Genomic DNA, 287,167 nt, shown 5'->3' with positions numbered 1-287,167 from the left:
CGCGGCCCCGCCTGTGATGCTGTGTGGTGCCGTAAACAGCGGCGTGGAGGTTCACGTCGTGGCCAAGGTTGGCCCGCTCCTCAGAGGACACTTCTCAATGCTTTGTTTGTCCGACCTGCCAAGACCACGCCGCCGCTCCACCGCTCCTCTCACACTCAGAGTTCACTTCTTCATCCAAAGCTTGTTTTACAGATGGCAGCTATAAATCACAGGGAATTACTGGAGCAGCGAGCAGGGCATGTAAATCTTTTTCAGGAGCGTCATTTTAGGAGCACATTATTTTTCTCAGTCTGTTTCATACCTGGCTGAAAACTCCCCACACGACGGGAGCCGAGCGTTTCCTGTGAGGACAGAGCGTTCAGTGTAAACACTCAGACTGTCTGGACTCGTTTGGTCTGAACCCTCTTTTCCGTAAATGACTCTGAAATAACTTTATAACTTATGCAACAAGCATCAGTCGACCTTCTATTCTACTCTTCATGCTTCTATGAAATCAGAGAGTTATGTAACAACTCTTCCTCTGCCCTGTTGACCGTGACCTGATCCCTGACCTGGTTAGCATCCAGTGCTAAAACTTGCTGTTGGCTGTTGACTGCTAATGAAGCGAGCGCGGACGCTTTTTCCATCTGATTTCTGGAGCTTGTGCAGAGCATCATGAATAAATCAGAGATTACGTCATGATTCATGTTTGTGGATGTCTGTTCTGTTTGTAGATCCGGCGCAGGAGGCCCACGCCTGCCACGCTGTTCAGAGTCGCCGACCAATCATCTCCTGAGGACGACCAGTCCACCCATCAGGTAAGAGTGAGGAGGAAAAAAGTAGCTCTTAAAAACTTAGACTTGAGCAGCCATCACACAAAACTTCACACTTATGACTCAAACTTGAGTTTTAAGGTGTATCATTGACCTGAGAAGCAAGAATCTAAACCCTGTTAGAGTCCAGCTGGAGCTAAACCTGAGCAGCTGCACGCACAGATTGATCAGATTTCTACCAGAGATTTTACAGGATTCTTTAAAAAGCTCGCAAAATACTTTAGTTTGCAGAAAGATGCATCAGGAAAAACACAAGTCCCTCTGCATGCAACGTTTAATATGATAATCCCCCTTACAGAGGAAGAAGTTTAAGCTATTGATGTACTTCTTTAAAACTTTAAACTTAAACTTTTGATCATGACATAAAAAGGAAAAGGATAATAAAATACTGTTGCCTAATGTTGGAGTGAATTTGGATTGCAGTTATGGTCTTTTTTTTCATTTTTCATTTGATAGATTTTAATTTTTGTTCGATTTTATGTATTTAATAATTTTTTAATTATTTGCTTATTCATATATTCTTTACTAAGCGTGTTAGCTTCTTCTGAGTCCATTTTCCATGTGTATATCTGCACTAACACAGCCAATCAGAGGCAGTTGTGCAGCCAGAGTCTGCGCAGTAGAGACTGTGAAGGATTCTGGGAGAATCTGAGTGGAGCTGGGTGACAAAAATAATAATTATTTTTTTCTTTCGAGAGTCTAGTCACTTCTTGACTCTACCTCCTGACATATTTTATAATCCCCGAAAACAATACACAAGAACATCGACTGTCAATCATCATTAAACGTGACGTAAAGCCTATTTTTTAACCTCGAATAACTAATGAAAATGAAACTTTTCAGGAAAAAGAGAACTTGAATACACGGCAGCCAAATAATATCTTCAAATCACCACGACAATCGGACGTGAGAAACATTTCTACCAGGTGTATTAATTTTTTAAAGTTTGACCTCAGCCCATCTGGAATGACTGGAGATATGGATTTTTTGACCAATACTGCAGCCAGCCACCAGGGGGAGCAGTTTTTGAAGCGACCTCACTTTGAGCCCAGCAAACGTCCATTTTTTTTTGCAGTCTATAGTAGGCACTTATCCCGAGGACGTCCCATGCTAACCTCCTGAAGAGGGATGTAGCAGCTGGTAGCTCCTGGGAGCTGGCTGGGTGTTTGGAGAACCGGAAGGATTGGAGACTCCAATGGAAGCTCATCTGAAGACAACTGAGAGTAGTTAGCTGGACTATTCCACATTATTTAAAATAATAATAATAATTATAATAACAATAATAACAATAATAATAATAATAATAATAATAATTATCATTATTATTATTATTATAACAATTATATACTACTACTACTACTACTACTAAATTTAATAATAATAATATTAATAATAATACTTATTATTATTTTTTATTATTATTATTATTATTATTTTTATTTTTATTTTATTATAACAATCATATACTACTACAACAAACATTATTAATAATAATAATTATTATTATTATTATGATTTTATTATTATTATAACAATAATATACTACTACGGATAATGATAATTATAATTATGATAATGCTTTATTAATATTATTATCATTATTATCATTATTCTTAAAAATGACAATAATTAATTCTTGCTTGTGCTGTACTTAGCGTCTGCTAAATAAAACTGTAGAAAAATAACTGTTGCCAAAGTCTAAGTTCAATAGAAGGATTAAAAAAACAAACACATCAATAAGCAAGCACATAATCACATAACAAGAGCCCAAAGGGGGATAAATTCAATTAGAAATCAATCAAACAGCAATAAAGGTTAAAAAAAAAACTAAAAATTATCTTTATTTAGGTTATATTTTGCATTTTGTTATAGTATTCATGTCACTGGCTCAGAGAAATAGCTGAGGTATTTTTTTGTGTTTTGTTGCTGAGTGACCTCAGAGTCAAACAATCACAGGACCTCAGGGTTTAAAGGGTTAAATATGTATGAAATGGATTGTAAAGAAACGGTTTTAAGTATCAGGGCTGATGTGTCGTCTTGTTGTCATGCAGTGGGTCGTAGGAGAAAACGGCGTGCTCAAACCCAAACGAGTCAACCCAAACGTGTACCAGCCTCCGTCACTCAAAGGTGAGTGTTCCCGCCACAGGTGCTGCTTCCTCTGTGTCGTGGTTTCATCCTCTGCTTTCCCCGTTCACCGTGCTTCACTCCAGCTCTCCTAACATGCATGAGTCAGAAACATAAAAGCCTTCGTGCATGCACATGTGTGTGTGAGTGTGTGTGTGTGTGTGTGTGAGATATGCATCGGCTTGTTTCCATGAGTTGTTGCTCTTAGTGCGGGATCATCCACGGGGTGTGTGTTTGTGCAGGAGAAAGGGAAAGGCAGAGATTAGAGCGTGACAGCTGTGAGACACTGAATGTGAGTCTAGGAAAGTCTGGATCATCCAGGATTACACTCAGTTGTGTATACAGCTGTGGTACACACACACACACACACACACACAAATGGAGGAACACACACATATGGGAAACAGAAATGTACTTTCTTTGTGTCGTTGTGCTCCAGGCGTCCTCAGCGCTGCATGTGGATGTTAAAGGAGCCCGTAAGCAGACCTGGGTTTAATTGGGATTTCTGTGTGTGTGTGTGTGTGTGTGTGTGTGTGTGTGTGTGTGTGAGTGGAGTGATGATATAATGAAAGCCATGTCACTGCATCAGAGATCTGCCCTTCAGAGTGAGCGCTTCCTCGGACTCATTTCCAGTTACGTAACAAACCTCAAGCCAGGATAAGTGACCTGCCTGAATGAGGCGCTGAGTGTCTGAGGGTAGGAGAGAAGGAGAGGAGGAGAGGAGCCAAGGTGACCCAGAGGGGGTGAGAGTGGGCGCAGAGGTAGGATCACAAAAGAGGAGGAAGAGGAGGAAGAGGAGAGAGGAGTGTGAGTCAGCACAGCCAGAGCAGCAGCCTGTCAGTCTGTCAGAGCTTGAGTCTAAACCACTTCCTGTCTGACTCCTGAAGCACGGTGAAACCAAAACAACAAATCCCTCTATCCCTGTCTGTGTTCATGTGTTTGTGCTCCCCTCTCCCTCCCTCTGTGTGTGTGTGTGTGTTCGTGTGTAGCTGTGCAGAAGATGGCTGAAGCACACATGCAGAACCTAGGTGTCTACCCCCCTTTGGAAGACCCCTATGAGGTGGATGAGGATGAAGAAGACCTGCAGAGACAGGAGGGAGCGGACACGTCTCTGGCTAAAGCTGCTGGTGAGACGGAGACTCTCTGACAGACGGCGGGAAGAGTCTCTGGTGTTTATTTTATCAGGAGGAATACACCTCAGGGTGCTGTGACACTGCTGTAAACAAGCCCCAGGAATCAGGCTTTTATTTTGAAGGATTACACTGAAAAACACTTAAATCTTATCAAGTGTTTTTGTCTTATTTTCACAAAAAAATGTATTTTTAGACTCAATATGAGCCACATTCACCTGATCAGACCAGAATATTGACTAGCTTCAAGTTATTTAACAGAGTTAAGTATTGCACATTGAGTTTAAGTTTAGTCTGTAGTTAAAATTAGGATAAAATAAAATAAAATAAAATGAAATAAAATATAATTAAATCAAATTAAATTAAATCAAATTAAATTAAATTAAATTAAATTAAATTAATCAATAATAATAATAATAATAAGAAGAAGAAGAAGAAGAAGAAGAAGGAGAAGAAGAAGAAGAACAAAAAAACGTTGACATTCCATTTAGAATTCCATGTAAGAAAAAAATTGTGATAATAAATTTAAAATCTGTATTTTTTTAATTGCTCTTGTTGTTGAACAACAACAGGACAGAAATCCAAAAATTTAGAAAAAATATTTGAAGCTGTAGAGACGACCCATTCAGTTTTTATTCAACATTAGCAGCTCAACATAATCCAAGGAGATATATAGATTTAAAAAAAATGCTCTGCTTGCTGGTTGAGCAGTAAGTTAAGGGATTAAAGAAAAAAAAAACTTGAAACTTGACTTCTGAAATTTGAGATGTTTGTTCTGTTGTTGTTCAACAACAAGAAAAAAATACAGAAAATACAGATTTTTAATTTGTTACTGCCATTTTTTTCTTAAATGAAATATTGACGTATTTCTTTTCAGATTTATTTATTTGTGTTTTGTTTTTTTACCACAGACTAAACTTTAACTCAATGTTCAATACTGAACTCTGCACTTTGTCTACAGTTGTTTACATTGTTTACTGCTCTACATGCCTTTAACTCCCCTAAGAAATAAATATATATTCTTTTAATTTACAATTGATATAAACTTAATATTCCTTTGCTTTTAAAAAAAAAATAAAATTGAAGATAAAAGGAGAGGTAGTTAAAGGGTTAAATAACTTAAAATAAGACATTTTTCTGGACTAGTCAGGTGGATGTAGCTCATATTAAGTCTAAAAAGACATTTTTTCACTGTAAACAAGACAAAAACAACTGATAAGATTCCAGTTTTTGGCAGTTTGATTCTATTTTATTTTGAAGGGTTGCACTGTAAGAAACTGAAATCTTATCAACTGTTTCTGTCTTAATTCCAGTAGAAAATCTTTTTTTAAACTCAATATGAGCCACATTCATCTTACCAGTCCAGAAAATGTCTTGATTCAAGTTATCTAAAGACAAAAATGAGGTCTGAATTGTTTGTAACTAGCGAAAAAAAAAAAAAAAAAACTGCAAATGGAAAAAGAGAAAAGTTGCTTATCTCAAGAAATTATTTTAGTTTAAAGCATTTTTTTCTTGTTCCATTGGCAGATTTTGTTTTACTTGTTACAAACAATTCAGGGCTCAATTTTGTCTTTACATATCTTGAAAAAGGCATTTTTATGGACTGACCACTTGAATGCGGCTCATATTAAGTATAAAAAGACTTTTTTTACTTAAAATAAGAAAAAACACTTGATAAGAATTTAGTTTTTTTACAGTGTGGTAAGCTCTCTGCTTTGGAAAAGTGACGATAAGACAAGTTAAAGTGACTTTTTTAGCACAGAGTGGGACCAGATGGAAAGAATGAAAACAAATTTAACTTTTTCAAACTTAAAGTTGTACAAATTTTTTTGGAAAGATCATAAATCAGTAACATAAAGTGCAGTGTGAACGGACTTCTCGGTGTATTTCTCCTCTTATTTGTGTGAATGTTTGCTCCTTTCCTTCATATTTATCCTGATGTCTCTGCACACACGACACAAACCACCTGACACACAGAGACAAACACTTTTACAGACAGATCATCCTGTCACATCCTCCTGAAGGAGACGAACAGTTTAATCTCCTGAACAAGCAAAGTGGAGCTCCTTCTCCAGGAGGAAAACTCTGCCTCAGGTTTTCAGGTTAAAGCGTGCTCCTCCGTGGGCTGCCCAGGTGCACAGGTGAAGCTCTGTGTGCTGAGAGATGATCCAGGTGTCGTACGGCCCCTCCTCTGTTTCTCTTTTTCCTCTTGACCCAAATCTGTCAGAGAAGCTGCAGCTGACTAAAGGACGACGAGCTTTTAACGAAACAAAGAAATCCAGTCTCACGTCTTTCTTTAAAACTTCTGTGGTTTCACGTTTGGTTGCAGAGATTTTTGTTCAGTGCATCAGCAAAAAAAAAAAGGAAAACAAGCTGAATCTGAAGCAAAGAGGAGATTTTTCTGCACAAACTCTCTAGTATTACTTTGTTTAGGTTGATAAAACAGATGTTTTTTGAGCTTCAGGTAAACAAATGATCCGTTCAGGTAGCTTCAGTCACAGTGAAACACTCGTACCACTCTCCTCAGATGTAAAACTGATAAACTGCCCCCCTAACATCTGTCTCTCCCTCCTCAGATCAACAAGACACAGCGACCTCCGAGAACTCAGTCAGGTTCTGCGAGACGACCAATCAGATCCCAGCGGCGCCGGAGGAAGAGGAGGGAGGGGGAGGCAGAGTCAAAGAAACAACAGAGGGGAGCAGCCGGGGGAGTAACTGAGGGGGAGACAGGGAGCAGGGCAAACATTTGGAGGCAGGGTGAGGATGTTGAATGAAAGGGTTAAAATCTGACTCACTCCCAAACAGACGAGCGGGGTTTAGCGGAGTGTGGAGACCTGAGGAGTGAATCCAGCGTGTGAGAGGTTAGTCTGTGCTCCGCTCTGAGGAGGGCCCAGTCTGAGGTCTTTATGAGCAGGTGGGGAGAGATCGACTGACAGAGCCAGACTGCAGACGCCACTTTGGCCCCCCCGCGCCCCCCCTGAGTCCCTTTGTTTATTATAAGAGCGGAGGAGTCACAGTGAACACGACCAAACGCCCTGAAGGAGCAGTCCTCCCTCTACCTTCACCTCCTGCTCACAGAAACACGGAGAACACGCTCACACACACATCAACTCTCTGGGCTCAAAGCATGACCCTTTAACTCTGAGGCCTGTGCGTTAATGTGCATACACTGCCCCCCTGTGGTCAGAAGAAGTAATACACCAACAACTGACAGAGCTGTACTGCAAAAACTGAAAACTTATCAAATGTTTTTGTCTTATTTTCAGTAGAAAATGTCTTTTTAGACTTACTACAAGCCAAAAAATGTCTAGTTTCAAGTTTTTTAAAGACAAAATCAGGTCTGAATTACTTGGAACAAGTAAAAAAAAAATCTTCTAGTTTCAAGCAATTTTTTCTTGCTCCATTGGCAGATATTTTTTTAATTGTTACGAACAATTCAGACCTCATTTTTTTCCTTAAATAACTTTTTAAAAAAAAACATATTTTTCTGGACTAATCATTTAAATGTGGCTCATAAAAACTTAACACAACTCATCTTTATTTGTAAAGCACTTAAAACAACCACAGCTGAAACAAAGTGCTGTACATAAAAAGAGGGTGCAGGAATAAATAAGTAAATAAAACAAATAAATCAACAAAAGAAAGGTTTAGGCAGTGAAATAATTGTTACATTGTTCTTAAAACATTTAAAAAAAAAAAATCATTAAAACTAAGATGAAAAAATAAGTTTTAAAAGACATTTTCAAATGAAATAAGACAAAAACACATGATAAGATTGCAATTTTTTTGCAGTGTGCAAACTCTAAAACCATTAAATCTGGTTTAATACACTGCAAAAACAAAAAGTGTTTTAGACTTATTTTAAGTAAAACTGTCTTATTATACTTATCAGTCCAGAAACATGTTTTGTTTTAGTTTTTTAAAGACAAAAATGAGGTCTGAATTGTTGTAAAAAAAAAAATCTGCCAATGGGAGAAGAGAAAAATTGCTTAAATCTAGAAAAATGTCCTAATACGAGAAACATTTCCATCCATCCATCCATCCATTTTCTATACCGCTTATCCTGTTTAGGGTCGCGGGTGGCTGGAGCCTATCCCAGCAATCATTGGGCGAGAGGCAGGGTACACCCTGGACTGGTCGCCAGTCAATCGCAGGGCTGACACATAGACAGACAACCATGCACGCACACACTCACACCTAGGGACAATTTGGTGTGACCAATTAACCTGGTAAGCATGTTTTTGGACTGTGGGAGGAAGCCGGAGTACCCGGAGAGAACCCACGCATGCACGGGGAGAACATGCAAACTCCACACAGAAAGACCCACCGGCCGAGGAGGGGAATTGAACCGGTGACCTTCTTGCTGTGAGGCCGCAGCGCTAACTGTTGCACCACCGTGCAGCCCCGAGAAACATTTCCATTTCCATTGAAATGTTTTTACTTGTTATAGCAATTCAGACCTCACTTTTATCTTTAAATGACTTAAATAAGACATTTTTCTGGACTGGTCAGGTGAATGTGGCTCACATTAAGTATAAAGAGACATTTTCTGCTGAAATAGGACAAAAACATGTGAGAAGATTTAATTTTTTGCAGTGTGCAAACTATAAAATCATTAAATCTAGTTTAATACACTGCAAAAAATGTAATTTTTCAACCGTTTTTGTCTTATTCTAAGTAAAAACTGTCTTATAACACTTGATATGAGCCATATTCAACTTTTCAGTTCAGAAAAATTTCTTGTTTAAGTTATTAATAATAATAATGTCTGTTTGTTTGTATTTGTTTCCGTCTTTGACAGAAATTTCACTTTGACCTCATGTTCGAAATAAAAAATAGAATAAAAAAAAAATTTGAAGACAAGAATTAGGTCTGAATTGCTATAACAAGTTAGAAAAATATATACCAGTGGAATAAGAAAAACTTGCTTGAAAATTTGCTTGTTACAGCAATTCAGACCTCATTTTTGTCTCTGAAAAACTTGAAATCAGACATTTTTCTGGACTGATTAGGTGAAAGTGGCTCACATTTAGTCAAAAAAGACTATTTCTACTGAAAATAAGACAAAAACACTTGATAAGATTTCATTTTTTACAGAGTAGCTTCCTAAGAGCCAGGGGTGTGTCCAGACTTTCTGTGACCTGGGGGCCCAACTGAAGCAACGACTTAAACAGGGGTACTGTGAAGCATTTTAACTTCTTAAAGGACTCAAAAAGGTCACAAAATAAAGTTGATGTTTTTTCAAAAAAATTTTGAGCAAACTTTGATTAAAGAAGAAAGTGTAATTATTAACAAAGCCGGTTGATGATCAAAGCTTAAAACTCAACAGCAACGCGTTCGTCTGTTATCGCCCACAGAGAGTGAATGTGTGAGTGGACGTCCAGGCCACATTTTTCATAAATTGAATCTTTGAAGGGCAAAGCTACCTCTGATTTGTTAAATAAAGAACCCAACCATCACCTCCTCTCGTGTAAAAACTGACACCACCTCCAGGGTTAAAATCAAGCTTTTGCAAAACTGTCACCATAGACTCATTCGGGATCTTTCAGCGCTCACAGATCTCCTTTTGTATGTTAACACTTTTCTATTGTTCTCTTTTTAATTGTTGTCTCACGGAGCTATTTTTCTAATCTAACATGCCGTGTATGAGAAACTTTACACACAGCACACAGTCTGCACGCGTGCAACACGATGCCTGGCGCCACGCTCTGCTGGTGTGAGCAACATTAGAGCTGCAGAAACTGTCTGTCATCTTTTTACCACTGACATACTTTGTCTGTACTTTCTCGCTGTCGATAATAATTTGTAAATGTTTTAGTTTAATGTGATTGAACTCAAAGTTTGATTCCACAGGATGAATTCGTTCTGCTGTTTGTACCACACGGGATGCGGTTTGTACATAAACATGTGTGTGAACTTTTTTAACCTCTGACCTGCCTGACTTATGAGATGATGTGATGAGCAGATTGAGTGTTTGAGGCTCTGCAGCCGACGCTGTCCTCTCTGTCCACTTCCCCTTTCCTGCTGGGCGAGAAGAAGACAAACATGAGATGACATGTCTGACCTCTGATGCCTGTTCTGTCTTTATTTTATTTTCTTCCATTCTTGTGTTTCTTAATGTGACGTGGTTGTTAAAAAGTGAGCAATAATATATCAAATAAAGGGTTGTCCTTTTCTCCTTTTAGCTGATCTGAATGTTTTGTATGGGTGTGAAATCTGAATTAAACAATTTTGTTTTGAGCTCAACATTATTCCTGTTTTTGTGACATGACTCACTCCACCTGACACCCTGCAGCTGTAGATTCAGACATTAAATACAGAAGCGTTTAAAAGTAAGAGTTAAACTTTTACTTTTGGCAAGGAACACGCTGTCACGCGCATTTAATACACAATCCAGGTACATAACGAGAGCGGAAGTGGAGTGCAGTAAATGCTCTTGACAAATAGAGCGACATAGAGATCATATATCAACTTACAGTGCTTTATTTTTAAATAACAATGCCTTAACATACTTAAATTGAATTGTTCCTCAATTAACTTGTGTTTTTTATACAACAACACTACTTTTTATTTGTAGAAAGACAATCTCAATAAATTAATTCTTAACTTCCTTACCGGAAATAGTATTGAGTGCTAGTTTCGTCTGCCTTTACACAACGATGGTCATTCCATTAGCAAACTGTACTATGCTGCCACCTGGTGGTCATTTTCTGTGGTTAATTTTTTGTCTTTTCTTTCTTTCTTTCTTTCCTTTTTTTTTTTAAGACCGTAAATTTCTTCGATAGGAACGTTTAACAACAACAACAAAAACAACAACAACAACAACAACAACAACAACAACAAGAACAACAACAACAATAATAATAATAATAATAATAATAATAATAATGACATTTTTCAAATGTTTTAAAAAAACGTGTCCTAAAAACAAATTATTATTATTATTATTATTATTATTATTATTATTATTATTATTATTATTATTATTATTATTACTCTGTTGTTATTATTTTTTATCATTATTATGGGAATTTTGTTTTTGTGTAATTTTATTTTTGATGTATTTATTATATTTATTCATTTAATTAAACATTTTTTATGTACCCAGGAAAGGGTGATGGTTGAAGTCTATTGTCACACACTTTTATCATATTTTCATTCAACATATCAACAGGACTGCAAATTGTAACAGACTTTAACCCTTAGTACTTCACAATAAAAAAAGTCCAAATTATCTGCGAACTATTTAGCTCTTGCTAAAGCATTATAATTCATCCATTAGTCATATTACTTACACGTATGATTGTGCTTTTTTAAAATACTTTTTTCCCGATAAGCTCTAGTATATTATCAACAATGATGTGACGGAGTGTTGTAGTTAATCAGTGTGTCCGCTAGAGGCAGTAATTACCCTTTTTCATCAACCAGATTGACAATCACGTTTTAGCTACATTAGGACAGCACAACTTCCTTTGTATACCTTCAAAATAAAATGTTAAACATGAGGATTTGTGCGGTGGTCACGGGACTTCGGTGTAGTGGAGTGAGTCATCTTGGTGCGATAGTTACTCTTTGGAATGTCAGCCCGGAAGATTTGGTCCGCGACGATGATGCTGTAAAACAAGTAAGTTTATTGCTTAAAATTCGCTTTTTAGTTGATGTTCAACGCCAGTTTATGGTGTCTTACATATCCGTGTTGGAAGCGGTCGTATCAGGTCGCTGTTGAACGGACACATGATGTTTAAACGTCATATTCTTGTTGGTTTTGACTGAAACTTGCTTTCAAATGGAGGTAAGTTAGCCGGGAGAAGCTAACAAGAGTTTCTTTAATTTGAGTGAAGTTAGAGACTTTAATTGATAATCAGTATCTGTTTAGTTTAGAGGAGATAACACCAAGTTCACTAACAAACTAAGAGATTTCTGTCTGTTGAGTAATCACCTTCTGACAGGTGGTAGTTAGCTGTTAGCTCTGCTCTCAGAGTGAAGCGAATCAGATTGTTTTTAGCAGAAGTGAGAGGTCTGCTGTTTCTAAAAATAAACTCGGGATTTAAAGATTTAGCTGTTCAGAATTCTCTAATTAAACGGTTCAGTTAAAAGTGACTTGTTGTAGTTGTAATATGATGTAAAATGTGTTTAAAAAGGAACAAAAATTTCGACTGAACGTGATTCTCGAGGTTAAGTGTGGTCCAATGGTCAGTGTTTTGTGGGTCACAAACTTACGTAAAGAGAAAAATCACGTGACGTCACAGTTGAAGCAGCTTTAAATTAATGCTCCAGCTCCAAAATATTCAAAAAGTTAATTATACTTAAAATAGTTGCCTTTCAGAGCCCATGATTTTCAATTTGTGCACCATTCAGCATGCTTTTACCATTTTTAATTTTTTTTTTTTTTTTTTTTATATGTTATTATTTTATTTTTTAAATGAACAAGGAAATACATTTTTCCTTTAATGTCCAGTATCACTAATGGCTTCTCTCAACCACAAGAGACTACAAAATGAAACCACAATACAAGAAACATAGCAGTAAGATAGCACTCGATTGAAACAAATAGATCATGTTCATGTTTGTCTGTTGAGCTCAGAATAAACAGCCTGTGTTGAGGTGAGAAAAAGAAAGAGACTTATTTAAAAACATGTGTGTGGCTCTTCTACCTTCATTGAAAGTTAGAAACTGAGGTTAAACTCATTGGGCTCCAATTTCGTGGCACAGCGCAGGGGGTGCAAGCCTGGCGCACCCTGCGCAGTGTTAATTTCGTGCTGCGCACCGCCATGCACTGCCAATTTTACAATTTGGTACACCATCTGCGCAGAGATGGGTGCGACTGAAAAAGTGTGCTGAAAGCTCGCCAGCTCCAACCTGGTCTATCCTCGGCGCAAAGCGGAGCGCACCCTCCGCAGCTGTAATTTGGTGAAACAATCACAGCAATCACTATTTAATGTAACTCTCTGAACCAGAATATACATTTATATCTATATTACCGGTCCCGTCACATCTGATGTCAGATTAAAGCTGTTTGTCATAATGGAAAGTTAACCTGACGGCAGCTGGAAGTTTCATGCACATCTTACAATTTAACAATAAACAGCCTTAACATCTGATACTGAGTATATATCTGGCTTCTCTCATTTCATTCAATTCAAAGAAAAGAGGGAGAGAAAAGACAAAGAAAAAAGAGACAAAATAAATGTTTGTCACTCAGGATTTACCCGTGATTTCCCATATTTCTCTGTTTTAGTCTTTATTTTCAACGTGATCTAAAAAGATGGAGTACATTATTGTAAGGAGAATGAGGTGGAGACACTGGGAGAGTATACAGTATATCACCAAAGGTTCTGCTATTTGGCGATGACAAACCAGGAGTGCAGGTGGATCAAAAGTATTCTGAATGGATAAGCCAGCTGTGTAACTGTCTCTTCATTTTTTTCTCCTATTAATGACAAAGGAACAGATTAAATCTGTCCCGGGAGCTGGTCCACACAGTGACGCGCTTCATGTCCTCTGATGTGTCCCGCTGTCCATTCTCCTGCTGCAGGGACAGCGGCTCTGACCGTCTCCGCTACAGGGTCTTTCCAGCACACTTTCCGCGGTGCTGGGGATCAGTCAGACCAATCAGACGCTGCGCCTCGGCCGCAGGGCATTTAAAGGCGAGGAGAGGCGCTCATTTGATTGGTGAAAACAGCGCTTTGCTGTGTTAAGCCCACTCACTGCTTTTCTCCTCCCTCTCTGCCATTTGCACGGAGGGAGGCGTGGACGCGCAGCTCTGCACTCCTCTGCACCTTGACTGCGCCTCTCTTAGCACTGCAGGAAACTTGCAAAGTGTGCCGGTCACGCCTTGTCTGCACGGCGAAGGCCGGTGCAGGGCAGGTGCACCCGCGCTTGCGCCTGGTCTACAAAATCAGAGCCCATTGTCTTCCTCTTTGCAGGGTGTGTTTCCTGTCTCACCGCAGGAATGCCAGGTGGAGAGTACGGGGAGCTCGGGGGCAGCCTCCCCGCTATCGCCTCCTTGAACGCTTCCTACTCTACGTCCATGTCCCTCCCGTCCCCGTACCTGCTGGTCCCTCCTGCAGAGCGGAGAGCCATCTCCGACGTCCGCCGCACCTTCTGCCTCTTTGTGACGTTTGACCTCCTCTTCATCTCCCTGCTGTGGATTATTGAGCTGAATGTGAGTCGACAAACAGACACAACTTTTTGGAGTCATGTTTATTAATCTGTGCAGCGGTGACTTTAATGTGATGTGTTCTGATGCAGATTCACAGCTCGATCTGGGACAGCTTGAAGGAAGAGGTGGTGGATTATAACTACAGGTCTTCCTTCTTTGACATCGTTGTAAGTGTGTCACTGTCACCTTTACGACGTCTGCAGACGCTTTCATTGGCTCTCGAGCTGTAATCCTCACTTCTCTCTTCTAAAATGTGTTTTTCTCTTCCTTCCTCCTTCTCTCAGCTCCTCGCTGTGTTTCGCTTCCTGTGTTTACAACTGGGTTACGCTGCCTTTCGGTTGAAGCACTGGTGGGTGATTGCGGTGAGTGACATCATGAGCTGTGAAGCGGTCAGTGATGAAATGATGTTTGGCAGATTTGGACGCCTGTTTGACCCTTCTCCCTCCACAGATTACCACCCTGGTGACCAGCGTCTTCCTCGTCGTTAAGGTCATCGTGTCCAATGTGAGTCCACCTCACACTCTCACTGCCATGTTTTATGAGTTTACGGCTCAGACAACATTTTTACATCCGTGTTTGGATGTTTTTACGACACGTTTATGGCCCTCAGGGAGCCATCACTTCAGTTTGATTGTCTAAGTTCTGTGAAACATTTCTAGCAGCTCCTGTCCCAGAATGCATTTGGCTACGTGCTCCCCATCACTTCCTTCGTGGTGGCCTGGCTGGAGACCTGGTTCCTGGACTTTAAGGTCCTCACTCAGGAAGCAGATGATGAGAGAGGTGAGTTAAAGAAAGATGCCTCACGAGTTAAAACACGACTCCACAAAAAGCTGCTTTAACTTTTATTTCCTCTGTGACATCAGCCTACCTAGCGGCGGTGAACGCAGCCTGCGAGCGTGCTCCCATGATCTACCCCCGAGCGGTTTCAGACGGACAGTTCTACTCCCCTCCTGAGTCCATGGCAGGTGAGTCCGCTCGTCTCCTCAGGACGTGTTTTGCTCCTGTGTGCGTTCCTCAAACGGTGCAGTGATGCGTTTTGTTTCCCTGACTTTGCGTCTGCAGGATCTGAGGAGGATCTGGACGAGGAGGGGCTGGGACGCAGAGCCGTCACTGCTCAGGTATCTGCTTCACTCTGAGAGGTCTGAGCTCTCTGTTCTCCTCGTCGCGGCTCATGATTGTCTCGTTTCAATCTGCAGGAGAAGGAGTTTGTGCGGCAGGGTCGCGAGGCCATGTCTGTAGTGGAGCAGATCCTCACCCAGGAGGAAAACTGGAAGTTTGAGAAAAACAACGTGAGTGTGGGATCCATCTTTGATACGTGTCATTTATTTAAAGCTGTTTGTCAGGATGTCAGAGTAAAGATCTTAAAGTCCTTCACTAACAGAGTTTTTCTATAAATAGAGATGAGGAAAACTCATCTTTTGCTCTGAACCTAAAATAGCTCAAACCTGATTTCTCTGTTTATTTTAGATGACTGTACACTTTCCTGTCCATGAAACTAGGTACTCCTATTCCCTGCAGCTTAACAAACAAAATCCCTTCTTTCTCTCACGGGTATTTTTGAACATGCTTAGCTCCTCAGCTCAGAGGTCTTCAACAGGGGGTCCGTGACCCCTGGGGGGTCAGTTGACGTACTGCAGGCGGCCCATGACATTTTTGGTTGATTTGGCAATGGAAATATTTCTGAATTACTTTTACAGAAACAATAGTATACATGGAAAGGAATATTCCAATCTCTGGTCTACATGCGCCGCTATAATCAAACAGAAAAGTCAATGAGGCATGCACAAAAAAATGTAAACAAACGTAAACAAATTGAGGAGCGTCTCTAGTTGCGTCTTACGTCATATCTGAGCATGCGCTGAAAGATCGAACCCTGACAACTTTCCGTTTGAGTGGATACATGATACCTCAATTCCTCACAATTACCTGATGATTGCAGAAAAATGTCTTGTTTCAAGTTGTTTAAAGACAAAAACGAGGTCTGAATGGCTTATTATACGTAAAAAATATCTGCTGATGGAACAAGAAGACTTCCATTGGCAGATTTTTTTACTTGATACAAACAATTCAAACCTCATTTTTGTCTTCAAATAACTTAAAATAAGACATTTTTCTGGACTGGTCAGGTGAATGTGGCTCATATTGAGTCTAAAAAGACATTTTCTTCTGAAGATAAGACAAAAACACTTGATAGATTTCAGTTTTTTGCAGTGCATGAACTAGTTAAGAGATCCTTTGCAGGTTCAGAGATTTCTCCAACATACAGAGGTTTGAAAAACTAACATCCAGTGTTGTTACTTCATATCCACATTAAAAATACGGGAAAGCAGGGGTCAGGGTAAGATCAGATCCTTTCTGGAAACGCTTTTTGAAACTCAACTCTTACACAACCACATTTTTCTTGCTGATCAGTTCAGTTCTTCTTTCCTGAAATGGAGTAACTTTGAGGAAAAGAAAAATGGTGATGATCCTTTACCCGTAAAGACACCTGGTCTTTGGTCTGAGTGAAAATCTTTTTGTTCTCCTTCAGATTCTCTGATTGGAAAGTGAAAGTCTCATTAATCTGTTTCTGTTTCATGTCAGGACATGGGAGACTCCGTCTACACGCTGGAGATTCCTTTCCACGGGAAGACTTTTATTTTGAAGGTACAGCTGCTCTTTGTGTGTGCTCTGTGAGTGTGAACAAACTAACATCATAAACCAACAACACAAATCAAAGGAGCATGTGTAGTTTGATCATTTAACAGGCTTAAAAACCACACATCAGTCAGAGAAACTCGTGGTTTTCACTCCGTCCATTAGTTTCACTTTCCTGAGCCGCAGTCAGGATGATTTCACAAGTCAGGAATGTTCCTCAATAACCGTTTTAATTCAATGTGACGCTGATGTCAACATCTCTCTAAACAATGCTCCAGTTTCCTCTGGTTAGATTAGAAAACACCGTTGGGTTTTTCCACCAGAACAATAACCATAAACAGGAGCGCTGGTTTTGATTTCACTGATCTGCTGACAGAGACGTCATGTGACTCTCCACGTTCACACCATCCTCTTCCTCAAAGTCTGGCACAGTTTTGTTGGCCTGTAACTCTGGGTTCACGCTGTTTTCTCACAGCTCTGTGTGTGTGTATGTGTGTGTGTGTGTGTGTGTGTGTGTGTGTGTGTGTTTCAGGCCTTCATGCAGTGCTCGGCTGAGCTGGTCTATCAGGAGGTGATCCTGCAGCCGGAGAAGATGGTCCAGTGGAACCGGACCATTTCCGCCTGCCAGGTGACGACTCCTTTTCTCGCTGTCTGTTTCTGACATTTTAAACTTGTTTCTGTGCTGAAGTTTGACAGTTTCACCTCCTTTCACCTCCTTTCACCTCAGATTCTTCAGAGAGTCGATGACAACACCCTGGTGTCGTACGACGTCTCGGCCGGAGCAGCAGGAGGAGTGGTGTCTGCTCGGTACGGCAGTCTTATCTCTGACTTTCTTTCTTTTAGTCTGAGCGCATTGATCGTCTGATTGATTCTTCCTCCTTCAGGGACTTTGTTAATGTTCGGCGGGTGGAACGCAAGCGGGACTGCTACTTGTCTGCTGGCATGGCAACGGATCATGACGCCAAACCTCCGAGCAGTCGCTACGTCAGGTCAGGCTGTGCTTCTCGCCAGGAGGCTTGTCACTGATCCAGTAAATTACAGCATCGATTTGACAAAAGTGCAGTTGTTAGTTTTCTTTCCTCAACTTTTCTGTCTCTCCCGGCGGATTCAGGGGAGAGAACGGTCCAGGAGGATTTGTAGTCCTCAAGTCCAGCAGTAACCCGTCGGTCTGCACCTTCATCTGGGTCCTCAACACAGACCTGAAGGTGAGAGGAAGCATGCTGCGTCTTTTTAGGAGTTATTTCAATGACGGGGATTTTTTTCTTTACAATACTTATTCATACATTATTCAAAAATATGGACTTTACGTTACTTGGCTGGAAGTGAGGTCTCCACAAAAACTGCTCCCCCTGGTGGCTGGCTGCCGTATAGGTCAAAAAATCCATCTCCCCAGTCATTCCTGATGGGCTGTGGTCAAACTTTAAAAAATAAATACATCTGGTAGAAATGTTTCTCACGTCCATTCACTGTGCTGATATGAAAATAATCTTTAGCTTTCTTGTGTAAAAGTCCTCTTTTTTTTCTAAAAATTTTCTTTTTCATTAGTTAAAGCAGCAAAAATTCAAAAATCTGGTTTGTCTTGTAGCTTTTTCCAATAATAACAGATCAGCAAACACGCAGACTTTATCCAAAATGAATCCAGTAAGATGTAGCTCTTGAAATTGAAGCAGATCAAAATTTTAAAGCAAAACAAAGTTTTTGTTTTCTCACTCTAATGATGTAAACATAGGTATGATGTGGAACGGCTGCTGACACTACGGTGTCTGCTTTGACCGTCCACACTCCGCTAAGAGGCGCTTCTGCCAGAAGAGGGCGCACAGAAAAACTAGTTACAAATTTACTTAAAAGGCAGACACTAAAAAACAGCTCTTACATTAGTTATTAAAGGATAAAAACAAGTTTTACATCATGTTTTATGATCGACAGCTGCTGTTCTTACATGTTTTTTTTGGAGATGGTAAAATATGTCGGGAAGGAAGAGACGAGAAGAGATTAGACTTAAAAAGAATAAACCTTTTATCTGTCACCGGCTCCACTCAGATTCTCTACAGCACAGACTCTGGCGCCTCCTTTTGTTGGGCTGGAGTGATAACGCTTTTCTCCTGATTCAATTCTTAAACTATTTTTAGGGCGACGACTCAATTTAAGTTGTGATTCTTCAGCTTTCTGTGCTTCGATGTCCAGATGCCTTATACTGTTTTGGTAGAAAGAGCCTCTTCCTCCTAATTATTCTCACTGGATTAAAGAGATTATGCAACATGTTTAGCTTGAGAAGATAATACACTTTCTTAAAGGGTTTGCCTTAAGATTTTATGAAACCTGGAAGCCTTTCTTAATGTTTGTTGAGAAGTTAGGAGCAGAGAGTTTAATCCCATAATTTATCATATTTCTTTCTGTGTTAGCTAGTGCTAGTGCTGCTGTAGGATGACTGATTAAAATGACATAATATTTACCCAGTGGGTGGGTTAATGGCTGGGGATTTCTTTGATACATCTTTTTTTTCGTATATTGCAAAACTTTCATATTAGACCTGGGTTAAAAAAAAAAGAAAAAAATTGTGATTCTTCGATATTTTAGATTTTTGCGACTTTTAGTTTGCTTTTATAAAACCAGACCACGTTAAAGAGTTGAATAATGATTATTATGTCTACATCATGTCTACATGAAGAGCCATATTTTCCAAAAAATGTACATCACATGTGAGTCAGTTTTTAGGATTTATTCAGAGATCTGACATCTCAACTTTTTCCAACCCAGCTTATAAACAAAGACTAAAATGAAGGAGTTACATTTAAAAAAAAAAAAAAAAGAACAAAAATTCATGATTGTAAATCATTTAAGAAATATACAGTCTATAAATGTGACATGCTAGGAACATAAAAAATAAAACATTTTCTTTTTTATTCATTTTGGTAAGTTTGACTTATGCATTTTTTTTTTTTTGCTTTTTAAGTATGTTTAGTCATTATTTTGCCCAAGAGTTGAAGACTTTCTATCACAATCTCTTTGCTAGCAGCTACTACACTGCAAAACTGAAATGTTATCAAGCGTTTTTTTCTTATTTTAACTAAAAAATGTCAGATTGTTTTCAATATGAGCCACATTCAGCTTATCGGTTCAGAAAAATGTCTTATTTCAAGTTGTTTAAGGGTAAAAATGAGGTCTGAGTTGCTCATAACAAGTAAAAAAAAACCTTCCTATGGAACAAGAAAAATTTGCTTTAATACCAGTAACTTTTCTCTTGTTTCACTGGGAGATTTTTTTTCTTTTGAGGAGCAATTCAGACCTCATTTTAGTCTTTAAACACTTTAAACAATACATTTTTTCTGGAATGATCAGGTGAATGTGGCTCATATTGAGTCTTAAAAGACTCTTTTTTTTTACTGACACTAAGGCAAAAACACTTGATAAGATTTCATTTTTTTGCAGTGTAATGTTTTGAACTGAGTGAAATCAGTACATGCACGTATTTAAGATGTATAACATGTTTGTGGACATGTAAGATTAAGTTTTTGAAAGTAAAATGGGTCTTTGTGAGGATGTATTTGTTATGGCCAAAGTTTACTTTTCATTTTTTAGTTTTTTATTGATGTGTGTTTGTCTAAAATTAAAAAAATTAATAAAAATACTGTTAAGAAAAATAACCTCACCTGAAACTGTCAGAGGTTTGTGATTAACCCTTGTGCTTCCTGTCTGTCAGGGTCGCCTGCCTCGCTACCTCATCCACCAGAGTCTGGCTGCCACCATGTTTGAATTCATGACCCATCTACGCCAACGCATCGCTGAGCTGCGGCCGTCTCTGCGCTCCCACCACCATCACCACGTCTAAAGCAGCCGGACGAGAAGTTTGACCGCTAATTTTCTTCCAGAAACGGGCTCCTGCGACGCTTCAGGGATGAGTGAACTGTATCAAAGACATTTTTCAGGCGAGGGCGAGGAGGAGGACGATGTTTGCATTAATGGACCTGTGGTTGTTTTCTCCCTCGCCGTACGCCGCGCTCTTTCCTGATCCTGTGGGGCCGTTTCGTTGCAGGGTGGACATTACTGAAACAGAAAACATTACATGAAGTTAGAGTGACTCTCACTGGGTATAAAGAAGTCATGTGACGGCGTTTGCCGCCGTCTCTCTGAGCCTTATATCTCTACATTTATCATTTGCCTTTTTTATTCTGTGCTTTCATTTTTTCGCCATTTTTGGTTTGATTTTTTTTTTCTTCTTTGCAAATTTTTGTTTATTGAAAAATGCCTCAAAAACAAACCAACATATCACAGCTGTAGTTTTAAAAATGCTTCATTCAGACGAGTTCAAGCCAGTTTTACTCTGTACGTCACTGTGATGAATGAGGAGGAAGCCACGCTGTCATGCCGTCTAATCGCCACTGGAGGGAGACACCACTGAACCAAACAGGAAGTCTTCCACCGCACACAGGCTGTAGAATCTGTTGTTAACTCACTGTTAGTCTTTGATGCAGGAGGCCCTGAGTGTGTGTGTGTGGGTGAAACGCATTAAGACGCTATGTTAAGACGGTTTGTGGTCATAATGAGGATACTGTTCGCTCTCTAAAGCTCTGTTTGTGCCAATAACCTGAAGTGCCCTTTGTCAAAACAGCAGAACGGATTCATCTTCAAACAAATCACTGTTTACTGACCCAGCGTCTCTGGCTGTCGAGCTCAAAGCCCGGCTGATGTTACGTTACACATCGTCATGTTTTTAACAGTTTAAAGCAGTGCTTCCAGCTTGTAAAGCTTTCTTTCCCATGGAGCACGTCGGCACGCTCTCAGAGGCTGACGTCTCAGAAACTGAGGAGGTGAACCAAAGAGTCATGAGGTGTCTGAAAGTTCACACGTCTAATGAAGGGGTGAAAACATGACGCTGAGAGTGGGAAATGGTCGTTTATCACATCACAGGTGGTGGGGGTCGGTCTCACTCAGAAAGTTTGGTGCCTTCCTCGCAGTAACATTACATGTTAGCCTTCTCTTTTTGCTTTGCATGTTTTATATTGTTTAATCAGTGTTTAACACATTAGGCAAAGATACACTGCTGCTTGTAACGTCTCATTCTCTGTCTCTTTTATGAATGTTTGTGAAATTTAATTTAAAGCCATCACACATGAATACTGACCAACACTTTTGGAGTCTTAACCAGTGTCTTATGTCTAATAAATTATGTGAACTCATGATTTTCCTCCAGCGTTTGTTCAGAGAAGTCTTTATGTAGTTTGTACATTTTTTTATTTAACCAGTTAAAACCCACTGAGATCTCTTTGACAAGGCTGACCATAACAAGGGACTCTCTGTGAGCGCAAAGCAAAAAGCCTGGATGATTGAAGTGGAGCAACAATAAATTACTTTATCGTCTGCATAAAAATGATCAGAGGCATTCAACATATTGACACACAAGCTGTTAATATAAACAGAGAACAAAAAAGGGCCTAATACTGAACCTTGAGGCACACCTTTGGTGACGTCCAGGAAAGAAGAGGCGGAACCAGCGGCTCTTTGACTCCTCTGCAGTGGCTCCTTGTAGCTTTAAAAAATATCTTTGAAATAAAGAATTTTTATTTTTCTTACAGAGGGTATTGATGATTAAAGACACTGACACTAAATAAAATCCTGTGTTAACATTTAGTTGAACTAAATCTTCATCCCATCTGTCAATAAAGCCTGCCACCGCTCTACTTCACCTCCTACAACATCAACAGCCCACCAACTTTCCATGCACCTGTGGCTAACCTCAAGTTTTACAGCCCTGGGAAGATAACTACATCTACAAAAAGGCTAATCTGGAAGAAGATACTGATTTTAATTCTGTGTGGATGAATTCATTTAACTGACAATGTGCTTTAAAATATATGTTTATATGTGGAAAGTCACAAGCAAACAACAAAAAATTATGAGTTAAGCAATATGATCATAATATGCTGTCAAATTTTAGTATTCCTCCAAAAATTTTGAAATTTGGCAAAATTAAAAACAATCAAAAGTTTTTGAAAAAAACTATCTAATTTAAAAGTTTAACAAAATATTTTGATTTTTTTTTTTCAAATAATGAAAATTCTTTAATTTCTCCTTTTTTCAAATTTATTTTTTTCAAATTTTTGAAATTTCTAAAAGAAATGAAATTATGACAAATTTTGAAATTTTAAGCTTTTTCTTAAATTTTGCAAATTTTCTTAATTTCATTTTTTAATTTATATATATTTTTGATTACAATTACAATTTAAATTCCGTGTGGATTGGTTCTTTCAGCTGACAATGGGCTTAAAATACATGCTTGATATGTGCTAAGGCATTAGCAAAAAAAGAAAAAAAAACCAAAAACATAAATGATAAGGTGAGAGATATTAAAATATGAGATCCAATTTAAGTATTTTTTCAACATTTTTTGAAATTTTGGCAAATTTGTTTGATTAAGAAAAATTAAAATATTTGCAAATTTTTTAAATAAAAAAACTATATTTGAAAAAAAAAACATTTTTGCACATTTTTAGACATTTGTTTTTTTTTATTCGGAATATTTCAAATTTTTTAAATTTCTATCATTTTTTCAAGTTTTGACACATTTTTGAAATTCTAAATTTCTGTAAATTATTTCTAAAATTTTTTTATTTAAAAAAGTTTTGAAATTTTTGCTAAATTGTAAAATTGTAATTTTTTTAAAAATTGTTGCACGTATATAAAGAAAAAAACTACGGCAACACGTTAAATTTTATAAAAAAAAAAAAAAAAAAACTTCTTGTTTTGATAATTAGTCAATAGAGTGTAAGTATGCATAGAATTTTATACACTTTAAAGTTGTGAAGATACAGTCGATTTTGTTGCTTTTGAATGACTCTAATCCAGGTGAGCTGAAGAAAAATAGCTCCTGTGAAGGTAAAGGTTGTAAATAAAGACTCTTGCCTTTGACAAATCAAGTATTTCTTTCTTCCTCCCTCGGTAATAACTCAATCTAAATCGTGTTTGTATGGATTAATGCTAAAGTAATCTCAGTAACCGCACACAAATGGGAATAACTGACCCTTAAATAGAGCCATGGTACATCAGCTCCACAGCGTGTAATCAGACCTGCTGCTGAAGAGGCTGTGAGTTGTCCCCGGGGCCAAACACAATGCTGGAGCTGCTCACATGATTGTGCTGTGACTGTCTTCTGAGGCTTGTGTGAATATTTGTGTGAGTGAGCAAAACAGCGTCTAAATCCTCTCATTTCTTCTTTTTAGCTCATGAGACGCTCTATTCTTCAGGCGACCCGCCTCAGACTCTCCTCCTGTGAGTGCGGGGCCGAGCGCCGCTGGATGAGGAGCCACGTCGGGGACCTGGAGAATGGGAGGAGGACAGTGAGGTAGAGCTGGAGGATCTTTGAGCGTCTGTTTCTGACTTTTTTCACCTGCACTTTTCTTTTCGGAGTGAACACCGACTACATCCGGACTCTGTAGCCATGGGTTCAGCCTTTAAGAGGTTCTGCTTGCAGTTCTGCTGCTGCTGCTGTGTCAGGGATGAAGACGACGATGATGAGAAGCAGCCTTTAGTGCCGTAAGACGACAACACTCCAACTTTAACCCCAAACCAAAAATGCTTTTTGTTTCTGATGTGTGATATCTGTGTTTCCCTGTGCCTCTCAGAGCGGATCCGTTAGAGTATTTTAACCGTGAAGTCCAGAAGCGGCGTGATGAGGAGACCAACTTGTGGAGTACACCAGGAGACCCGAGCCACTCGGAGCGGGAGGACGACCGGGTCCTCTACGGCCTGCTGCAGGCCCGGAACAAGACCCGCATGGGGTCCACGGTGAGTGAGGGAACAGGTGGACTTGTAGAGTGGTTTCAAAGACTAAAGATTGAGAAAAAGTCAGAAAACATGAATGTTAAATCACGTTTTGTCTTTGAAAATGTTGTGATTTGTTTCTGTGAAGTCAGAGGATGACCTTTGACCCCTGACTCCATCAGGCTGGTTTTTAAAAATCTTGATGTGTCCTTGTTCAGGGCTACCGTCGACTGAGTGTGGACATCGAGGCCATGAGAGACACTCGTCGAGAAGTCAGAGACAAATGGAAAACCATCCTGGAGAATTTAGGTAACACAGTTTGAATGAGTCCATGGAGAATCTGTGGCTTCAGGTTCAGGACCTGTTGCGTAATGGTCTCTCTTTGATCCAGGCTTCATGGCGGAGGCGGACTCTCTTCTCAACGTGTCTGCAGGAACCTCACAAGACCGCATGCGTAACGCCCCGGCAGCACGCGCCATGCTGCAGACGCTCCACAACGAGACCTCGGTGTTTAGCAGCAGAGAGCCACCGCCAGAGAGATACCTGTTCATCCTGGTGAGGGGGGGGGCAGGGTGTTCACCTCTAATGTGCTCTGTGCTCCTTTCCTCACTAAAGGTTTCTTTCTTAACCGCCTACAGACAACTTGTTTGGTAGCTTTTGGAGCAACTGTGGTACCCACAATCTTAAACTGAACCTTGCCATCACTTAAACTCAGCTTTCTTAGAGACACATTTAGACTGTGGCCTTTTCTATCATCAATTACTGAATTTTTAAACCTTAAAATTTCATTGTTTTCATTTAGAAAAGCACATTTCAGAATGGAAAAAATCGGCAAGCAGTCTTACAGGCGTCCAATTTGTTCATTTTCTTGAGGAATTTTTAAAATATGAGTGAGTCTATCCATATCACAGGGGTCTGCAACTTTTACTTTCATAGGAGCCATTTTTCCTAAGTTCACCTTGATTAAAATCATTCAGGAGCCACAAAATCTACTTTATCTCCACAATAAAGACTACAGAGTGTAAAAAAATCTATACATTATTACAATCTAAAATAAAATACTCATCCAAATACTAGACTTTTTAAATTTAAAAATTTTAATAAACTAATGGCTTAGCTACATATGTTTGTTACCTCTGCTATCTCTGTATAATTTCAAAAATGTACTAACATTTTGAAAATTCAAAAATGATCAAATAATAAAAAAAAAATACTTAAAAAATGGCAAAGATTGAAAAAGTGAAATTTTATAAATTTTGCAAAAAATTAGGAAAATTTAAATTTAAAAAATCTGTCTTTTTTTAAATTGTTTGAGAAATTTCAGAAGTTTGATAAAGAGTTTTGAAATTGGCAAAATTGACAAAATTGAAAAATTTTAATTATTTTTTAATTGAAGATTTTTTTATAATTTTGAAAAACTTTGGATAATTAAATAAATTTGCAAAAATTTAGAAAAGTTTAAGTTTCAAAAATGTTTCTTGTTTTAAATTGTTTGAGAAATTTCACAAATTTCAAAGTTTTGATTTTGGCAAAATTTTTAAAAATTGAAAAATTTCAATTTTCTTTAATTGAATTTTTTAAAAATATTTTGAAATACTTTTAAATTAATATAAAATAAATGATCAATTATTTATAATAAATTTGCAAAAATTGAAACAATTTTGAAATATCAAAAATTTCAAAATTTTTGAAAGAATACTTGGATTTGACAACATATTTTGATAATATCGCTCAACTTTCCATTTTTGTTGTTTGCCTATGACTTTTTTCTTATCAATCATGTATTTTTTAGCACATTTTCAGTTAAATAAATCTATCCACACAGAATTAAAATCTGTGTTGGTGGGCTGTTGATGTTGTAGGAGGTGAAGTAGAGCGGTGGCAGGCTTTATTGACAGATGGGATGAAGATTTAGTTCAACAAAATATTAAAGCATGGTTACTTTTAATGCCAATGTCTTTAGTCATCAATACCCTCTGTTAAAAATTTTTTAAAAAATCTTTATTTCAATAATATTTTTTTAAAGCTACAAGGGGCCACAGTGAAGGAGTCAAAGAGCTGCAGGTTGCAGATTCTTGCCATATCATATTTCTCCTCTATAATGTCTAATGTACAACTTTAACGCTCACATTATCTTTCTCTCCCTCTGCACTTCTTCACAGGATCGTCTCATCTATCTGGACATAGCTGAGGATTTCGTGGCCAAGGCGAAGCGTTTCTATCCTCCTAACGAGGAGTCTGACGAGGAGACCCCAGGCCTCTCCATTAACCTGCCTCTGCTGCTGGCCCGGGTCGAACAAGCCATGAACGGACGAGAGGATGAAGATGATGATGATGATGATGATGAGAGTGGGAGAGAAGATGGGAACATGAGTGACAGATCCTAAAGTCCTCTGGCTGCGATTTCATCGGACACAAACAGGGGGCAGTAGTGGACAAGCTTGGAGGTGATGACAGAATGAGATCACTGAACTTCCTCTCTGCTGGGATCAAGTCTTTTCCTGTTTTCTGTTTGTTCTGTGAAGCTGAGCAGATCTCAGATCCTCAGGTGAAGATAGAAAAAGATGTTTCCAACTTGAAGCTGTAGCACGTTAGTGGCCTGTTCTTTGTTCATGTGTTCTTACCCCTCAGGGTGTGATCCTCTCAGCTGAGCCTTTTAAATTTGTCCTGTGATTATCAGCATTTATCTGATCCAGTCACATGGTCTGAAAATTACCCTGAAGTCAGATTTTTTTGCACAAGGATAAAAAGTTAGAGAGTTGAAAGTTTGTTTTATGGTTGTGACGGAGGTTTATGTGATTTGTTGAGTGTTGGTGTGTGATCAGGTCAGGATGGAATAAAGTACGTTATTCTTTCTGTGAGTTTGGGACCCCCATACATTTCAAATCCATGGGGTAAACTTATCAATTTTACTAAATATTCATTTCAAGCAACGATATTTCACTTTTATTTAATACAGAAAGTAAATCTTGCAAAAGATGTGTTGGAATTTGCAGTTTTTGTGCTGTCTGATTTCTCAAATGTCAGTTTACTCTTCAAAATTAACACTAGAATACATGTTTGTGTTTACAATTTTCAAAATGTGTTCAAAATAATCATTTAAACATAACAGAGCTGTTTTAATAACTGTTTAAATATTAATTTAGATAAAATAATTCACTCTGTGTGTGTTCGAGAAATCTGCATCAACTGTGTTACCCATTGAAAAAAACCTATAAACAGCAATGGTTTGCTCCAAAGTCACATGACCCAAATCAGCTGAGGTCCCATCCTTTTTGGTGTGAACCTTGAAGAAAGTGTGTCATGTTTCAGCTCCTCCTTATCAATATTTCATCTGAATGATTGTCTGTACATGGGGCGCATCAACTGTTCATCAACTGTGTTACCAACATTTTCTGCTCTTCTTACTATAGATGTTATAAAGACCAAACTGTGAAGAGAAGGAGCAGAAATATGAGCTGATGGAGGTCAGGTGGTGCCATGTTCGTTATGTAGAGCAGGGGTCTGCAAACTTTACTTTTATAGGGGATATCTTTCCACACCTCACCTGGATTAAAGTCATTCTGGAGCCACAAAATCTGCTTTATCTTCACAATGAAGACTTGAAAATGGATAAAATTCTGTGGAAAGTTAAAATCAAGTGAATAATTATCAAAACAAGAAGGTTATATTAATTTAGAAAATTATACATTTAATATCTATTATATCTATCTATCTATTTTTTTTTTATAGCTGCACTACCGTGACGCTGAGGAGTGCAGACGTGCCTCTGCTTGCTCCTGCTGCTTACTGCTTTGCTTTGCTTTTAAATCATTCTACTTTTTCTACAAGTCTTGGATATGATTTTATTCTCTTTCTTTAATTGAACCAAGACTTTTTAAATCATTTTATGATTTTTTTTTTACAACTTATCTGACGAGCCTGCGACTACAATCTTCTCAACATGCTGGAAGTGGAGTCTCCCTGTGAAAGCTGTCGGATGTATCAACAGGAAATCTATGCACTAAAAGAAAAGATTTTTGCCCTGGAAACTGAAAAAGGACTTCATGAAACACTCCCAGTGGAACCTAGTGGTAAGAAGTCCACTTTTACTTTCAAAGGAAAGGGGGAAAAAACGACTACCTTCAATGTAAAGCTAAATGATACCGTGTCTTTTCCGAGACTCTGCAGAGACATTTATGATGAACTTGGTGCTAAGCCAAAGCGAAGTCAAAATGTTGGTATCAATGGAAGATGTGCAGCATCACCCGTAAAGTTAACAAACAGATTTTTACCACTGTCAGAGCCAAATGTGATGGACTACAACAAACAGAGAGCAAACAGCAAAATTCCTGTGCATAACAGTAACCATGAAGCCAGTACAAAGCAGCAGACGGACAGAAAAACTGTGCCACAAGTCAAGGTCAAAGATACCCTTGTGCTTGGAGACGGAGCCATATCTGATATAAGCATGAACAGAATGGTTACTTGCAGCTATCCCAGTGCCACTGTCTCTGACATCACTAAACTCCTACCCAAGGTACTGGCAAAACACCAAGGAGTGAAACGGCTGATTGTTCACGCAGGTGCAGTGGACGTCAGGAAGGATCAGTCTGAAATCTTAAAGAAAGACTTTGATGAGCTATTTGAGAGTCTTGATAAACTGGAAATAACAACGTTCATCAGTGGACCTCTCCCAAATATTGACAGGAGGATAAACAAATTCAGCCGGCTGCTTCAATTAAACACATGGCTGTCTGGAGTCTGTGAGTCCAGGGGACTGCATTTCATTGAAAACTTTAACCTTTTCTGGCAAAGAGACGATCTGTTTAAAGGAAAAGGCCCACACCTGAACAGAGGTGGAGTGAGTCGTCTGACGGATAATCTTCTCCATGCTCTGCGGCATCATAAAAGGCCGAGACCTGGCCCTGTGCTCCCAGAAAAGGAAAGGAGTGAGAAAAGAGCTCCTGCCTTGCCACCCAAGGTCCCAGCAAAAGACTCAGCCACAGCAGCACCTCCAGCATCCAGAAAACAGGATTTAGACGCAGCGGGACCTCCACTGCACTCACCACAGCCTTCACCACGGCCCTCAACACGGCCCTCACCAAAGCCTTCACCACGGCCTTCACCACAGCCTTCACCACGGCCCTCAACAGGGCCCTCACCAAAGCCTTCATCTGGGTCCTCAACACGGCCCTCACCAAAGCCTTCATCGAGGTCCTCAACACGGCCCTCACCAAAGCCTTCATCTGGGTCCTCAACACGGCCCTCACCAAAGCCTTCATCGAGGTCCTCAACACGGCCCTCACCAAAGCCTTCATCGGGGTCCTCAACACGGCCCTCACCAAAGCCTTCATCAGGGTCCTCAACGCGGCCCTCACCAAAGCCTTCATCGGGGTCCTCAACACGGCCCTCACCAAAGCCTTCATCGGGGTCCTCAACAGGGCCCTCACCACAGCTTTCACCACAGCCCTCACCACAGGCCTGGGACCCGCCTGCTGCATCTACACCCTCCGGAGACGCTTCGCTGTCGTTCTTGTCTCCACCCTCACCCATGAGACTACCTGATCACCTTGAAAGCTTGGTGAAATCAGGGATCAAAATGGTTCCCCTGACGCCAGATGTGACAAGGTCAAGGATTTTATGCTCCAAAAAGAATCCAGCCCCCCTCCCACCCCGGGCTACTCCACCAACCAAAGCCCCCCCAGCTTGGCCCCCACCATCGGTGCCCACAGCTGTTATCACCAGCAGCGTCACTGCTGTTGTCTAGGACACTGAAGGCCTCTGTGTTGCTATACCCCATATCAACCAGAGGCCCAGGGAGGAAGTGTTGTCTTCTTCTTCAGTCATAACAATCATCAAACCCCGCAGATTAGAAAAGAGAGGGACAGTCAGACTGTCCCATCAGAGAAATCTAATCCATATCCCTTGTAAGAACACAGCGCCCACTTCAACCTTAGTTAATCTTAAACATGCAGTACTCAATGTCAGATCTTTAAATAACAAATCACTTTTAATTAATAATTTTATTTCCTCTTATGATCTTGATTTTATGTTTTTAACTGAGACATGGCTTGACAAAAACACAGCTAAAGCAGTCCTGATTGAGTCTAGTCCACCTCATTTCAGTTTTGTGTCTGAAACACGACAAAACCAGAGGGGTGGGGGAGTCTGTGCCATATTCAGGGACAATATACTCACCCGCAAGTTGTGGTTTGGAGTTTTTTCATCATTTGAGTATGTGTCATTCAAAATGGAGCTAAAACAGTCTTCCATACTTTATATCACCATCTACAAACCACCTCAGAGTTGTTTTATTGATGATTTTACCGAATTTCTTTCAGTTGTGTGCACTGATTTCGACTGTTTGGTCATAACAGGGGACTTGAATGTGCACCTGGATGTAGCCCATGACAAACAAGCCAGAGAACTCACTGCTGTCCTTGAGACGTTTGGTTTAACTCAGCATGTAACTGAACCCACCCACAGCAGAGGACACACTTTGGATGTGGTCATTACTAAGAATGTTTTCATTTCAAAAGTGGATGTTGTCGATGTTGCTCTGTCTGATCATTTCTGTGTTTTCTTTGACCTGTCTGTTACACCCAAACCAGCATTTGGGTCTGCAGTCGTTAAGAGGAGACTCATAAATGACAGCACAGGGACACAGTTCAAGGAAATGATTCAGTTTGATGATGCCCTGTGTTCTAATGTTGATGACCTGTTGAGCTCTTACACGTCAAGTGTTTTAAATGTTTTGGATACCATTGCTCCTGTCAAGGTTAGAATGGTTAAAGATATGCAAAAGGCGCCATGGAGAAAAGAAGACTCAGTCAGGGCACAGAAAAGGGAGTGCCGTAGAGCTGAGCGGAAATGGCGCAAGTCAAAGCTCCAGGTTCATTATGAGATCTACAAAGAAAAGTTATGTTTGTTTAACCAGACTTTACGTAGAACAAGAGAAAACTATTTTTCTCAAATCATCAAAAGCTACAGTAACAACTCTCGTGTCCTGTTTGCTACAGTCAACAGATTAACAAATCCTCCAGCTTCACTGCCCCCAGAACTCATTTCCACATCCAAATGCAATGAGTTTGCAATATTCTTTAACGACAAAGTTCAAGCCATTAAAAGTACAATAATTTCATCAATACAAGGAACTACTCTGCAGCCACTTAGACACCCAGAGCTGACACATTTCTCATTAGTAACTAACAAAACAGTTGAAGAGATCATCTGCAATCTGAGTCCATCAACGTGCTGCCTTGACGAGTTACCCACTAGATTTCTAAAGTCTGTGTTGAGCAGTTTGTTACCACAACTCACTCATCTGGTCAACATCTCACTTCAGACTGGAACATTTCCAAAGGCCTTAAAAACTGCTGTCATTAAGCCTCTCCTGAAGAAGAGCAGTCTTGATGCCACAGTACTGAATAACTACCGGCCTGTATCAAACCTGCCATTCTTAGGCAAAGTCCTAGAAAAAGCTGTATACCAACAGCTTACTGACTTTCTCCTGCATAACAATGTGTTTGATACTTTCCAATCAGGCTTTAGGCCCCACCACAGCACTGAGACAGCTCTGGTCAAGGTGACAAATGATATCCGCCTGAACACAGACGCAGGCAAAGTCTCAGTCTTAGTTTTGCTGGATCTGAGCGCTGCCTTTGACACTGTTGACCATGTGATCTTATTACAGAGGTTAGAAAACTGGGTGGGAATATCTGGTACTGCTTTAAACTGGTTCAAGTCTTATCTCGAGGGCAGGACTTTCTTTGTTGAAATTGGTAACTGTGTCTCAGACCAAATGGCCCTGACCTGTGGTGTTCCCCAGGGTTCAATCCTGGGACCCCTATTGTTTAATTTGTACATGCTCCCATTGGGTCAGCTAATACGCAGCTGTAATGTGTCCTACCACAGCTATGCTGATGACACTCAGATCTACGTGTCAATGACGGCAGGCGAACATGGGCCTGTAGATTCACTCTGTCGCTGCGTTGAACAGATCAGTATGTGGATGCAGAACAATTTCCTCCAGCTGAACTCAGACAAAACTGAAACCCTTGTCTGTGGCCCACAGAAACAAAGAGAAAGGGTTATCAGTCACCTTCAGACTCTCTCTCTAAATGTGAGTAACCAGGTTAGAAATCTAGGGGTGATATTGGACTCAGACCTGAACTTTAACAGCCACATTAAATCAATAACATCAGCGGCTTTTTACCATCTCAAAAACATTGCCAGGATTAAAGGAATAGTGTCTAAACCTGACTTAGAGAGACTGATCCATGCATTTGTCTCCAGCAGGTTAGATTACTGTAACGGCCTGCTCACTGGTCTCTCAAAACGAGCTGTAAGACAGCTGCAGTACATCCAGAACGCTGCTGCTCGGGTCCTGACCAGAACCAGGAAATACGACCATATAAGTCCAGTTCTCAGGTCTCTGCACTGGCTTCCTGTGGCTCAGAGAATAGACTTTAAAACAGCTCTGCTTGTTTACAAGTCCCTTCATGGTCTAGCACCAAAGTACATCTTGGACATGCTAGAACCATATGAACCAACTCGGTCTCTGAGAACCTCAGGGAGGGGTCTCTTGCTGGTGCCCAGAGTCAGGACTAAACACGGTGAGGCTTCATTCCAGTTTTATGCCCCCAAAATCTGGAACAGTCTGCCAGAAGATGTGAGACAGGCCTCAACTCTGACAATGTTCAAAGCCCGGCTGAAAACAGTTCTGTTCAGCTTAGCATACAACAACTGAAGTATTTTATCTGCACTCTCCTCTTTTAATTTAATTAATCATTTTTTATGTTTTATGATGTGATTTTATGCAATGATTTTATTTTGCCTATTGTGATTTTATTTTATGTTAGCTGTAAAGCACTTTGAATTGCCTTGTGTATGAATTGTGCTCTACAAATAAACTTGCCTTGCCTTGCCTTGCCTATTTTTTATTTTTCAAAAATTTGCAAAAGTAAAACAACAAAATTTTAAAACTTGGATTTTTTTAAAAATTGTTGTTACAAAAATTTGCAAAATTAAAAAAAAAAAAAAATATATATATATATATTTATATATATATATATATATATATATATATATATATATATATATATATATATATATATATATATATTTGCAGAATCAAAAAAAAATCAAAAATGTCAAAAATTGTACAAGAAAAAAAATTCAACAATTCACAAAAAAATTCAAAATATTTCAATCTTCAAAATGTTGCAAAAATTTGCAAAAGTAAAAAAAAGAAATTCAAAAACTTGGATTTGTTTTAAAATTGCTGTTACAAAAGTTTGCGAAATTAAAAAAATAATTAAAAATATTCGCAAAAATTAAAAGAAATCAAAAATTTAAAAAACTATACAAGAAAAACATTTCAAAAATTTACAAAAAAAACCCAAAATATTTCAATCTTCAAAATTTTGCAAATATTTCAAGAGCTTTCATTGTTTAGAAAATTTGACATTTATAAAAAAATATTTGTGACCTCAAAAATTTAACAAAACAAAAAAAAAGAAATTAAAAAAAAAGTCTGCAGTTAGCACAAAGGCGAAAAAATGGAGGAAATGTCGACTGTGTTAGCAGTAGTAAATGTAGAGTTCTAGAGACAGGTTTCTCGCTTATAGTCCTTTCAGCTGGGTTACCGTGATTTTTAAGCCATAATTCTTTTAAATTTTGTCTAAACTGTGAAATAAATGATGAGGGACATTTCTAGGGAGCGTAGTCTGACAGAGAAATGTTGAATAACTCTAAATTCAGTATAATATGGATTTATGTTGAAAAATAGTCACAACTTTTGTCCAAAACACAGCTGACAAAATAATGCACCAGATTTGTTTTTTGTTACTTAAATATCTAAGAATCATTCAGAGCTTAACCTCACCAACAAATGACTTTTTCCCATTGTTGTAAATCTGAAATGTTTCCCTAATTAAAGAACCACTCAGGTGATAACTCCACAGGGACTGAACTAAAGGAGGCTCAACAACATCACTCCTTATAAGCGAAGGACAAGGCTCCTCCAGTCTGGTGCTCTGCGCTCACGTGGCCTCGCCGCCTGTTCACTCGTGCCTGGCGTTCACCCTGATCTGCAAATACACACCAAGTCCTGGCCCGGTGCAGCCTGTCTGGTGTCTGATCGTCCCTCTGGGCCTGCACCGGGTTGCAGGATGGGTCTGGTGTTTGGGCAGTCAGCTGTTTGTTGTTGTTGATACAGTTATATAAGAGGGGCACTCTCATTAGAGCACATGTTTGAACACACACACTCTGCTCACACACTCATACAAATAGCTTCTAACAAATACACTCAGCTCCCTGGTGGCAGCTTAGCACATTGGAGACTTCTCAAACTTGTTTCCAAACAGGCACTTAAGGCTCTTTGACCTGCGTAGGAGGCCCCGCTCTGCCCTGCCAGACTCACCCTCCCTGGTGAAAAAGTCTGACTAACTTTATCTTCACGCAATCACAATATTTTTACTTATTTACCTTCTCCTGAGGAGCCGCGGCTTCATCCTCCCACTCTCTGTCCCTTCCTCAGTGACAGCTCATTTAGTGTCACTTCCCAGCAGCTGTGGCAGGGTGATTACGCAACCAGGAGCTCTTCCTGTCCAGGCCGGGGGACGGGAAGGAGGATTGATCCGCGTGATGGGGGCCAACCTCATCACTGCTCACCCCTGCAGACCCCTCAACTCGCCGTCTTCATTAGCATCGCATGACTCACACACCTGACGTCCTCCTGCAGCTTCAGCTGTCGAATAACAACAAATAAAAGACTTTGATTCCTGCTTTTCAGTCTGTTTGCTCTGAGTCAAGTGGATTCAAGTGTTTGACAAACATTAGACACAGCGGGTTTCTTAAATAGCATGTGATGGCATGAGTGAGAGCAGGACTCCTGGGATGCCCCCGATGTTCTCGCTTTCTTTTCTCTTTTTAGCGCCGGGCAATAATTTACTACTGCAGTGTCAACCTGCTGAAAAGTCACAGCGAGGAAACGGAGGAGCGGCTGACAGGTTGAATAATTTACTCGACAGGTGAAACAGCACTGAGCTGTTGCATAAGCAGCTTCAACAGCAGCAGCAGTCAAAAACTGAAATCTCATCAAGTGTTTTTGTCTTATTTTAAGAAAAATTGTCTTGTTATATTTGATATGAGCCACATTTATCTGCCAATGGAGCAAGAGAAATTTTCTCAAAAATTTGCTTGAAACTAGAATAAAGTCTTAATACAAGTAACCTTTCTCTTACCCCATAAGCAGATTTTTTTTTTAAAACTTGTTACAAACAATTCAAACCTCATTTTCGTCTCTAAATAACTTGAAGTAAGACATTTTTCTAGACTAGTCAGGTGAATGTGGATCATATTGAGTTTATTAAGACATTTCCTACTGAAAATTAGAAAGAAAACACTTAATCAGATTTCATTTTTTCCAGTGTAGAAATAAAAAAATGTGTTTTGAGTATGAGTATTTTTTTTGGTTACAATCTCCAGTCCAGAATATGAATTATGTGCCTCCACTTAAAAAATAAATACAAAAATCAATCAATAAATAAATAAACTATATATATATATATATATATATATATATATATATATATATATATATATATATATATATATATATATATATATTTATGTGCTTGCACAAAACTTTTTTTTTTTTAGAAAACTCTGTAACTGACACTTGATTAGATTTCATTTTTTCCTGTGTAAAAATTTCAAAATGTGTTTTAAGTATGAGTATTTTATTTCGGTTACAATCTCCAGTCCATAATATGAATTATGTGCCATTATTTGAAAAAATAAATAAACAATCAAAAATAAAAAAATGATGTGCTTACACAAAACCTCTTTTTTTTTTTTTTTTTTAGCAAACTTTGTTACTGATACTTGATGTTAATTCAGTTTTTCCAGCGTAGAATTCAAAAAATGTGTATTGAGTATGAGTATTTTATTTCAGTTACAATCTCCAGTCCAGAATATGAATTATGTGCCATCACATAATAAATAAATAAATAAACAAAAAAATATATATTACTGTGCTTGCACAAATTTTTTTTTCTATATTAATTTTTTTTTTTTTTTTTAGAAAACTCTGTAACTGAAAAATACAGAAAAAGATTAGGGCCACTGAAAGAAAAAAAAAAAATTCTTTGCCCCAAACAATAAGCTTAAGTTTACAATATTTAAGAATTTTAAGGTGCGAGACTATGTGAATTATTTATTTGTAGTTTTATGATTATTCATTATTCTAATAACTCTTTTCTGGCGTTTAATTATAGGATCTATATATGTAATGTATATTTTTCTCCAAAACTCGGCACAATATGACATTTATAGCATTATAAGTGAGAAATTTAATATATGCAAGCATTTCTTACTCAACAAATCCCCTGTGTGATAAATAATACCAATAGATTTAGTATTTTTTTATATAATTTATATATGGCTTCTTACTTAGTTTTTGATGTCAAATTACTCCCAAGTTTTCTTTTTTTTGTTTTTTTGCATACTCTTACAATTTCAGTTCCATTGAAAATTGATTCTGTTTCTACGGAAAAAGATTAGGACCACTGAAAAATTAAAAGAAAAAAAAAGACATTTTTTATTCCTTTAAAAAAAAAAAAAATCAGAATCTTGAGTTTTTTTTCTCAGAATATGACAGTGATTAAAAAAAAATGGACTCTCTTTTCAGTCGCCCTAATCCTTTCCGTGTATTTCACAGTTAGCCCCAACAAAAAATGTGATAATTCTGCACAGATTGAGAACATGTGGGACTAATAATACACACATAGTGTGAATGATCAGCCCTCTTGTCATTAGGAGCATGAGACTCCACGCTGTGTGTGTGCCAGATCTGATTTCTGCGATCTGATGATGCCAGTTCCTGATGTGGATGAGTGAGTCAGACCAGGAACTGGTGGTAACACCACACCTGTCAGAGGTGAGTGTGTCTTCTGTGTGTGTGTGTGTGTGTGTGTGTGCGGTGTGTCTCACAGCCTGTAACCAGAGTTGATTATGGCTTGCGTGGCGCTCTGTCACTGAGATAATGAATCACTGGGGAAGAAGCTCTCACAGCTACTGCACTGTAATGGCATCTAATGAGGGGGTCTGATGTTTTCACACACAGCACAGCCGCCGTACACACTTCCTCTGAGCTGGAGCGGGATTTAAATTCAGGGTGAAACTCCATAAAGTTCCTCAGATTGTCACCTTCCACGACACATGCCTCAGGTGTTGTTTCTACAGCGGGGTCATGTGAGCTTTCCACATTAGCGCGATGCCTCTCTGCTTTTGTGCAGCAGGTTTAAAGTCAGGGTTAAGATTCTGTCTCCGGCTGAACCTGCTGCTTGTCTGTCTCCATGTTTATGTAATCTCTAAGACACTTTGATCCCAGCTGAAGTGGTGTGTTGATTACAGAGGTGACTTGGCGTACGATTTGAAAATCAGGGGATTTTCCCCCCCAATTACCCTCGACCCCTCCCCAGAGAGGCTTCCAGCACTCGGGAATGAGACACGGAGGACTCGGTGTCAGATGTCAGCACGCAGTGATTGTAGAGTGACAACACGGGTCAGAAATAGAAACAGATCAACTATAAAAGCCCAGACATACACGGTGCTCAGAGTAACAGAGCTCACAGCCAGGAGCAGCATCCCTGAACCCAAACAGCCTCATCACAGCAGCACCAGCAGATCTCACCCACGAGGCCCAGAGAAGGAGACAACCTGAGACAGCAGAGATGATGCCCATCTGTACCGTCCTGCAGAAGCGTAACGGCGTGGTGGTGGGGGCGAAGCTGAGCTGCAGCGTACGGGAGGAGAACAAGGCCCACAGGGAGAGCTACAGCGCCGACTGGCACAGCGTCAGTCTCAAGACGCATCCCGAGGAGAGGTGAGAGCTCCCTGATAGATCCACAGGGCAGGTCTAGAGCTGATCCAGTCTCCAATAGTCTCTAACTCCAGCTTCTCTCTGTTGTCCGCAGGCAAACCGTGAATTTTAATGACAGCTCCAGGAGGGAGACTCTGTCCCGGCAGTGGCTGGCCCGGTCCCTCCAGCAGACCTGTCCCTCTGGGGTTTTCAGAGTAGGCACCGTGGAAAGAGGCGTGAGAGAGCACCAGCTGCTGCCAAAGAGAAACACTCTCCCTCTGCCCATCTTCACCCCCGCAGAGCTCGGCATCAGGCTCGGACGTGGAGCCCCACACACCGAGGAGGACCTGAGGCCCTTCCCCACCCCAGACGGAGCCTGTCCCAGCAAGAGGACCGTGGACGAGATCACCAGGGATCTGCCGCCTGTCAAGCCGACACTCATAGAGTTCGCCAAAGACCCCAAGGTCCTGGGTCGCTCTATGTCCCAAGAGGCCCAGAGGGGGTGAAAAACTACAGGACTCACAGAGGAGGGCGAGGAGGAGGGTGACAGCTGGGGAAGGATAGTCATTGATCAGAGCGTGTCAGGAAGGAGAAAGACGAGGTGTATATAGATTTATCTCTGTGATGACATCCATCAGCACTGTAAAAACTGTAGGTCGTTAGTGTTATCTGTGTTTCTTGGTAAGCACGGCTCCAGGTAAATGTCACACTTTGTCACTGATGGCATTTGGTGGTTGACATTATGATGGAGGGAGAGGGTGTGTGTTCTCAGCTGTGCCACAGACAGATCTCTGTCTGTGCTGGCCAGCTGACCTCAACGAATGAACGGGATCCAAAGTAACGCAGCAAACAACTGAAACATCTTTTTAAGGTAAAAGAAAGTAGAGTCAGGAGGTGAAGGATTCAAGCAGTAACACAGAAAGTGAGAGATGGAAAAAGTGGAGAGAAAGAGAAAAAGCCGAGGTTGAGAAACATCCAGGCTTCGACGGTCTCTGATCTTTGTGCAGAGTACAGAACGCTCTGGCATGTTCACACATTGTAACTGTACATAAGTGTGTGTCTGTCTTTGAGTGTGAGTGTGTGTGTCTGCTGAAACCTCTTATTAAGAGGACGTGGAATAAGCTATTCTTTACTGTTAGATGAGACAGCTCATACATATTTATATCTGATAGATGAAGAGATACTGCACTATCTGAGAATACAAATGAGTATGAAATGTGTGAAATTGTGTATATTTTTCATAATAAAAGCTGAGCTGCTCTTCAGTCATCTGTTTTTGTGTTTCCTTTAATGTGAACTAGCGACAGACCACGACAGAGATAAAATAGATGAATTAATCTAATACAAAGTCAACAATAAAAACATTAGGTAACCTAAATATAATCTAACATAAGAAACTGGAATACTACAAAAATGTAAACTTAACAACACAGGCTACCTTAGTTGGCTGGGACATGTAGGACTCCTCAATTTAAATTAAATGAAACAAATAAAAATAAAATAAAATAAAATAGAATGAAGTAAATAATAGTAAAAATACTAAAATAATAAAACTTTCAGACATACAAATCAACATTTTAAGGCCGATTTAAGAAAAAGCTAGTGTTTCTCCGGGATAAAGACTCCACTTCCCATGAGCACTTGCACCTGCCGTGATAAAGACGCTTCTTTACTGGTGTAGTGTGCGTTTGTTTTGGAGCAAATGAATGGAGAGCTGATCCTCTTTCAACTTTTCTTTGTTAAAGACAAATTTTTATCAGATAAAATGAGAAACTAGAATACTACAAAAATGTAAACTTAACAAAATACCTTAGTTGGCTAGGACAAGTGGGACTCCTGAATTTAAATAATCTAAATAAAATGAAATAAATAAAAATAAAATAAGATAAAATAGAATAAAGTAAATTATAGTAAAAATAGTAAAATAAAAAAACTTTTAGACATACAAATCAACATTTTAAAGCCGATTTAAGGAAAAGCTAGTGTTTCTCCGGGATTAAGACTCCGTTTCCCATGAGCACTTGCACCTGCCGTGATTAAGACGTTACCCTAGTGGTGTGCGTTTGTTTTGGAGCAAATGAATGGAGAGCTGATCTGCTTTTAATTTTTCTTCGTTAAAGACAACTTATTACCGGATACAAAGCGACGAGGTGAGGTATTTATCGTTTGAACCCGTTTGAATTGTGATATTAACAAACTTCGTTAACTCTGTATGTAGCTTAGCATGTCTTAGCCTTTAGCTGGCGCTCTGTCACTCACCCGTTTAGCTTCCCTCGGTTCTTGTGTCAAGTCTCTTTCGGACACTCCAGCTCCAGCTTCCTGTGATTCAACAAAATGAACTAAAGAAATCGTTTTCAGCATAGAAAAGCTCAGAGCTCTCTTCGTACTGCTAAACTTCTCCGGCGCGGTGTTGTCATAGGAACGTACGTGCCGTAAATCGATCCGGTCCTCGACGACTCAGACCGGGAAACAGGCAGAATTAAAAATAGCTTTGAGAAATCACACAACTCGGTGCCGATAATCTCATTTTAAATTTTGGATTCCCACCAAACATTTATGAGTGATTTTCCAGCTATCAAAGAAGATTTCTGTACGGGCAGAAATAAGAAACACAAAAGTGTACGTAATTTTTTTTTTTGCTATGCTACAATGCTACAATAACTTGACACAAAAAGGAACTCTTTTGCTGTTTTTGTTGAATAAAATTTGATTTATAAGAGTGTTTTTTTACTATGTGGCCAGATTTTGGATTATAAGTCCCCCATAAGATTAAAAATTAATTTTGATTCAGCAATAACTTCATTGACAAATGTAGTTTTTAAGATATATAAATATTTTTTTTCATTTTCCTAAAAAAAAACAAACAAAAAAAAAACACCTGTCACATGGGGTCACTGTCATTTCTACTACACACACCACAAAATGTTACTACAGAGATTTTTTTTTTTAACCTTTGTATACTTGCAACTGGAGCCTGACCAATTAAGCGTTGCCTTTCACTGATTAATCAACACTGGCTAAAATGTAGCCAATTATAAAAAATTTTGCTCCACGGAGATTCTTTCGCTCCTGTTCCTGTGTGACTGTGTGTTAGGCTGCACACTGCCCAAGTGTCCCAGTTGCTTTTTTGTGAGATAAACAGAGATAAATGCTAGTGTTAATTATCATGTCCATCATTATCCAATGTAAGACTATAATACGACGTTTTAATGTTGTGTAAGTTGCTCATTGTGTGTTTACAGTTTAACATTTTTTCTACTTACTGTATTTAAAGTTTGACTTTTTATTTATTATTGTGTTTACAGCTTGTTCTTATTTATCATTGGTTTACACTACAGTTCTTATGTTGACAGTTTTATAATTAAAGTTCCTTGTATTAATTTAATATTTTTCTGTATCCGTCTTGAATCATATGGGTATTATAATAACTTGTGTTCATTTACAGTATATATCCTGTGTATATCAATGAATTTATTATATATATCAGCCGATATATCGGATATCGGCTGATATATCGGATATCGACTGATATATCGGATATCGGCTTTTTTTGTCCCCAGTGTAGGCAGCGGCCCCAAAAATCCTATATCGGTTTAGTTTTGCAAAACTAAGAGTAAGTTTACTAGTCCTCATTTAAAACAGCTCATATTACCTTTGAATGTCCAAAAACAATAGAAATAATACCATAATATTGTGTATTTTGAGTATATTTTATTCTAACAATGCTAAACCTTGTCATTTCCACATTAGTCATTACCATCACTTTGTTTATTGTAATGGAAATGACATTGTTAGTGCTATAAATGCATTTATAAATTATTCCCAGCAATTCTCAGTGTTACACATAAGTTCCAGCTGCAGAGACAGTATAATGGCTGTTCTCATTGATTTCAAGCTTATGCAAGTGTACCTCTGTGAGATTTGATGATACTTAATTGTTTCATGAGTAATCTCAAGTTTTCAAAGCAAAGGAGATAAATAAAGGAACAAATCTAATTTAAAATTAATAATTAAGGGTTAAAAATATGTGGAAAACTTCTGTATAAGTACTGTGCAGAAAACTAAACTCAGCTGGAGCTTAAAAGAAGAAAGTAAAATGAAAATATTACAAACTTTATGTAACATCAGGAAGCACAGTTGCGCAGACGATGAGTCAGATTCATTTTACTTAATTTCCCTCATTAAACTTTGTTGTTCTACCTCCTGAGTTTCTCCTTAGCTCACAGTACTGTTCCTGAGTGTGTACTCAGTGCTTAAATAGATCCACAACTTTTTTAATTTACTCTGTTAATCTTTGATGTTCTCAGTCTAATCTAATTGATCAACTGTTGCTTTGATAGCTGCACATCTCTAATCTCATTCCTCTGATGGATACATTGTTTTCCTAACCCCTCTGACCTACTGTTCCTCTCTTTTCCTCATCACTCTCTCTTGTGTCTCTGATAGGCGGCGCGTGGTGCTTTGATATAAATAGCTGGGTAAACATTGCCATCGCCCTGGAGACAGCGGAAACAACTGTATTGGCTCGGACTTTGCGTATGAGCTTTTAATCCCCATGTTTTATCAAAGGTTTGCTTCCTCCACCACCTATCTTTAAAATCACCCACACACCCACTCACACTGCTGCTGCTGCTGCTGCTGCTCCTGCTACTGAGCGCCACTGCTCCCCAACCCTGCACTGTCACAGTACAATACAGTTTCCAAATGTTCCTCTAAACCCTGAAACTATTTCTGGTGGATGCCAAGGAATGTGGGAACTCAGATGACGTGTTGTCACAGACGAATCCTGTAAATTGACATTGAAATTCTTTCCTATGCCTCAGCTGTCTCTTGACATGGTGCTGCTGTAGTCGAACATTTGGCAAACTGCGCCTTGCTGGTTCTGCAAACCAGCTCAACTGATAGCACATTCTTTACTGGAGACTGAGAGGAGCTGAAACGCTCGTAACAAAGAAAAATCAGCTTCACAAATATATATACAGATGTCATTTTCCTTCCTGTGTGTTCATCACTCCCCTCTGTGTCCTCTCTTATCCTCGTAAGCACTCATCACGGTGTATTTAAAGAGCAGGTCACGCAGAGTTACACAGCAGAGTCCTCTGTGGTGTCACACTCTTACTCCATCCCCTGTGGTTGCATGGTAAAGCCTTTACATTAGCCCTGGGACATGCAGAGTGTCTGTGAATGCTTGTCAGCGCAGAAATGCATCCTGAATTCCTCTTTAATGCGTTCTGCACGGTGTGTTGTGAATGTGCCTTTCCTCTGAATATGAGCTGCTGCCCCCTGCTGGATGGTTTGAGTGATGAAACAAAACCTGAAATCATAGCTAATCACATGAGCTGTATTCAGCTCTGTTGTTCTCTGTAGATAAAGAATGAAGCCACATGAGCTTCTGATCAAACCCTTCAGTCGCTCACAATCAGCAAGACTAGAATCACAAACAGCGTCACCAATCAGAGCTCTTTCATGGTGATTACCATGGAGCTGCTGTTAACACTTAACACTTGTCTTGTCACCCGCTTAGGAGGCTCTGATGACATCACAGGAGTCAACGGTGTGAATCCACGGGTTGGGCGGGTGTTGCTGCGTGGTCAGTTTTACCTGCTGCAGGAGTGACGTCGGCTCCTTCAATCCCAGAGGAGCTGGGCGAGGTACGAGGAGCTGATATGTCACCTTAAACACACTTTAGTGCCTCTCTATGTGCGTGGATTTGTTAAATGTTAATTAATTGCACAGTAACTTTACACTTATTTCTTTAAACATATATTTTATTCACTTTTCTTTATGATGATTGATTGATGATGAAATTATTTAAAAAAGCAAAACATAGTTCATATATTGACAGCAATAAAAACACGAAGAGTAAGTGACATAATTGTTTCATGAATCAACCAATCTGTCTTCCAAGCCATAAGTATATATATTTATGAGTAGTGATGTGCTGACTAATCTGAAATATTGATATATTGATGTGGATGTTGAGATCAGTATTGATCAATACGATAGACTGGTTACGATAGACACCATTTGACTGGTTTTGAAGCCAAAATACCCCCGTCACAGGCGCCACCATTGTACCAGTTGAGACTGTGAGGGATTCTGGGAGAATCTGAGTGGAGCCGGGTGACAAAAATAATTAATATTTATTTTCTTTTCGAGAGTCTAATCACTTCATGGCTCTACCTCCCAACATATTTTACATGCATTTACATGCATGAGAGCAGCAGCTGTCAATCATCGTTAAATGTTACGCAAAGCCTCGTTTTAATCCTCGTATAACTAATGAAAATGAAAATTTTCAGAAAAAAAGAGGACTTGAACACAACACAGCCCAATATTATCTTCAAATCACAACAGCAAACGGATATGAGAAACATTTCTACCAGGTGTATTAATTTTTCAAAGTTTGACCTCAGCCCATCTGGAATGACTGGATGGTTGGATCTTTTAACCTATACTGCAGACAGCCACCAGGGGGAGCAGTTTTCGTGGCAACCTCACTTCAAGTCAAGCTAGCGGACATCAATTTTTTGTTACAGTCTATGATCAATACTTGGGTAATGAGCTAGATACTTAAGTTTCAGTTTCTCTTCTCTACATGCGCTCCTCTAAATCACCCATGTGCTCATAGCTGTCTAGATGGATAGATAGAAATTTGTCTCATTAAAACCAGAAATTTGTCTTTGACACAGCTCCAAATACGAATTTAAACACACTAACACAATAAATCCCGCTTTGAAAATTAGAAATTAATGATTTTCATTTTCTGTCTTTTCGTTTATATGTGACAGGAAGTGCGTTTGTAAGACCACGTGTGTGACGTACCATGGTACTGTGTGGCTCTTGGTCTCTGAGTGGTTGAAATCAGTCCGTTTCGTTCACATTTATCTCTTTATCAAAATAATCTCTGATTTGTAGGTACGTGTAGAAATCTTTACTATCTAAGTTGTATACTCTCCTCAGTTCAATAAAGCTTTTCTATTTCTAATCCTAGCTTGATTTTGCTTCAGTCTTCAGAAGATAAAACCAATAACTCAAAGCAAGGCCATGCAACACTTTTAGAAATAAGGAGCGATTGTCTTCAGGGAACAGGTGGAAGCTGAAGAGCTCTTGAGCAGAAAACATCTTTTCTTCTAGTGGAATCACTTTGTCTTTTTAAATAAAATCTGGCACAAGATTTATACCACTTCATCCTGCAGCTGAGTGATGAAACTTCTTTTCGATTTGTTTTGGATAGAGCAAGCTGTGTTTGTTCTTTGCCTGACTGTAAATCTTTCCTCCATGACCCTGAGTCACTCCGGGTCACCTGTCTTTGTGGCGTGGGTGAGGATGTAGGTTTGTGGGGCAGGGTGATCTGATACAGGGGGCACGCAGGGTTGGATAAACTTAGGGCTGGTGGCTTAGCTCTGGGTCAGACTGTTTGTCCAGATTTATCTCCTAATGCATCATTATAAAGTTTTTACTGCCAAAGTTTCTGTTCAGTTAAACTGTCTCCTCGGTCAGAAATGAAAAGAAAATCAACACTTTGTGACTTATTTCGAGAATATTAGGGGAATAGCAGCGAGGTAGATTCCTAAAGTTTTAAAATGTCAAACAGAGAGAAAATAAAGGTGAGACTAAATCACAAGCAGGTGCGTTTGTTTTCAAATAAATACCTTTGAAGACACTTTTGGGAGTTTATTACATTTTAAAGTCTCTGTAACAAAGTTTGGGACATTTTGATGAATAAGTTTTTCAAGTGGTGAAGAGGAAATACATTTTTGTGATTTTGAATTTCACGATAAAAGCCCCTTCTAAACATATTTCACTCTTCTGTTTAACTGATCTGACCCTGACACCGTCTTTGTGTGGTTCCCACAGCCGGCCCGGTTGTTGTCCTCATGACCTGGAGAACCCGAGCACACCGGATCACCGTCGGCTCTTCAGGGTATGCACACTGAGCATTTCACACAAATCCACATGCAGCTCTGGCAGCACTTTACGAGCTCCTCTGATTGTGTTTCCAGCCTGTTACTCCGTCCTTGAGCCTCTGGATGGCTGGGTGATGAACCCACATTGTGTCAAACCGAGGCTGTGAATACTGAATCCATCGCTCTGTTTCTCACCTGCTTGTCACTCAGTATTTATTCACCGGAGACTCACCTGCCTATAATATTAAACTCCATCTCAAAAAGATACATATCCTGCGTACTACTGAATGTTATATACCCTCTAAGTTATAGGGAACAGCTGTCACCCTGATAAAGTTTTCAAGCCATACAAATGTGAGCACTGGCTGTTATCAGCTCGGTGATGCAACATCAAGAAACTTGTGATATTTCACCATCTTACAAGTCAGTTTCATAAATAATGCAGCAATAATTCAGCAGATGGAGTCCATTAGCTCTTCATGCAAAGAACATGTGACTCACGGGAACATGTGTTGACAGGTTGAGCCGTGGTTTTCCTGACTCAGCATCAGAAGTAGATTATTCAGATGTTATCACATGCATTAGATCAAGTCTGCAACCTGCAGCTCTTTGACTCCTCTGCAGTGGCTCCTTGTAGCTTTAAAAAAGGTCATTGAAATAAAGAATTGTTATTTTCCTTACAGAGGGTGTTGATTATTAAAGACACTGACACTAAATAAAATCCTGCGTTAACATTTAGTTGAACTAAATCTTCATCCCATCTGTCAATAAAGCCTGCCACCGCTCTACTTCACCTCCTACAACATCAACAGCCCACCAACTTTCCTCAAGTTTTACAGCCCTGGGAAGAAAACTAAATCTACAGAAAGACTAATCTGGAAGAAAATACAGATTTTCATTCTGTGTGTTTGGATTTATTAAACTGCCAATGTGCTAAAAAGTACATGTTTGGTCTGTGAAAACTCACAAACAAACAACAAAAAATGATAACTTAAGTGGTATTATCAAAAGATGTTTGCAATTTTAAGTATTCTTTTAAAAATTGTGCATTTTTTGAAATTTCAAGATTATTTAATTTTTGTTTTTGCAAATTTATTTAAGTTTTTCAATATATTTAAAAAAAGAATAAAAAAAAGAAATTATTCAATTTTTTAATTTTTGCAAATTCCAGAACTTTTTTTTAATTTCTTTTTTTTAAAAACATTTTTGCAAATTTATTGAATTCCTTTTCTTCATTTTTTGCGGAATTTTGAGGTTTCTATATTTTTAATTTCTCGTCGTTTTTGAATTTTTTGAATTTTTGCACATTTTTGATTTTTTGCAAATTGTTTAAATTTCATATATTTGAAAAAAATTCAAAGACCTTTTTTTTATTTTATTTAATTTTTTATTTGGAAATTTTTGCTATTTTTGATACAATTTTTGAAGAAAAAATGCATTTTTTTTTTAAATTTCAACATTATTAATAATTTATGAAATTATATAAATGTCTTTTTTATTTTTTTGCAAATTCTTGAAATTACAATTCTTTTTGAAATATTTGCAAATATGTTTTAAAAAATGCATCACACGTACAATTATATAAATTAATCAACTTCTCATTTGGATTATTATTTGCAAGATTTTAAAAATGAACATAAGTTTACAGACTGTATAGTCTTTATTGTGAAGATTAAATAGATTTTGTGGCTCCTGAATGACTTTAATCCAGGTGAGCTGAGGCTAAATGGCTCCTATTAAGGTAAAGGTTGCAGACCCCTGCATTAAATGATCCGTATCTTGCTGATGTCAACAATTAGCTGCTTCAAAACGGGCCTCCTAAGCCTTGCAGCATTTTGACATAATTCTGAACCACACTCTCAAACACAAACTTATGCGCTCTTATTTTATGCATTGTCCAAGTGCAGAGAGCAGACCATAAATAATATATCTGAGTGACTGTGAGCAAGCTGGTAATGTGACAGACAGGCAAGCAGAGCAGTGAGTGTGGGATCCTGAGGTTTTGTCGGAGCGTGGTGACAGTCTGCCATCCCCTCCTTGACATGACCAGCAGGTCTAATGGCAGGAGTGGAGCCAGGAGACATCACGTTTCCTGGGAGCTGCTTCAGGATGGAGGTGGGCTGCTGGGGAGCCTGGGGAGGAAAGCTGGGACTGTAATGAGGCTCTCTGCCTGGAGGCGCTGCAGCTCAGAAAAAACAGCCATACACTCGCATGGGCTGAGGCTTGACACGGAAAGGGGGAAATGACATCTTTTTGCTTTATGCACATAATATTAAACACATCAATCCTGATCTGGTCACGTAAAACTCAGACAGTTTGAGCTACGCAGCTGGTTCGCTGAATCTCAGGCTCACCGTGTCATCACCACGAGCTTGTGCGGCTCACGGCGGATAAATTCCTTCCATCCACATCGATGTGAGAGCCAATGTAATATTATTTACAAGATCCTCAGTGTGTATTCATCAGATTCAGGGGCACGGAGTAACAGGTTGCCAAGGTGCAAAACACAAGCAACAGTTTGTGTATGCACCCACACACACACAGGGAGAAACACACACACACACACACACATTCTCTGGAAGCCAATTACACAGAATCTGGTGACTCCAAGACCCGACACTATAAAAGAATCCACCCCCTCTCAATTTTTATGGTTTTACTGTTACAACTATGAATCACAGCCGAAGCAATTTTTTATTCCGACACAGATCGAACGAAGAGAGAAAACTTTAAAATGTCAAAGTTAAAAATACCAGCAGTTTAACTTAGATTAAATCCAAGGTGGGCGTCTCATATATGCTGTTTATTCTCCACTCTGCAATTTCTCAAGATTGAATCTTTTTTCAGAGTCAGCTCGGCAGAAAACCTGCAGGACCAGACTATCTTTAGATCGTCTTTTCTGTTGTTTTCTTTTTCTCGAGCACAAAGTGTTCAGAGTCCAGCGACAGGTGTGGAAAGGCAGCATGGAAAGTAGAAAGCAGAGTGTTTTGTGCTGCACAGTTTAATTCTCCATAACTCAAAGACACACAGCGTTTCCGCTATGAAGGAGCAAAGTTTCAAACCAAAGGTGTCAGATTGACATAAATCTGAAGATAATCAAACTGATTAAGATTAAGTTCCTTCATACAGTTGAAGAAATTGTCCCTGATTAATGTTTCATTCACAGTAAAGTCCAAACTTAGTGTTTTATCTTCTACAGTCTTCAGGAGTGCAGAAGCTAACAGCAGCAACTGTAGAAAATTCATTTTCTGTCCTAAACTCTGTTTCAGTTTGTCATCACTCTCTGTTGTTTAAAGTTGTTTTTTGGTTTTTAAACTTTTTATCAGAGGATTGGAAAGTGAATAGAGGAGGAAACAAGGTGAGAGTGAGGAGTGATGTAAAGGAAAGAGGCTGCAGGTTGGATTTGTGACGTCATGGGGCAGACAACCTAGATCAACCAACCTTTGTGTTTTACATCTTCAGTTTAGCAAACAACAAACAATCAAGTGAATAAATTTTTAATTATAGAATATATTTCTTTTACATTTTTCTTTCATGTCCTAAGAAATAAGTGGGGAGAAAAAAAGTTTTCAAACTTCCTTTGCTAATTTCTACCTATTTTCCCCATTTTACATCTTATTTTCTTCTCTTAACCCTTTGATATGAAGCTTTATTAAATAACCCATAACATAAAAATAAAAGAAAAAAGAAATGATCATTTGGTCTGTACCAGTGTGATTAGGGTTTTTCCTGTGGCCAGTAGGTGTCAGATGATTTGCAAAAGCAGCAACAACACAACTGCGAAAGTAAAAACACCTTACAAAATGAAAAAAAAACATGGATACAAAAGCAACAACAAAATTTGTAAGAGCTTCACGCAAATGAAAAAGCAGCAACACTTAACAAAATAAAAAACACATCTACAAAAGCAACAACACATTTGCAGATACAACAACACAGATGCAAAAGCAACATCACAGATGCAAAAGCAGCAACACATTTACAAAAGCAGCAACACAGATGCAAAAGCAACAACACAATTGCAAAGCAACAGCATGTTGGCAAAAGCAACAACACATTTGCAAAAGCAGCAACAAGTTTACTAAAGCAAAAGCGACAACGTGTTAGCAAAAGCAACATCACAAATGCAAAAGCAGCAACAGGTTTCTAAAAGCAGCAACACAATTGCAAAAGCCGCAACACATTTGCAAAAGCAACAACACATTTGCAAAGGCTGCAACACATTTGCAAAAGCAGCAACAAGTTTACTAAAGCAAAAGCGACAACCTGTTAGCAAAAGCAACATCACATATGCAAAAGCAGCAACAGGTTTCTAAAAGCAGCAACACAATTGTAAAAGCAGCAACACAATTGCAAAAGCCGCAACACATTTGCAAAAGCAGCAATGCATTTGCAAAAGCAGCAACACATTTGCAAAAGCAGCAACAAGTTTACTAAAGCAAAAGCGACAAAGTGTTAGCAAAAACAACATCACAAATGCAAAAGCAACAACATGTTTGCAAAAACATGTTTACAAAAACAGCAGCAAGTTTACCAAAGCAACAACACAAATCTAAAAGTATCAACACAAATGCAAAAACAACATGTTTGCAAAAGCAGCAACAAGTTTACTAAAGCAACAACACAAATGCAAAAACAACAACATGTTTACTTAAGCAGCAACACAAATGCCAAAGCAACAATGAAAGCTCAAAGCAGTCACCTTTAATAGTTTTCTCACGGATAGTTGATCATATGTTATCACACATAAGTTTTAAAAGGAGGCAAGCTTTTTGAATTAGTTTTTGAATTTTTAGCTGTATAAATATTTAGCTCTAATGCTAACAGCACAGTATGACTGATTCTGTATGCTAAATATAAGATGACACATTACCAGAAAAATATTATAGAAATAAAAGTACCACAAAGTATATTATGAGGTAATCCCTCCCTGTGAAGCTGTAAAAATCACAACTGAAGCTTTGATTAATGAGTTTAAAAAAGGAAAAAAAGTGTTTTGCTGACACAACTTTTCTGTGTCTGTTGGGATAACCGTCCATTAGAAAACTACTGAGGTCGACCTCTTCTGTTGTGTTGTGGCTTTTGCAAATCATCTGAAACCTACTGGTCACCGTAGATTTTCCTCACATTGTCAACAGGAGGAGGAGAAATCATGAGCATGTGCCTGGATGATTTTATACTTTGTGTGATCAGTTTGTCCTTTTGTAGAGTTTTGACCAATCAGAATCAAGTATTCACACAGCTGGATGATAAGTAAGAAATCTGTGTAATAACGTGTAAAAAACTAATTTTTAGGCTTTTAATGAAGTATGAAATTAGAAACTGAAACCAAATTAGACTCTTTCTGTCTAATGGGAGTTACACAGAGAGGGTGCTGCTTTCATTATGACACGGGGCTCAGTTACATGATAAAATATTTATCGGCTTCCTCGTGGCTACAAAATTACAGCAGATGATAACATCGAGCACATCTTTAATCACCAACTTGGTTTGATAAGAGCAGAGATATTAAACGTCTCAATCAGTGAACACTTTCATGTTTCTGCTCAGTTTTATTAGAATTATAAACCTGGATTTATCACGCACCATGGAAGGAGAGGAAGGAGTTCATTTAGACAAAGGATCTTCAACCTGCAGCTCTTTGACTCGTCTGCAGTGGCTCCTTGTAGCTTTGAAAAATATCATTGAAATAAAGAATTGTTATTTTTCTTACAGAGGTGGATCAATTCTTACACTGACACTAAATAAAATCCTGTGTTAACATTTAGTTATACTAAATCTTCATCCCATCTGTATATAAAGCCTGCCACCGCTCTACTTCAGCTCCTACAACATCAACAGCCCACCAACTTTCCATGCACCTGTGGCTAACCTCAAGTTTTACAGCCCTGGGAAGATAATTACATCTACAAAAAGACTAATCTGGAAGAAAATACAGATTTTAATTCTGTGTGGATAGATTCATTTAACTGACAATGAGCTGAATTAATATACATGCTTTATATGAGGCAAGATATTAGCAAACAACAAAAAAAATGTTATACATTTTTGCAAATTTTTTATTTCAATTTTTCAATGTCCTTTTTTTAATTCCATTGTTTTTTTAATCTTTGGGAAATTTTTTAAAAGTTTAGGGTTTTTTTGACAATTTTACAAATTTTTTAAATTTCAAAATTTAAATATTTTGCAAATAAAAGACATTTCATGTTTTACAATTTTTTTTAGCTATCCTCAGTCCATTTTTTTAACTTTTGATTTTTTTCCCAAATATTTGAAATTTCTTTTTTTCTAAATTTATATAAATATTTTAATTTTTCCCACTTTTTTTAAATTTTTAACATATTTTGGTTTTATTTAACCTTTAATCTTTTTTTCAATTCTTAGATTTTTTAAATATTTTTTGAAACATGCAAATTTTCCTCATTTCAAATATTTTGGAAAATTTGCAAATTTATTAGAAATGAAAATTAAGACATCGCATGCACAATTTCATAAATTTAAAAAAACGTATAGCTTTTATTTATTTATTTATTTTTTACAAATTTTTAAGTAAGTATAGATTTTTTTTTTTCACTTTTTTTGTCTTTATTGTAAAGATAAAGTAGATTTTGTGGCTAATTAATGACTTCAATCCAGGTGAATTGAGGCTAAATGGTTCCTATGAAAGTGAAGGTTGCAGACCCCTGGTTTAGACTGTTATAACTGTGCTTTTAGGGCAAATTATTTGGAGTTACACATTTATATACGGCATAATACAAATATTTTGTTCCCTTTTTGTTGCCCCACGACTTTAAAGGTTATGTGGATGAAAGTTGCTTTGATGTTTTAAAGTTTCTTTATTAAGATGTGGACTAGTTTCTGTTTAATTTTTTCAGGAAGTGAGTGTAAAAGAGTTTTAAATTTGCCTCGAGTCACTTCAGGTGATCCTCTAGTATTAATATTTCAGATGTCTGTGATGTGGTCACAGGTGTGCATTAATGGAGAGCTCAGTATGCGCACACAGCCAACAACCCATGTATAATAGATGGTTACAGCTTGAGCATCGCCGTGGCAGACGATACTAATTAGCCCACAGTTTACATTTACTGTACCGACCACGCTGCCTTCCAACTCTCCCACCCTCCTCAACCCGGCGCGCTCCCTGTCAGCGCCGAGGCCTCCACACCCCCACCGCGCCACAGCTCTGTAATTAAAATGCTGCAATCTAGGTGGATCGTCTCTATTTTTAAACTCCTCCTGTCATTGTGTGGCTAATAAGACACAAAGGAAGACATCAAGCCGCAAAAGAGGAGAAGAAGAAGGAGGAGGAGGAGGAGATAGGAGCAACCACATTATGAGGCGATGGCCAACTTTGTGAGAGACGAAGAAAGCAACAAACGGAGTTTAATTGGCGAAGAGGCCTGAGGATTATTTCTGTTCTGTTATCCACGGCGGCCCACGCACTTCATATCCGCTCTCTCAGAAGAACAGATTGTTCTTTCAAGAAAAAAAAGCAGAAAAAAATCTTACAAAATACAACAACAGACTCACCGTGTCCAAGAAATGTTTAGACTGCTGTACAACTTAAAGGAAACAAAGTGAGGCTGCGGAAGTTTAAGTTTGATCAGACTCGAGTGGAAACACAGCGAATTATTCTTCAGCAGATGTTTGGAAACCGTATGAAGCGCTGTGATGGAGTTTTTTACTTTCTTGTAACTTATTTAAAGTGCATCAACAATGGCCTCTACTTAACTCTACACACAGGCGCTTTACAGGAAGTGTGTTAATGTTCAACCCCTGCTCCAAAAAAGTTTGGACATCTGAAATTATGGTAAAAAAAAAATATATATATATATTTTTAAAAAAATAAATACGGTGGGGAAAATAAGTATTGAACATCAACTTTTTTCTCATCACATTTATTTCCAAAGATGCAGTTAAAACAAAATTTCTACCAGACATTGGTATCAACTCAAATAATCCACACATGAAAAGAAATCACAACGTTCAGGTCCATAAATAATGATTATGTGGAATTAAGTACGATAACACAGGAAAAAAGTATTGAACACACCATGGAAAGGCTGTATACTTTGGCAAGGAAATGCACCATACCACCTGAAATCTGTCAGTAATTATTACTTGAACTTCCAATTAGTGCAAACCAACATCAGCTGGGCTAGAGCAAATTGATGGTCCTGTAAAAAAGGTGTTTTTTTCACCAAGCAGGTAAATAGCACACACCTCATGATGGGTAAAGGCAAAGAGCTCTCTGAAGACATTCACAACCTGATTGTTGCTCAGCATCAGAATGGAACTGGTTACAGACTTATATCAAAGCACCTGAATATTCCACTCAGCACCGTTGGGGCCATTATTCACAAGTGGAAGAAGCACCACCTTACCATCAACAGGCCACGCACAGGAGCTCCTTGAAGATTTCTGACCAGGGAGTCAGAAAGATAGTCAGAAGAGGACTCAACCAGCCAAGGACCACCCTGAAAGTGCTCCAGAAAGACTTGGAGGCAGCAGGTACGATTGTTACAGAGAAAACAATAGGCAATGCACTCCACTGCCATGGCCTCTATGGACGCTCAGCCCGCAAGACTCCATTCTTCAAGAACAGGCATGTTGAAGCTGGTTTAAAGTTTGCTCAACAGCATCTTGACAAGCCTGTAGAATACTGGGAGAATGTTGTCTGGTCAGATGAGACCAAAACTGAACTTTTGGGCTGTCATACTCCATACCATGTTTGGAGGAGAAATGGCACTGCACATCAGCCAAAAAACACTACACCAACAGTGAAGTTTGGAGGTGGAAGCATCATGGCATGGGGTTGTTTCTCATCTCATGGTGTTGGCAAACTTCATATAACTGACGGAGCAATGAATGGAGCCATGTATGGGGAAATTCTCGATCTGAATCTGCTGCCATCCACCAGGATGATGAAGATGAGACGTGGCTGGACCTTCCAGCAGGACAACCATCCAAAGCACACGGCAAAGCTGACTCTCAAATGGTTTCAGAAAAAGAAAATCAATCTGTTAGAACGGCCTAGTCAATCACCTGACTTCAATCCAACTGAACATTTGTGGAAAGAAGTAAAGAAAAGGGTTCACCAGAGGGCACCAAAGAATATTCCAGATTTAAAGACAATCTGTGCAGAGGAATGGGCCAAAATCACACCTGAGCAGTGCCTTGGTCTGATGATGCAAAAACAGATTACATTAATATAAAAGTATGAAAAAAATCACATTTAAATTGTTGGGTTTACTTTAAATTGATTTCCTCTCTTATATAAATGAGGCTAATTTCCTGTTTTGATTTTTTCTGTTTGTGAGTTCATCATCCAAACTCGCTCTGAGTGTCTTCAGGTTATAATTAGAACATTTCAGGAGTCATATATAATGCATTTATGGTATATGTCAAATATGAATGAGAGCCTGCAGCTTTTTGACTTTTAATCAGCTTTCTATAGGAACTCTGCCGCTGAGGTTTGATTAAATTATTTGCACTTCTCAGTAATATTTAATCACGCTCATACAGCCCCTCACAGAGGCGGTCATCAGTGTTGGTTAAAGGGTTAGCTCATCACATTAGGGATCATTTATTCATTCCCCGGAGGCTGAGGGAGAAGGCCACGCTGCATCACGGCTAACGGCGTTAGCCACATTAGCTGGGAGTGGAAAAAGCATCAGTGCTGCTCCCAACTTTGAATCTACTTTTTCAACTTTATGTGAAATGAGTGTAAATCACTTCTACCCTCACACACACCTCCTTTGCCCCTCACCCTTTGCAGCATAAACCAAGAACGTGGCCATTACCCTTCCCCGTTCCCATGGCAACACCACCCTGCAGCCCTCATGTGTACTGTATGTGTGTGTTCACAATCATGAGTGGGCGTGTGTGTGTGATGAAGTTTGTTTAGATAATGTAAGTGAAGAGAGCAGTCAGTGGAGTTTTATGTCCTCTTCCTCCTCCTCCTCTTCCTCCTCTGCTGTCTGTCACTGATAAACGTGCTCGGCTCACAGCCTCAGCGATAAGGCGTCAAAGTTTGGGGAACAAAGCGCTCACGTGTCTCAGTCCGGAGTATTTGGGGGTTTATTAGTTTTGTGTTGTGTTGTAATTCACCCTGATGGAGCCCTGCGGCGGCGGCGGCTTTTAGTAAATCTCCGTTTAGAGCAGCTCGATAGTCTGAAAGGCGCGCTGCTTCCTCATCACAGGCCGTCTAATGTCACCCCGACCTCCTCAGGAAAGCATCATTTCACACCCTTTGCTGCAACAATCTCCTGTAACACTCCAAGATGAAGAGAAATGATATCTGAAGACGAGGAGAGCGGCGGAGTGACACGACACAGCCGGAGCCCCGGAGTGAAGGACGGGGCAGGGGGAGCGGATGTTATTCTCTCTTTGGCTGGCTCTGTCTGGCACGAGGGGATGAGGTGGAAAAAGAGGAGCAGTGTGAGATAAGGCTTTGAATATATCTCCTTTTTCTCCCCGAGGAGGACGGCTGACTGACAGATGCTCCCCACCGCCGCCGCTCCTTCCTCCTCCGGCTGTGGGCAGGCTTTGAATAGCGCCTACCACCAACTCAGGCCAATTAACACGTCTCCATGCACACTCCGAGTTTATTAATACAAACTAGTTATCCGTGGACACCAATTACCCGGCATCCAGGCGTTTAAATCTGAGCGCAGAGAGGAGGTGTGTTGTCGGCGATGGGAGAGTTGATAATGATGCTGCAGAGCTGTGCATCAGGTTATGGTCAGTTCTGGAGTTTTTTAGTGGAAATCAATGAGATGAGACGCACACCGCTCCCTTGAGAGACCGTGGTCATCGGAGAGAAGTGTATTAACGCCATTTGCATTGGACAGAAAAAGCCCCCATTGTGTTGGATGTTTGCTTTGGGTTAATTGCGCGCTTGATTAGTCCCATGTTGATCGTTTCCATCTGAGGAGGTGTCGCTGAGTCTCACTTACTCAGACACAACCGGTGCCAAGCTCCTCTCTTCATCCGTGTGTGTGACCTGCACATGTATGAGGCGTTGTTTGTAAAGTTACACACACTACAAATAACATTTCTCCACATTAAATGCTATAAATAAATGTCCTGATTCTAAATATTTCGCTAAGTATTTACCAAAGATTTATAAATCTTAAGAAAACATTTCTAAATCTTGAGCAAAGATTTCTCAACATTTAGCTGATATTCTCACTCCCGCCCACCTGAAGTGCCAAAATAAAAGTTTGAAAAGGCGATTTTGAGAATGTTCAGATCTACTTCTTCGATGTCGACCACAGGATCTTCAACAGCGCCATCACAGCACTTGATGCGATTATTTTCTAACAGCTGATTTAGCCGACTGTGTTTCACTTTCTCAAAATCCGCTTGGCTCCATCCCTTCCTCCAACTTTTATTTTGGTATTTCCCACAGGTGGGGGTGTGAATTTGCATGTTAACTAAGCATTTAGAAATCGTACTTCAGGATTTAGAAATCTTGACTTCATAATTATTTTTATTTTATTTCATTTGTGCCATAAATTAGAAACAGTTACATTGGCATAGAAAAAAAAATGCAAGAAAGTGCTGAAGAGGTCAAAAAAACCCAAGGTGGGCTTATCCAAGATACCTCCCCAAATAGAATTAATAATAGAAATATAAGAAAAAAAAGAAAAAAAAATGGTAAAAAGAAATAAAATCAAAATAACTCAACAACAAGCAAATTAATTCATTATGAATAATAACAGACAGAAGCTTTAGGATCTTGATGGATTGTATATGACTTAAGTCTGGACTTAAAATTGGTCAGAGATGCAGATGATATTGTTGAATGATAACATGAATTCCAGATTCATGAACCAAGTAAAAAGAACTGACTGTAGTGGCCAAAGTTTTCTGATGTTCACTTAGTTCTCAAGTTCCTAAAACCGCTTCTGGGTGGAAAATATGAGACTACACATGTTGATAGTTTAACGACGGTAGAAACAGTGTGTCGCCTCTCGTTAAATAAACTTAAAAAAAACCTAAAAGCATTACAGCGTCTCTCATTCAATCAAAGAAAATTACATCATTACTCACAACTGAGGCATGTCAACTAAGACACCAGATTAAAGTTAACTTGTATCTTATACTTAGTTCTTCTATCTTTTTTAACACCAATTTAGCTTAAAGAAACATTAATCAAATGCAAGCTATAAACACAACTACCACATACCAACCGAACGGAGAGTAAATGGAAAATGGCAGTGACACTGACATTGTGAAGTACGGCAAAAAAGAGTTTAACGGCATGTCTTGTATTGTATGAATGAATCTGAGAGTTGATTGTAAAAAAATCTATAAAAAATTCTGGGAGCAGAGGTGGTTGATGAATATATTTATAATAATAAATATACAAGATAAGCGGATTGAAAATCTTAGCAAATATTTAGAAATCTTTGCCCAATTTGCATATTTGCTAAATTTTTAGGAACTGTACCTCAAGATTTAGAAATCTTTGATATATATTTAACCTCATCTAAATATTGAGAATGAAACTAAATGTTTAGAAACGTAGCTAAATATTTAGAATCAGGACATTTATCTATAAAATTTGTAAATAACATTCAAGATTTATATGAAACATTCAACATTTATAAATAACATTTGACAAGTATTTCTCTAAATCTGCAGAAAAAGTGATGTTTCAGAGCTCAATGTGGAGAAATGTTGTCGCTATTTGCAGTGTGTGCAGCTTTACAACCCCCGCCCCATAGACATGATCCTCGGTTAAAAACCCCACATTAAAGACGGTTTGCTGTTCCGTACGACTCGCCATCCCTCACGAGAATTAGATTTCATCTCCCTGCCGAAGGCCTCCACTGACAATGAGCCTTTGTGCTGCTCTGTCTGAAAGTTTCCTTCAGGTTGGAGCCTCATTAGATAATCTGATTTACTATACTTTATGATTTCCTCCATGATTACTGCGGCTCAGGGGAAGGAACACGTCACTCCAGATGAGAGGATGATGTACCTGCTCTGCTTTCTTTCAGCAGGATCTATTGAGCGGCCACCTGTGCCGCCTCACCGCTCTGCTCCGGTTTGCAAACATCTGTTCCTTCTGAATACGATTAAGCTCTTTACACAAAATAACACAAGTGAGAGCTAAAGCCGTGAATACTAAACCAATATTTGCATATTGTTTGTAATGACTCATAGGAAATGGACTGAAGGGCTCCGTCTTTTGAAGGCGTAAAAACCACCTCTTTGTGATTGTCCTTGTAATTAATTTGTGCTTCTTAAAGGCACACAAATCAAACAGCGGTAAGTACTTCAAAAGTGCATAAGAGGGAGGATAATTAATTTCTTTTGACTACAAAGCCTTTCTCCTCTCTTATACTGAAGCAGAAATTTGTTGCCCTTTATTCGCCGTGTGAAGCAAACATCAGGGCGGTTATTACCTTCTTGTTTTTCTGCATTAAAGCAGGACTTTTTAAGAACTCCACCACATTGTCTGCCCTGGCGTCTGAGAGAAAAAAAGGGGGAGAGCTGACAGATAGAAAGCCTCAGGAGAGTGGAGGACGGCGCTGCTGGAGTGCGAACACACTGACACACTCTCAGACAAAGTTCAGGACCGGCCGGATAAAAAAAGAAGCTTGAAACATCAAACTGTAGGACGGAGAGCCTCGAGGGAAGCCGTCAGCACAGCGCCGTTGTAGAATAGACTCGGGCTGTGTTGGCAAATGATGCTCACATGGACGCGGAGAATATGTGCAGCACAGAAACACATTTGTGAGTGTGAAATGATGTGGGTGTATCATTCGCCGCGTGCTTCTAAAGGCGTTAATTGAGTTAAGTGTTTCTGTGTGTTTATGCTTGTGTGTGCATAATCGTTAGCTTTCTGCTGATGGGGTTGTGGGTAATGGAAAGATTGAGGCAGTTTAGTTGTGTGGCGCTCATTTGCCTGCGCGTAATGGATTTCTTTAAAATTTCATGAGCTGAAGTTCAAAGACGATTGGTTCTGTTTCCAGTCGGTTATGGAAATGAGGTTTGTGTGTTTTTGTCTATTCTGCATTCGTCTGCCAGTGTCAATGGGCTGTAGCTCATGAGGCCTCACACAGCGTGAACTACGAACATCAGGATGAGCGCTTTGAGGAGGGATCTTACAGATTTTGATGTCAAAGTTGGTGGCCAGAACCAACCTCTCGTATATGTTTTGGTTTTGCCCAAAATAAGACAGATTTTGAAAACAGATATCCTTAAAACCTTCCTTTACAACAGCAGTTTTTGGAGCTGTATCACCTGAACTACATCTGAGCCATTGGGATTCACTACATTTGAGGAAACATGATACACCACAAGAGGCAGTGCTCAGAAATTTTACTTCTGGGCAGGTGTCTGTCGGCAACCCGAGCTGCCGGTCAAGGTCTACCATTTGGATCCACTTGCATCCAGAGGTAAGGACTGACCTCGCCCTCTGGGCAATGTTTACAGTTCCTGCACCAACAAAATGTATTGGTTGCCGTAGGGTTTGCGGATGGCCCTTGGATGCCTCCAGTCTCTGTGTCGCCAGAATCTTAGCCAGCTTTCGCAGGACCTGGTCGTGGCGCCACCTGTACCTACCCTGAGCCAGTGCTGATCTGCAACTGGACAGGATGTGCTGGAGGTTTGGACTTGGGGCACTGACCCGTACAACACCACCAGGTTGCTCAGGCTGGGAAGGGTGTCGTAGCTGGCCCTGACAAGGAAGCTCACCCTTGCTTGGGGCATCCTCCACATGTCAGACCTCCTTCCAGGGTAGTGCATTGACCTTGCTGCCGCTGGCTTAGGGCTTTGACCTTGTACTGCTCTTCTGCCACCCTGAAAACCTCAGAAACTCCCAAGCTCCTTCCTCACTGAACCCTTGACCAGAGCTTAGGAGGTGTTCCCTATCCAAGGTCTGCTCTGCTCAACTGCCCTCAATCTCTTGGTGCTTCAGTCTGATGATGGCCTGGTGGACTGCTCAGCCTTCCACTTGCACCCTGTCTGGACTGGGACCTTCTTGTTCCTCACAGGCGGATCAGACGATTCCCTCAGCTCAAGCACGAGCCTTGCCTTGTCCTGTCTGTAGCCCAGGTTGATGGATTTCAGCGGAAGATGGAGTGTATTCCTCCCAAAAAGGCCAGCATTGGAGAGACTCCTGGGTAGGCCCAGCCACTTGCAAATGAAGCCACACACGGCCACTTTGTTAGGCACACCTGTCCAACTGCTCAGTAACCAAAATTTCAAATCAGCCAATCACATGGCAACAACTCAATGCATTTAGGCATGTAGACATGGTCAAGACGATCTGCTGCAAACTGAGCATCAGAATGGGGAAGAAAGGTGTTTTATGGGACTTTGAACGTGGCATGGTTGTTGGTCTGAGTATTTCAGAAACTGCTGATCTACTGGGATTTTAACAAACAACCATCTCTAGGGTTTACAGAGAATGGTCCCAAAAAGAGAAAATATCCAGTGAGCAGCAGTTCTGTGGGCCAAAATGCCTTGTTGATGCCAGAGGTCAGAGGAGAATGGACAGACTGGTTGGAGCTGATAGAAAGGCAACAGGAACTCAAATAACCACTGGTTACAACCGAGGTCTGCAGAAGAGCATCTCTGAACACACAACACGTCCAACCTTGAGGCAGATGGGCTACAGCAGCAGAAGACCACACCGGGTGACCCTCCTGTCAGCTAAGAACAGGAAACTGAGGCTACAATTCACACAGCAACACCAAAACTGGACAATAGAAGATTGGAAAAACGTTGCCTGGTCTGATGAGTCTGGATTTCTGCTCCACATTCAGATGGTAGGGTCAGAATTTGGCGTCAACAACATGAAAGCATGGATCCATCCTGCCTTGTATCAACGGTTCAGGCTGCTGCTGCTGGTGTAATGGTGTGGGGGATATTTTCTTGGCTCACTTTGGGCCCCTTAGTACCAACTGAGCATGGTTTAAAGTCCACAGCCTACCTGAGTATTGTTGCTGACCATGTCCATCCCTTTATGAGCACAGTGTACCCATCTTCTGATGGCTACTTCCAGCAGGATAACGCTCCATGTCATAAAGCTGGAATCATCTCAGACTGCTTTCTTCAACATGACAATGAGTTCCCTGTACTCAAATGTCCTCCACAGTCCCCAGATCTCAATCCAATAGAGCACCTTTGGGATGTGGTGGAACGGGAGATTCTCATCATGGATATTCAGACGACAAATCTGCAGCAACTGTGTGATGCTATCATGCTATCATATAGCAAGGTGTACCTAATAAAGTGGCCGGTAAGTGTATGTGTACATACTTGTATTTTTTCTTGTTTAATTCATTCATCCTATATCAACAATTTTATTCATTTCTTTTTTTCTTTATGTGAGGTAGATTGGGGAAAGAGGCTCTGTTGTAGCATTATTATTGCATAAAATTTGGATTTTGTATAATTGTTAAAAATCGATAAAAAGACCTTGACCAAAAGAATTTGGTGGCCAGAGAACAAAACAGCTTGGATTTCCTGTCTTCTGTGAAAATATGAGAGGATGAGGAAACGATTTAGTGCTGAAAATTCAGCTGTTTTATTAAAGCGGGGCACTTCAGGTAACATTAGGTTTGATAAAGTATGTTAATTTCATTTTTATCACTTTTTTTCATGCGAAAATTTAAAACCGTGTCCCTTTGGAAATGATTCCCATGTCAAACCACTTCCTGGAGCGAAAGAAAAGAGTGTTTACACCCACTCACCTGTGAGATACGAGGTGCCATTTCCACTCCCTGACTCCAGCGCGTGCATTGTTATTGCCTCCACCTTTGAATACAACACATCCCATTAGAAACAGATTGAATGGGGCTGAGAAAGGCCACTCCATCCTGGTGGGGCCTGCGTCAGCATAGAAAACAGATCTTTTGTGTACCCTGCCCTCTAATCAAGACCAGGTAGGGGATTAAGAGTGTGTCTCTGCAGTGTGGAGTACAACAACACTTCAGTGGTGTGCTGGACTTTCCGCGGTGAGAAGTAAAGGATTATACGCGGCGTGTCTCAAAGTGTTTCCAGCCAAGCTTCTTAGGAGGGTTATCTCTGAACGAGTGCTGGATGCCACTGTTGGTTTAATCACCATTATTTCTGTCATGATTTCACGGCCGGAGCGCTGTTCATTATTTTCGATGAGGTCTCCGTTGTAAAAGGTCAGCGGTGACGCTTCCTGACAAGCAAACGTAGCTCTGTGAAGAGAGAGCGTGGAGCTCGCCATGCCTGCACAGCTGCACACATGCCGATTGGGGTGAAGGGTTAACATGCTTAAGTGTTGTTCCAGCACTCTCACTGCAACATGAGCACGATAATATGCTCTCTCTGCACTTATTGTAATTAACTGCAGCTCAGTCTTTGCTGCAGTGCCCCCGTGATAATGGCTCCTTGACAAGCGGTGCAACTTGTAGACCTTTAATAATTCTCCCGCTCTCAGTGATGAATGAAGATTGTAAAGTTGGTTCATGGATGAAATGGAGCTCTGGCCCACTGGTGAGAAACTTCAGTGATTTTCAGCCAAGATAAAAGGAGAAAAAAAAAGAGACTTTGCACTAAAGTCAAGATTTGTGTACTTACCCCAATGTGCGGCCATATTGGAGGTACAGGAATGTAAACATTGAATGGACAGAGATAGAAATGCACATTATAATACGAAAATTTAAGACTTTTTTATCTTCAAATTGAGATTTTTAGACAGTATGACCTACCTGACAAGAAATTTCTGTGGACAGATGAACTTTAACCAGATTATTGCCTTGGAAATCCTGGTGAAGCTTAGCTAGCTTCACCCCAATTTGCAAGACTTTTTGAAAGTCTTGAGTATTTCAGATGTTCCTCTCGCTCCAACCAACTAGTGCATCAAAAAATGAGGCAATAAATTACCATTTTGTGGGACAGTAACCCTTTATGCCCGTGAACTCAATTCTGTTCTGTTGTGAGAGTGCCTCCAACATGGCCGACCTTGAGTTAATGACATCACGTGAAACACTTTTTTTTTATGATTTTGAACTTCTTAAAAGTTGAAAGCACTTCTTAAAACTTTTTTTTTAAACCTCAGCCTTTAGCATGTCAATGCTAACTGGTGCAAGGCCAGATGTTTCCGACAAGGTGAGGAAAAGGAGGTGAGGACGACGTGCTGGTTTTCAGGTGTGAGCTAAGAAGTGACGACATGGACCTGTCCTTCCATCCATCGTTATTGGGAATGTAAGATCTATCTCCAATAAGATGGACGAGCTAGCTGTGCTAACCCAGCAACAGAGGGAATACCAGAAGGCAGAGTAGCATCATGCTATTCACAGACATGGCTAACGGAGCTAACACCAGACACCAACACCACATTGGAAGAGCTTCACCTGCTGTGAGCAGACAGGATCCAGGAGACAGAGACTGAACAGACTGCTGAAGAAGCTCAGTCCTGGACCCTGTGGAGGTGGAGGCTGGCTGACTGGACAATGATGGACAAGCTGTCAGCATCTATTTTCTTATGGACCTTTTTGCACTTTGTATTCACTTTCTTGCTTTGGTTTTCTTGATTGCTGCTGTGACTCCTCCTGAATTTCCCCATTGAGGATAAATAAAGTATTTTCTTTTCTATACTATTCTTTTTTTTTTTTCCTGTAGCATCTCACAGAGAAAGAATACCTGATAGCTACAGGTTGTAAGATTTGATTTTCAGCATCAAACTCTCTATTAGGTGCCATTTTTCCTGCTAGCTGCCGTGTTTCTGGAAAGGAGGATTCAGTTCCTAAATTTTTATTTTTTATCATCTTCAGTTTATTTCACACTTCATTTTTTTTTTTTCGATCCTACTGTTTTTCAATGCAAAATTTTCACACCAGCAACGTTCTTCCAATGACTAGAATTCCGGCTTTTATTTTTTCAGCCAAGGTCGATTTTTTTCAAAGTTTCGCTTCTGAGTACACATCTGACCAATCAAAACACTCGTTATTGACACTTAACATACCAAAACATTCAACATTGATTGTGTTTGTGTCCCAGCGCCTGGTTCTTTACAACAAAAGACATAAAATCTACAAAAACAACGATTACCAAGGTGTTCTTTGGAGGACAATAACAGTGGAGATTGAATATGACACCTCCAAATTTTTCGCAATTTTGTGACATTTATTTGCGCCGCCTTTGGTGTGCAAACTTCAAAGTTTGTCTCTCTTGACTCTAAAATATAAAGTCACTCCAACTTTTATCAAATGTCTGTATTTCTCTTCCCAGATTTGTAATTTCTCTGCTCCAAGAAGAAGCAGACTAACTCTCAATGACACCACTATGTGTATTTGAATGACTTATGGAGTAGCTTCTGCTGCTTCACTTTGCCCCCTGACAACAGCTTAAATATGCACATGTATAAACTCTGCAAATCAGCCCGACCGCAACTGCACTGCATGACTGAATCCCCTCTGAGGAGTTGGTGTGAAAGTTTAGTGTGTTGTCCATGAAATGACGTATTTTATGTTCTGTAAAGAGTGTAGAAGTTCTCGTTGTGAACGCTGTTTGTTGTGTTCCTGAATCCTCTCATTATTTCACGTGACTCTTCTGCTGGAGACCATGATGTCCTGCTCTGTTGCACATCGGTATCCAATGTATGCATGGTCAATGGGTGCATGTGTGGATGCATGGTTGTGTTTGTAAGGATTCATCCACCCCAGCTCCCCTAACAAGTACTGAAATAATAATGAGAACAGTGGTTGCTTTGAGTGGGACACAGGAAGAGAAGAGGAGGAAGAAATAGAGAAGATTAGAGTGAAATTGGACGAAATCTGAGCTGGATTCAACAGAAAGCTCGTATCAGACACTGAGAATGAAACTGTTTTTTTTTCTGGAGAGGAGATAGTTTGAAGTATTGTTCCTTTTCTGAGTGTGATGTGCAGACACTGAGGGGAGAGGAGAGTAATGGGTGTCCTTGTATGTCCTCTTGGTGTGAAGACCTTCTAAAAGCAGCACCGGGGGTTACATAGGATCTCTCCACACTTATTCACATCTTCCTGTGACAGATCCTCTCACTGAAGAGCTCCTCGGAATATCAAACTTAAACTTGTAAAGTGGTTTCCAGACGGGAAAGGAGTCTGAATGTTTTGTGATTACAGATGACTGCTCGTCTGAGGGATCAGATTAAAAAGCTCTGAAGCCAAAATGAGCTCGACCTGTCGTCCACAAGACGGATAACTTAAAGCTGGGCCTCCAATATGTGACATGATACGAGGATTGATTTTTTTCTTAATGCTATGACACTGTAATGTTAATATTCTCTGAGCAATTTCCTTCACGTTTATTAAAAAGAATCCTACTATATTCAACAGGATGGTAATGTGTTCCCTAAAGAGTTCATCTCATGTGAAAGTAAAGATCAAACCTGGATAGAAAGTCTGGGATCAAACCTTTAAGTGCTGCATGCAACTCTGACACTGGACACAAAACACATCTTTGCAAAAATGTTTAATATGTAACAAATTGTTTTAAACAAGAGAGAACAAAACCTAAATGTGGCCATTTCAGGTTTTTAATTCCATGCTGCAATTTCAGTTTTCTAAACAAAATATCTCATGCAGCATCAATGGTTTCAAAAGTGCAAAACGGCTCCAAAAAATCACTGAACGGGTCAATCATCGAGCATGCCAAACATATCCAAAACCACTCCACAGAGCTGTGACAGTTTGTTGAAAAACGTGCAAGATTTCACTCCTCAGAGTTAAAACATAAAAAATAAAGAAACACTTTGTTAAGGGAGTGGCCACAGATCCACACATTACACTCCAGATTTGGAGTCAAAGAATTCATAATCATGCTTTTTAAAAAAACATCCACTGGAAATAAGTTCAGGAACCAAAACAGAAAGAGAAACATAACGAAATCATGAGGTAACGACTTGTAAACATTTTGTCACTTTGTTCAAGTTGGCAACATTGAATTCACTCCAAAGATTCAACAGATTGGTCCACGTGTAAACATCGCCCGTGTTTTACGCACAAACTTTACGCACAAACGTGTCGCTGGACTACTTCCCTGTAGTCGGAAGGAACTGTGAAGTTTTTGCATATCTCCGCTCGCCAGGACTCAGAGAGAGCATCCTTGAGAAGAACATGCAGATGCAGATCTTAAATCTGCCGTAGGGAATGTGCACCAGATCCTCAAAGTCCCTGCTTCCTGTGCCCTAGCTGAGCCCGATCATCACAGTCTCCACGTCCTTAGAAGGTCTCCGCTCCTTCACCAGGAAGTTGATCATGCTCTCTGATTTGATCATCAAGTTGCACCCGAGGAAAAAGACCCCGAACACAACTGTGAGCGAGAGCACGCACAGCACCGCGATCTGCACCACGCGCATGATGAAGAGTTTCCGCTCGTCCTGCGCCATCACCAGGGACCCTCCGCCGTCGCCGGTCACCACGTTGTCTGTGCCGTTGTACGTTGCTAGAGTCCCGGCGAGGGTCTGGCTCCCGTTGAACAGCGCGCCCTGGGTCAGGTCGAAGAAGGAGACGTTCATGTTTCCTTGTGGGCTTTCGGCGAATAGACGCGCAACTCCTCCTGGCAGGCACACGGGCGCACCGCGAAATCTGGACTCCGAGCAACAGTTTGCGTCATGTGACAGTTCCCACAAAAGTGAGAGTAAGACATCAGAAACTGACCGCCCTCTGAAGAGCAAACTGTGGAGTCATCCACATCATCAGTGCGCAGTGACCACATCCACAGCACTTAATGCTGCTGTGGGGAGAAAAAAAAACACACACACACACACACACACTCGCACCAGTTGCAGCAAAAAGTAAGTTTCCTGAACTCTCAGTCCGCGTTTTTCCTGAATATGAGAGAGTGTCCTCTGCAGCAGGTGCTAAACGTGTTTCCCTGTGGTGAAATAAGAGACAGCCCCTTTGCGCCTGTGCTCACCTGCGAGCGCTCCTTTTGTGCCAAGTCTGTGGTGCGTTTTAAAGTGATGATGAGTTCCCCGTGGACCACACCACCGCGCCTCACCAGGGGAGGAAATCAGGTGGCCTTATAGACGTGTTGCTCCTCTGAGGTGCAAAATATGGAAAAAAGGGATCAATCAGTGAAGTCAAGAAACAGAATTTAACCTTCTTCTCTTTTATCCCACTGAATAACATGAATGCTTATTTGTGTTTCTGATTTCTCTCTACCCTGATGCAGTTTGAGATTTTAAGACTTTAAAGTGTGATCTGCATCCTTTAAACGCTGACATTAGTTTGGCCTCACAGAAACTGAGTCATGCATCAACTTCTGATGAAATTACTATGATTTCTTGAAAAACTTGAGCTGAGTTTTGATGAAAATGAGTCGAAAAGTGTCATCTGCTACTTTGAGGTGTATTTATAGAGTTTGATGCCAGTTGCTGGGGGAACTGTCACTGTAACTAAGGGGCTGTGGCAAAGAGACCGATATAGGCACAGCAAGCTATAACTTAAAAATGAAGACATGAATTAATAAACCATGATGGAGCCACGGCAAATATCAACCAGAGTGTCTTATTCAAACACAGCCGCGTCTTTTTAAGTGTCCTGCACGGCTGTGAGAGCTCGCCGAGCTGCAGGAGGGACTCCGGCAATCTGATCTGTGTGGAAATATGAGCTTTGAGTGCAGATGATGCAGCGTGTGAAGGCGTCGGTGGAAATGTAAAATCAGTATTGATTCCTGATAACTGAGTCTGTTCTGTCCTCAGGGAGCTGATGGTATCCTTCCACATCCGGTGTGAGGGCAGAGCTGGGATAAAAGGTTTGACGCATGTAGTTGAGATGCTTCAGGTTGGAAAAGTTTGATTACTCAATTTTAAAGCTGCATTATTTTCAACTTTTAACAGGGTAAAGCAACAGGTTTTGGATGGATTGCTGAGAAACAGTTCATTACATGAATATTTCAGCTGATTTCCATCCATCATGTATGAATCTCTGCAGAAAATCCCTCTCATGGAGCATGACTTTACTTTTCTGATGAAATCAAACAGACATGGAAGCTGAAACTGAGCTGGAAACCTTTAAAGGTCCAAAATTGTGCGAAAATCACTTTATTAAGTCTTTTAATGAAATTTGTGGGTCTTTGTCTTTCCTCCCAGCCCACAAAATGTGATATTTAATGACCAAACCTGTTCTTACTAAAGCTTGTTAATGTAAAATCCTGACCTAAAACGAGCTGTTTGGAATTTTCGAGGTTTGCTGACGTCAGCGATTCCCTTTTTTGACCGATCAGAAGCAAGTCTGACCTGATTGGTCCACCGGAGCAGATACCCCCAAACCCCCTCTCCACCCACTCCCCATCACTGCTCTGTTTTTGGCTGTAAACAGCCACATAGTTCCATGCACAAGCTTCCCATCTCAGAAGAAGACAGACTAAGTGTCTCGAGTTCATTTATGAGGGTATTGTTCCAGCTACACTCAGTAAAACTGTGCATGTGTGTGCTAGTCACTTCACGGCCGACTGCTTTTCCAACTTTGGACAGTCCAACAGAGGGCTAGCCAATAGACTGGTCCTGAATCCAGGTGCATTACCAACAATCCACCAACAAACCTCGGACCCTGGAAATGTGAGTATTTTAAATGCTGTGTGCTGTGGAGCAGATGGAAGAGCTTTTCCTCAGTGTCCCCCCTGTCTCTGTGTTAGCTTCAGGATGCTAACTTTAGCTGCAGTTAGCCTGTTGTTTTAGCCTGTAATGTTACGGTAAACGAGCTTCGCTGTTTTCTAAACATTGTGCACTCAGAGCTCGTGGCGCCGCTCTCAGTGACGTGGAAGAGCGGGGCGGTATCAGCGGTGGCTCATTTACATATGAAGGCCACGCCCACTAAATCAGAGCGTTCTGAACAGAGGGGCTATGAGAGCCTGGAAACAATGCTGCTGTGCTTGATTTATTGGCTTTTTGGACCAAAACATGTTACTACCATTTCATGAAGACATCGATGATCCAGATTAAACTGCAGAAAAGGAGCAGAATAATATATTTAAAATCTTGAGAGGTTGACATTTTCTTTGAAGGGTTAAAGGGAATCCTTTTTCAGGATTTGGTCATATTAGACAAATAATGTGAAACCGATAATCTCTGTCATCTGATCAGGTTTATTGTGAATCTACTCATGTTTAGGTTGATGCAAACGTGCAAATCCTGATGTATTTCTTATTCCAGATAAATCAATAAATGGAGCCAGACCCTTCCTTCTGCTCACTTGTTCTCTTAATTCTTAAATCCATCAAAATTAAAGATTGGTGACGATCATTTTCACAACCACAATAGACATGTGGATTGTAAATTTTATTCTGTACCCTTTCTCCAAACAGATGCTATGCAACATGTGGCTTTCCAAGTAAACAAAGAATTACAAAAAAACACACAAATTGGTGTTTCTGTCTCTAAAAATGAGCGCCAAACGTCTTTAAGTCTCCTCCTCCAGGACTCGGAGCCTGTCAGAGTCATCGGCTGTTTGTCTTAAAACAAATGTTCCCAAATTCAATCCCATCCCCTCCTGATGTCTCGGTAAGCAGCTTTCAGCCAGCCAGTGTACAAACAAAGATTAGTTTCAGGCACAAATACCTTTCATAAGCCCGGAGGAGGTTTACTCACAGCTAATTTATTAAGGGCCCATAGCTGGAGAACAAGGAGTATTTTTCTCCTGTAATGAGATCAGATAATCTCATTAGTTTGCGGATTTAGCCGCTGCACGTTAATTGGCGGTATGTAAATCAGTGTCGTGCAGTTTGTTGTTTTATTCTGGTGTTATTATGTAGATTAGCTTCATCTCTGTGTCAGTACATGTAAATCCTGTGCTACTGTTAAAACTGAGCGATGACTCTATGAGGCTTCAAAGTATAACTTTGAAAAATCAGCAAATCTGTTGAAGTTTTGTCTCTGTGTGGTTTTTCCAGTTGCTGATCTGGACCCTGGACTCTTTAAAGCAGGGGTGTCTAATTTTGGGCCTGTGGGCCAAAGTTGGCCCGCCAGCGATTTTTTTTTGGTCACTGCCTATGTGTGAATTGTTATTATATTTATAAATATTTTTAATTATTATTATTATTTTCCAACTGACAGCAACCTGAATTTCTCATCCATTATTTCTTTATTGTTGCACTCCCTCTTCTGGCCAAAAAATTAAGACTGTGTTACATTGGGAGTAGGGTGGTGATAGTTAACTGTCAACTCAAATCTGGAAGTCCATGACCCGAGAGTGGGAAAGGTTGACTGTATATAGAGTGGACAGCGTGGCTTTGCCATTAACCATTGTATGGTTTTGAAGCCAAAATTTCCCCCATCACAGGCGCCACAATTGGTGACAAAAATAGTAAATATTTTTTATTTCGAAAGTGTTTAATCTCTTCTTGGCTCTCTTACAATCCCCTCCCAAAAAATACACAAGAGCAGCAGCTGTCAATCATCAATAAGCCTCTTATTTTACCTCTTATGATAAATGAAAACGAAACTTTTCAGAAAAAAGAGGACTTGAATACAAGGCAGCCAAATGATATCTTCAAATCACCACAATAATCGGACATGAGGAACATTTGTACCAGGTGTAGTAATTTTTGAAAGTTTGACCACAGCCCATCTGGAATGACTGGGGAGACACATTTTTTCGACCTATACTGCAGGCAGCCACCAGGGAGAGCAGTTTTCGTGGCAGGCAACCAAGTGGTAACCAGCGGTTTTAAGAATATAAGACAATGCTGAAGTGCTAAAATCTGCTGTTTCTTGAGTGTCCACTTGAGGCTGGCTCCAGAAGTAGCGGAAGTCACACACACCAAGCCAAAAAAAGTTGTTTTCAAAGTAGAAATTAATTCAAAAAACGTCTTCTGTCTAAGTCGTTAATTGTAGTGTCTGCACACACTGTACTGGGGGTGAATTTTTTTCTAAGATGGTTCAGGGGAGTATTAAGATCCTGAGCTCGCCCAATTGGAGACACAGCTGAGGGTCACGTGACCGACAGGGGGCCTACAGAGGTACCCAAAGCCCTTGCCACTACCAATATGGCCGCTATAGCCGATGTGCTTCATTTTCCGTTTCAGAAACAGAAAGGTTCCCATCCCCTCCTTGTATGTGTATTTGTTTTGCACAATAATGATTTAGGCGTATTTAATATCATGCACTGCAACATGAATGTTCATTTTTGGCCCTTCACTGAAAAGAATTAGAGCACCCTGCTTTAAAGCCTCACACTGAGGACTCGCCGTGCACAGAGCGCGGCTGATGTTTAACCACCGCTGGTTATTGTTAGTTTTATGTATATGTAGAAATCTCCTCATTATGCATATGGACGTGGATGTGAGTTTCTGACTTGTTCCTAAGCAACAGCAGACCTGTGAGCCCAGTGACAGATGGTTGCTCAAGTTATTTTAGTTTAGAGGGGAAGGAGAGGGAGGCAGCCACAAGGTGCCTGGACCGAGGAAGAGGAGGAGGAGGAGGGGGGTGTTTCCACTTAGCATGAGGGAATTGGCAGCCTAGCAACACATACTTAGTGAAGACATCCATGGCAACTAGGAGGGGGGTGTTTGACCCCACCCAAATCACCCCCCCCCCCTGCTCCTTAGCCCGACAAATTTTATTTTCATAAAAACAACATGGCTGTGGAGTCAGCGTGGACACACCCCCTCAGACTTCCCGCCTCTTTCCTCCTCACTTCTTTTTTTTTTTTCAATTAGCAGCTTTATTAGCTGATGAGCGCACCCGCAGGACGCGCCGTGTCCCCGTGTGTGATGGACGACGTGTGCAATTAATTGCCAGGAAAACCAAGGTGGGTTAAACTTGCACGACAGAAGTGTGCGCCGCACGATGCAGAGGAAGTGTAGGCCATGTTCCCGCTGCATCCTCAGAGAGTCTTAATCACGCAGAGGTAAATACATCCATCAATTACACACTGAGCCACATCAACCCCACGCCAAGGAAACATCAGTCATTGGAGTTATTTTGAGGAGATAATGACTTCATAGCTTTGATCTGCATGGCGATATCAGACCCTGACTGTGTGTGTGTACATGTGTGTGAGTGTGTGTTTGTTGTGCACCAGCTGCAGTGTGCCCCTTTGAAATGCTGGTGCAGATTTGGAGAAACTAATTGAAGAATTTCTTGCTCTGTCTCTCCAACGCAGACATCTCATGTGCTGTACCAGCCGCTGCCCATTAACCTCATTTCCATTTAGATACATCTCCACATCTCAATAACGCAGCCGGCCTCAGCCAGGCTGCCGTCTCACTCCCTTTGTTTCACACACTCAGACGCTTCCTCTCCTTCTTTCTTTCCAGAGACGTTCCTGTAACAAAAACAGAAACCTCTGCATTCACTCTTTTCTTTCCTCTGCCCTCATTTGTCCTCATTTGTCCATTGATCTATTTTTACTTTGTCTGCATGTAAGCTGTTGTCCCCTGAGATGGAAATGTGAGCTGCAGATCCAGAGGGACCAGAGGCAGAGGAGGAGGAGGAAGCAGAGCATCACAACAAAAACACACATTCAGCTTCACCAGACGGCGCAGCTTTCTCCTGACAAAAACTCACTTGACCCTCCTAAACACCGGCCGGAAACGGTAAGCTGGTTTTGGGTAACCAAACACTGTTTTTGTCTGAGCCCATGTGAGGCGTTTTAGACTCAGCGAGGAGCTTAAAGGGCTCCACACAGAGCCGTAACACAGGTCAGGACCCCTCCATCCCCTCTCCTCCTCCAGCCCCGTCCTCCCTCGCTGTTCGGTCTTAATTGGCTGCCATCTGACCTGCTCTCTGGCATTTTATTCAGGACAACTGGCGCTGTGCTCTTCCCCAAATACCATTCATCTGTGGGGGCTGTGGCCGCAGAGGACTTCGGCGCCAATAGATCCGAATCAGTCAATACTGAAGAGGGCTTTAATTGCCCACAGTGTATTACCTGCATCGCCGGCACACACTGCGACTTTAATGCCAGCAGGACAGTTGACTGTTATAGCTTTTCTACTTTTTTTTTCTGTCATTTCTTCCAGCGGCACTTCTTGGACACGGGTGGCAGTAACTTAGCAACCAGCCAGAGAATAAGAGCAGGGCACAGGGATAAAGATTCAATAAATGGACAAATGCAGAGATAAGGAGCATTGTCTGCCTCTACAAGGCCCCCAAAACACTCACACACACACTCACAAATGCACAGCACCATCACATGACTTCCATGCTTTAAATCAGAATGGTTATTGTTGCTTTTCCATCTACTTCCTTTATTTATTTATTATTTCAGAGGCTGGAAAATGTCCAAGCTGGAGGTTTTCCTGCAGTGGGAATTGATATCAGATTCAGTGAGGAGGCCAGAGAGGTGCACTGTTACTGTGAGAGTGGATCTAACAGCAAATAATAAAGAAACAGCTGTGTTGACAAAAACTGTGTGATCTCTGGTCTCTGTGAGTCTAAGAAGGCCTCGGGGACTGTCTGAAGTGAAGGACTCCAGAGTCTATCTGTGGTCCTTTTGAATAACTGTTAGATGCGGAACTGTTTTCAGTCCAGCAGAGGGCAGGCTAATATGCAAAACAGCTTTTTTCATGTGCAATAATGTCTGAGCATGCTGAGAGGAGAACTTATTATTTGATTTTGAATGAGATATACTGAAAATTATGATCTATATGTGAACATGCAAATGAAAATGTGTCCTCAAAGCAGAGAATAATGTGCATTACTTTATTTTTTTCTCCATGAATGGAAAAGTTTATAGATTGTGTAAAGTTTTATTTGATGATGTAGTAACTGAATTTATTTTATTTATATTTTTGAAGTCTTAAAATCTTGTGTGATTAATCTTTGTTTTTATTTATTTATTTATTGTATTTTTAGATGCTTAAAGCGTATCCAACATGAGTAGGCAGTCATTATTATGTTTCATATTTTGCAAAACTGGTAGATTAAAATGCGACTTCCTGAGAGGGAAGCGTGAAAAAAAAATGTAAACCCTGAACTCCATTGTAAACTGATGTCAACTAGGGTTGCATTCCAGGAATATCTACAGTTGGGAACTTACCATGGCAAATTTTGTAAATAAATTGGAATTAATAGGACTTTTGGGTGAAATTTTTTTAACACCACATACATGTATAAATATTTAACAGTTTGGTTTGTTATAAGCAGACGCGCACGTAAACATGTCTAATGCGATATTTTAAATTGACATAGTAAATGAATTTTCAGTTTTTTTCCCCAACTGAGTCTGTCTTGAATAGTACTTGTCATAAGCAAACAAACATGGAAGTATACCTGATACAATATTATTAAATGGCATTTATCAGTTTTTAAAACTATAAAAATTTTCATAATTCCATCCATTGCCATACAATAACTAATTAGCTAAATAAGCAATCTGTTATTCACTTATGGACAAATATACAGATAAAGTAGATGAAAGCTAGTATTCAGAGACCAAGCTAGCTAGCTAGAAACCACTATGTATGCCATGTATATTTAACTTAATATAAGGAACTGACAGAATATTTTTCTTCTAGCTAGCTAAGTTAGTGGAACCAACGTAATTTATCGCAAGTTTCACAATGTTAAGTTATCCAGTTGTCATTATGATTCATTCATTAACCAGTGTTAGCTCGCTATGCTAACTATTTCTCCGTCAGTTGGTCGAATCTTTCTAAGCTAACAGAAACGGGCTAGCTAGCCACTAGCAAAGTGGCCGCTAGCAAAGTGGCTAGCTAGCCTCTGAACGCGATACACAATTTGACGAACATTTTGTTAATTTCACTTAAATGTGTCTTCAACGTGTGGTTGAACGATTAAAAACTTAATTTTAAAGGGCTTCTAGACTCTAAATCCAGAAATATGTTCTTGGTGGAAACGCTGAATGCTAGCTAGCAAAGTGTTAAGTGATTATGATCAAATACGTTCAGTCATGAACGAAAAAAAACCCCCGTAAATTTCACAAACTTCCCGACCTAAATTACAAGGATTTGTTTTATTATTTTACACCCTTTTAAATTTAATAATCTGCCGTGGTATTAGAGTTTGAAGAGAAATCATGGGACCGATGCTCACTCTCATTTTTACCTCCCACTTGTCTCATAGATAAAAACTGCACCTTCCCAAAGACTTGAGGTTGTCTTAATAATTTGAGTGCAAAGATATTAGCCCATAAATGTGTTAGATTATCTTTAATTGAGCTATTTCCTCACTGAGCCGTGCAGGGAGGAGTGGGCCTGTTATTCATCACATTACGCACTGACAGGTCGGAGAGTTTGAACTGTGAGCCAGAGATGTATGACCCAACATGCGTTTAGTCAAGTCAAGAATGAGGAAAGACGTTCAAGCAGCGAAGTGAACAAGCCCACAGGGAACACACAGAGGACTCATGTCAACTCAGCTCCGTTACTCTCCAACCATGGCACCTCTCTGTCTCCTGCTTCTCTTTCTGTTAGCAGCAACAAACGTGTCCGGTAAGACTTTTTCTTTGCTCTTTGAAAACTTTCACCTGCTTAGGCGATCTGAGGGGTGTTTCCCTCGTCTCGAAACGCACCTTTAAAGTCAGCATGTTCTCAGTCAGTCCCTGTAACTTTACCGATGTGCTGTGCGTAATTCATTAAACACACTGTTCTGAAAAGTTAGTGCGTAATTCTGTGTTTGCTCAGTTTGCTCACTTGAATGGAACGATAGTTTTGGTTATAAGAGAGCTGCTCTGCTGGAGTTTGAGCCACCTTTCCTTATAAGGGAGTAAAACAGCCGGGATGTCTTTCCCAACGCGACAGGGTCCTCCTTAGCTTTCCTGGAAAAACCAAACATTATTTTAAAATCATTGAATAGCTTTAAAGAAGGCGAAAAGTGTTGGAAACAAAAGCCACAGTGAGTGAAAAGCATAATCGTGTAAATTCTCTTTGATTCCAACTTTATGGTAAAAGCTCAGTTTGTTTAGAGCAGATCCTGATGTTTATGTTTACATCAGAGACCTCTGTAAAGGAATTTAGAGACTCAAGAGTCAGACTGAAACTTTTCCTCTTTAAGATTTAGGTTTATCCTATGTTTTATGACTTATCAGAGGTGAGTTTATTGAAGACTTGCTCTGTTAACTCCAGGGGGCCACACCCAGAGTTCCTTTAAGGTAACAAAAAAGGGGTTTGGATTAAATTGATGAACAGACTATCTGCACAGGACTTGTAGCTCCTGGCTGAGGTGTGTGTCTGTTTATCAGTGTGTATCATGAAGTGACAGGAGTGTATTCTGCTTCACAGGTTCCAACATCTGCACGTCACGAGGCGTCACCACTTGTCAGCAGTGCCTAGCCGTCGATCCCAGCTGTGCGTGGTGCTCTCAGGAGGTATAAACATTATGTTTATGTTTCATTATAATGGTGTAATTATTCCTTCTATTCATTACTCAATGCCTACTCTGAAGAGAGACCTCATTGCACAACATTCCTCCTGTTGACATCCCCAGAAGATCAGCAACACAGATAGAGAATAAACCTCTGAGATTAAACAAGTGATGTCACAAGACTTGGAAAATACCTGAACATGTTATTGTTTGTTTAAATATGCATCCAACCATTAACTCAGGACAAAAATACGTCTTTTATTCAGGAGTTTGGGAAAGGGATATCCAGCCTTTCTCGATGTGACCTGAAGCAGAATCTCCTGGATGGAGGGTGTAGTGAGGCTGCTGTGGAGTTTCCGATCAGCAAGCTGAATATTAAGAAAGACAAGCCACTCAGTGACAAAGCCTCTGGGAGTGCTGATGTGACCCAGATCAGGCCTCAGGAAATCCACATGACTCTAAGACCAGGTACGTTATCAAAGAGACTAAACCAGGGGTCTGCAACTTTACCTCAGCTAACCTGGATCAAAGTCAATCAGGAGCCAAAATATATACTTTATCTTCACAATAGAGACAAAAAAAGTGTATAAAATTCTAAACAGAGTAAAAAATCTAGTTAATAGTAATTATAGAGACAAGAAGTTTTTGTGTGTGTTTAAAATTGAATGTGTGATGTCTTCGTTTTGTAATTTTTAACAAATTTGCAAATATTGATTAAAAAAATCTAAGAATATTAATTTTATAAATGAGCAAAATTCATTAAAAAAAATTGAAAAAAAAAAATTAACAAAATGTGCAAGTTAACAAAAATTCAAAGAATTTGTACAATGTCGGAATTAACCAAAATATCACAAATTTAAAGAAAACATGTAAAAATTGTAATTCTAAAAATAAAAAAAAAAGAAAAATTTCCAAAATTCTATAAAAAAAATTTTTTTTTCCAAAATTCTAAAAGTGTCCCCAAAAATTGTCAGTAGAATAATTTGCAGAAATTTTGAAATTAGCCAAAATTTTGCAAAATCTTTCAAAATTTGGAATTTGGCTGAATTTGAAAAACATGTCAAAAATCTGAAATGAAAAAATTGAAAAAAAAATAAAATAAAATATATATATATATATATATATATATATATATATATATATATATATATATATATATATATATATATATATATATATATATATATAAAATAGAATGAAGTGGCATGAGGCAAGAGTTGATGAATATTTACTTTAAAAACTCCTTATGCATTATGTTATTTAGCGTCAGTGTTTTTTATTATCAATTATCAATTAATTCAATTCTGTAGGAAAAAACAAAAATCTTTTTTTTTTTTTCAAATATATGTTTTTAAAGCTACTAGGAGCCACTGCAAAGGAGTCAAAGAGCCTCAGGTTTCAGACACGTGTTCTTAACAGTCATTCTGGGGTTGCACATGTCTTGACCACATTCTCTCTTTTCAAGGTGACGCCAAACGCTTCACTGTGTCGGTGAAACAGGTGGAAGATTACCCTGTGGACCTCTACTATCTCATGGATCTTTCATTCTCAATGAAGGACGACTTGGCCCGCCTTCGCACTCTGGGGAGCGATCTCGCCAAAACCATGGGGCGCACCACGAGCAACTTGCGCATGGGGTTTGGAGCATTTGTGGACAAGACTTCTTCTCCTTTCATGATCACCTTTCCTCCCAGGGCGGTGACAAACCCTTGTGATGAGTAGGTTACTGCTCTTCTTGTGCCTGGTTTGGTTTAATGATTTCCTCTTAACTTATCTTTAATTCATTTGCTTGTTGCCTACAGTATGAGCACCACATGTGATCCTCAGTTTGGGTTCAGGCATGTGTTGACACTGACAGAGACAGTGGATCGCTTCAACCAGGAGGTGGACAAACAGAGAGTGTCGAGAAACAGAGACGCTCCAGAGGGTGGGTTTGACGCCATCATGCAGGCTGTGGTGTGCAAGGTAGGAACATGCAGATTTACACACGTGCACACCTGAGTGAGTGCAGGTGTGAGTATTCCTCCATCATCCTCAGGACAAGATCGGCTGGCGTCCAGATGCCTCACACCTCCTGGTGTTCACCACTGATGCCATAACTCACACCGCTCTGGACGGACGCTTCGCTGGAATTGTTCAGCCCTTTGATGGAGAGTGTCACCTTGATGAAAACAACATTTACAACAAAACAACCATGCTGGTAAGGACAGATGAAAGCTCGTTGGTAAATCGCAGTTTGGTGATTTGAACTGGGAAAAAGAGTTTGTTTGTTGTGTGTTTCAGGATTATCCGTCTTTGGGGATCATGAATGACAAAATGTCTGAAAACAACATCAATCTGATTTTTGCTGTGACCCACAATGTGATGCCACTCTACAAGGTAAACAGCTGCTTGTGTGACCAAACATGTCTGTTCAAGTTAAATAGAAAAGTCTGTCATCCTCTGGTCATCCTATCCGCTCCTGTAGGAGTACAGTCAGCTCATTCCTGGTACGACTGTGGGGACTCTGTCAGATGACTCTGGGAACGTTATCCAGCTGATTGAAGAGGCGTATGCTGTAAGGATTTTTACCTGTTTTCATGTATTTCATCTATAAAAGTTCTTCACAGTTTCGTTTCCTGTTCATCAGAAAATCCGCTCGAGAGTGGAGCTAGAGCTCGTAGACGTCCCCAAAGAGTTGAATCTCCTCTTTAATGCAACCTGCTTGAACGGAGAGGTCACCCCTGGATTCAAGTCCTGCTCCGGCCTGAAGATTGGCGACACAGTAAGTATGGTGTTAGAGGCGTGTGGTAGTAAGGAGTGTACAGGTGTTCATGGTTTCCCTCTCCAGGTGTCGTTCAGCGTGGAGGCTCAGCTTCGAGGCTGCCCCAAAGAGAAGAGCCACACGTTCACCATAAAACCTCGCGGCTTCAAGGATTCCCTAAAGGTCAAGGTGGATTTCGAGTGTAGCTGCCACTGTGAGGCTAACGCCCAAGCCAACAGCTCCTTCTGTAGCAACGGAAACGGGACCTACGAGTGTGGCGTGTGTGAGTGTTACCAGGGTCGTCTGGGTCCTCGATGCGAGTGCTCGGTGGAGGATTACAGTCCATCCGACGACGTCAACTGCATCCCGAAGGAAGGGAGTCCGATGTGCAGTGGGAGGGGCGACTGCTTGTGCGGACAGTGCGCCTGCCACCCCAATGAGTTCGGACAGGTGTGGGGGAAATACTGCGAGTGTGACGACTTCAACTGTCTGCGCTTCAAAGGAGCCCTGTGTTCAGGTGAGCAGGTGCTTATTTTATTGTGTTCAAGACTTTTTATAGTTAAGACAACCAGATGAGGAAGCAGGAATGTGATTTGACGGTGGTACGACCCAGGGACGGAGCTAGGATTTCAATTTTGGGTGGGCCTTAAATTACAAAAGTTAGTAAATAACTAATGATAAATATATAAAAGACTGTTGGTATGTATATTTTAAAGCAGATTTGGTTGCCTTGATCCTTTAATATTTGATCAAATTTTATAACATTTTAGTGTATCAGACGGCAATGCCAGTCAATGGTATCATCCAAATGCTCTAATGGGCTACGCCTCCGCCATAACTTTTTTTTACCAACAGGCTAAAAGATTGCCAAACTTGGATCATTTTATAAAGACAGGGCATCTAACAATAACAAGACAAGTGCAAAGAGACAAAATTCATAATATTCCTCTTTAAAACCATTAAAAAAAAATAAAAAAAATAGAGAAATTAAAGCTGCAAGCAGCGTTGGACGGGTCCCTTCAAGCCCGTTTCAACCCCTCTTGTCAAGGTTTCATCCCTTTATACTGTGTGTTTGAAAACAAAGCATTTTCCCTCCTCCAGTGAGTCACATGACCACCTGCATGGAACTCCTTATCAGTGTGACATCATCACCAACTGCCGCAGAGTGAGAAGTGAAATTTTAACAGAACTTCTAGAAACAACTCCTCATAGATGCCACAATTTTGAACAAATCTTTGTAAAAATGAATTATTTTTGTAGTTAATTTTGTCAGGAATCCATCCAAGTCATTTTTTTAAGCTGTAAGACTTTTACTTTTTTGTCCAGAGGCATAAATGCGGCAGCTTAAGTAGAGACAAATTCTGTTCTCCCATTGATTCTAATAGGGGGACTGAGAGGGCTTCATTAGGGTTCATCAACTTTGAAGGCTCACTATTAAAAAAACATTTGAGAAACAACAAATTCCTGCATAAATTTTGTAAAGTAGTGTCCACTATATGTTTTTAGAGAATTTCAGGCTGATACCATTTATGGCTTCGGAGGAGATAGCTTTTTAAGAAAGGTTAAAATGTGGCGAAGTTTTATTTTGAAAGGCACATTGCCGTCTTCCTGTTCAAGATAGCTCAGGGGTGTCAGTGTATGATTTTTGCATCTCAATCAGACGAACATTTTGACGTTGGTTTGATCTCTCTACGACATTCCTACTGCTCACTAGAGCCATTTAAGTGTGCCTTGGTGGCGCAAATTATGTGATGTTGGGGATCAAGTTTGGTAACATATTGAATTTTTTATCGATCCTGAAGTGTGTGCCGATTTTGATGAGTTTGAACGGAGCAAAATCAACACTACCCTTTCCATTTGAGCAAAAATAAGTTTTTCAATGAAAGGTTTGAGGTGGGCTTGCCAGAAAGTGGGTAGGCCTGGGACCATTGGGCCCACCCACCCACTTTCTGGCAAGCACATCTGTGGTTGAAAAACAAAGGAAAGGGTCACAACCAGAACCTACTGCAATCAAAACTTTATGCAAGAAAATAGGAAAACATGAATGCATGAGATATTTCCACCTCTTTGATTGAAACCTTTGTCATTGCTCACAGGAAACACAGAGTTGCCCTCCTCTTCCTTTCCCCTGCTCTTGTTAGACTGAGTTGGAATATTCTCACAGTCTTTGGTCTTTTCAAACCCAGAGTGTGACTTTCTTTTGCATAAATGACAAGTAAATAATAAGTTAGTAATTGTATTCTCTGGTTGCTGAGTAGAAACAGTAGTGTTTACTATGAAAAACCCTCCCTCAGGCCTTTAAATGTCTGTACAAGTCAGCACAGCTCAGTGCACAGTTACTCAATCAAGGTGATCAAACTTGAATCGGCTTTGTTGGGTAGTTTAATGTTAGTGAAGAGGACGGCTCAAGAAGCAGAACATATGCGTCTAAATATGATCTTCAGCTCCGTTTCTGAAGTGTGAATTCTGCTCCTCATGTTGTGATAAGTCTGGAGTGTGTTTTCAAATAAAACCACAAGATAAATGACCTTTAGTTTCATAATAATTGCTGGGAGGGTGTGAATGAACTTATTACAGTCTGATAAGTTTTGGATTTGACGGGAAATCTGCACAAAATCGACTCTGGACATCTTGTCTCCACACCGCAGAGGTTGGAGGGTCCCGCCTGTGTTGACGAGCTGAAAATACCCTAAACACAACATTTTATATCAACCAGGAGATGCCCGAGTCTTCCTCAGGGAGGTTTTCTCTCTGACAGACGGGTATTAAAGCAATCAGTGATGACAGCCAGGGCACGGTCATCCCACAGACCCACCCACACACTCATACACAGGAAACCATAACTGGTGTCAGACAGTCCACAGAGCTCAATTTGAGACCTCTAAGCTGCCGTGTCTCTGTGGAGTCGTGACGTTATTGTCTGTAAAGAACAAGCGTCCCTCGGCCCCAGCTCAATCGGAGCTACGGCGACCTGGGGCTCCAGAAAAGCTCCATCTTGGTGATATTCCCTGTGGCTGAGCATTTCTCTGTCTCTGCTGAGGGAGTGTGGGACCGGTGCAGGGCGAAAGGGGCAGGAATCAGCAAGCAGAGCCGCAGGGCCCATAAATACGAGGGGGGAGAGAACAGGAAAGTTTGCATTCCTCTGCTGGAGAATCCAAACTTCTTCTCTGCGCTGTGCGTCTGGTCTCCTAACAGTTTTTTCTTTGCTTTAACAGATCTGTCTTTATTCCTTTCATAACACCCGACATGCTAACCCTGTCTTAAGCTGAGGCGTGTGATTAATAGGCAGGATTACTGTGCAGCCTCCCGTAAAGACAGAGGAATGATGTCAACTTTAAAACCAAGAGCAGGACAGCTTCTGCTTCCTGTTGCTGAAGCACTCAGGGACTTAAAGCTGTTGGTGATTAACCCAGACAGTAATGACCCCTGATCTCACCACAGCTGTAAACACACCTGAGAGACGCCGCCGTTGGCAGGTGGAGACCTGGGGATTGTTTTCTCAAGTTTACAGCAGATGATACGCCCAGAACAGAAGGGTTATGGCCCTTTGGACCCTCTGTTACTTCATTACCAGTCACTCCCCCAGTCTGATCCATCTGGGCTCTGACTCATTCACTTTGGAGCTGAGTCACTCAAATCCTGTTTCCTGCTCCAATAGTTGCCATCAAGGGGGCTCTGCCCTCCTCTCAGAGGCATGATGCACTAATGGAGGTGAGGGCTGCTCTGTTGTTGACTTCACTGTAAACTACCTCTAACAATGACCCAGCTTTTGTTCCTGTCTGCACCTCAGCGGACGTCTGAGGAAGTGCTCGAGTGCGGCTGTAGATGAGGAGACAGGGGTCATTAGGGCGGACTTTCACAACACTTCCTGTCTGTGTTAGGGCGGGGATGATTCAGAGATACGTCTCACTCAGCAAGATTAGCCAAAAACAATTAGTTACAGAGTTATCCTCTGTGTTATCATTGTGTTTGGAGAGATTTGTTGAGTAAAAACACGCTTAGAAAGCTTTTATCTGCAGTTATGAGAAGACAATCAGTGAACATGGAAAAGTGCAGAAAGTATAAATAAGCTGCCGATTGCGTTTGATACTAGTAAACACATGGTTACAGAATTTACCTCCATCCTCGCACAAACATGTTTTACATCATTAAAGGTTAAAAGGCCACAAGCACCATATTGAGAAACACTTGGTGATTCATTGTTGTGAAATTTCTGTGTAATTTCTGTGTTTTCCTCCAGCGCTGTAAATAGTATTAATTATGATGGTTTCTGTCAGGGCTGGGACGATATGCTTTTCTCTGGATTCAATTATTTTACAATTTTTGGGGTGCCTATTTGATCTATATTGCAATTCTACAATTTTTTCTGATTTTTTGAGTTTTTTTGTTTTCTTTTTTAACACCAGACCATGTGAAAAGTTGAATAATGCTGATGACGATGTCTACAGACTATACCAGGAGGCATACATTCCTAGAAAATGCACAGTTATTGTCGATCTTTGTTTAATTCATGTTGTTATATAAAAAAAAATATATAATATATATTTAGACAATATAAAGATAAAAGAGGAGCAGAAAGAAGAAAATCTTGTTGTTTCTGCCCCTTCTCTCACAAAACGTTAACTAAATACATGATAAAGCAAAAAAAAATCTCTTGGCCGGCATGATTATTAACCTTCCATTGAGTCTTTTATGGAGCAGGATGAAAGTCAAAACGATCCCCAAACATAAAAACTAAATTTCTACCAAACCAAAGAAAAAAAACAACCAAAAAGAAATCTTTATATCTTTATATATCTTTATCTTTAATATCTTTAGTTCCCTATATTTGTCTCATGTTATTAGTTTTTATGTATTTTTTTCTTAATTTTCAAGAGACATAATTATAACAATACTTGCGCTTGTAAATTTTCATATAGGAAACATTATATATATTGAAAGTAAAATTAAATTATATATTAATTAAAAATGAATTAATAATATTAATAAAAATATTATTATAATAATGAAATAAATATAATAATAAAACTAAAATTATATTTAAAAAAACTAAAAAAATACAATTAAATAAATATAATAAGTATAATAAAAATAATATAAAAAAATTCATAAATAACTAAATAACAGAATCAATTATACAAACAACCAATAACAGGCCAACCCAATTCTGAGAAAAAAGAAAGAAAACTGTGCAGCCATATGCATCCCAAATCCTACTTCCTGTACAGGCAGGGGTGAGACAAACCGAATTGTCTAACATAAAAACAGAAGGGGACCACATTGCATTATATCCGTTTGAAGATCCCCTTAGAGTATGTCTGATTTTCTCCAAATTTACACAGTTTAGTATAAAATGAACCCAGTTTTCATATGAGAAAAATTAGCCGTCTTGCCAACAAAGTTACAAAGGCTAAAATGTCTTTCTTTGATTTGGCAAAATGTTAGGCTGGGGAGGGGGACACCAAATAAAGTAATAAATGGTTGATGGTCTATCTTAGTCTTACATATTACTGAAAGTGTGTTTAATGTGTTGGTTTTGATGAGTTTTTTAAAGATACTGAGATAAGGAGACTCTTGGTTTTCTAAATATTTCAAATCATATTAACTAATTTTTCTTGAAACAAAATGGCACTGAATGTTGTGTGGTAGGAGATTTTTGTGAGCTTTGTACATGATTTGTGTATCACATGTGAGTCTGTTTTTAAGATAAATTCAGGGGATCTGACATCTCAACTTTTTCCAACTCAGCTTATAAACAAAGACTAAAATGAAAGATTTAAATTTGGAAAAAAAAAAAAAAAGACTTTTGAGCTAAAAAAAAAAAAATCACAATTTTTAATCCTTAAACAAAAATTCATCTTCGTATCTGACCCCATTAACTCGTCTTTTCGTCATCTCAGATCACGGGAAGTGTAACTGCGGCTTCTGTCAGTGCGATGCCGGCTGGAAAGGAGAAAACTGTAACTGCACCACGCGCATAGACACCTGCACGTCCAACATCGGCATGCTGTGCAGCGGGCGGGGAAACTGCGAGTGCGGGGTCTGTCACTGCACCCAGCCGGGCGCTTATGGAGCCACCTGTGAGAAGTGCCCCACCTGTCCTGATTCCTGCACCATCAAAAAGTACGTACACTGAGGAAACTTGATTTTTACTCTCATCAAAGACTTAAAATGATAAAACCAGATCCCTTTTTATCCACTCTGAGACATCTCTAACCCACAGTTAATATCTGGGCTGAAGGATTTTTCCTCGAACACTTTTTTTCTCTCGTTCTGATTCATCTTGTGGCGTAAAAGTTAAAGGTTTGAGTTTTTAGTGGCTTTGAAAGGAGAGAAGACAAAGTTTAAAGATTCTTCAGTTAAAGTTAAATATTAAGGCACAAGTTTTAACACCAAGTTGTAAAAGTACAGTGACTTCTCGTCAATCACGTTGGGGGTCATAAATCCCATTTCTGGTCCTGATGACCACACAAAAACACCTTAAGCTGAGGATGAAAACTCAGTTGGTTGGAGTCACTCCACACCACAGCATCTCCACATTCCTCCATGATAAGAAACTGCTCCCACATTAATTTTGTCTGACTAGCTCCGGTTTAGTTTGCTTCAGATGAAGGTCAAATTCTCCTGCAGCCACAGCGTCAGCAGATGTTAATACTTAACAGAAACTTCTCCGCATAACCATACATCTCAGAGTGAAACACAAAGCCAGCAGTGTGTGACTTTTCATTGCAGGGAGTGTGTTGAGTGTCAGCACTTCAAGAGGGGACAGTACATGACAGACAACAGCTGCAGCAGAATCTGCAAGGATGAAATTATCGTTGTGGAGGAGTTGGGTGAGAAACTGTTGTTTTCCTGCAGCTGTTTGTGCAGAATAATGTCTCTGAGCTTTTATGCATGCATTGTGTTGAAATGATTTCATGTCCCCTGTCTCTAACCCTCAGGTGATAAAAAGAATGCTGTGAATTGCTCGTACAAAGATGAAAACGACTGCGTGGAGCACTTCCAGTATTACGAGGATGATAGTGGCAAATCCATCCTGTATGTGATAGAAGAGCCAGGTACAGAAAGACTTTGTTCTCATGTATATTACGTTTAAATGAGGTCAGCTTCTGTCTGATTCACCAGAGAAACTGAGAGGAAACTGAATGCACGCATTTAAGAGCAACTTTCTAAAGAGCAGAGCACTCAGGAAACCACAGATATGAAGTGATGATGAGTTGGCTTGTGATGCAGTTTCTGGCTCAGGACGCTGTGGTTCTCCTCAGTGTTCAACAAACTGATGCAGTACTGTCTCTGTCCCCTCCCTTAGAGTGTCCTGAGGGTCCAAACATCTTGGTGGTGCTCCTGGCGGTGGCTGGAGCCATCCTGCTGCTGGGCCTTGTTGCTCTGCTCATATGGAAGCTGGTGGTCACCATCAATGACCGCAAAGAGTACGCCAAATTCGAGGAGGAGAGAGCTAAGGCCAAATGGGATACGGTGAGAATTAATGAGAGTTAACATGCCTAACACATGCATGAGCCTCTACTCTGTGAGAAATAAACGTAAACCTGCAGATCCAGCAGCAGAAAAGCTGCCCTCTGCAGGGGAAACTCAGTACTGCGCTCATCCTAACCGTGTGTTTTCATTCCAGGCCAACAACCCTCTGTACAGAGGAGCCACCTCCACCTTCACCAACGTAGCTTACCGAGGAAACTAACGACCAAACGCAGTGAAACATCTCAGGGGTCAACGACAACGATGGATGTAGCAGCAGAGAAACGGCTGGGAGGAAGATCTTTACACTGTCATGTATCCGGCTGCTGTAGCTGATAAGTAGTTCATGCTGTCATCAGCATGATGCAGCAAATACTGTAAATACTGTAAAAAATGTTTTAGTCTGTTTATCTAAGTCCACTCCAGGCTGTGGGACTTCCTGCTCTCTCAGTTCCCGACTTGCAAACTTCCTGTACGCCAGCGCTGGTTCATCCTGAGCTTAAAGGGACTGTGACAACTTTCTTTAAGGGATCCTGAAAAAGTCTCACTTCCAAATATACGCCTGATTGTAATACACAAGGTTCCTGCAGATCCTTAAAAAGTCTTACTCTGCAAAAAACTGAAATCCTACCAAGGGTTTTTGTCTTATTTTCAGTAAAAATGTCTTTTTAGACTTGATATGAGCCACATTGTTACATCAATTTTTTTTAAGACAAAAATGAGATCTAATCTGCCTGTAACAAGTAAACAAATCTGCCAGTGGGGTAAGACAAATGTGTTTGTTTTGTATCAAGACATTTAAGCACATTTCTCTAACCCCACTGGCAGATTTGTTTACTTGTTACAGGCAGTTTAGACCACATTTTTGTCTTTTAAAAACTTGAAATAAGACATTTTTCTGGACTGGCCGGGTAAAAGGGACTCATATCACATATAAAAAGACAGTTTTTGCTAAAAACATGAGATTTTTGCAGTGTAAAAGTTTTAAAATTCAAAAATCTAAAAACAAGGCCTTAGAGAGCCTTAAAATGTCTTAAATTAATCTTTAAAAGTCTCAAAAAATGTCAACACGTGTTAGTCTGATTGTAAATAGTCCCAAGTCTCCAAATAAATGCAAATTTATTGACTGACTCTCGTGGTAACGTCACACAATCACGACAGTAGAACCAACAAACATTGACGTGGTTGCTGCTGAGACTCTATTATTTGTACCTAACCCTGTGTAAATGACGTGGGGTTTTTTTTTTGCATTTGTTTTTATTGTGAAGTTGGTCTTAATTTCAGTTTTGAATGGCATTAAAAAGTCTTGAATTTAACTTGCCTTGGGGGCTGTTTAAACGAAAACTGTTTTAGGGTGAAACGCAAAAGTTTTGTTGCATTTCAGCCTCGCGTTTACACGAAAACGGCGTTTCAGCCGACCTAAACGTCCATCCTCCAGAGGGGGATTTTTCTGGAACGCTGCGGACACCGTTGCTATGTAAACAGTAAGCCGGCGATTTCGGCGGGAACGCTGACGTCACGCTCCGCTCTGCGCGAGCGCATACAACAGGACAACAGTACCGTTGTTAGGATCGTCGCGGGTTTAAAGGCCGACTGTCTTTAAAAAGAGCATCTATTGCTTTACTTCTGCTCTTAGCATTCACCAACTCACCAGAGTCTCTGCCCAACTCTACTTCAGTGGAGGAGCAGCCTCTGTAAAGACAGTTATAGCACCACCTACAGGCCTGGCATGCTCACTACTGCGTTTCCAGTCCCTTGGTGTTTCCGTGTAAACCCAGATTTTTTTCACTGCGTTTTCGCGTTTTAGGGTGAAACGTCGTTGTGTAAATAGGCCGAAGCTGTAGGAACCCTGTAAAACAAGACTATCAGTGCCTGAAAAAAGTTGTTTTTAAATGCTATTTCTCAACTTCCTGGCCAGGTCCGGTCCGGTTTAGAGAACATAGTCCCCATAGCAACACCTGGAAGTTTAGCAGCTAGAAGAAAACTGCTGAAAAGAGGCTTTTGAAGTCTTCTAAATCTTTAAAATGTTAGTTTTCAAGGTGTTCAGTCACATATTTGAACAAAATAAATGTCACCATGATAAGAGTTAGAGAAAGGATCAACATTAAACAGTTTTTGCATCATGTTTCAAACCAAATGGGGTTGATTTCCAAAGAACCAAGTTGAGCCGTTGGGATTCAACACTTTGTTGTACATATTTTTATTTTTAACAAATGCGGCCTTCTCTTAGATAATAATTTTAAAAGTAATGCAGAGATCTGTGGGTTTACTGTCGGCTTTAAAAGGAGTTACACCCTGCGCTCCAGCCTCAGGGCTGCTCTGGTTTACAGTGATGATTGAGTTATTCTGTATATTTTATTTGAAATGCACACATTTTTATCTTTCTTTAGGCAGCAACACACTTTTTCAGGTTTGCTAATGTTGATATTTTTCCTTTAATGTATAAAATGTTGTTATCAGATGGTTTTCCCAGTTTTCTACTGATGTGTGTTACACTGAACGACGTGTGTGTACGAGCAAACTTATTGCACATAAAATGGTTTTGGGCCATTATGCTGAGTAATTTTTCTTTTTTTTTGCCCAGGATATTATTCTTTTTTAGTTACAGATTTGGATACCGATTTTTGGGTTCTCTTGAACATACTTCTTGGAGAAAGCATCAGAAAAGTTATTAAAGTTTGAAAACAACTTTTTTTAATCCAACATCACTGGAATGGAAGTGTTAACTTTCTCGTATTTCACATGATTCCAGTGAGGAGCTGGATGTTTCCTCCACGTTGTAGCTGAATTCTGACAAATGTTTACACACACCCAAGCAAGCACTGTAACTTTTAATGCAATGAATCTCAAAGAAACAGGAGATTGATATTCTGAGGAAGAAAGGAGAGATGAGTGGGACACACCGCTGCACCACACCACAAACTCAATTAAATCCTCTTGTAGCTGTCATTAAATAACTGTGGCACCAGCTGGATCAAGTCACGCAATATTTTCCCGTTTAATGTGACTAATTTGTTGTCACTTAACTTCAGCTCGTCACCCTCATGTCTGACATTTGCTGTCCCCACTTCCTGTTCACAACAGCCTGGTACACCCAGCTGTGTGTGTGTGTTTGTGTGTTCTTTAAAAATGTATTTGCACACTCTGTCATGTTGCTAATAAAAAAGTACATTTGTCACAGTTGTCTTGTCATATTTGCTGTTGATCACATCAGTATCACAGTGTGTGGGATCTGTTGTCAGAAATAGGAGCATGCCAAGTGAAAAGTTCGGTTTCATTTTTATTTGATAGGGCTCAGAATCTTAAACTCACTGTGAGACAAAGTTGATTTGTTGTTCTCTGGTTGAAACTTGATGAAACTACTCATTGCATGAGACTTCCTTTGTGCACTTTGGTGAGACTGACATCAGCGGTGGTTTACCCACCTCATTGCACCTTATGCAGCTCAAAGCATGGCTTCATATGTTTACATCCTTTTTTGCACCTTATATAAAAAACTGTACCATACACATGCACAGCTCATTGCATGGTTGCATATTTTTCCTTTATTCTTAATATTTTTATTTATTTTCACACACTTGTACTTTGCATCAGACAGTACTGCATAATTCGGCTGTATTCTTTGCAAGTGTCTCCCCCTGGTGTTGAAAAAGAGAAGTGATTAAAGTCTGCATTATGTTAAGATGCAGTTTAAAAATTCATCTCCCTATAAATTGCTGTTTGAAACACTACATGGAGTCTGAGTTGTGTAAAATCATGTATATTTTAATCTATTCACTAATTAACATTGCTTATGTGTTTATCCAACCCCTTTTCTACAGCAGGTCTTTTCTTTGTCTACTTTACCTGACTTGTTGATCGCAGTCTTCTTTTTAAAATGGCTTCATCTGCGCTTTATGAAAAAAAAAATCATCTGTAATCTGCAGGAGCTGTCTCCCTAATGAGGAAAAAAAAAAGAACTGTAAAATGTCCTGTGAAACCTGAACGCAGCACGGTGGAACGCCCTGCCTTGCCTCTGTGACGTCACTTCAACATGGCGGCGCCCCATGCCGTGGACGGAGTGGGTCCAGAGAGCCGGGGAAAGGAGCTGATTGTGACAGATTCAGACACCGGGGAGGAGAAGAGACCTCAGTTCGGGACGCGGTTCCTCACAGACCCGCGGCAGGTCTTCCAACACAACGCGTGGTGGGTCCAACACGTCCAGCGGGGCTCACAGGGGCTGGGGACAGCAGCAAACCTCCCCTTGGTGATGCTTCAGCTGGGTGAACTGTGTCTACCTCTGTGATTGTTGGTTTCTTTCATTGATATTTTGGAGAAACTGTGATGTAGTTTTAGGTCATGTTTCTACCCGGATGTAAAGTGGTGACCAAAATGATCAGAACACCTAACAGATCTGAAAGTTTTGACCATTTTTGTCTCCAGAACATGATCATGTGACATGCAGGTGGTTCCTAATGTTAATATTTGGGTTGTCCTCCTTTTGCAGCAGTTACAGCAGCACATGTCTCTGGCACAGTGTCAATATATCTCATGAGAGCTTCAGTTCTTAAGTAATCCCATGCCCTCTGCATCTCCCTTTAAATGTTCAGTAGATCTGTCCACTTTATTTGACTTCTTGCCCAATTTTTCTGGATGGAGTTGAGGGGGGCCTGTGTATCATTGTCAATGCCCCTCTTAATTAGGAAAATAACACAAATGTCTTTTTGATGGCTCTGTGGTCTGGATAGCATAGAGATAGACTGATATGGTTTTTTCAGGGCCGATACTCCTACCGATTATCAGCTGTTTAGGAAGCCAATAACCAATATTTGGGGCCGATATTTATTTTTAGTAAGAGTGAAAATATTGGCATATGTTTATTAAACAGCCCCCAGGCTTACGGCTGTCTTAAAAATTACTCCCTATAGTTTTCTACAGTAAGTCAAATTTATTTTAGAAATGTATTTATGTCACCAATTAGATGGTACTGTGGGTGGGACAATGCTAGAGACAGAGTAGCTACTGCAAACAGAAAGGTGCGGCAGTATTGGAGCCAAAATAACAGTTAAATTGAATTTGTTGCCAGATTTAGAAAAAAGGAGACACGGATATGGCCCCAAATGCTAAATATAGGCAAAATATTGGCTAAATATCAACTAAATATCAGCCAAATATCGGCTAAATATAGGCAAAATATCAGCTAAATATAGGCAAAATATTGGCAAAATATTAGCTAAATATCAGCTAAATATTGGCTAAATATAGGTAAAATATTGGCTAAATATAGGTAAAATATTGGCTAAATATTAGCTAAATATTAACTTAATATCTACTAAATGCCAGCTAATATTTAGCCTATATTTAGCCATAGACTGTAGACATTTCACTACAACATCTTTAATGTGCCATGTTCTCATAATTTTGGCCACTGCTGTTATTCAACTTGTACTGTATTAAACATAACCATGTCATTATTTCGACATCCTGTATTATAAATTGACAGTGACTGTTTCTCCATCATAACAGTCTGTGTGTAGGTTAGGGTTAGATGTTGTAAAAGTATGAGAAAAATGTCTAACACAGTTCAAATATTACAAATGTATGAAATTAATAATTGTATTAATTGTAATTTGTCCCCATTTTTCCCACCCTGTGTCGTGTTGCCAACAGGGATAATGTGGAGTGGACCGAGGAGCAAGAGGCATCTGCTAAGAAGAAAGTTTTGGAAAACAGTCAGCCTCTGCCTTCAGAGAAACAAGGTTGTGTTGCAAGACCTTCAGTTCATACATGTTACTGATGTTATTGTAGGATTCATTAAGGAAGAGGGTGTGAGACCTGTTGGTGGTGTGTAGCAGTGATTTTACTGACTGTATCCTGACTGCCTGATCTTTCCCTGCAGAGGAATACGACGTCCGGGCGAATGAGTACTGGAATGATTTCTACACAATCCATGAGAACCGTTTCTTCAAAGACCGCCACTGGCTCTTCACAGAATTCCCAGAGTTGGCCCCACAGGTCAGCCTAAGCCAGGAGTCCCAGCCAGAGGTCCCCAGCACAGGGGACAGTCAGCGGGCCGGCCTGGATGGTGAACACATACCTGATGTAGCAGCTTTGACCCTCACTGATGGCGCCTTCCCCGGCTCGTCTGCCACGTATCGCATCCTGGAGGTGAGACATGGATTCAAAGCAAAGTAAACAAAATGTATTCAGCATCAAAGCAAACTTTTGTATTCTAGTTGTTTTGGTGCTTATTTGTAACAGAGGCAAATAAAGATTTTCATGAAGCTTTTCATGCATTTCTTGACCAAGGTTAAAAGTCAATATTTTTGTCAACTTTTCATTCTAGTGTGCTGATGTTTAACACAAAGTATGAAATGAAGTAAGAAAAATTAATGTTTATGCTGTTTTTTTCTCATTTTGCACAGGTTGGCTGTGGTGTAGGAAACACAGTTTTTCCAATTCTCAAAACCAACAAGTAAGATTAGTTCATGTGTTAACATATTTCCAAGCCATGTTTATGAAAACTCCTCTGCTGCTGCCTTAAATCAGGGGTCTGCAACCTTTACTTCCATTGGAGCTCAAATGTATTAAAGTAATTCTGGAGCCACAAAATCTACTTTATCTTCACGGTAAAGACTATAGAGTGTCTAAACTTCCATATGTAGTCAAAATCTAGTAAATAATTATCTATGCTACAAGATTTTTGAATTTATGAAAATGACGTGGTGTCTTATTGAGTTTTTTTTTATTTTGAAAATTTCAAAAATCTACAAAAATTTCCAAAGTCATTTTGACAAACAATTTTATTAAAAAAAGAAAATTAAAATCAAAAATTTGAAATTTAATGTTAATTTAATACAATTTAATTTTTTGGGATGAATTTAAATATTTTTGAAAAATATGTGATTTTTTAACTGCACAAATTTTTAAAAGAAAAAAAAATGAAAGTAAATAAATTGTAAAATGTTGAAACTCAAAAATGTGATACAATTTAGAAATTTCAAAACTTTGCAAAAATTTCCTCAAATTTTTGAAATATATTTCCTATATAGGTACACATATATTGGTTTTATTTCTTCACTTATCTTTTTTTTTTTTTTGCTAATGTCTTGCCACATATCAAGCATGTGTATTGTATTTAGTCAATCCCTTTAACCATCTGTAAAAAAGAAAATTAAATTCTTTGAGTAATATTTTTTAAAGCTACAAGGAGCCACCTCAGATGAGTCAAAGAGCTACAGGTTGAAGACCCTTGCTTTAGATGAACTCTTGAAGGTTTAACTGCAATTTTTCCTTTCACAGTGACCCAGGACTCTTTGTTTACTGCTGCGATTTCTCCAGCACGGCTGTGGAGTTAGTTAAGGTGAGATGCTGGGTATGATAAAAAGGATGATGCCTTTATTAGAGTATTTATCTCCAGGGTTGTTGACTCACAGATGATTTATGGTTTGCTTCCCTGTCATCAGACCAATCCAGAGTACGACCCTGGGCGCTGCTTTGCCTTTGTTCACGACCTGAGTGATGTGGAAGCTAATTACCCTGTACCCGATGGAGCGCTTGATGTTATTGTGCTGATCTTTGTGTTGTCAGCGTTACATCCCAGCAAGTAAGAGCTCCTCTTCTCCTCTGTTTGGCTTTCACTTTGTGTTAGTGGTTGAACATAGCCTTTAAGTTTCACTCTGTCTCAGGATGGAGGCGTCAATTAGCAGATTAGCAAGGTTGCTGAAGCCTGGTGGAGTGATGCTGCTCAGAGACTACGGGCGCTACGATATGGCACAGCTTCGCTTCAAGAAAGGTCTGGGAGACTGGAGTCTGCTTCAAAACAGCAGAATTCAAAATATATACAGAATTATACACGTTTGGTGCCAAGGATTAAATTTTTAATACCTGTAATGTGCTGCTGAATAACAAGTGTGATGTCTTTGTTTACTTTAGGCAGGTGTCTGTCAGAAAACTTTTACGTACGAGGGGATGGCACTAGAGTATTTTTCTTCACTCAAGGTGAAAAAAGACATTGTTTTCATAATGTCAAGGTTTTTTATTTCAGAATTTATTGATAAAATGTGAACTCTTTTATTTCAGATGAGCTCCATGGGATGTTCACTGCAGCAGGGCTTGAGAAAGTGCAGAACTTGGTGGACAGGCGGCTGCAGGTAAACAGAGGCAAACAGCTCACTATGTACAGAGTTTGGATCCAGTGCAAGTACCGCAAGGCTCCGATTCAACCCCCCGAGGAAGAGGAGGAAGAGGAGAAACCCTGACTGGGCTAAATCCCACCTGGACCTGGAGCTCAAGTCGAGACAGTGCTAGCCATTTTTCTGAGGATGTATGGAAATGAAAAGCTCTTCTGTGGATGGCACTGAGTAGTTACATGCTATAAAAGCCTTTAATGATCTCAGCTGTCATAATGTTGATGGTCTTGTAAACTGGCTGGTGTCTGATGGTGCTGTAATTCAGAAAGAAAGAATGTGTCGGGTATTCTGACGATGGATTCAGTAAAACAAGTGTTTATATAAAGATGTATACTGATGCTGTTTTTACTGAGCTGATGTTTTGAAATAAAGTGCATAATTTTTACACATGGTTGTTTTTATTTGTCAAATCTGATTCTGTTTGTGTTTACATCAGTGATCCCACACCCAGATAAGAGAAGTGTTATTTTTAAGAGAGTAATATTATTGGCCCTGAGATTATTACCTGTCCTCATTACAGTTTCTTGGATGTAGAAAAGTACCAATGCTCTGATGGCTGCTTGGAGATGCTTTTCTTAATGTTGGTTGGTTTGAGTATCTGGCTTATCTCAACTTCTGACAAGTGATGATTTTGGTGGTTGTGTGGGTGGGCTCATAAATTGTATTGTTCAGAGGGATCTGCCATTGGGGCAGGCGTGGACTGAACGAAGGTGAAAATAGTTGAACAATCTCACGAGAAAATATGAGATTTTACTGATTATTGTTTACATTGCAAAAACATGAGATTCGAACCGAATCGATCCGGATTCAACTAAAACGTTTTCAACGGGACAACTTTGGAAACATATTGGTTTCTCCCCTGCGGCGAGGAAGGAGATCGGAGCCGAACTTCGTTTTGATCGAGCTGAAAGCTAGGACCCGAATTTCGTCTTACCATCGGGGAGAAAAAAGATAGGGGTAACTAACGCTAGCCTTAAGACTTTATTCCGAATTGGTGGAAAACGCAGATTCTCAAGGGTCGCTGCTGAGTGGAATTAAATAACATTACCCTACGTGGTACACGGTATGGTGCTTGAAGAGAAGGACGTGATGGGGATCCCCGCCTAGGGAGTTCAGCAAGGCGGGTTTGGGATACCCGGAGTTGTCGAGGCCTCCGAGGAAATCCTCCGTCGTCTACCTTGAGCTACACCGCGCGCTCTCGTGTCTTGATCGTTAACAATCAGTACGCGAGGGACGCGGCGGTTGATGCGGCCTAGCCTGGGAGGGTCTGCCGTGCATCGGGGAAACAACGGGGTCGGTTTCAGGGTTAACACCAGGCCCTCTGGAGGACCGAAAAACGTTAAATTGCAGTAAGTATACATTTAGGTTGTCGAAATTTATACCAAATCTTAACAGGTCTCACACAAGATGCAATTCAGTCGTCGTGGCGAGAGCACCTGACAACACAGAGCCGAGAAGATGCTTCATTTTGACGGACGAGTTCATGTTAGCCTGTAGGCTACTTAACGCAGCTACCATAGGTGTATTTCTCAAAGAATTTACCGTCTCACTCAGCATTTGTGGTATTTTAACGTTCATTCTGACAAACGTTTGTGACTGGGAAAATGGCAATCACGAACTCCTTTATTTGGTGATGTTATTGACAAAATCAGATCTAATGTTACATGCTAACGGTTAGCTCCAGATGCTAAGTGATGCCAACATCGATAGGCTTGATAGCTCATTTATCCACTGTTAGCTTTTTCCTCGCTAACCATTTACTGGTGGTGTTTTAATATAATATATGATAATCATTATAATATTATCTGAACCAGATATTTTTATTTGGAGTCAAGTTACCCAAGATCTATCTCATAATGGTCATAAATGATACAGGTAGCGTTATTTATTAAATGTACATGATACAGATAATACTAAGACTTAGCAGTGATATTTGTGCATGAGACTTAACCTTTAAACAATCCAGCAAACCGGACACGTATTGTCTTTACTGGCCTTTCTTTTAGTCTCAGAATACTTGGCAGTTTCTCCATTAGTGACCTTTCATAACTCCAGCGCCTTGCAGCTTAGGCCTATAATGCCAGGGAGTTATCACATGATGCTATAATTTTCTAGACAATGACTGTACACATCTGGCAGATGTCTAATGCATTTTTAATTCTCCTTGTTGGCTATATGTTAGTCTAGGTTGAGCACATTTGTGAGTATTTTGGTGGGTACTCAAGCTGAACACACATGATAGTGGAAAACATTATTGTCAGGCTTATTGATGACTCAGAACAGGAATTTTCCACATCCATATAGCTAAAAACAGCCATGACTCATCACAACCAGTGCCTTTTGAAATAGTGATCCGTCACTCCCACTTGAATATACCAGACCCCGCAACATCTTTCTTAATCTGTGCTCTTGTGTCTGCAGCCATGATGGAAGAACTGCATAGCCTGGACCCCCGGCGGCAAGAGCTGTTGGAGGCTCGCTTCACCGGGGTTGGCGTAGCTAAGGTTTGTGTTACAACACATCTCACTGAGGTGGAGCATTAAACCTCTCCCATCAAAGTGTTTGTAATCCCAGATTTTCTTGATTGTACGGTTCTGTAAATCTCCTCATTTCTTTGTCTTACTCTGCTTCAGTATCATTCTGCCGTTTGGCTTGGACAGGCTTGGCCCCACTCCTTTTCTTTGTCTGTCTCTGGAGAAGGTTGAGCTGTGTCTGTGTTTTTTGGCTGGTGTGATATGGCATCTCTCCCTGGCTCATGCAGAAGTGCCTGTATATGCAAGTAGCAATGGCTGCCAAAAAGGCCACAGACAGGACAAGGGTGGTAGGGGGAGGATGGATGGAGGCAGAAGAGGAATGCTGAAATAGTTCTTGACCAGGTGTGAGTGGGAGCGACATTTAGCCCCCGAGCCTCTTGCTCGCAACATGGATGGAGCTGTCTTTGTGGAAGGTGATCTTGGAACAGTTAGGGAGCGAGAGTCAGTGCCAGGAGTGGGCCCTGTGCCAGCCATAGGCAGAGCTGAGCCCAGAGCATGGCATGGCTGCTGCCGCAGAGAAAATGGCGGCCTTCGCTGAGGCATTATTCCAAAGCAGTCCTTTACGAGAAGATATGTAACGTATGTTGGGGGAATTACAGAGATATGTGTAAACAAAGACTATCAAACAAACATAGGTTGGTGGTCCAAAAGGCCTTCAGTGCAGTGTCACACGGCAGCTTCAGAGTTTTTATCCTGACCTTGATCATGCCTCTCTCTGACATCACTCAGGCCATTATAAGGGAAAAGGAAACTGTAATCTTATCACATGAGAGTTGGGACACCTTTTTCTAATGGAACAGAGAGTGCCTTCTGAAAATGTTGGGAAGTGCACTTCCTTTTTGAAGAAGTCTGATCAAACAACCATGTTATCTTGAGGAGGCTCGGGTGTGAAAACAAACGGCCGTTCTCGGGTCGGGCGAAGCATCTTTCCTCGTCTCTTTCCTGACAGCAGAAAAAAAAAAAAAGTTAAGACCACGGTGAAGAGGCGAAAAATGGATGACATTATCCAAAGGTGACAGAGAGCGGCAGGAAAACGTCCCCAGCAGCATGCCTAATGTTCAGCCATTTTAGGAGGGTTCAGTGAGGGAGCTCCTGTGTGCTCTGAATGACTAAGTATCTCCCCCTGATTGGGCAGCGCCAGCTGAATTCTGATGTGATTCATTTGACTGACAGGCATCACCTAGGGAACTGGCTTCAGGATGGATGTAGGTCTAGATTCAGGGGGAAGTTAATGCTCGTGTTGTTTGGCGAATCTGCATCTTTGTCTTTAGTTTTCTAACTGCAACAAGTCAATTATTGTCTCCTGCATCTTTGAGTTTAATTGCTCCTTTTTTAAATGCATCTTCCCTCATTTCGACAGGGCTCGGGTCAGAACCAAAATGAGTCATCGAATCAGAGTCTATGCAGTGTGGGTTCACTCAGCGACAAAGAGCTGGAGGTACGACTCTGTCACTTCTTCAGACTGTACCCAAACATCTCTCTGTGTATCTGGTGAGACACGTTTAATTCAGACTCTTTTATTTCTCAAACAGACTCCTGAGAAAAAGGCCAACGACCAGCGAGTGCGGAAACGGAAAGCAGACCATTTCGACAGCAGCCAAGGTAGAAGTGACCCACTGCTGTGATCCTCTCATTACATATCTCACATATCAGCTCCTCTCTGACACCCTGCCTCTTTCCCTCTCTTCTAGGCAAAGCAGGAGCACGAGGACATAAAATTAGTGATTATTTTGAGGTGAGTGAGGAAAGATTTTCTCCAGCTTTATGTTGATCGTGTGTCCAGCAGAGCTTGTGTCACTGTCCATCCTTTCCATCTAACCCTCCTTTTCAACCGTCTCTGTCCAACTGCTCTCCTCTTCTTCTTCTTCTTCTTCTTCTTCTTCTTCTTCTATCTGTACTTGTCTGTGTCAGTTTGCGGGAGGTAGCGGTCCTGGTACCAGCCCTGCGAGGGGAATCCCACCAGTGGTCCGCTCTTCCCCACAACACTCGCTGTCCAACCCCCCTGTCACGGTGAGCATGTTTGCTCTAGTCGCTCTCGTGCTTTTTGATCTCTTAATACTCTTTCCTGCCATTCTCTGTTTTTTTTCATGCTGGTAATTAGCTCAAAGAATGGGAATGAGTGTGTTTGAACCCATTCCAAAAACTAAACAACTAAACCCTGGACAGCGGTAGATAGAGAATCATTTTAGTTTTTTCACATTTTCTTTCACCAAATCAATCTCATGTTTTTATCCTGACTGCTGAAAGTTTCTGTCACTGTTTCAAAGCGATGATGTGTATGACACAGCGTGTGCGTGGAAAGCTCTCATTGGACGGATGTTTCTGCCTCCTAGGTGCAGCAGGGAAGTCCGTCATCCGTAAGCTCGGTCAACACAGACCACTCAACGTGTTCACTGAAGCCTGTTTCTCTTCACATGCTCCACAAAGCCACACAGGTACCTCACACGCTACACGGGCGCACAGCTTTTATATTGATGCTTATTTTCTGAAAGAACGTTTTTAAGAAAAATGTGTTTACAGAAGTTTCTCAGTCACTTTGCTGGAATTATATTCTCCTCTGATGTAGAATGAACCAACATTAATCCTGTTTTTGCTCCCTGTGCTCTGCAGTCTGACCTTACCATAGAGAAACTAACAGCAATGGAGAACAACAAGAACTCTGACCTGGAGAAGAAGGAGGGACGGATAGACGATTTGCTGAGGGTACGAATCTCATTAAATGTTATCCCTGCACCTCTGTGTTGATCATTGACTGTATACAGAGTGGCTCCGCCATTTACCATTGTACGATTTTGAAGCCACTGGCAGCAGTTGTGCCGTCAGAGTCTGCTCTATAAAGACTGTGAGGGATTCTTGGAGAATCTGAGTGGAGCCAGGTGACAAAAATAATGTATATAATTTTTTAGGGATAGACCGATTATCAGCCAGGCCGATTATCGGGGCTGATATTTGGCATTTTGGGGCAAAACTGTGTTGTTTTGGCTCTGATGCTTCTCTGCACAGAGTTTCTCCCTGTCTACCCTATGGAAGCCCTAGATGGTCATTTAAAATCAGTCATCTAAAACCACACAGAAAATTAATTAAACTGCTTACATGCCTGTAAAAGGCAACACAAACTAAATTCTGTCCAGTTTTTATTGCAGTTACATAGAAATTTGGGAAAACTTTATTTACTGTAGAAAACTTTAGCTATTTATTTTTTAAAGTTTTTATTTAACTTTATACAACATGCTGCTAAGCATGGGAGCTGTTTGATAAACACATGTTTGAAGGCATTAAATGCAGTTAAGTGTTGGAGCCAATATTTTTACTTTGACTGCAAATGAATATCGGCTTCAAATATCGGTTATCGGCCTCCTTGCCTACTAATAATCAGTATCGGTATCGGTATTCTTTTTCTTCCGAGAGTCTAATCACTTCTTGACTCTACCTGCCAACATATTCTACAATCCCTGAAAAAAATAAACAAGAACGGCAGCTGTCAATCATCATTAAACGTGACGGAAAACCTTGTTTTTAACCTCGTATAACTAATGAAAACAAAACTTTTCAGAAAAAAGAGGACTTGAATACAAAGCAGCCAAATGATGTCTTCAAATCACCACAACAATCAGATGTGAGAAACATTTCTATTAGGTGTTTTAGTTTTTAAAGTTTGAGCCCAGCCCATCTGGAATGGCTGGGGAGAGAGATTTTTTGACTTATACTGCAGCCAGCCACCAGGGGGAGCAGTTTTTGTGGCGAGCTGATGAGATGATGTCCGAATCATGTGATCTGTCGGTGCTGAATGTGTGTTTGCTGTTCATTCATCGCAGCTGATTCTTTCTTTCCTCCTTTGTCTGAACTTCTCCAGGCAAACTGTGACCTGAGGAGACAGATCGATGAACAGCAGAGGATGCTCGAGCGATACAAAGAACGTTTAAATAAGTGTGTCACCATGTCCAAGAAGCTGCTAATTGAAAAAGTAAGTTTTCTTTCTTGACGTTGTGTGAAAGTGTCGACATGTTTGAAACAGAATCAGTTTAACTCCTCTTTTTTTCTCATCTTCAGTCCAAACAGGAGAAAATGGCGTGTCGGGACAAAAGCATGCAGGACCGGCTTCGGCTGGGCCACTTCACCACGGTTAGACACGGAGCTTCATTCACAGAGCAGTGGACGGACGGATACGCCTTCCAAAACCTTATAAAGTGAGTGTGTTACACAGTGTCCATCTCTGGGTTTGCTGTTTTTACATAAGTACATGATCCATTAAAGGAGGCAGAGGTTGCACTTTAACCAGGGACTCAGAGGACATACAGTGCATCAGATGTTTTTCCTCTTTTTAGGCAACAAGAAAGGATTAACTCCCAACGAGAGGACATTGAAAGACAGAGGAAGCTACTCGCCAAACGCAAACCACCGTCAATGGCCCAGACTCCGCCCCCGAGCCTGGAGCAAAACAAACGCAAAAGCAAGACCAACGGGACAGAAAGTGAAGCGTATGTTCATTTTGTTTGTTTGTTAATCATCATCCACCTTCTTCTTTTCGTCTCCAAAGTCTGACTGAGTTTACCCTTTGACCTCACAGGTTATCACAGGCCGAGTATCACGAGCAGGAGGAAATCTTTAAGCTACGACTAGGCCATCTTAAAAAGGTTTGTCTCATGCATCTTTTATTTGTCTTCGTTGACTTTTTCTTATTCCTACAGAATTTATCGTCATGTTTTTGTCTTTCCAGGAGGAGGCGGAGATCCAGGCAGAGCTGGAGAGGTTGGAGCGAGTGCGAAACCTGCACATTCGGGAGCTGAAAAGGATCCACAATGAAGATAATTCTCAGTATGATTCATTTCACAACTTTTCCACTTTGTCTGTGATGATTTATACCTGTGCTCTACTCACTCACATGACTTCAACTTCTCCTAAACCAGATTCAAAGATCACCCCACGCTAAACGACAGATACCTGCTGCTCCATTTACTTGGAAGAGGAGGTTTCAGTGAAGTTTACAAGGTGAGACAAACCCTCAGAGGTTGTTGTTGAGACAGTGAAGCTGCACGCTGCGTTAAGTATTTCAGGATGTTGGTTGTTTCCTTTATCTGATTGCGTCAACGTTTGGCGTGAACGAGGTTTCAGGAATCTGTCGTTCTCACTCTTAAAATGATGAATGGACGCAATCATTTCATGTGAAGCAAGAGTTTCACTGCTGCTAAAACAAAGTCATCCCAAAAGCATTTCCTCACTCATATGAAATGTTTACTCCACAGGCTTTTGACTTAACAGAGCAAAGGTATGTCGCGGTAAAAATCCACCAGCTAAACAAGAACTGGAGGGATGAGAAGAAAGAAAATTATCACAAGTGAGTTTCGTGGCATCATCAGATCAACTGTAAGAAATGATCATTTCTGATTTTTCTTGAGTGATGAATTGTGTCTTTTCTTGCAGACATGCGTGCAGAGAATATAGAATTCATAAAGAGCTGGATCATCCACGAATAGTTAAACTCTACGACTACTTTTCGCTCGACACTGACTCGTGAGTAATTACCCTCGAAGCTTTTCTTTACACTTTTATCTCAGAGCAGTTTTTTAAGCATAGTTTCCATGTTTCTCTCTTGTGTTCGAGCAGCTTCTGCACAGTCCTGGAGTACTGCGAGGGCAACGACCTGGACTTCTACCTGAAGCAGCACAAGCTGATGTCAGAGAAAGAGGGACGCTCCATCATCATGCAGATTGTTAACGCCCTCAAGTACCTCAATGAGATCAGACCACCTATTATCCACTACGACCTCAAACCAGGTGAGTCTGCGGAGTCCTTCGTGATGTTTTTGCTCTGCCTAAAACACACATGGTTGTTGTAAACACAGAAAAGCTTTTGAGTCTGTGTCTGAGTTCAGTCTTTGTTTGACCATGTTCCTGATGAAATTAAGCCGTCAAAGTTGAAATAACTTAATGTTTTCCTGTTTTCCTCCTCCCGCTCAGGCAACATCCTCCTGGTGAACGGTACGGCCTGCGGAGAGATTAAGATCACAGATTTCGGGCTTTCCAAGATCATGGATGACGACAGCTACAACTCAGTGGACGGGATGGAGCTGACGTCGCAGGGAGCGGGGACGTACTGGTGAGAATAAGAGCCAATCCTGATGGCCGTTCTTACCCCTTCCCCTTTGTCGTAGTCCTTCCCTTTGTTCCTCTGTTTTAAAGGCCAAGGATAAGGGGAAAATAAACCTCTTTTAGAAACGAGAAGCCTCTCAATCCCCGCTACGTCATCGCTCCTAGCTGTCGTAGGCAGAGCGACTGTTTTTTCACTTTCAAATAAAACACATTTCAACAAACTAGGGATTAGGGCTGAACAATTTATCGTTTTCAGATCGAAATCGCAATTTTAGGCAGTGCAATTTTGAGATTGCCAAAGCAGCAATTTTTTGCAGGGCTCCTGACTGACTCAGGATCTGTCGTGTCAAGTATTATACACATTCTGTTTTACAAATTTGTAGACAATCTATATGTTAAAAGTGCTGGTAAGCAGGTCAACAACACACAGCCTCTGTTTAGGAGTAGAAGTTGATGAAAACAGATTATTTATCATTACTATTGATGATTAAAAAATCGTAAATTGCAATACCTGCCAGAAAAATTAGATCTTTTCCTAAAATCGTTCAGCCCTACGTGTGAATATCCCAAAGCTTGATTTGAAGAAAATCGTGAATCGAATTGAAATCACAATATCTGCCAGAAAAATCGCAATTCAATCTTTTCTTAAAATCGTTTAGCCCTACTAGGGATGCTCTGATCAGATCACAGTATCGGGTATCTTCTCGATCCAGCCCCTCAAAGCTGGATCGGGTATCGGTGGGAAAAGACTGATCCAAACGTGACACTAAGGCTAAACTATGATTTATAATATTAATAATAATAATAACTTTATTTGTGTAGCAATTTTTAAAAACACAAGTTTACAAAGTGCTTTAACAGCCAGAACATAAAAACAAACACAAGCTTTGACCCACATGAACCCAGGCAATACAAGCACCATGCAATATAAAATGAGAGCCTGAGGACCAGGATAAACGCTAAAAACATCAATCAACAGGAAAAAGAAAATAGATGAAAAGCAAAAAGGGGTTGGGAGCAGAGTACAGGACAGAAGGTATTAAAAGGACAATGTTAAGAGTGTTAATAGGAAAATAAAAGTGATGAAATTATAATAAAAGTGATGATAAAATAATGAATGAGGAATAAAACAGTAAAACCAAGGTAAGATAGAAATAAAAGAGATGAAAGATAAAGGACAAGATAAAGCACAAAAAGGCATTTCTGTAAGTTCTAAACCTTTTTTTAAAACCAAACTGCTGATAAACATTTAAACTCTAATAGTTTAAATAAATGTTAACTCCAATAATTCCATACGTACTTATTTTATGTCTTTTACTTTAAACATAACCAGCCTTATCCCACAGTAGAGCATACAGGTTATTATCTAACACTGCTACCAGGATCAGAGAAGTTGGATCAGTGTGTCTCTGTTACAAACTGATGATAATCTGATGTCAGACAGCACCACATGATGCTCCATGTCACACGAGTACTGAGACAGCTAAATCATGAAAAGCCAACGTTAAGCAAAAGTTCCTGTATTCAGAAGCTAAATTTTGTAGCTTCTGAATACCTAACATTCGCCTTTCATAGCTCATGTAGCGCACAAAACGCAGCCCTCCGCAGTGAAGTGCGTCCTCTGTGAATCCTTCACCCTGGTCTGACATCGGTCAGCTATTATTAGCTGTAGCTGCGTTTGGTAGATTGTTGTAACGAGTGATTCCAAAATAAAACCAACAGTTCATAAACATGGCTGATATTAACGTGAAGTAGCAAAGGATTGTGTATCGGTATCGTGGGAAATTGGTCAAACCCCTTGGTTTTTCAGTGAAGTCTCAGTTCATCTTTGTTTCAAAGGCTGTGTTGCTCTTTCCGTTGAGTTTATGGAGAATTGGGACACCACTTCTCTACACATGCACATGCAAAACCAAGGGCTAAGGTAGACATGCATTTTTTGCTCTGAGAGCTAAAACTCAGGACACTTTCTTGGTTGTTAAAGTGAAAGCTTAAAGATTTTATTGTTTCACAGGTATTGTTCATTGATTTTCAATACAATAAGATTGGAACATTGAAGGTATTTGCTGTCAGTTTTAAGAAATAAGAAATAAAAATCAGTATTGGCAGGCCAGGCTTTTTAAAGATCGGTGATGGGCCAGGAAATTGGGATTGGTGAACCCCTAGGCTAAGGGGTAGAATTAGGATCGGACTTTACTCTGGACGCTCTGAGCTCTGAGCTGAATCAGTTCTCCGTGTCTTCATTTCCCCTCCTCATCCACTCACACTGCTGACATTAGATTTAAACGCCTGTTTTTAAGCATCTTTAATAGAATTGGGATGAATTTGTATCGAAAAGAAATGATGTGGGAATTCAGGATTTTGTCCTCTAACGAATACCTTTCCTGGAGTTTGAACACTTCCTCTTTGAACAACCTCAGTAAAACATAATCTCTGACATAACTGTCCCTTCATTCATACTCATGAGTCAGATAAATCCCTTCAAGTCAGCTGGAAAATGTGAAGCAATGAGATTTAAACGTTGCTCAGAAAATTCTTCTGTTTAATTTCCACCAAAGAAGATTTAATGTCTCCCAGCTTCTGATTAATATTGATGTTTTCTCCTCCAGGTATCTGCCTCCTGAGTGCTTCGTCGTCGGAAAGGAACCGCCCAAAATCTCCAACAAAGTGGACGTGTGGTCCGTGGGGGTCATTTTCTACCAGTGTTTGTACGGTCGCAAGGTACGATAGAGACGCACGGAAGATTTGATGTTTTCTTTCTTTATTTTTTGCCTCATTAACACGTCGTCTGTTTGGTCTTCAGCCTTTTGGCCACAACCAGTCCCAGCAGGACATCCTGCAGGAGAACACCATCCTGAAGGCCACAGACGTGCAGTTTCCCCCAAAACCAGTAGTAACACCTGAAGCTAAGGTACGGGACTCGCTCTGCTTCCTCTTCACCATCATCGTTTTCTTCATCCTTGGTATCTGTGCTCCAGACTGATCTCCTGTCTCTCCTTTTCCTCTCTGTTCAGGCTTTTATAAGGCGCTGTCTAGTCTACCGTAAGGAGGACCGCATCGACGTGCACCAGCTGGCCAGTGACCCCTTCCTCATGCCCCACATCCGCAAGTCCGTGGCCTCGTCGGGCTCCTCAGGCATGGCCGTGGCGTCCACGTCCAGCTCGTCAAACAGCAGCGCCTCAAACTGAGCACACGACCCTCACTGACTGACTGACCTGTTTGAAAGCGTGGGGTAGCGTTCACACCAGACTGTGTCCTCCCCTTCCAACAGCATCCCACCTCGCCATGACGAGCCTCAGAGAAGCTGGTTGGACGCTGGCGGGGGCTGGGTGAGAAGTCATGGCGAGGGTTGTGAAAGGGAGACTCGTACCATCCCTCACATGTCCGCCCACCTGGGCCTACCTGTCCTCCTTTCTCTGACGGGTGGCATTGTTCTGGGGGTTCAAAGCCCCGGACGACTCGACGCAGCTGGGAGCGAGGTTTGGCACCGTGTTGGTGGAACGTGGGGTTCAGTGTTTGGGTTTTTTTCTTTTCTGCTTCAAAAGAGAAAATTAAAAAGAACTGCTTCAGCTTGGCCTGACGGGACGGACTGCGGAGGCCTCGAACCCATTCGCACTCACACACACACCCATGCATGAGCCATTCTGGTCCGAGGTAGTCTCGACTCCCCTCGAGCAAACGTTCGTTTGTCCTCATCTCCCAAACCTCCTCTGAGGAAACTGGTCTCTCTTATTGTATTGAACCCTGAATATCTATGGCACTATGTTACCCTGACCCGCTGTCCGGGGTCCCCCCCTGACCCGCTGTCCTGGGTCCCCCCTGACCCGTTTAAATTCCAGATAGTTTGTGTTGAGGAGGGACAGAAGCTACTCTCCTCCTCCGCCCCTCCTTCTCCTTGTCAAACTCCTGTGACCAAAGCTTATGACTTCCAGCTGGTGGCAGTGTTCCACCTCAGTTTTTATAACGAATGGTTTTAGAGTCGTGTTACTTGATATGAAGTGGAAGATGATGAGAAACGACCCCTTTTACATTTTTTTAGAAAACGTTTCGATTGAACCAGTTTTATGGGGAAACTGTTGTTTTTCAAGTTGCCTTTAATTAGAACTGTTACTGTTTGATTGACCCCCTTCCATAAACACATATTTATTTAGGTATGTTTGAATTTATTTTGGCCAATGAAATGCAAGGGACTGGTCTACCTAATAGTACCATTGGGGGGAGATTGGGCCTTAGCAGAGAGTTGCATAAACCATTAAATACTATTGGTTAAACATGTTTGTTGTGATGCTCTTCTGTCTGATTGTACTTAAATTAGGGGATGGTTGAGTATTAGTATCAGGTAGTGGGTTGATACCAGTCTTTTTTTCAAGGTACGGGCAAATATGGCTAATTGCTGCAGTTTTAGACCACAGCAAATGTGCGTCAGGTCCTTTTAAGAATCAGAATCAGAATAACCTTTATTCGCCGAGTATCCAAAGACGACAGGAAAATTTGACTCCTGTTTAAACCACTCTCTCAGTACAATTATTGTAGAAAAATGGTACAACAAAAATAGAAAATAGAGCTTAAGTAGTAAGAAAAAAATGATCATGTTCATGTTTAGGTACCCAAACGCATCCTTGTGAGTGTGAGGGAGTGAAAGGGTAGGAGATTTTCCATGCTGGACATGAACACAGCATTACAAGGTTATATACAGAGGCTCTATCCTGATTGGTCAAAGGGTGGCGCTTCGTCCTTCATCGCAATTGGTTTTAAGCTCTTCGTTCTCGTGATTGCACATGAGGAAGTCCTGGCTTGCATATTTACCTGCCTTGTCGGACTTCCAACCCCCAAAACACCAAGGAGTTAAACAAGGACAGCACGAAGAAGAAGAGGGAGAAGAAGAAGAAGAGCAAAAAGAAGAACCATAAACTTGAACAATGGCGTTCTTGTGGGAGGGGCTAAACTTGCGTAAGGGCGTGATGTCAGAGAACACAGGACGGGAGGGGCTGTGCTGGTTTTCAAATCGCCATCTCACCTGGGTAATCCTGCCTACGGCACCTTGAAGACATCTTAAGACCCATGTCTACGCTGGAAAAAACTGAAATCTTATCAAATGTTTTTGTCTTATTTTCAGTAGAAAATGTCTTTTTACACTCAGCCCTTGTTCACACACAGCCAGGTTTTCTCAAAAACTAATACCCCCTCATTTGTTTTTGAAAATACTTCTGTCCCACAATTGGCAGCGTTTTTCCAATGTAAGACCTGTGCCAACCACTTGAAAGGAGCCCCTGTCATTCAGCTGTTACATTTCAGAAACAAAAACTTTGTTTCTCTGCGTCTTCACAAAACCACAAAACCAGTTTTCCAAAATCTTCACTTTGGATGGAATTTTTCCGAAAAAATCTTTTTCTGTGATGCAAAACTGCGTTTTCTTGTGGACGACAGGACTTAACTTAAAAAATATGTGGTTTCCCAGATACTCTGCTGCATGTGGACATGGCCTTAATATGAGCCACATTCACCTGACCAGTCCTGAAAAATGTCTTGTTTCAAGTTATTTAAAGACAAAAATGAGGTCTGAATTGCTGTAACAAGTAAAAAAATCTGCCAATGGAACAAGAGAAAGGTTTCTTGTATTAAGACATTATTCTTGCTTTAAGCAAATTTTCATGGTGCATTGCCAGATTTTTTTTTTTACTTGTTAAGGCAATTCAGACCTCATTTTTGTCTTTTAACTACCTCAAACAAGACATTTTTCTGCACTGGTCAGGTGAATGTGGCTCATACAAAGTGTAACGTGACACTTTTTACTTAAAACAAGACAAAAACACTTGATAAGATTTCAGTTTTTGCAGTGTCTTGTAGACATGTCTTGAGACACTGATGGCTGGGTATGAACTCAGAGAGTTGTTTGTGTTTTATTTTAGACTTAATGACAGAGAGACTGTGCTGTCTTTGATCAAAATGTATCAAAAGTACCAGTAGTCTGAAAAAAGTGTCATCAAACTTCCCTTATTTCAGTCTCTGTTTTCTTTTGAGGAACATTTAACTTCCAGGAACATCAGGTCTGACTGTGTGTTACGGTCTTTCTTTCATTGACGTGATTTGTAAACTTCTGCAAAGCTCCTTAAAAGGTAAAAACTTTTTTTCCCACATCCTCCTGGAGCAAACTCAACAGTAACTCTTTCAGTAAGTAGCTCTTCACATTAAAGGTCAACAGAGACTGCAACAAGTTAGTCCTGACGTCCGTCTCATCAACAAATCCCCGCCTTGACTCAGACGGGAAGCAGAAGTATCCCAGCTTGCATCACGTCTGAATTCACCGCCCTGCAGAGGACGCTCACTGTCTCGTGTTTGTCTCAAAGCTGCAGTTCATGACCTCAGACCAGGGTTGGTGAGTATCAGTGGAGAAATCAGAAAGCTTGTTTTGTCTTTTTGTGTTTTTGCTGTGAATCATCAAACTCAGCTCTCACACCTGGGGCAGCCGCTCTCTGCCAGACTTGTTGGCTCAGGATCCTGGCAGAACACCACGGCCTTTGGTTTGGAGGTGGTGACTCTCCACCTTCCTCTTCAGCTTCAAACCACCAAAGCTTTTCTTTCTGAACGCATCGATTAAACCCAGTCTGAGCTGGAGCCGGGGTCTGCAGGGCACAGCAGTCACCATGACTCTAACATGTTAGCCCGGGTAAGCAAACCCTCACACCTCCTCGTTCCTCATCATCTGAAGCCTCCTGGCAGAAAGGTGGGTTACTCTTTCCACCTCTCGACATTATCCACAGTCAGACTGAACACCGTCCAGTTTCCAACAACTCTGGCTCCAGGTTTCACCTCCGTTTTTCCTCCTGTGCCACCAGAAACAGAGCCCTCTTTGCCTTTTTGTTTCTCTCTGCTGCTTTGACCCAAATTCTCCTAAAATCAGCGTCAAACCTTTGAGCCGTCTCAGAAGGAAAAGGTTCAAAAAAGGGTTTGACAGTCCTTCTTAAAGACTCTTTAAAGACTCTCAAAAGTGACATTCCCTTCAAAATAAAAGCATGGATACGCTACAGTTTCCATCTATGTGTTCAGATGCTTCAATATTTCCAGTCTGAGAGGAGTCTCAGGGAAAGCCCAGCAACTTTTTAAAACAAAATATAAGGAGTATTAATAGTATACAATATGATTTGTTAGTTTTCTAAAAGGGTTGATTGTATATTTATATGTTAGAGTCTAAGTGAAATAATTAAAGCAGATTTTATTAATTATGTATATGAAGATTGAGTTTTCTAAAACAGGGGTTCAAAGCAAGGGGGCTGGAACCATGTGGAATTAATTATTAAATAATTTTTAATTGCATATTTCATCAATTATTGTAAAATTAAAAGTAAAATAGAGGTTAAAATTTGATATAAAACATGCAAACAGGACATTTCTGATCTATTTTTCATGTTTTTAATTTTTCTATAAGACCCCAGAGCTGACTATCCAGGATATGTGCCGTCAGTGGGAGCAGATTCATTTAGGAAACAAAGCAATATGTGCAAACATGTTGTCTAATCTCATACAGAACAGTTTAATTGTGCATTTAATGTATTTTTTTGTTTGTTTTCGTCTGTTTTTATTTGGGGGTCACTGGTGTCTGGCTCTGTTTAGAGGGGCCACATGCTGAAAAGTTTGCCTGCCTTGTAAATACAGAAGGATGGCTAACATAAAGGAAGAGACGCAAATGTAAAATGTGAAAAAATTCTGTCAAGCCATATGTGCAGTGTCAGTTTGAGAAAAGAGAAAGTAGTAACAGTTTAAAAGGATTTGAAATATTTGGAGAAACCAAGATTCAGAATCAAAATGAAGGAGGGCAGTTTTACAGTTAGAGGAGTCACTTTATGGAATAATCTGGACAGAGACTCCAAAGAAGCCAGATCATTCAGCATCTTAAAAAAAATAATAATAATAAAAAAAATTAATAAAAATAATTAAATAAACAAATTAATAATAATAATAATAATAATAATAATAATAATAATAATAATAATAATAAAAGAAAAATAACAACAGTCTATATAACAAAATACAGGGATAAAAAATAATCTAAATCTTGCAAAAAATAATTACATAAGAATAGTACATTTATTTATTTTTTCCCCTTTTGTTTGGTACAAGAAAGAAGTAATGGAAACTTATAAAGCATGCTGGCTGACAATATTTTTATTTTTTATTTTTTTACCTGATCATGTGTTTATTTACTATTTTGTGAGAGAAAAAGGAGATACAATAAGACTTTTTCTTTTTTCTGCTTGTTTTTGTTCTTTTGAGATTTTTTATTTTTATTTTTTTAATATTGCACATACATTTTATGGCAGGATCAATAAAAATCAGGACCAATTGAACAAAACTGATGTTTATTTTTATATTTCAAAAAAGGGAAAAAAAGGATCAACAAATAAATAAATAAAAAGATGAAAAAATTAAAAACAAATATTTTACGGCACAGGAGGAAAAACTAAATAAAAAGACCAACGTAACCAAACTAATGTTAATGTGTTAATTTAAAACAAAGCATTGACAAAAAAATGGGGGCAGAGGCAGAAAAACTATATCCATTAATTATGGAACTTGCTAAAAAAAAAATTTAAATAATAATTTTAAAAAACTTACATTTTTGGGGCAAAGGAGGAAAAACTATATCACTTATTTATGAAACTTGATTAAAAAAGATCGATTCATGATGTGATGTAAGCGTCCTGTTTCTCTACCTGAGCGACCCTTCCAGGTCCGCGGGCCTCCTGTTGGGCACCATGCAAACACACACACTCGCAGCGAGCTTGTTGACGCGGCTCCATTCATTTCAGTGGTGTGATCTGACCGAGAGGCAGACGGAGCTCCAGCTCACAGTGTCCAGCCTGCATCCTCCGTCCTCACAGCCAGACCTGGCGCTGTCTCTCTTTTTCACTTCACTTTTTTTTCTTTGGGGCTTTTTCTTTTTCTGCAACGTGTGTGTGTGAGTCTGAGCGTGTGTGAGAGTGTGTGTGGCACAGTTTGTGAGCAATGCAAGGCAGCGGTCGTCACCGAAACAAGGAGTTGAAGAGAACATGGACAAACTGGCAACTTCTCTTCATCAAATGCACTTTATATTTATTGGTCTTTAGCCTGGAACCGAGGAGCAGCGTTTCGGGTGAGAAAAACATCAACTTGGCTTCATTTCATTCAGTAAAAGTCTGAATCCAGCGCAGACAGGAGGCGAGCTGTGCGTGCGTCTGCGTGGAAACGAGTTTGAGTCAGAAAAAGAGCAGAAGGAAGCAGAAAAGGAGGATTATTTTCAGAGTTTTCAGGTTTCGGTGCCTCGGTATCCCACGAACCAAAAGTCCGAGCTGTGAGTGGAACCAGATGTGGGGGAAAACGGGGGAGGAGGAGGAGGAGGAGGAGGAGGAGGAGGAAGGGGCTGCTGGCTTAGTTTCTCTTTTGTCATTACTACAAACACATTAAGTTAATTCAGAGCTGCAGAGCGTGGCTCGGCTCGGGTTCTGGGTCTGGTTCTGGAGCTGGTGGGTTTGTTTTGAGGTTGGATTGTGAGGCAGACGTGGAGTGACGCTTCATTTAGCGCCCTGCGGGCAGATGTGACCTTTACATCCTGTTACAGACTGCAATTAACACATCCAGAGCAGTCCTGCAGCTACACACACACACGTTACATGATGCTATGATCTCTGTGCATGGACACAAACATCCTCACTCCTCTGCTCATGTCAGGAAACAAACTGATGTTAAAGTTTGAGCTTTGATCAGGACATCATCCTGGTTTAATCTGCTCTGTTATCTCTGCAGTTTGATGTTAGAGCTGATAATTATGTTTGTTACTAACTCACATCCTCTAAAATCTGGAGCTGAAGATTCCCTTCTCTGTGGATCTTGAGTTGAATTGCTGCAGAAAGAGACGAGTTGTTGATTTTCTCTGTTTGGATTTGTTGCATGAATGGTTTTACAATTTCCTGTCACCAACGTTGTGAAATCAGCAAAAGAAAGTCTCTACAGTGATTGAGCTTTATTATTTAAAGAGACTGAGATCTGCATCATTTCAGACTTTGTTAAAGCGCTGATGCTCAAACAGGATGTGCAAAATAAATGTAGTGTTTACATTTTTAAAGACAGCTCGATCAAAACCTTAATGTGCAAAAATCTGGATGTGAAAAAAGAACCAAAAGTTTGTCTTTCTTCATACTTTGGTTTCTAAATCTGATGCAGAAATTCATCGGACAAGAGAGGAGAAGGGGAAAAGGAAAGAAAAGAGGAAAAAGTAGGGAGAGGAAAGAGGAAGGAAGGACAGAAGGAAAGAAGAAGGGAGGAAGAAGGAAAGAGAAAAGGAAGTAAGAAGAGGAAAGAAAAGAGAACGAAAATGGAATGGATGGGAAGGAAAGGAAAGAAAAGGGAAAAATAGAAAAGGAAAGGAAAGAAGACGTAAAAAAAGGAAGGAAGGTTGAAGTAAGACAGTAAGATAGAGAAAAGGAATAAGGAAAAAGGAAATGAGAGGATGAAAGGGAAAGAGGAAAGAAAGAGAGGAAAGAAAAGAGAATGAAAGGGGAATTCAAGGGAAAGAAGGGAAAGGAAATGAAAGAAAAGAAAAGCAAAGTAAAGAAGGAAAAGGAAAGAAAAAGGAAGGAAGGATGAAGTAAGACAAGAAGATAGAGAGAAGGCATGAGGAAAAAAGAAAGGAGAGAAGGAAGAAAAGGGGAAAAGTAGGAAGAGGAAAGCTGAAGGAACACTGAAATAGGGGAGGAAAGGAAAGGAAAGGAAAGGAAAGGAAAGGTAAGAAGAAAAGAGGAAGGAAGTACAAGGTAAGACAGAAAGGTAGAGAGAAGGAACAAGGAAAGAGGAAAGAAGGATGGAAAGGGGAAAAAGTAAGGAGAGGGAAGAGGAAGGAAGGGGGAAGTAGGAAATGAAAGTGGAAGGGAGGAAGAAGGAAAAAGAAAAGAAAGATAGAAGAAAGAAAGAAAAGAGAAAGAAAGAAGGAAAGGAAAGTAAGAAAGAAGAGAAAAGAGGAAGGATAGATGAGGTAAGACAGGAAGGTAGAGAGAAACAAGACAAGAAGGGGGGACAGGGAAAGGAAGGACAAAGTAGAGAAGGAAAGAGGAAGGAAGGAAGGAAGAAGGAAAAGAAAAGAGAGTAGAGGAAAGAAAAGAGAAAGAAAAGAGGATGAAAGAAAAGGAAAAGAGGAGGGGAAAGAGGAAGGATAGTTAAGGTATAACAGGAAGTGGGAGAAGGAACAACGAAAAAGGAAAAAGGAAGGAAGGAAAGAAAGGAAAGGAGAAAAAGAAAAAAAGGAAGAGGAAAGAAAGGTGGAAGGAAGAAGTAGGGAAGGAAAGAGAAAAAGAAGGAAGGAAGGTCAAATCTCCCCCCCTCTCCATGCTGCCCAGCTGAGGTAAAACCCGATCCACAGTCCTGGTTGCTTCAGAGGCCAGACCACCATAAAACAGCAAAGAAACAAACACGGCGTGCTGGAATTTCCTGCCTGTTTGTCTGTTGCCATTGTGTCACAGTGACCAGTTCCAGTCCTGTTTTTGTAATCTCAGACATCTGTCAAAATAAGAGACGCTTACAGGAAACACGTTCAGCGCTAACCTCACTGCAGAGCTCTAAACCCAACTGGACTGAGCGCTGAACGCTGAGAAATCCACAGGTTTCTCCAGCAGATCTAATCTCAACCAGGTTTCCGTGATCTCCCCAAACCCAGATCCAACACTAACCCAACCGAGGAGGTGGATTCTGGGAATTTCTGCCTCTTTTGGCGAGTGTTGCTGGTTGTTCTTGGCCGTGAGTTTGAGCAGTATGAGCTTCTCTCTCTTCACAAGAAAGCGTCTTCAGAAAAAAGGCGGCGAGGATGAGATCACAGCAGGAGAGCTGTTGTGGCTTAGCTTTCTCAGGGCTCAGTGGCTTAAAGTTAATCTGGAATCCTGCACTCTCTCCGATTGCTCCGCGAGTTTCCCACATCAAACATCCAGTGGTGTCGCCCTGCAGACTGGAATTAAAACTTCCTCCTTCCTCGCCGTCTGGGACCCCGGCTTCAGGTTGCCTTGTGGCTCAAAAGCTTTCGCCTTGAAAGTCTCACATTCACCGTGTTAATACTGAGCTTATAATCACACACTGAAGAGAATCCAACCCACAATGCAATGCTTATTTCTACAGGGCCGGCTTTGGTGTGAAAATCTGCCCACGGGCACCGTAGGAGCTGACTGCGCTCTATTTTTGAAAATGGCTTTAATTCCTATTGTGGAAACGACAAATGGCATCAGACTGATTTACAGGCGCGCTTTGTTAACGAGTCAGCGCTGAGTAAGTCAAACCATTGAAGTATCCGTGAGGATTAACTCGCAGTGAGGAGCAGAACTGAACCCTCAGCTGAGATTATAGTGTATCAACATTTTATTGTCAGTCGTGGCAGACGTCCTTCTGTAATTGCAGAGTGGAGATAAGTTACCGCAGAGAGCCGAGGACACGTCCTGGGGGTGTTCACAGTTTGTGTTGATGTCTAACAAGTGCTGATGGGAAATGGAGTCAGTAGAAACAAAAACTTCTCAGAGCATGAGAAATCTGTGAGAGACTACATGTACCAGGATGCATTGCTCTGCTGTTTCTCTTTTATCATAAACATTGAATGAATTTTGGACGAGGGTCAAAAAAGGTCATGAATCAAAACAACAGACTGTCTTGATATGGGACCAGGGATTTCAAAGCTTTGTGAGGACTTTCTAAGTAATTGTGAAGTTTTCTGTTGATAATCCATGATTTAAACTGGGATTATCAGACGTGGTTGAGTAGGAATTTCCCATTTGCAGCTTGTAGATCAAAAATCCCTTTGATGAAAGCACTCCAGCAAAATTTAGCCATGAGAAGCAAGATCTGTCTTTTCTTAAAAGAAGAGAAAATCTTGAGAGTATTTTGTAGAAACGTGGGTGATGGTGCTCATGGGAAACAGAGGCCTTGAGCACACGAAGCCAGTTGTCGTCAAAAACCAATATCCCCTCTCATTCCTTCTAAAAATACTTCAGTAGTCCGCCGATACGTGTGACTTTGAGCATGCCAAACTCATACATGGAAGTGTTTTTTAGACGGGGAACCTGTGCTGTCCAATCACAATGAACGCTCGTCATGCAGCTGTGATGTTTCAGAACCATAAACTCTGTTTCCCGGTGTAAACATGAAACTGGAGTTTCCAAAATTTCACTTTGGAGTTTTCAAAAAACATTGTTTTTATTGATGTAAAACTGCGGTTGCATGTGGATGACAGGCCTAAAAGTATTAAAATATATGTGGTTTCTCTAATACCCAGCTATGGATGAACATGGTCTGAGTCTCCATCCTAGAAAACCAATACCAGTACCGGCCACAGGTGTCACTGTGATCGACACCAAACAGATTGTCCTCACAACACATTATTGGCCCATAAACTTAGAAAAGAATGAGGTTGTTTTTTAAATTCTAACACTTGTATGTGTGTTTTGTTTTACCTTTAAAGGTCCCATATGCTCCTTTCCTGCAGTTTAATCTGGATCATTGATGTCTTCATGAAATGGTAGTAACATGTTTTGGTCCAAAAAGCCAATAAATCAAGCACAGCAGCATTGTTTCCAGGCTCTCATAGCCCCTCTGTTCAGAACGCTCTGATTTAGTGGGCGTGGCCTCCATATGTAAATGAGCCACCGCTGATACCGCCCCGCTCTTCCACGTCACTGAGAGCGGCGCCACGAGCTCCGCGTGCACAATGTTTAGAAAACAGAGAAGCTCGTTTACCGTAACATTACAGGCTAAAACAACAGGCTAACCGCAGCTAAAGTTAGCATCCTGAAGCTAACACAGAGACAGGGGGGACACTGAGGAAAAGCTCTTCCATCTGCTCCACAGCACACAGCATTTGAAATACTCACATTTCCAGGGTCCCAGGTTTGTTGGTGGATGGTTGGTAATGCGCCTGGATTCAGGACCAGTCTGTTCGCTAGCCCTCTGTTGGACTGTCCAAAGTTGGAAAAGCAGTCTGCCGTGAAGTGACTAGCACACACATGCACAGTTTCACTGAGTGTAGCTGGAACATTTCCTTGATAAATGAACTCTAGACACTTAATCTTGTCTTCTTCAGAGATGGGAAACTTGAGCATGGAACTATGTGGCTGTTTACAGCCATAAACAGAGCAGTGATGGCTCTTCAACTTTGGCATTCTACTCCTCACTGCTGGAGAGGAGTGGGCGGGGAGGGGGTTTGGGGGTATCTGCTCCGGTGGACCAATCAGGTCAGACTTGCTCCTGATTGGTCAAAAAAGGGAATCACTGATGTCGGCAAATCCGCAAAATCCAAACAGCTCGTTTTAGGTCAGGATTTTACATTCACAAGCTCTGCTAAGTACAGGCTTGATCATTAAATATCACATTTTGTGGGCTGTGAGGAAAGACAAAGACCCACAAATTTAACTAAAAGACTCGAAGTGATTTTTGCAAAATATGGGACCTTAAATCAATAAATCAATCAATTTTTATATATATTATTATCAGTATCGGCGCATATTTACTCATTAGCTGCAATCATTTTCAGAGCATCTTCAACGACCTTTCAAAACCACTATGAAATTGTTTTCTCTGACTCTGTAAACACCAAAACTACCTAAGACGAGTGGACTCACTTCTTTTATGTCCCTTTTCCTGTTTTTGACCAATAAATAGACAAAGTATACTTTTTTGATCCATCCTTTGGCGCTACTTTGGCATTCCATCCTTTAATCCTCTCCATGGTCGTGTTTTCTCACGATCGCATCGCTCTTTCTCTCTAAATTACCTCAACACATCATCTTAGATTGTTTGTTTTTGTTTTGTTTTGTTTTTTAACAAGACTGATATCAGTAATTATTGGTTATTGGCCATAACAACAATATTAATATCGGACATAGGAATTGGCCAAAATTTTCATATCCGTGCATCCCTAGAAGGATTGCTCATGCTGATGAGATTGAGATCTCTGTTTTTCTGCTGATTTAATTCTTTTACAATTTTTGGGGTGCCGATTCAATTTAAACTGATATTTCTGATTTTTGCCATTTTTAAATTGCTCCGACCATGTGGAAAAGTTGAATGATGACGATATCCACAGACTGTATTAGGAGGCTTTTCTAAAAGATAATCATCACATGTGAGACATCTCAACTTTTTTCCAACCCAGCTTATAAACAAAAACTAAAATGAAGGATTTAAATCTTGAAAAGAAAATAATTTTGAACAAAAACTCCTCAAAAATCGAGTGTGTATGTCTGGTTTTTGTGATGATGTTAGTGTCTCTGCGTGACTCTCCACCGAAGCAGATCTCTGCTGTCGTTTTCTCCCAGTTTGATCCCACTCTGGATCGTGTTGCATTATTCAGAGTGTCCAGCGTCATGGAAAGAGCCCTGTCCCAAAAACAACAGAGATGTTTTATAATATTTGGATTCAGTAGAAGTTTCTCCTCCTGTGTTGTTTTTTTTCCAGCTCCTCGTCCTGTTTGCCTGAAACAATGAGGAGGCAGCGAGCAGGCCTAACAGCTGGGTGTTAGGGCGCTGCTTCAGAGCGAGCAGAGAAGTGATTATATCTCATTACGCCGTAAAGAGCACTTTCAGCCTCCAGCTCTGTCTCACACAGCTTCTGAGAAACTCCACCACAGAGGTCGAGAGCAAGAGGAGGGGCGTGTCGGCCGTCTCCTCCAGATTACAGGGGTGTCTTTTTTTTATGGGTGAGACTCTATTGTCTGCGTGTCTGTAAACGCAGCACAGAGGGTTTGAAGTGTCTGCGCTGAGAGGTGGGAAGCGAGTGGACTGGAGGGCTGTGTGTTTTAACCAAACACCCCGTGATCTTTTCCCACCTTCCCCACTTCCTGGCCCCTCACAGGAGCCTGTGGAGAGGGAGCGCTGAGGGTCCTACTTTCCCTCCTCTCCATCTGAATCCTGACTGCAGGCGTCCATGTGGGTGCCTTCTTTTATTTACATAATCTCAGCAGGACCTTAATTTAGAGTCACGCCTACACTTTGTGTGTCTTCGTCTTTCTTTCTCCCACCTTCATGCAGACTCACAACCACACACCATTCACAATCCTGGCGTCTCGGCTCCTGAATCATTAAGGTATAAATAGAAAAAAAAGAAAAAGAGAAACCACATTTGGTTGAAAATGGTTGAGGAATGTTTTTTCTTTTCCTGAAATTCCCGTCATTGAGCTGATTTCTCAGATTAACTCCTCAGAGAGCGGTGAAGAGGTCGAGCCGGTGAAGAAAAGCTGCAGACTCATCGTTTTCACTGAATTAATCAAACTCAGAGCTGGTTTTATCAAACATCCCACTCTTTCCCCAAAGTAGGGTGAAAGGTAACTCCAGGTCAAACTTAAGGATTGGTTTAAACTCTTGAGATTATTGCATGTTGAGACACTTCAGTGAGTCTTAACATGTGGAAACACTTTGCAGAGTTTATGGCGTCACGTTCGAGCTGTTTTTTACTGCAGAAGAGCTCAGTGATGTGATGAAAACATGACTTTTCGTGTTATATCAGCAGCTTTTTCAGAGGCCGCAGATTAAACCCAGTTGCGTCAGAGGCCGGATCTCTCACAGTAGAGTTTCTGGATCCATTAATAGAGATATTGATCCGGCTTCTCTGACCTCCTCTCTGGCTACATTAGCACAGACCCATCAGAGTTATTGACGCACGCCTTTGTCCCCCTCTCTCTGCACAGCGGCGCCGGACTCTGATGACGACTTTGCCTTCTTCCATGAGGGCGTCAAAGGGTGCCTGGGGGTGCGGGATCACTCCCTCATCCCGTCCACCTCGTGCGAGGAAAGCCACCAGCGCTGGAAGTGGGTCACGCGGGGCCGCCTGTTCAACCTGGGCTCGTCCCTGTGCCTGGGCATGATCACGGGGAACTACACCAGGAAGGACAGGTCTCCTCTGGGGGTGTACACCTGTGACCGCGAGCCGCCCAGAGTGCGCTGGACCTGGAAGTGTGACCAAGTGTTGGAGACCCTGAACAACTACCTTCCCATCCCCTCGATCTCCAACTCCTCTGCGTCCTCCTCGGCCTCTAAGTTTAAGTGGACTCTTCATGGAGACGTGGGGGATCTGTGCTCCATAACATACCACGGTAAGCACATCCTGCAGAATCACACCTCAGGTTTGACAGATCAGCTCTTCCTGGTCCAGGAGTCTCCCTCTCTACAGGTTTTGCTGCCTCTTTGTGGCAGACGGTCTCCGCGTTGTGAGAGCCACAGCTGCATCTGATCACACAGATACAACAAAACACTGCTTTTAGGGGAATCACTGAGGAAATGTGCCCGGAAAGCCAAGCTAAACACTCCTGGTGTTTTTAAACTCCAGCAAACACAGACACACACATGTCCTCACCACGCAGAATATTTCTGCTTATGTGTCATTTTCTTCTTCCAAAATATTTATTCAATGAAAAACACAAGATCCCTACACAGAGTCTAGATCAGGAGTCTGCAACCTTTACTTTCAGAGGAGCCGTCTAGCTTTAGCTGACCTGAATTAAAGTCATTCAAAAGCCACAAAATCTACTTTATCTTCACAGTGAAGACAATGTGTACAAAATTCTATAAATTAAAAAATCTGGAGAATAATTATCTAATCACTAAGATTTTTTTATTTAAAAAACTGTAAACTTGATGTCTTAGTTTTTTATTTTTAAGAATTTTTCAAAATTAAAAAAAAAACAGAAATAAAAAAAATGCAAAAAATTATGGAAATTCCAAATATTCTAGATATTTATTAAAAAAAAAATAAATAAAAAAATTGCCACAAATGTTTTTAAAATTATTTTTTTTTCCCAAAAAATAATAACATTTTAAAAATGTACCAAAATTTAAAAGAAATATTGAATTTTCAAAACTTTCAAAAAAATAAAAATAAATTAAAAAAATAAAAAAATTCTGGATTTTCAAATATTTGCAAATTTGAAAAATTAAAATCTTAAAAATCTGAATTTTTTTAAGTTGGGCAATTTCAGAAAGTTGCAAGTATATACAAATTAAAAACAAATTTGTTTGCAAAAATAAAAAAAATCAAAAATTTAGCAAAAAATATCAAAAATCGAAAAGTGAAAAATTAGCAAAAAATTTGAAGTATTCTTAAATAAAAACAAATGTAAAAATTGTATTTGCAAAAATCAAAAATCAATTTGCAAAATCCAAAAAAAAACAATAATTTAATTTATTTGTAAGAAAAAAATTAAAATTCTTGAAACAATACTTTAATTTGACAACATTTAAAGCAAAGTAGTTAAAGAGCTGCGTTAGGCTCCAGAGTCACAGGTTGTAGAGCCCTGATCTAGAAAGATCTTTCTTTTTTTTCTATGACAAAGATATTTTCTACATGCCTGAATTGACAACCTCCAAATGAAAGAGCTAATTGAGCAGCTTTCTTATTGTCAACCAGCAGGGTTATCTTCATTAGTTTACATGTTAACAGTCACACATCACAATGACAACAAAAACATGTGATAGATGCACCTTAAGCTCTTTCTCCTGTTTTGTCCAAAGGGTGTCAGATATTTTGGGAGCTACATTCAGAAAAGTGCTGCAGGCAGAAGATCATGTTTTTTGACCTTGCAGGATTATTTTAACAACCATCTAGTTTTTTTAGGCCCTGCAGTTTTTGAAATCATGGAGGTGCCCCTCACCCGAGTATTTAAAGAAAATTTTGCAGAGTATATTTCCCTTTCAGCTGGAGAAAGGATGCAAATCTGCCTGTGTTTCCCCTTTTCCCTCCATGTAAGAAAAGCACCGTCTGAGTTTGGTGGGATTAAGCCTCATTCTGAGCCATTTCAGCTTTCATTAACAACTTCACCACGAGGCGAAGTCGGCCTTTAAAGTTTACAGTGAACCATCCCTGCTTGGCTTCATATAAAACCACATCTGCCATAAAGCAATAAATAAAACCCAACCTCCCTCAGCGTCCTTCGTTCTCCTTCCTCTCCGCTCGTTTCTGGGAAGAGGACTGACATTTTTTAGCTTTCCAGTGCAGAACTTCACAAGTTTCTTTGTGAAGTCAGCTGGCTGCTGGGGAGGAATGCCTCAGACATTAGTCAGCCGAGGAGCCGCGCTGCACAGCCAGTGGTGGAGCAGCGAGGACGTCAGGGAGGGAGCGACAGAGAGCCTTCCTCCCCCGTTTAACATGTCTGCCCTACTTTCCGTTAGCCCAGCTTGTTTTGGTAACTCAGATCCAGCCTCTCTGCCTTCTCTGTCCTCTTCCTCACACCAAAATTCACTGGAGACTTAAAAAACGCTCTCATAAAAACCACACGGAGGGATTCAGATCATCCTTAAAATAGCACCTAATCTGACATCCTGCTTAATATTGAGATGAAGTCTTCTTTCATGGAGTTTGTAATCATCTAACATTGATTTTCATTTCCTCCTCCCTCAGCTGACCTCTCTGTGACTTCACTGTTTTTGCTGTAACACCATCCTTTGTTTTCAGCTCATGTTTGGTTATATAAGCTCCTGAGAAAACAGGAAAGGTATTTCAGGTCAGATTTCTTCTCGTTGCTCCTCAGAGATCTATACGATCCAGGGGAACTCTCATGGCCGCCCGTGCTACCTGCCCTTCCTGTACGACGGCCAGTGGTTCCACAGCTGCACCAGCATCGGACGCGAGGACGGTCACCTGTGGTGCGCCACCACCTTCGACTACGGGAAGGACGAGCGCTGGGGCTTCTGTCCCGTGAAGAGTGAGTATCATGTTTTCATAGTGAGGACACTTCACCGTCTCCTCCTTGTCCAACAAACCTCTCTGTGACTCCTCCTCCTCAGGCAGTGGCTGTGAGACCTTTTGGGACACTGACCCTCTGACGGACAGCTGCTACCAGTTTAACTTCCAGTCCACGCTGTCATGGAGCGAGGCGAGGATCAGCTGCCAGCAGCAGGAGGCCGACCTGCTCAGCATCACCAAGGTGCATGAGCAGACGTACATCAACGGTAAAGTCAAGTTTCAGCTTCCAGTTTCCTAAATTACCGTAACTCCTCAACTATTTGCGCAAGCGAAAAATTCAGACACCTTAAAAGAGAAAAGACAGGCTTTATGGTGTCATTTGGTGTATTATGGTATTGCATAGAAACCCACATCCAATGTTACAATCACAGGAAATACTCTATGAAAGCTGTTCTCATTACCGTTACTTTTTTTCTGGGCATGAGAAAAAAATTAAACACCATAAAAGAGTAACGACAGGCTTAACGCTGAAATTTGGTGTATTATGATACTGCATAAAAACCCACATCCAATGTTACAATTAAAGAAAACACTCTATGCAAGCTGTTCTCGTTACCGTAACTCTTCTAGTATTTGGGCAAGAAAATTCAAGCAGCTTCTAAAAAGAGAAAAGACAGGCTTCATGATGACATTTGTGTATTATGGTACTGCATAAAAACCTGCATCCAACCACAGGAAATACTCTATGCAAGCTGTTCTCATTACTGTAACGCTTCAAGTATTTGGGCAAGAGAAAAAAAATCCTGAAAGAAGAGATGATGATGGTTTAAATATTCGGCGTTTTATATTTTATTAGTAAAGTTGGTTGGTTGGTCGAATCAATAGAGTCCAGCTTTATTTAGTAAGCACTTTAAAAACAGACACAAACCACAGTGCTGTGCAAAAAAAAAAATTATTAAAATACAGTATGATACATACCAACTAGCATGAGATAAAAGAATAATAATAAATGTAAAATACAAAAACAATTTAAAAACGTAAAAATAATTAAAACATAATTTAAAGGCATGCAAAAGAGCAATCAAATAAGTAATTAGGATAAATGAATAAAATCAATGAGTACTGTGTGTTAAAGACCAAACTGTTTATCCCTAACTTTAATAAAACATATTGACTTGTGGGGCCCAGAGGGCCTGGTGGTCTGGGTCGTACCCCTTAGAGTTCGCCTTCGAGCTGGTGGCCCGAGTTTGATCCCACATGTCACGCCCCACTGTCACCCTGTTTCCTGCTCTATCCACTGTCCTGTTCTCTCTGATTAAGGGCATACAAAAAAAAAACAGAGAAAAATAACTAAAGAAAACTTTTTTAGAATTATATCCAGAGCAAATTAAACAAAAAAAATTAAAATAATAAAAAAAAAGAAAATTGGACACATTTTTTCTTTCTAAATATGGAAATGTCATGGTCGTATCCCTTAAAATGTTAATTTGAAAAACATGATTATTCAACATCAGAGTCTCCACATGAGTCTGGTTCTCTCCAAGGTTTCTGCCTGTTAAAGGGAAGTTGTAACTTGCTAAATGCTGCAAAGCTCTGTACTCATGGTGGGTTAAGATGAGATCAGACTTCTTTTCTTGTCTTAATGTTGGGTTTCTCCCACTAAAACTTTATTAACTGTTAATGGTTTTTGGAAAGTGTCTTGAGATAACGTTTGTTTTGATTTGGCGCTACAATGTGAACGGCCACAGTCTGGATGTTTTTGTTAATTACACTTTAAACTGGATTCCTATGAAACAGCGCTCTGGGACGTGTTGAAAACACAATGAGAAAGTGTAACTTCCCAGATTTTATATACAAAAAGAGTGATCCCTCATCTAATCTGGTCTCAAATCTACCACCAATCAAAAGTTAATATGCAAATTTTCAGAGCAGGGACGATATGCTTTTCTCCAGATTTTTGGGGTGCAGATTTGATTTAAAAGGCAATTCTTCCATATTTCATTATTTTTGAGATTTTTAGTTTGCTTAAAACAAGACTAAGTGGAAGAGTTTAATGATGATGCCGACAGACTGTATTAGGAGCCATTTTTTCCCGAACTATGCACATCATGTAAGTCAGTTTTATGCTCAACTTTTTTCAACCCAACTTATAAACTTAAAATTAAAAAATAATAATAATTTTTTAACAAAAAATCTTGATTTAAAATCATTTTTTTAAAAAAACAGATGCTACGAGACATTGATTTTAGAGTTGTTTATTTTTTTTTATCAAAGTCTTTTTGTTTTTATTTTTTTGTAGAGAGAACAACAGAAACAACAACAAACAGATAGGACAGCCAGGGACTAAATAACTTGCCCCTGTCCCAATCCCCCCTCCCCAAATACAGGGTCATCAATATTCAGAAAGACATAAAAATAATAATAATAATTATTAAAAAAAATAGAAAAATAAATAATAATAATAATAATAATAATAAGTAAATAAACAAATAAAATAAGTAAATAAATTAATAGATAAAATAAATAAATTAATGTATGTCTTTTAATCAACGTCCTGAGCAAACACATTGGCTGCTGGTGTTTTTTCTAAAAGCCAATAATCAGGTGACTCATTAATAAATTGATCAGTCAGAAATGATCTCAATCAGCTGAACTCATTTAGATATATTTCCTGTATTTACTCTCCCTCCGTGCAGGACGTATCGATCCCTGGATGTTCTGACTCTCCTGCCGATATTCAGCCGCTCATGTTATTCTTACATAACCCGCTGTGATCTGCGTAATACAGCGTAGGCAGATACAATCATGGAGATATTATTAGTGCTGAGTGGAAGCTCACTACTTAGTCTTTTCTTGTATTTGTCTTCCTTTAGAAGGTTACATAAAGGCTCCCAGCTGCTTTTATAACTGTCAGGACGCTGTTTCAGGGTTACTGACGGGCTACAGCGCTGCTCTGTGGATCGGCCTCAACGACCTGGACATCAAAGGGGGCTGGCAGTGGGCCGACTCCTCCCCACTCAAGTATCTCAACTGGGAGCCAGGTTGGTCTAAAATAAGACAGGAGCCTGTGAGAGTTTCTGTTTGTGCTCCTCTTGCTTATTTTTAGTTTAAACACACACTCTGCGGTGTTTGTTGTCGTTTCTGTCCTCCCGCAGACCAGCCAAACCACGCCGAGGAGGAGAACTGCGCCGTAATCAGGACCGAGTCGTCTGGTCGCTGGCAGAATCGAGACTGCTCTGTGGCTCTGCCATACGTCTGTAAGAAGAGGCCCAACGCGACCCTTGACCCCTTCACTACCGGTGAGTGTGACGATGACGTGTGACTGACCCATCAGAGTCTGCATCCTCCATCTGACGCCGTCTGTCTCCCCGCTCGCTCAGACTCGTGGGCAGATGATGCGAAGTATGACTGTGACGTGGGCTGGCAGTCCTTCCAGGCCGGCTGCTATAAGGTGACTTCAGATAAACTGGACTGGGACACGGCTCAGAAGACCTGTCAGAAGATGGAGGCGAACCTGGTCAGCATCCACACGTTGCCTGAGCTGGAGTATGTCCTGTACAACCTGAAGAAAGGTGAGGCATGGCGCTGTGTTCCTACACTGTATGGAAGCCAGTAAGAGACAAAATTATTTGAATGTGGAGCTGAGATGGTTGACCACGCTCATGTTTTCTGGACTTGATCTTGCTGGCATCAAGTAAAACTTCAGATCGCAACATCTGGGCTACCCAGGAACAGGAAAAGCAATGTACTGTACTGACAGGAATATAAGAAAGGGTTTTTTTTTCCATTGAAAACAGTGTGTAAAAAAGGGGTCGTTATAATCAAGGTCCAACCATTGACACGTGCTGATAGTTGTCTGGGGTCGCTACACGACTGGAACAGCAGAGGGCACCAGCTTTTTGTAAAGCCAGTGATGATGATGGTCAGTGCAGCAGCGACCTTTGACAACTGTCAGGAAGCCAAAAAATATGAAGTAATGAAGTTTAATGTCTGAAAAGAAAAGGTCATTATAGTCCTCAATCCGGCCATTCAAAAAGTAATGACTGGAGGGTGTGTGAGATTATTGAGAAATGTAACAAAGGCACGTCCATTATCAGAGCTGTTAAAAGAATGACATTTGAAACACGGATCTTATTGTTTAGATTGAATAAAAAGGGGGAGAAACATTTCTTATGTTTGTGGTTGGTTAGTTCGTTAGTTGGTTGTTTGGTGGTTGGTTGGTTGGTTGAGGGTAAGGTGGTTGGTTGGTTGGTTGGTTGAGGGTAAGGTGGTTGGTTGGTTGGTTCGTTGGTTGGTTGATTAGTTGGTTGGTGGGTTATTGGTTGGTTGGTTGTTTGGCAGTTGGTTGGTGGGTTGTTGATTGGTTGGTTGGTTGAGGGTAAGGTGTTTCGTTGTTGATTGATTGATTGGTTGATTGGTTGGTTGATAAGTTGGTGGGTTGGTTGTTTGGTGATTTGTTGATTGGTTGGTTGGTTGAGGGTAAGGTGTTTGGTTGTTTGGTGGTGGGTTGGTTGGTTGGTAATTTTTTTATTGGTTGGTTGGTTGATTAGCTGGTTGGTTGGTTAGTTGGTAGGTTGGTTGTTTTGTAGTTGGTTTGTTGAGGGTAAGGTGGTAGGTTGGTTGGATAGTTGGTGGGTTTGTTGTTTGGTGGTTGGTTGGTTGGTTGGTTGGTTGGTTGTTTAGCAGTTGATTGGTGGGTTGGTTGATTGGTGGGTTGGTTGGTGGTTGATTAGTTGGTTGGTAGGAGGTTGATTGATAAGTTGTTTGGCGGTTGGTTGATTAGTGGTTGTTTGGTTGGTTTGGTGTTTGTTTAGTTTCTGATTGGTTGGTTGTTTGGTTAGTAGCCCATAAGTTGCAATCTGAATTTTCATCCTGAGTTTTCAGATCTGGATTTGACGAGTCAAATTTGAGAAACCTGAATCTGTTTGTTAATGAGTTATGAAACTCAAGTTTCTGGATCTGAATTTTTTATAAGTGATTTTTTTTATGTGAAACTGTAATTGGTAAATTCAGGATAAAATATTGAGATACATGTTTTTCATGGTGAAATAACTGAATGTCATGAATTCAGGGTGTTTGTATTCCAGTATTTAGCATTCAGCAGCTGTTAACATTCAGATAGTTATGTCTGTTATCTGCTTTCATAGTACTGTACCATATTTGATAAGGCACTGATAACTGTACTCCAGGCAGGATGAATCAGGGATTCTGGTCTATTAATGCATCAGTATGAATATAAAAAAGACAAAGATCAGGAGGACAGGAGTGTGTGTAACTCATGGTGAAGGTTCACTAACAGTTCACACTCGAATCTCTTCGAACACACTTTAAATTCTGTCGGTCTGTTACTATTTTCAGCTCAGGGGATCATGATGCGCTGTAGTGTCAGCTCTGCTCTCTCCGTGCTGCACTTTTTGAAAATATGAACTCTATTCTGTGTGTTTTTTTTTCTTTTTCCAGCTGCTTTGCTTCATAGCCTGCCCACATTTTTTTTGGAGTAAGCTGAAATGTAGTGGAAACCAGGCAGCTCATCTTTTTCTGTGAGCTGAAAAACAGAAAATGAAGTGAGGGATAAAGTTTTTAGGTCATGGAAGAGCTCCAGAGAAGTTTTAAAGGAATGGAAAAGTTTGATAGTTTCAGATTAAGATTGTGGTTGACACTTTTAAACCGTCTCTGTGCCCTCAGACATTGACCAGCTGTGGATCGGGCTTCACGACACCAACATGCAGATGGACTTCCAGTGGACGGACAACACGCCCGTCATCTTCACCTACTGGCACCCCTTTGAGCCCAACAACTTCCGCAACACCCTGGAGGACTGCGTCTCCATCTGGGGCGACGTGAGTGACCCTCCTCGCGCAGTAACATACTCCCCCTGCCAGTGTGGGTCTGGTCTGTTTGTATATGACTCTAACAGCTGTGTTCTGTCTCTTTGTTTGTGTCCTGCTCACATGTGCAGGAGGGCCGCTGGGATGACAGCCCCTGTAATCTGACTCTGCCCTCCATCTGCAAGAAACTGGGAACAAAGAGTGACGGGAAGCCACAGCATCAAGACTGCAAACAAGTATAACTCCTCTTCTCTCCACTTTAACCTCTTCGTCTTTGCATTACAGCCTCTCGCGCTCTGGTCGAGATGTTTTGATTCTTCACTCAGTCGACTCAAACTTCCTGCGGCGTTTCAGCCCTGTTATTCCACAGTCATTAGTATTTCTGTTTCAGCCATCTCGTCACCTTTGACCCTCTCTCCCACAGCTCCCCTCGACCCTCGGCCTTCCACCGGCCAACCACATCGCCTCCAGTCTGTGACTGTAACACACATCGCTCCCTTAAGACTGCAGAGTTCACCAAACTGAGCCCCGGACACACACATTCACACACTTCTTTCCCTTTGGCTTCATGCAGCCTGCTCTTTTCTGTGTCCCACAACACACACACTCACAAAAAAGTCTCTAAGTCCTTGAGGCATTCGGATCGGGACATGTTTGTATCTTCTTTCCTTGACTGTAAACAATAGATAAAACAGAAACGCTCCATCATGCGGACTACTTGTGCCCACATGCTGAATTAAATCCCATCTGGAGGATCCTCCACATCTGTGTGTGATTTCACACACCGTAACTCTCTCCAGATGAGACGGCGCACTCTCATACCTGACTTGTCTCTACCTTTTCCACCGTATGGCGGTTCCTCCTTGGTCATGTGAGATTAACACAAACAGAAATATGTCGCCGCGTCGCCTCCGAGCCGTGTCGTGTTTCTGCTAAAGCCCTGATTTACGAGCCTGAGAGCCACGCTGTTTTTCAGCTGTTACATCCAGCAAAGATCTCTCGGTCGATGCTGCATTTGTTTAGTAAAATGAAACCCTGCCCAGTGTCTCCCCCAGGGAGCAATGCTTTATGGGTGGTAATGTGACAGGGGTCATTTGGCACGGCACAGGCGGGGGCTCCGGAGCAGGACTCTGAGCTCACTTCACACATGTGGAGCAACAGTGGCGTACAGCCTGCTGACTGCTTCAGGAGAGCAGCACCACGTGGTCCCTAAACCGTAAAACCAACCCAGCTCTGGGACCATTACTTAGAAATTTAACTCAGTTATTTTCCTGTTAATGAAGTCGTTTTGTGTTATTAAAATGTTTGATACAACTTGAAGTGAAAGCAGCTAATTAGTCAGCACGGGGACCTTACAGAAACTTTCAGTTTTTTTATGCTAATAAAACTGTTAAAGTCAAAAATGTTATTATAATGCCTCAATCCTTAGATTACAAACGGATAAATTTAAGAGGAGCAAATCTAAATGAATGTATTTTAAAGCATCACTCATTCTTGTTTTAATACTTATTGAATAATGTAAAAAAAAAAAAAAAAAAAAGACAAACATATAACACTTATAAAATCCCTTCTCCATAATATATTTGCGTCCTTCTTCCCACATATACGGTAAAAATCTTTTAGCAAGCAAAAGGGTGTCCTTTCCCAAGGGTCAAGGACGCTACTGTATTCCGTCCTTTTCTTTCTTTCTTCTTGTTATTATTATATAACTCACCAAAATTGACACACATTTCCGATTCAGCCAAAAATTTGTTCCACAATGCAAAAAATTGACCCCAACAAACGAAACCGAAACTTTCTAGTGCCACATTTTCACACTAAAACAGCTCTCAATGGCAGTAGGAATGTTGTAGAGAGATCAGACTTACGTCAAAATGTTTGTCTCATTAAGATGCACAAATTATATGCAGACATCCCTAACCTTTCTCAAACAGGAAGCTAGCAATTTGCCTTTCAAAATAAAATTCGGTCAAATTTTGGGGCCTTTAAACAAAAATGTTCTAGTCCAAGGCCATTAACGGTATCGGTTTGAAATTCACTCAGATGACAGAGTGGACCCTCTGTCACAAAAGCTATGTAGGAATTTGTTGTTTCTCAAACGGTTTTTGAATGACAAGCCCTCAAAGTCGGTGAACCCCAAAGAAGACAGTTCAGCTTCCCCCAATTAGAATGAATGGGAGAGGAGGATCCAGCTCCACACAAGCTGCGGCAGTTAGGCCTCTACACAAAAAAGTAAAAGTCACACAGCTTTAAAAGTTACATGAATGGATTCCTGACAAAATTTACAACAAAATATCATATTTTCAGAGAGATGTGGTTAGAATTATGGCATCTATGAGGAGACGTTTCTGTCAATTTCACTCCAGAGAGGGCAGCAGTTGGTGATGATGTCACACTGACTGAAAGTTCCGTGCAGCTGGTCATGTGACTACGTAGGGGAATTGATGAAACCTTGACAGTGGAGGTGAAACGGGCATCTTAACAGTTTGAAAACATTATGATGTAGATGTCTGTATGGATATGTGGAAAGCAGCCAAAGTACAGTCCAAGTGGAGCGTATTGCAGATGTTGAAGTCTACATTAATCCCAGTCCTGCTCTGTGAACCTGCTCTGACTCAGCGTTAATGCCGAGCCTGTAAAGACGTGGAGGAGAGGCAGGATAAGACAGAGTGTTAAGAAGACGTCCGTTTCAACAGATCAAACCTCTCCAGCAGCTTTAATCTCTGAGGTTTCAGTCTGGATGCCAAAAGAAAAAAAACGCCTGTGGTTCGTCTTATTCACATAAAACTGTATACGAGCTGTCTCTCACTATCACTCTCGCACTGGATCTCAACCCCTCTGACCTCCCGGCTGCGTGCTGGCTGCGCTCTGCGTCAGTACACGTCCACAACTGCAGTCGTGAGCTGGCAGGAGGGATTGAGGCCAGGGAAAAGTTACTTCTGCATGCCTGGACGTGTTCTTTTTATTCTTTGTTTAGGATACAGCTGAGTGTAAGAAGTGGACTCACTTCTGCTTTCACTGTTTAACAGGATTTAAATCATTTCTCTGAGAAAGTGTCAGCTTTTGGCTCCCCACGGCTTCAGCTTATTCTTCTGTAGCGTTCAGAAATCATCTGTGAACCATCATGAGTGTTTTTCTACATCTTTAATCTGATGCATACCCAAATGTAGAGTTTCACAGCCTTTGAGCACAAAAAGCTCTTTGTTTGTTTGTTTTTTTGATATGATTTCCTTCTCTCAGGGCTGGAAGTGGCACAGTCCAGCTTGTTACTGGGTGGGAGAGGATCTGCTTACCTTCAAAGAGGCCAAGAAGTCCTGTGAGGACTGGGGAGCCACCCTGGTTACCATCACTAACAGGTTTGTAGCAGCAAGCCCCGACACACCTGGACCCTGTGGTCTCAGAGACTTTACGTTTCGTTCTTCTGATCGTTCAGGTTCGAGCAGGCCTTCATCAACAGCCTGGTGTTTGGACGCTCGGGAGACTCCTTCTGGATCGGACTACTGGACAAAGGCAGCCCCGGGTCTTTCCACTGGCTCAGTGGAGATGAAGTTTCCTACACCAACTGGAACCGAGACCAACCAGGTAGCTGAATCAAACAGATATTTACAGCAGTATGCAAAATGATGTAATGCTGAATATTTACAGTTTTTTTATCAGTTGGATTTTTTTTGTCAACAGCTTGCGCGCCTCCTCTTCCGTCTCTTCATTCATGAACCACTTCCTGTTTCTTTACAGTCAACACTGATGGCGGCTGCGTTTCTATGGCTACTGGCTTTGCGACGGGTCTGTGGGAGGTGAAAGAATGTGCGTCAGCCAAGGCAAAATTCATCTGCCGTCAAGATCAGGACACGTCTCTGAGCCCGGAGCCCCCCGCGCCCCAGCCCACCCCGAGCCTCAGCGGCTCCTGCCCCAACGGCTGGAAGAGCAACAGCAACCTACGCTACTGTTACAAGGTTTGTTACATTTGTTTTTGATTTTTAGTGAGAGGTAAACTAAATATTGATTCAGTTTAATGAAATATTTCAGACGGTAACTGTCCTGTGTTTCTGCTCCCACCTCTCGGTGTCCAGGTGTTTCACTCGTCCCAGCTGGAGCAGAAGCTGAGCTGGCTGCAGGCTCACCTGTACTGCCGCAAACACGGAGCCGACCTGCTGAGCATCAGCGGCCCTGATGAGGAGCACTTTGTCATGCAGATCCTCCACGAGGCGTTTGGGTGAGTGTGCACGTCCGACCTGGATGATGTAACGACTTCTGAGGAATCTGAGTCTGATTCTGATGATGTGGGTCGCAGGGAATCAGAGGACCATGAGCAGCACTGGTTTTGGATCGGACTGAACCGCAGGAACCCCATGGATAACGGCAGCTGGAAGTGGAGCGACGGCCTGGCTGTGAGTGCTGATGAACCAAAGATCAGGACTGAGTTTAAAAAAAGAGTGTGACCGATATATGTCGCCAATGGTAAAGTTGCACACACTACAAATAACAACATTTCTACACATTGATCTCTAAAACATCACTTTTTATGCAGATTTAGAGAAATATTTGTGAAACATTATAAAATAAACTAAATTTTTAGAAATCGAACCTCAAAATTTAGAAATCTCAATTTCAAATTAAGGGTTAGGGTAAGGATTAATTTGTAAATCTTTGATAATCTTTGCTAAAGATTAAGAAATCCTGAATAAATATTTAGTAATTTTTTGCAAATATTTAGAAATCTTGACTTAATTATAAGAAATTTAAAAAAAAAAATTTAGAAATATTTTGAAATTTTAGCAAATATTTTGAAAATCTTGAATATTTGTTAAAAAATATTAATTTGTGAAATATTATATTATTAGCTAAATATTTAGAAATGGTACCTCAATTTTTTAAAAATCTTGAGTTCTTATTAAGAAATCTCAGCACTGATTTAGAAATCTTTGCTCAGTATTTAAGAATCTTGACTCAATATTAAAAAAATCTTCACTAATTTTACAAATTTTAGAAAAAAATCATAAATATTTAGAAAACTTTGCTAAAGATAAAAAAATCTTGACTAAATATTTAGAAATTGTAAATAGATATTTACAAACTTTCGGAAATATTTTAGAAACTATTTAGAAATCTTTGCTAAAGATTTATATATTCTGAATTAATTAAAAAAAATTTTTTGAAAATATTTAGAAATCCTTATTAAATATTTAGAAATCCTTATTAAATATTTGGAAATTTTTGAAAATATTTGGAAATTGTAGCAAATATTTTAAGATTTTTGAAAATATTTTAAAATTTTAGGAAAAAATCAGAAATTTTGGAAAATATTTAGAAATCTTTTCTAAAGATTAAGAGGACTTAACCAAATATTTAAAAATTTCAGCAAATATTTAGAAATCTTAATTAAATATATAAAAATTTTAGAAAATATTTAGAAATCTTTGTTTTATATTTAGAGTGGAAAACTAAATGTTTAGAAACGTAGCTCAATATTTTGAACCATGACATGTATTTATTACAGTTATATTTAATATTTAGAATATTGAAATAAATGAATATGTAGTATTTGACAAATATATTTTAGAAATATTTCTTTAAATCTGCATTAAAAGTGATGTTTTTGAGCTAACTGTGGAGAAAAGTTGTTGTTATCCGTAGTGTGTGTATCATATCAATTGGCGCCACATACACTGATGCCTCCGCTCTGTGTTTGTGTGGCAGTATACCTACGCCAACTTTGGACGCTACTACTACAACATCCGGCAGTGTGCAGCAGCAGATCTGGGCACCATGACCTGGCTGGCGATGCACTGTGACTCTGAGCTGGACTGGATCTGCAAAATCCCCAGAGGTAGAGCAGCACAGAAACATTTGGACTGTGTTTGAACACTTTCTGTTCAGCTTTAGAAATTCGCTCCAACACCTTCAGCGTCGTCCTCTGATTGAAGCCTTCTCCTGCATTTTGTAAATCATGAGCACTCCTTCCCTTCCTTTGTGTGTTTTTTTTTTCAGGTAGTGTTGAGAAGGAACCAGAAGCCTCTGAAGGTCAGTCAGTCTTACTTTCTTAGCTTTGAACTCGTCTCTGCATACTTAAATGATTTCCTGAGGGCTTATTTCAAACCCTTTCTGCTCCCTCTCATGATTGTCTCCCCTTCTTCTCTGATCTCTCATCTGTCAGGCACCAGTTCACCGGAGTGGATTGGCTTCCAGGAGGCCGACTATAAATTTTTTGACCACCGCACCACTTGGGATCAGGCCCAGAGGATTTGCTCCTGGTTTGATTCCTCGCTGGCCTCCGTCCACTCCGCTGAGGAGGAGGCTTTCCTCGCCAACACTTTGAGAAAGGTAGACTTCAACGAGGAGTTCATCAGTGTTTGTACGCTCAGATTAAATCCTGCTGGCTTAATGAGGGCACAGCCTCTTGAAATACCGAGCAAGCACAAACCTGTCTAATTACCGTCTGTGCTCCCTTCTCTTTTTCTCTCACACCTGTAGATGGTGAAGGTGGAGGGGGACAACTGGTGGCTGGGCCTTCACACCTTCGACAACGACGGACGCTTCCGCTGGTCCGACCACTCTGTGCTCAATTACGTATCCTGGGCCCTCGGGAGGCCACACCCCCTCAGCCGGGATCGCAAATGTGTGCAGCTATCCATCGGGAAAGGTGAGACAAGAGCCATTAAGACAGAAACCTATGGAGCTGTTGTTGTAGAAAAATTATTTGTGTGTGTGAATGCATCCACACATATGTGAACTCATCTACAAACGTGCAAGGCAATCCACAAATGCGTAAACTGATCCACAATAATGCAAACAGATTTGCAAATGTGTAAAATATTTGCAAAAAAAACCCGTCCGTATCCACAAATATGTGCACAAATCCACAATGTGGAAACAGATTTGCAAATGCATCGAAAATGTTTAAATGTGTATGCAAATCCGCAAATGTGTTAACTGGTTTGCAAATGTGTAAATTGATCCAAAAATGTGTAAAAAGATTTGCAAATGTGTAAAGTATTTTTAAACATGTGTCTATATCCACCAATGTGTAAGCAAATCCCAAAAATGTGTAAAACAGATTTTGCAAATGCATAAACTGATCTACAAACGTATACCCAGATTTACAAATGTGCAATCTGATTTATGAATGTGTAAACAGATTTGCAAATGTGTAAGAAATTTACAAACTTGTGCACAAATTCACAAATGTGGAAAAAGGTTCACAAATGCATAAACTGTTCCACAAAAATGCAAAGAGATTTGCACATTTGTGAAATATTTATGTGCAGGCATATCCACAAAAATGTCCGTAGATCCACAAACATGTATGCAAATCTACAAATGTGTAAACTGTTTTGCAGATGCGTGAACTGATCCAAAAAATGTGTTAACAGATCGGACAATGTGCAAAATATTTACAAACATGTGCCCATTTCCCCAAAAATATGTATGCAAATCCACGAATGGTTGTACAAATTCACAAATGTGGAAACAGGATTTGAAAATGTGAAAAATATCACAAACGTGAGCTTATATTCACAAAAATGGGCACATATATACAAATATGAATGCAAACCCACAATTCACAAATTTGTAAACAGATCCACAATCGTGAAGACTGATTTGCAAATGTGTTAAGTATTTACAAAAATGTGCGCATATCTACAAAATGTGAACATATCCACAAATGTGAATACAAATCTTCAAATGTGGAAACAGATTTAGAAAACTGACCCACAAATGTGTGAACAGATTTGCAATTATTTAAAAACTTATCTTCAAATAAGCAAAGAGCTTTGCAAGTTTGTGAAATATTTACAAATGTGCAAGCAAATCTCCAAATGTGCACAGATCTGCAAACTTGTAGACTGATTTTCTAATAAATGTTTATCCTCAAATGGCTGAAAAGCAAGGGGCAACATCCGGTCAGTATAAATGAAGCCTATGCACAAGTGCTAAAAGTCGCTGTTCGTCCATTATCTGCTTGAGTCTGGCTGCAGAGAGACCGGAAGTCACGTACACACCCAGCCATAAAAAACAGACTTTTAAAGCATTAAAAAACATCTTTTCAATCTGGTTCAAAAACAGCTTGGGTCTTAAACGATGATTTCACTATCAGCACACACTGTACGGTAAGGGAGTTATTTTCTGTCTCTGTGGTTTAAAAGTTATTATGATCGTTTGATTTTCCAATCAGAGGCACAGCTTAGGTCACGTGACCGCCAAGCGCCCTGTAGCTGCTCGGAGAAAAACTCACAGCCTGTGTCGTAGCGAATTGTCCAGGGATTGGCTCCATTTCACGGTTTCAGGAACAGACAGGTGACGTCGTGATTGCTTTGTCCATGTTTTATAAAGTCTATGTTGAAAAGTTGAAGTGTTTTGTTTTACAAGACCTGGAAATGTGCACAAATCATCAGTTACAACTGAGGCAGCCTCCCAACTTTCTGTCTGTGTGCATGTGATTTTTGCTACTGTCCTGCTGTGTGACTGATCTGCAAATGCTTAGAAAAAATCTGTAAGAGGCGGGTTAGTTTGCCCTGAGCTCAGGCTGCCAGGCGCAAGCGGCCAGGTGGAGCTATTAGCGTACATATTTGTGGATGCTTATATACACACACATATATATTTTTGCTACGATAACAGCTCCACACAGCACTTCAATGATCTTTTGTTTCACTCCCAAACAGCTGACTGGTCAGATCGGAAGTGCCACTCCGACCTTCCCTACATCTGCAAGAGAGTAAATGTCACCGGCACCATTCCTCCGACTCCATCACCCCCTCACGTACCGTCAGGCTGTCCTGACAGATGGTCGTCCTTTCAGCATAAGGTAGAGCCCCAAACCGCCAACGCATGCATCATTCAGAGGATGCACGATAAGAAAACAGCCTCTCCTAACCTTTAAATCCTGTGTGTGGTGACATCTGCTGTTCCTGCAGTGTTTCAGGGTGTTCGACCAGCCTGACCAGGTCACGTGGTCCGCGGCCAAGTTGAAATGTGAAACACAGGGAGGAGTGCTGGCAGTGGTGTCCAATCATCTGGAGCAAGGTGATTAAAGTGAGGTAGAGATGTCAGGACGCAGGGAGGAGGTGGTGGAAGCAATTAAAATTAACGAGGCCACTTCGCAGACTTGATGCTTTCTGGACTTTTTCAGCTGTTGGTGTTTTCATGAGGCAGATTTCAGGTATCAGATCCGTTAACGCTCACTCTCCTCCTCCTCAGCCTTCGTCACCACCCTCCTCAACAACATCTCCTCAGAGCTCTGGGTCGGACTCACCTCAGACTCCAAAGGTCACTTCCAGTGGGCCCAGCCCGGCCTGCTCAGCTACACCAACTGGGCTCCTGGAGAGCCTCTGGACAACAGCGGACCTCACTACAACAAGACCCGGGTACTGACCCCGCCCACCTGTTGGCGTGTGACATAAATTTGTCCTCAGTGTGTTCCTCTTGTGCTGATTGTCCCGTCCTCTCACAGGGGAACTGCGTGGTGATGATTCACGGGAACCCGGCGAAGAACACGGGCATGTGGGCGTCCAGAGCCTGTGAGATGGAAAGTCACGGCTTCATCTGTCAGAGGCATCAAGGTGTGAAGCCAACGCCACGGCGGCTGAGAAGAGCAGGAAACTCACACATCAGGTTGTTAACGAGAGCATCCTCTCATCCTCTCTGGGTTTGTTGTTTTCAGACGCAGACCTCCCTCCGGCGCCGCCTCTCATTCCCGCCGCTCTATCCAAGCCAGTTGAGCTGGGTGGAGTGACGTACCGGGTTGTGGAGAAGCGTCTGGACTGGACGGGCGCCCTGCACCTCTGTGAGTCCCTGAACGGGACCCTGGCCACTGTCACAGACCCCTTCCAGCAGGCTTACCTCACGCTGCTCATCAACAGCCTCCGGCGGCCGGCGTGGATCGCGCTCTACAACTACGGAGTGAGTTTCCTCCTCAACGCTTCCCTTTCTACAAAATCCATCATAAAGTATCATGACCACAACTTCTCCACCCTCTTAGGGGCGGAGCTTCACCTGGCTGGGTGAACAAGATGTGAAATACTCCAACTGGAAAGACGGGGAGCCCAATCAGCTGGCTGGATGCGGTCACATGACCACTACAGGGCTGTGGACGATGACTCCCTGCGACGCTAAACTGGACGCAGCAATCTGTCAGATCACAGGTGTGTGTTCATGATGAAACCATCCAAACACGCTGGTCTTGTTGCCGTCCTCTCACCGGTTTTATCTCCCTGTCAGACGAGCGCGTGGTCCACCAGTGGGTCTACCCGGGTCAGTGTCCCCACGCTCTGGGGGAGTCAGCGTGGGTGCCCTTCAGAAACCACTGCTACGCCTTCAACCTGCAGAGTCTCAAACTGCAGCAGGATGCTCAAGCGTCCTGTAAAAAAGGTAGGACTGAAACAGAGCTGACAGCTGCTTAAGTGCTGGTCCCAGTACTTTTAGTTCCTGGTGACACATTCCCAGGAACTGCATTGATCCTGTAGTTGACTGTTTGACTGTGTTTCCACCACAGGCCAAAAACTTATGTAGATTATGCAAATCAGGAAAGTGACATATGAAGAAAAAAAAATAGTTGCAATGCACCACCAGGCCAGTAGAGGGCAGCAAGACAGCGATATAAGGAGAAGCTAGCCTGTTAGCATGGAGGAAATTCAGCCTGTGCTGGTTTTGATCATGCTTGATTTCACTGCAGCTGGATTTGTTGATACTTTAAAGGGACGAGCGTTACTAGCAAAGCTGAACCTGTGTTTCAGCTTCAAAACAAACCTTTTGATCGGATTTTCAGTGATGCATCTTTCTCGAACAGCTTTAGATCATCATTAAATCCTGATCTGATGAGGAGGTTATGACACTTATATGTACGTGGCTAAACCAGGATGACTTCCCTGAGACTTTCTGTGTGTTTAAACAGCTGTTGTGATCTGGATATCCACTGACAGTTCAGCTAAAGGTCTCCAGTTTACAGGGCCACTCTTTAAACTGAAAAGTAGGGATGCAACGATATAAAGACTTTGGCCGATACTGATATCCAATATCCGATATCAATATTGCTGTTATGGCCGATAATCAGTATTTACCAATATCAATATTTGTAAAAAAAAAAACAAGAAACAAAAACAATGACATATGATGTGTCGCGATTGTTCAGAGAGAAAGAGTGGCACGATTCTTAAGAAAAGACAAGGGAGATCATGGAGAGGATCAAATTTTTTGGATCAAAAACAGGAAGAGAGACATAAAATAAGAGAGTCCACTCTTCTTAGGTAGTTTTGGTGTTTACATAGTCAGAGAAATCAAGATTATTTGGGTCTTGAAAGATCATTCAGATGCTCTGAAAATGGCTGACAGCTAATGAGTTAATATCGGCCGATACTGATATTGATACCGATATATCGTGCATCCCTATTGAAAAGCACTTTGTTCTAGAGCAGCTCTGGTGAATTAGCGGCCTGCAGGCTACATGCGGCCCAAATGCAGCTGCTGAGTGATTAAGTTTCAGGTGCGTTGAGGAAAACATATTTTGCTTACACTAACAAGTTCTTACAAAATTTCCAACATTAAAACAAATATTGATGACACCACCTATCGTAACCTTAGCAACTAACCCACCATGGATTGTGTCATTGAGCAGGTGTGCTTGAAAAGCTAGCATTAACATTCCTTCAAAGGCGAAAATGACACGTCTCTTTCTACCCAAGAACAAAAAATCAGTGAGGAAAATCACCAGTTTAATCCTGTGTGGACTGGAAAGTATTTATTTATTTATTTATTTCACCTCCCAAACACCAAACCAATGTGTTTGCTCCACTACGAGTGCACTGCAGTGCTGAAAGATTAAAATGTCCAAAGACAGAACACTGAAAACATGTTTCAGACAAACTTTCCAGAGGGATCTCATGAAGGGGCAGCTAAAACTCATGTGATTTATCCTTTTGTCTCATTTTTTAACCTCATTTTGGTGGGGTTAATGCGGGCTTTGAGACTCTTCTTTTTCTTTTTTTCTGTTATTTTTTTCTTTAATTTCTCTCTTTATTTATTGTACTTCTTTTGTCCTTATTTCTTTTTTTAACATTTCTTTCTCTTCATTTCCCTTTTTTCCCTTTTCCGCTTTCCCTTTTGTATAGCTTTGTTTTTTCATTTTTTCATTTTTTTTTTTTCATTTTTTCATTTTCTCATATTTCCTTCTCTTCTCTTCTTTTCCCATTTTCTTTTTTCTATTTCTTTTTTTTCTTGCTTTGGTTTTTTACTTATATTTTTGTTTTCAATTTATATTTTTTCACATTTTCTTCTTCTCTTTCTTTTCCCCCCTTTTCCTATTTGCCTTTTTCTTATTTGTTTATTTATTTATTCATTTCTGTCCATTTTTTTATTTTTTCCATTTTCCCTCTTTCCTCTTTTTTCCCGTATTTTCTCCTGTTTCTTCTTTCTGTTTAATTTTCCCAAGTTTTCTTCTTTATTTCCTTTTTTCTTTCTCCTTTCTTTTCTTTTTTCTGTTTCCTTTGTTCTTTTTTTCTGTTTTCATTATTCCTTTAAAATTTTTGTTTGACAATCTTCCCAGAAGTATCTCATGAGGGTGCGGCTATAACTCAGAGTTTGACTCCATCTTACAACCAGAGCTGTATGAAGCAGACTAGCGTAGCTCAGGAGAGGACCACAGCAGCTTCAGTTGCTGTGAAATATGTGCAGCCCAGCTCATGACCAGGGGAAGTCCCTAAACAACACCATTATCTGTGTGAACATTTCTGATTTCTCCTTTTGTCTCATTTTTTAGTGGGAGCAGAACTTCTTTCCATCCTGGATGAAACAGAAAACGGATTTGTTTTGGAACACATCCAGGGCTACGCAGAGCAGGCTCACGGCGCCTGGCTGGGCATCAGCGTGAAAGGTCAGAGGACGTTTTCACCTCCATCAGTCCGTACAGACGACTTCCTCACCTTTAGATTGTCAAACGTCTTTGAATAGAGGTGAATCTCATTTCATGCTCACCGTTATGTGTCTGACGTTCCCCTGTGGGTGTGTGTGTTTCTCCTGCAGGTAGAGGTCTAGTGTGGAGCGAGGACATGGAGCTCACGTACACAAACTGGGAGGCCCATGATTTCGCCGCCTCCGTTCTGTCTCCGAACTCCTGCTTCTGGATCCAGAGCAACAGCGGCCTGTGGAAGCCGGGCTCCTGCAGGAATCGAACACACGGAGTCATCTGTAAACTGCCTCGCAGTAAGTGGAGGGAAAAAGATTCAGAAACAGGTTTCCTAAAAGATAAGAAAAAAGTGGTTTAAAGGGATAGTTCGCATTTGTCAGCTGAATGTGGCTCATGTTAAGTCTAAAAAGATCATTTTAACTAAAGAAAAGACGTAAGACTCGCTTAAGTTTCATTTTCTTTTTCAGTGTAGAAGCCAAACTGTCATTTCACGCCTCTTAAAAAGTTGCTCATGTTTCATAAAGACGTGTTTTGACTCTATTCTCTGTTTTCAGGTGTTGCAACAGAAGCTTCAACAGGTGAGTGTGTTTTCATCGTTTTCTTCCTCTCAGTTGTGAAGTATTCCTCCTCATCCTCACGTTGACCTTTTCTCTCCACAGCGGAAGGTGACAACCTGCCCACTCTGATCGTCGTCATAGTAACGGGCTTGGTGCTGCTGGTGCTGATCGCAGGTCTGGTCTACCTGTACCGCCGGCGGACTGTGGGGTCCGGGGGCTCCTATGAAGGGGCCCGCTACAGCCGGACCAACTCCAGCCTGGCTGAGCAGACGGAGAAGAACATCCTGGTGTCGGACATGGAGCTGAACGAGCAGCCAGAGTAACAGGACCTGGATCTGGACCTGGACCTGGACCGGACCCCTTTGACTCTGACACATTGTGGCATTTATATTTACGTTGAAACCAAAAATGATTTAAAGAGCTGCGTAGAGCGCGGCAGATGTTTGAAATTTGGATCCAAAGACTTGATGAATCATTCGATGTCTGCTGACCAATCAGATCCTCCCGTGTGCTCACGTTCCCCACAGTCTTTCAAACAGGACGCACATCCATCTTCTGGGATTTTTTTTTTATCAAAGCTGTAAAAATTCACTCTAAATTGGTTTATTGAATCATCCTCCTCAGTGCCAAAGCAACTTCTGTGTGTTGTAAAGTGTTTTCTTGCCACAGTCTTCTTCAGGACCAAACCTGTTTTTCGTTTTGCCATGACAGTATTTACCTGACGTCAGTTTGTTTTTTGGATGTCTCACTCCAGCTCCTTTCTGTTTTAATGACTCGCCATCGTCCGTGCAGCTGTAGCGAACTGTTACCGATGATGCATGTGTGGTTTCTGTGCTCCTGCCTCGCTCCTCCTTTCTCATCGGACACGTCAGCACCAGCTGTCGGCCGAGCCGGGGAGGAGGAGGAAGCCCAAATGTGAATGTGTGGAAGGTAACAGGGTGACGGTAGACCATGTAAGATGTGGTACAAATGTGCACATTACTGAGTTCTGAAGGGGACCCAGAATCCAAACCGGTCTCTTAGAGACCGTCTCTTTGGTACTGCAGGGCTGAAAGTCTGAGTAACTTCCAGCGTCCATGGTTCTGTGTACACTTTGGTACTTTCTCCTATTATATTTCAACTTACTCAGCATTAGTAAATCACTTTCTTCAGTTATAAGGTACAATAACTCCTCTGTGATTCAGACTGTGTTTGTGTTGGCTCTGTTTGCCTCCATCTGGAACTGGATCTGCTTTTTTTAAGGACAGTAATTCTCTTCGCCTGCACCATGAAAGGATTTGCCATATTCATCATTTTTATGGACGACATTTCTTCCCTCTGTTTGTTTTATCTCAAACTCCTTTTAACGACACAGGTTTCATTACATTTATGACTCAAATATGACTTTTTAAAATCCGCTTTCATGCCAAACAAAGGAGAACACGTCATAGGAATGATCGTGAATGAGCCAAAGACTGTTTTTTTAATATGAGACAAACATGCACAGTTCTCGTGCAAACGTCATCTTTTGGATTTTTGCATTTGCACAGCCAAATGAACAAATTTTTTAGCCATTTATGTCACTTTATGTTCATCTCATCAAACATTTTCTTCCCCCTCAGCTCTCGCATTTCGCTCTTCCTGCGCAGAGGAATGCTCTGGAGCCGTGTCAGTCTGAGGCTTTTGGGGTTTCACTGAGCTGCTGTGAAAAAATACTGCTTTTGCTCCATGAGTTGGACCGAGATAGGGGGGAAGGGAGGAGGAGGAGTAGGGAGAAGCGTGTGTGTGTGTGTGTGTGTGTGTGTGTGTGTGTGAGAGAGTGTGTGTGCAGTCTCCAGCTGTGGAATGTTGAGTCGGCAAGAAGAGCTCAGTGGCACGTCTGGAACCAATCAGAGAAAGAGGGCTCAGGGACATGAAGGGTCAGGAGGAGGATTGAAAAAAGGAAACTGGATGAAAGGGAGAAAAGAAGAAGAAGAAGGAGTGTGAGGAGGAGTCAGGGAGGAGGAGTGTAAGGAGCGTTTGGATTGTCCCGGGCCGACCCTGGCCTCTGCTGGTGGTTCACTGTACTTTAACTGTGTGTAGAAGATGTGACGCCCCCGTAGTTTGAGATGCAGGCTGGCGCTCGTCCCTGTGAAGATTACCTGAGGAACTGTTTTTGAACTATTTTTGTGTCGTTTTTATATGAAAGGAATAAAGAATATGTTCTCAACGCTCTTACTCTCTGTTTTTATTCTTTGTGGTTAAAACTGTTTGATTAAAAAAACAAAAACTACATTTTTCACAGACTATAAACATGGACGTAGTCTCTGTGACATCACCCATCTGTTTCTTAAGGAGACTTTTAAAGACTATCAGGGTCAGATGAAATGTTTGAAATGACTGAATCTCACTTTGGTGGAGTTGGGGCGGCCATTTTTCAGGCTGGAAGTCAATACTTCTTTCCTGTTTCCCTTTATTCCTCAATTTAATTATTCTCTTTGTAGGTTATTTTCTCTTTGATTTCTCTCTTTATTTCTTTTTTCTTTTTTGTCTTTTTCCATTTTTCCACATTTCTTTCTGTTCTTTTTTCTTTTCATTCCCTTTTCCTATTTCCCCTTTTTATTGCTTTGTTTTTTTATTTCTTTTTTTTGTCGTTTTTTTTTTTTTTTTTTTTAATTTTCTTTGATTTCTCTCTTTATTTTTTATTCCTTTTTGTCTTTTTCCATTTTTTCACATTTCGTCCTCTTCTTTTTTCTTTTTTTTTCCTTTTCCTTTTTCCCTTTTTATCACTTTGTTTTTTTTAATTCCTTTTTTTGTCTTTTTTTCCACATTACCTTCTCTTCTCTTCACTTCCTTTTTTCCCCTTTTCCTATTTCTCCCTTTCTTATTTTTTTTTCTTTGATTTTTTTCCCTTTTCCCTCTTTCCTCCCTTTTTTCTTGTATTTTTCTGTTTCTTTTTTTTCTTCTGTTTAATTTTCCCTCATTTTCTTCTTTATTTCCTTTTTTCTTTTTCCTTTGCTCTTTTTTTCATTATTCATTTTGTATTTTTGTTTGACTTTTTATTTTTTTATTTGTTGTTGTTGTTTTTTCTTTTTACCCTTTATTTCTTTTTCTTTCTATTTTTTTTTTGTTGGAATATTTCTACAACATGTCAAGTTAACAAGTATCCTTTAAAAAGTGAGGAAAGAAATAAAAGTCAATCAAAAGTGAGCCAAAGGCCAAGGTAACATGTTTTTATCTTTATTTTTTTTTAATAACTGGTACTAAATAGTTAAAAAAAAATGATAATGATAAAAAGAAGAGAAGAGAACTCTTACTGAAAGAAGAAACAGATATTTTCCAGATCAAAGGGAATAAAAGTGTGCTGTAAAAACATCTGTATTCGTTTTTGCTTAACTGTTTTAGGATGGAAAATGTGAAATGGAGCAGTTCAGGTAAAATAAAGTTATGGTAAAAAAAAAAAAAAAGAACTCGCGATATCCTCTGAACTCTGAACCATGCAGTGTGCTCCCAGAGTGAAATTAGGGATTTAGATGGAAATAGGCTGTAAATGTGTTTGTCTCTGCTGTGAAAACATTTTCTTTTCTTTTTCTTTTTCTTTTTAGCTTGTTTGTATGTGACTTCCGGTACGTTGGGCGCCAGCTTCAAGCGGACACTTGAGAAACAGCGGATTTTTGCATTTCAACATTGGCTCTTATTTTTTAGACCGGAAGTTACTCGGTTTGAAGGGAGGAGTGGATGTGACCCAGCAGGTGAGCTGATTGCACACACCTGTGGTCCTGTGAGGATCACGTCTAACACATGGCAGACAGATTCAGACTTTTAGGTTTGTTTACATCTGAAACCAGATGATGAAACTGAGGATTAATGGGTGGGAAAATAAGTTTTTGTTGTTAGGATCCTCTTTGCTGATCTGGATGAAAGAATTAAGCAGAGGAACTGAAACTAAAAGAGGATCAATTCTCACTTTTTACCTGCTGCTTACATTTGAACTGTTGTTACCTCTCCTGTGACACTTCGGGCTCCAATCCTGGACTAACTTCAAGACCCTTATCTCCTCACTCCAAGTTTTTCTGATGATGCCTCTACTGGACATCCTGGACTGTCATCACTTCTCAACCTGCAGGTTAGACACACTCAATCACACACACACAGTCTTTGGTTTCTTTTGGTATGAAAGGAAAGTTGATCTATTCTCAGGATTGTGACGTTATTTGACACAGTGACTTTATTTTGACTAAAATTTACCTGAAATACTTCTGAAAGTGATAATTTGGTTCTGCAGAGTCTCCATACTTCCTGTCTTCATGCTTTGTTTATGTCACTTTAAGCTGTCTAGAGGTGAACATGCTCATTATTGGTCTTCAGTAAATTCATAACTTCCTGTAGAAGTCGATAAGTCATTTATTCTTCATTTGAAATGTGTTGAAAGATGACTTCTTTCTCCTTTGAGTTGGTCATGAGCTGCAATGCTCCTGTGTTTCCACTAGAGGGCACTCCTCGCTTGCTGTACTTTTTTCTGTCTGGGTTTGAGCAGCTTTTTGGCAGGTTTGGTTCTGGTTGCAGGAGCCTCTCACACCATCTTGATCATATGTGTTTGTCTTGATCCAATCAGGCCTGATTTCCTTCCTTCTGGAGGCGCAACTCTCCCCTCCAGGCTCTGAAAACACATCTGTTCTCACACCGAGGTCTGCAGCATGTCTGTGTTTGTTTGTTCTGAATTTGGAGCTGGTTCCTCCAAATGAAAATCTGTTGGTCATTTGTTGTGCTGCTGCCATCGCTGACCCTCGCTCCCCGTCAGGATGAGACCTCTGCCAGTTCACACACAACGCTTGTTATTCAAATCAAACCTGCTCTCTGTAATCCATCTCACTCAGGATGCCTGTCACAGCTCATCCACCCGCATTTCCACATCACTCAGGCTGAAGCATGCAGGAGTTATGGACTCCCGTGGTTGTTTGTGGCTTTCAAACCTCGCTTCCTGTTGCTTCAAATGGGTCTGGTGAATGGCAGCTACCCACAAGGAACTTCAGGTTCCCCAACAACACTTAAGAGCAGCATTTTTAATGCTGTACGAGTCTCTGCAGCTGAATATCCTCCTGTTTTTTGATTATGCAGCCGTGCCCTGCTCAGAGTTCACGTGCGATGTGAAAAGTGTTGAATCATGGGGAGGATTTTATGGTGGCCTGTGGGTTTCTCCCCGGCCGTGCAGCAGCAGTCTTCTTGCCCGGGGCGTTGTGAATACACCTGTCAGGGTTTCTGGCATTTAAAGACCTGCAGTGGCAGCAGAGGTCTCTGCTCTGGGAGCCTCAGAACAATATCAGCGCTTAAATCCTCCAGTCCTCGTCTGAGCTCCTTGAGTGAGACTTTTCTTGATTAATTAAGCAACAAAGAGGTGAGAAAGGATAATGAAACTCTCCAGACAGTCCTCATGCTGAATCAATGACCCTTTCCTTTAAAGCAAGGGTCTTCAACCTGCAGCTTTTTGACTCAGTGCAGTGGCTCATTTTAGCTTAAAAAAATATGATTGAAAATAAAGAATTGTTATTTTTCTTACACAGGATATTGATGATTAAAGACACTGACACTAAATAAAATCCTGCGTTAACATTTAGTTGAACTAAATCTTCATCCCATCTGTCAATAAAGCCTGCCACCGCTCTACTTCACCTCCTACAACATCAACAGCCCACCAACTTTCCATGCACCTGTGGCTAACCTCAAGTTTTACAGCCCTGGGAAGATAACTACATCTACAAAAAGACTAATCTGGAAGAAAATACTGATTTTAATTCTGTGTGGATGGATTCATTTATCAAGCTTGATATACATGCTTGTTATGTGGCAACACAGGAGCAAACAAAGGAGAAAGATGATTAGTTAAGCAAACTTATCATGAATGTTTTCAAGTTCAGAAATTCAACAATTTTGAAAGTTTTGCAAATAAAATATATATATTTTTTAATATTTGTACATTTTGTGAAATTTTGAGTTTAAGGAAATTTATGCACATTTTTCAAAATAATATAACTTTGATTTTTTTGGGGGAAATTTTTGAATTTCAAATATTTAGATTTTCTTTTACAGTTCTTTGGAATTTTGAGTTTTTGGAATTTTTGCACATTATTCAAAAATTTTATAATGTTTTGATTTTGTGCAAAATTTTGAATTTCAAATTTTTTGATAATTTCGCAGTTTTTCAAATTTTGAATTTTTTATCTTTTTTGCCCTTTTTAAAAAAAAAAATTACTTTTTTTTTTTCAAAAGTTTTTACCTTTTGATTTTTGGTATTTTGTGCACATTTTTCAAAAATAATATTACTTTAGAAATTTGTGCAACATTTTTGAATTTCAAAAATTTGAATTTTCTTTTGCAGTTTTTGAATTTTTAAGTTTTTGGAATTTTTGCCCTTTTTTTGAAAATAAATCACATTTTGATTTTTTTTGCAAAATTTTGAAAATTTAGTTTTTTGCATTTTTTTGCACAGTTTGTGAGATTTAAAATATTTTTTAAATTTTGCAATGTTTTTTGTTTCATGTGTTATGTTTTTTTATATTGTATTAATTAACTTTTTGTGGGTTTTTTTTTTTTTGCAATTTTTTGACCCTTAAAATGTGACATTTTTGCAATTTTTTGGAACTTCAGCATTACTTTTGCAAAAAATTTTTATTTTATTAAAATTTTCACAAATTTTTTTATAAACAAAAATTCCTAAGATACAACATTTACAATTTCATAAATTAAAATAAAATAGTTTGGATAATTGTTCACTAGATCATTACAATGTATACAATTTTATACACTTTTTTGTCTTTATTGTGAAGATTAAGTAGATTTTGTGGCTCCTGAATGACTTTAATCCAGATGAGCTGAGGTAAAACAGCTCCTATGACAGTAAAGGTTGGAGACTTCTGCTTTAAAAGTTTGATTTTTTGACTTCATCTTAAGTTTTTTCTTCTACCTGGAGGTGTTGCTTCTGCAGGTTTTGGGAAAGAAAACCAGCGAGAAAGCTGCGTAACAAGTGAAATTAAAAACCAATTCACTCTCCTCAGTCCTCCATTTGGAGGCCAGCCAAAGGAGGAGCAGCTGTTGGAGAGGAGGAGAGACAGGAAGAGCAGGAGAGGTAGAAAGTGACTTCAGAAAAAGACGGGAGCGTTTTGAAATGAATAGGAGCGCGCTCTCTGTCCTCTGAACACCAGCGGTGGAATTGGCTCCTTTGAAAAGAAGCAGACGAATCAAAAGTTGTCCTGCTCTCAGAATAGCTGCTGGCTTATATAATCAATCGCTTTAAATGCTCCTGGTCCAGAATGCTATCTGTGAGAATAAGAGTGCAGCTTATCAGCAAACAGCCTCTACACACACACACACACTCTCACACAAACACACACACACTCTCTGCTTCTTTAAGGTGACAGCTTTACTTTAGGAGTGTTTCAAACTAATCTTCCAAATAAGAGCTGAACTTTCAGGTTCAAGACGAGGCTGGGAACGAGACAAATCTACAAGTTAATGTTTTTATTTGTTCTGGCTGAATCCTGATCAAACAAACTCCCTCCAGTCGGGTCAAATCAAACCAAACAGTTTGTTTAGTTTCAGAGTTTGATCAGATGACTGACAGAAGAACGCGGTAAAAGCGTTTTCACACAATAAACAGGACGGCCGCAGCGATCAGGCTGCAAAAGTCATGGCATAGGTCGCTGGATGGATTCCTGGAACCAACAGGAAGTGGTGCACGCAGTTCCTGTCTCTCTCGAACTGTCCTTGAAATATCTCATTTTTTGACCAATCATAGTCTGCAGTGCTGTAGCTCCACCTTCTGGGTTTAGCCTGGCACTCCAACGAAAGGATCCCAAAAAGTGGGACCGTTTGTCTTAGTTGATTGAGGATCTGTCCCGGGATTAGTCAGTGGAAAAGCCACTAAATGCGTGCCATACTGAGGTCAATTCCGCAAATGTGCGTTTTTGCCTTCCGTTTAGATGAGACCACGTCGCGTTTTCAGTGAAAACGCAATCTTTTCAAAACGCTCCCCGGAGTGGAAAGATTTGAATCCGCTCCTCCATCCAGCTTCGTGTAAATACAGGGTGTTTCACTTTCAGGGTGAAACGCTGACGTCAGCGCATGCGCACTCGCAGTTTCAGGTGTAGGCTCCGTGTGCAGCCACATTTCCAGTTGAGCCATTCTGGTCCAGTAGGTGGCAGTAATGCAGGTCATGTTTGGATTGCCAATCGTCTCACACAACAAAACGGCAGAAAAAGAAAGAACAACCACAACAATGATGGCGGATTTCCGAGCAACATATGTGCTGTCCACATCGCCAACTACTGGCCTGGCATGGCCACTACATCGTTGTGACTTGTCCTCCTGGAGTCGTATGAACGCGGATCGTTTTCACGCCCTCCTCATGTAAATGCGGGTGGCTTTTGAAAACGCAAAGGAAGAATCTTTGCGGGAGTCTCTGTGTAAACGAGGCCTGAGACGAACCAAACTGACCACTTGGTGGAGACGGGGCTTCTGTTATGCACAGACTAATTCCTGGTTTTTACAGATGGGGCCACATTTTCCAAATTCTTGTAAAACTTGCATATCATATATACAGATTAAGGTGCAATGTACTGTTCAACTAGAAAAGGATTGGTTGCAGCTGATGTGGGATCTTTTCTGCAGCTTAGAAATTTTGCAAAAATCAAACTAATTCATCCCTCAAAAAACCTTGAGCAATGAATTCAAACTATTATTTTCCTCCGTGCAAATTTTTGTAGTTCCCTCTGCAGGTGCTTTAGCCAAAAATCTTTTTCAGACGTCTCAAAGAGCAGATTAAATATTTCTTTTGGGTTAAATATCTTTCCTGATCTCGCATTCCTCCTTTGAATCTCTGAAAACTTCAATGATTTGTTTCTACTTCAGCTTCTTTCACACACGCTCCGTGCTCCCAGTTTGAACACAGCCGCTGAATCTTTAACTCAACTTTTACCTGGACAGTTTTCTGAGTCAGGATGGTTGCAAATGTTGTAGCACAGGATGCTGGATTGATTACTGGTGCTAGCGGGATTTGGTGCCTGCTACACTCTTCTTCTTGTCTCCTGTTTTCATCAAGCTGTTTTTTTTTAAATAAGAGCAGAAAGTGCAAAACCCAGTAACTTTGCACAGGAACTAATGGGAGTAAACTGGGAATTTATATTTGTATTTACAGAGAAACTTAATGTATAGCTAGGGTAGGTGTATTGTAGCATCATTTTGGCTTAAACAACCAGATTAAATGTAAGTTCGTTCGAATATCTGTGCTATTTTTTGACCAAAAGGCAACACCTGAGGACTCAATAAAGTCAAGTAAGTTTTTATAAAAAAAAATCAGAATATTTCCAAATTTCTCAAGCCCACTCCATGGTAAGTTTCTGGAAAGTTTCCACCCCTTTGCAACCCAAGTTGCAGCTGATGTTGAATATTTCCTGCAGCTTAAAAATTTTGCAAAACCATCAAAGTAACCCTCAAAGCTTCTGTGTGCACTGGCCAAAAATCTGTAGTATCTAGAGCAGTTCGTGGCTCGTCTTGGTTAAATATCTTTCCTTTTCTCGCATCCTTCCTTGGATTTCTCAAAAACCTTGAGATAACTCTTACAACATGTGTTTTTTAACAATTTTTAATCCTTTTTTGAAGAGAAGCTCTTTAATTAAGCTTCACTTTAGCATCTTGCTAGGTGCCGCCCTGTCAGCTCTGTCTTCTTTGTCCATTTCTTGTAGTTTTTTCGTCACGTAACCATGGCCGCATTGTTTACATGTGAAATCAGCTGTTAGCAGCCTGTAGCATGTCAGTGCTAACTGGTGCTAGGCCGGATGTTTCCCACAAGGTGAGGAGAAGGAGGTGAGGACGACGTGCTGGTTCTCAGGTGTGAGCTAAGAAGTGACGACATCGACCTGTCCTTCCATCCATCATTTTTGGGAACGTAAGATCTATCTCCAATAAGATGGACAAGCTAGCCGTGCTAACCCAGCAACAGAGGGAATACCAGAGGGCAGAGTAGCATCATGCTATTCACAGACATGGCTTGATGCTGTGTTGAAGTAGAAACCTCCCAGCTCTGCAGACTTCCTCCTGTGTCTTGTTTTCTTCCTCTGTTGAACATGAGTCTGACGGGGTCTCCGTGAACCTGCACTTCATTTCTTGTCGAAACAGCACAAAGACGACGATGACGCTCCTGTCTGTTATCCCCCGTCCTGAGAGCTCTTTGCTGAGATTGCCTCTGGTGTGTCATCAGACTCTCTATCTGCCTGATGTCGATGCTTGATGCTTGTCATCATCAAAGCTCGCTAAACTGTGAGCGTGGAGTCAATAACGTAAGATTCTTGGCCGCTGAGTCGCACAGACGAACCCGGGGTGCACTTTACTCCCAGCCTGGAACCAGCCATCGATTTTAAATCAAAACCATTTTTTTCTTCACGACGATGAAACCAACCTCGGTGTGCCAGCTCCTTTAAATGGGGATCAAATTCCACAATCTTTGTTTAAATCAAAGGCAGCGCACTTCAAAGTGACTGAGATACACGCAGAGTGCCAACGGAGCAGGAAGACGGGAGGGAAAAAAGCTTTGCTCTCACTGTGCTGTCCAAACTCATTTTAAGTCCTGTCTTTCTTCCCCCTCCTCATCTTTCCAGTGAGTTTGCAGGGGCATTACGTGTCTGTGTGAATGTGTGTGTGTGTGTGTGTCTTTGTGTCATTGTGTGTGTGTGTGTGTGTGCTCGGACAGTTTGAGACTGAAAACTTGGAGAGGGGGCCAGGAGGACGGGCGACGTGCAGAGGCAGGTTGATGGTGCTGCTGCAGGCCGGGCGTGGTGCAGTTATCTCCTCTGTGCAGATGAGACATGTCTTTGCCTCCAGGATGCTGCTCTTTCTCAGGCCAAGGACAGCAGCATCTGTGTGGTGAAAGGGATTATGGGTACTCTGTTCCCAGTCTCGCCTTCTGGGGGGAGCTGGGATCTCTTCTTGGTTGTGTTGGCCATTTTTCAGGAGCGTAATTAGCCTCTTTAATGGCTCTAATTAGTATGAGGTGCCGATTGTAAAGCTGCACACACTGCAAATAACAACAACTTTCTCCACATTTAGCTCTGAAACATCACTTTTTCTGCAGATATAGAGAAATATTTGAGAAATACATTTGTCAAATATCAAAAATACATGTTGAATATTTTATTTTAATGTTAAATCTTTTATCTTTTTTTTTAATCAAAGTCTTTTTATCTTTACTTTTATTTTTTTGTGTGTTATCACAGAGAGAACACCACAAATAACAACAAAGAAGTAGGACAGTCAGTGACCAAAAACCATGCCCCTGTCTATTTCCCCCTCCCCAAATAAATACAGGGTCAACAATATTTGGCCAGACAACCCCCCAAAAAAAGGTAGTTAAAAAAAAAAGAAAAAAAAAAAGTAGTAAAATAATTATAGTAATAATAATAATAATAATAATAATAATAATAATAATAATAATAATAATAAAGTAAATAAATTAATAAATAAATAAATAATAGTAATAATAATAATAATAATAAAAATAATAATAATAATAATAATAATAATAATAATGATGATGATAATAACAATAATAATGAAAATAATAATATATTCACACCATTAAACATACGTTTGCTTATGTACATAAATACATTCAAAAATAAATAAATAAAGGAATAACTCAACAAGGGGTCACAGAGTCATGTTGGTAGCTGCCATGTTTTAACATAAGATAGAAACTGTTGCCAAGTTTCAAAAAAATTCTTGGTACAACCTCTAATGGTATATCTAATTTTTCCAGGTGGACAAGACAGATGACCTCCCTTATCCACTGGCCATATACTGGGGGTACGGGGTTTATTGCTAAATGTTAAATCTCATTTATAAATGTTATTAATGAATGTCCTTATTCTAAATATTTAGTCATGTCTCTAAAGATTTAGTGTCAATTTTTTTTTTAGCTTAGACTAAATATTTATTGATTAACGATTTCTAAATATTTGGCTAATATGCAAATTCACTCTCCCGCCCGCCGGAAGCACCAAAATAAAAGTTGATGGAAGTGATCGAGCCAAGCGGATATTGAGAAAGTCAAACTCAGTCGGCTAAATCAGCCGTTAGAAAAGTGCTGTGATGGCGCTGTTGAAGATCCTGTGGCCGACATCGAAGAAGTAGAGCTGGACATTCTCAAAATCGCTTCCTCAAACTTTTATTTTGGTACTGCCGGGAGGGCGGGAGTGTGAATTTACATATAAGCTAAATACTTCGAAATCATAGCTAAATATTTAGAAATTTTGACCTTGTATTTAAAAAACCTTTGCAAATATCTTGAAATATTTGCACAAGATTTAGATATTGCTTCAGGTTCTAAGTTCAGATGTGTGTTTGCAGGCTTCATTTTGATATTGGCTGTCATATTGGTCTATTTTCATTTGTTCTAGTAATACAGCTTGTTGAAACAGCAATTAATACCTAGAGCAATACCTATTTAAAATCCTTGAAAGTGCAATTGTATGCTATTTATTTATCTATTTATTTATTTCTACTTTTGTACCAAATTCATGCTAAGTCATATTTATATTTGCGCAAAGATGTTACTCATATCGAAAGCATTCCTTCTTCTCATCATCCAGAGTGAAATCAGCAAATCAGAAAATTTTGCAGATAGGAGGTTTTGCGTTTCAGCCATTGGTATGTGTTTTCGGGAAGTTGTTCCCCACTTGTTTAAATAAAAATAATAAAATCTCAAAAAAAAAAAAAAAAAAAAAGAAATCTTTACTTAAGACTGAATATTTATAAGTCTTTGATAAATATTTAGTCGTAGCTTAATATTTAGAATTAAACTAAATGTTTAGAAACAAAGCTAAATTTTCAGAATTAGGACATTCATTTATAACATCTGAAATTTATATATAACATCTGACAAATATATTTCTCTAAACCTGCAGAAAAAGGTGATGTTTTCGAGCTAAATGTGGAAAAATGTTGTTTACAATCACCCTCCCATAAATCAGAGCCTGCTGTTTGCACTCGCTCAGGAAACAAACACATTCATGTCCAGATGCTGAGCTGAGATTTCCCTGAGAAATGTCTCAGAATAATAACCCAGATTAAGATAATGTCAAGAGCAAGAGTCCCAACCACAGAGCGAGAGTGAAACAGCAGTGACAGGATCATTTCATAAGCCGCAGACTCCTCCACCTGTTGGAGAATCTGTGAATGTGAACAACAAAAGGTGCAATTATCACCGCGAGCCAGGGACGGGATTAGACTCCTCTCCATTCGCACGGATTTCACCCGGAAAATAACCAGAAGAGAATGACGAAGAAATAGAGACAAAGGTGGAGTTAATTTATGGAAAGCTCGGCTGCTCCATCGTTTAATCCGTTATTAACCTGGGTAACATCCTGCGAACACACTCCGACACGCGTGTGCACACACACACCGTGTGGATTCCTGAGTCATGGGGAGCAGGTAGTGACAGGTGAATTACTCCTGTGGGAAATAAAGACAGAGGAGGAGGAGGACGGAGGGGGTCTGTGAGGACACAGCAACAGCAAAATCTCACCTTTGTTTACCTGTGCTGGTTTCCACGGTGATGAAAAGAGGCTGGAGGCATTTAGAGGAAGAAATTTCAGCCGTGGAAACAAAAATAAGAGCTGCTGGGGAAATGTGCTATTACTGGAGGGCTTCTTCTCTTTGCTGCAGATGTTTACACTCAGATAAAATCATCTCGTCACGTCTCAAATGAAAAGTTTCTCATGTTTTTATTGTGATTTCATGTTTCTGTAATCAAACCCAAGACAGTGGAGTCATTTCCTACTGTAAGCTAGCGCGTGTGTGTGTGTGTTTCTGTGTGTGTGTGTGTGTCACCCAGTTGTTTGCCTCTGAGTGTTTTCCACCATGAACCAGTCAGGATATGCAGAGATGAGCTCCATTGTTGGCGTAAATTGCTTGGCCCAAGCCTGTTTGCCTCTGCACCGGCCATTCAGCGCCGCTCCTCTGCCTCCTCCAACTGATCGATCTAATCCTCGCCTGTAATGAGCTCCTCTGTCTGTGATCGAGGAGTGGGCCCGGCCGTGAAGTGGAGAGGAGAGGAGAGGAGAGGAGAGGAGAGGAAGGAGGGAAAGTGTTGGGGTTAAGTTATTTTAAGAGGTACAGAGTTATCGAGTCAGGATCTGAGAGCAGATCATGTTCGGCGCTGCTTGTTTGGGTCGATGTTTCTGCGGTGCGGCAGCGTGGCGTCTTCATGTTTTACTGACACGCTCAGTCAAACAGTTTCTCCAGGATCTGTCACCTCTTTCATCTTCTTCTGCTAATACATGGACATAGTATCTGTGATGTCACCCATTCATTTCTGATGCAGAGTTTTAAAGCACATCGTCAGCTTCGGCCATATTGTAAAGCTTGACTCAACCTCTCTTTTTGTTCAAGTTAGGATGAGTTTAAGGCCCCGTTTACACGGAGACTCCCGCAACGATTCTTCCTTTGCGTTTTCAAAAGCCACCCGCGTTTACATGAGGACGGCGTGAAAACGATCCGCGTTCATACGACTCCAGGAGGACAAGTCACTTCTTCTGTTCTTTCTTTTTCTGCCGTTTTGTTGTGTGAGACGGTCGGGAATCCAACCGTAACGCGCATTACCGCCAACTACTGGCTCAACTGGAAATGTGGCTGAGCGCGGAGCCTTCACCTAAAACTGCGAGTGCGCATGCGGTGACGTCAGCGTTTCACCCTGAGACGCTCCGCTCTGTGTTTACACGAAGCTGGATGGAGGAGCGGATTCAGATCTTTCCACTCTGGGGAGCGTTTTCAAAAGTTTGCGTTTTCACTGAAAACGCAACGTGGTCTCGTCTAAACGGAAGGCCAAAACGCAACGAAATGTTTGCGGAATCGACCGTTTTCGGCGTCGTGTAAACGGGGCCTAAGAGGCGGGACTTAAGCCTCTTTCCAGAGACACCTGTCAGTCAAGTCAGCCACGCCCTTATATGGTCAAAACACACGAGTTTAATAACTTCTGACTTCACCACCTTATATTGACAAGGTACTCAGGCTACAGTCATTTTTGAACCAGGATGTTTTTTTTTTCTATAAAGCCATAAAAACCTGCTTTAATGCCTATGTGGGTTTATTTATTTAATTATTTATTTATTGCACATATAAGAAATGAATTCAAAATGAAACATATATAATTATTCAGTAAAAGAACAAAACAAAACTGAACAAAGTAACAAACTAATATCAGGAAATGTGCAGGAGGGGCCAATAAAACCCATAGGGGCTTGTCAAGTGGCCCTCCTAAAACCCTCCTTGAACTACAGTTCAAAAGTTTCATTCAGCAGATGCTTTTGTCCAAAGCGACGCACAACACAAGCAACAATTTAGACAGAAGGAAAAACCTAGTTAGTGCGATAACAGTGCTACAAGTTATTCAGCTGCAGGTGCTGCCATTAAGTGCAAGTTTTTTTTGTTGTTGTTTTTTTTTTAGGGGGGGGGCAATAATCGACAAGTCAACTGCATGCAATGCTGCAACAGTATACCTCAATCTTCAACAAAATTCAGTAATAGTGCCAAAAAATCATAAGAGCTGAGTCTTAGACCCTCTGACTCATTCTATCCCTGAGGACAAAGAGGAGAAGGGTCAGCTTAAGTGCTTAAGTGTTCCCTGTACAGATAATTTTTCAGACATCTCTTAAAGTAGAAAGGGACTCTGTGGATTGTATAGAGTTAGGTAATTCATTCCACTATTTGGGCACAACAGAGGAGAAGAGTCTGGCTAGAGATTCGGAGCCACACTAGGCTGGGAGCACCAGGCGTCTTCCACAAGCAGAGAGTAGTGGACCAGAGGGAGTGTAGACCTGGATGAGGGACCCAGGTAGGCAGGAGCTGTTCTTGTTAATGTTTTGTAAGCCAGAAGAAGAGCTTTCAGTTTGATTGGTGCTGTTACTGGAAGCCAGTGAAGACAGATTAACAGCAGGGTGACGTGTGCTGTCTTGGGCTGGTTAAAGACCAGATGTGCTGCTGCATGCTGGATCATCTGCAGAGGTTTAAATGTACACGCAGGAAGGCCTGCTAGGAGGGAACTGCAGTAGTTGATGCATGATATCACAAGGGGCTGTACCAGAAGCTGCGTGGCCCGTTGTGTCAAGTAGGGTCTGATCCTGATGTTATAGAGGGCATATCCACAAGACCGTGAAATTGAGGTCACATGTAAATAACTAGATTTACTGTTAAATTCACACAAACACACAGTTATAACACAGCAAGGCAAACAAAGTACTGTTAAACAGGTGGAAAAATCAATATAGTATTAGCAAAAGAGGGATAGGAAAAGAAGAAAAAGATCATGGTGGCGAATTGATTGATTGTGGTTTCTGGGCTTTCTGCAACCAGCCTCTAGTGGACACTTATGGAACTGCAGTTTTAAGCACTCTCGCATAGGTGCAGCTGGAAAAAAAAGCAATTAGCATCATTCTTCTTCCATCTTTTAATATGTATTTCATAACTCTGTTGCTTTAATGTGGAAATTGCAATCCCTGTTAGTGAAAACTTGTTTCTGTGTGCAATAATCTGACTGAGAAGTACATATCCCTCCAAAAAGTGCAATACTTTCTACTCTGTTTACATTTTTTTTTTTTTTTTTGATATTCTTAATTTAAAGTGTTTATCTTCTCTATTTTAAATTTTTTTATATACCCTATTTAAATCTTTTTTACACAGCAAATAAAAAACCATGAATCCTTCAATCCTTAAAGTGTAAAACAAACAACTTTCAGGCGCCCTAGCCTGCCTCCATCTGGCAGAAATACTGTACTACAACCAATAGTATTATTGAAGTAATAATTGCTTGCATTCTCAGGACCTCATTGTGCTCTGTCCCAAACAAAGACTGTGAGGTTACCATAAAAAACTGCTCCCCCTGGTGGCTGGCTGCAGTGATAGGTAAAAAAATTCATCTCTCCAGTCATTCCAGATGAGCTGTGGTCAAACTTTAAAAAATTAATACACCTGGTCGAAATGTTTCTCACGTCTGATTGTTATAGTCCTCTTTTTTCTAAAAAGTTTCGTTTTGAGTTATAAGAGGTTAAAAACAAGGTTTTCTGTCATGTTTAACAATGATTGACAGCTGCTCTTTTGTAAAATATGTCAGGTAGAGTCATGAAGAGATAAGACTCGGGAATAAAAAAAAAAGTTTAGTCCTTCGAACTATAGTTTTAGTTCGGTTGTTCGAACAACTGATTCCTAGAAAGTGATCTTAATCCATAGTCTTGTGTTTTGTTGACTCTGTTTGTCTCTTTTTGTGTTTCCTGTCTGTAACTTTGTGTTTTGCTGCTGCCTGTCTCGGCCAGGTCTCCCTTGAAAAAGAGGTTTTTAGTCCCAATTTGACCAACTTGATTAAATAAAGGTTTAAAAGAAATAAAAGAATCAAATGATTATTGAGTGAAATCCCATCGCTGGTTGAGTCTCCTGCCTGAGAGCGATGCTGCTCAGAGTTACAGTCGTCCAGCGTCTGTCTCGCTGAAACATTGGAGCCAGAAAGACAAATAATGAAGCTGAGAAGCTGAGACAGAAGCGAGAGGACTGCCCTCGGCTCGCCGCCTGGCTGTCCATCATCTCGCGGAGGGCGAGCTCTCTTACACATACGAGCAGAAGTGGAGAGACGATCAGTCACATGGAGTCTCCATCTCTGTGAACCCTCACACGCCGTCCAACAGGCCTCATCTTTGTCTCACTCCTTATCTTCAGAGAGACGTCTGGGTGCTCGGTGTATTAAGTTAAACGTGATGTATGAGGATGTTCTGAAGAACTGGTCTCTGTTTTCATCTTTCATGTCAGAGTTCGCTCTTTTTCAGAAAGTTTTCAGCTTTTAACAGCACGCTTCTTTTTCTTTTTCACGTATCAACTCATCATTTTATCGCTGGTATCACAAAGCAGTCCAGATTTCTCTCTGGAGCGTCTCTTAGCAGGTTCAAGTGTGGCTAATCTGACCCCCACGTGCCTCGAAGGCAGCGGCGTAGCGTGACCGAGGAGGACGTGTGAAAGGCCTCTTTGTTGAGCCGTGTCATCATTTGTATTCAGCGGGATCAAAGTCTCTTTGGCGGCTTTAAAATTTGTCCTGTGGCTAGTGTTACTGGAGCAGAGAATGACAATGTCAACGCATGCAGAAGAGCCGCGAATTTACATAGAAATGGCTCCAGATACGAACGCAGGAGGAATAAAATCAGCCCACGTTTTAGGATGGTGTAAATCTGTGTCGGCCTCTGAGGGCGTGTGTGCTGAATTAAATCTGTTTGTTGCAAAGAGACGAATGAAACGCTCCTTGAAATGTTTTTTATCAGAAAGCACGATGCATGGATGCTGAAAACCTGAACCCCTCCTTCGTCTGAGGATGAGGAGGAAACTCAGAGGGAGTCTCAGATAGCAGTAACAAGCTAATTTAGCTTAAGGTTAGCAAAGTGATCAGGGGGTGTGGGATTTAAGCTTAGTGTTGGCTCAGGAACATTGTTACAGGGGATTTTGAGGCTCCGACTTGGCTTCACTGTAAGCTTAATGACTTTCCAGATTGCTCTTCTCTTCACCATCTGTAGGAGGAAACTCAAACAGGAGCTGAATATGTTCCTGCACCCGTCCCGTGGTGGAAACATGTGTAACTCTGTTTCAGCCTCTTCTTATTTCCTCCACTCTCCCTAAACTCAGAAAAGTGAAAACACCTGCAGCACATTACGACAGGGGCACTCTGAGTCGAGGGAGGAGATACATATAATTTACTGGAGGAGAAATATCACCTGCATCAGAGTTTCCTGGCAGGATATGAACCCTGAATGTTGAAATTAAAGCTTCAGTCTGTTACCCTTCAGAAGGATTCATTAGTGATCTGTTATCTCATTTGGGTTGTCGTGACTTCTGACAGTGAGTGGTGCCATTGCAAGGTTTGGATAATCTTATTAATCTGGAATCACCTGGAAATATGTAAACATGGGAAACTAAAAACTTGCAGGGGCGTGTGCAGACTCATTGTCTCAGGTGGCCCAGCCCCATCTCTGTATTACACAGGGGGGGGCATATGAAGCCGAAACTATGACTTTAATGTTTGGTATTGACTAAAAAGTCATGGTCCAGCTGAGTGCTGGGTTATTCACCAACAATATGCAAATCATGGCATCCTAGCCCCTCCCCCAAAACTTCCCTTTCACGCCGAATAAGTGACAGAAGGTTGAAACTGTATAAAGACAGTAAGCAAAAAAAAAAAAAAAGGTGTGATTAGAAAAGAAAATCGTTACAATTATAAAATTTAATTGATAAATATCAGTAACCAAATAAGTTATATGGTTTGCAATCAAGAACATCTAATTGCAAAAACTTATTTAAAAAAAAAAATCAATCCCTTTTCAGATTTTCACAATACATATTTTCTAATCCAACTGTTTCCTTTTTCAGTTTCAGGGTATATTTTTCTATGCCAAATTTTATTTTGAATTCCAAAGTAAAAGCCAAAGTTTTGGCTCCAGAGGGCAAGACAAACAGCTTCTGTGATTATTTTTTTTAATCAACCAGGAGTCAAAAAGAGGATGCATGTTCGGAGTTTTGATGTAAACACTAAAAAGGGTGAAAATGCCTCAGTGAAATGCGTGAAGCCTCTTTGCCGAGCTGCACAGTCTAAATAGTTGCTAGTCCCGCCTTCACAGGACAAACAGCCAATCAACCCCTGCTTTAATCTGAGGTTTTCATTGTTTTAAATCATGCAAGCCTGTATGTTTCTGTTTTTATAAGTTACCTACAGTTTGCATAAGACAATTATTGGGTCTTTAACCTCAAACTACTCTTAATCTATGTGTTTGGTTTCTTTTTTTAATCCTACAGAGCCCAGCTTAGCGTTTGCACTCAGTTTGCAAATTGAGTTTTGATTGGCGGTAAATTTGAAACTGGATAATGAAGATCGATCATTATTTTCAATATAAAATCTGGGGAGTTACACTTTCATACTATGTTTTCAACAAGTCCAAGAAGATGTGTTTCCAGAAATCCAGTTTGAAGCCTAGGGATTGGTACCTTTCACATGTGAAACGATATGGTACCAATGCTTAGTTCCTGGAAGTCAGTACCGGTACTCAACGGTACCAATTTTCAGTGCTTGTGTGTGTGTTAATGTGGTAAAAGTATTCATTTGTTTAATGATAAAGTCTCATATGTAAACTTGTAATGCTGTGTTCATGTCTAGCATAGAAAATCGCCTACTCTTCCACTCCCTCACAGTTACAAGGATGCGTCTAGGTACCATAACATGGTACCGTTTGATTTTACATGAATTGATTTTCGGTACTAGGGACAGAATTTGGTCGGTACCTGAACAACAAAAGCATTACGATCCAAAGCACAGTTGTTTGCGTCACTTTCTACGCAGAATACACATCATCGTCAGCGTCATCGCATATTTTACGTTAACATTTTTGAGGTATACAGCCATGACATTTCTGTGTTAAGAAAAAATGTATCAAATTTTCATTTTTATGGTTCATTGCACTTTTGAGCAATTTATTTAGTTGGTCTGGACATAAGTCCATAAATTTTATTAAAGTTTGGGATAAAGTAAGGATAGGAGAAAAGAAACATTTAAAATTTTATTTTTTGCTCAACAGTATTTTTTTCCTAAACTTAAATACTTAATTAGTCTCTGTTTATAAACTGGGTTGGAAAAAAGTTGAGTTGTTAGATCCCCTGAATAAATCTTGGAAAAAGACTCACATGTGATGTTCATTTTTTGGCAAATGGCTCCTGATTCAGTCTGTAGACATCATCATCATCATCATTCAACTTTTTCTCATTGTCTGGTTTAAAAAAAAATTGCAAAAAAATGAAATAACCAAAAATCAAAATTTAAAACAAATCAGCACTCCAAAAAATCCTAAAAAAAATAAATCACAAAAAAAAAAAAATTATATATATATATATATATATATATATATATATATATATATATATATATATATATATATATATATATATATATATATATATATACATAGCAAAAGTTTAATCCCAAAAATGACGTTACAGGAAGTGAAAATGTAAAGAGAAGCTCTAACAGGCTCGGTGTGGTCAGCCATAAAGGGTTAAAGTTCGCCGATATCCTGTTTCCTGTTTCCGAATCAAAAACCAGTCATTTTCATCTCGGCCTTTCCTCCTCGTCCTCACCGAGAGAAACGCTGTCAGAGAATTCTCCGACTGCTCCGACCGCTCTGACATCCCTCGTCTTCATTATTATGGCAGACACACAACAGAAAATCGATGGGGGTCGTTGTAGACTTAATAAAGGTAATTTTTCTGCTCTCCTGCCTTATGGGGAGCCAAATGTGCCCGGCTTATTTCCCCTTTTATTTTATCCTCCCTGGCTGTTCAATTTGTCAGAAAACGGAGGAGGGATCGATTCATGAGCCATTAAAACTTTCAAAAGGAGATTCAGACGGAGAGGAGCGCTGGTTTTATTTTGGGACTTGAATGAGGCAGAAATTTTCCACTGAATGGATTATTTGTGCTGTGGATTGGACACTTTATGAGCCCTCTTGGCTCCTTTTTTTGAGAAATGTTCCAATATCAAGGTGAATTTGAATTGAACTGATCATGCATTCACAGTCGTCTCTGCAGCAGCTCGTATAATACAGTCTGTGCCTGTTCTGATGGAGTTTGACTGACGCTTATCTCTGCACGCCGTATTTGACTGATCGATCAGTGTCTGTATTAATGCATAGATGCTTAACTCTGTGCATATCCACACATTCCCTTCTTCTTCTTCTTCTTCTTCTTCTTGCACAGCTGATTGCATCTGAGATAATAGCAGCTCACATCAGTGCACACACTGTCACACTTCATGTAAATCTTTGTCCTCATCTGGGATCTTTTTGATAAACAGAGCAGCAGCAGCAGCAGCAGCACGCGTGTTCAGCTTTAAAACCTGTTTTCATTTTATCTGCATCTTTCATTTAAATATTTGATAAAAGGCAGAGGTCTTTCACAGTGCACATTTACATACAAAAAGATTATTTCTGTGTCTGCAGACGGATGTTTCTAGATTAAGGGTTTGCAACCTGCGGCTCTTTTACTCCTCTGCAGTGGCTCCTTGCAGCTTTTAAACAAATAGTATTAAAGTAAAGAATTTTTACAGAGAGTATTGATGATTAAATCAAATCCTGTGTTAACATTTAGTTGAACTAAATCTTCATCCCTTCTGTCAATAAAGCCTGCCACCGCTCTACTTCACCTCCTACAACATCAACAGCCCACCAACTTTCCATGCACCTGTGGCTAACCTCAAGTTTTACAGCCCTGGGAAGATAACTACATCTACAAAAAGACTCATCTGGAAGAAAATACAGATTTTAATTCTGTGTGGATGGATTCATTTAACTGACAATGTGACAGATTAATATACATGAATGATATGTGGCAGAACACAAGCTAACATTATAAGCCACAGTTTGAATATATGTTATTAAATTTAAGTGTTCTTTCAAAAATTTAAAAGCGTTTGTAAATGAGTTAAAGTTCAATTTTTATTTAATTTTTGGAAAAATCTTGGGAATTTCAAAATTTGCTAAATTGTTACAAATTTTCACAACTGTTTGCACATTTCTTGAAAGTTTTTTGCATTTTTTTTCCAATTTAAAATTGGAAAAAAAAATGTTTGCAAATGAATAAAAAATGAATTTAATTTTTTTTATGTGGGGAAGAGGGATTTTTTTTAATTTCACATTACTTTTGGAACTTTTTGCAATTTTTTTTCCAATTTTAACTTTTTTAATTTTTTTTTTTTTTAAATCTGGAATTCCAAAGTTTTAGATAAATATTGGCAGATTTTTATAAAAAATGTTGTTACATTTTTGCAAATTTTTGAAATCACAAAAATTAAAAAAAATTGGCAGTTTCTAAATAATAAGAGTTCTCAAAGTTTTTGCAAAATTTGAAGTTTCAATTTTGTTGTGAATTTTTTGAAAATATGTGAAAATTTAGTTTAATTGTTTTTGCTGATTTTAAAAATGATTTTTTTTTAAATGTTTGCATTTTTTAGAATTCTTTTATTCTGGCAAATTTTTTGAATTTCAAAGCTAAAAAATGGCACGTTTTTTAAGATATTTTTGGAGGCTTTTGCAAATTTTTGAAAAATTTGAAATTCAAAAAAGTCTTGAGTTAGCACAAGGGCCAAAAAATGGAGAAAATGTCAACTGTGCTAGCATCATTAAATGTAGCATTGTAGACACATGTAAAATGTAAATGTAAAATTTTGTAAATTAAAAAAAAAAAACTTATCCAGATAATTTTTCACTAGATTTTAACTTTGCATCGAATTTTAAACACTTGAACGTCTTTATTGTTAAGATAAAGTAGATTTTGTGGCTCCATTGAGAAATATGACCCCTGTTCCAGATAAAGACCACACATTATTTGTATCCTGCACGTTTAAATTCAGGTATCAGTCCCTACAGGCCGATAATCAACCCACACACAGACAGTAAAGTCTTCTGAATGATGCTGGGCGGACGCGAGGCAGCTGGATGAGATGCTGGTTAGAAAGGATTGTCTGTGCTGGTGTTCAGCCTTGGGGCGAGAGATTATTTTATAAATAGAAAAGTGTGGTGGAGCTCGCCTCGCAGCCATGCATCAGATCAAGGACAGCTTCAGCCGGCTCACTCTTAAGATATTCTCCAGGATTAAAATTCCTCTTAAAGAAGGATTCGAGCTCGTTGGAAGTTTCTCCTCCTCTGTTCTCGGACAGGTCGGTTACCCAGCTGTCCCTGCAGCATCAGAAACACATCAGACTCTGTTTCTGTGATCCCTGAGGTGAACCTTTGATGGCATGTATGTTAGAGGATGTTGTGATGTCTCATCCTGGGTTCAGTCTGAGGCAGATCAACTCTTTACCGAGGATACAAACGCCCCTGGCGAGCCCAGGCGAGGTGACCGGGCCGGCAGTGGCCTGGCTTTGGCCCGCGGCGTGTTTCCTGTGCCTGTCGACCCGAGGCTCTCTTGTTTATCGCCTCCTCTCTCTGCGGCTGACGTGCCTTTAGAGTCAAAGCTCTTCTCTTTGAATTTTAATGTCCACTCTGCTCTTGACCCACTAGACTAGACTGGAAATCTCATTCGCTTTAAAAACACCGACATACTTTCCCAGCGTGAGCGCCGTGTCTCAATAAAACAGACACACGGGAGCACGGGTCAGCGGCGCCCGCTAAAAGCGAGGGGTGTGCTCAATTATTCAGCCGACATGGAGAGGAGGGAGCGATGGAGTCTGAATTCAAGCGAGGTTATGAGTGTATGTGCGGGGAGATGATAGCTACACATGATAAATAATACACACCCTTTCAAGGTTTCATGTCCACCTGCCGATAAACACAACAAACCGTGTGTAGGCCTTTGATTTTATACCCCAGGACGACGTCTATACCGAGTTCATGTGAGCCGGATCCTCGTCCACTTTTCACCCTTTCTTTGAATTTTTCGGTTGAATATGAAAGAAGAAAATCTATTACTGAAATGAAGGACGCAGCTGCCGATAGGACAGGATATTTGCATGCAGTGTGTGTGTGCATGAGTGTGTGTGAACAGGGATGTAATTAACAGTGGGGAGTAAATGGCCGACCTGCACCGACAGGCAGCCAGAGAGACACAAAAGCTTCCCCCAGCGTGTGAGTGATTCTATAATGAGGAAACATTTCAGGTTTACCAAAAAAAAAAAAAACTGTGCTTTTGTGCTTCATCTTCTATTTGCAAAGTATACACCTGGAATGTACCAATGCAATGCTTAATAAAAAAAATCTGGTGCATCATTTTGTCAACTGTGTTATGGACAAAAGTTGTGACTATTTTTTCACCATAAATCCATATTATCCTGAATTAAGAGTTATTCAACATTTCTATATCAGACTACGCTCCCTAGAAATGTCCCTCATCATTTATTTCACAGTATGGACAGAATGTAAAAGAATTATGGCTCAAAAATCACGATCATTTGTTTTTTGTAATTTTTTTGCGGATTTTTAAAATCACAGATGATAAAAAATGACAGATTTTCTAAATAATAAAAATTCTTGAAATTTTTGCAAAATTTTTGAATTTTTTTTGTTGAATTTGCAAATTTAAATTTTGCAAAATTTTGATTTTTTGTTGAATTTGCAAATTTAAAATTTTTGCAAAATTTTGATTTTTTTCTTGTTTAATTTTGCACATTTTTTTCATTTTTTGTTCAATTTTGCAATTTTTTTTTCAAAAGTTTGTTTTTTTCATTTAATTAAGCAAATTTTTAACTTTTGCAAAATTTTGTTTTTGTTTCTTGTTTAATTTTTCAAATTTTTGAAGTTTCTTTTTTTTAATTTGCAAACATTTTAAATTCTTTTTATTTTTGCACGTTTTTGAAATTTCATTTTTTTTTCAATATTTTGCAAACTTAGATATTTAAATATTAAAAACAAATACTGCATATATAATATGTAAATAGTAATATTTTTCTGTTTTTTATATTTCTTAAAATGTCTCATTTCATATCCTTATTATTATTCTATTTTAATTGTAGTTGCATTATTGCACTTTTTTTCTGAGCTGCTGTGACACCAAATATTCTCCAAGGGGGATCAATAAAAAAAAAAATCCTTAATGTATAATAATGTATAATTTTGTCTTGTTTGGATAATTAACTTTTTTTTTTTTTTTTTTTTTTTTTTTACTTTTTCATAGAATTTTATCCACTTTCAAGTCTTTATTTTGAAGATAAAGTAGATTTTGTGGCTCCAGAATGACTCTAATCCAGGTGAGCTGAGGAAAAATGGCTCCTATAAAAGTAAAGGTTGAAGACCCCTGATTTAGATAAAGAACCTGACCTCCATCAGCTCATATTTCTGCTCCTTTTCTTCACAGTTTGGTCTTTATAACATCCATAGTAAGAAGAGCAGAAAGTGTTGGTAACACAGTTGATGAACAGTTAATGCGCCCCATGTACAGACAGGAATAGAAAATTGGTAAGTTTACCCCATAGACCTGAAATGTGCCTCTTATTATAGAACCACTCATATAAATCCCAGCATGCACGCTGTTTTCTATCCATCCACTCTTTACTCATTCTCTTCACACACACACACACACACACACACACACACACACACACACACACACACACATTTTGGAGCAGACGTTGGTGATTTGCATGGAGTGCTGTGCCCGTCATGCCAGGGAGAATCAGCCGTGTGACGCAGATCAGCCCGCTTTGTCTCATGGAGGAGCGACGCCGAGCCAGTGGGCAGCCGTGAACCAGCACCTCGCCGCCTCCTGACTGCTGCCTTTGACTTTGAAGGCTGCGTTTGCTCACCTTTGGTGTCTGTTTGCTGGCAAAGTTTAATCCCAGCTCGACAGCTGCTCTGCAGAATACAAGCTGTGAATACTGAGAGGTGTCACTCCTAGTTTCGGATGGCGTGCTCTGCGTCTCCGCGGCTGTTTGTTCCTCTGCATCTATAGGCGTGTTGATCAAACTTACATGTGTGTATCAAGCAGCAGGAGCAGCAGGAGCAGCACACGCTGACTCTCCTGTCTTGTTTGTGTGTGGATGTATGTAGTGTGCGGCTGGGCGCTTCATGAGCTCGACAGGCCGAGGTTATAATGAGATCCCCGGGGCTGGACGCAGCCTGCCTGTAAAACAACAGATGTGACCGGACTGGATCAGTCTCTCCCTTCCTCGCCACTCGCTGACAGAGCCGTCACTCACCCAGGAGGGGGATGAGTGGCAGGTGAGGAGGGCAGGAGCTGGGTGAACCACTGTGAGGACAGAGGAGGCTGACACTTGATCGCACGGCTCCGTGCTCTCCAAACAAAAAGTCTGACAGCTGAAACATCCCAAATGTCAACAGCTTTATCTCACCCCCCGGCGTGATGAAGATCAGACCTCAGACTTCTGCTGCAGACGCGACACCTCAAAAGCAAACAGAATAATCTGACATTTAAAAGGCATTTGGTGACTTTCAGATAAGGTGGCATCTATAATCACATCAGGAATGACCACCTCTTAGTGTTTAAACACAGAAAGCTCTGCAAATATGCTGGAAAATCTGATCCCCCCTGAGTTAACTTAATGTGGCTGCCCTCCCTGAGATAACTGAAACTCTTCATGAGAAAAATAACGCGTTTTTTCACCTGTCGTTCTCCTTAAAGTCTGAGAGAAAGCCAGCCAGACGGCGAGCTGGCAGAGGCCTCCAGTCAAATGTTGCTGCAGAATGCCAGAAACATCACAATAGAGGTTCTGTGTGAGGGGAAGAGCAAATGAGCACACACACACACACACACACACACACACACACACACACACACACACACACACACACACACACACACACACATGTGGGCAGGCAGCCATTGGCCCACTGCTGCCTCTCAGTCAATAGACGTGTATTGTGCTTCATCCAACAGGAACCGGCTGCAGAAACCTGTTACTGCGCCATGCATCTGCACGCCGGGCCAACGGCGAACAATCAGCCAAAGGTTGTGTGAGACACAACCCGATGATTCTGTTTTTGTGGGATTATGGATCAAGCAGATCAGGAATAATACACAACATTTGGTGTCAGGATATCTCCGTCAGGGGGACTCGACCCAGTTTAGCTCCGTCTGTGTTTGGGTTGATTCACCGCACTGTAACACGGTCAACAGAGGAAGAAACCAACTGATCATAGTGAGGTGCAAGTTTTGGCTCCGGCAAGTTATTTACTGATTAATTATTCTTACCTGAATTAAATGGACATGGATTAAATCCACTGACAGAAATAATTTTGGAAGTTGGGCCGGTTGAAAATTTTTTCTGAAGTTTTATTCCAATTCTAAACTCAAAATCCAGACTTCTCCATTCTCCAAATTCTTGAAACAAGATTAGATTAAAAGAAAAAGTGTTGTTTACATTATGTATTTGCAATCCATCATTTATTTTTACCTGAGATATGTATAAAAAAAGGTTAAGGTCTCCGAAAAGACTTTTTTTGATGGTTAGGCCAGTTTTACAAAAGAGGGTGGGGATCTTTTTTCTGGTTTTTTATTCCAACTTCAAAGTCAAAATTCTGTACATAAAGTCCGAATTCATGAAAAGTGTTTGTTTTATTAATCTATTTTTTTTTTTGCTTTTTTTAAAATAAAAAATAATATTTATTTATTTATTTATTTATTCATTTTTTAAATTTATTTATTTATTTTTATTATATATATATATATATATATATATATATATATATATATATATATATATATATATATATATATATATATATATATATATATATATATATATATATATATATATATATATATAATTTTTTTTTTTTAAATCTGGAAAAATAGATTGAGGCCACTGATGGAAATATTTTGGAAGTTGGGCCAGTTGAAAAGAATTTTTTTTTTTGGTTTCTCAATTTTTGTTTTTTGTTGAATAAAAAAAAAATATATATATATTTTTTAATCATTTTCTATTTATCTCTTTTTTTATTATTTATTTTTCAGTAATTCATCGTTGAAAAATCCGGTAAAGTAGATTGAGCCCACTGACAGAAATATTTTGGCAGTTTAGCCTGTCGAAAAGAGTTTTTTTTTTGTTGTTTTGTTTTAATGTGTGTTTTTTTTTTATATATTTATTCCAACTTAAAGTCAATATCCGACTTTTATATTCTGAGAGTTCTGAATTAAAGAAAAAAATTTAAGCCATTCTTCATTTTTTTTTTAAACATAAATTCTTTATATTTTTGGAGGTTGGGACCATGAAAAACTTTGTTCTGAAATTCAATTTCCAACTTAGAATTATGACTTCTTTTTCTTCAAATCTAAATGAAACGAGAGAATAATGCATTTTTATTTATTCTTTCACTTACTCTTACCTGAAATATCGCTGAAAATTAATACAGGCAACTGAAAGGAATAGTTTTGGAGGTTGGGAGAGTTGAAAAAAAGTTTTATTTTTATTCTGACATTTTATTCCAACTTTAAAGTCGAAATTCTGACTTTTTGTCTCAGGATTTTTAGCAGTATACATCACATATTTTCTTTGGTCATTGGCCCCTGGCCTCTGGGGCCAAGGGGTGATGGGATTTTTCAGCCATTCTTGGCCATTAACAAGCTGATTATCTGGTTAGTTGTTTAGTGGATAGTATGTAATTTGTTGCAGAAATTAAAAATTGGGATTACACTGCTGTAACTTTGGTATCACACAGACTTTTTGAGGTCAGAAATGGTGTTTGCTTTAGTGAAAACTTATCACCGGCTCATATTAGCATGCTTACACATGCTAAGAAAATCAGAAGGGAATAAAAACCAAACCTGTCTTTTCAGTATCAGAAGTAAAACGCTTCTTTGTTGTACTCAGTGATGGCAGAAATCACAGACCTCTGTGTTTAACACTGTGTGTAAATGAATCAAACAGTCGTTCAAGGCTATAAAGAAATCTCAGACCTCTGTGTTTAAACTCTGTCTGTGTGTAAATGAATATAAAGAAATCTCAGACCTCCTCTGACTCTGGCCTCTGTTAGCTCAGATAATTCGCTCCAATCGTCCGTCTCCAAACTCAGACAATGAAAATTAAACATGCAGCTGCTTAATGTTGTTTCCTCGATGATCTCTGTGATGTAGCTTTTTGCTTTCTATATGAGACAACATGTCGTTAGCAGATAATCGAGCTTGTTCTCATTACTGCTGCACATTTTAATGAGCAGTGTAGATCCACAGCCTCCAGAGACGAGCCGTCACACCGCGGCCCGCCTCGTCTAATGCTCTGCTAATGTGTTTGAATACGAGAGCATTTCTCCGTTTCTCATCTTCAGGGCAGAACAATTAATGTTGGTCTGCCTCGTACGATTAGCAGATCGCTTTTTAAAGAAAACATTTTATTAATAACAAACCTCAGAGCTGCTTAGCAACTCCTTCCCAGCTCCATTGCCATTCAGTCCTCACAGCGGCTGGGTGTATTCAGGCGAAGTATGCAGCGCCTCCGTCATCAGAGAGGGCTATGATGCATGACCTGCTTGACGGGGCTGATAAATGATTTATCAAAAGCACACACGAGCAGTGGAGGTGAGGTTTGTGGACACACACAGAGACGCTCGGTGGGAGAGGGATTACAGCGCCTGATGAGTCTGAGAGCAGGACGGGCGAAGCTCCAGATGGTGTTGATGACAGGTGTGATCATCGCTGGGAATTACGCTCCTCTTGTGATACTCCGACTGCACAACGTGTGAGATTTCAGCTCCAATTCTGGCAACACGGCAAGACGAGGCCTTGAACATGAATGGCTTTTCAAAGTAAAGGAGTAAAATCACTCAGCTGACGTCTTACATCTACAGAGAGAATAAAAATGCAAGCACCATAATTTCTGTTTAAAACTACCAAAACCAGCTCGTCTGGTTAACGACGCTGGATGTTCAGACGAAACGTGAGCAGAGTTTCAAACCACAACATGTTTGTGTCAGTCTGTAAACTGATCCAAACACTCAAACAGAGAATGAGATCTGCTCAAGATCTTCAGGAGACTCACTGAAATCATGAGATCAGGACATAAGACTCTCCAAACTGGTTCATCACACGCTGAGAGGTTTGTGGATCAGGGAACCTTAAAGCTATGGTCTACGATCTGAAACCCAGTTTGGCTGATGAGACACATTTGAAAAACGCAGCCTCACTCGCCCCTCCTCTCCGTGTTCCAAGATCCCGCCCCCCAGCTCGTATCGCCCTTCTTCGCCAGTACAGGCTCAGACTAACCAGAGTTATTCAGCTGACATCTCCCACTGTGGTAAACAAAGTCATTACCTGTTCAACAGAAACTCAGCTGTCTCTGCGTCAGTCTTCAGTCCCAAATCCCTCTGCAGCTTTTTCCACCGGTCGTACATTTCTCCAATATTCAGTCTCTGTTGGCACCTGTATCGCTCATAATTCTTCCTTGCTTCAGCCTTTTCCTTGAAACTTTTTCGTTTTCTTCCCTGTGGAGGGTAACAGTAACAGCTTCCTGGTTTCGGTCTTCTCTTGCTCCATGACACTTTGGTAGCTGAGCAGCTAGCTGACGTGAGAGGGGTAGTGGGGAAGGACAAGGTGGGACCATGGGCATGACGTTGCAAAGCGAGGGAGACAGGGGATTGGATGGCATGCGCGGTTCGGATTGGTCAACTGGTGTGCAGCTTTGCAGCAGATATACTGGTCTTTATATTGTGTAGATTTGACCATAGGACCATAACAGAGCAGCAGTCGCTAAAACAGGTTTTCTAAAAAATGCACACTACTATCTCTTAACATATTTGTTTTTGTTGTTCTAGTAAAAATGAAGCCTAAGTGTAACTTAAAAGGCAGGATTATAGTTTCCACATGAATGTGATGCACGAAAATGAGATGCGAGAATCAGCACGAGAGGATATATGTGGCTTTCATACTTTTTAACACACGCACAGCATCTGTTGGCATCTGTTTCCAAACTGCAGGGGGCATCATCATCATTCAACTTTTTCACATGGCCTGGTGTTAAAACAGCAAAGTAAAAGTTGCAAAAATCGTAAATATTGAAGATTCACTATTAAAATCTTTTTTTTTTTCCTTTTAGAGTCTAATCTCTTCTTGTCCCTCCCTCCTTACATATTTTACAATCCCTGAAAAAAATACACAAGAAAGGCAGCTGTCAATCATCGTTAAACGTGACGTTAAACCTCGTTTTTAACCTTGTATCACTAATGAAGGAGTGGGACACATATCTACTAGGTGTATTAATTTTTTAAAGTTTGACCACAGCCCATCTGGAACGACTGGGGAGATGGATTATTTTTCCTATACTGCAGCCAGCCACCAGGGGGAGCAGTTTTTGTAACCATGATAAAACTCTTTAATTGAATAATTGTCCGTGTTAGACTCCCGTACAATCATGAACTGAGTTAAAAGGATGTTTTGGTGCTGTTAATGAGTTTTAGTGCTTTGTTTGGAAAGTAAACACTTCCTGTAACTGTTTTTTTCTCCCTGTTACGCCTCGAGGGGACTAATGTGTTTTTATTGACTAACACCTGAAAGCCTTACAGTGTGAGGATCGAGCTCTCTGCTCAGGTTTCACACACTGGGACCTGTTTTAAAGCTGCAGTTTGATGGTGTTTTAATGTCTTAAGCATGCTCTCTGAGTTGTGTGAGTGTGTGTGACTCAGTACATTACGTTTCTCTAACACTCACTCACTCTGCAGCCTGTCATTACTGCAAAAGAAAACCGTTTAGATTCAATCTCTCGGTGGCAGCTGAGCAGCTACAGCTGTATGGATTCGAAGGGACTTTTCTTCCAGCAGAGTACTTTATCACTATTAACTTCTCTCCCAAGTGCCATCATTTTCCCTCAGATTATTCCCCCTGTCCCTGCTCCAGACACAGGAGCGCTCCGTCTCTGTCCCCTCTCATCCTCCCCCTGCTGTTTGAGCTCTCATTTCCATGGGATGCTGCATTGATCCCCGTTATTACGAGCTGCTTGTCTCAAACTCTGCGTAGAGAGGATGTAAAGATAAGAGTTGTTGCTCTGGTTCGAGATGTAGCGTCTGTTTTACTGCACCTCAGTCTCAAACAGCCGTCATAATTGGCATTAATTCAGTGTTAGCAAGCTGTGAAAATGTAATTTCCAGTTGGAGAGCTCCAGTGGGAGCTTCGCTGAAGTGGAGAGCATTACACTGTCGGCTGAATTGGTTTTGCCAGACGGTGATTGCCCCGGTTCCTCTGCTGAGAGGAGACGGGTTAATAGATCAATGGCAGAGGAGGCTGAGAGCGATACAGGTGGAGAGAAGAGGAGAAGAGGAGCGTGGTTATTTAGAGGAGGCGAAGGAGGAAGGAGTGAATGATTGGCTTGATTTCCCCCGTGTGCCCATCATCATAGGGAGCCGCTCAGGCTCCATCAGCGGGCCTCCCGCTCGGCAGCGGCTCCTAACGCGCTCCTGCCTACATTACACAGCTATTTGCGGGAAGCCGCTGTAGTTTTAATATAAGTTATATAAATATTTTAAATATAGTGAATTATTATCCAAACAAGTAGGTTTTTTTAATTTATGAAATTGTAAATGTCTTGTATCAATTTTTTATTTTTAATATATCCATTCATCTATCCATTTTCTTCCGCTTATCCGGGGCATATTTTTAATATGTTTACTAATATTTCAAAAGAATTGGAATTCCAAACAATGCAAAAATTAAAAGACAACTATATAAATTCAATTTTTTTTAAATGTTGAAATTAAAAAAACATTTTTTTTTAAATTATATAAATTCAATTTTTTTAAAAAGTGTTGAAATTAAAAAAAAAAAAAATTGCTAAAAATTGCGATCTTTTTAAAACTTTTTGAAATGTCAAAAGTTTGCAAAAAATAAAAAAAGGTATTTCAGAATTTTTAAATAAAAAAATTGCAAAAAATAATAAAAAAATTATATAAATTCAAACTTTTTAAAAGATGTTAAAATTAAAAAAAAGGAAAAAAAAATCTAAAATTTGCAAAAAATTTGTGATTTTTTAAAACTTTTTGGAATGTCAAAAGTTTGCAAAAAATAGAAATAAGTATTTCAGAACTTTTTTTATGAAAAAAATGCCAAAAAAAATTATATTAATTCCAAATCTTTAAAATATGTTGAAATTAAAAAAAAAATTGCTAACAATTGCTATAAAATTGTGATTTTTTACTTTCTGAAATGTCAAAAGTTTCCAAAAAATAAAAACCCGAATATGAGATTTTTTTTGATAAAAAAATTGCAAAAAAATAAAAGAAATAAATATAAGTTCAAATTATTTTAAAAATGTTGAAATTAAAAAAAAAGCAAAAAACTGATAAAAATTGCTTAAAAAATTGCTAAGAATTGCAAAAAATTGCAATTTTTTTGTTTTACTTTTTGAAATGTCAAAAGGTTTGCAAAAAATAAAAATAGGTATTTGAGAATTTTTTTAAATCAAAAAAATTGCAAAAAATTTAAGAAAAAAAATTACAATTTTAAAAACATTTTGAAATTTGAACAATTTGTAAAAAAAAAAAAAAAAGAAAGAAAGAGAAATTTTATTCAAAATTTTTAAGTAAATACTTGTTTTTGGTATATATATATGAATAATATAGCCCAGCTCATGAATTTGTTGTTTGCTAATGTCCTCCCACATATCAATCATAATTATTAATTAATAGATCAATAGCAGAGGAGGCTGAGAGCGATACAGGTGGAGAGGAGCGTGGTTATTCAGAGGAGGAAGGAGGAGGGGAGCGTTAGGATGTGTGAGGAGGAGAAGGAAGGAGTGAATGATTGGCTTGATTTCCCCCGTGTGCCCGTCATCATGGGGAGCCGCTCAGGCTCCATCAGCGGGCCTCCCGCTCGGCGGCGGCTCCTAATGCCGCTCCTGCCTACATTACACGGCTATTTGCAGGAAGCCGCTGTGGTTTGATGGTCAGCCATATTGGTCATCATCGCCTCTTTGCAGGAAATGAACAAACAGGGGGAAAAGCAATTTCTTATTTGGCTTCCTTTTCCATCCCTCCTTCTAAAAATACGCTGTGAAGATTTGCTGTATTGTGTTTATTCATGCTGAAAATCTTTTATGAGTCTTCACGCGCGGCTGTTTTCCTGTCGTACTTTTGTTGTTTTGTTCTTTTATTGTCTGATTAGCTCAGTGTGTGTGTTTTCTGTGAGTGTGTGTGTTTTAAAGTTTGTAGGATTTGTTCCGTTATCGTCTGCTTGGCGCCGACAGCAGTCTGTGTGATCGTTGGATGTGTCTCAGGGCTCCACGCAGCTCACCGGGCAACGCTGGCACGTGTCCGTGTTTATGAGACAGCGGGCATGTGTTTGCTCCCACCTGGCAGGGGCAGATATGGAAGGAGGAGGTGGGAGGGGTGTGTGTGTGTGAATGAGGGGCCTGTTGTGGCGCTGTGGGGAGCGGGTGGGCCCATATTGGAGAGCAGCAGGTGCTTTGCCAATCTGGGAGGTGGTCCGATCCTCCAAAGTGTCCATCTCCGAGGAGGGCCGGCCCCTGATTGGCTGCTGTCGCTCTGCCAGGACCCCAGTCTGAGTGCACCTGGTCTCCTGTCACATGACCGGAGATGGATCAGACGGTCTCTGTGTGTGGCGGCTTTGAAGTCTGAAGTCCTGGCTGCTGTCTGAGAGGGGGCGTGGCCTTCCTCTCAGGAGAGCTGCTGGTGGGAGGGGCTTGGTTTGTTTGTTTGTTTGTTTGTTTGTTTGTTTGCCAGTCACCAGAGATGTGGCTCCCTTTCAGCGGATGCCTCTTTGTTTTTGGGCTAATTTGATTTTTTTCTCACATCTCCGTCTCTCCGGGGGAGGCCGGTCAGCGCTCAGCCTCTCCGCTATTAGAATAACAATCAAACACCCACCAGCGCCAAGCAAACACTCATCAAACCCCGAGCCAGCAGCGTCTGCTTCCTCAGCTTGTGTCTTTCAAGTGTGTACTTGAAGTCCTGCTGAGGGATGTAGACAGATTACAACTTCTGCTGCGTCTGTTACACATAAACATCACATTATCCCTAAAGTGGCGTGATCAGAGCACAGAGCTGACCTCAGGGAAAGGTCACAGGAGCAGATCCACACATTTAACAGTCATGTTAGTCTGGATCCTTTAAAGCCTGAAAAACTCTGCAAGATGCCACAGCGTTAAACTGTTTTCTCAGAGGGACAATCCAACGCACTGAAGTAATGCATACAAAAAATAAAATGCATGAAAGAATAAAGGGATGATCAGTGTACATCATCATGAAGATGCATCATGAGCGTTAATCTAACCTGTTAAGGCTGTGTTATGATTTCCATGCCCAAACTGCAGGGGGCGGTGTATCACAAACGTACGTCTACCAGAGTGCTAAACAAAAGTCAAAGAAGTTTGCCTTTCTTTACTATGCCGGGAGTGGCTGCAATTTCACGCCATGAATTATTTACCACTAGGTTGTCACGGTGATCTCTGTGTGAAGAGTCACACAGATGCCTGTAATTCTGCACTTTGACCACTAGGATATATTAAATCCTAAATCTAGTAAATTATTATCCAAACAAGAATTGTTTTGTTTGTTTATGAAATTGTAACTGTCTATTATTTTTTCATTTTAACAATATTTGCTAATATTTCAAAACAATTGAAAATTTCAGGTATTAGCAAAAATAAAAACAAAATAAAAAAAATGCTGAAATTTAAAAAAAGCAAACAATTTGCTAAAACTTGCAAAAAAATTGCAACATTTTTAAAAACTTTTTGAAATGTCAGAAATTTGAAAAAATTGAGAAAGGTATCTGAGAATTTTTTTGAATTATTAAATTTGCAAAAATTAAAGAAAAATTCAACAATTCTCAAAAAAAATTTGAAATTTGAACAATTGTTGAAACAAAAAAAAGAAGAGAAATTTTATTCAAAATTGAAAAATGTAAAATCAATAATTTTATTTGTTTAGAAATGATAATAATTATGCTCTTTTTTGTTGTTTGCTAATGTCCCACCATATATAAAATAAATCAAGAAAATAAATAAAAAATTCTTATCACTTTTAAAATTTTGCAAGAATTTCATAAAAATGTAGAACTTCAAAATTTGCAAAAAAAATGAAGAAGTTTTATGATTTTAACAACTTGAATTTTGCCTACTTTTGTTATTTTGAAAAATTGCAAAAAGAAAAAAGAAAAAAATCGGAAAAATTTTTACCAAATTTTTGAAATTTCCAAAATTTGCAAAAATTCTTTATATTTGCAAAAATTGTGAATAATTAAAGAATCTGCAAAGTATTGCTTGAAATTTCTGGAATTTTAAACATTTTAATTTTTTTTGTTAATTTTGAAATTTTTTGAAAATTTTGCAAAAATTACAAAACCTGAACTTTGGCTCATTTAAATGAATTTAACTGAATCCAAACACACAGAATTAAAATCTGTATTTTCTTCCAGATTAGTCTTTTTGTAGATGTAGTTATCTTCCCAGGGCTGTAAAACTTGAGGTTAGCCACAGGTGCATGGAAAGTTGGTGGGCTGTTGATGTTGTAGGAGGTGAAGTAGAGCGGTGGCAGGCTTTATTGACAGATGGGATGAAGATTTAGTTCAACTAAATGTTAACACAGGATTTTATTTAGTGTCAGTGTCTTTAATCATCAATACCCTCTGGAAGAAAAATAAATCATTAAAGCTACAAGGAGCCACTGCAAAGGAGTCAAAGAGCTGCAGGTTGAAGACCCTTGCTCTATAACATCCATAAACATGATGTAAAAACAGTTTCGGAGGAATAAACTCTCAGGTGTCTGAGGGAACAGCTCCTGTCTCGATCTGGACTTTCCTCCGGACTGACCCCTGGTTCTGCAGAGCCGTGACCCAGGAAGATAAAATTACCCTGGATGAAATGGAAACGCCCCCACCCCTGACTGCACCTGACCCTGAGCTGCAGCCTGCACAGAAAAGACTACAGCCATTATGTCATTATTTCCAGCCTCAGCAATAAAAGGCTGCAGGGGAAAATGAAGAGCCGTGAAGCGGCAAGGAAACTGAGAACTGAGGAGCGAGGACGCTCTATTGTTGTGAAATTGTTCGTTTTTCTGTGACGGGACAAAAAGGAGAATCGATAGCAGATATTGATGTTGTGCTCAAGGCTCAATTGTATCGCTGCTGCTTTGTCATCGCTCTGTCTTTCTGCAGAGTGTTTTCGGAGGTGTGTTGATGTGTGTGGGTTTGGTTACACTTCAGACATTTTTCTTCTCTGGCATTAGAAGATTGTTTTGGGGGAAAACTTAAGTAAAGAGCTGCGTGTGGCCAAACATTTGTTGTGGAAAGAGCAGAGTCATCATTCAGGCATCAGAAAAGCTGCTGCCTGATCGGATCTGCAGTAAAACACTCACCTGTCAATGCTAACACACCTCAGTGTCACTAAAGCTGCTGCCTGTGACCTCTGTGTGTGTGTGTGTGTGTGTGTGTGAAGGTGTGTGTGTGTAGGAGGCTCAGAGCAGATGGCAGAAGGACGCCCTCGTGCTCAGCAACATGTCCATCACTCACCTCTGTCCATGATCAGGGTGGATGCTGGGAAGGACATGGAGACGGTGTGTATGAGTGCGGCTCTCAGCACACACTCTGCTGTGATGTCAGCGGGTTGGTCTGAGTTCACGGTCTTTAAATACAGATACACCGAATCTTATTAAAAGCCAGAGGTTAAGGCAGGTGTCTTTGAGGAATTATTGGAAAATTTGACAAATCTGCCTTTTACTATGGTTTTAATATAGATTAAAAGTCTGTTCAGATCAGTTCATCTTAGTTTTAATCTGAATCAAACCTTCATTTTGTGTCATTCAGGAATTTTTAACAGCATCGGAGCAACTTTCAGATCTTTAAGTCCTTGTGAGGACGTGAAATAGTCTCACTTTTCTTTGATGGCCTCTTCATTAGCTCTGCTTGGTGAGGTTGGAGTTGGTAGATGAGCTCTGGTAGCACATAACAGACTTGTCTCGTGCCGCGGCCACACCGGACATGAATTGGCGAATTTAAACACGCACCACGCTCGAGGCTGGATGCTGGAGTATTTCGACTGCAGGGTAAGCTGCGTTATAAAAAAAACCCCTTCAAAATAAAAGCATGGGATTTTCTTTCCTACTTTTACAGTTGAAATTTACTGTCTTGTAGCACAAGGCTGTGAGTAGCACTTAACAGATCATCTTCTTGGCTCTGCCATTATCATTGTACGGTTTTGAAGCCAAAATTCCCCATCACAGGCGCAGCCATTGTAGCAGTTTGCAGCCAGAGTCTGTGCAGTAGAGACGATGAGGGATTCTGGGAGAATCTGAGTGGAGCTGGGTGACAAAAAAAAAGTTATTTTCTCTCTTTCAAGAGTCTAATCTCTTCCTGACTCTACCTCCTGACATATTTTACAATCACTGGAAAAAATACACAAGAACAGCAGCTGTCAATCATCATTAAACGTTACATAAAGCCTCATTTTTAACCTCGTATAACTAATGAAAATGAAACTTTTCAGAAAAAAAGGGAACTTGAATACAAGACACGCAAATGATATCTTCAAATCACCACAACAATCAGACGTGAGAAACATTTCTACCAGGTGTATTAATTCTTTAAAGTTTGACCACAGCCCATCTGGAATGACTGGAGAGCCGGATTTTTTAACCTATACTGCAGCCAGCCACCAGGGGGAGCAGTTTTTGTGGGGACCTCACTTCGAGCCCATTTTTTTACAGTCTATGGAGACGACAGAGACATGGAGAGACAAGCCTGAAAAGTTCAGGCAGCTCTTCCTCACTCGAACTGAGGATGTGTCGTGGTAGTTTAGCGAGAAAGAGTGTCGCGATCATGAGAAAGACGACGAAGATCATGGAGAGGATCCAAGAATGCTGAGTGATCCTAAAATTTTTCTCTGTTTTTTTTTGGATCAAAAACAGAAAGAGAGACATGAGAAATGAGAGGTCTACTCTTCTTTTGGTACTTTCTGTGTTTTCATGGTCATAGTAGTAAAAACATCTGTCAGTAAACAAGTTCATTCCAAATAAACCCAGTACCTTGTTGCTTTGCATTCTGGGAAAAGTTAACAAAGAAAAGTAGAGTTAAAAAGCAGATCTGCTCTCTGAAAAGAATACACACCTTGGTCAGGGTCAGCTTTGGAGATGGAGTCTTTATCGTCTTTAAATAGAGGAATAAAGCGCTGAAAGATCAACCAGAGAAAGAAGAAAAACGATCCGACGACCTTAAACTCACTTAATGAGAACATTTCTTTAGCTCCGGCTCTTTCTGAGTTTTTAAAGGAAGTGCAAACTCACAGGATGTTTGACATTTCCTCAGGTGAGAACAAACGATATTAAAGGAGAAACTCTTCACCCAGTCTGACCCGCTCTTTATTTTACAGTCTGAGAGTCTGACGTGACGCAGGAAGAAAACCCGACTGCGTGCTCATAAAATGACGATATGAGGTTAAAGAAAGGATATTTGCGCTCCTATTAAAGAGGCGTTCAGCTTTGTATCCGACAGGTAATGGCCTCCCTGTAACAGAATGTACGATATGCATGATGGCAGCACTTTGGGTAATCATAATCTCAGCCCACCTTTGGATATGAGAATAAGCAACACAGGCTGTTGGAACATAATGTCAGCAAGGAAACAAGCTCATCAACAATCCTCTCTCCAGGGAGGAAGTCTCTCCGCCTCTGGCAGGCTCAGCCGAGGTGATTATAGAGTAATAAAACCCGAGTCCACTCGTGTGTCGTAGAACAGGATTGCCAGGCCGGCTAATCTGAGCCTCAAATCCTCCTCCTGCTCACACCAGGCAGCAGCAGGATTTCTGATATATGAGCCGGGTTTGGACAATTAGACACACATTAAAGAGCCGGGCAGGTGTTTTATCAGCCCTCTCTGCTGCTGATTTACTCTGTTTTCCATCAGCGCTCTTCTTACCAGGCTGTTATAGGATCGAGCCTGAGGTGGGGGAGTACACACCTTTCTGTGTGTGCGCACCGACAGCCTGACAGGGCGAATACAACATGATCATCGCAGAGTGAGTCTGACCCTGATCCCTGAATGAGTTTCCACAGAAACGCTGACGTCACAGCAGCTGAGGCGGCGATGCTCCTGAATGTTGATGAGCATCACTGATGTCCAGGACATGCTGTCAGTTACCTGCCAAAGGTGAGTCACTCAGAGGGAAACAAAATGTGCTCCAGCAGGTAGCTGAAGGAGAGCAGAGAAAGGAAACAGATGGAGACATGAGTGGTTTGAGGTTAGCTCCTAATCAGACCTGTGTAGCCCTGAGCACTCTCCCCAACATGACCGAGGGTCTGCAACCTGCAGCTCTTTGACTCCTCTGCAGCAGCTCCCCAATGAAATGAAGTATTTTTATTTTTCTTACAGAGGGTATTGATGATTAAAGACACTGATACTAAATAAAATCCTGCGTTAACATTTAGTTGAACTAAATCTTCATCTCATCTGTCAATAAAGCCTGCCACCGCTCTACTTCACCTCCTACAACATCAACAGCCCACCAACTTTCCATGCACCTTTGGCTAACCTCAAGTTTTACAGCCCTGGGAAGATAACTACATCTACAAAAAGACTCATCTGGAAGAAAACACAGATTTTAATTCTGTGTGGATGGATTCATTTAACTGACAGCATGCTGATTTAATACACATGCTTGATATGTGGCAAAACATAAGCAAACAATCAAAAACAGAATATTATCAATATATGATATCAAATTCAAGTATTCTTTGTAAATTTTACAGTCTTTGAAAATAAGTTAAAGTTCAATTTTTTTTCAACTTTTGCAAAATTTTGGAAATTTCCAGAAATTTCAAACAATTTTTGCAAATTCTTTATTTTTCACAACATATTATTTATTTTCATTTTTTGATTTTTTTTTTTAATTCCAAAAATGTCAAGCAAAACTCTACAATTTCTTAATTTTGACAACTGTTTGGAATTTTTTGCTAATTCTTCATATTTTCAAATTTTATAGAACTTTGCAAATTTATTGAAATCCTTTTTGTTATTAATTTTTTTATTTTTGTAGATTTTTGGAAATTCTTTTTTTAATAATTTTTTGCTAGTAATTTATTTATTTATTTTTTTTATTTTTTTTTTTTTTGCCAGTTATTTATTTAATTTTTTTTTTGTTTTACATTTATTTTAATTTTTGCCATGTTTTTTAAAATAATAGTCTTGTTTGGATGAAAATTAACCTGATTTTAACACTGCATAGATTTAATAAACTTTAAGGTTTTAATTGTGAAGATAAAGCAGATTTTGCGTCTCCTGAATGACTTTTATCTAGGTTAGCTGAGGCTGCTGGCTTCTATAAAAGTATAAGTTGCAGACCTCTGCACATGACACACGTCTAGGAGAGGGTGTTAAGCTGACTGCCCACTTCCTCTCTTTTCATCAGTCTTTATCCAACTCTCTCCTCTTCTCCTTCAGACCTGAAAACACCACACTCCTAACGTATGACCCCTCAGTGCGCGGTGATTGGCTCCAGGAGTTTCCCGTCTGTGTGAATTTATATTCCCGCTGTGCAGAAATAACTTTATGTATATTAAATCGAACTTTGCTTTGGCTTCACAGGCTCGGCTGTGTATCATTCTGTGTAGTTTATAGGAGGGGCGGTGGTTTTGGCTGCAGTCCAGACCCCCCCCCCCCTCTGAGCGAAGCCATCGTTGGCAGTTTGTGGAGCTTAACACCAAGTTGGCAGCAACTGCTTTCGGACGCAGAGCGAGAAACTGAAAGACAACTTTGTTACACGAGCTGCTGCGGCGGCAGTTGCTTCTTACACTCGTAGCTGGAGTGTGTAGTGAGGGAACACAGACAGAGACCGTGTGTGTGTGTGTGTGTGTGTGTGTGTGTGTGTGTGTGTGTGTGTGTGTGTGTGTGTTATTCATGCATGTTATCATGCGTACAGACAGTATACACCCATCAATCTGTGTGTGTCTGATAAGAGAATCCTACAGACCTCAGTTATTAATAAGTGTGTTTTCTGCAGCATAAAAGTTTGCTGCAGTTTTTCTTTGAGTGTGTTTAAACATGTGTGTTTACAGAGGGATGTGTTTGGTTTGTTTTGCATTGCATGTGTGTGTGTGTGTGCATGTGTGTGTGTCTGTGTTTATTCACGCTCTGTGGAAATGCATACATTTCTTTCTGGGCAAAGAGGCAAACAGATGAGCAAACAGAGAGTGAAGGAGGCTGGCCTGGAGGTTTTTGTGTGTGAGTGTGTGTGTGTGAGTGTGTGTGTGTGTGAGTGAGAGGTGGTTACAGAAGCGTACGGACGACCTGGTCTCGGTCCGCCTTGTGAGTTTGCTTTTGTGTTTTCGGCGCGGCATAACTCTCTCTGATGGCGGAGTCGTGTCAGCAAGATGTGTGGCCTCCTTTCTGTGTGACACATAAATCACAGCCTCCCACTGTGAGCGTATTTACACCACACGCACACACTCACACACACACACACACATCGCTTAGAAAGAGCAGAAAAGAAACCAACAAAATATTCCTACACCCAGACTTTTACAAAGAACGATGTTTGTAAAACGCTCTGTTTTCCTGCTCGGCGTAGGAAACACCATCCGCTGAAAGCTTCACGTCCATTAGCTACTGTAGATGTGTGTAGAGAGTGTATATAATGCGTTTCTTATTCTTTGCTCAGGTCTTTCACATTTTCTCCAACCGCTGCGTCTCCACTCTCCGTCCCCCAACATGAAAGCTTCACCTCGCAGCTTTTCTGATGAAATTCTCAGACCTGTTGGAAAAACAGCCGAGCTGGTTATGTGGGAGCATCCAACACCAGAAAATGTCATCCCAGTTTATAAATCAGCCCTACACACCCCCCCTCAGGGCAGGGCCTGGAGCCGGGGGGTTCAGGGCCCCGGCCTGGCAGCGTCAGAGGAGCACGCTGAATGCACCGCCGAGCGGAAACGCTCTTCACAGAGGGTGAGGGTGTCCCGCGGCAAAAACAAGCTCACGTTTAGGTTTGTTAGCTGAAGCTGGCGGTCATGAAGCTGACAACTGGAAACACTAAAGGAAACAGGAGTTTTCTAGATGAGTGAGTTATTTCTCCCTCTGACAAGATTATTTTTCAACTCAGTGTTCATCAACTGTTTGTCTCTGGGGATGAAAAGAAATCGTCAGCCATTGATTCAACTTTTGTTTTCCTACAAACTCATTTGTGTGAAGTGTTTTGCTGCTGGCAGACACATCTCAGGTGTTAAAATGATCGTTTTAAATTTATAAAGGAGGCAGATTCTGTTGCTAATCTTTTAAAATCTGAAGTGTCAGTTGTCAGAAATTATGTTATACAACAGAGGCAACAACTATCAAGTGTTAACGGTGATAAAGCAACCAGTGTTTTGGAGCTAAAAGCGACCATGCTAACTGGTAGGGCTGGGACGATATGCTATTTTCATGATTCGATTCTGTTACGATTTTTGAGGTGCTGATTCAATTTTATTTGCGATTCTTCAATTTTTACGATTTTTAGTTTGCTTTTTCTAACAACAGACTGAGTGAAAAAGTTAAATGATGATGATAAAGTCTCCAGACTTTATCAGGAGCCATGTTGTCCCATAAAAAGCACATCATGTGACTCAGAGAGAATCATTTCGCCCTCTGCTGGAGAAAAGTGGTAACTTTTTTTCCAGTACAGTTTATAAACAAAGACTGAAATAATGAATTTGAATTTGAAAAAAAAAATTTTTTTGACAAAGAATCACGATTTTGATATTGTCAAACAAAAAAATCCCTCAATTTTGTCTCCTACCCCTATTAACTGGTGACTCTCAGCACTACAGTGATTACAACTGAGAGTCACCAGTTAACAGGGTCACACTTTACACTGAAACACCTGCAACGTCTGCAGGTGTGTCATTAAACGTGCTGTCTTTATCCGACCTCAGTTAACCAGGTTCAACCACAAACAAGCAACACTAAAGAGGCTGTTAGAAGTTTGAAAGTGATCCTGAAAAAGTCTCCCTTCTAGATATATACCTGATCAGAATCTACTCTTTAAAATGAGATTATCAGCACCATTATTACTGGTTACAGGTTATTTTAAATTGCTACTTCTTAGCTTCCAGTTCGGGTCGACCAGGACTAGATTGGTTTTAGCAGTGAGAAAAGAGATCTGTGTTTTTCTCTGCTGATTTCTGTGATTAATTTTGTAGTGATGGTGGACACTGGAGCCTAACTGTCAGACAGAAAAAGGACAGAAGAGCAGAAGAAAGATAAACAGGAGAGAGATAGAGCACGAGCTAAAGGCTGAAAGGGCTAAACTGTTTATGCTAATGTTCATACCAACCCACAGTCAGCAGTTATTCTGCAGTGGTCTGTTCAAACTTGAGAGTCTATCAATAAAATGAAGAGTGAGGTTACGTTAGCTCTGATTGGTAGATGACTGGTAGGACATAACCAGGATTCACTAACGTTAAATATTACAGACATGTCTCAGAGCACCAGGCTGCTAGCTGTGCTAAATATAATAGCTACTAAACTACTGTAGCTTGTTGTCACATTGGCCTACAGATACATTAAAGCACCGGGCTGCCGATAGCACTACTTATAGCCGGCTGCTATGTTTGCTTATTATCACGTTTCAAACTGTATCATTATGTTACTATCCTGTTAAAGGGCAACTCTGTTTTTTTTAAACTTGGACCTTATCTATAGGTGTGTGCATGCTCATATACTCACTCAGACAAACATCGTGCAGTTCGGAGTCCTTCAGAAGTTATTTAGATCCAGCTGATTTTAGCCGCACTTAGCGGGGGCCATGGCAAGGGAGCTTCAGCGCGGGACATAATCTCTGCAAAATCGCTCATTTCGGCTATATTTTTTCATCCATGGCTATCCATCGTTATCACAAACACACTCCTCATCTGTTGCCATAGGCGAACACTGTCCACAAGCGCACCACCAGTTCGCATTGAGTCGTGGACGTGCTCCAGCTCTTCGTCTCTCTCCCTCTGCATCCTTCTTTCATGGAGCTCTTCGTCCGTGTACTCAGGCGCAAACCGGTAAGGACAACTGTTAAACTCGAAGTCGTAGTCTGAAGACGGTAGACGAGCTGACTTTATGATAACACTGGTGATGGATGGAAAAATATAGCTGAAATGAGCGATTTTGCAGAGATTATGTCCCGCGCTGAAGCTCCCTTGCCGTGGCCCCCGCTAAGTGCGGCTAAAATCAGCTGGATCTAAATAACTTCTGAAGGACTCTGAGCTGCACGATGTTTGTCTGAGTGAGTATATGAGCATGCACACACCTATAAATAAGGTCCAGGTGTCAAAAAAACGGAGTTGCCCTTTAAGTCCCTTACCTCAGAACGTCTTAGCCAGTAAAAAGTTGTCTTGAAAAAAAGAAAATTTGTTTTGATCAGAGCTTTATTTAATTCCAAAACAAACACACGCCTCACTAAAAGTAATTTACGACAGTGTGCTGAGACTCCAGGGCCAGCAGGTGGCGAGGGAGTGCAATCAAAACAGATCCTCCTCACAGCATCTTTAACTGCTGGTATTCAAAATATAGATTTGACTTTGGTTATTTAATGAAAAAGTTGATAATGACCAAACATGAACTCAATATAGAGAGAAAATGATAATTGAAGCTAATTTATTGACACATTTTTTTGTCCTGGTCTGTCACAGTCTGGGAAGTGTCCACAGATTAGGGCTGCAGCTATCGAATATTTTAGGAATCGAGTATTCTACTGAAAATCCCATTGATTAATTGAGTAATCAGATAAAATACATTTTTGTTTAGTTAAAGAGCAGATATTTTTCAAATGAAATTTTTTCTCTTTAAGAAATAGAATTTTCTGATACAGCATGTCAATTAGAGCACTTGCTTTGGTAGCTCCAAAATCTGTAAACACACTTTGACACAATTTTTGTGCACCCCTCTAGACCTGGTCCTGCAGATGCGTCCATGATGGACTCTGTAAGTCTTCAGAGCGAGTTGGTAAACAGAGAGCTCTCTGAAACCGTCTCTATTTAAAACTGGATCGCCTCTTTAACCATCATGTAGTCCACCCCCCACTCTCCTTTTCAAACCTCTATTCTTTTATAATTCAGTCTTTATCTCTGGCTCGCTGATTACTTCTTTTACTGAGACAATGACACAGGCGCTCGCTGAAAGGCCAGTTATGAGGAGAGATGTGCTAACCGCGCCATCACCGAGGAAATTAGCAAGTGTTTGTGATTTAATTTCAGATTTTCAGACTTAATTACTCGTGGGTGTGTATATGTTTGTACGTGTGGCTTTGTGTGGCCCGGTTCTTGTGAACATGTGAGGAAAAAACAAGCTTATTATGTGGAAAGCCTGCAGTACGGCAGACGTGTGGATGTCCTTAATGACGGCACTTAAAGATGATTCTCTTGGCTGTGTCTCCTGGAAACGAGGAGGGCAGCTTCGTGTTTGAGGTCTAAGTGTGTTCCTTAAAGGATCGCTTTGATATAAAACGCTTTAGGAGAGAGAAAGAAAGGAAGTGTAAGAGGAAACTAGCAGGGTTAACATGATAAAAGCTAAAGCTATGTTATTGTTATATCACCCCGATGAAAAAAAATCCCAATCTTATTTTATCCAAGTCAGTCTGAGGTTGTTAAATATGAACTTAATTGTTTTTTGTCTGTTTTCTCCTTATGGTTTAAAAAGAAAAAATATTGTAATGAAGAATTTTTATTTTGTTATTTTTCTTACTAAATGTATTGCTGATAAAAGACATTGACACCAAATGCTATTAATGTTAAAATTTGTCTTTTTTTATTTTTTGTTGTATTTTTTGCAATTTTTGGGGACTAAATACCTATCATTTGAGATTTTGCAATTTTTTTTTTTTTTTATTTCTGCAAATTTTAACAAATTATTTAAAATCTTAAAAAAAAGAAAAGTATTGGACTATTTTCATTTTTTTAATGTAGCAAATTTTTTTAAATTACATTTTTTTTGCAAAAGTATTCTTGGCAAATGTTTGAAATTTCAAAAATTTTGAAAAATCTGCAGCTCATTAAAATTTCATAAACTTTGCAAATTTATGACACAACACTTTTTTTTATATATATATTTGCAAATTATTAAAAAATAAAAGAAAACCTGCAGAGTTAACATGATAAAAGCTGATGCCATTTTTTTTTATCACCCTGATGAAAAAAAAAAAATCCAAATCCTATTTTATCAAAGTTAGTCTGAGGATGTTGAAAATAAACTAATTTTTTTTTGCCTGTTTGCTACTTGTAGCTTTAAAAAAGATTATTTTATTAGAGAATTTTTATTTTTCTTATAGAGTGTATTTTAATGAAAGACATACACACTGAATAAAACAATATGTTAACATATTCAATTTCTATATATATATATATTTTTGCAATTTTTGGGGATAATAAAAACCTAATATTTTGAGATCATTGCAATTTTAAAATTATTTTTGAAATTCTGCAATTTTTTGCAAAATATTTAAATTTTTAAAAAAATTTATTTTAAAAAAAGGAATAACATTTTTTTTTTAATATTTGGATTTTTTTAATGCAGCTAATTTTTGAAATTAAATTTAATATTTTTTTGCAAACAGGAATTTTGGCAAATGTTTTAAATGTCAAAATTTGGAACTCATTTTAATTTCATGAATTTTGCAAATATGTGCATTTTTTTCATTATTTTTTTTAATACTTGCAAATTTATTAGAAATATATGAAACTAGCAGGGTTAACATGATAAAAGCTGATGCCATGTTATTTTTATATCACCCTGATGAAAAAACTCCTGATTTATTTTTACCGGAGTCAGTCTGAGGTTGTTGAAGATGAACTTTATGTTTTTTTTCTGTTTGACATTTACCTTCAGATCCCTGATGTACTCCCAGATATGAAGTGAAACTTATGCTAAAAGAGGTTTTCTCATCAGGTCAAACTGTAAACGGAGGAGGTGAAATTGCTCCCTCCTATTGGCAGCTGTGAATAGATAACGCTTTCCCCCGTCGCTCTGCGGTTGACAGTGACGTGACCTTTATTAAGCTCTGATCCCCCAAAGGCTCCAGACGAGCTGCTTAACAGCCAAACAGTGAACAGCTAAGAGGGGCAGCTCCCTAATGTGTGTCTGTAAACCGTCGACGCCCTGCAGCAGATATGAAAATTCATCCAAAGACGCTCAGAGGGCTGCGTGGGTGATTCTGGGATGTACTGACCTTCCCTACACTCCACACAATCACAAGAGACGCTTTGAATAGAGCGATTATCTGACTGTAAAAGATGAAGATCAGAATATTACACATTTATTATTATAGAAACACTTTAACCTTGGTAACTTGGATCTTTTTATCTGTACATAAAGAGCCTGATAATCATATGAGCTGATCTGTTCCCATCATGAAGCTTCGCCGCAGACAGATTGTGCAGCAGATTGATGAACTCCCCGGCCCTTAAATTTGAGCGACAGCTCAGTCCGCCAGGTTGTCCCATAATATGGAGCATCTGTTAGCAAGGTGACAAAGTTCTTCAACTGCAACTTGCTGCTGTGTTTTTTTTTTTTTATCACATAATTAACTGCACACAGCTGCTGAGCGCCGAGGATCGTATGGAAACAGGCGACGCATCAGGTTCAGACCTCAGACATGTTTTCTTTACTCACACAGAAAGTTTGTTTAAAACAAAGTTTGATGTTGGGTCGCTGAAAAGTTTTATGTGATGATGGTCAACAAGTTGCTGGGAAGTTACATCACAATAATCAACCAAGATGGCTGCTGCTCATGTTGCTTATGCTACACTGGCTAAACCTTCACTGGATGCATCTGCCAGAGATGTTTCGCTGGGCTCCTTCAAGAAATTCCTCCCTGAAATGGAAAATGAACTTCCCATTTATACTTGCACCTTTGTATTGTAATGCCAGGAATTTTTTTCCTCTTGCAGTAAAATAAACAATCTGATTAATGCTACAGTTAGCAGCTTTGTGACTCTTTCTCTTGGCCCTACTATTACTTTTAAACTTTGGAAATATAAAAATTTTGTAAAAAAAAAATACGAAAATGTTTAAATTTCAAAAATTTGTCAATATTTGAAAAAATGTTAGAAATTTCAAAAATTTTAAAACATTTCTGTTTTTGAAAATCAAATAGCAAAAATGTGCAAAAAATGTTTTTTATTTAATGTAATTTTTTATTTCAAAAATTTGCCAAAATTTCAAACATTACTGGAAAAATACTTGAATTTGATAAAATATTTTGATAAAATCTCCCAACTTATCATGTTTTTTTGCTAATGACTTGGCAGATATCAAGCATGTATTTTAAGCCCATTGTCAGCTAAATTAATCCTTCCCACAGAATTAAAATCTTTAAATATAAAAAATAAATAATAATATTTAAAAAAAATGAATTTTAAAAAATTAAGAAATTTAAGAAAAAGTTTAGTTTTCTAAATTTGTCATAATTTCTTTCTTTTTTATTTCAAAAATTTGAAAAAAAAAACAGATTATTCTAAAAAAAAAAAGAACAGAAAATATTCTGTAGAACTTTGAAATTAAATAAATTTTCAAACATTTCAAAAAAAAATTAAAATTTGAAAAATTTCACAATTTTTGGAAGAATACTTGAATTTGACAAGATATTTTTTTACTGTTGCTCAACTCATCATTTTTTGTTGTTTTCTCATGACTTTTCACATATAAACATATGTTTTTAAGCACATTTGAATTTATTGAATCCACCCACACAGAATTAAAATCTGTATTTTCTTCCAGATTAGTCTTTTTGTAGATGTAGTTATCTTCCCAGGGCTGTAAAACTTGAGGTTAGCCACAGGTGCATGGAAAGTTGGTGGATGTTGATATTGTAGGAGGTGAAGTAGAGCGGTGGCAGGCTTTATTGACAGATGGGATGAAGATTTAGTTCAACTAAATGTTAACACAGGATTTTTTTTAGTGTCAGTGCCTTTAATCATCAATACCCTCTATAAGAAAAAAAAAATATTTTTTTTTTAAATAATATTTTTAAAGCTACAAGGAGCCACTGCAAAGGAGTCAAAGAGCCGCATGATGCTGGTTCTACCTCTTCTTTCCCGGAGGTCTACAAAGGTGTGCCTCAAGGTTCAGGCTTAGGCTCTGTTTTATTTTCTGTTCACTCCAAATCGTCGCCCACAATCACAGATAAAGCCGTTTTTATTTCATGGACAGCCTCTGAGGAAGTCTATCAGTCTGAACAGTGGATATCATTTCCAAAGCTCTCCGTCTCCCTCGTCTTAGCAGAGCTCCTTTGGAGGAAAGCTCGGTCAGAACAAGCAGCTCACACACGGCGTGTAATCCCTGCGGGGAACAGAGTGTTTGCTTCCACCTGAAAACACATGATGGAAGAAACACTGCCTCCTGTAATATCAATAAGCCCAAAATATCTCCTCTCTGTGCTGAGATGATAAACACACACAGACACACAGAGACGCAGGCGTAAAATAAAAGCACACACTCTCAGATTTTAATTAGCAACACTTTAGTACAGAAAGCACTAAACCGTGGGATAATTAATCTCCACAGTCTGTGTTTTCACTGCCAAACCACCCGTGGAGGAGCCCAGGTTGGTCTCCACTGCGCTGAAATCATCTGTGGGGAGTCCGGAGAGGAGAAAGTTGAATATCTGAGAGCGAGCAGAGGAAAGGTCATCAGATTAATATGCTGCGGAAAGAGTTGGGTACACTGATGGTCAATCCCTGCATCGTAAATGTGGAATGTCGACCACTTCCTGTGACTGTGTGTGTGTGTGTGTGACTGTGTGTGTGTGGATCCAGCTCGGTCACACACTGCTTCTCATTACAAATCCTCTCATGACTGAGTGCAATTTGTGGCTCTGCTCTGAAGGCTTTTGTCAGCAGGCGGGCCGAGCACTGTCTCATCACTCCTTCTCCTCCAAGTGTGTCTCCGTCAACCGCTCTGCCGTTTCTGAGCGCACAAGCCTGTTTGCAAATTGTACGAATTAACCAAGAATGTCGTGCAATCTGTGTGCTTCCTGTTTGTATGACATCAGGGATAAGATGACTGGGCTCTCTGTGCGTCGGAGGCGAGGGGAGGGGGAAACTGGAGAATGCAGAATCAGAGCGTGAACCCACAAAGGTGCTTCTAATCCTCGCGGCGTCTCAGCGGTAAAGGGCAAACGGCTGATCAGATTGCTGAAACCGAGGCTCAACATCCTGCTGTAATAAACCTGCTCCTGAGAGCGAGATGGAGGAGATAAACTTCTAATTTTACAAACGCGCCGGATGCTAATTTCGTCTTCATCTCTGCGAGATAAACACGTGTCTGTTCGCTTGTCTGCATGACTGCTTTGTTTGACGGTTATGCAGGCTGATGAGGAGATGCAGGCCAGTGCGACGGATGCTGCCCCCTCTGTGAAACACAAACACACACTGGCACCACAAGCCTAATCCTCTTTAAGTGTCAGGCCAAACTGTGGGGGCACAGCAGGTCTCGTGCCCCTGCTGAGGGCGCTGGCCTCATTTCTGCTGCTCACTTTCTGCACCTTCCAACGTCCAACCTCCTCTTTTCTCCTTTAACACACACAAATCACACTGTCGGCTTAAAATGTGGCTCTCAAAGTTTGAAGCATGCAGATATCTCCACATGAAGGAAAACCACCTTCAGCTAAATCTGTCCAAACTGAGCTCACTGTCCTTCCAGCGTGTCCCTCGGTTCAACCACAGATCAGTGTCCTGCTTGATTTCAGTCAACTTAGAATCTGGGTGTCCTGACTGATGACCAGCTGACCTTTCAGGGTCATGTGGCCTCGATTGCGTCACCCCGCTGTTCATCTCTCTTCACTAGCTTCTAGCTTCTGTGAAAGACGCCTGGTGCTCCCAGCCCAGCGTAGCTCTGAATCTCTAGCCAGACTCTTCTCCTCTGTTGTTCCCAAATGGTGGAATTAATTACCTAACTCTATACGATCCACAGAGTCCCTTTCTACTTTAAGAGATGTCTGAAGACTCATCATTTTAGGGAACACTTAGGCCTGGACCACACGAATATGGGTATTTTCCTTAACCCACATTTTTTTGTCCAATTGGGCCTCTCAACCACACGAACATGGAGATTTCAACGGATAAAAAAAGTGAAGAAATAAAAAGATATCTGATTGAGTGGATCCATATAGCAGTGTTAAATGGAGCTGGTATTGACGTCAAGCACCTAGCAACAAGTCACCGTAGCAACAGTCGCCAACAACAAGAACAATGTCCGACATTAACCGCTCTATTTCTGTGTTCTTTGCACTTTTTCCCCTCATTACAGCTCAACAGATGAATGTAATGTTTTTGTATTTGTTTTTTTCACCACCATCTCCTTACTCAGTTGACTGCTTCTCCTTCCTGTTTTTGATTGCACATGCTCATAACGTTCTTCTTCTATGGTTTTCACATTTTGCTAACCTGCCACTTAATGGCCAGGCATGGCATTGCAGGCTTCAGAGGCGATCATTTTCAGTTTTGCCAGAGATATTTCTGTGGTGTGGACAGAGATTTTTTTGTTTTAAACGAGGACAAAGATATCTGGTCAAAAAAATATCCATATACGTGTGGTCCAGGCCTAAGAATGAACCAAAAGGTCTCAGACCAGCTCTTGGTGAATTTTCTGCTTTAATAACTGAATGTTGTTAAAGGTTGAAGTATATTGTTACAGCAATTTCTTGTGTTCAGCTGGCTAAATTACTCTACTTTATTTAAAAAAATGTAGTAACACTTTAGAATAGGGATCATATTCACTATTAACTAGGTAGCATACTAGCCATGTATTTGTATTAATTTAGCACATATTAACACCTTACTCTACATACTCTTATTCTACCTCTATTATGGTATGAATTAAAACTTTTCATCTATATTAAGTCCTAATTATCAATTAGAATTACTTAATTAATTAAAAAATTAGTTAATAAGAATTACTGTTCTTGTGGCACTGCTGCTTTACAAGGCCCTGATACCCTACACCAGTGGTTTTCAAAGTGTGAGGCCCGCCTCCCCTGGGGGGTTGCCAGAGTTTCAGGGGAGGCGGTAGAAGAGGAACAGAAAAAGCACAAAATAATAATAATAATGATTAAAAAAAGGTCAAAAAAGCGCAAAAAGTATGGAAACAAGCGTGCTGTGGTTTTATTATTTTTTCCCCTGACGCTATCTGCTAAACGAAGTGCTCGGCTGTGTGTGTGTGCGAATGCCCGTGTTTGTGTGTGTGTGTGTGCATTGGGGTGGAACAGCTACAGGACAACGCAACAACTGCCCAAAAATATACACGTATTTGAACATATGAACTCAGCTAAACGTTGCATGGCGAAATTTACTTCTTAAGAGACGTCTGGAAATGTTGCAGTTGAGACTTTTAGCAGGTCTCATATATCAATTTAGAGGTCTCAGACCCCGCTAGACCCCACGTATCTTACACAGTGATGATAACGAATATTTAAAGTTGGGTTCTTCTTAGACTGGATTCTCCAAGGCCACAGTGTGTACCTTGTTTACTGTGAATTCATCATTTATTTGTGTTTGAAAAGCAGCTCTAAACCGTCTCCTCAAACAAGAGTTTTGCAAATTCTAAAAGCAGCTCTGTTTAAGATTGATCTGTAATTAAACATGTTTTGATTGATCTTTTATTCTTTGTTGCCACAGTGGCCATGCTTTCTCTCTTGGCTCAAGAGCTGTCATCTAATTTTATTTTGATATATGAAGTTTATGTAGTCATTATAATAGATGAACTAATAGGCATTGACCTAAGTTCATCTAATTCTTACCCATTTCAACCAAAATTTGGGGGACTGTATTAGGTCAGAATGTTTCAAATAAACATTCATATGTTTTGGTTGTTAAAACCAGAGTGAATTATTCATTTCTTAGAAGTAGAAAGAGCAGAAAGGGTTGAGTTATCTTCACAAATCTCCTTGTGTCTTCCTCTCAAAGCTCTAAACGGACCCTCCATCTCTCTGTCTTTACCTTCCCGCCTCAGAGACTCCGACGTTTCATCCATCACTGGAGTGAATCTTGTCAGAGGTTTATTGTCTATCAGGGATGTCAGCACAGACAACGCTGACAGTAATAAAGGTAAAGCTTTCAGAGTCTGTCAGTGTTTGGACTTACAGTGCGAGCCCGTCTGCTCTCACCTCCTCCTAAACGCTGTCAGGACACGTCAGCCGGGAACACGGCAGACACAAACTCCTGCTGCCGAAAAAGAAACTGTCAACACTGACCGTCAGGCTCTCAGAGAAAACAGCAAAGACTTTGAAAAGTCTGCAGGATGAACGAGACGGTCAAATTGTTCTCTTTGGATGAAAGCGCGAACACGTCATGTTCTCTGTCACACCGAATGGACTTGAAGCTCCTGTAGCAGTATGGAGTCAGTCATTTAAAAACACTACATTATATCTACGCCGGCGCCGCTCTGCAGTTCAATTTAACTTCTGCCAGCCGAGGGGTCCGCACAGCGTGCACATTACCTTCAAAGACTGACTCATCCCTGTGTCGGCAGGGCTGTTTGAGAGCACGGCGGTGGCATTAAAACAGGAAGTGGAAGGTTATTTACAGATATGACTTTCAGAGAGTGTGGACGGGAAGTACAGGAGAAAAAGGCTGTAAATTACTGAGTCAGTCAGAGCACAATGAGACGATTTTAATAACGTGAAGATCATGTCTTCTTTTATATCTGTGAGATGGTTTAAAGCTCCTGTGAGGAACATTTGGTTTCTGCTGTTTTTGGCGCCCTCTCAGGAATAAGGCTGAAACAACAACTTGGTTATTGACACAACTGATAATAAATTATAAAAAATACTCAATGGCTCTCATAGCCTGTTGTGTCAGCAGCTGACATGTTGCTGTTTTGTTTACCTGTCGCTTTATGGTCCTTTTTCTCGTAACGCTGCGAGATGGCCCACTCCATCCATTAAAGTCACTTTTTATCAACAATTAAATACTTCAAAAACTATTTCTTTTGTTGGGTTTTAGTTGAACCAAAATCTGACAGATAGAGATGGGTACCGAATTAGGTTCTTTTACAGGTACCAACCGAAATTTGTCTGTAGTACCGAGTACCAATTCACGTCAAATCAAATGGTACCATGTTTAGGTACCTAAATGCATCCTTGTTACTGTGAGGGAGTGAAAGAGAAGGCGATTTTCCATGCTGGAAATGAACACAGCATTGCAAGTTTATATATTAAAAAAATATATCTTAAATCAAATACTTCGAGATTTAGTTATGAAACAAACTAGTATTTATTTCAACATAAAAACACACAAAAGCACTGTACCAACTGCCAGGTACCAGGCATCTGTACCTTGTCATTTCAAGTGTGAAAAGCTGCGTTTCAACCAAGCAGACGCATTTTGTGGTGTTTCCACTGACTTATCCCGGGACAGATCCCCAAAAACCGAGACGAGCCCCACTTTTTGGGACCCTTTCGTATGGGTGCCAGACTGAACTGATCCGCTCTCTGAAGGTGGCGCTACAACACTGCAGACCGTTGATTGGTCAAAAGAATCGTCACTTACTCCACAACAGCAGCTGCATTTCTCCGGTTGGCACACAGACTTCTCTGAAACAAACCTTGATTGTTCTTTGTATCAAAGAGCTACATGCCAATCACAGAGAGGACAAAATGCTGCATGTCTTCATCCGTGCTCTTTGTTTACTGTGTCACGTTTTTCTTCTTCGTTGGATTTATTAGTGGGGTAAACTGTGTTGCGCTGCTGCAGTGTCACGCTATTGACGTTAGCAACGGGATCAGGCTTAACTGTACCAAACCGTGCCAAACCGTACTAAACCAAACCGGACTGCTTGGTGGAAACGCGGCTAAAGGTACACATCCCTACTGCCGGAGTGGATAATTGAGCAACATAGCATCCGTACATGGGGCGCCTGCTGTACCATATGAGCTACACTCAAAACTTCCAAATTGTCGTTTAGCAACAGTAGATTCAGTCCTGCTCTCAAAACATGCAATTGTGTAACTAGACAAGAATATTTGCAGCAGAAAATGCAGGTAAAAAGGAGCTACATCAGTTTTTACCCATAAAAATAATCAATTTCATCACTACAGACGGCAGATATTTCATAAATGTGTCCTGTCTGAATGACGACTTTTAGCTGATCGACTTAAAGTTGTTTTTTTTTCACCTTAACTCATTCACTGCCAGCTGTTTTAGCGCATTTTGACCTATCTTGTAAGACCCACAGAATATTGAGTTCTATGACTGTAAACACAGAAACTACCAAAATAAAGAGTAGACTCTCGTCTTTCATCAGAATAAAAAGATTGTCTCTACCTTTTTCTGTTCTTTAGCGGGCAATGTTCCGCACTGAAATGACGTCTATATACGTCAATGGCAGTGAAAGAGTTAATCTTGCCTTTTTGCATTGATCATCTTCGCTTTGTGCTTCATTTTAGGATGACATCACACAAACATCTCTCTTACTCTTAGTCTCTTGGCGATTGTTTGGGTTTGGAGCATTGCCTCATAGTCACTGATGGTGTTGTTTGGTTTTCAGGATCATGAAGAGGTTCTTCAGCTTGTTAAAGTCTGTTTCACAAGCAGAGAAAAACTTCTAACAGGAGCTTTAATTTAAAAAAAAAAATCTCTTTTTTGTAGCTTAAAGCTCCTGTGAGAAGTTTATTTATTTATTTTAAACTCATTAGTAAATAGACTAAAATTATTATTGATGCCTTTTTATGACCTAAAAAAGTTAACAGGACCATTAGTGACAAAAACGTTTCTGTATTAATGTTGTAAATATACTAAACCTCTGTGTGGGGTAGGTGTCAGATGACATGATTAACTGAACACAGGTTAAGTTTACAATGACTGGGATACTTGACTGTTTTTTCTCATTTATACAAGAAAAATGTGAACTTTGTCCACAGGGGGCGCCAGAATCACCTCAAACTGAAAGATCCTGACAGGAGCTTTAAGTTGTTTACTTACAGAAAAAAAACATAAATAAAACAAAACCAGATCTAACATTTGAGCACTTTATTTTCCACAAAGAAACAATTTTTAAAATAGTGACAACAGCTTAAACTTCAGTGAATCAAACTGACACGGTGGGAGTTGATGGAAAAAATGTGTTAACGAAAAAGAAAAACGTATTTGTTGTGATTAATTTTCTGAAATGCACTTGTGGTAGTAATGCTCACACACTGTCGCAATATTCAGAATCTCGATCCAGCTCATCATATTTGAGCGTCAGATCTCTACAGTCCCTTTTCAGCATCGCTGTACATACAGGTCCTCCTCACGCTCGGCAACAGGAAGCAGCTTCCTGCGGCGCAGCCAGACGATTAGTCATTGTGTTTGCAGAGAAACGCCGTCTCTGAAAACAAGCTTCCTCCTCACATGTCCTGCTTCAACATGCTCCACGCTCATCCTCTTCTCTGAGAAATTACTTCCTCTCATGAACCCAGAACCTGGTGGTCCCTCCATGATCCACGATCCGAGCCTCGGCGTTTCCAAACATAAACATGTAAACAACTCGGAAAATATACACGCTGCAAAAAACGAAGAATCCAAAGCATTTCTTTCCACAGCGCCGGTTTGTTTCGTCCTCACTCCTCTGCAGTGCAAAAAAATCAAATCACGAGGAAAAACTGAACAATAAATAGACCTCCTCTGTTATATATTCTGTGTTTGTGTATGTACATATATATCATAGTCCTGGGTCACTACATGAGCACGCAGCTTTTGGCCCGGTCCTTCCTGATGGTGGGGGCCTGGTCCATTTGTTCAGTCCGGCCTGGCAGCGGGGGCAGAGGAAGCTGTGACACTCGCTTCAGGCCTCGGCGGGAACTGCTACGTTTTAGCTGCGGCTTGTGCGGCCGCCGTACAGACGCCAGCGTGGTGACATGGAACACGTCCCGGACGCTGTTCTCGGAGACTTTGGAGGTGCACTCGACGTAAGCCACCGCCGCGATCTGTCGAGCTATTGTGGAGCCCTGGAAGACAAACGAGGAAGAAAGAAAGAGACGATGAGTCATCACGAGGTCGAACTTTAAAAAGCACGTTAGCATCGACAGCTTCTTCCTCTTTACAGCGAAGCGAAGGAAGCAAGGCTAAATATCCAAAGTGCAGACTGAAAGTCAATAAACCCAAACAGGTCTGGAGACAGATGAAGCTCCTCTACAGGACTCATGAATAATGCAGGCGCTCTGACTCCTCAGTGGATGAAGGTGTAACACAAGTCCTCCAGCAGCAGCGCCCCCCCAGAGGAACGAAACAATATACTCGCTTAATTAAGACCCTAAATTGTTTGCTTGAGATCAAATCAGACAAATTTAATTCCAAACTCCCCGTGCACCTCTCCGTGCCGCTCTGCCTCACACAGGATCAACAAACGCAGCGGCTAACGGGTGAGACGGGACCCAGCTCTGAAACACAGAGAGCTTTCATTCCCGCTGGACGCCGTGTGATTTTATCACAGCTGTGCACTGACACACGTAAGAGGCCCGACGAGGCCCTCATTAGGTGAGACGGCAGATTTAGATGCAGGCGGTGGCGCTGAGGTGGAGATTGTGGGATGGGATCTCAGGCAGATTAGTGCGGAAACGTCTGGAGTTCATTCAGTGGTCACTCTCCAGCCAGCGACTCCTCAGCTGTGTTGGAATTCAATTTAAGATCAGCGACAGGATAACGACGCAGGCTATTGGATTAGACCACCAGAATGTTTAATGTGCTTTGGCTCGGGGTGTGTGACACACTTTTTCTGGCTGTGTCACACGGACAAACGGGGAGGATGAAACAGAGGCTGAGCAGAAACAAAAGCCACAAACAGTCCCCGGGCTACTTTACATCAACTCTGTGCTTCCCCACTCCATCCTTTTGTTTGTGGATCTTATTTACATGAACTGCTTGTTTTTCTCCGCCGCTGATTTTTGTCGGGGCTACATGCTTTTAGCCTCAAACGAGCTCTCAGACAGCGGTGGAAAAAAAGCTCTTTTGTTCTGGGGCTTTTGTGCGGTGGTGAAAAAAGCCCCTCCACACTTTGCACAGAGCGAGAAAGCACCAAATGAACAAGCTGATTAAAATTCACAGATTTACAGAACAGTTTATCACCCCCTCCCTCCGCTCCCTCCTGCTCCCCCTTCGCCTCTCGCTCGTAAGGTCATGGCAGCGTGTGATAAAAGAGCTCGCTCGTTTATCAACGTCCAGTTTTCTATTCGTCCGCCGTTCTGAAAATCCCTAAATCTGCATGAATATTTCATCCCCCAGACACAAAGTCCACTAACTGCTTCCTTTGGCCGCCCTCATCATCAGAAACCTTACAACGCATGTCAGCACATTTCGGTCAGAACGCCAACCCCAGCAACACGTCCCAGGAGGGGTTCACACCGCTCTGACTCTGCGGCGCCTGATTGGCTCTCCTGAGCGCTCAAATGAAATAAAGGTCCTGTCTAACCTCTGGATTGCTTCCTCATATTTTTTCACATCTGATGTTGTTCTCCAGTTTTTTCCCAAGAGCCTCTTCTCATCGCACATTTCTGACGTGTCCTCACCTGTTCGTGGGTGACGGGGATGAGGCGCTGCTTGGAGAGCTCCCTCAGGGTGTTGACGTCTGTCCTCATGTCCAGCTTACAGCCCACCAGGACCACTTTGGCGTTGGGACAGAACTCCTGCGTCTCCCCCTGCCACTGTTGAGACACGACATCACAAACATACGTCAACGATTGGGTCAAATATGAGCAACACTCATCCCTGGAAACTCCAAAACCTCCAACCCAAAGTGACTAAAGTGCTGTACAGATTAAAAGCAGCACAAATAACAAGATACAATACTAAGAAAACATAAACCAGAGCAAATAAAAATGAAATCATCGGTTCCATCTCCTCTGTCTATGAAAAACATTCCATTTTCCCGCCTTCAGTGAGTCACATGACCAGCTGCACGGAACTCCTAATCAGTGTGTGACATCATCAACACCTGCTGCCCTCTGAGGAGTAGAACTGACTGAAGTTTAAGAAACAACTCCTCATAAATGCCACAATTTTCACCAAATCTCTCCAAAAATAAGATAATTTTGTAGTAAATTTTGTCAGGAATCCATTTATGCCGTTTTTTAAGCTGGACGACTTTTACTTTTCTGTCTAGTGGCCCTAATGTGGCAGCTTGTGTGGAGCTGGATCCTCCTCTCCAGTTCATTGTAATAGAGGGAGCTGAAACAGCTTCTTCTGGCTTTGAGGGGTTGTCGTTCGATAACTATTTCCAAAACAAAAAGTTCCCATACAACTTTTGTAAAGCAGTGTCCACTCTGTCTGTCAATGTGACAAACATTTTTACGTTGGTTTGATCTCTCTTCAACATTCCTACTGCCATTGAGAGCCATTTTAGTATGCCTAGGTGGCGCTAGAGAGCAAATTCTAGGATGTTAGGGGTCAAGCTTAGTACTACATCAAAGTTTTTGCCGATTGTGAGGTGTGTGCCAATTTTGGTGAGTTTTTGAGCACCTCCCCTTAATTATGCCAGATGTCCAATCAGACTGTGATTTAAAAGTCAGGGAGAAGAGGTGAGTCTTGTGAGAAGATTTAAAAACCCCAGTTGACCCCACAGAGGGGATATGCAAAGGCAAGTTGTTCCAGAGCCAGGGGGGCAGCCGACACAAAAGCTCTGTCACCTTTAGTTGTATCTGGTTTTGGGGATGACCAGAGGCGACTGACCGGTTGGGTTAGGTACTTAGGGGCTAGACCATTAAGAGCTTTAACACCAAACAATAAAACTTTAAAATCTATTCTAAAAGCAACTGGGAGCTAGTGTGGCAAAGCTAAAACAGGCGAAATATGATCCTGCTTGTTTTTACCAGTAAGGAGACAGGCAGCTGTGTTTTGAACCACTTGCAGGTGAAGTAGGAGTGAGTTCTCCCGTCCAGAATACAGAGAGTTACAAAAATCTAGTCTCTTGTTGATAAAAGGATGGATTATAGTCTCAAAGTCCGTTTACTTTCTATAAAATCCTCAGATGATAAAAGCTGTTTGTGACCTCTGAGCTAACCTGGTGGTCAAATTTCAGCCTAGCGGGAAAAATTACTCCAAGATTCCTAATAGAAGATGATTGTATGAGGCGACCCAGTCTTCAGGACCACAACCAAACATTGAGACTTTTAACTTACACTAAATAAATTCCTGTGTTAACATTTTGTTGAAATAAATATTCATCACCCCTTGCAAAAAGCTTTAAGAATTTTCTTGAAATTTTTGCAAATATTTTTTTTGAATTTAGCATTTTTTTAAATTTTGATTTATTTAAATGTAAAAATTTTGCATTTTTTAAATTTCTGCATATTTTTGCAAATTATTTAAATTTTATTTTCTTAAGTGTTTTTTTTTTTATTTCTACAAAATTTTAAAGTCAAGCACATTTTTAAATAGTTTTTTTTTGCAAGTTTATGAAATTTTGGAAAATTTGGGGAATTTTTGGACACTTTTTTAAATGGAATATTTTGGATAAATTTTTTTTTTTGAAATAACATTTTTGAAAAATCCTGCAGCTTATCAAAAATGTATAAGTTTTGCAAATTTAAGAAACTTCTTACATTACAATTTTTCTTTCCTTTAATATTTGCAAATTTATAAAAAGAAAAAACTGAGACATCACATGTACAGTTTGATAAACACAAAAAACTTTTTGTTTAGCTAATTGTTCACTAGATTTTTACTATTTATAGAATTTTATAAAGCAGATTTTCTGGCTCCTGAATGATAATGGATGGTAATCCAGGTTAGCTGAGGCAATAAAGGTTGCAGACCCAGGTCATTATAAACACAAAGTAATGCCGTTCCTGTGTCATGGTGTGGTTTAAAGTTAAGACGAGAATCAAATACAGTTCCTCACTTTCCTTCTCTTTAGCTGAGTATTTTTACTTCGTTCAGGGTTTGTGCTGTGGACCTGGTTTTTACTTCCATCTCTCCTGCAGACAGATCTATTTCCGGCCCTGCTCAGAAAGGTTGAGCTGTTTTCCTCCTCAAATCGCCCTGAGAGTAAATGTCACCTCAGAAACTCAGCTGAACCAACACCGTCTCACCTCCTGTGACACAAATACACGACAGCGCCGGAATAGTCCACACACCAAGCGCAGAATGTCAAGGTGTCCCCTCATCCTTCACGCTGAATCCCACCTCTGACCTCTCAAGCCCATCCTTATTCTCCCCCTAACCTCCAATCAGAAGCTTTGATTGTTTAACCCCCCTCCTCCCCCAGCTGTCACCCTCAACCCTCCGTGACCCGCTTGTTTCTGCAGGTCAAGAGTCTAATTTGGGATGGTGATTGTGCAACAGGTTTTCCATGTGCCCCCTGAGGTTTAGAGATTACTCGGGCGACAGCTAGGGGTCAGAGGTCAAGGCAGCCCCCTGGTCAGGGATGCATGGGAAAAGCATAGGCTTGACGGCGGCTCTGCTCAGCCTGTTGACAGAACGCACTGGGGAATTGTGGGATATTTGTGAGCTGGAGAAAAAGGTGGTGTCCTGGGTTGGATCTACAAATTCTGCAGGAGCGTTTTAGCAGTTTCCCTCAAAACCCCGAAACACCTCAACGGCCCGGCCGTGGGAACCGTCCGAGGACACGGTTCAAAGAGGAACACACACATGGCGACAAGATGAGACAAAAAAGCTGGGTGTGTCAGCGTGTGCGTGAAAACATCCGAACCGCAGACTTTACAAGCTCCAAGTCTCACCAATCCAACCGACCGCTCGACCTGCATAAAAACTGGAACTTAAACGCCAGCAGAGGTAACTCCAGGTCTTTTTTAACAAGCTCTGCTCCAGCCTCTCTTTGATACGGCTGTGACTAATTTGCGTATCTGATATTCCTCTCTGCAGAGCCTCTCCGCTCTGACCTTCTGTTCCTCGGAGGGAACCGGGGTCAAGTATCTGTGGACGTTTTGATGAGATAAAGGAGCAGGGGGCTGCAGAGCTCTGTGCTGATTTGCTCTATTGTCGAGCTGTGAAAACGCAAGCTGCAGGCACAGAAACGTGAAGGATGCTGATGGAGGAGAAAAGAGGCTGAATTCTTTCCGGTTAGCTTTCTGGTGTCACGGCTGATATTAAACGCTGAGGAGGAGGAGATGGAATAAGAAGCACTGACCTTCTTTATGACGCTGTCCAGGGTCTCCGGGCGGCTGATGTCGAAACAGATGAGCACTGCGTCCGAATCGGGATACGCCAGCGGCCTCACGTTGTCGTAATAAGAGGAACCTGTGGGTGCAGGAGAACATATGGCGTAAGGTCAAGCTGTCTTCGGAGAATTCCCTCAGTTTACTCGTTTTTAACCCCGTGAGGATCCTCATCCAAACCATATGGCTCGTCTGTCAGAGAGAAACACGCTTCACATCCCGGGAAGGTGATCTATAGGTCATTAATACACGGATATCTCATTAAAGCAGAGTCTGGGACATGAACCTGGACATGTTTCTGCTTGAAGACACTCTGCAAATGCAAATGAGTCTCACTCTTAACAGTCCTCTGCTCATGTTTGAGGATCTCTGTCCCTCGGGTTCCCGCACAGCTGTGGCCTCCGTTTATCAAAGTGCTTCACACAGACACACACACATGCAGAGGTGAATTAAAGAGAGCCAGGGACCGGACGACTTGTGCACACAATCCATTATCATCTTGAAACAACAGCGAATGCCAGCACAAAGGCCAAACTAAAGGTTGAACCCCTTAATTCCCTGCACTCATCCTTCTTCCTGTCTCTGCGGTAAATGGCGCTCTTTTCTGTCTCCAACTGTACGACGCCCGCGCGCATTTACGAGTCTCTCCTGGTCTCGCATTTACATTTTGCACCTTGATCAAATGTGAAGGCAGAGCAGAGCTTCTGGTCCTGTTCTCCTGCAGCTCTCATTAGGAGACTCATAAAAATATCTGGGAAATGTGGTTGCGGCTGTGGGCACCCGCCCTCCTGCCACCCATGGGAGCTGGTGCAGACCTGAAGTTCTCATTTCGATTGCAATAAGAGCCCGACGCTGGCTGCATAAAGTCAGTATCAGGAAACTCAATTCTGGGTACAAACCGGCACAGTTTCAAAATGTGACACACAACATGAAATCCTTTAAGATAGCTGTGATTGATTATCGCAGATCTTTATCGTTGTTGTTTTGCTGCTTCAAACCAGATCAGCACAATACACGGACAGCCGGTCCGAACTCTGCAGGCTTTTGTCTGCAGAGTTAAATGGAGTCTGCACAATGGTGCTACAGCCTGTTTTAGCATCACTATGTTCTCTTTGTTAATGATGGAATGAGACCAGGACAATAGCTGCACGAGGCCTGAAGCCCCCTCCATCACTCAGCTGGCCGTCTCCAGCCCCTCTCCCCTCTGGGAACAATGCATCACAGGCTGCACCAGGAGTTTGATGCTTTTCACGCCTCCAAGAGAGAATTCACAACATTATTTTATCATTATCCACTTTATAATCGAAGGGATGAGACAAAATCTTCCAACCTTTTCACCCTTTTTGTCCTTTCAGATAATGTGTCTGGTTCCAAGACTTAAGTTTTGGTTAATACAGAGTGTTCAGGTCATGAGAAGGGGAAAAATCTTTATGATCAGTTGAATTAAAAAGAATACCCCTTTACTTTTCTTGATTATCATGATATCCTTCATACGCATGCTACATCAGCCTCTCTGGACTCCGTGTCCCATGCTGCACTGCGTTTTGCCTCTGGGCTAGGATTTCTATATGAAAGAGTGGGTTTGCCTTCCTTACTTCTAAGTGAAGAAGTACTTTTTTTCTTACTTCTTCCTGCTTTTCTCCTTTTGGCCATTGACATCAAACTGGTTGCATTTGCAGTGGTGTTTTAGTTTTTTTGGTCCTGTGTGTATCCAAAAATGTGTGTAACCATGGTTGCATTGTTTTCATACGAGATTTCACCTGTTAGCAGCCTGTAGCATGTCAATGCTAAACGGTGCTAGGCCAGATGTTCCCTGCAATGAATGAATAATATAACATCCTGAGACAGAGGCTGTTTCCTTTGACTTCCTATTCAGGGGGAAACTCGTCATGGCAACAAAATGTGGGTATGAAGCGAAAAAACGTGTGACAAAGTGACATAAATGTACAAATTATTCAGAAAATAAAAAATAGGGAAGCATGATCCAATCCTGGTATGGATGGAGCAGTGTGGAGGTATAATGTGGATGATAATATGGATGTTGTTGCTAGGCACCGCCCGAGTGGCTACCTGTTGTAGCAGCTCTCTCTTCCTTATCACTTTTTTGTCATTTTTTCTTTTTTTCCATCGTCTTTGCACTTGAAGTCTGAAACTTTTTTGTCTCATTTTTTGGTCATTGACACCAAACTGTTTATGTCTACTGTGTTTTTTTGTCCAGAGATCCTACAAGTAATCATGGTTGCATTGTTTACATATGAGATCAGCTGTTAGCAGCCTGTAGCATGTTAATGCTAACCGGTGCTAGGCCGGATGTTCTCTGCAAGCTGAGAAGCAGAGGCGAGAATGACCTGTTCTTCCATCCATCTTTATGGGGAATGAGCTAGGGGTGTTAACCTAGCACCAGAGGGAATACCATTGGAGTAGCATCATGCTATCCACAGAGACATGGCTAATGGAGCTAACACAAGGTCAGACTCTGTTGTTTTCGCTCCTCCATCTAAAACTGGATCATCTTGTTGGTTTGGGTTGTTTTAAAACTAGGATTAAGGATCATCTGGTGAGCTTGTGCTCTTGTTTTACTGCTGATAGCTGCTTATTCATTGATCCACATTTTGTTTACTTGTTGTCTATTTCTGTCTCACTCATTATGTCAAACTTTTTGAAACTCTCGAAAGAGATTTCGGTATTAGGGTGATAAAATGAAAACACTAATGGTCTATGTTTTTATTTCAACATCTGGCTCCTCAAAGCGTGATCACCGTTTTCCTACAGTCTGAACAACGGCTCCTTTTGCAAAGTTTGCTTACAGGAAAAAGTGTTTCCAGGCTCCTGTGTGTAAACACATGACTTGCAGAAACTCTGCAGAGCGGCTGCACGGTCTGGCGCTGTTCCTGAAGGCTTGGTTTATGTGCATCAACAGCACAATAACATCAGCGGTCAGAAACTTCAACAACGTGGCGAATTAAAACTCTGAGCTAAGAGAGAAGCTTCAGAAATCTTTTAAGAAATGTTCTCTGTGATTATCCTTCATGTAAACTCAGCCTACAGCAGAGGATGTTTACAGGACGCCTTAGTCTCCTCCTCCTTTAGGAAACAAGATTGCTACTGTGTTGTAGTGCTGAGGAAGCAGGACACACACTCACACACACACACACACACACAAACATCCCAAAGAGCCCAATCGGGCAGAGTCCAGCAGTCAGCAAAGCACACATTGTACGACGTGGGACTCTGATTAGTAGTGGTCACACATGAGGTGCTGGAGCTGCTGAAGTCGGTCTTTAGTATGTATCACCGAGCGGCAGACCTGGACTGAAGTTAGAGCCAAAGAAGAAAAGCGAGAGGCAGCTTGTCGAGGTGCAGAGGGGACAGAAAAGATTTAATGACTTTGACGCAGAGGTAAGGGCAAGGTGCAGCGGTATGTGATGTCAAGAGAGGCGACCAGGGAATCACAGCAGATGAGGGGACGAGACGTCAGCTGGATGAAGTTAAGACAACGCCCTGAGCTTGACTTAAGATGCAATTAGAAGCAGGGATGAGGCCTCGGGGATCAATTTGTCAATCCCAAAAGATCGTAATGATTGACAGGTCATGGTCACAGCAGGCTGCCCTGCGTCGCAGCGCAGCGATTCAGAGCTCTCGTGCCCTGAGCGATGGGGATGCTCGCTCAGCACTTCTGCAAAGTCAGAAAGAAAGAGTCCTCTGAGCGAGCTACATTTACAGCAAGCAGAGAGGGCACAAATAAAATCCAATCAGGACCAAGAATAGACGAGAGGGAGCTGCAAGGAAAAAGGTTTCTCCTGATTGCGAAATATATCACCTCCTCGTCTTAAAATGGACCGGCCGTCCCTTCCGGCCAAAAGATAAAAGAGTCAGTAGCTGTGAGGTGGAGGAGGGGGCCGGGCTGAGGGTGTTTGGGTTTGTAATGAAAGCCCCGGACAGATCAAATAAAGAGGTATGAGAGCTCTGGGTTGGCTACCGGTGGAGGTGGCCTGTGTCCATTCACGGCGAGGTGGAACAAAAGGTCAATTGAATTTCAGACAGAGGCCGGACGAGATGGATGGGAGCGCTGCACTGGCAGGAACCGCTAAAACCCCTCACGCCTGGCGAGAGGAACGACACTCCTGCCACGCTGTGCCAACGCAGCGCTGAGATAAAACACCAGCATTAGCATTAGCTCGATTTAGTAGTGGTGGAAAGCAGATTTCTTTCTTTATTACTGCAGGGCTAATTAGCTCTAAACCGACTGCAGCGCCGTGCAGGAGGCTGCGCTGAGCAGAGGTGACAGAAGTAGGAGGAAAGTGGTTCTCAGCAGCCGTCAGTCGAGCTTCATCAAAAGGAAGAAGGATCCCAGAGGATGTTTGGGCGGACAGGAACTTAGTGGAGCGCTAATGTACAGTAATAAGGCTGGAGGGTTTGTGGTATGACTTCATTTGTGCCTTCTGTCCCCTGACACATCGACAGCCCCTTAGGGGTAATCCGCCTGGAACATGACAGCTCTCTATCTGCTAATACAAATCCTCCTCTGTCAGAGTTTCTATTTAATTAGAACGAATAATCTAACATGGTGAGACAGAGGCCGTTTCCTTTGACTTCCTACCCAGGGGGAAACTCGTCATGGCAACAAAATGTGGGTATGAAGTGAAACAACTGTGACAAAGTGACACAAAAGTTTAAGTTATTCAGGAACTGAAAAATAGGGATTCACAATCCAATCCTTAAAACATCTATAGTGTTTATGAGGTTGTTTCATTTGGAGCCGACTATTACTTTTTGTGTCATTTGTTGGTCATGGACACCAAACTGTTTATGTCTGAAGTGGTGTTTTTACCATTTGTGTTCATGTTTGAGTCCGGAAATCCTACGTGTACCCTTGAAGGCGCTGTTCACATAAGGGATTTCACCTCTTAGCAGCCTGTAGTACGTTGGTGCTAACCAGTGCTAGGCCGGGTGTTCCCTACAAACTGAGTAGCAGGGGTGAGAATGACCTGTCCTTCCATCCATCGTTACGGGGAATTTAAGATCTATCTTGCAGAAGCTGGGCTGCACGGTGGCCAAACAGTTAGTGCTGCAGCCTCACAGCAAAAAGGTCACCAGTTTGATTCCCAGCTCTCTGTGTGGGGTTTGCATGTTCTCCCTCAGTCTAAAAACCTGCCCATCAGGTTAATTAGCCACTCTAAGTTGTCCGTAGGTGTGAGTTTGTGCATGAGAGGTTGTCTGTCGATGTGTCGGCCCTGTGATTGGCTGGAGACCAGTCCAGTGTGTACCCCGGCTCTCGCCCAATGACAGCTGAGATAGACTCCAGCCACCCACAACCCTAACCAGGATAAGTGGTTTGGGAAATGAATGAATGAAGAAAGACGAGCTAGCCGTGCTAAAACAGCATCATAGCGAATACCAGCAGAGTAGCATGACATGGCTAACGGGGCTAACGCTAAACAAAGTCACCACGTAGGAGGGATTTCATGTGTTGTTGGTGGACAGGGCATAGGTTAGTGAGACTGAACAGATGGGTGAAGAAGGTCAGCTCAGTCCTGGGCTGCCCTCTGGACCCTGTGGACCCTGTGGGCCCCATGGACTCTGTGGAGTTGGTGGTTTGGAGGGGAATGATGGCCAAGCTGTAGTCCCTGATGGACAAGTCTCACCCCTTTCAGAAGACTTTTTACCTTATTTTATGCTTAATATGTATGTTTATATATTATTTTCTAAGTTAGTCTTATTGATTTATTCTATGAAATATTATTGTTGTCATGTTTTCTACTTTACACTTCCATATTTGCTGCTGTAGCGTTGTAAATTTCCCCTTCGTGGGACGAATAAAAAGGGATTTCATGTCTTATCTTATAACGTGTGTGCATGCAATATGGGGATGCACCAACCAAACTTTTGAAGTCCTGGTGCCAATACTGGGTACTGACCAATAGCGATACTGATCCAATACCATTTGTTTGAACTATAAGTTTTTAACTGGAGAAAAACGACAGAAATGACTGTTGAATTGTAAAATTTTATACCCTGTAGACTTATGTCCTAGTGTCAAGTTCAGTCGATCCTTTCCAACCCAATAGGATCAGATTGGAGCATCCCTCCTGCAATATGTCAAAGTTTAATTCCTCATTTATCCAAAACATGATTCACAGTCTCACCTGGAATAGAGAGTGTTAGCTTGATACTAGTGTTGAAGATTGTACCGATACCAAAGGCCAGGTATCGGTATTGGTATCAAGAAATAAATTGAACTTTACAATCAAACCCAGATGATTCTGTCTGATCCAGAAACTTCTCCTTGAAGTTTTACAAGAGACATCTGACCGAGCCGTCTGGTGTTCAGTGAATTAATCTGTTTTATCACAGCAGGGTTTTTCTCCCTTTGCTTGTCACAATGCTCACTGCAAACTGCTAAAAGGCAAACCATTACGAGAAGCGAGAGCATCGTCTTCGCTCTCAGGCTCTCTGATGTGTACATGCACATATGGCAGGGACACAGCGGCAGCTAACGGCCTCATTAGAACATATAGACACTCTGAATAAACGGAGACGAGAGAAGGATGTAAAGACGCAGACAGCTCTGAAAATGTTACTGAATAAATGAGGAAAGTTAGCGTGACAGCGTTAGCAGCAACCTTAAATCCACATCTCATTCAGACCAGCACACACTGCGTCTTTCTTCTCCCCCATGCAGCTGTTTTCCTCTTGAGATCCACCTTCAAAGGCAAAACATTTCAAGTCAGGATGGCCGAGTATCGTAGCAACCTGGAGGGATGCAAATGGTTTCATTGTGTGGCCCTGAAAGGAAGCAAGGAGGAAGGGAGCAGGAGAGCGAAGGGATCGTGGAGGTTAAAGACTCTGGCGTATTGACGGCTAGAGGTGACTAACAGCAGAAGGAGAGGGCTAGCGATCCATCCTGAAAGGCTGAGAAGACTTTTCAGAGCTGGTCAGGTCTGAGCTGGGGCTCCTCCTGAATCAGGTCCTCACAGGAGCGCAGATAAACCGAGACTGTGGCCGAGGCTCTGGCTGAAAGGAGGGCATGTTATCTTGACCCAGTGTGCTGCTGTGCTGTAAGAGACAGCGTGTGGTTTATTATGTGAATATAAGCCTGTGAGAAAGACTTTATTATACAGCCGCGCTTATAGAGGACGGTACAGTCTTATGTGTTTGGACTCTCTGACCTTAGTCCAACAGCAGACACAGAGAAAGAGGCATCAGACGAGTTTCTGCAGTAGAAAGTTTGCATCCTCAGCTTCGAACAACAGCTTCATATCTATCCTTACTGCAAAAAAACAAGCATTTTTGTCTTATTTTAAGTAAAAAATGTCTTTTTATTCTTAATATGAGTCAGTTTCAACTGGTCAGTCCAGAAAAATGTCTTGCTCAAGTCATCTAAGGATAAAAATGAGGCCTGAATCTCGTGTATTTAAAAACCATTAAAATTATTTATTTTCTCAACTCAATCAGGGACTAAACTTAGAATTAGACTCCTGTTTTTTTCCCAGAAAACCTCCTCTATACTTTGGGCATTTGTTTTGATCAACAAGCAGCCTCAATGTTAAACTGCAATTCCACAAGTGTCCACTAGGGGCTGTCTGCAGAAGCTTTATAAACCTGTACAACACATTCAAAAAAGAAGATTTTTACGCTGCAAAATACTGAAATCTTATCAAGTGTTTTTGTCTCATTTTAGGTAAAAAATGGTCTTATTATACTTGATATGAGCCACATTCACCTGACCACTCAGGCAAAATTTCTCATTTCAAGTCATTTAAGAACAAAAATGGGGTCTAAATTTCTTGTAACAACCCAATCAAGGACAAACTTAGAACTAGACTCATGTTTTCCCGGAAAACCTTCTCCACACTTTGTGCATTTGTTTTATCAACAAGCAGCCTTAATGTTACACTGTAGTTCCTCAAGTGTCCACCAGGGGCTGACTGCAGAAGCTTTTTTACCCAGTATTTTTGTCTTATTTGGAGTAATATTTGTCTTATTACACTTGATATGAGCCAGTTTCTACAAGTCAGTCCAGGAGAATGTCTTGCTCAAGTTATCTAAAGAAAAAGTTGGGTCTGAATTGCTTGTAACAAGTATAAATAAAAAATCAGTGTACTAAAAATACTTTAAAAATTATTTTTATTTCTCAACTCAATCAGGGACTAAACTAAGAATTAGACTCTTTTTTTTGTTCAAGAGAGCTTCTCTACATAATGTGAATTTGTATTTATCAACAAGCAGCCTTAATGATAAACTGCAATTCCTCAAGTGTCCACTAGGGGCTGACTGCAGAAGCTTTGGAACCCACATACACACACATTAAAAAAGATATTACGCTGCAAAAAACTAAAATCTTATCAAGTGTTTTTTTCTTACTTTGAGTAAAAATTGTCTTATTATACTCAATATGAGCCACATTCAACTGATCAGTCCAGAAAAATGTCTCATTTAAAGTTGTTTACAGACAAAAAAGAGGTCTGAATTGTTTGAAACAAGAAAAAAAATAGTGTCCTTAAAACACATTCAAAAATATCCTTTTGTTTACTCAATCAGGGACTAAACTTAGAATTAGATTCTGCAGAATTTGTTTTTATCAACAAGCCTGAATGTGAAACTGCAGTTCCTCAAGTGTCCACTAGGGGCTGACTTCAGAAGCTTTATAAACTATATAAACACTCATTCAAAATAGAAGATCTTTGTGTTTTTCTCTTATTTTAAGACAAAATTGTCTTTTATACTTGATGTGAGCCACATTCAACTGATCACTCCAGAAAAATGTCTTTTTTCAAGTTTTTTAAAGGCAAAATTAGGTCTGAATTGCTTGTAAGAAGTAAAAAAATAATCTGCCAATGGGATTGAAAAAAAATTGCTTAAAACTTGAATAAATTCTCAAAACAAGAAACTCCTCTTGATACATTGGCAGACAACTTTTTTTCAAGCTATTGGGAGCTAATTTTTGTCTTTAAATAACTTGAAACAAGACATTTTTCTGGACTAGTCAGCTGAATGTGGCTCGTATTGAGTCTAAAAAGACATTTACTACTGAAATTGAGACAAAAACACTTGATAAGATTTTCAGTTTTTTTCCAGTGCTGGCTACTTTCAGACACAGCTGCTGTTGTTGGTGTTCCTCATTTTAAGGGAAATGTAAAGTTTCCTTTCTTGAGTGTTTTCAGAGCTGAGTTAAATTTGGATATCTGCTTTGTTTTGTGATGCAACTTCTACCTTTGAAACCGACTCTTTGCTTGAACTCTGGAATTACACCCTCACATGAAATGCTGGCTAGAGTTTGTGCAATACGTCAAAGTGTTGGAGACGGCGTTTACAGCGTTTAAAAGCTCCTCACGAGGCTGGAAGCAGAGAATCTGTGTAATACGGTGACTTATTCTGCAGTTTAACCTGAAGCTCCCACACAAACATGCTCACAGACTCGGCTGTGTCAACTTTTCAGAGGCATTAGGCGGGACAGCCGAGGTGACGCTGGGTTAAATGGCCATTAACCTTCCACGTCTGCAGCCATCGCACGCGGGATATTGATCAAAGCCCCCCTGCACTCTCCCTCTGGAGGAAGTGCAGCCTTTGAAGGGAGACGAGCACCTTCCAGGGATCTGCTCTGAGCCGCAGCCGTGGGAAGTTAATGCCCGTGTCTGTCGTCCAGGGCCGGTGCAACACAGGCAGCGTACAGAGCAGCTTTGCTTTCTGTCTCATCCCCGCCCCCGGGGGAATGGAGATGTGGTGTGTCCGCTTTCAGCGCCTCCTCACCCCCAGCTCCTCTTTCATAATCACACACACAGACCCACACACACATTCCACTGGAGAAACAGCGAGGCATTTCATCTCCTGGCGTTTGATCTCTGTGTCTGTCTACAGCTCCGGTTCATGCTGCGCTTTGCTTTAAAACGTCACGACGCTTCCTTTGTCGCTCCCTCCCTCTGTTGATCTATTTATTCCCTGTCGTGTTTCAGAGAAGAAAAAAAAAACACCAATCACGTCTCAGCTTTGGTGTTTCCCTTCCAACGATGTGACTTCAGATTCAGTCTGCAGAGCTGCGGCCCTCGGTGACACGCTCAGCTCCTGGGAGACGCTGATGTGTTAAGATGTTACGACACAGACGCTGCTCGCTGTTTGTTTGTGCGAGGAAGTCGAGGAGCTGCAGAGAAGTGGCGGCTCAGCACGTCCAGAGCTTGTTTTCATGAGTTTGTGCATCAACAGGACTGTTGAGTCTTGAGATTCCTGCGTTAGAAAAAGAAACGACTTAAAGACCAGCTGTACTTTTCATAACCCCGTTCACGGGCTGTGTTTGGTGCACCCAGCACAGTCTGAGAGGCTTTCTGCTCCTTTCTCGGCTTTTCAACTTTGAGATGGAAGTGGCGTTTCGTCGCTGCATCGTTCTCCATCTCCCGACTGGTTGTCATTCAAAGCAGACTCAAAGTGATCCTGATGGCATTCGGCCAATCAGATACAAGAAGTGACATCTGCACTGCGGGGTAAAAGAAGCGATGACATTGAAGAGCAGGGCTGATCTTCATCGTCCTCCTGTACGCTCCGAGTACTAACTTGCTTTCTGCCAACATCACATTCTCAGCGACCATTAGAAAGCAATAAAGAAGGAAAGTTTCCTGCACTCAATTAAACTCTGCGTTAAGTTTAAAACTGATGGTGTGAAAACGTTCCTCTAAATCTGTAATGATGTTGGTTTTCTGAGCCTGCAGCTTTTATTAACAGCGCCTCCATTTGGAAAAAAAGGGTGCCAGTAATTGAAAAGAAAAAACCTCAAGCTGCTCGGAGTGCGGTGTTTGTTTTATGGTCCAATCTAACAGCAAAAATGTTTCCTGCTGCTCAGATTCTTAGGCCGAGATTTGGTGAGACTGAACTCAGCTCTGAAGGCTCATAATGAGTTGTGAAGATGTCAGAAGGTTATTTTTAACTTGGTTTATTTTTTTAAATGAGGATTTGCCAAATGCTACCTGCTGTCACCATGGAGAGTTTGGGAGAGCAGAGAGGCCGTAAAGGAAAAATGTAGTTTGAAGCCGGGGAGGCGGAAGAATCAGACATATGTGTCACAGGATGCTGCACAGGAAGTGAGAGCCCTCCACCACAACAACAGACTGTAAAAAAATGGACATCATCTGCTCCCCCTGGTGGCTGGCTGCAGTATAGGTCAAAAAATCCATCTCCCCAGTCATTCCAGATGGGCTGTGGTCAAACTTTGAGAAATTAATACACCTGGTAGAAATGTTTTATCACATCCGATTGTTGTGGTGATTTGAAGATATTATTTGGCTGCCTTGAATTCAGGTCCTCTTTTTTTCTGAAAAGCTTTGTTTTCATTAGTTATTTGAGGTTAAAAATGAGGTTCTACATCACATTTAACGATAAATGACTGGCATTCTTGTGTATTTTTTCCGGGGATTGTAAAATATGTCAGGAGGGAGAGCCAAGAAGAGATTAGACTCTCAAAAGAAAAATAATACTTGGGTCATCGTTGCGCACACGAAGCAGCTGATCGATGCTGTGTCCAGGCTGACATTGATCGCAAATGCCCTGGCAACAGTCTGACAGTCATTAAGTGGCAGTAGTCCTTCAACTGAGCCGCTGATGAAGAGGGAGGTTCATCTCCTGTGCTCTCCAGAGGGCGCAGGAGATACACGTTCATTACGCACGGGTGGAGACCAGCGCCGTCGACAATATCACAAAGCAGTTAAATAATCAAGCTCAGAAATGGCGTTGATGTCACCTTTGAGAATGTATTTGTCAACTTTTATTCACTTTTTCAAGAATTGTTTAGAATAAGACATTATAAACAAACAAACTCCACGATTATGGCACTTTACGTGTTACATGTTCAAGACAAATTGTTTTATAGATATATTTATATTTATATTATATTTATACATTAAATATACCAGTTTCTATTTTTCCCTTCCCTCAAATTTTTTGAGGCCCCCCTAGTGCTTCCTGGTGGCCCCCCAGGGGGCTCCGGCCTCCACTTTGAAAACCAATGGGATTGACGATATGTCCCCACTATTTTTTTTTCTGACAGTCCAGCTGTGTTGATACGCACACGGAAAATTCTCATCTTTTAATGTACCTTGCGCCATGATGACCTCAGCCATTTGTGTGTGACACTGTGCCAGTTTGCATCTGCCTTTCAAACATGCCAAATATGGATGCAAAAACAGACACCGCTAACAGTTTCAGGTTTGATAACTCACTCTGCGAGCGCTAAATGATTATATTTGCATCACCTCCTCCCAGATGTTATTGGCTAATCAATCGTCCATCAAAACATGAACAAATGATTTCTATCCAAATTCTATTGTCTCATATTTCTATCAAAAAGTAGTTATTTCATGATACATATCTTTATCGTTTCATTGCCCAGGCCTCCTCCTCACATGTGCACACATCCACCTTCATCTCCTTTTGTTCCTCTTCTCCTGTAAAAACATCACCTCCTCTATCTCCACTCCCACACATCTCTCAATCTCATCCCTCATCCTTTGGAAACATGTGCTCCAGCTCAAGATTTTTCATTAAAACTTGTAATAACACCGAGCACGGCTCCTCCTTTCAGAGAGCCGTCTCTGAGATACGAGAGAAGAAGTGAGAATATTCAGACGGCTGCTACACGGACATTTGAAAGAAAATCTTGTGAGTGGAAAAAAAGGACATCCTCTGCTCCATCAACTCCACTTCCCCTGGTGTGAAACCATCCAAACGCAGCGCCGAGCTCAGTGCTATCCATCTCTGCAGCCACTCTGCGGCCCCCCAGGGAGGCCACCGCCGAGACATGGCACCACTTCAAGAGCAATTTCACTCCCAAAAAGCAGCAGCACGTCGAGAGGAAGAGGCAGCGCATTGGCTGTTGTTTATAAATAAAGTCATCCATAAATGATGGGATCTGTCGAGTGTGTGCGAGTGGAGATGCAGGTGGGGGGGTGACAGGTGGAGGTGAAAGACGGCCTCCTTCTCTCTGTATCCCCTTACGCTCGGATGGGCTGCAGACGGATGCTGAGAGGGTTCGCTCCCCTGGAGGTTTTGCAGGGTGGGGGTTTCGGGGGGGTGAGGAGCAGCTTTTGGAGCAGCAGAACCAGTCAGTGTGTGTGTTTGAAGTGGGCTGATCAAAGTGAGCCGCATCGGGTTCTGTTGCTCTCAGAGGAGGGAGTGGACGGAGGGAAAAGACGCAGAGCTACAGAGTCCTGGGTGGGTTTCCTGACGGAGGCTTTCACTGAGCAGGAACACAACGCTGGTTAAAGAGCCGGGCGGCGTTGGTTTGTGTCTCTGCTTTTGTTAACCCTCCATGGTACCCACACTGAGGCCAGTTAGAAAAAAACGTTTTGAGTGTTTTTAGTCTAAAAATAGATCAAATAAACATAATCTAAAGAAATTTTCAATAAAGTATATCTCTTTTAAGATTTTTTTGGGCTTTTTCATGCCTTTAATGTGATGGTAGAGGACAGCAGATAGAGTAGGAAAGAGGCCACAGGCTGGGATCAAACCTGGGCCACCTGCTCGAGGGCAAACCTCATGGAGCGGGACCTAAACCACTGGGCTATCTGTGCTCCATAGAAAAAAATAGATAAATAAATAAATAAATAAAAAACAAAAGATAAATAAATTAAAAACAAAAAAAAGAATTAACTAATCGATTAAATAGATAAATAATTCATAGTTAAATAAAATAAAATAAATTAATAAATTATAGAATTAATAAATAAATAACTAAATAAATTAAATAAATGGATAAAAAATATAACTTATTAAATTGATAAATAATTTATAATAAAATAAATAAATAAATATTTTTTATAGATATTTTGAGGGGTCTTGTTGCCTTCATCACAACCTATTCATCTGTATTTCAACATGTTTCCATAAAGCTTATGGACACAGACCAAACTGGACCTAAACCACTAGGCTATCTCCATAAAAATAAATAAATAAAATACAAATATAAATAAATAAAAAATGAAAAAATTAATTAAGTAATTGATTAAATAGATAAATAATTTATAATAAAATAAAATCAAATTATAAATTAGTAAAATAATAAATGAATAAATAAATAAATTAAGTAAATAACTAAATAATAAATAAAACTATTTAAATAGATAAATAATATGCAATGACATAAAATAAATAAATATATTTTTTTGAAATTTTGAGGGGGCTTGTTGCCTTCGTCACAACTTATTCATCTGTATTTCAACACGTTTCCATAAAGCTAATGGATATGGACCAAAAGGGACCTAAACCACTGGGCCAGGTGCACTCCATAAAAAAATAAATAGATAAATAAAATAAAAATAAATAAAAGGATAAATTAATTAATTAGATAAATAAATAAAAATCAAACTAATTAAATAGATAAATAATTTATATTTAATTAAAACAAATAATATTTTTTATAGATATTTGGGGTGGGGGGTGGGGTTGGGGGGTATATTGCCTTTGTCACAACTTATTCATCCGTAATTCTGCACGTTCCCATGAAGCTTACAGATACGGATCAAACAGAGCAGTACCACTGGAAACCATAGGGGCAGTGTTGCTGTTACTACCTGATATGCAGCTTTAGTGAGACACAAAGAAGAAATAACTGTGGCAGAACTTTTGCAATGTATTTAACAGCCTCACAGACCACAGCTTCACTCTCGTAGACCAGAGCCCACAGTGTGAGTCTGAACTTTGCTGAAACTAAGATCAAATTTACCAAGGTGAAAACTGGAGAGGTCCAGAAAAAATAATCCTTAAGGTCTTATCTCTTTTTTTAAGTATTTTATGACAACCATGATTTATTGTGTGAGTGCAGAAGGCTAAAAATGGGTATGTTACCAAGAGGCAACAAGGTACCATGAAGGGTTAAGAAAAAAAACAGAAGCTCGGTGGCAAAATATGCTTCTTTTATCATTTTGCCAATTGCAGAAGATGCGACTCCACCAGGACTGGTCGGAAATCTCCAACTTCCTCTGGTCAAGTCCATGCACCCTTGATGTTCCTCCATTGAGGATCAGTAACTTCCTGCTGTGTGAATGCTCTCCTTTGCATGGTGTCGTAGATCACGTTACTTCAGGTCAATGCAGACAGAGGTCACATGATTAAAGACAAAGCGCTGCGTTAAGTTCATACGGCCGTACGATGCCGCCTGTTTAACATGGACCCAGAGAGCTGCCGTGGTTCAAAGTGTGACACAGTTGGCGTTTTTGTGTCTGCCTCCCCAAAGACCTCAGTGGGTCAGGTCCCGAGGGTGCCTCTGACATATCTTACTCACAACAAAAAAGCCTTGAAGGATGGAGCGGCGAGGAGGAGGAGGAGGGGGTGGGAAAGCACAGATGTACACTTCTCCTTCTGTCTCCTCCTTCTGTCCGCTCTCTCGGTTTTCAATCTCGTGGACACTTACGGCTCTCGCTCTGAGGGCAGCACCCCCACGCTTTCCTGCTTTTACTCGCCTCACCCTTCACTCCCCCTCGCCCCCACCACCACCACCACTACCCCCGCCTCGAGCTGCTCGCCTGGAGCACAATACAGAAAGCTGCTGCGCTTTCTGGTCTCATTGTGCCCCGGCTCCCAACACAGCGCCCCTCATTACGCCTCTGGTCAGCTGGGGAACAAAAGCAGGGGTCAGAGGTCAAAGCTGTTGGAATTTCCATACACTAACTCGCTCATTCACACATGCCCACACACATGAGCACCAAACATCCATCACTCGCTGTCTTTATGGCTCCTTCTCTTTACTTTACAGTCGCTAGGTGAGTGACACTTGTTGCTTTTTGTTCTCGAGCAGCAGAAATAAAAAGCTCAGGAAACTGGTTTCTGTTAAGAATCAATGAGAAACATTTCAATCCACTGATATCGTTAGCTTTTATGCCTAACGATTCCCTTATTGGTTCTTTACATTATGCCAGAGCTGCCAGACCTTGCATCGACGAGTCTGCCGCAGCTATCCTAGCTTAGCCATTAGCTAACAGTTTAACAAGAAAAATCTGCTCCTGAACTAAACTCACAAAGACATGTCGTACTTTCTCTCAAGAGATTCCTTTTCAATACACTCAACATGGTATAAATTCACTTATTTATCATACATAAACAAAATAGCGCTAGTTTGATGCTAAGGTATATGGGGAAAAAGCATTGATATGCTAGCGGTTAGCATAAATCGGCTTTGGAATAGAATTTCAACTCTCATTGCAGAAACATCTTGCAGTAATTATCTGTACACTCCAAAAAAATGAAATCTTATCAAGTGTTTTTGTCTTATTTTAATTAGAAACAGTTTTTTTATACTTGATATGAGCCACTTTTAACTTTTCAGTCTAGAAAATGTCTTGTTTTCAGTCATTTAAAGACAAAAATGAGGTCTGATTTATTTGTAACAAGTAAAAAAACCATTTAACTAAAGAAAAAAATTAAAAAATATTTTTTTTCTCAATCAGGGCCAAAACTTAAAATTAGACTCGTGTTTTTCGGTAAAACCTCCTCTACAACTTGTGCATTTGTTTTCATCAACAAGCAGACTTAAAGCTAAACTGCAGTTCTTCAAGTGCCCACTGGGGGCTGACTGCAGAAGCTTTTCAAACCACATACACACACATTCAAAAAGGATTTTTGTGTTTTGTCTTATTTTAAAGACAAATTGTCTTTTTTAAACTTGACATGAGCCTATCGACCATCGGCTGTATTTTCTTTTAAAAAAGCCGATTTTTGATCCGTTGTATAAAATGACATAATTTTTGATCAGGCACAAAAAAGATGAGCACCTCAAACTTGTGGAACCACTTGGATACATTACATACTTTTGTTCAAATTATATTAATAAGTTTAAATTTCAAATTTCAAAATATTTCATTGTTTTGAAAGCTGAATAAATGTTCAGAGGACTGGACACGACTTGTTGTAATAGATTTCTTTTAGTTGCTCAGAAATTGCTGCGTTTCACAAAAATATGACAAATGTATATTTATCTAACAATCGGCCTGAATACCAAATTGGAAAAATCGGCTATGCATATCGGCATCGGCTGCCCAAATTTGGAAAGCATCGGCATCGGCCCCAAAAAACCCATATCGGTCGACCTCTACTTAACTGCAGTTCTTCAAGTGTCCACTAGGAGCTGAATGCAGAAGCTTTATAAACCACATTAACACCCATTCAAAAAAAAATCCTTGTGTTTTGTCTTATTCTAAGTAAAAATGGTCTTTTTTAAACTTGATATGAGCCACTTTAAACTTATCAGTCCAGAAAAATGTTTTGCTCCAAGTTATTTAAAGACAAAAATGAGGTCTGAATTGCTTGTAACAAGTTAAAAAAAAAACTTGCCAATGGAAGAAGAATAAAGATACTTGTGTTTAGACATTATTCTAGTTTCAAGCAAAATTTCCCCATAAGTTTTTCTTTTTCCATTGGCAGATTTTTTTGGCTTGTTACAAGCAATTCAGACCTCATTTTGTCTTTTGAATAACTTGAAACAAAACATGATCAGTTTAAAGTGGCTCATATCAAGTATAACGAGACATTTTCTTTTTTTTACAGTGTCTACAAATCCAGTGACTAATTTCATATTTATTTACCTATTAACTCAATTTAATGTTGTTGACTCAGTAAACCTGTAAAGCTTCTTTTAGTACAGAGAAAATTCCCAGGACGAATCGATAAAGTTGTTGGTATAATGTAGAACAGCCTCATCAGGAAACACCAAACAATGATAACAAAGTCTGAAAGTTTCATCTCCACCATTAAATAATGTTTATTCTCATGTTTTCTCCTTTGTGAACCTGTCACTCTCATAAAAACACTCCAAACTCTTCATTTCATCCTCTTTATTCTGCATCACACTCTATAATAGCTCCATTCTTGCTCCTCCACGCCGCAGCTTAAGACGGAGCTTGTAATCTGAGCGAGTGTGAGCTCATCAAAAGCCCTAAAAGCTCTTTTCCCTCCCAACCTACCATAAGACTCCTTTTTAATGCAGCCTGGTTAATGCTCGTCCTTAATAACTTATCACTTTGATTATTCCTTTGGCACATTAACTAAGTAAAAGCCTTACACAGCCTATCAGCGGTGTGCAGTGGCGTTCAGCTGCAGACATGCTCTTTAAGCAGATTATACCCTCAGCAGAAAGCTGACGGTGCACCGGGGCTGAGACGTGCAGGAGGAGTGTGTGGAGGCTTCACCGTGGTCACATTTACAGGCTCGCGGTCAGAGATAAGAGATCAGGAGGACGGGTTCATGTCCTCCAGAGCACGGTTTGTTTGTGTGTGTGCGTGTAAAGAGATGCAGAGCGTCTAAAGGTGTCTGCGAGCGTGCACGCTCTGCTGAGGAGAGCAGATACTCGCCGTGGTAATTACAGCCTGTGTGTCGCTGTCAGAGAGGCTGGCTCCCGTCCATGCTGCTCTCCTGCCCAGCCCCCAGCTTAACACGGCCCCCTGACTGCTGCTGACCTCCGCGCTGAGACTAATGGACCATCAGAGGTGGAACATTCATGCAGGAGAGGAATGAATGCGGAGAAAAAGGGTGACCACCTCCTGAAAAGTTACATCACGCCACCCAGCACTCGTAAAACCCTCCACCTCCAGTTTCTTACATTCAACCTTTTCTTTTTCAAACTTGTCGACTTGTTGTGTGATAGTCTCAGAGCGTGAGGCCTGATACCCAGGGATGAGGCGCAGCTGGATGCTCGCTTGACAACCACAGGATGAGGCTCACACTGTTTCTGTCCTGCAGACTTTCTGTAATGTCACAGGATCTGGATCAGGGTGCAGGAGACGGTTGTGATTCACTTTTCAGAACCAGGGATGAAGTACACGCTAAATTAGTCATAATTCTACTTTTTTTAAACTAAAATTGATGCTTTAACTCAACTAGAGACTAGTTCTGACTCTTTTTAGCTCGGTTACACTCTGTGACACATCCATATCACCACAGGCAGCGCTCTCCATTTAATCTGAAACATCTAAGATAATGCTGATCTCCACTTTCATCGCTGTGATCGTGATGTGACACCAGGCTCATCCAGACTCGACACCAGAGGCATGAAAGTCATGAAACAGTCAGGTTCTGCTCTCTGATGTGCTGCTGTCAGGCTCGTAAGCCCCCAGAGGACAGAGCAGTTCCCTCCTGAGTCCAGAAATACCTTCGGTGGCATTCAAGTATCTGTCAGGGGGAGACTGGCGCCGCGGCACAGGAAAACAACAACAGTTGTGCTCACATTAGAGCTGCAAAACTTCCTTTCTCTGCATGAAACACACAATAAAAATGATCCTTATACGATCCCCTTTATGCAAATAAAGTTTTATGTCCAAATAAAACAAGAAAACTCTGGTCTAGACTAATATTTCTGCAGTGTCATGAAAAAACATTAAAAATTGTTTATTTCCTCAACCCAATCAGGAACTAAACTCAGAATTACCCCTAATTTCCACCGCAGCGGAGCGCCGTGGTCTTGCTCCAAATGGTCAAAACTCACTAGAAGCAATCACCATCCACTCCCATAACTTTTGATATGTCAGTCCACACCTTGTCCTTTCCGCCTGTATCCTCATAAAAAGGATGTTTGGGATCATACAGGATGCTGAACTTCTCCACTTCCAAGATCAGCTTCTCTTCATCCATGGCGTCGTGTTACGTCTGGGACCCTCTGACCGACTGTTTCCCTGATGCACGTGCCTCCAGATGTGACGTATTTATAACATATGGGGAAAATTTATGTTCGAGAGTTTGTGCATTGTGTTTTATTTGGAATCTTCCGACAGTGAATTTATGAGGTTTGGAAGCGGCCGCGCAGAAAATAGACCTGAAGCGTATTTCTCGCGCCTGGGTGCACGCCGGCGCTTCAGCAGCACGGGCAGTGGAATTTGCCTGATAGATTACAATGACCTGCAGTTCCTTAAGTGTCCACTAGGGGCTGGCTGCAAAAGCTTTATAAACCACATAAACACCCATTCAAAAAAGAAGATCTTTACACTGCAAAAACTAAAATCTTATCAAGAGTTTTTGTCGCATTTTAAGTAAAAAATGTCTTTTGAGGAGCGAGGATGGCTTAGCGATCTAGGTCGCGCCCCATGAGGTTTGCCCTCAAGTGGGTGGCCCAGGTTCGAGACCAGCTAGCGGCCTGTTTCCTGCATGTCATTCCCCACTCTCACTCTGTTTCCATCTCTATCCACTGTCCTATCCTCTCTGACTAGAGGCATACACTGCAAAAAAATGAAATATTTTCAAGTGTTTTTGACTTGTTTTAAGTAGAATTTGTCTTGTTTTACTTGATTTGAGTCACATTCACCTGATCAGCGCTGAAAATGTCTTGTTTCAAGCTATTTGAAGACTTAGAAATCCATAGATGGAACAAGAAAAATTTACTAAACATTTTTCTTGAAATTAGAATAATGTTTTAAAACAAGTAACTTTTCTCTTGTTCCATTGGTAGATTTTTTTTACTTATCACAAACAATTCAGACCTCATTTTTGTCTTTGAATAACTTGAATTAAGATATTTTTCTGGACTGATTAGGTGAATGTGGCTCATATTTAGTCTAAAAAAGACATTTTCTACTGAAAACAAGACAAAAACACTTGATAAGATTTCATTTTTTTGCAGTGTACAGGCAAAATACTGCATTTAAAGTCATCAAACCTTTTTCTTTTTCCTAAATAATAGCATGGATGACCTAACAGACCTTACAGAGCAGGTAGCTGTTTGGAAAGAAGCTACAGGTGCGCCTGCACACCTCTTTGCCTCTAGTGAGGTCAAGTGAAAGTTATGCTGAGTCATCATTTCCAGGTAAAGCACCTCCAAACGCTTCAGAAACAAACGTCACAGAGGCTACAGTCGTGTTGATCCAGTCTGTATTTTTATCAGACTGTATGATGATGTTTTGATGGTGTGTCACCATCCTGATTGGCTCTTAACCCCTCTTGACCTCCTCCTGTATGGTGCACAGCTGCTTTATTGAATTAATGGAGACTCACGTGCAGTGACTCAACATTTTCAGGTCAACAAAAAGGTTTGTTGAGGTTTCGCCCTTCAGGAGCAGTTTCGATAATATTTAGTCCCGGGTTGTGTCTAGACATGTCTTTAATGTTCCTGTGAGTCAGCGCCTGCAGCGTCTGTGGAGGCGCTGAGGCCGCACGCACAGACACAGGAAGAGTCGATTAATAACAGAGATCAGCTGGATTCACTGGGTCAGGCTCAGGTTTGTGGTGTGAAAGAGATGGAGGTAATCACTGAGATATTTTAGTCTGGACCACACGGGTGGAGGTGAAGTTTGCCTCTGTGGAAGACTTTTTCTACGGTGGCCCTGAGGTGTAAAACACAACAAGAGCTAAAAAAAATCTTTTCAATCAGGATGAAATGTGCTTTTCTTTTTCTTTATTTTTTCTTGTGTTGTCTTCATTTGCACTTCAGGGCTACCGTACGTATTACTCCATGATTTTTTCACATCTTTGTTGTCGGCCTTATTTGCTCCTTTTTTTCATAGTTGGATGAATTTTTCACTCTTATTTTTTTAAGATTATTATAAGAGATAATTCTAAAGTGTTATTTTTTTACTTGAGATGTTCAATATCACTTTTTTCAGACTGATACCAGTAAGAAAACTCCCCTCTTGAGAGTGTGACACCAGCGTTTTCACTAAAAGCGCGGACTTGGTGTTTACACGGCAACAATTTTTTTTTTTCTTGTGTTGTCTTCATTTGCGCTTCAGGGCTACCATACTTTTCACTCCATAGTTATTTTTATAACTTAATTGTGTCGACCCTATTGGCTCCTTTTTTTCAAAGTTTGATGAATTTTTTGCTCTTATTTTTTAAGATCATATATTCAAAGTGTTATTTTTTTCACTAGGGATGTTCAATGCCACTTTTTTCCAGACTGATACTGGTACAAAAACTCCCTCTTGAGCAGAGTGTGACGCCAGCATTTCCACTAAGACTGACTTGGTGTTTACACGGCAACAATGGCGGCCGTTTTCAAAAGTTTTTGATTTAATCGGCAACTCAGTTTCTGTGTGAATGCGAGGCCAAAAAGCAACAATACTTTTGCGTTTCATCCTTAAACTATTGTCCTGTAAACGGGCCTTAAGTCCAAAATCAAACACAAACAACTCTCTAACTTTACGATTTGTTTTAACAAATTTATAAAAGTGCAAAAACTAAACTAAACTAAGGAGAACGATAAAACAGTTCAACAGTTGTCTCACTGGTTCATCCATGATGTCTGAACAAGACTGTACGCACATTTGTTGTGGTGTCAAACTGCAGCAATTCAGCGCCAACTACTGGTGAGGAGGACTAACTCATCATAAGATTTTTCTGCCTTGAGTATCGGCTTCTGATGCCTTGAAATGAGTCTGGTATCGGCCCGATACCTGACACCGATACTCGACCATCCCTAATTTTTACTTTTGGATGAAAACAGAATCAAAAACACTCTGAGAAATTGATCAAACTGACGACGAACCTCACAGAGCATGCTCAGTCCCAGTTAAGACAAAGCGTTTGTTCATAGAAGGATCTATCTCCAGCCTCTGAATGCATGTGTTTATTTAATTAGGAGGCCACAAACAGTTATTTTCAGTAACAGGATTTCACCATCCTTACACTATCTTCTGTTTACTTATTACCCGAAACTGTCACGCAGGCGGGCGCTCTCCCCCCGGTGCCGGGGAGTGCCTTCCAGCCTGCTCTGCATCATCAAAACAGGTTTGGTTGAGGCAGTTATTGCCCTGGGCGGGTTCAGCAGAGAGCAGCAGCCTCTTTGAGCTGCTTAGGCTCGGTGCATACACTCAGGCTTGTGAACAGCATATGAAAGCATGTCGTCACACTCCCTTCAGGAGCCTGACAAAAATAAACAAAAGGTGTATTTATTTTCTGCAGATTTATATGCAGCTGCCTTTTCCAGCAGCTTCCAGCCCCCTCAGCAGCGTCTCAGTCTGAAAGTGAAAACTGTTCAAAGAGAAGAGAGCGAAATGGAGCATTAGGAGGCTTAATCTCCAACTTTAGTGAAGTGATTCAGATAATTTTATCTCCTGTGATTAGCATTCTGGCTTCTCAGGTCTGACAGCACTTTGTGAGCAGACGGTTTGAGAGAAAGGAGCAGGTCTGTTGCTGTAATTTCTGCGCTGCGTTGTGCTTGTACTTCCCTCATTTTCTATTAAAGATTAATCAGAAATTAGCAGAAAGTGTCGAGGCACAGACGGCCCACAGACCTCGGCTTGTTTTTACAGCTCTCTGGATGCCCCACGCTGGTCCAGTGAGCCGGGAATGTGGAGTTATAGGAGCACAAAGACACCAGGAATGTCGGAAAGTTGGTATGAGAGGAGGGAGTGTAGCGTGACACATTTGTATTGTCTCAGAAATAATAAGCAAACATATGTCTGTGTGTGTCTATGAGGGTGTAAAGCAGGGATCTGCAACCTTTACGTTCTACTATAGGAGCTATTTTGGATTAAAACCTGGATTAAAGTCATTCTGGAAACACAAAAAACTTTATCTATACAATGGAGATGATAAAGTGTATAAATTCTATACTTAGTAAAAATCGAGGAAACACTTATTTATATTAGGTTTTTTTTATTTAAGAAGTTTTACGAGTGATGTTAGTTTTTTTTTTTTTTTTTTTTTTCATTATAAATAAATTTGCAATAATTTCAGAAAGTTTTAACCTTTGAGAAATTTGCAAAATTTCGAAAAAATTTTATATAAAAACAATTGAAAGATTTCAAAAATATTTTATATTTCAAGAAATTTTCAAAAATTCTAAATCTTTTTGGAAGATTCAACATTTTGGAATAATTAAAAAAAAAAAAAAAAAAAATTAAAGGAATTTTGCAAAAAATTAAGTTTTTTTGTAATTTCTAAAATATGCAAATATTTTTTAAAAATGTTAACATTTCAAAAATTTTCAAAATTACAAAACTTTTTAAATTTTGAGTTATTGCAAGACCTCAAAAATATTTTATATTTAATAAATTTCAAAAATCATAACATTTTGGGACATTTCAAAGTCTTTGAAATTTTTCAAAAAGTAATTTAAAAAATCATTTTTTTTCTTTCAAAAAATCATAACATTTTGGGAAATTTCAAAGTCTTTGAAAATTTTCAAAAAGTAATTTAAAAAAATCATTTTTTTTCTTTCAAAAAAGCAAAAAAATTTCACATTTTTTTGAAACTGTACAATAAGCAAATATTTCAAAAAAAATGAGGAATTTTTCAAAATTTTCAAGCATTGAAAAAAAGAAAAATTTGCAGAAATTTCTAAAATTTTGATTTTGTTTCAATTTGCAAGCATTGAAATTTTTGAAAACATAAAGATTACACATACTTTTTTGTTTTTTAAAAGTATATTTGGAATTGATAACATATTTATAATGTTGCTCATCTCTTCATTTTTTTGTTGTTTGCTAATGTCTTTGCACATATCAAACATGTATGTTAAACTGACTCGTTGTCAGTTAAATGAAAAGGAGTAGTTGTAGGAGGTGAAGTAGAGTTGTGGCAGGCTTAATAACAAGATGTGATGCATATTTAGTTCAACAAAATGTAAACCCATGATTTCATTTAGTGTCATTTCTTTAATTACCAATACCCTCTGTAAGAAAAATAAAAACTCAAAGTGTCAAAGAGCTACATGAGGCTCCAGAGCCTTGGTGTAAAGGATGAGCAATGAAGGAATCATGTAACGTGACTTAACCAGATACAGACTCTGCAGAGTGGCTCAGTAATCTGTGTGACTTTGGATTTAAGAGTCTGCTTCAATGTTTTTTGGATGAAACATGTTTTTCTGCTTTCTTTCGCCAACTGTGCGGCACAATAGAGCCTCAAACTGCAGCCGGTTTGTGAAAGCTTTCATTTCTGTTGCTGTGAGCACCCCATGCCGGGCAGGTGATGTGTTTCATGTTCCCAGCAGGAGCGGCAACACTTTTTGGAAACAAGCATGGAAAGACCTGGGCGGTTACACAGACATGGCGTGGCGAACATCAAAAAATCAGGCGAGAGTGCTCAAATTTCATCAACAGAACTTTGTGGTATGAAAGAGGAGGACGTGTGGCTTGAATGACAAGTGGCTGCTGGGAAAGAAACACCACAGTTTGAGCGATTAGTGGCAAAGATGTCTGCAAAGCCCAAAGAAAAACAAGATTCTTGTGGATTGCCACTTGAAAGCACAACTCCAGCATGACGGAGCAGAATGTGAGAATCAGGGCAGGAGTTAGAGGCCGCGAGAGGAGAAACAGGAAGAGACGTGAGCGCACTGCTGTAAGGAGATCGGGGAAACCCACACACCTCTTTGTGGAGTGTTAGTGTGGGGCCGAGGCTGGAGGGAGAGTTTCCCAGGCACCCTGAACACACCAGGAGGAGAGGAGGAGTGTGGAAGTGCCTCAGGCTCTGTGAAAACCTCAGACTGGCCGACTACCAGCGGCCCGGGAGTGTCGACAGTAATCGCTAATGGCTCTCAGATTAGTTATCACCCAGTCACACTGACATTTTGACTGCCTAACAGCTCGGGCTGCTTGAAAACTTAATTACAACACAGAAACATGGCACAGAGAAAGAGACAACTCCATCTATCACTCATGTAACATGGCTGCGCGGGTGATTCGGCGCTTTTCTCATTTGAATTCAACTCAATCACTTCCTAATTGATTTAATTCTCCAGATAGTCTGGAGCTGAGCGCGGGGAAGAATACAAACACAGACAGAAGCTGTTTCCATGTTCCTGGAAGCTAAAGAGCTCCTTGTTTCACCCATTCACTCAGAGCACACACACCTCAGAGAGTTAAACACCTCACCCCTCGTCTCACCCACCCTGCGAGGACGAGACCTTGTAGAGGAACCAGAATTTAATGAGACCAGAGGAATCAATGGTCCACTTCCACGCCGCTGCAGAGGATGCTGGGAACACTTTTAATGGCAGAACACAGCTAACCGTGCCGGGGAAACACGAGCCAGGCGAGGCGCGAGCTGTTTAAATAGCCTCGCCTCGGATTGATCAATAATGCTTTGTGAGCGGAGCCAGACCACAGCAGGCAGACTTCAGCAGCAATTAAAAGGGGAGACAATACTTTATGTGGAGGGGGCTGTCAGAAATAAACAGCAGCTGTGTGTCGGAGAGGGTGGAGAGGGTGGAGGGGGGGTTTACAGAAGGGCGGCGTGGAGGACGGAGCGAAACAAATGTCAGGTTGGAGTGAAAGTGTCCACAGCTCTGTTTATTGTGATGCCAGGAACAGGAAGTCCTGCGAGGTTTCTGTGTTAGGTGGAAAAAGAAAAATCTGTTTTCATGTTTTTGGCTTCTATTCTCACTTGGTGGGTCTTAAAGATATAGATATTTAAAAAGTAGATGAGAAAACTTCATTTGAGTGCACTTCGAGTTGAATATTTGCAGCTGACAGTGTTTGTTTGGTTATTTTGCGACTCATCCCTGACTAATCAAACAGAAATTTAAGTTTAGACTCAGTTTCTACTCTAAAAGTAGGTAGTCTAAAGAAATGATGTCTAATTTATTGTCTGAGTGTAGCTAGTCCAACACAGTTCCTGTTTCTGGACCATGATACAGCCTTAGAGGTGTCATTTGTCATCTGTGTTTGTTTACATACAGGTAGTAGAGCATTACAGCATTATAGCACTATAATTTGAAACTACAGCTTCAACTAGTGGTAGTTCGCTTCCCAAAGTCTACTAGTTCTAGTAGGAGTCGATATGTTTATCAGGCTAGTCTAGACGTTGTGTATTTTGTCTTTTCTTCTTATTGAAGTCATTTCAGTCTGTTTTTAGTTATACATGGGGTAAAAGAAGATGATATTCAGTAAATGAGCAAATGGGCCATCAGTCCTAAGGATCTGCTCTGGAACGGCCCGTTTGGCTGCAGCGTTAGCCGCATGCACGACTGCAAATAATCGGCCAGTTAACTAATCACACCATGAAAGAGACATGGGTGAAGATTGTGTCATAATTCAGGGGAACCTGCTGGAAAACCCTATCAAAACAAAAATGAAATGTGCATGTCTACCACTTATTATCAGCAGTAAATCTGACTGAGAGATTATCAAGAAAAACATTTTTTAGCCAGAAAAATTGAGATTGGCTTTCAAGAATACACATGGACGAACAGCTGTTGTCCGTGAGTCAATCAGGTAAACAAAGAGAAAGAGAAAGTTTGGCGATCTTGAACTTGCGGGTTTGTCTCCTTCATCTTGTCTGTTCACTGAAAAAATGTGTCTCCTTAATCTAAATTTGCTGTATGGCAACACATCCAAAGGATTGTCCACTGTCTTTGCATATTTTGTCTGGAACTGTAACATATTACCCTTGCTCATGCTAACCACTAATCAACTTTTTTTTCCCCGTTAGTAAGTACAAATGGTCCGTTTTCCCCGCCAATTGTCTGTCATACATACAGGTCTTAGATTAAGGCAGCGTCCACAGGTAGCTGAGTATCTGGGAAACCGCAGATATTTTTATACACTTAATAATAATCCACTGATGAAGCAAAGTAAAATCCTGTCTTAGAGGCTTAACTATTTAAAATATAGAGGAGATGCAGTTTTCTGTGTGTGCCTAATAATCCACACAAATCTTTTTTTTTGTCACTGAAAACTCTAGTGAAAGTGAAGATTTTTGGTTTTTGTCAACACCAAATGTTTCATCATTTTTTTTTTTTTTTTGGGGGGGGGGATAAGGAGGGATGTTTGATTTCGAAAATACTTAGCTAGGTGTGTATGAGGTCTAAAGCTCTTTTTAACTCGTGTTACCTTTGGCGCCCCTTCTGGTCAAAACGTACCTCAGATTTCTTCTTCTTCATTTAAATTTCAGTGTTTTTTCAGGCAAAAATCAAACTCTTCTTTACTTCAACACTGAAATGTTTTTCACTTGAACAGTCTTTGCTGGGGGTTAAATTATTGCTTTTCTCCTTATTTGATTATTTTATGATTTTTGGGTGCTGATTGGATTTAAATTGTGATTCTTCAATAGTTCTAATTATTTGTGAACATTAGTTGCTGTTTTAACACTAGACCATGTGAAAAAGTTGAATAATGATGTCTACAGACTGTATCAGAAGCCAGATTTTCCCCAAAAAATTGAACATCACATATGAGTCAATTCTTAGGTTTTATTTAGGAGATCTGACATCTACACTTTTTCCAACCCAGTTTTATAATCTAAGACTAAAATAAAGGTTTTTTTAATCAATATTTTTATTTATTATTAAGACATTTTTGTTTTTCTTTCAGTCATGTTTTTTAACTCCTCACAGGAGCATTAACAGCATTTCTGTCTCCTGAAACACGTCACATACCTCCTTCACCTCACTGAGAAAAAGCTCTGATGGCAGAGATATATAAATTGATTTCAGTCTTTAGTTTTTCTCCCATAAAAGCTGCTGTGACCGTCAGTAATAGCCTGGAGCTTCTGTAGCTGCTGCTGCTGGTGTTAGCACACATGACAGGAGTTAAACCCGAGCAGAGGAGGAGAAGGAGGAGAAGGAGGAGGAGGAGGCGACGCTGAGTAAAAGGAGAGTTTCTCTTTTCTTTGAATCGAGGATTTCTTTTTCATCTGAGTACGAGCCAATTATTTCCTTGTTGAGAGGAGATATGAACATCTGTGTTTGCTGTGAAGTGTTGAATAATGACACACAACAAAAACCTCTGAGTACACACACAGAAACACACACACACACATTTCCATTTGCCCTGTGGGTTGGGTGACGTCATGTTTGTTGTGGGCGGCTCCTGGCTGAGGATTAAAGACAGCCGAAGGTGGTTTGGGGTTTTAAAGATGGACAGGAGCATAACATTCCCACTATATCATTAGGCTCTCCAGCTACAGATAAGGAAATCTGCTAAGTCGTGGCCCTGGGCCCCAGAGGACCCTGACCCCTGACTGACAGGCTCAAGCAGATTTACTCTCTGGGTCACGATGCGGTTCGTGGAAAAACAACATTCTCTTACATAAAAAAACACTCATCATCTCCCGCCGTGGAGACAGTTTTAGGTTTGGGAATGTTTACGGCAAAAGAAGGAATTCCCCTCTGGGAGCAGGCGGCCTTGTCCTGGGTCTGATAGCTGCGGGAGGCTCTGGTCTGGGATGATGAGATGCAGATCTCAGGGTAGCTCAGGGCTGTTAATCCATCCACACGGACTAAACTGGGATGAGGTGGAGCGTGGCTGCCTGACGGTCAAAACTACTTCCACACACTGAGTCACATCAGAGGAATTTGGGCTGACAAAGGATGTCACGGAAAGTCCCTCCTGATGGCACAACCACAGGATGCTATTCTGAGGAGTTTGACACCCGTAGGAGTCATCTCAAGCTCCTCAAGCAAACCCTAAAGGGGACATATCAAGCTGATCCCTGATTTAATATTTACATATAATATAATAAATTTGAAAACAAGACTTTTTACCCCCGGAATTTTCAAAAAATGAGATATTGTATTTTTTCTGATATCCTAGAACCAGATTTGATGCCTCTGAAAATAGGTCATTGTGGTATGACCGAAAGATTTTGACCGTCATGACGACACGAGGATCTTTTCTTTTTATTGGAGTAATCTGATAAAGCAGCTCCTCCTCTGTGATGTCAGTTAGTCACACAACCGCCACCGAGGGATACACCCACCAAGAGCCGACTGACTGAGTGCTGGATGCAGGGACTCTGCTCTGCTGAGCAGCTCGGCTTTACATGGTGAATTAGCAGTTAAAACACTGTAGTTTTAGCAGACGTGGTAATACTTGTGAGACTGTGATATTTACATGCTTGTTCTGACATGCACTGTGAACCTGGACCACAATAATGCTGCGGTAATAACATAGGGAGGAACTGACGGTAGAGGCGATCTTTAGACGACACTTTCAGCATGATGGATAAAACAGACAGAGAAAAGTGAAGGAGCAGGATGGAGCCCTGTTATAGAAATAGTTTATTGGTGAAGTCTGCCTATATTCCCACGTATAAACTATACATGTTACAGTACCAGTTTGACTCACCACACTGAAGCGTCCTGAGATGATCTGTGTCCAGGTGGATTTTCTTCCTCCTGAGCTGCAGAACCGTCCAGGTCTGACTCGGGGTCCAATACAAAAGGACGTATCCTACACTCTGCCATTTTATTAGTGCTATCAATGCCTTACAGTGAAGTTTTGGCAAACAGCAAACTCGCTCGGTCTGCTCCATCCAATATGGCGATTTTGTAAATACTGCCATGCTGCAAAAACCGCCCCCTGGCTCTACCCCCTCCGCCCCTCTGATAGAACTGACCAATCAGAGCACAAAGGGCTGTGACGTTGCGAGGTTACTGGAGGTCATTCTCAAAACGGAGCGTTTCAACGAGATCTTCAGAATGGCCTAAAATGAGGATACTGAGAACACTATTGTGGGGCAATGAAGGAACTAAATGACTTGTACTGAGGGCAGAAATGCTTTACAGGCATCCTAGTCTGGCATAGTGAAAAGGAGAAACAAGCAGGATATGTCCCCTTTAAAGTCAGGAGCTCAAACTTGTAAACACAACAACACGTCAGAGATGCTGTGATGGAAACACTCTCACAGTCGTAACAGGAGCTGAAGCCTTCAGGCCCATCCTGTCTCCATTCTCCACGCCCTCCCCCCGAACCCTACAGCCACCTGACCCCGGGGCCTGGGAAGAGCCAGTGACCAGCAGGGGAAGGAATGCAAACACAAGGCACCCTGAGACATGACTGGCACCGAGGTTTCTAGAAAAGACAACAATCATAAATACCCAGAGTCGTCGGCTTAAAATAAGAACGACACGAAGCTGGCAAGGTCAAAACAACTCGTCTGAGAAACGACTGCTGGAAAAGTTGGAGCCAGTCCTCCCACGATCACAGACACCGTGACAGATCAGAGGCTGAGGCTGGGGCTGGGGCAGGGAGGGGTTTGATATCAGACGCTGTGTGTGAAATCATCTTACCTGACGTGTCCCACATGTTCAGCTCGATCCGGTGCTTCTCGATCTCAAAGCTGGCGGTGTAGTTCTCAAACACTGTGGGCACATAGTTCTGAAAGGGAGAGGGTTGTTTTAATGGAGTGTTTGCACAGAGCAGAGGGAGCATCAGGCTGAAAATGAGGCAGCTGGTGAATAAAGCTGAATCCTGGATGTTATTATTAAAGCTTGAGTTTTAAAGGTGGAATTAAAGACACATTAGAGTCAGTTCAGTCAGTGCAGGGCTGCTGGAGCTGTGTGACAGGCTTTCATTACTCTGTCTCAAATCAGGTGGAGGAGACCTGCTGAACAAGTACTGAACTTACTACATACAGGACTGTTCACAGCTGCATTATGATCCTCCAGATCCCAGTTTCTAGGACTGAACTTCACACTCACCTCTGGGTAGCAGTCCTTGGCGAAAACATGGAGAAGTGCCGTTTTCCCACATTGCGTGTCTCCCACCACCACGATCTTACAGCGGCTGCTCAGACTGTCCATGGTTCGTCCGTCAGAGCTGTGTTCCTGATGCGGATGCGGGTCGCATCAAGCCTCCGCTCAGACACGCAGCAGAATCACAGAAAGAGTCCAAAACGAGCAAAAACATGCGCCAACCCGGTGCGTCTCATCCAGCTGCTGCTGCTGCTGCTGCTGCGCCTTTAACCTGTCCCCTGTACGCGCAGCTCCCAGGTCCCTCCGACTGGCTGCTCCGCTCCAAAAACCGGAGAGAGGACGCGTGAGCCCTCCCTGGGAAAGTGATTACAGGCCACGCCCTCTTAATGTTCACGTCTGAGTCCCATCAGTCAGCTGTGGTGATGCTGCCTGTTGGAAATGAAGGAGCTGATTCATGGAGACATGGAGCAGGACTTATCACCTCACAGGACAAACACTGCAGAAATATGAACTCTTTGAGTTTAAAAAAATGAAAACTCACTGAGATATCCTGGATTTTACCAATGTTCATTTGCAAAAAAAAAAAAAAAAAAAAAAAAAAAAAAAAAAAGGGATTACTATAGGAGTATGGCACCATATATAGCCTATACACGATAAATGGCCCTAAATTCATGCACTCTCATTTATTTCTGGTTTTGGCCAAAAGACAAACTGTAGGAAACCTTCAAAACAAAATTGTGCATTATAATAAACTAAATATTTTCCTGCAGTATTTATTTAGTGTTTTGTTTTCCTATTTTAACAACCCTCTGTAGACCTATTTTTCCCATTTCTGGCCCTGGATCAGCATAAACTCAGCCCATTACTCCTCAGGATTTAGCACCAGCCTGACCTGTTAATGGAGATACAATAAAAGCAGCATACACACATTAAATAGTCCATCAAACCGAGCAGCTACAGGCCTGACCGGGTTCCTCTCTCGGGGTTTAATTGCCTTACAGTCAGATGATCTTTCTCGGAGGCGCCCTGCTGAGGAGGTTTCACTTTTTGTGAATGAGAAAATTAAATGACGCGGGACCACGTGCGCCACTGTTGAGTCATCTCTCTGGAGTCGGCTTGGAGACCAACACTGCCCCCCTGTGGAGAAAACAAAAACATTTAGGATATACTGCACTTTGATGGAATAAAAGTTTTTGGTGTATATCAGTTAGATTTTTGCAATTAGATCTTTGAACGCGTTAATTACTCATTTTACGTGTTTGTTTCAATGACGTTCTTCTAAAGAGAAATTTAATTTCAAGGCCTGTTTTTATTTTATTTAGGTAAACTTAAGGTTGGCTTAATATGTAGTTTTACTTTATTTTAATTATTTATTTTAATTTTAATTATTTTTGTGTACATATCAGTTCATTTGATTTAATTCTTATTACCTTTTTTTTAAGTCATTTCATTTTCAAGTTTTTTTTATTCTTTAGTTTTAATAATTTTATTGTATTCATTTGAAGCATTGTAATTTACTTTTCTCACATATTGTCACCTTCTTAAAATAATTGTCTAGGCCCCTTTTTAAAATTCATTTATTTTTATTTTTATTTATTTATTTTATTTTTTTTGTCTGATTTGGTTCCTTATGGCTCGTTTTTTTATTTTAATTTACTTTATTTTATTTTATTATTTTATTTTATTTTATTTTATTATTTATTTTTTATTCTATTAATATTTTTTCAATTTTTATCTTTTTAAACTAGATGGTTATTTAAAGAAAGCCACTGTTATCTATTGTCTGTTCGTCTATTAAATACTTTGGGCTGGTCGTTAAATTGTATACAAGGGGATATATAAATAAAGAAGAGTTCAAGTTTTAAATCTATTTTTAGCAAAGAACGATTAATTTTCGCTAGCGTTTACTTTACACCTCACTGCGCAAGCGCAGAAGTTCTTCCAGATAAGGAAGTCGCGAACCTAGCGTGTAAACAAAGCAGCATGGTAAACAAGTTTATTAAAAAGAAAAGGGCTACTTTAGTTCTTGGAATCAGTTTTTCAAGTCAATGAGATTTTATTTCACTTTAAACCACGTTTAGATCAATACGCTTTATGTTATGATAAAACTTTGATTATTGTATTTATCACGTTTATAACAGGTTTGAAGCACATGGAGAAATCCTCCAAGGAGGGCAGCAGTCAGCAGGTCCTGGGATGGAGTCTAAGGAGAAACTAAGTTTGATCTTCAAACATCCAACGACAGATTCATGCAGGTGGAGCAGGAGGTACAGGTAAACTAATCAAATACCTGTGGGTTCATTTTTTTAAATCTACATATTTGGAAAGTATGGCTGGGATTATATGCTTTTCTCCAGATTCAATTCTTTCTTGATTTTTGGGATTGCAATTCTTTAATGTTTCAGATTTTTATTTTGCTTTTTTAACACCAGACCACGTAAAGAACTTAAATGGTGATAATAATGTCCAAAGACTCAGGGGCCATATTTCCCTTAAAATGCACATGGCATGAGTCTGTTTTTAGGATTCATCCAGGGGATGTGACATCTCTTTCTTTTCCAGCCCAGTTTATAAACAAAGACTAAAGTTAAGGATTAAAATTTGGGGAAAAAAAATCATTTAACAAAAAATCCTGATACTCCAATACTTCAGTTTTTCGCACCCACCCCTATTAGGAAGTAACTTTTCAGACTAATGAAGCAAAGTAAAATCCTGTCTTAGAGGCTCAACTATCTAAGCATAGAGAAGATGCAGTTTTCTGTGTGTGTGCAAATCTCATGACTACCAAAACATGTTTCCAACAACCTGAGATAATGCTGAAATAATTGTGTTTGAGCAGGAGAAATTGGAGCTGTGAGTTTTTTTTAATGTGAAACACATCAGCTACTGTGTGAGTTTTATTTAGATGAACTGATCCTTTAAAATCAAAGCTCCTATTTATTAATAGAACAGCAGGTGGCACCAAGTATTCACTTCAGGCAAAAATCTTTCACTATCTTTTATAAATGATCTGAGCAAATATCTCTCTGTGGGAAACTTCGCTGCTGGAGCTCAGATTTCTGTTCAAACATCCCTCACAGCATCTTAAAATAGCTTCTTTTCGTACCAACAAAAACTCAGACCTGTTGCGTTTTATATTCCTTGTGTTAAAATTGTTCAATCAGTCTGAGAGCTCGTTGGATCAAGTGTAAACCCATTTATACAAAGAGGTTTAGTGCTCATCATAGTGGTTTGACTCCCTTTGTCTGTCACATCTTCCCTGCATTAAATGTCTCAGATCAGCTGTTTAGCTTTAAAACAGCCCGTCCTCCATAATAAAATGAGCTTTAATAGATTTTTAAACTGATCCTCAGAGACCAGACTCCATCAGCATATTAACCAAAGCATACATCAGTAGATAAATGCATTACAGTAACTGTGGGTGGATTACACTCACGCTCTGGCTCACCATCCATCCCGGTCCGCTCCTCCTGCCAGCAGGTGGGTGTAGCGCTCTGCATTCCAACTGTCTGTGCAGCAGTATGACTGTGCTGAATGGTTCGGTAGATATGCTCCTGAACAAATGAACCAAACAGAACAGAGAAGCCTGGCCAGAGCTTTCAGCAGGAGGATAAATAAAAGATGTAAAGCATAAACATTTACGTATATTTGGCCGGTCACTGCAGCTCTGGGAACCTGACAGGAAGAACTTTTCCAGCCCAGAAACCAAGTCCTCCCACACTTATCGTCTGATTTAACATCTGTAAATCTCTGTAGCATGTGTGTGTGTGTGTGTGTGTGGTGTGTATGTGAGCTCTGGCAGCTCTGTGCTCTGCAGCACTGAGACAAACGCAGGTTTTCTTTACCCCCTCAGGGTTTGAGTTAAACGGGATGAAAGAGAAGGTAATGTCGTAAGGTAGCATTGCTCAGAAAGCCATATCCTTTTACCTTTCCCACCAGAATAATTGAAGGATGTTGTCCCATCTGATTGAACCAAGAGGAGGGTGAGGAAGAGGAAACATCAATCACAACAGTGACGACAGGGGTGTAACACAGGAGTTTGCAACCTTTACTTCCAAAGGAGCGATTTAGACTCAGTTCACCTGGATAAAAGTCATTCAAGAGCTTTGAAATGTACTTAATCTTCACAATAAGGACAAAAAAGTGTTGACAATTTTGTACATGGTTAGAATCTAATAAATAATTAACTGTAAATGTGATGTGTTAGTTTTTTATTTTAAAAAATTGCAAATATAAAAAAAATTGAATTGGCAAAAAAAAAGAGATTTGAAATTTTTTTTTTTTAAAATAGAATTTTTAATTGAAGTTTAAAAAAAAGCAAGCATTTCAAAGAGTTGCAAATTTTTTTAAAAAAAATGTGATTTAAAAAAATTGTCAAAAAAACTCAATATATTGTTGGAATTTCAAAAATTGCAAAAATTTCCCAAAATTATTTTTTTTAAAATATGCAAAAAATAAGCTGAAATAAATGATCAAAGATAAGAAAATTTAAATTTCAAAATTTTTTGACATTTTTCTTAATATATTTGCAATGTAAAAATATGCAAAAATTTCAAATATTTGAGAATTTTAAAAAATTGCAATCATTTTGAAAGTTGCAATAATCAAAAAAGTTTGTAAAATTAAAAAACAAATCTCCAAAAATATTATAACCAGAAAAAATGGCAAAAATGTACAAAAAAATGAATAACAAAAATTATCATAAAAATATAATATATGGCCATAAATTTCCAAAGAATACAAAAAATGTGTTGTTTTTTTCATTTGCAAGAATCTTTAAAAATGCAAAAATTTCAAATAGTTATGCACTTTAAAAATGACATAATTTTTTGAAATTTCAAAAATTCAAAAAAAAATAAATAAATAAAAATAAAAAATTTGCAATTAAAAAAAATGTCATCCAAAAATTTGAAACAATTTTGCAAAAAAGATAAGATTCAAAATATTTGCAAAATTTACAAAAAAAGACTTAATATATTTAAAATATATAAATATTTGAATATGATATCATATTTTGCTGACATTGCTTTACTTTTAATAATTTTAATGTCTTCTATTGTCCTGCCATATATCAATCATGAAAATTTCAAAAAAAAATGCAAGAATTAAAAAAAAAAGAACTCTTACTCTTTTACAAAAGCTTTAAAAGTTTTGAAAGAAAACTTGAATTGGATATGATATATCGATAACATTGCTCAACACATTTTTTGTTGTTTTCTTACATCTTGTCATATATCAATCATGTTTATTAATCCGGCTCATTGTCAGTTAAATGAATCCATCCACACAGAATTAAAATCAGTATTTTCTTCCAGATTAGTCTTTTTGTAGATGTAGTTATCTTCCCAGGGCTGTAAAACTTGAGGTTAGCCACAGGTGCATGGAAAGTTGGTGGGCTGTTGACGTTGTAGGAGGTGAAGTGTTATGTTAAGTCATACATGTGCACATTTATGGTCACATTTCTGCAGTTTCTTCATGCATGACTTTTATCTGAACTCTTTTTCCTGATTTCATAAAACGTTTGCTCTTTAAAAGTGTAAGGGAAGTGAAACACAAGTGTTTGTAGCAAACACACTCACACACACACGCCCTCAGAGACTGTGCAGACTCCCTGCAGACTCTGTCTAGTTGCTGGCAGAGTGGTGACACAGTACTTTATCCAGGCCAAATTACAGCAGCAAGCAGCATTATGCATCCACTAACCTACTTAGTCAACAGAGGAGGTCTCCGAACTGCACCAGGTGTCCGTCTCTGTTCCCATGGTCTTTTAACTGCAGCCATTTCCTGTTCTGAATACTTCTCCAGAGCCTGTTTAGCTGCTGGAACGTGTTCTGAGATTCTCTTTTTGGCCTCGAAGTGAAACAGAAGTTTCTGTTTTTAGATTTCAGCTTCACCTGTGAGAGTAAATGAGGAGAGGTGGACCACGGTGCTGGTGTGTATTCAGAGACATTCTGTGATTCAGGAACATTTTCCTCAGTCAAAAAGAGATCGATCAACGTCTGAATGCTACATCATTAAGCCTCTGTGAGGTATCGATCAGGGCTCTGCTGACTTTGGCCTCAGGAGTGCTGAGTGGCTCTTTGCAGCCACAAGGTGTCTCTGCGCTGCTCCTGTGGTCAGAGCCCTGAATGGACTCTGGGCTGCTCCCTCAGCTGGAAAATCTGAATCCGGTTTCTTTTCAGGATCCAAAGTTTAACTACTTTGGATCAAGACTTTTCTGAGGAGTTTTTCTTCGTGGGCCTATCGCTCATGTTGCTCTCAGCGGAGAGGTCACCCCGCCCTGTGGCTCCAGCTCCCTGCACTGACGCTGAGCAGCACAAAGCAGGTTGTATCGTTTAATCAAAAGCTGGCCTGACCTCAACACAAGCTCATATTTTTCTGAGCTGCCTGTGCTGGGAAGTTACAACAATGAGCCGTACGCAGGCCCAGAGTTCCTGCAAATCCTACTGTAGAATAGGCGGCGTAAACAGACGTTTCCTCCAGCTGCTGCTGTGCCAGGACCATCAACTCTAGTGTTTAACAAGCAGGAGTAAACAGACAGAGGCAAGAAAATACTCCCCAATTCATTTAAATGCATCTCATGGATGTTCAGATATAAAAATGTGGTGCATGAGTTTGCAGGAATAAACCTAAAACTATAAGATTCATAAAGAAGTGTTGCACTTTTATGATCACAGCTTTAAAACTTGAGGATTTTTGTGCCATCCTGCAGAAATCCGCAGATTTTGATGTTGGCTTTTTGCGCCTGAAAGCTCCACTCTGCCTTTTTGCAAATCACCCCTCAGCTTGATGCAACATATGCTCAATCTTATAGCCCTACCCAAACCGAAACCAGCCAATCACAAGCCCAATCCCTGGCTTTCATCAGCGCTCCGTGTTTTCCAGCCAGCCCGTGTCTCGTCCCACTCACACTCTCTGTCAGAGCGCGGCGTTGACAGCCACTGGCCACTGAGCAGCCCACTCTGTCGGGGTTTGTGTCTCCATGCAAGACTGCTGAAAAAGAAGCTCTGACTCTTCCTTTTCTTTTCTTTGCGAAGAAAAACCCGATCACCAGAGCCCGTGCACGGCCCAGGAAGCACAACAAGTGACAAAAAGCCTCTCAAGTCGTTTTTTTTCTAGACTCATCACTGTCTCTCAGATCCCTGCACAATGTCTGGAGAGGACGCACCTGCCCAGCAGCAAAACGCCGTGGACCAGAAGCAGGAGACCAAACCCGCTGAGGAGCCCAAAGCTGATCCCCCTAAGACGGACTCTGCACCCGCAGCTGCCGCCGAGGCAGCCGCCACCCCCGCGGCGACCACCGAGAAGGCCCCCGAGGAGGAGACGTTCACGTACCGCGCCCTGGTGCTCACCGGCCACGGCGGCTACGACAAAGTCAAGCTGCAGGTGAAGAAGGGGAAGCCCACGCTAAAGGCTGGTGAGGTCCTTATCAGAGTCAAGGCATGCGGGCTAAACTTCGCGGACCTGATGGCTCGGCAGGGGCTGTACGACCGGATGCCATCCCCGCCGGTCACCCCAGGGATGGAGTGCTCCGGGCTGGTGGAGGCTGTGGGGGAAGAAGTGACGGACAGAAAAGTAAGAGCACAAGCTTCTCTCCTTTTCTTTAAAGTTTCACATGAGTGTGTTTGTGTCATTGTTTCTGTGATGATTTTCTGAGTCGCTTGGTTTTTGGTGCTACATCTGGATATGGGCGTGTCAGGCGGTGCTGGCTGCTCTGAGTGCTGGTGGCGCTTTTATAGACACAGAAAGACCTCATAAATATAATTCCTTTCAGCTATTTAACGAGATTATTCAAATAATAAAAGATTAACGTGCAGAATAATGAGGGAGGATTAAATTCGAGCTGCGTTTGTTCATGCCATCACTCGTGCGTAAAGACGCAGCACTTGTTGTCTTATAGAGGTGGAGGCGGCTTCATATTGCGCTCAGGTTGTGTTGTATTTGAAAGAGAGATGCACAAAGTGTGAAGACGAGTTCAGTGAAAGCAGCAGCAGCAGCGAGAGGAGGAGGAGGCGTCGCCCCTTGTCTCCCCAACCGCGTTGTGTCTGTGCGCACTTAGCTGGAGCAACTTGAGGTGGGAAAAAAAAAACAGTTGTCAGAGACGAGATGGAGATGCGATTACAGCTTGCATGTGTGTGTGTGTGTATGAGTGTGTTATTAGTGTGAACAAACACGTGCCAAACCGCGAAATGCTTTGCTCCACTCTTGCAGCACCTACGCTGGTCTGCGCTTCGATGTGTGCCAAGGCGCGGAGAGCTGCGTCAGGGCAGCCGGAGGGAGACCGGAAACAGGGGTGCTGTGCCTTCTAAATAAAAGAGCTTCCTTTGCATTCAACAGGGAAGGAATTAAACTATAGAAAGCAAAAAAAAATAAGTGATGAGAAAGAAGAAGAAGTTTGTTAAATTGAACCTGGTGTGGTTTCATCTTATCTCCCTGAATCCAGAAGACATGCGCATTAGCGAACATGCAACTTCTAACCAAATGAGAATAAATGCTGCTTTTATTTTGGAGGGTCTCTCTGTGCTCTTGTTCCCATTATGTCTGACTTGACTCCGGTGGTGGAGACAGCTCACCGACGCCTTTTGTTACCGGGAGCGACGGTGGCGCACAGATCCACCGATTGGAAAGGGCGAGGCAGCATCAGACAGCGTGATGTGTGAGACAGATCATCACTCAGCCTCTTTGTCAACACTCAGCCTCAGTTGTGGCCTGTGAGGAAGACACACAGCCATAAATACACCCTCATTAAAGTTTGATCCAATCAGAGAAAGATTTAAACATCTTTCCTTAATGATTGAAGTGGTTCAGGGGGTTATTGTCACTGATGAGTCACAGCCTATACGTCTGTTTCCTTACAGCGTGGCATCTCCACGTTAACGCCTCTGTAAGGCAATTAAACAACAAAGGCAAAATGTTACACATCAGCCAGTGATGAGTCACAGTGTTTGTTGTAACAGCACCACATTTTCTCACAGCAGCTCGTTAGTATGTGTGGTTAACACCACGCTGATCGTATGTGGGATGCAAGAGCAGTGCATCTGTCTGGGAGTGGCACATGGAGCTGTAAATCCATATGGATGGGGGATAAAGGCGGAGTAATGGGACTATGATTAGACACAGGTCACACACACACACATACACACACACACACGGCTCAGGAGGTTGTGTTTCCAAATGTCTTTATAGCTTCTTTCCACATTGTCAGTAATGTAGATTGGATTTAAAAGGTCAGACACCACACACACATCTTGTCATCGAGCCGTACACCCCCCTGCGGTCTTTTGCTTATAGAATTAAGAGCCAATCCTGCTAATGGATGGAGATCTGTGAGCGGGTTTGGCAGCTAACGCAGGGGGAATGTGCTGACCCTGATGGCTCTGAGTTTTTGGGAGGTTCGTCAGTTACTGCAGCACACACTCATGCACACACAATGATGGGTGTGTCTGATAGTTTGCTTCAGTAAATGAGGAAAAAAGAAGATTTTCATCCTGATGGTGCAAGATTTTTGGAGATTGGATCATACTTTTTGTTTATTTTGCTGTCATCTCTCCGTTTATTAACCACCACATGCTTTGCGTTATATTCCAATAGCTGCTGCAAGACCAGCATCCCTTAAGGGGGCAATAGTAATACTACAGTGTCCTCACCTCAGATGACCTCAGAGGGAGTGTAGCAGTGAGTAAGCAAGCGAAGATGGGAAAATATCACACTCAAGCTCCCCTGGCTCCAAACTCAGCACTTTTTTTGTACCTCCAGGGCTTCTCTTCTTTTTTTTTATTATTTTCGTTCTCATCCTTTGTGAGTTCTGGTCGGATCTGACCCACATGTTCTCAATTACCTCCCTCTGGCCCACATTGTCAGTCTGGTATTTCCTCCAGCGCTCCTTCCAGCTCTGCATCTATCTCTCCGTCTTCTTTTGTAAAATCTCCTGATCCTGCAGTGGAAGAGGAGACGTCCGAGTTTTAAGGCATTAATGATGTTTCTGGACGTGTGGTAATCTCATTTGCATAATCAGGTGCAGCCAGGCGGTGTGTATGAAAGCAGGGCGTGGCTTTTATCCAGGGGCGTAGCTACAATAAGGCAAACACAGGCAGTTGCCTGGGGCCCCCAAAGCATCTCTTAAAAACTGATTTATGAAGTTCTCTTCAATTGAAATCATTTCTTTTTTCTAAATCTTACTTCACATGCTTCAAAATACATCCAAAGGCTTAATCTTTAATGATGGTTTTGGGTCCTCCCCCTCCCTTCTTATTCAATGGGCTATTCCATGTTACAACACATCAGAAAATTTGATTCAGGAAGAAAGTGGTAAAAAACACTTTTTCCCCCCATTTTTTTCTTATTTTCAACCAAGTCGGAAATAAAAACAATATTGCTCTGAGATCTGAGATAAACATATAAGACTTTTAGGATTTTAAGGACTTTATCTAGCCCAGGAAACAGGACAATTTTCTCAAAATTAATCTCTTTGAGTTGGTGATAAACATTATTGTACAAAATCTCTTTTTTGGAAACATAACTCACTGGACAGGGGTCAAATAAAAATACATTAACTTTAAAATAATAGTACCAAAAAGTACAGTGGGGCCTGTCATGATAACAAATTTTGCTAGATAATAATGTTCCAAAATATTATTGCTGATAAACAATATTATTGTCAATATTATTTTGATTTTTTTTTATTTTTTTCATTGATGTAATTACGATAAATGGGAAAGTAAAGTAAGTACACCATATCAAAAGCAAGAAACTTTGATTTCTTAAGAGTATTTAACTGTAATTAAAAGGGCAGGATCTTTTAAATAAAATAAATTAAATTAAAAATATAATAAATTTAACAAACAAGAAAGAGACAAAAAATACAATGACAATGAAATGGACTCTCTTTTAGAAAAAAATACATGTCAATGAAAATAATTAATGCTAATTAAAAAAAATAAAACATAGACCCTGTCTCTAAAGAAAAAACAACCCCCCCCCCAAAAAAAAACAATAAAAACTATAGCCTAAATAAAAGGGAGTTTATGCAGTTCCTGAATTGTTTGTAACATGTACTTTTTCCCAGTCAATCCGTACTGTCTGTCAAACATTTTTAACATTTCTGGCTTTCAACTGTATTGAAGGGCTGCGTTTCTTTGGCAATGTAGCTGTGTTTGAGCGCCCACCATTTGGCGCTTTTATTTCTACTTACTTTGCAGACCAAAAGCCTCAGTAAGAGCGGATTGTCAAAGAACAAGGCTCCGCTGCACCTCCCCTTCTTCTTCTTCTTCTTCGTCGCCACTATTTTCAAACAAATGCGACATATCAGCTCGTTGGTGTTCATGAGCTCACACTTTGTTCATTCTGATAAAAAAACAAAATATTCCCACACTGGGACTGTGGCAGGCGGCTTAAGAACCATATCTTTCGTGCCATCACTCATATTAGCGTGTTTCCTCCTTACCCCTCAGGATGCTCGCTTCAGCTCTCTCCGTGTGTACACTCGAGCAGCCCCGTCTTCACCCCAAAGATCGCATTTTTGACAGATGCTCGCTGTAAATCTGCTATAGAACCTATGCACCCCGATGTTAGGAAAAACAGACGTAGTGAACCATCTTCTCATTCAGCCTCTTTGGTTGAAAGAGAGGAGGAAAACAAACATGCACGTGTCAGTTTATCGAGGCTGGCAAACTTACCGAGGACGTTTTTATTTATTGTTCGGTTAATTGGTTTAGTGATAATCGTGACAGGCCTAAGTTTGGTAACTGTAAATATCACCTCTTTCTGTAGATTTTTTTCCAGTTTTATGTTGTGCTTGATATTTACATATTTTTTCTTTCTTTCTTTCTTTCTTTCTTTCTTTCTTTCTTTCTTTCTTTCTTTATTTATTTATTTATTTATTTATTTATTTATTTAAATTAGGACAATGCATATTAATCAACATATCAGCAAAAGCTTCACTAAATTATTTTTTTCAATATTTACCTATTGTAATGTTTTTCACTTCATACTTTCTTGTTTGTTACTGTTACTCTGTAAATTCCCCACTGTGGGACAAACAAGCTGTTAATTGACCATAAAAGATTTCAAATTCATTTATTTCAGATTCCACCTGGTTAGTGCTGATGTTAATTATCTCATTTTTATATATTTACAACATTTTAACTTCTACTTGTGGTTTACACTGGAAATCCCCATTGCTGCTGCTATAATTCTTATTATAACTATCATTATTATAACTATTATTGTGATAATTATTATTATTATTATTATTATTATTATTATTATTATTATTATTATATTATTATTATTATTATATTATTATTATTATAACTATCATTATTATTATTATTGTGATTATTATTATTATTATTATTATTATTATCACTATCACTCTTGTTATTGTTATTGTTATTATTATTGTTGTCATTATTTTTATTATTATTATTATTGCTATTGTTTGTATTTTTTGTATTTTGCTGTATAGAACCTGTGTTTTTATTTATCTTCTTTCTACTCTTATCTATTCTGCACATCTTTTTTGTACTATGGTGTTACTTGCTGCTGGAATCTGAATTTCCTGAGGGAACCCTCCCAAAGGATTAATAAAGTTCCTATCTAATCTTATCTAATCTAATCATCTAAATCCAGGACAAAGTGGACTACATTATGTATTCACTTTTTTCAAAATCAAACTAAAGTCCAAAACTTGAGGAAATGCATTTAGTTGTGTTAAGTTACCATGTACAAGATTAGCACTGTCTCATGCCTTGATTCTGGGAAAGAGACATGGAGGGCCCCATTGGCCCCCAAACAACTAAATACGCCCCTGCCTTTATCCCGTGTAAGCATCACTCAACCCGTGTTTGAGCTGATAACACCTACAGGAGGTATTATGTTTCCTTTTAATCACATCCACAGGAGTCATGCAGCCTTCGTGGGCGTGAGCATCTAACCTCCTCATCCTTTTTTCACCCCTGACCGTCATTTTTTTTGCTGAGATCATCAGAAAGTGATGCTGACTTCAGAGGCCCGCATGCCCCAAAATTGAATCACCATCTGATTAAGTCTATTCACACAAAGCTAACTGGAAGTGTCTTTGTTCATTCCCCCCCCCCCCCCTCCCCCGCACTCCTGACCCCGACTGTGCCTACATTTAGCAGAGCATGAAAGCAGAGAGGAAATGCAAGAAGTGTGTGTTTGTGTGTCACGCTGCGAAGATGTTGTAACAGAACTGTCACAAGGCTCGGCCTCCAACGTCTCCGTGCTCTGATTCTGTGACTGTCAGTAACTCACATGCTCGACGTGGGCGCAGGAGAATAGCTGCCGCTGCGTTTGAAGGTGTGAGTCATGTTTGTGTGTTTCCTGTAAAAGCCTGAACTCCCCCGTCTTATCGATTTGTGCCACTCTTGTAGTTGCAATTACAGCAGAGCCGGTGATGAGTTTGGGAGTCAAAGAGAAGAGGGAAGAGGGAAGAGGAGAAGTGGCCTCCAGAGTTTGAAAATAAAGCAGATGACCAGGCTTTGGACTGAAAGATGCAGCTCTGAGAGGAGAAAGACAGGGAGATCTCTCTAATTGGAGTGGATAGACAGCGAGGCGCACGGCTCCCTCCAGACCATTAGAGAGGCCCGGGTGGAGCGGGTTTGTTCCCAGGAGGAGAGAGCTTGTCTTATGCTCAGCCATGGGGAAGAATCTGGCAGGGTCTCTGATGAGCGCAGAGAGGCCAGGGGAGAAGATGGGCCCCATTGTCCTGTCTCGCTGATGATCAGGACGAACCGAGACAGCGGAGGATGAAGAAACCAGGGGGAAAGAGAAAGGGTCGGAAAGTCTACGATGCAGACAGGATGACACAAGCGGGACTGGGAGAAGGGGAAGGAAGATGTTCTAAAGTTGTCCGAGGAAAAGCAGACAGGAAGTGAAAGAGAAAGAAAAGGGGGAAAAAGTGAGAAGAATGGAAACATGGCGGGAGGGGGAGCCGCATCGAGAGGGGAGGGGGAGGAAGAAAACAGGAAGAGAGTTATAATGCCGCTGTCGTCTCTGTTTCCTGTGTCCCTCGAGTGGGCTCTTCTGATTGGTCGGTGAGGGCGCCAAGGGTAAGTTTAGACCCAGGCTGGGCCTTTTGATAGAGACGGTCGTGAATGGAAGGAGCCCGCTGTGATAAGGAGGGAAGACTGACCCAGCAGCACGTAGAGGGACGACTGAGGACGACAGGTTTTCATCTGCACGTTCTCACGTCTGCAAAACAATAAACCACAACCTCACTACGCCTGCTGCACGGCTCGCAGCATTCCCACAGCGCCAAAGAAACCGTCGAGCTGCAGATGGCAGGAAGCTCCAGACCACTTCAGGATCTCAGCAGTTAAACCTCCTGGGGGGCTGAACCGCTCCAGAAGATAACAAGCTGCACAACTTAACTTCAATTCCCCAATAATGACTCAAAGTTTAATTTTTAACCCTTTGTGTTTTGCAAAACTCTTCCCGCCACTTTCCATCAGGAAGTTTATAATCTCTCAGATGTTGTAGTGTGCAAACCAGCGGCCTGTGAGAGCTTCTACAAACTTAGACTAATGTATAATCAGGGGTCATTAAAGTTCAAGAGCAGCTCTATGAAGAAGTCTCAAGAGTACACACACTTCATGCTAACTACATGCCACAGAGGGGCTAACAGAATAAATAGAAACAAGCTAGGGTGAGTCTTTTCCAACATAAAGAAAATACTTTCAGTCTCTGTCTCCTGGATCCTGTCTGCTCACAGCAGGTGAAGCTCTTCCAATGTGGCGCTGGTGTCCAGTGTTAGCTCTGTTAGCCACATCTGTGAGTTGCATGATGCTACTCTGCCTTCTGGTAATCCTTCTTGTTGCTGGGTTAGCATGGCTAGCTCGTCCATCTTATTGGAGATAGATCTTACGTTCCAGCACATCGTCCTCATCTCCTTCTTCTCACCTTGTAGGGAAACATCCGGCCTAGCACCAGTTAGCGTTCACATGCTACAGGCTGCTAACAGCTGATTTCACATGTAAACAATGCAGCCATGTTACATGTAGGATCTCCAGACAAACACAGGAGCAAAAATAGGAAAATATCACTGAAGACACAAAAAGTTTTGTGTCCATGACCAACAAATGAACCATACAAAAATAATCCACTCCAAATGCAAAAATGACGAAAAAGACATGAAAAAATTACAAGAAACAGACAAAGAAGCGAGAGCTGCTGCAACATGGTGGTGCCTAGCAACAATTAAGGAGAAATAAGATGATAAATAATAATAAATACAAGGAGGGGGGAAGCGCAGCATGAAGTTGTGATTGACTGAGAGTTTGTGTTTCATTTTGATTAATCCTGGACAGTGATTTGATTCTCCCTCCTCATCCTGTGTCTCCTCTTCCTCCGTCACAGGTGGGCGATAAGGTGATGGTGCTGAACCGCTTCGGCTTGTGGCAGGAAGTGGCCGTGGTCCCCGCCAGCCACACCTTCCTCATCCCTGAGGGCATGAGCTTCGAGGAGGCCGCGGCCCTGCCCGTGAACTACATCACCGCCTACATGATGCTGTTCGACTTTGGCAACCTGCGGCCAAACCAGAGCGTCCTCATCCACGCTGCAGCAGGTAAAGAGAAGCAACACCACATCCGGCTGATTAAGTTTAGCAGAGAGATCTGTGTTTTTCTCTGCTGATTTCTGTGATTAATTTTGTAGTGATGGTGGACACTGGAGCCTAACTGTCAGACAGAAAAAGGACAGAAGAGCAGAAGAAAGATAAACAGGAGAGAGATAGAGCACGAGCTAAAGGCTTAAAGAGCTAAACTGTTTGTGCTAATGTTGCCTCCAACCCACAGTCAGCAGTTATTCTGCAGTGGTCTGTTCAAACTTGAGAGTCTATCAATAAAATGAAGAGTGAGGTTACGTTAGCTCTGATTGGTAGATGACTGGCAGGACATAGGTTGGAGCACCGGGCTGCCGATAGCACTACATATATCGATCTGATCTCCATTTAATTCCAAAACAAACACACCCCTCACTTAAAGAAGTTTATGACAGTGTGAGGAGACTCTGAGGCAGTCCAATTAAAACAGATCCTCCTCACAGCATCTTCAAGATTTAAAATCCAATTTGGTTTAATTTTCTTTAACATGGTTTCTGTTAGCAGTCAGTTCTTACTGAAAGTGGTTTTATGCTAAAAGTGAAGTTGAGCTTCATATTTGCACCAAAGAAGAAGAAGAAGGATGAAGTAAATCACTTAGAAACCTTCACTAAAGTCATCTGGTGTCAAGTGTATCATGATATGGGGTCATCGTTCCTCCAGCTGGATGTTGTAAGGTTTCAGTGCGCCTCGCAGGGCGTATTTTGGCGTCACTTGTGCTCAGTTGAAGACAGCGGAGATGCATTGTCCAGATAGATTTATGACCTAATGCTGCAGCAGAAAACCATATCTAATCAGTTTAATCACATTACCCAACCTAACCTTCCTTTAAGGATGAACTCTGTGTGATGCATTCAGCCTTTTGTGCAGGTTTCAGTCCTCAGACTCTGTGAGCTGAAGCTCCACACAAAGATCCAGAGCTTGTTTTACAGCACACAGGCAAACGCCCTTGAGTGTTTACAGTAGAAGAATTCCTCCTGTTTCTGCATCTTTTTCTGCGTGAGTTACGACCGCTCAAGGTCCCAGGGTTCGTTAGCATGAGAAATGGCTCGGTGCTTCTCACCCGCTCCGACTGGAGCACCTGCCACCTGCACTTCGAGGTCAGAGGTCAGCGTGAGTGGGAGAGGATGGAGGGAGTCAAAGCACCTGTTTTGGGGTGTTGGATGCATTTGATTTCTGCTGTGTTTTCACAATCAGGCCAGCTGGAGAGGACGGGGAGTGCATTAGCCAAAAGAAATTGTTCTCCAGTCCGCTCTTCCTCGCTATCTGTCGGCGTGCAGCTTTTACTTCTCTGGTTCCCACTGTTTCTGAGCCGAGGGAGTCAGAACGGGATCCCTCAGCTTTGGGACGGTGTGTGGGTGTCGGCACATAATGGAACCTGAGCTTGGGAGAGAAAACATGAGGGAAACCTCTGGGGAGCTGCTGCTCCAGGTGGATGCATCCCTCAGCTGTGACCGTTAAAAGGATGACTTGCAGCATGAGCGTTGAAATGTGTAGTTTCCCCTGTGATTGGAAGCAGCTCTCTCTCATAATGTGGGGTTTATGGTCTGCAGAGGAATCCAAAATGTTTTTGCTCATGTCACACATGTTCTTTGTAGCATACGTGTGCTTTAGGAGGAATGCTAAGGAAGCTAGCGTAGCCGGTCGAGGCGGCGTCTCTGGTTTCTGGTGTTGGCTTGCCGGCTGTCTGGACATCAGGATTGGAAAAGCACATTACCGAGGCTATGACAAAAACATTTGCTCTGCAGTCTGCTTCAGTGCTCTTGGTCGTTCTCTGCTTGTAGAAATCATTTTCAGTCACTGCTCCACTTAGCCTGTTCTTATTAGCATAACAGAATGACTGTAGCATCCTTTGAAGTGAAGATATTAGCATGGTGTGAGATTTGAACGTGTTATACTTTCTAGTGTCATAACGAAACTGCTCGTGGATAACTGCAAATATGTTAATTTGATGTAAAGTTTGAAATTTATCACTTTTTAAACGCTGCATTTATCAGATTGTTTTTTCCCCTGTATCCATTAAATTTTAACATCTTTGGGTTTCAACAAACCAAATAAGTTGCCTCTCTGAATGCCCATAATTATGCAAAACTTGTCGCCGTTTTTACCCTCACTTCCTGCCAGAGGCGGCTTTATGGGTGGGCCAAGGGGACCCAGGCCCATTCTTAAATTTTCTTTTCTTTTTCTTTTTTGTTTTATTTTTTATTTTTAAATTGGTATAGAAGCAGCATTGTGTATTTCGTCTGTGTAAAATGTCCTGTCTTTGTAAAATGAGCTGAGTTTGGCAATCTTTATAGCCTGCCGGAAAAAAAAGCAGAGTTTTGCAACATTCAGCTCCATGTTCAATGAGCTAGACCAGAGTATGATTTTGGGAAAAACTGTACTTTTTGATTTTATTTAATAGTGTTTATAGGAATGGGTCCTAATTTTCGGTGCTTTTTTGTGTTTAGATGGTAAAAATATCAGTTTCTTTAAAAATAAAATCTCACTTTTTCAGTTTAACATATTTATTCTTCAATATATACCTTGCAATGCTGAGTTCATGTCCAGCATGGAAAATCTCCTACTCTTCCACCCCCTCACAGTCACAAGGATGGGTTTAGGTACCTTAACATGGTACCTTTTGATTTTACATGAATCGGTACCCGGTACTTTTGACAGAATTTGGTCAGTACCTATAAAAGTATCTAATTTGGTACTCATTCCTACGAGTTTGACGTCTCCACTCTTACAGTCTATGAATGGAATGCTGTTGCAGTGCAGCCTGCTGGTGTGTTAGAGCAATGGCTTTTAAAGTGGGGGCCACAGCCCTCTGGGGGGGCACCAAGGGGGCTTCAGAAAAATTTTAAAAGAAGAAAAAACATTATTATTACATATTATTTAATTCTTATATTTTCATAGTTATTTTTCCTTAATATATAACACATAAACTGCCATAATCGTCGGATTCTCAATTTTCCGATTGTACCAAACTGTACCTTTGGCACGATGATGTCCTAGTCTGTGTCCACCTGGCGGTTTGCGCCTGTTATTAAGCTAACTAAAAAACTGAGCTGAACTTTGAGGCTCTTCCTCTGTCTAACTACTGACTACATGTAAGAAAGGAGTATCCCACCTTGGCTGACAAAGCTCTGAAACGCCCTCTCTCAGTCTGGCTTTGTTTGTAAATAGTTTATGTTTTTAACCAAATGTATGAAGTATTAAAAAATGAATAATAATTACAAAACACCTTCTCAAGTTTATTTTTTTTTTTATTTTTTTTTTTACATATTTTGCAACATTGTCTGTTGGTTTCCAAAGGAGGTACCCGGCCAGAGGCAAACACTATTTTGGGGCCTTAGCTTAGCATAGTTTGGGAACTCCTGTGTTAGAGTGTTACTCTTTGGTCCGTAACATGGAGCAATCCCAGGTGGATCTATCAAATACACAAAAAAGTTATAAGAATGCAACCAAATATTTAAGGTAGGGTACCGAATAAGGTACTTTAATAGGTACTGGCCAAATTCTGTCAAAAGTACCGGGTACCGGTTCACCAAAAATCAAAAGGTACCATGTTTAGGCACCTGAATGCATCATTCTGACTGTGAGGGAGTGGAAGAGTAGGAGATTTTCAATGCTGGACATGAACATAACACTGCAAGTTTATATATTAAAGAATAAATATGTAAAAAAAAATAAAAAAATACATTTGATTATGAAACAAGTTGATATTTTTTGCCACATAAACACAAAAAAGTACCGAAAATTGGTACCATTGAGTACCAAATGTGAAAGGTACCTATCCTTAATTTAAGGGGCAAAAAGCCAAATCTGCTTTAACACACACATAGTACATCACTACAGTAGAATTTCAGTAGTTTATCTCAGTTAACTGATCTACTGATGTCAGTAATTTAGTGCCCCGACAAAAATTGTTTGACCTACCCCAAACTGTAAACCTGGCTCCGTACCTGCTTCCTGTATAGCTGTTATGGATAAAAAACAAAGTAAAGAAACCGAAACTCGTAAATATGTTGGCTTTTGTAGATAGTCTCTAGTGGACACTTGAGGTACTACGTGGTTGTAGGTTTTGCATCACTGCTTAAAGATGCACAGAAATAAAGACATCTTTCCAGTATAATCTTACAAATCCAGCATTTTATTGATTAACTTTGGTTAAATAACACGAAACTGCTCCTGTAATAAAAATCACAGGCAGTGGAAACCCTGCAGCAACGACACGCAGGGTTGTTTGAAGTATTCGTTGCACCCTCTGATCCTCCCACATGAATTTCTCCAGCTTCAAGAATAAAATTATTTCCAACTTTAATTTAAAAAGTGAACTAAGTCGTGTTTTATCGCGTCATTTCAGGTCCTCCTGGTTTGAACTCTTTGATTTAAACTTTTATCCATCCTCAGTTATAACTTTATACAACCTCTTTAATTTTTACTGCTGTGTTCAGAATCAGATGAGGGATTTTTACTGCTCATACTTCAATTAAAATTCTCCAGTTTTTCCACAGATCCTGCCAAAGTCCATCCTGAGGAACATGTCAGCACACAGAGCGTTGATTGTGTTCAGAAACAGTAATTAAAACATACTGTGTTACACTTGACCCTGCCTAACACACACACACACACACACACTCGCAGTATTCTCATGAGACTGTGTTACACAAACCGTCGTATATCCTCCAGACGTGCCTACACAGCCCTGCATTCCTGCTGGATCAGTTTATGTCGTACGCAGATAAAAAAGTAAGCTTTTTATCTCAGGAGTAGGAGTCGGAGCGGTACAGACGACAGGACACACAGTTTGTTTTTTTCAGCCTGGGTCACAGTTTGCTAATCAGGATTTTAACCAGAATAATTTGACCAGAAGGCTGAATTATATCAGCAGAAATAGACTCTCCACATTGTGTATCATTTATCTTTCCAACAAAGCATCTTTTCTAGTTATTGCTTCAGGGCTTCGTCGTCAGTTGATCAGTGTCATGGTCGGCCTGTTTATTCCCTTATTGAGATATAATCGACTTATTCAATCCGATTAGGATAAACGTCTCCTCCCCCCCAATGAATTTAAGATTATTTTGTACAACGAAGAGTCTGAACTCAACCCAAAAGGACGTAAGTGAATGTTATTTATCTGATTATCTCATTATCCTCAACAGGTGCTTGATTGATTCACAGATTTGAGATCCTGACGTTCATTTATTTTTTCCTTTCAACTCAAAAAGCATCACGTCAGATTATGATAAATCTTAAATCTAAACATTATCTCAAAGGGATTTAAAATAGAATAGAAAATATTTTATTAAAAATCAAGAAAACAAAAGTAAGAAAGTGTAAAGAAAGTGCAAAAAGGTCCATAAGAAAACAGATGCTGACAGCTTGTTCATCATTGTCCAGTCAGCCAGTCTCCACCTCCACAGGGTCCAGGACTGAGCTTCTTCAGCAGTCTGTTCAGTCTCTGTCTCCTGGATCCTGTCTGCTCACAACAGGTGAAGCTCTTCACATGTGGCCTTGGTGTCTGATGTTAGCTCTGTTAGCCATGTCTGTGAATAGCATGATGCTACTCTGCCCTCTAGTATTCCCTCTGTTGCTGGGTTAGAACAGCTAGCTTGCCCATCTTTTTGGAAATAGATCTTTTGTCCCAATAACGATGGATGGAAGGACAGGTCTATGTCGTCACCTCCTTCTCCTCACCTTGTGTGTAAACATCCGGCCTAGCACCAGTTAGCATTGACATGCTACAGGCTGCTAAAAGCTGATTTCACATGTAAACAATGTAGCCATTGTTACATGTAGGATCTCCAGACAAACACAGGAGCAAAAAAAGTAAAAATATCACTGAAGACAAAAACAGTTTGGTCTCCGTGACCGACAAATGAACCGTACAAAGTAATGATCCACTCCAAAGGCAAAGGTAACAACCAACAGGGCGACACTTTAAATCCAAAATCTAATTTCAGGTGAGGCAGACTGTGAAGCCGGACTTCTTAAAGCTCCCCCTGGTGGCTTCTGCGAGTAGTGTTCATAAAAACTCCATTGTAACAGATTGAACAGAAGGCTAAACTAAAAGTTTAAACACCAATAGTGAAATAAACTTTTCTAAATGCACTTCACTGCAAAAACTTAATATTAGAAAGACTTTATTTCTTATTTTTGATTAAAAAAATCACCCAACAAGTCCAGAAAAAGTCAAATTTTGAGATATAAAAAGACAAATCGACACCTGATGTGCTTGGGTGCTGTTAAAAAAGAGCTGACAGTGGGATAAAAAATGTCCTAATAAAAGAAGTTGATGTTTCTTCTTCTTTTCTTTTTCTTTTCAAGCATCACTTTTGCTTTTTGATATCTTAAAATAAGACTTTTTTTCTTTACTTTTCAGTAAATGCGGCTAATAATAGGTCTAATATCTCATATTTTCCAAAAAATAAGACAAAAACACTTTCTTAGATTTCAGTTTTTGCTGTTTTAGCCTCTGCTGTGAGGACAATCCTGCTATTTTTTGTGTTGTTTTGTTGGATTTTGTAAATTTAAGGATGTTCTTACTTCTCACAGTCGGAGGTAAAGGTGTGATGTTCATGTGAATACGACACAAAGCAGATCAACGCTGCATTAGTCATCATCAGCGCTCAGTAAAGAGCATCATTTCCCAACAAGGAGGGTGACAACAGTGTGACCGGTCCCTCAGCTTTAGTCATGCGTTAGTGTGTTTGTGTGTGTGTGTGTGTGTGTGTGTGTGTGTGTGTGTGTGTGTGTGTGTGTGAGAGAGAGAGAGAGAGAGTCCTCAGCTGCCTCTCTCGTGGCTCCGCTCCTGTCCTCTCTCCTCCCAAACAATAGCTTGTTGTATTTCCTCCCATCATGCCTCCCTTTCCCCCCCACCGCGCTGCACATCTGCATCCTCCGTCCTCCTCGTCCTCCCCGTCCTCCAACCCCGCGGCCCTCCCTGACCTCCACTCCTTCTGCTCCCTCCGCCTGACCTTGACACGTCCCTCCTTTTGCTCGTGGTCACTCGGGAACACGTTTGTTTTCCCCGGAGGACCTGGGCGGAGGGGGCTTGGTGACATTTGGACGTATCTCGTGGGTCTTCCTCTGTGCCCCGGCCAACATCCTTTCCTCTGACCTCTCCCTGAACTGGTCTGAATGTTTATGAACCCGGGCCAGCTGCCCCCCTACGACCCCACCCACTGACACATTCCTGCATACATATGGGGCTTCGGCTGCGTCCAACGATGACGTCCACTTCGCTTTTATTTATGAGCTCTTCTGTGACTGCGCCAGCGTCGAGTGTCATGCATTGTGTTAGGGACGTGGAATGCATAATATCACTAAGGTGGAGCTACGGTAACCTTTTATGATCAATTCATCTGGTGTGTTTCCTGCAGGGACTGTATGTGAAGACTTTCTGACATTTTGGCACCAACGCCGCCGGAGTCTGTGTTTTAATTACAGCCTGGACGAATTATTAGATCTGCGAGGTGCTGCAGACGGCTAAATAACATACATTATCAATCACTTCCTCTCATAAAGCTCCTGCGCTGTTTAATGAGAGCTGTATTAAAGCTTTTATTTCTCCCTCCTGTCACTTACAGCGTCTCAGCTTCCTGCTGCTTCATCACAACGCTGAGCGCTTACAGTTGAGTCATGTCTTTGGAAATTTTGTCTTATACAGTGGGGAAAATAAGTATTAACTGTTGTCTCATCACATTCATTTCCAAAGATGCAATTCAAACAAAATTTCTACCAGACATTGGTATTAACTCAAATAATCCACATATGAAAAGAAATCACAACGTTCAGGTCCATAAATAATGATTATGGTGAATTAACGATAACACAGGAAAAAAGTATTGAACACGCTAACTGAGACTCATCTCATACTTAGTGGAGAAGCCTTTGTTTGCAGTGACAGCTTCCAGAAGCTTCTTGTATGTTTGAACTAATGGCCCACACTGCTCAGGTGTGATTTTGGCCCATTCCTCTGCACAGATTGTCTTTAAATCTGGAATATTCTTTGGTGCCCTCTGGTGAACCCTTTTCTTTACTTCTTTCCACAAATGTTCAGTTGGATTGAAGTCAGGTGATTGACTAGGCCATTCTAACAGATTGATTTTCTTTTTTTGAAACCATTTGAGAGTCAACTTTGCCGTGAGCTTTGGATGGTTGTCCTGCTGGAAGGTCCAGCCACGTCTCATCTTCATCATCCTGGTGGATGGCAGCAGATTCAGATCAAGAATTTCCCCATACATGGCTCCATTCATTGCTCCGTCAGTTATATGAAGTTTGCCAACACCATGAGATGAGAAACAACCCCATGCCATGATGCTTCCACCTCCAAACTTCACTGTTGGTGTAGTGTTTTTTGGCTGATGTGCAGAGCCATTTCTCCTCCAAACATGGTCTGTAGTATGACAGCCCAAAAGTTCAGTTTTGGTCTCATCTGACCAGACAACATTCTCCCAGTATTCTACAGGCTTGTCAAGATGCTGTTTAGCAAACTTTAAACCAGCTTCAACATGCCTTTTCTTGAGGAATGGAGTCTTGTGGGCTGAGCGTCCATAGAGGCCATGGCGGTGGAGTGCATTGCCTGTTGTTTTCTCTGTAACAATCATACCTGCTGCCTCCAAGTCTTTCTGGAGCACTTTCAGGGTGGTCCCTGGCTCGTTGAGTCCTCTTCTGACTATCATTCTGACTTTCTGGTCAGAAATCTTCAAGGAGCTCCTGTGCGTGGCCTGTTGATGGTAAGGTGGTGCTTCTTCCACTTGTGAATAATGGCCCCAACGGTGCTGACTGGAATATTCAGGTGCTTTGATATAAGTCTGTAACCAGTTCCATTCTGATGCTGAGCAACAATCAGGTTGTGAATGTCTTCAGAGAGCTCTTTGTCTTTACCCATCATGAGGTGTGTGGTATTTAACTGCTTGGTGAAAAAACGACCTTTTTTTAGGCTCTAGCCCAGCTGATGTTGGTTTGCACTGATTGGAAGTTAAAGTAATAATTACTGACAGATTTCAGGTGGTATGGTGATCATTGCCAAAGTATTCAGCCTTTCCATGGCGTGTTCAATACTTTTTCCTGTGTTACCGTATCATTATTTATGGAGCTGAACGTTGTGATTTCTTTTCATGTGTGGATTATTTGAGTTAATACCAATGTCTGGTAGAAATTTTGTTTAAATTGCAGCTTTGGAAATAAATGTGATGAGAAAAAAGTTGACATGTTAAATACGTATTTCCTCCACTGTAAGTTGTAAAGTTTTCTACCTGCTGCAGGATCAGCTCGGTGTGTAACCACAGCCTCCCCCTGGTGGATCCACATGACCTGACCTGGTTGCTGAATTCTGGCGTTTAAACCATCCAGTCGACCGTCTTGGCCGTGGTTTTGTTTACTTCTCTCAGTCACAATAAGAGGCTGTGGTATTTATTTCAGTTTGTGTCGCAATAAAGCAGAAACTCCTCAGAGGAGCTCGGTGTTTTTCCTAGAAAACACGCTTCATTCGCTCTTATTAGTTTGGATGATTGCTTTGAGAAGCCAGCCAGAACACGAAGGCTCTGACAAATATTTTGAGCGCAGAGTCTGGGGGTAATGGTTTTGGCTGAAACTGATCTTTTGAAAGTTTTTCTAACCTGCTCCGTGTGTTTCTTTGGGAACTTTTGAGACTTGTTGCTGCTGGTTTTTGCCAATCCTCTTTGGTCCCCCGTGGATTATGATCTCAAAGCAGAAAATCTGGTGAAGTAATGGTTTATGAATCCAAACTGCTTCGCTTCCTGGGAGGTTTCTAAGAAGTTAAAGCACAAAGAGGTGTGTCCCAAACTTTGTCATTTTTTGGAAAATACATGAAGAAATAATCTGACTTCTCTGTAATTTTATTAAAGGGTTACCAAAATAAAAGTCCGTTAAGGGGAACTCATTCTGACTTTCTCAGTTCCTCATTCGTCCGCCGCACATTTCTCTCTGTGCTCTGCGTGTTTTTTTTAGACTCTTCACACTCTGTCTCTGCACCTGCTTCAACTTTCTGTCACCGGAACAAAGAGGAGAGGTGTCAAACTTCAGATGTTTCTCGCTCAAGGCTTCTCGAACATGGTGGTGACCTGTAGATGCACTTTATTTTAACCTGACGGTTCAACCGGGAGCATTTCTCTCTGTCTGCACCAGACATCAGCAGGATTTTCAGCTCGATCAGCTGCAGGAAAAGTGCTTCTCTGACTCTGAACAGCCAGAAAGCCATTTTTTATAAAGCGAACACATTCTCCTGTTTTGCTCCCTGGGTTGTGTGGTGTCGTTCATGTCTTGGGAGCGTCCTGATGTGGCGTCCTCTTGGAAACCAGTATCATCCACCTCTTTAGATCTGATGGTTACAGACTTACCGTGTCTACCTCGAGTGCTGCTTCTCATTCATTGTTTGTATATTTTTTATTAATACAATCAGTTATTAATATGTTTTTCTGTACCCTGACCTACTGAACACAGAAGAGATCAGGGCATTACATACTGTATGACTGTATACACTCTAAACCAACAGTATAGAAGATTATGTTGAGATTAAAGGTACAAGGGAAATGTCACCACTTGGGGGGAGTTCATCTAGTTCAAGGGTCTTCAACCTGTGGCTCCGGAGCCTCATGCGGCCATTTGGCTCCTTTGCAGTGGCTCCTTGTAGCTTTAAAAAAATATTATTGAAATAAATATTTTTTCTTACAGAGGATATTGATGATTAAAAAAATTGACACTTGGTATAATCTTGCAATAACATTTCATTGAACTAAATATGGGTCACCTCTTGCAAAAAAGCGTTCAAATACTTTTGAAGTTTGCAATTTTTTTTTTCTACATTTTTTTAAATCAGGAAAACAATCTTTTTTGGAAGATTTTTAAATTATTATTATTATTATTATTATTTTGCTTTTTTCAAAATGTTACAAATATCAGCAAATTGATAAAATCTTCTTTAAAAAATATTTCAATTGTGTGATTTCAGAAGAAAGACAAATTTTGAATTTTCTATAATTTTTTGAAAATGAAGCAAATTATTGAATTTACTTTTTCTTCATTTTTTGGGGGGAATTCATTGCACATTTTCCCCTTTTTGATAAAAAAAAAAGCAAATTATTAAATTTATTTTTTTTCTAATTTTTGGGATTTCTTGCATATTTTCCCCCTTTTTAAAAAACAGAACATTTTTTAATTATCATTTTTTCAATTTTGGGGGACTTTCTTGAATTTACTGTTTTGTTTTGGGGAATTTCTTTCAAATTTTTCCACTTTTTAGAAAAAAGAAATTTTTTGAATTAACATTTTCACATTTTTTTAATTTCTTGCACAATTTTCTCTACTTTTTTCTAAAAAAAAAAGGAAATATTTTACATTTTACATTTTTAAAATTTATGAAACTTTTGGCAATACATATTTTTCCATTTAAAAAAAAATGTTTGCAAAGTTATTATAACAAAAAAAAAACAAGACATCATGTGTACAACTTTATTAACACAAAAAAACTTCTTGTTTAGCTTATTATTCACTAGATTTTTACTGTGTTAAGAATTTCAGAAACTTTATAATTTATTGTGAAGATAAAGTCGATTTTGTGGCTCCTGAATCTTTAATCCAGGTGAGCTGAGGTAAAATGGCTCTTATGGAAAAAAATGAATGGAAAAAAAAACAGTTTGTGTTGCTTTAGTTTTATAAATTTTATAATCTCCATCTCCTGACAAATCCAGCTGTAACATCTTATTTCAGGATATTTAAAGACAGAATGAAAGCTTGTTTTTCAGTCAATTTCAGATGAGTTTAGTATTAGTGCAGCTCTCTTTGTTTTTGTTTAGATAATTAACAGATAAAGGAGGTGGTATAGGTTTGTATTTGTGTTTTCTCCCAGGATTCCCTGTAAGATTATTACGCTCATTCATTTTTCACCGGCTAACAAAGCTCCTCTGTCCACTGAGCCCTCGCTGAAGCGCCGTTACATCTCTCACTTTTATCGGCCCATTGTTCCTGGGAGCCTCTCCTCTCCCACTCACTGCGTCTTCTCAGGAGGTCTTACCCTACTTTAGAGAATGCTAATTCAGTCTGACCACTGAGCGGGAGTCTGGGCTGCGTGGTTGAACCGTCTCTGTGTTCCCCGGGCCTGGCATCGCCGGCGGCAGATCAGCTGCACTGATAGGCGAGGGGAAACCAGGGAAACCAGGGCAACCTCCGCCCTGACCTGCCAATCACATCGCTCACTGGTGCAGACGTTGACAAGTGACCCCAGCAACCCCACCCCTCCCCCTCCTCTTCCTCCTCTTCCTCCTCTTCACTCTAACCACCGTAAACAGTCGCAGGTGTGTGTGAAACACCTGTTTCAGAAGCACAACATGAGCGCGTGGAGCTGCTGTTTGAACTTGGAGAAAAGGAAAGTTGTGCCCTAGATTTGTGCACATTGTGTGTGTTTCTGCACGCTGTGTGTGTGTGTCAGATCGCAGCGTGAAAATTCTCTTTCAGGAAATTACAGCGAGCACTCTCACACACAATCAGAGGATGTTTTTTCTCTTTTAATTCACTCACCTACTAACTAAAAATGGGCTTCCTCTGCTGCTGCTGGAAAGAAATTCACTGTCGGAGAGAGCACATTAAAGTGCTCTTCAAGCCCACAGTGCCACACACACACACACACACACACACACACACACACACACAGTCATCCCAGAAAAACACCAAGGTTACATAATCCAGAGTAATACCTCAGGAGTGCTCACTCACAAACTGGCAGCCCCGGCTTCGATCAGCCTCGCAGGCCTGAGCGAGCTCGCTCCGTCTGATTTCTGGGTTTGTTGACGTTGTAGCGAAGCCGAGGCTGAAACAGACGTGCTCGGGTCTGCGTTTGTGTCTCATTCTTTGTCAGCCGCCGAGACCGCGGGCTAATGATAGGTTCAGGAAGTCTTTGAGGAAATGTGGAAACACAGCAGAGGAGAAATCACATGAGGAATAACGTGGAGCTCAGAGGCATGGGACCAGAGCCGTACAGACACCTTTTGATCATAAAGCCGGTTTGCACGACTGAAAAAATGTGGTTTAACGTCATATTTAGGATTAAAGCAGCTGTCAGTGAGATCACAGCCTGAGAGGAAACCTAGATCTGTGCATGTGTGTGTGTGTGTGTGTGTGTGTGATCGACCCTTATCTTCATTTCTAATCCAAACCGATCGCCGTGTCCTCGCTGACCCCTGCTGTTGAACTCTGGGTGTGGAGCAGAAACAGCGGCCTCAGTGTCAGCCTGGAATCCGCTGTGTTTTGGGGAAAATTCCTCTTCGCTCCTCACAGTCATGTTATGGAAGCCAAGTCCAATTTGTGCCAAAATGCGAGTAAAGAAGGATTCAAGGGGAAGACAAAACCCCGCTGTGTGTCCTGTTTCTGCAGGGAGAGGAAAACAAGAGGGAGAAGGTGGATGATTTGACCATTCCTTCATTTTTAAGCGTTGTCCGTTTAGTGGAGAGTAAATGTCATTAGCTGCAAGAATCTGCTAAAGCTGCTTTCTCGTCCCCGAGCGATGGGTGAGTGTTTGTGGAGTGGGGAGTGATTAAATCACACCCCACACCCACCCAGGGAGACGACTGTGGGCTCCAGGAGCAGATATAGAAAGAGGAGAAGGAGGTGCGTTACATCAGGAAACCAAGGAAACAAGGAGGCCTGAAACACGGGTTAACGAAAGGTTAATATTTTAATCTCTGTGCATATTTGTGAAGATTAGCTGATACCAGCAGAGAGTTCGAGGCTGCAGCCGGCTCCTCTCCTCGCTGTGATCTGTGTATGGATGTATAGATGTCAGAGTGTGTGTGTGTGTAGGTGTGTGAGAGGTACTTGGCACAGCTCAGCAGTCTTGTGATGAGAGATCAGGAGTTTGGTCTCAAGAGAATTGAGAAACAGGTACGAGATCTCTCACTCGGAAGCAAATCTGTGATGAAAGTCCAGATTTTAAAGAAGTTTTTTTTGCTTCATATTCTGTTTGTTTGGAAAGTGTAAACATGGAATGCACTAAATTCATAAGTTGGTGAGCTGATAATGATTTCTCAAATATTTAAGAAATAAAAAAAAAAACTTGGTGCATATTTTGTCAGCTGTGTTATGGACAAAAGTTGTGACTATTTTTCAGCTTCAATCCATATTATACTGACTTTAGAGTAATTCAACATTTCTATGTCAGACTACGCTCCCTGGAAATGTCCCTCATCATTTATTTCACAGTTTAGACAAAATTAAAAGGAAATTTTGGCTCAAAAATCACAGTAACCCAGCTAACAGGACAAGAAAAGAGAAACCTGTCTTTAAAACTCTACATTAAGTGATGCTAACACAGTCGACGTTTCCTCCATTTTTTAACCCTTGTGATAACTGCAGATTTTTTTTTGCTAAATTTTTGCTAATTTGTAAAATCACAAACACTAAAAATGTTAAACTTTCTTTATAATGAAACTTCTTAAAATTTTTGCTGAATTTTAAAGTTTCAAAATGTTCTTGAATTTTTTACAAATTCTTGGTTTTTACTCATTTACATTTTTTTTTAAATATTTGTTAAAATTTTGGCAAGATTTTTTTTTATTTTTTCTTTGAATCAATTCACTTTTTTAATTAAAAATGTGTTATAAAAAGGAAATATATTTCTGAAAAATAAACATTTAAAAACATTGTTTAAATCAAAATGTTTTTGAAATTTTTGGAAATTCTTAATTTTTTTTCTCATTTAATTCTTTGAGTTTTGGGTTTTTTGTTTAATTTTTACTAGTTTTTAAAATCACAAACATTGAACATGTAAAAACTTTCTCTATTACAAAAGTTCTTGACTTTTTGCAAAATTTTAAAGTTTTAAAATGTTCTTAAAATTTTTGCAAATTCTTGGATTTTTTTCTCATTTAACTTTTCAAAAACGTTTTTTTTTTCGATTTTGCAAGTTTTTTGAAATTCTTCTTTGTATTTATGCACATTTTCAGGATTGGAAAAAGAACGTGAGTTATTAAAAATATATATTTTCGAAAATATATATTTAAAAAACATTTTTAATAAATCAAAATGTTTTTTTAACTTTTATAAATTCTTAATTTTTTTCTCATTTTATTTTGTGTTTTTAAATTTTTTTTTTTTTTTTGCATTTAAAAAAAAATCTTATTTGATATTTATGCACATTCTTGAATTTTAAAAAATATTTTTTGAGTTTTTAAAAAATATCTACTTTTTTTAATTTTTGAAAAATAAAAAATAAACATTTTATGTATAATTTTGTCAATTAAAAGAACCTTTTTGTTTCTTGATTTTTTATTTAGGGATGCATGATATATTGGTATCAAACCAGTCAATTTTTTCATTAGCTGCCAGCCATTATCAGAGGGTCTTGAATGATCTTTCCAGACCCAAATAATCTTGTTTTCTCTGACTATGTAAACACCAAATCTACCTAAGAAGAGTGGACTCTCTTCTTTTATGTCTCTTCCTGTTATATCGGTAAATATTGGTTATTGGCCATTACCGCAATACCAATATCGGACTTCAGTAAAGTCTGTGTTGTGAAGATAAAGTAGATTTTGTGGCTCCTGAATGACTTTAATCCAGGTGAGCTGAAGCAAAAATGTCCCCTAGGTTGCAGACCTTTGATCTAGATAATGAACATGGCACCACCTGACCTCCATCAGCTCATATTTCTGCTCCTTTTCTTCACAGTTTGGTCTTTATAACATCTTAAGTGAGAAGAGCAGAAAGTGTTGGTAACACAGTTGATGAACAGTTAATGCACCCCATGTACAGACAATCATTCTGATGAAATATTGATGAGGAGGAGCTGAAACATGACACACTTTCTTCAAGGTTCACACCAAAAAGGATGGGACCTCAGCTGATTTGGGTCATGTGACTTTGGAGCAAACCATTGCTGATTTGTAGGTTTTTTCAACGGGTAACATGGTTGATGCAGATTTCTCAAAGTGAATTATTTTATCTAAATTAATTATTAATGAAAGATGTTTTTGAAAGTTTTATTTCTTCTGGCTCAATAAATCAGACGCAGGAGGTGAATCGCTGTTTTTATGACAGAAGCATTCATTAATTATTAATTAATGTGTGTCTGGCTTTAAGCACTCAAGGTTAATGGATGCATCATCCTCTTAAACACTTCTTCACACCTGGATGTGAGGGAGAGCAGCTTTTAACTCCTGCTCAGACGATCCATACTCACTATTTACACTCCTCTTCAGCTCCAGGCGCTCTTTAAACAGATAAAAATATGTATTTACAGGAAAACTGGAAGCAAAAACCTGCAGCTCTGCACATCCTCCTCTCTGAACTTCGCCTAAAATAACCCCACGAATCAAAATCTGACACATCCTCGCAGCCGGGAAGCTCTGACCCAGTCTGTCAAACTCAAAGCAGAGACAGCGTGAGACTGTCCTCTGTGTGAATCTTTTTATGTCCAAAGGAAGAGCAGTCAATGAAACAAAATGGCTCCCTTTGCTCAGTCATTGCCGGCAATTTGGCCCCGGTTTCCTTGGCAACGCAAAGTTGGTTTCTCACTGAGGACGAGGAGAACGCAGCCGCAACAATGCTTCACATCCAGCAGCAGCAGCACGCAGCCTTGATTTCTGTTTTTCTCCTCATCAGCTCAGCGTTCGGCGAGGAGCAGGTTGTTGATCTCACACGTTCATGAGCTCGCTGGAAAAACGGCGTGATTGTCCTAAAACAGAGCAGGAGAAAGCGTCTGATTGAGCTTGTTTTCCTCTCAAATCATCCTCATCAGCTTCAGTCGACGCTCTTTAATAAAGGGTTTATTTTCCTCTCTGTCTCTCTGACTGGTTCATGCTCAGATGTTAATTAACAGGGTCATTTGAGCTGACATTAAGCTTTTTAACTCACTTAGACTCATTTCTGCAGAAAATAGTCGTTTCCAGAGACTAACTGTCGGGTATTTCCAGGAAACTGTGTTTTTATGGTTCAGTGGCACAGAAATATGTTTACTCTGGGATGAAAGGAGGTTCATGTGTGTCTTTGTTTCCACTAATTCTGCCTGTAAAGCAGATATTCACTGACATCTTTACAGTTTCTGCTCCTTTGAGTGTGTAAAATCACAATAGCTTCACTTGAAGCACAAAGCGTCCAAGGACAAACATCTTCTACTCCTTGTGAATTCATCATGTGAGCCACAGAATCGGGTTTCTGGAGTTTTTCACTGAAACAAGCTCAAAGATGTCTTAAAGAGTCAGATTTTGGGGAAACATACAGTGTGGAAAATAAGTATTAAAAATGTCAACTTTTTTCTCATCACATTTATTTCCAAAGCTGCAATTCAAATGAAATTTCTACCAGACATTTGTATTAACTCAAATAATCCACACATGGAAAGACATCACAACATTCAGGTCCATAAATAATGATTATGGTGAATTAAGTACGATAACACAGGAAAAAAGTATTGAACCCGCCATGGAAAGGCTGTATACTTTGGCAAGGAAATGCACCATACCACCTGAAATCTGTCAGTAATTATTACTTGAACTTCCAATTAGTGCAAACCAACATCAGCTGGGCTAGAGCAAATTGATGATCCTATAAAAAGGTGTTTTTTTCACCAAGCAGTTAAATACCACACACCTCATGATGGGTAAAGGCAAAGAGCTCTCTGAAGACATTCACAACCTGATTGTTGCTCAGCATCAGAATGGAACTGGTTACAGACTTATATCAAAGCACCTGAATATTCCAGCCAGCACCGTTGGGGCCATTATTCACAAGTGGAAGAAGCACCACCTTACCATCAACAGGCCACGCACAGGAGCTCCTTGAAGATTTCTGACCAGGGAGTCAGAAAGATAGTCAGAAGAGTACTCAACGAGCCAAGGACCACCCTGAAAGTGCTCCAGAAAGACTTGGAGGCAGCAGGTACAATTGTTACAGAGAAAACAATAGGCAATGCACTCCACCGCCATGGCCTCTATGGACGCTCAGCCCATAAGACTCCATTCCTCAAGAAAAGGCATGTTGAAGCTGGTTTAAAGTTTGCTAAACAGCATCTTGACAAGCCTGTAGAATACTGGGAGAATGTTGTCTGGTCAGATGAGACCAAAACTGAACTTTTGGGCTGTCATACTACAGACCATGTTTGGAGGAGAAATGGCACTGCACATCAGCCAAAAAACACTACACCAACAGTGAAGTTTGGAGGTGGAAGCATCATGGCATGGGGTTGTTTCTCATCTCATGGTGTTGGCAAACTTCATATAACTGACGGAGCAATGAATGGAGCCATGTATGGGGAAATTCTTGATCTGAATCTGCTGCCATCCACCAGGATGATGAAGATGAGACGTGGCTGGACCTTCCAGCAGGACGACCATCCAAACCACACGGCAAAGTTGACTCTCAAATGGTTTCAGAAAAAGAAAATCAATCTGTTAGAACGGCCTAGTCAATCACCTGACTTCAATCCAACTGAACATTTGTGGAAAGAAGTAAAGAAAAGGGTTCACCAGAGGGCACCAAAGAATATTCCAGATTTAAAGACAATCTGTGCAGAGGAATGGGCCAAAATCACACCTGAGCAGTGTGGGCCATTAGTTCAAACATACAAGAAGCTTCTGGAAGCTGTCATTGCAAACAAAGGCTTCTCCACTAAGTATTAGATGAGTCTCAGTTAGCGTGTTCAATACTTTTTTCCTGTGTTATCGTGCTTAATTCACCATAATCATTATTTATGGACCTGAACGTTTTGATTTCTTTTCATGTGTGGATTATTTGAGTTAATACCAATGTCTGGGAGAAATTTTGTTTGAATTGCAGCCGTAGAAATGTGTTCAATACTTATTTTCCTCGTTGTATCTGTGATTTCTGTGTTTCCTCAGTTAAAAGCATCGCAGTGATCTGACGTGTTTCATCGTAAACTCTAATCTAATCCCAGCCTTTCTCCGTCCTCTGCTTTGAGTAAAAAGCCTAAAATGTGATCACACACTCTAATTCTGAACCTCTCGAGTCTGTGCAGCTGTGTTTTCACATTTGGACGTTAAGGATGTAAATGCAGGTGTGTCTTTGTTCTCTTCTATCAGATCAGATTTGCTCTTTATTTGCTCGGACTCTGATGACCTTTATGGAAACCTTTCAGCTCAAGTCCTCCATTCCAAACAAGCTCCTGCTTATCAGTAACCTATTACTTCTTGCTCCAGCTGCCTGCGCAAACATCGGCCCAGGCATTCGCCACAACTATGTACACACTTTCAAATACAGTGAACACAAACACAGATATGTGAGACATCCACCGCAGCACTTCTCTCTCACAGGACTTCTTTCTTTCTTTCTTTTTTTTTGAAGCGTGTTTTTCAGCTGGCACAGTCCCGAGCTGTGTTTATGTCATTCACTTCTCTTTCTCCCAACAAAACACGTCCCTCAGCTGCTCCTCTGTCCTCAGGAGACAGGTCGTCTCAAATAAGGGAACCAAAAAATTCAGCTACAATAGCGACTTTATCCACAATTGGATTTGAGTGTCAGTGGAAACATGTGTGGGCATCTATTCTCCCGAGGCCTGTTGGGGTAATGTGATTGTGTTTAATTCACTCCTTACATACCCTGAGGCCAAACCCTGACAGGCTGTTATTGACCAGCTTGTTTGGGATAATAAATAATGCAAATCACATTTACCTGCCACAGAAAATTCACGAGGAGGGGGAGGTTTTGCACTGCAGCTTGAATCTTTTTGCAGAAACTTACAAAGTGAAATTGTAACCGTAACGTTTTTTTGTTTTATTTTCTCTTCAGGTGGAGTCGGCATTGCATCCACTCAGCTGTGCAAGACGGTGAAGGACGTGACCGTGTTTGGCACGGCATCCGCCAGCAAGCACGAGACCATCAGCGAAGGCGGGGTCACGCATCCCATCGACTACCGCACCAAGGACTACGTGGAGGAAGTACGCAAGATCAGTCCGAAAGGTGAGGAGCTCGGCTGTCCGTGCAGGACATGAACACAGCATTGCAAGTTAATACACTGAAGAATGAATATGTTAGATTCAAAAACTTTGAGATGTTATTATTAAAGGGGATATGAGTTTGAAAGTGATGCTGAAAAAGTCTGCCTTCTAATCATAATCCACACTTTAAAATGAAATTATCCGCACTAATATTACTGGTTACTGGCTGTTTTAAATTGCTGCTTCTGAGTTTCCTGATCGGGTTAATTTACGGCACGTCTAAGTCTCTGTGACGACACCACGCCGGCTGACAAAGTTTGGTGGAGAGAAGAGAGATCTGTGTTTTTCTCTGCTGAAAATGATTTCTGTGATTAATTTTGTAGTGATGGTGGACACTGGAGCCTAACTGTCAGACAGAAAAAGGACAGAAGAGCAGAAGAAAGATAAACAGGAGAGAGATAGAGCACGAGCTACAGGCTAAAATGTTAGCTCTGATTGGTAGATGACTGACAGGACATAATCAGGATTCACAGGCATGTCTCAGAGCACCGAGCTGCCAGCTGCGCTAAATATAAACGGCTACTTAACTACTGTACGAACTGACGGTGTTAGCTTGTTGTCACGTTAGCCTACAGATACGTCGGAGCACTGGGCTGCCGATAGCACTACATATAGCCGGCTGCTACAACATTTGCTTGATGTCACGTTTCAAATCTTGTTGCTATGTAACTGTACTGATAAATACCTTACCTTGGCGCGTTGTATACAGTAAAAAGTTGACTTGAACAAAGAAAATTTGTTTCAATCTGATCTCCTTTTAATTACAAAAAGTCATTGACGACAGTGTGCGGAGACTCCAGGCCACAAGGTGGCGAGAGAATGCAATCAAAACAAACCCTCCTCACAGCATCTTTAAACAAATTATTATTAATTACCACATAAACACACATGAAAGTACCAAAAATTGGAACCATTGTACTGATACTACTACATTAGCTTCTGTATGCTGTTTGCTGCATCGCTAACCACTTTTTTCGTGTATTTTTTAGCTCCTCCTGTTTTTTTTCATTTCTTTTATTTCTCACTGCCAGATGGATAGATTTCTTTTTGTTTTGGAAAACCTCCTCACTTGTTTTTCTGCTCAGTGCCGATTCGGTCGTGGCAAAGCTGGTCCGCTCTCTGGTGCCCCCTTCTGGCTTGGGGCACTTTCATGCTAAGCCATGCCTGATCTTTTTCAGTATTTTGTCATTTTTTTCGCTGTAGTTTCTTTTTGTATCAATCAAAGAGCCATGAAACGACAGTAATAAGTCAGATTCACAACATTTGTTACAGCTGGGGGATATTTTTACAGCTTTTTCAGCGTGTCGTCAGAGGAAAATGGCGGCGGTGTGAACATGATGAATTCTGGGTGACTGCAGCGTTTGTTGACAAGAGATTGTCAAAGCGAGAAGATTTTTCCGACACTTGTTTTCTTTCCTCATGACACAATTCTCAGCAGACAGAGCTGGCTGCCATGTTTGCTAGACTGACTGACAGCATGTGGGGAGTTTTTTTTCCCATCAGGCAAAGCAGCGACCGTTACGACAAAGTCTAGTCCCTGTGTTTCTAACAGGATGAAGGCGGTCAGGGCTCGTTTGATAGTCCCCTCTTCGTCTCTGCTCTCTGTGACATGGAGCGAGACAGACGGACGTTTCAGAGACAGATAAGACGAGGGCCAGAGCTGACACTTTAGACAGAATGGATCTAATTAGACGCCCGGATCAATGCGAAGCCCTGCCCGCTACCTTTCCCCGTCTTTGGCTCTCTGTCAATTCATCTGTGCTGCGGTCATGGCAGAGTCCTGCTGTGAGCCTCCTGCAATCAATAGAGGCCGGGTTTAGCCGAGCAAGGAGGGGTAGCCCAATTTGAGGAGTCCCCTCTGGCACAAAGGAACATCATTAAGTCTGAGCCCGCATGGCCAGACATTAATAAGCACACAGAGACGGCTTCATAGTGAGGTCGCCATGCTCTGCAATCTGTCCCAAGGTCGGTTTGTTTCTCCCTCCACCCAGGAAAGGAATGAGCAGTGACAGACAGACGTTTTATCCCTCCTCCCTTATCAGCGGCAAGAATGAGAAAACACAAAACAAGAGGGATCTCACCCCGCACTCCTCCTCTCCTCTCTTGGCATATTCCCGGGTTCCTCCTCGTGTAAACATGGCACAACTTGGCTACACTTTCTACTCCGAGTGAACTCTGGCATGCGGAGGAGACTTGGCTCCAGCGAAATCCAGACCTGAGATAACCATCCCCTTTTTTCCTCTCCTTCTTGTTTTCAGGGTTGGATATTATTCTGGACCCTCTGGGAGGATCGGACACCCATAAGGCCTACAACCTGCTGAAGCCTATGGGCAAACTCATCACCTACGGTAAGTGGACGACACAGGAAGAGCATCCAGGAGCTAACCAGCCGGGTTCAGTCTGGGGAAGCAGTTTGCAGAAGTTTTCCACATAACGTTTTCCAGATTCAGAACCATTTTTATGAGCCAATAATAAAAAAGCAGCTCAACTTCCACAAGAATGTCATTTTGCCCCCAGTCCGTATGAATCTCTAACCAAGCTTCTGCACATTGTTCGAGTTTGAAGCTCAGTATCCTCATAAGTTACTGTACGAGTTCATTTCACTGCAAAAACTGCTTCTACTTTAAGGTATAAATCATCTTGCTATGATCAATATGAGCCACATTTAACTGATCAGTCCAAGAAAATGTCTCGTTTCGAGTTATTTAAAGACAAAAATGAGGTCGGAATTGCTGTAACAAGTAAAAAAAAATCTGCTAATGGAACAAGAGAAATTGACTTGAGTAGTCACAGCAGCAATCAAGAAAACAAAAGTAAGAAAGTGTATAGAAAGTGCAAAAAGCTCCATAAGATAATAGATGCTGACAGCTTGTCCATCATTGTCCAGTCAGCCAGCCTCCACCTCCACAGGGTCCAGGACTGAGCTTCTTCAGCAGTCTGTTCAGTCTCTGTCTCCTGGATCCTGTCTGCTTACAGCAGGTGAAGCTCTTCCAATGTGGTATTGGTGTCTGATGTTAGCCCTGTTTGCCATGTCTGTGAATAGCATGATGCTAGTCTGCCCTCTGGTATTCCCTCTGTTGCTGGGTTAGCACGGCTAGCTCGTCCATCTTATTGGAGATAGAGCTTATGTTCCCAATGAAGATGGATGGAAGGACAGGTCGTCCTCGCCTTCTTCTCCCCACCTTGTGGGGAAACATCTGGCCTTGCACCAGTTAGCACTGACATGCTACAGGCTGCTAACAGCTGATTTCACATGTAAACAATGCAGCCATGGTTACATGTAGGATCTCCAGACAAACACAGGAGAAAAAGTAGTAAAAATATCACTGAAGACAAAACCAGTTTGGTGTCCATGACCAACAAATGAGCCATACAAAGTTATGATCCACTCCAAATGCAAAGATGACAAAAAAGAGATGAAGAAATGACAAGAAACGGACAAAGAAGACAGAGCTGCTGAAACAGGGTGGCACCTAGCAGAAAAATATATGTACACATGTATGTGTATATGTATGTGAGCATATATGTACATATATATATATCTGAAGAGTTCAAAGCAGTAGGACATGTTTGTATAATAGATACATTTAAAATCTAACAGAGCACATAGAAAAGACAGAATCTGCAATTGGTCCCCCCCAAAAGTACCTCTTCAAATAATTGCCATGGTAATATTTATTTTTTTATTTTTTTATTTTATTTATCTTTTTCTCTCCTTTGATACAATATTATTTTGGTTTATGCAACTTTTTTTACTTTTATTATTTTGTTTAAATTTGATTTTTTTTTTTGTACGTTTATTGCACAGTCACATATATAATTTTGAACATTTGCATGATGTTTTTCACATGGTGTAAATATTCTTTAAAAATAATAAATACATAAAAAAATATATCAAAAAATATCTAAAAAAAAATCTTTTCTCTTGTTCCATCTCAGATTGTTTTTTTTACTTGTAACAAGCAATTCAGACCTCATTTTTGTTTTTCAATAACTTTAAATAAGATATTTTTCTGGACTGTTCAGGTGAATGTGGCTCATATTAAGTCTAAAGAGACATTTTCTACTGAAAATAAGACAAAAACACTTGATAAGATTTCAGTTTTTGCAGCGTTAAAATTTGTATCTACTGTATACTTTTATTTTTTTTAGCATGTATTTGATTCAAAAGCTTTAAACAGACAGGAAACTTTACAAGCTCCAGCTTCTATCTGTGATATTTCACCTCTTTGATGCAAGCCTCTCTAAAAAACTAAATTGGGGATCAAACAGGTAGGTCGAGGACACACAAAAAAAACTTGTGAGACTTTACTTAGCTCAAAAAATTCAAAAAAGGGAAAACAAACAGGAAGAAATTGGAAGCAGGGTTATCTATACACAGGTCGGACCAATTACTAAACAAACACAGGTGTGTGTTTGAGGGAAAACAGGCAGGAAACAGAACAATGACGACTTACACAACCAGGATTACAAAATACAGCATCTGAAGACAATAAGAGGCCGAGCAGAAGATCACAACACGAGAAGTTTTGGAGCAGAGAGATAAAGCGTCTTCCTGGTGGGCCGTGTGACCTCGCGGCAGAGGTCCGTGTCCTCGGCGTGTAGCGTGTCCCCGTGGGAAGGCCTTTACGCTCGCTGTGCCGCGATGCCAATCTGGTACCAGCATGCATGCAGCAGTGGGCGGGGTCGGCATCCATGAAGAACAGGGCTTCGCCTTTGCATGCTTCACAAAAAAACCCACCGCTCAGCATGGTGCCCCCACCCCGCCCTCACCCATTCACCCTCTCTCAACCTCCCTCCAGCCCGGCCCCACCCTCCCGGTCCCTCTCGGCGGCCTGCTCCTCTTCCAGTTTATCAGAAGTATGCACGATGGAACAATGGGCGTTTTATCCACACGAAAACCTGGAATGTGTCTGAATGTAGCAGGCCGGGTCCCTCTCTGCTCTCACTGCGAGCTTTGTGTCCCCTGGTTCCCCCCAGAGAGACACACAGAGACACAGGGACGGGATGGGAAGAGGGTGATGGAGGCTCAGAGTGAAAGGTGGAGGCGGGGTGTGAACGTGCGCGGAAAGGAAAGGGCAGGATGGTGAAAATGTGTCATTAAAGATAATTCAAGCGGTTACTTTTGTCAAGAGGTGTTTGAGCAGAAATCTCAGAGTGTGGGAAAAGTGTCTCCTCAGACTTTGACCCTCCTTCTCCTCCTCCTCCTCCTCTCTCAGGTGCGGCGAACATGCTCGCCGGCCAGAAGAAGAACCTGCTGGCCGTGGCCAAGAACTGGTACCATCAGTTCTCCATCCACACGCTCAGTCTGATCCAGGGGAACAAGTCCGTGTGCGGCTTCCACCTGGGCTACCTGGACGGGGAGATGGAGCTCATCAGCCAGGCCATGAACATCATCCTGGATCTGTACAAGGAGGGAAAGATCAAGCCCCGCATCGACTCCACCTGGCACCTGGAGCAGGTTGGTGGGGTTTAATGTTCTCCTGTAGAGAGTTTGTGTCTGTTCATACCATGCTATAAAAAAAAAAACATGTGATGTTTTTATCCATTTTGCAATCTTTCTCTGGTAGAGCCTTAACTCTTTGATTAGTTTCTGAAAAAGTCATTCTGTCCGATTTAATTCTGATGCAATGAAAACCTCGTTAACTAATCCAGCAAATTAAGCTGCAGATTTCTACTTCCTGGCACAGCTCAATGAGCGCTTCAGATCAGCTGTTAGCCAGAAAGCTAACGGTGGCATGCAAGTTCCAAAATAAAAGCCTTTTAAACACCATATGGCTGAATAATTAAATGAAAGAAATAATAAAAAGTGATGTATTTACGTAATATTTTGTGAAAGAAGGGGCAGATAATATAAGATTTTTCTCATTTCTGCTTCTTCTTTTACATTTGTTTGAGCTTTTATTTATGTTTTGAACAGTATTTTTATTAATTTTTGGATTTAAAACGATAAACAAACAAGTGAACTTTCGCTACAACAAATACAACTTCACATACAACACATAGAAACATCTTACATCAAAAAACTTAATCTTAATTGTCCGTAACAAAGTGTTATGTATCTTGAATATGTGCATATACTGATTTCACTCAGTTCAGTACAACAGTAGCTGCTAGCAATGAGATTGTGATAGAAGGACGTCGACTTTGGGGCAAAATGAAGACTCAACATGCTTCAAAACCAAACCAAACAATTGAATATTTTTTAATGACAAAGTGAAATAAAGTCTCATCATTAAATTATAACAAATGTCTTGAGGCACTGATAAAATTTTATTAGCAGAAAGCCAACATCAAGACAAAGAAAGGAGTCTTATCTCATCTTAACTCACCATGATCGCAAAACTTTGCAGATTTTAGCAAGATACAACTTTTCGTCAACAGGCAGAAACCTCGGACAGAACCAGACTCATGTTAAACAGACATCTGAGGAGACTGTGATGGATATATTCATCCTTTGTGGATGCAAACAAGCAGAGATTGTGGATTAATCTGAGTGCATGGCACACTTTTAAGGATTTTGATCCAGAATGTGAAAATATCGTGTGTAGGCGAGAACTGCCAGTCAGTAAAACTTCCCGATTCGTACTGATGTTCACAAATCTTTAATCGTCATAGAAGTTGGGACATGAAGACACTGTGAAAACTGGAACAATGAAAAAGAGTCGTTTAGCCTTGGGCTCAAATCATCACATCCGCACAGATCCACAACATATTTCATGACTTACTCTTATCTTCCAAGTGCATAAACACAACATGAGACAATGTTTACCGTGTTCGGGTGCTGACCAACAGTTAGAAACAAAAAGGACGAGATAAAAGCTTTTTCCACAACCCACCATCTCTCTCTCCGTAGACTGCTAGACCAAAACATTTTCTATATTAACAAGATAACTTTCCTTGGAAGCTTGCAAAAAGGGTTATACAAAAAGAAATCTTATCAAATAAAATAGTTTCGTTTTGTAGCTTTGAGCGTTGCCATAGCAACCAATGATACTCTGAGTCTGGTTAAGAAGGCATATATATCCACTGGACCGGAGGGATGTGCAACTAGCACAGGCTGCAAGAAGGACTGAAGGCTAAGGGTGCTAGCTCTGCTAATGCTAGGCACACTCTGCAAACCATGCAACGTTGTTGAAGCACAGGCTCAGAGATTTTCCCTTTAAGCTCCGAGTGAGTATCTTCTTGGGCCGATATCAGCCTTTCTTCAAGGTATCAGGACTCACAAAGGCTGCAACCAGCAATAAAAATCTTATGCCAAGAAAATCCTCCTCGCTAACAGTTTGGTACGTCATTGCTGTGCTTTGACACCATGGCAACCAGAGTCAGGTCCTGTTCAAACAACATGAATGAACCAGGACGAGTTGAAAGTCAAACTGTTTGTTTTGCACTTCTGGTTATTTAAAAAATCACCAAAACTGACTGTTGTTAGTTTTATTTTTCAGTTTTGTTAATTTATTCAAAACAAGTCTTATCCTCAGGGAGAGATGTGTTTTGTTTCGGACTTAACGACTGAGTGACTGAGCTGACTTTGTTCAAAATGATCTGTCACTGTTAATTGAAATTTCATGTATCAAAAGTACCAGTGATATTGGTATTTGGTATCGGTGACTACTCAAAAGGGAGTTGTAAATTAAACTTCTGTGTAAATGAAGTGAAAGTTAAACACATGGTCGTCACATTTCTGCATTTACACCTGGCTTACATCAGTCACCTGAAGTCTCTGAGCGCTCGCTACGTCTGTGTCTGCACGTCTGAGCTGAGCTGATCTGCTGGAGCTGGGTGTGGCTCGACTCGTCGGGTGAAGTTTGTCCACAAGCCGCTCTGTGTCTCCTCCAGCATCAGTCAGTCAGTCAGTCAGTCGGTGAGACAGACAGTCAGCTTGTTGCTGACAAAATGAAGCCTGCAAACAGATCTGAATAGGCAGAGTGTGAGAAACACAGAGAGAAAGAGGGAGTCGCGGGCTGACATCTTCTGTTGTCAGAGTCGGAGCTGGTCACTGTTGGTTTTTTGTTGTTTTTTTGGCCTGAGAGAAACACCCGCTGTCTTTCTCTGCCATCTGACGCTCTGTCTCTGCTCCTCCATCTGTCTGCTCTTTCTATCCCTGTCTTTAGGTTACTGACTCCATCTCTGACTCTCTCCATCTTGCCTTTATTCTCTCCTTCTCCCTCCGCTCGCACAGTGTATCTTTTTTGCTTTTTCTCTCTTGTTGCTATGGTGACATCCTTTAGTCTGTGTGTGTGCGTGTGTGTGTCTCAGGGAGGGGCCCTGATGTATGAAAAAAGAGACATGAAGCACGGAGGAACAGAGGAAGGTAGATCTCAGTGCGTGTTAAGTTTTTAGTCATGAGACGGATCACTGATGGATTGTGGGAGTTTAGCTGCCACGCCCAGACGCCATCGATCTCAGCTCTTCTTTCCTCCTGTTTTGCACCTTTAATCAATCCCGCTCGGATGATATTGATGTATGAAAATGAGTGTTATCCCTCCATCCTGTGTCTCCCCCCCGAGCGTGGTTATCTACATCAGCATCGTGGTCCCGTCGGCCGCCACAAATAGCTCACACTTCATTTTAAGACGCCCAGGAGGCAGAGAGGTAGAGAGTGAAGGGTGGAGGTGGGCGGAGCCATCACTCTCCAGCTTTCATTCAGGTTAAAGATGATTCTTATAACTCTCCCTACTCCTCCTCCTCCTCCTCCTCCTCTTCCTCCTCGTTTCAGGCGTGTTCCACCAGTTGCTCCTCTTGTACCCTCCTCCCGCCTCCACTTCAAACCCCCTCCTCTCCCTGCTCAGAGGAGTCATCAGGGCCACTTTTCAGCCAGGCTTTACGTTGCTAGGAGATGGCCCTGTTGCCGTGGCACTGGTCGCTAGGTGGTCTGCCTGCCTCGCACGCAGAGGGAGGATGGAGGGAGGGAGGGGGGAGGCGCGGGCAGACAGTAGACAGAGAGCAGTGGTCAAGAGGAGGGTGGGGCCGGTCTGGGAGTCTCCTCTGATGGATGTGACGATGATGATGATGATGATGATGAATGAGGTCTTCATCTAAACAAACCTTTGTTCTCTCGGCTCTGGTGGAGTGTTTTCTTCCTTTTTGGAAGTGTTCGTGAGAGAAACGTCCTCTGACGCTCCTGACATTTAACCGCCTCTGTGCTGAGTGCACGAGGATGTGATGAACACAAGGAGCAACCTCTGGTCCTAAAGCATGAAGCCTGCAGTTCATCGAGTGTCCACTAGAGGCCGGCTGCAGAAACACCAGAAAGCACTGATCTTAACAAAAACTCAGAGACAAACTGGTGATGTTATGGAGACTTCTTTTACGTTTTATACTGCATATGAATAAAAACATACTTTAAAGGTTCATTTCACTTTTTTTTTTCAATAGCACCATAATATTTATCTGTTTCAGATTAGTAAACATCAAGTCACAAAAAAAATTCTGTCAAAATTACCAAGTACTAATTCACGTAAACCCAAAAGGTACCATTTTTAGGTACCTAAATGCATCCTTGTGACTGTGAGGAAGTGGAAGAGTAGCCAATTTTCCATGCTGGACATGAACGCAGCATTACAAGATTATAAATTGAACTGTAAAAATGTTAAATTGAAAAATTTTTTACTTTGTTATTAAACAAATTGATATTTTTTTTACCACATGAACACAAAAAAAGTACCAAAATTGGTACCATTGAGTACTGGTACCGGTTACCAGGTACCAGGCATTGGTACCGTATAGTTTCAAATGTGAAAGGTTCCCATCCCTAATCTTGAACCCCAGTATTTAATTTATTTATTTATTTTTATTTAATTTTAACTGAACCCAAACTGCTGCTTTTTTGGTCAGGGTAATATCTCATGTTGATATTTGAGTCAGTAGTATTTGCATTCATACCTCTTTGTATTCATTTCATATATCATATATTTATATATTCATACCCTCTTCAGTTTTTTACACTCTCTGATAACACTCAGGAAGCCATGCATCGAAAGTTTATTCTCAACTGTCATTTGTGAAATGACAATAAAAGAAAGTCTAATTTTTTTTTTCCTAAATGATTGGGGCCAGGTTAAAGGGGGGGAAAAGTAAATTTACAAGATTAATCTCATAAAATTATGAGAATACAGGCATAATCTTAGTCTGTAGTTATGGGCCATCAGAAAATCTCAGAAATGTGGAATAAAAATCGTGAGATAACATGCTTAAAATGATTTTGATGACACTACCCTCGCCTGGATGAAGTATTGAATATTCCTGTATCATATTTTATCAATGCTGCAGTTTGCAGAAGTTTTATTCGAACAAGAGCCGCTCTGTATAAAGGGCAATGCTCCACTTACTTTATTCTCTTACATTCATCAGATTAATCTCCTAAATTTATGACTTTATTCTAACAAATTTAGGAATTAATTCAGTTAATGTTAATTTATAAGATTACTCTTGTTGTAGGATAAAAACAAACAGCAATAAGATAAATGCAATAAAGACAATGAGAGGGTGAGTTTGTTTACTTAACTTCCATTTCACACTAATAGACTGATGAATATCTTTAATATTTGATTAAAGGGATAGAAATAAAAGTGTATTTGCCAAAGCTTTTGGTCTCTGACTTCATAAATCTCCTGTGAGGAACTTTCAGAGTCTTTGGTGTTGGGATGGGTACCAAATTAGGTACTTTTATAGGTACTGACTGTATTCCAATTGAAAACTTTGAGATTTTATTATTAAACAAATTAACATTTATTACCACATTAACAATCTGAAAAAAATCTGAAATCCTATCGAGTGATTTTGTCTTATTTTCAGTAGAGAATGTCTTTTTAGACTTAATACGAGCCACATTCACCAGAAAAATGTCTTGTTTTAAGTTATTTAGAGACAAAAAATGAGGTCTGAATTGCTTGTAACAAGTAAAAAAAATCTGCCAATGGAACAAAAGAAAAGTTTCTTGTATTAAGACATTTTTCTAATTTTAAGCAAATTTTCTCTTGTCATATCAGCAGATTTTTTTTACTTGTTACAAGCAATTCAGAGCTTATTTTTGTTTCTGTAAGACAAAAACATTTGATAAGATTTCATTATTTTCCCAGTGCATCTGTACTGTATGTTTCAAATGTGAAAGGTATCCATCCCTACTTTGGTGACCCTTCAGGGCAGAGTGTCCCTCTCATTCCTATCTTGATTTTCTCCTAAATGGGTGTAAAACCTCGACCATTTTTCATTTTTAAATCATCAGTCTTCAGCCACTGAAAACAAAAAACCAAAGCTTGCTCCAGCAGCATGAAGTTAATCACTTTGTCTGACTTCTCAACCACAGCAGCAGCACTAAAAAGTCGATGAAGTTATTAATGTTTCCAGGTCATTAAAGGTCATTAAAGGTCATTTGTATTCATTTAAGCCTGGTTAATTAGTGGCTAAAACCACCTATAGGAGCTTTTAAAGCTGTAAAAACAATAAGTCGTGCTTCAAATCATCTTTTCTCACACTACTTTCACAATCATCGCCTGGAGTTTCAGCTCCACCAGCATCCACCTGCAGACTCCAACTAAAGGAGGTGGAAAACTCGACACCATTGCTTTTTAATTTGTTAAGTTAAAGTTTGGATTAATTCAGCATGAGCATAATGACTGAAATGTATTTTGCTGCTGAGCTGAGTCTCCTTTTTGCTGACCGTCAATTTTAGGTCCGAAGAGAAAACAGATGTTGAACAGATTGCTCAAACTTTACGCTGCGTTTTGTGCCAGCTGAGCGCTCCCCAACGCCGAGAGAGAAATGACATTAGGAGGCATTTCTGTCTGCCAGTGTGAACAATACAACATCTAAATACTCTGAGTGTGTGTGTGTGTGAGTGTGTGTGTGAGTGCTGCTTGGGAGATTGGACAAAATAATTGTGAATTATTGATGAGAAAAGCTCGAAAACATGAAATAACTCAATTTATTGAGCCGTGATTTGACTCCGGGACGTCAGCGTAATGATTCTGACAGTGAAAGCATGTCTGCAGCCTCGTTTCTCATCTGTTTGTCGTTTCTGACTTTTCCTTTTCGCTGCTGCAACACTTTCATTTCCCCTCCAACATTATTAAAGTCTCATCTAAACAGATGTAGTGTCTCATAAACTGCATATTAAAATTCTATTTCTAGAGCGCGTAAAGTTTGTTCCCGCGCCGTGGAATCAAAAACGTAAGAGTAAAAACCCTCCTCTTTCACTCATCACTCCTTTCTGTTTTCTCCTCCCCTCTAAGGTGGGAGACGCCATGAGAAAGATGCAGGAGAGGAACAACATCGGCAAAGTGATCCTCACCACCGAGCCCATGCCCGAGGAGGAGAAGAAGGAGGAGGCCAAGAAGGAGGACAAGAAAGAGGACAAGAAGAAGGAGGACAAGAAGAAGGATGACAAGAAGAAGGACGATGGTAAGAAGGAGGAGAAGAAGGACGACAAGAAGAAGGAGGAGCCCAAGAAGGAGGAGAAGAAGGAGGAGGAGAAGAAAGAGGAGGTCAAGAAGGAGGAGAAGTGAGAGGGGAGGGAGGGATAGTGGAGCAGACCAGCACAGAGTTTGTTCTTTGGGGGCGGAGGGTGGGGGTGGAAGTGGGAGGAGGGGGTGGAGGGTGGGTGAGGATGGGAGGTAGAAAAGTAGATTATGATGTTTCACACCGCTGTTGATTTGTCATCCCCTGCTCCTTCTCTTCATGACTCCTCATTGGTGGTAATTACTCCAGCCTGGCTCCGCCCCCTTTCCTCCACCTCCCTCTTTAAAAAAAAAAAAGAGAAGAAGAAGAAGGAGAAATTTCTCCAACTCGAGCAAAATTCGATTGATTCTTACCTCTCGGGAACCGCTGAGGATTGTGGGTACGAGCAAGCCTGGGAGACAAATTACCGTTTCCATGACAACCATAATCTCCACCCTCACCCCTTCCACACCTCAACTCCCACTGTGCTAAATTATTCTGCTCCGACTTCCACCTGCCACCTCCTCATCACTGTGCTGAGTCCACCCACCCACACCCACACCCACACCCCCACACCAACACCCACCCACACCCACACCCCCAGGCCGGACCCACAGACAGGCACGGAAAGCGGCGGACACACGGAGAACCACACCCACCCACACACGCTGCCCTCTTAGTGTCCAGTTATGTCACTGATG

At 40.6% G+C, this 287,167-nt stretch overlaps 11 protein-coding genes and 2 long non-coding RNA genes across 18 annotated transcripts in view; 11 read left to right on the top strand and 2 right to left on the bottom strand.

Annotated features, from left to right (window-relative positions):
* Positions 1 to 7,787, top strand: part of ppp1r1b (protein phosphatase 1, regulatory (inhibitor) subunit 1B) — a 21,175-nt gene extending 13,388 nt beyond the window's left edge. The window contains exons 2-5 of the mRNA XM_074696765.1: positions 714 to 797; positions 2,864 to 2,939; positions 3,926 to 4,063; positions 6,643 to 7,787. Coding sequence (XP_074552866.1) covers positions 714 to 797; positions 2,864 to 2,939; positions 3,926 to 4,063; positions 6,643 to 6,785 — 441 coding nt within the window. The 3' untranslated portion in view covers positions 6,786 to 7,787. The remainder of the gene's footprint in view (positions 1 to 713; positions 798 to 2,863; positions 2,940 to 3,925; positions 4,064 to 6,642) is intronic.
* A 3,820-nt stretch (positions 7,788 to 11,607) lies between these two features.
* stard3 (StAR related lipid transfer domain containing 3) lies at positions 11,608 to 22,264 on the top strand. 2 transcript variants are annotated; one of them, XM_074697391.1, is made up of 15 exons: positions 11,608 to 11,690; positions 13,993 to 14,231; positions 14,318 to 14,395; positions 14,513 to 14,590; positions 14,679 to 14,732; positions 14,888 to 15,008; positions 15,092 to 15,193; positions 15,291 to 15,346; positions 15,425 to 15,517; positions 16,812 to 16,874; positions 17,398 to 17,493; positions 17,593 to 17,672; positions 17,750 to 17,854; positions 17,977 to 18,070; positions 20,566 to 22,264. In XM_074697391.1, the coding sequence occupies exons 2-15, from the start codon at positions 14,019 to 14,021 to the stop codon at positions 20,692 to 20,694; spliced, it is 1,362 nt and encodes a 453-aa protein (XP_074553492.1). In that variant the 5' UTR covers positions 11,608 to 11,690; positions 13,993 to 14,018; the 3' UTR covers positions 20,695 to 22,264. The 2 variants fall into 2 exon arrangements, with proteins under 2 accessions (XP_074553492.1, XP_074553493.1); XM_074697392.1 differs by having other exon boundaries at positions 14,891 to 15,008; positions 20,566 to 22,263.
* Positions 22,265 to 24,146: 1,882 nt separating this feature from the next.
* Positions 24,147 to 27,064, top strand: LOC141809991 (melanoregulin). Its single transcript, XM_074697278.1, has 5 exons — positions 24,147 to 24,395; positions 24,485 to 24,647; positions 24,842 to 24,932; positions 25,015 to 25,178; positions 26,786 to 27,064. The coding sequence occupies exons 1-5, from the start codon at positions 24,301 to 24,303 to the stop codon at positions 27,008 to 27,010; spliced, it is 738 nt and encodes a 245-aa protein (XP_074553379.1). The 5' UTR covers positions 24,147 to 24,300; the 3' UTR covers positions 27,011 to 27,064.
* Positions 27,065 to 38,271: 11,207 nt separating this feature from the next.
* Positions 38,272 to 38,978, top strand: tcap (titin-cap (telethonin)). Its single transcript, XM_074697565.1, has 2 exons — positions 38,272 to 38,496; positions 38,588 to 38,978. Exons 1-2 carry the CDS (start codon positions 38,345 to 38,347, stop codon positions 38,976 to 38,978), a joined length of 543 nt encoding a protein of 180 aa, XP_074553666.1. The 5' UTR covers positions 38,272 to 38,344.
* Positions 38,979 to 40,489: 1,511 nt separating this feature from the next.
* On the top strand, positions 40,490 to 49,784 carry LOC141810041 (uncharacterized). Of its 2 annotated transcripts, none has more exons than XR_012600040.1 (5): positions 40,490 to 40,622; positions 42,919 to 43,041; positions 43,997 to 44,123; positions 46,333 to 46,399; positions 49,709 to 49,784. It is a non-coding gene; the product is annotated as an uncharacterized LOC141810041 (long non-coding RNA). The 2 variants fall into 2 exon arrangements; XR_012600041.1 differs by lacking the exon at positions 49,709 to 49,784 and adding an exon at positions 46,479 to 46,804.
* Positions 49,785 to 66,911: 17,127 nt separating this feature from the next.
* Positions 66,912 to 68,285, bottom strand: rprml (reprimo-like). Its single transcript, XM_074697123.1, has one exon. The coding sequence runs from the start codon at positions 67,873 to 67,875 to the stop codon at positions 67,546 to 67,548; it is 330 nt and encodes a 109-aa protein (XP_074553224.1). The 5' UTR covers positions 67,876 to 68,285; the 3' UTR covers positions 66,912 to 67,545.
* An 8,152-nt stretch (positions 68,286 to 76,437) lies between these two features.
* Positions 76,438 to 88,523, top strand: itgb3a (integrin beta 3a). The gene is made up of 15 exons (XM_074697478.1): positions 76,438 to 76,757; positions 77,547 to 77,632; positions 77,895 to 78,096; positions 79,094 to 79,346; positions 79,431 to 79,593; positions 79,667 to 79,828; positions 79,912 to 80,007; positions 80,096 to 80,185; positions 80,258 to 80,392; positions 80,459 to 80,888; positions 86,272 to 86,494; positions 87,104 to 87,204; positions 87,313 to 87,429; positions 87,681 to 87,847; positions 88,002 to 88,523. Exons 1-15 carry the CDS (start codon positions 76,673 to 76,675, stop codon positions 88,065 to 88,067), a joined length of 2,376 nt encoding a protein of 791 aa, XP_074553579.1. The 5' UTR covers positions 76,438 to 76,672; the 3' UTR covers positions 88,068 to 88,523.
* A 3,320-nt stretch (positions 88,524 to 91,843) lies between these two features.
* On the top strand, positions 91,844 to 96,386 carry mettl2a (methyltransferase 2A, methylcytidine). Its single transcript, XM_074697483.1, has 9 exons — positions 91,844 to 92,029; positions 93,494 to 93,582; positions 93,723 to 93,991; positions 94,249 to 94,298; positions 95,126 to 95,186; positions 95,290 to 95,429; positions 95,512 to 95,618; positions 95,759 to 95,824; positions 95,906 to 96,386. Exons 1-9 carry the CDS (start codon positions 91,878 to 91,880, stop codon positions 96,082 to 96,084), a joined length of 1,113 nt encoding a protein of 370 aa, XP_074553584.1. The 5' UTR covers positions 91,844 to 91,877; the 3' UTR covers positions 96,085 to 96,386.
* A 253-nt stretch (positions 96,387 to 96,639) lies between these two features.
* tlk2 (tousled-like kinase 2) lies at positions 96,640 to 108,910 on the top strand. 4 transcript variants are annotated; one of them, XM_074697481.1, is made up of 21 exons: positions 96,640 to 96,725; positions 98,437 to 98,519; positions 99,910 to 99,987; positions 100,082 to 100,151; positions 100,241 to 100,284; positions 100,461 to 100,559; positions 100,883 to 100,984; positions 101,160 to 101,252; positions 102,403 to 102,513; positions 102,600 to 102,736; positions 102,875 to 103,027; positions 103,117 to 103,183; positions 103,267 to 103,364; positions 103,457 to 103,538; positions 103,793 to 103,884; positions 103,971 to 104,060; positions 104,154 to 104,323; positions 104,507 to 104,645; positions 107,245 to 107,356; positions 107,439 to 107,546; positions 107,650 to 108,910. In XM_074697481.1, the coding sequence occupies exons 2-21, from the start codon at positions 98,439 to 98,441 to the stop codon at positions 107,821 to 107,823; spliced, it is 2,100 nt and encodes a 699-aa protein (XP_074553582.1). In that variant the 5' UTR covers positions 96,640 to 96,725; positions 98,437 to 98,438; the 3' UTR covers positions 107,824 to 108,910. The 4 variants fall into 4 exon arrangements, with proteins under 4 accessions (XP_074553582.1, XP_074553581.1, XP_074553580.1 ...); XM_074697480.1 differs by lacking the exon at positions 96,640 to 96,725 and adding an exon at positions 96,738 to 97,364; XM_074697479.1 differs by lacking the exon at positions 96,640 to 96,725 and adding an exon at positions 97,484 to 97,535.
* A 4,523-nt stretch (positions 108,911 to 113,433) lies between these two features.
* mrc2 (mannose receptor, C-type 2) lies at positions 113,434 to 145,575 on the top strand. The gene is made up of 29 exons (XM_074697129.1): positions 113,434 to 113,765; positions 121,320 to 121,724; positions 124,155 to 124,328; positions 124,411 to 124,575; positions 127,237 to 127,350; positions 127,465 to 127,608; positions 127,690 to 127,881; positions 129,995 to 130,149; positions 130,269 to 130,373; positions 133,378 to 133,493; positions 133,571 to 133,719; positions 133,873 to 134,090; positions 134,208 to 134,350; positions 134,429 to 134,525; positions 135,835 to 135,964; positions 136,126 to 136,158; positions 136,292 to 136,458; positions 136,609 to 136,777; positions 138,798 to 138,940; positions 139,050 to 139,158; positions 139,333 to 139,499; positions 139,586 to 139,694; positions 139,796 to 140,034; positions 140,114 to 140,276; positions 140,353 to 140,502; positions 142,886 to 142,999; positions 143,149 to 143,328; positions 143,587 to 143,610; positions 143,692 to 145,575. Exons 1-29 carry the CDS (start codon positions 113,639 to 113,641, stop codon positions 143,910 to 143,912), a joined length of 4,422 nt encoding a protein of 1,473 aa, XP_074553230.1. The 5' UTR covers positions 113,434 to 113,638; the 3' UTR covers positions 143,913 to 145,575.
* Positions 145,576 to 147,487: 1,912 nt separating this feature from the next.
* On the top strand, positions 147,488 to 242,486 carry LOC141810186 (uncharacterized). Its single transcript, XR_012600056.1, has 3 exons — positions 147,488 to 147,673; positions 240,596 to 240,727; positions 242,394 to 242,486. It is a non-coding gene; the product is annotated as an uncharacterized LOC141810186 (long non-coding RNA).
* rnd2 (Rho family GTPase 2) lies at positions 200,662 to 239,478 on the bottom strand. Its single transcript, XM_074697310.1, has 6 exons — positions 239,383 to 239,478; positions 238,461 to 238,883; positions 238,050 to 238,137; positions 207,115 to 207,224; positions 203,537 to 203,671; positions 200,662 to 201,979 (listed from the first exon to the last, which is right to left on the bottom strand). The coding sequence occupies exons 2-6, from the start codon at positions 238,560 to 238,562 to the stop codon at positions 201,710 to 201,712; spliced, it is 705 nt and encodes a 234-aa protein (XP_074553411.1). The 5' UTR covers positions 238,563 to 238,883; positions 239,383 to 239,478; the 3' UTR covers positions 200,662 to 201,709.
* Positions 242,487 to 245,360: 2,874 nt separating the features above from the next.
* On the top strand, positions 245,361 to 286,794 carry vat1 (vesicle amine transport 1). The gene is made up of 6 exons (XM_074696458.1): positions 245,361 to 246,029; positions 253,833 to 254,040; positions 273,820 to 273,990; positions 276,287 to 276,376; positions 279,248 to 279,489; positions 286,262 to 286,794. The coding sequence occupies exons 1-6, from the start codon at positions 245,604 to 245,606 to the stop codon at positions 286,532 to 286,534; spliced, it is 1,410 nt and encodes a 469-aa protein (XP_074552559.1). The 5' UTR covers positions 245,361 to 245,603; the 3' UTR covers positions 286,535 to 286,794.
* Positions 286,795 to 287,167: the final 373 nt, after the last annotated feature.

Source organism: Halichoeres trimaculatus, unplaced genomic scaffold, assembly GCF_033239565.1.
Source record: "Halichoeres trimaculatus isolate MK-OKI-2021-1 unplaced genomic scaffold, fHalTri1.1 fHalTri1_scaffold_20, whole genome shotgun sequence".
Classification (NCBI taxonomy): domain Eukaryota; kingdom Metazoa; phylum Chordata; class Actinopteri; order Labriformes; family Labridae; genus Halichoeres; species Halichoeres trimaculatus.
Note: the sequence above shows the minus strand (reverse complement) of the source record. Positions and strands in the feature narration are given on the sequence as shown.

What these genes read in the sequence shown, in the direction of transcription:
- stard3 (XM_074697391.1), top strand. Translation starts at nt 14,019, where the DNA reads ATGCCAGGTGGAGAGTACGGGGAGCTCGGGGGCAGCCTCCCCGCTATC. An exon ending in TGTGGATTATTGAGCTGAAT is followed by an intron (nt 14,232 to 14,317) that starts GTGAGTCGACAA and finishes GTTCTGATGCAG; the next exon opens with ATTCACAGCTCGATCTGGGA. An exon ending in GGACCATTTCCGCCTGCCAG is followed by an intron (nt 17,494 to 17,592) that starts GTGACGACTCCT and finishes CTTTCACCTCAG; the next exon opens with ATTCTTCAGAGAGTCGATGA.
- LOC141809991 (XM_074697278.1), top strand. Translation starts at nt 24,301, where the DNA reads ATGGGTTCAGCCTTTAAGAGGTTCTGCTTGCAGTTCTGCTGCTGCTGC. An exon ending in AGACCCGCATGGGGTCCACG is followed by an intron (nt 24,648 to 24,841) that starts GTGAGTGAGGGA and finishes GTCCTTGTTCAG; the next exon opens with GGCTACCGTCGACTGAGTGT. An exon ending in AACCATCCTGGAGAATTTAG is followed by an intron (nt 24,933 to 25,014) that starts GTAACACAGTTT and finishes TCTTTGATCCAG; the next exon opens with GCTTCATGGCGGAGGCGGAC.
- tcap (XM_074697565.1), top strand. Translation starts at nt 38,345, where the DNA reads ATGATGCCCATCTGTACCGTCCTGCAGAAGCGTAACGGCGTGGTGGTG. An exon ending in AAGACGCATCCCGAGGAGAG is followed by an intron (nt 38,497 to 38,587) that starts GTGAGAGCTCCC and finishes TGTTGTCCGCAG; the next exon opens with GCAAACCGTGAATTTTAATG.
- rprml (XM_074697123.1), bottom strand. Translation starts at nt 67,875, where the DNA reads ATGAACGTCTCCTTCTTCGACCTGACCCAGGGCGCGCTGTTCAACGGG.
- itgb3a (XM_074697478.1), top strand. Translation starts at nt 76,673, where the DNA reads ATGTCAACTCAGCTCCGTTACTCTCCAACCATGGCACCTCTCTGTCTC. An exon ending in TGATTGAAGAGGCGTATGCT is followed by an intron (nt 80,186 to 80,257) that starts GTAAGGATTTTT and finishes CCTGTTCATCAG; the next exon opens with AAAATCCGCTCGAGAGTGGA. An exon ending in GCCTGAAGATTGGCGACACA is followed by an intron (nt 80,393 to 80,458) that starts GTAAGTATGGTG and finishes TTCCCTCTCCAG; the next exon opens with GTGTCGTTCAGCGTGGAGGC.
- mettl2a (XM_074697483.1), top strand. Translation starts at nt 91,878, where the DNA reads ATGGCGGCGCCCCATGCCGTGGACGGAGTGGGTCCAGAGAGCCGGGGA. An exon ending in TCTGCCTTCAGAGAAACAAG is followed by an intron (nt 93,583 to 93,722) that starts GTTGTGTTGCAA and finishes CTTTCCCTGCAG; the next exon opens with AGGAATACGACGTCCGGGCG. An exon ending in CCAATTCTCAAAACCAACAA is followed by an intron (nt 94,299 to 95,125) that starts GTAAGATTAGTT and finishes TTCCTTTCACAG; the next exon opens with TGACCCAGGACTCTTTGTTT.
- tlk2 (XM_074697479.1), top strand. Translation starts at nt 97,499, where the DNA reads ATGTTAGCCTGTAGGCTACTTAACGCAGCTACCATAG. An exon ending in AAATTAGTGATTATTTTGAG is followed by an intron (nt 100,285 to 100,460) that starts GTGAGTGAGGAA and finishes TGTCTGTGTCAG; the next exon opens with TTTGCGGGAGGTAGCGGTCC. An exon ending in TGTCCAACCCCCCTGTCACG is followed by an intron (nt 100,560 to 100,882) that starts GTGAGCATGTTT and finishes TCTGCCTCCTAG; the next exon opens with GTGCAGCAGGGAAGTCCGTC.
- mrc2 (XM_074697129.1), top strand. Translation starts at nt 113,639, where the DNA reads ATGCAAGGCAGCGGTCGTCACCGAAACAAGGAGTTGAAGAGAACATGG. An exon ending in CCTGTACAACCTGAAGAAAG is followed by an intron (nt 127,882 to 129,994) that starts GTGAGGCATGGC and finishes CTGTGCCCTCAG; the next exon opens with ACATTGACCAGCTGTGGATC. An exon ending in CATCTGTCAGAGGCATCAAG is followed by an intron (nt 139,695 to 139,795) that starts GTGTGAAGCCAA and finishes TGTTGTTTTCAG; the next exon opens with ACGCAGACCTCCCTCCGGCG.
- rnd2 (XM_074697310.1), bottom strand. Translation starts at nt 238,562, where the DNA reads ATGGACAGTCTGAGCAGCCGCTGTAAGATCGTGGTGGTGGGAGACACG. An exon ending in CCAAGGACTGCTACCCAGAG is followed by an intron (nt 238,138 to 238,460) that starts GTGAGTGTGAAG and finishes TCTCCCTTTCAG; the next exon opens with AACTATGTGCCCACAGTGTT. An exon ending in TGGACAGCGTCATAAAGAAG is followed by an intron (nt 203,672 to 207,114) that starts GTCAGTGCTTCT and finishes GTGTCTCAACAG; the next exon opens with TGGCAGGGGGAGACGCAGGA.
- vat1 (XM_074696458.1), top strand. Translation starts at nt 245,604, where the DNA reads ATGTCTGGAGAGGACGCACCTGCCCAGCAGCAAAACGCCGTGGACCAG. An exon ending in AAGAAGTGACGGACAGAAAA is followed by an intron (nt 246,030 to 253,832) that starts GTAAGAGCACAA and finishes CCTCCGTCACAG; the next exon opens with GTGGGCGATAAGGTGATGGT. An exon ending in GGGCAAACTCATCACCTACG is followed by an intron (nt 276,377 to 279,247) that starts GTAAGTGGACGA and finishes CTCCTCTCTCAG; the next exon opens with GTGCGGCGAACATGCTCGCC.